This window comes from Leptidea sinapis, chromosome 36 (assembly GCF_905404315.1).
Source record: "Leptidea sinapis chromosome 36, ilLepSina1.1, whole genome shotgun sequence".
Taxonomy (NCBI): Eukaryota; Metazoa; Arthropoda; class Insecta; order Lepidoptera; family Pieridae; genus Leptidea; species Leptidea sinapis.
The window spans coordinates 682,150-913,897 of NC_066300.1; the positions used below are offsets into that span (position 1 = coordinate 682,150).

At 36.9% G+C, this 231,748-nt stretch overlaps 9 protein-coding genes and 2 long non-coding RNA genes across 14 annotated transcripts; 5 read left to right on the forward strand and 6 right to left on the reverse strand.

The window, feature by feature from the left end:
- The first annotated feature begins 3,815 nt into the window (after nucleotides 1-3,815).
- Nucleotides 3,816-54,059, forward strand: LOC126975500 (ral GTPase-activating protein subunit beta). The gene is made up of 13 exons (XM_050823426.1): nucleotides 3,816-3,903; nucleotides 6,985-7,091; nucleotides 9,741-9,903; nucleotides 12,034-12,208; nucleotides 24,954-25,083; nucleotides 25,337-25,438; nucleotides 26,184-26,383; nucleotides 28,276-28,432; nucleotides 30,664-30,773; nucleotides 31,517-31,689; nucleotides 40,684-40,770; nucleotides 43,403-43,622; nucleotides 52,831-54,059. The coding sequence occupies exons 2-13, from the start codon at nucleotides 7,008-7,010 to the stop codon at nucleotides 52,940-52,942; spliced, it is 1,713 nt and encodes a 570-aa protein (XP_050679383.1). The 5' UTR covers nucleotides 3,816-3,903; nucleotides 6,985-7,007; the 3' UTR covers nucleotides 52,943-54,059.
- Nucleotides 54,060-61,708: 7,649 nt separating this feature from the next.
- On the forward strand, nucleotides 61,709-63,561 carry LOC126975529 (uncharacterized). The gene is made up of 2 exons (XR_007731741.1): nucleotides 61,709-63,107; nucleotides 63,351-63,561. It is a non-coding gene; the product is annotated as an uncharacterized LOC126975529 (long non-coding RNA).
- Nucleotides 63,562-65,390: 1,829 nt separating this feature from the next.
- On the forward strand, nucleotides 65,391-71,678 carry LOC126975490 (uncharacterized). 3 transcript variants are annotated; one of them, XM_050823403.1, is made up of 7 exons: nucleotides 65,410-65,910; nucleotides 65,982-66,950; nucleotides 67,025-68,000; nucleotides 68,106-69,226; nucleotides 69,323-69,425; nucleotides 69,552-69,685; nucleotides 69,970-71,678. In XM_050823403.1, exons 1-7 carry the CDS (start codon nucleotides 65,763-65,765, stop codon nucleotides 71,562-71,564), a joined length of 5,046 nt encoding a protein of 1,681 aa, XP_050679360.1. In that variant the 5' UTR covers nucleotides 65,410-65,762; the 3' UTR covers nucleotides 71,565-71,678. The 3 variants fall into 3 exon arrangements, 2 of the variants coding, with proteins under 2 accessions (XP_050679360.1, XP_050679361.1); XR_007731732.1 differs by lacking the exon at nucleotides 69,970-71,678 and having other exon boundaries at nucleotides 65,391-65,910; nucleotides 68,106-69,236; nucleotides 69,552-69,582; XM_050823404.1 differs by lacking the exons at nucleotides 65,410-65,910; nucleotides 65,982-66,950; nucleotides 67,025-68,000 and having other exon boundaries at nucleotides 69,195-69,236.
- A 5,590-nt stretch (nucleotides 71,679-77,268) lies between these two features.
- Nucleotides 77,269-78,794, reverse strand: LOC126975528 (uncharacterized). The gene is made up of 2 exons (XR_007731740.1): nucleotides 78,291-78,794; nucleotides 77,269-77,493 (listed from the first exon to the last, which is right to left on the reverse strand). It is a non-coding gene; the product is annotated as an uncharacterized LOC126975528 (long non-coding RNA).
- A 244-nt stretch (nucleotides 78,795-79,038) lies between these two features.
- On the forward strand, nucleotides 79,039-83,158 carry LOC126975497 (uncharacterized). Its single transcript, XM_050823423.1, has 4 exons — nucleotides 79,039-79,452; nucleotides 79,551-79,893; nucleotides 81,123-81,335; nucleotides 81,772-83,158. Exons 1-4 carry the CDS (start codon nucleotides 79,441-79,443, stop codon nucleotides 83,082-83,084), a joined length of 1,881 nt encoding a protein of 626 aa, XP_050679380.1. The 5' UTR covers nucleotides 79,039-79,440; the 3' UTR covers nucleotides 83,085-83,158.
- A 250-nt stretch (nucleotides 83,159-83,408) lies between these two features.
- LOC126975512 (mitochondrial import inner membrane translocase subunit TIM50-C-like) lies at nucleotides 83,409-96,937 on the reverse strand. The gene is made up of 8 exons (XM_050823447.1): nucleotides 96,676-96,937; nucleotides 95,476-95,653; nucleotides 92,959-93,130; nucleotides 92,419-92,552; nucleotides 91,237-91,462; nucleotides 88,909-89,032; nucleotides 86,434-86,636; nucleotides 83,409-85,538 (listed from the first exon to the last, which is right to left on the reverse strand). Exons 1-7 carry the CDS (start codon nucleotides 96,812-96,814, stop codon nucleotides 86,449-86,451), a joined length of 1,161 nt encoding a protein of 386 aa, XP_050679404.1. The 5' UTR covers nucleotides 96,815-96,937; the 3' UTR covers nucleotides 83,409-85,538; nucleotides 86,434-86,448.
- An 8,926-nt stretch (nucleotides 96,938-105,863) lies between these two features.
- Nucleotides 105,864-107,479, reverse strand: LOC126975508 (uncharacterized). Its single transcript, XM_050823438.1, has 2 exons — nucleotides 107,215-107,479; nucleotides 105,864-107,039 (listed from the first exon to the last, which is right to left on the reverse strand). The coding sequence occupies exons 1-2, from the start codon at nucleotides 107,340-107,342 to the stop codon at nucleotides 105,881-105,883; spliced, it is 1,287 nt and encodes a 428-aa protein (XP_050679395.1). The 5' UTR covers nucleotides 107,343-107,479; the 3' UTR covers nucleotides 105,864-105,880.
- Nucleotides 107,480-108,657: 1,178 nt separating this feature from the next.
- On the forward strand, nucleotides 108,658-151,937 carry LOC126975525 (recQ-like DNA helicase Blm). The gene is made up of 21 exons (XM_050823464.1): nucleotides 108,658-109,144; nucleotides 109,220-109,278; nucleotides 109,374-109,414; nucleotides 110,018-110,152; nucleotides 110,888-111,148; nucleotides 111,920-113,045; nucleotides 113,166-113,321; nucleotides 115,707-115,819; nucleotides 118,364-118,542; nucleotides 119,613-119,778; nucleotides 120,137-120,261; nucleotides 121,084-121,243; nucleotides 121,989-122,181; nucleotides 129,925-130,106; nucleotides 132,993-133,144; nucleotides 134,683-134,817; nucleotides 138,842-139,018; nucleotides 140,935-141,125; nucleotides 143,938-144,127; nucleotides 148,968-149,085; nucleotides 150,391-151,937. Exons 1-21 carry the CDS (start codon nucleotides 109,059-109,061, stop codon nucleotides 150,475-150,477), a joined length of 4,032 nt encoding a protein of 1,343 aa, XP_050679421.1. The 5' UTR covers nucleotides 108,658-109,058; the 3' UTR covers nucleotides 150,478-151,937.
- Nucleotides 151,938-156,053: 4,116 nt separating this feature from the next.
- LOC126975515 (sorbitol dehydrogenase-like) lies at nucleotides 156,054-172,682 on the reverse strand. The gene is made up of 8 exons (XM_050823449.1): nucleotides 172,553-172,682; nucleotides 169,339-169,372; nucleotides 162,046-162,179; nucleotides 161,138-161,328; nucleotides 159,604-159,788; nucleotides 157,131-157,309; nucleotides 156,477-156,598; nucleotides 156,054-156,253 (listed from the first exon to the last, which is right to left on the reverse strand). Exons 1-8 carry the CDS (start codon nucleotides 172,598-172,600, stop codon nucleotides 156,094-156,096), a joined length of 1,053 nt encoding a protein of 350 aa, XP_050679406.1. The 5' UTR covers nucleotides 172,601-172,682; the 3' UTR covers nucleotides 156,054-156,093.
- A 4,117-nt stretch (nucleotides 172,683-176,799) lies between these two features.
- Nucleotides 176,800-200,901, reverse strand: LOC126975510 (sorbitol dehydrogenase-like). The gene is made up of 8 exons (XM_050823441.1): nucleotides 200,787-200,901; nucleotides 198,199-198,235; nucleotides 194,035-194,168; nucleotides 184,419-184,609; nucleotides 180,621-180,805; nucleotides 178,747-178,925; nucleotides 178,537-178,658; nucleotides 176,800-177,647 (listed from the first exon to the last, which is right to left on the reverse strand). The coding sequence occupies exons 1-8, from the start codon at nucleotides 200,838-200,840 to the stop codon at nucleotides 177,461-177,463; spliced, it is 1,089 nt and encodes a 362-aa protein (XP_050679398.1). The 5' UTR covers nucleotides 200,841-200,901; the 3' UTR covers nucleotides 176,800-177,460.
- A 15,696-nt stretch (nucleotides 200,902-216,597) lies between these two features.
- LOC126975504 (uncharacterized) lies at nucleotides 216,598-224,869 on the reverse strand. Of its 2 annotated transcripts, none has more exons than XM_050823433.1 (7): nucleotides 224,705-224,869; nucleotides 224,497-224,638; nucleotides 224,049-224,217; nucleotides 221,953-222,162; nucleotides 220,217-220,408; nucleotides 218,906-219,191; nucleotides 216,598-217,139 (listed from the first exon to the last, which is right to left on the reverse strand). In XM_050823433.1, the coding sequence occupies exons 1-7, from the start codon at nucleotides 224,768-224,770 to the stop codon at nucleotides 216,672-216,674; spliced, it is 1,533 nt and encodes a 510-aa protein (XP_050679390.1). In that variant the 5' UTR covers nucleotides 224,771-224,869; the 3' UTR covers nucleotides 216,598-216,671. The 2 variants fall into 2 exon arrangements, with proteins under 2 accessions (XP_050679390.1, XP_050679391.1); XM_050823434.1 differs by having other exon boundaries at nucleotides 224,497-224,663; nucleotides 224,705-224,844.
- Between the last annotated feature and the right edge of the window lie 6,879 nt (nucleotides 224,870-231,748).

Consider the following 231,748-nt stretch of genomic DNA (forward strand, 5'->3'; position numbering starts at 1 on the left):
TCTTTGTAGTCTCTCTAAACCTTGAGAAGGTGCTGCATATTGGGGACTCCACACAACTGATACAAATTCTAGTTTGCTGCGAACCAGTGAGTTATAAAGAATTATTTTGGTTTGAGGAGAAACAAATCCTTTTGTACTTCTTTTAAGGAAACCTAACATCCTGGCAGCTTGTTTTACTGTCGTGTCCATGTGTACTTTGAATTTCAATTTTGAGTCCATTGTCACGCCCAAATCTCGAATCTCAGTTACCTCTTGTAACTTATCGGACTGTAAATTATACGATGATGGAAATTGTATTTTTTTCTTTGGGTACTTAATGTGACACGATTTCTTTGTGTTAATAACCATATCATTTAATTTACACCACATATTTAGCTTGGATGAGCTCCACATACCTATTCGAACTAACAGTTTTGAATATTTCTAAGTCATCGGCAAAAAGTGAGTATTTATAGTGATGTATAGAAGAGGTAATGTCATTTATAAACACCGAGAAGAGAACAGGGCCCAGATGGGATCCTTGTGGTACTCCTCAACACGCAACATACTTATCTGATATGTGACCGTTTAGCACCACAAACTGAAGTCTTTTTGCTAAGTATGACTTAAACCATTCTAGCAAGGTCCCACCCACACCAGACCCTCTCAATGTACCTACAAAAAACGAGTTATCGAAAGCGCTCGAGAAATCCATGTACACACAGTCTACTTGTTGTCGACTATCTATTTCATTATTGAGATGGGACATCAACGACACCAAGTTCGTTGTGACAGAACGTCTTTTTCGAAACCCATGTTGACAATCTGATATCAGGCTTTCTAAGTGACGCGTGACAATTGGGCAAACAAGGGATTCAAACAGTTTAGGTATACAGAAAAGTATGGATATAGGACGGTAGTTTTTGACGTCTTTATTGTCACCTTTTTTGTACACTGGAACGATCTTAGCTTTTTTCCACAATTCAGGAAATACCCCGTCATGCACAGAAAAGGAGTACTTGTTGAAAAGGAGTGACAGTGGCAGAGCAAGAGTAGAGCCGCAGCGCTTTACAAATACGGGAGGGATCCCATCTGGGCCGGCACCTTTGAAGCTGTCTAGATTTTTAATGGCACATTTAATTTAACGTTGACTGAATTTTATTAAATTCAAAAATGGCAGACCATGCGCTGCGGGCTCTAGACTATCAGGCAATACTACGTTACTAAACACTGATGAAAAATTTTTGGCAAATAGTTCTGCAATTGTTGTACTAGTGTTAGCAGTAACCTCATCAAGGGTCATTGCGGGCAGGTAAAGTAGTTTGACCACCTCGTCTATCCTTAATATAGTTCCAGAAACATTTAGGATTCCTGATAATATTACCCTCGATCCGTTTTTTATAATTTTGTAGGCATGCGTCTATTATTTTTATACTACGCTCACGGAGCAATTCATACTTCAACCTATCGCATGGGTTTTTGTATTTCATATACTTTTTTCTCTTACTTTCTTTTTCCAAGATTATTCTTATCAGAGACTTACTAAACCATGAATGGAACCTGCTTTTTTTTTAGCTTCGAAACAGGGACGTATGTTTCCACGGTATTATTTAAAATACGGTAAAATACAGTTGTCATCTCGTTAACGTTTTGGCACTTATCGAACTGAACATTAGATCATAGTTCACTTTAAAAATATATTATTTCAGACCTTATATCATTTATACGTGTAGACTATGACAGTTGTGAAAACGTCGAAAAAAATTGAATTTAGAACTAATCTCTATTTTGAGCAATTCACGCACACAAACACAAATTGTCATACAAATCGCGAGTGTGAGACGAAGCTGGTCATGCACACTAAACTAATATTCCAGGCTTGTATTCATCGGTTGTCTAACAGCAAGATTCGTTCTAAACCTATAAATTATCTAAGATTGAGATCACGCCCAACTGTCTATTCATTTGTAATCGCTTATCACGTAAAAATATGGTGATATAAAACCTACTTATACGAGGGTTGCACTGAAAATTTCGGGAATCAAGGAAGTGACACAACATTACTATTTAAAAATGTATTTATTGCTTTTCGAAGTATGCTCCGCGAAATTTGACACATTTTTCTATGCGATGGAACCAATCATTGAAGCAACCATTCCATTCGGAAGTTGGGGTCTCTAAAATGGCCGTTTTGTAGGCGCCCACAGCTTCTTCAGGTGATGAAAATCTCTGACTACGCAATTTATTCTTTATTTTAGGGAAAGTATAGAAATTATTAGGGCTTAGGTGGGGGCTGTACGGCGGATGGTCTAATAATTCTATGTTTTCTTGCTCTAAAAACTCTTTTGTTCTGTGCGCGATGTGAGAACTCGCAGTCGTGATGGAGGATGATGCGGTGGTTGCAGTTCTCTTTACGGAGTTCAGAAACGACCTGTGGCAAACAAATGCTAGCATACCATTCTGCATTAACCGTTCTTTATCCCTCAAGAGGAATAGTCGCAACATGGCCGGTTTTGCAGACAAACGTGGCCACCATTTTTTTTGCAACACTCCGTGAACGAACAATTTTTAACTAATTTTCGAACACCCGCGTGACTGGTTTTTTGTTTCGGGTTCGTACGCGTATATCCAGGATCCGTCACCTGATACGATGTTGTATACAGCATTTGAGGATCCTGCGTGGAATCTTTCGAGAGTTCTGACGCACCAAGTAACGCGAGCCGCTTTTTGCTCTTCACAGAGCAAATGCGGTATCCATCGGGAAAACAACTTTTTTACACCTAATTGTTCATGCAAGGTTATTTGTATTTGACTCATGCCAATGTCTAAAGTTGCCTAAATTTCGCGGTATGTCACATGTCGATCTTCCTCGATCCGCTTACGCACAGCATCAACGTTTTCTTTGGCGACTGCAGTTTTTGGACGACCGACGGGGATCATCACTGAGCTTGACACGTCCACGTTAAAATTTAGCAAACCAGCGATAAAATGTGGTTTTGGATGGGGCTTCATCACCAAATGCAGAAATCATCCGGTCAACACACTGTTTTTGCGTTAAGCCGAAAGTCATAATAAATCATAGCTCTAGAATTTTCTCGAGTCAATTCCATTTTCTCAACGACTAAACAAGTTTGAAAAGACCTTGTGACAAGACCGAGAATCTTTTTTTAAGTAAATAAATGGTATTTGATTTTAATACCAAGGAGTTTTCAATTAAAAAGATTTTAATATGACAGGAACAGTGGAAATAATCCATTTCCGATACTTTTAGTGCAGCCCTCGTAGTACCCAAGTAAAACACTAAATATATGTGTTGTAGTGTTTTAGTGTATTAACACACACACACACACACATACAGAGAGCACAGTATCCCCATATAAACTATCTTTTATGATGTTCTCATTGTTACGACCACTCCAGACGGGCGCGACCGGCAGCGCGCCGTGTCGTGGGTGTGCGAGTACATCAGCGCGCAGTGCGGGCGGCCGCCGCCGGCGCACTCGCGCGACCTGCACTCGTGCGTGGTGGCCGCGTACGGCAGCCTGGCCGCCTGGCTGTCGGCGCCGCTGCTGGCCGCGCCGCCCTGCCTGGCCGCGCTGCTGGACGTGGTCGAGCTGGGCATCTCCGGCGCCAAGAGTGAAGGTACATGATCTTGTATGTGCGTGGTGGCCGCGTACGGCAGCCTGGCCGCCTGGCTGTCGGCGCCGCTGCTGGCCGCGCCGCCCTGCTTGGCCGCGCTGCTGGACGTGGTCGAGCTGGGCATCTCCGGCGCCAAGAGTGAAGGTACATGATCTTGTATGTGCGTGGTGGCCGCGTACGGCAGCCTGGCCGCCTGGCTGTCGGCGCCGCTGCTGGCCGCGCCGCCCTGCCTGGCCGCGCTGCTGGACGTGGTCGAGCTGGGCATCTCCGGCGCCAAGAGTGAAGGTACATGATTTTTTTTTATATATAAGAGTGGGCAAACGGGCAAGAGGCTCACGAGAAGGGGAGAGGTGAGGCAACCGCCCATGGACATCCGCAGCAACAAGTGTGTCAAGAAATGCGTTGCCAGCCTTTAAACCTTAAAGGCCGGCAACGCATGCTTTTTTCTTAAAGGTCCCTAAGTCGTATCTGTTCGGGAAAACCGCAGCCGATAATTGGTTCCACAACACTTTGCTGTGCGAGGCAAGAAATTTCTAACGAAACGCGCGGTTGTGGATTGCCAGACGTCTACGTGATGCGGGGGAATCAACCCGAACAGCTCCTCTGAGCACTCCCCGTGATAAATGCGGTAGAAAATGCAGAGAGAACCCAAATCTCTACGCAATGCCAAAGAATTAAGCCGATCGGAGATGGCTTGATCGTCGATGATTCGAACTGCTCTTCGTTGTATGCGGTCAAATGGAAGAAGCTGGTACTGAAGCCGAATTTGCGCCTTATAAAGTTGCAGGCGGTGGCTTTTATTGAAGTACTGTCTCGCCTTACTGAGTACACCAAGCTTTTTAGAGGCCAGTTTCGCCTTCTCTTCCAAGTGACCACGGAACTGAACGTCGCTCGATATATCGACGCCAAGTATGCCAATACAGGCTGTGGCAGTTAGAGGAGTGATCTTGAATCGAGGGGATACGACAAAGGGAGACTTTTTAGTGGTGAACGCACAAACTTGTGTATTCTTGGGGTTGAATCGGACAAAATTCCTTCATTCCGAGACTTGCAAAGCATAATCTCGATTTCAGACACAAGTTTGTTCCGGTTCTCGTCGACGCTATCCCGGGTCATGTTGGCACGGCCGGTGTAGGAAACATACCCTGTGCTGTCGTCTGCATAGCAATGAATACTGCTGATTTGCAGCATATCATTGATATGCGGAAAAAACAGTGTAGGGGATAGCACGCAGCCTTGCGGGACACCAGCGGTTATGGGTTTTTAGTCGGAGCATGCACCGTTGATAACAGCCTTGATGCTCCGATCGGCCAAAAAGCTAGCGACCCATTTGCACAACTTCTCGGGAAGCCCATAGGATGGCAGTTTCGCTATAAGCGCTTTATGCCACACCCGATCGAAGGCCTTCGCTATGTCCAAACTCACCGCCAACGCCTCTCCCTTCGACTCAGCCGCCCATTTATGGGTGAGGTATGCAAGAAGATCACCAGCTGAGCGACCCTGACGGAAACCGTACTGGCAGTCGCTTATTAGCTGGCGGTTGATGATCGACTCCATTACTTTGGAGAAAATGGAGGTAATGGCAATGGGGCGGTAGTTGGACGGATCCAAGTGTACACGTTTCTTAGGGATCGGGTGCACTAAAGCCGCCTTCCATAATTTTGGGACTACGCCTGATGAGTAGGAGAGCCGGTAAAGACGGGTAAGGACCGGAGCATAAGTCCGCAGCACTATCGGAGAAATGCCATCGGGCCCGCTCGAAGCGCCTTTAGCACGGCGCCATGCCGAATTTTTACCTCCGGCATGTATGACTCGCACCGCGGAATATGCGGTGGTGCACCTTGGTCATCCAGAGTCGAGTTGGACGCGAACAGGGAGCCCAGGAGATCAGCTTTCTTTTTCGCGTCATGGGCCAGCGAGTCATCATCCCTGTGCAGTGGAGAAATGGCTGGCTGGCAGAAGTTTCCTTGGACAGCCTTGGTGAGCAACCAGAACACACGAGTTCCCGAGGGAAGGCGTGCAAGTCTCTCGCCAATTCTGCCAATGTGCTTCGACTTCGAGTCAGCAATAACTCTTTTGAGGGACCTGGAGGCAAGATTGAAGTGTTTTTAAAGTTCGCTGGAATTCACATCCACCATTCATACCACCGCATTGACCAAAGCCTGATAGCACTTCTGCTTTCGGCGGAGGCCATTTTGCAGGAGCGGTCAAACCATGGTTGGGACCTGCCACCGATAGGCACAGAGGAGGATGGAATGAAGTGTTCCATACCTTGCAGTAGCACATCAGCAACTGCGTCAGCAGCAACATCTGGATAACCCAGCGAAAAACAGATTTGCCTCTACGGGTAGGATACAAAAAAGCACCGCATCTCGTCCCACTTTGTTGACCTATAGTGCCACACGCAGCGACAGCCTAAGAAGCGGGGCCGTGTTAGGCGCGTGATCGGCACGGTGCTCCGGATAAGGCAGTACTCCGACGATCCCAGAGGAGGGTCAACAGAATCTAGGTAGCCGTCCGGATGTGAGGTCAACAGAAAGTCCAACAGTGAAGGTGTATGATTCTTCACATCTGGGATTCGCGTTGGCGCAATAACCAGTTGCGTCAGACCATATGCTAAGGCGAAGTCGTGAACAGATCTCCCTGCATGATCGGTGGTACGTGAGCCTAGCCGTTCGGTGTGGTGGGCGTTAAAATCGGCATGAAACACGATCTCTGCAGTGGGGATCTGCTCCAACACGGAATCTATAGCCATTTGGATGTGTTCGATGAGCCGGTCAGTCTCTGTGTTACTGCTATGGAACCTACAGCTATGCTACAGCTACAGGCATGCGTAGATTCGCGGATGGTCGTCGCAGTCTACACGCAGCCAGATGATTGATAGGTCCTGTCCTCCAAGAAAACTCAAGCGTCGAGAACACCCATCCTCCCTGACGTAAACGCACACGCCAGCCCGTGGTATAAAGGAGTGTTCCAAATGATACCCCGGGTATGAAAGGTAAGATGAATCAGCCAGAGAGGATATATGTGTCTCGGTTAAAAAGAGAAGGGCCGACTTTGCCGTCTCCTGGTGAAAGTGGACGAAGACGGTTTTTTTAAACGTAGTTTTTTTTATTGCATCACTTCACATAGATTGTTATTAAAATAATTTGTAAAACCTTAAAATAATTTGTAAAATTTAAAAATGTTGCCATTGAGTTTCTTGCCACTTCTTCTCATTGAAGCTCAATCTGTTCCGAAGTGGTCCATTTTTTCATTTCGACAAATATTTTACTTCGAAATGAATTCAACACTTTAATTTTAGTTAACTTTATCCTATATTTAATATTGTCTCCAAGCGATTTATGAACGTAATATCAAATACAGGCAAGCCAGGCGAACCAGTCAAAATGAAGGACGAGAAAGAACTGAAGCCCGTGTCTATGAGAGTCCGAGACGCGGCGGAGTCATTGCTGATGTTAATCTTAGAACAGGTACGGTTTTCAAGTATTTTTAATACGCATTACTTGCAAATTCCCTGATAGTCAAACTGTGTTAAAAATTGTAATGAACCAACTCTGTTGGACTTACAAATATCACGTTATTACCTCAAGACTATAAAAATTATTAACTTAATATTACTTGGACCGAAGAACTCTCCAACAGTTTAGGCGTTAATGGCATGGTGTCATGTTCCTATTCTGTAATTAAGGATATTATAAAAACTCGTATACTATTAAAACATATCAAAAGTAATCAATATCCACATTGGTACACTAGAAACCTAATCAAACAAGTCAAGGACAAAGAGAAATACAGAATTCGATTTAAAAAAATTGGTAATCCGCTTGATGAACGCTTATAAATTCTTGCTATAAAAGTAATACCGACAGAGTAGAAGCTAGTATAAAGTGAAACACTAAATATTTCTGGACCTACCTGAAGCAACGTCGTAATAATAAGTGTGAATTTCCTGCATCTTTCAACTCTTACCGGTTGGTATATGCGATCAATTTGTGAATCATTTCTCCAGTGTATATAGCATGTCTATTTCAGAAGTTTCATCCTTTTCTGACCAGATATCAGACAGCATGCATAATTTTATTAACGTTGCTGTTGTGGATAATTTTACTTTCTCTGTCGAAGATGTTAAAAAAAAAAATTCTTAGATATTGGCATAAATAAAGGTGCCGGAGCAGATCAAGTTTCACCATTTTTTATCAAAAACTGTGCTAAGATTCTAGCGTTTCCCCTTACTATCATATTTAATAGATCGCTATTTGAGGGGGTTTTCCCTACGATATGGAAAGTTGGTCTTATCGTACCTGTTTTTAAAGATGGTGATAGAAGGGACGTCACAAAATAAATCTGGCTTAAATATTTGAGTCACTTGTTTGCCCTCATATTAACTGGCATATGAAGTCTATTTTAACCATGAGGCAGCATGGCTTATGGGGTTCGGGTGTACTATATCCCCATATAAGGGAGTTTGTTTATATTGAAACAACACATGGCACTTTCAGATAACTGTTTATAATATTATATTCCGAACACTCCCTTAATACAATATGTATACATAATAAAGCTGTTAATAATATATATTAGAAAGAATGGGTATAATAACAATATGATGTAAGCTAGTAACTAAGTAAGCGCGTAGATGCGTGTGCAATAGCGATTAGTAGCGATAACAAGCGACACAGGTTTTATGTTGGGAAGCCGGCAAGTTACTGAAACTAGTAGGCAGTAGCCTGTAGGTACAAACTACAAAGCTACAATGCGCGAGCGCCGGGCCGCCGGCTGACTGCTACCTCACTGTTAGCAGCGGTCTGCGGGACGAGGCGGCGGAGGTAGCTAGATGAGCAACTGGTTCGCGGCGGTGCGTTTCCAATGATACATTCCGCCGTGTGAATAATAAATAAAATATACTTGATAGATATTATTAGATAAATATTATATATGTAAATTATATTGTGAATAGGAGTGTTATTGTATTGTGTATTGTGTAAATGCTTTATTTATGTATAATGATATATTTTAATGTTAGATATGTTGTATACTTACTTATATATTATATTGGTTGTGTGTATGAGGTGGCCACAGGCTTCTATAAAAAAAGATCCACTTCGTCGAATCTAATCTCTTATGTTGAAAATTTATCATCTCAAGTTGATAGAAATATACAAGTAGATGGACTATATACGGATTTCTCTAAAGCGTTCCACCTAGGCGACCACAACATTCTTATTGACAAGCTAAAGTATTACTGTTTCGTCGGAAATATTGTTAACCAGCGCGCTCTGGAGTGCTTTTTAACATATTTATCAATGACATAGTAAATTGTTTTGTCAATTCAGAAGTTTTGCTTTACGTCGATGACCTGAAAGCGTTTAGTGCGATCAACTCTGTAAAGGTCTCCTTCTTGTTGCAGGATGATTTAAATTGTTTAAGTCGCTGGTGTATTGCTAACAAAATGGTCATGAATCATAATAAATGCTATTGTATTTCGTTTCATAGAAAATTTAATTTTGGTTAGGATATTGGGACAGTCTAATTTGTGATTTAAAATTTTTAATAGAAACATTTGATCATTCACCTAGCGACGATTTTCTAATGGGTCTACAATTTAACAATAATATGTAAGTACCTTATTTTGTTTTGTTTAATAATAATTAATATTTGTAACCCGTTGATTGTCCTTAATAAATAAATAAATAAATTACATAGTGTATCTTTATAATAAATAATACATTAGAACTCATATCGTAGTTTTCATAGCAAAGCATTTCCCAACCAATAGGTTTATAATAATAAAGCGCCTTCATTTTCGCATGAGCCATGTTTGGAAATTTAAACGTGAAGATTTGGTCGTTCTTTATAATATTGCTATATTTTTTCATAATTTGTCCACTTTCATCCCATGCAGCAGTCATGTGACAATTTGACGCGCCCGATCTATTGCCACTATGTGATGCTCAGCTAATGAGTGACTAGCATTGACAACATAGCCAATCATTACTTTGTTGTAGTAATAGAGAACTAAATAGCTGGTTAAAGAAACCTAACGTAGCGGTGCCGTTTATCAAAGACATTCGTTTGACGATACTCTTCTGTGTTGATATATGTAAGTATTTCACTTCAAGAGTGGCGGCAACATTGGCGGTGGTTGGTGCAGACTGGACGAGCGGTGGCTGAGCGCTCTCGGACACGGGCGACTGAGGCATTTCGCGGCAGATTCCCACACCGTGCTGTCGCTGCTAGAGGAGCCGCTGGCTAATAGCCAACAGCCGCAGCCGACGCTTGTAGGTAAGTTGTGATGGTCAGTTCACACTGGACGAGCGGTGGCTGATTCCCACACCGTTTCAGCTTAAAACCAAGTAGCCTGTATCACTAGTGCTATTTCTCAGATAGATGACTTTGAAGCATAACTAGTTAGGAACCAACACTACCAATGTTATATCGTATAGAGCGCATACAAAACAGATTTCATTTGTTACGTTACAAAGGCAAATTAAAAGAAACTATATATTAAACCTTAAAATTATCTTTTTTTCACGTCTACTACATTGTCCACGACTGCTGTCTCGCATTGTCTTAGACATGAAATGACTAGAATTGTAGACATGTCTAGAATTGTATTCTTTAAAACTGTATATGCAAAATAATATAGAATCGATTATTTGACCGCTCTTCGATCTCAAAAATATAATTTGTGTTATTTTGAGCTCTTTGAGCTCACAGAGTTAGCTGTTCTATGTTTTTGCACAATAACTTTTAAATAAATGAACCGATTTTCACTTGGTTAGCGGTATTCGAGTTTTTTGAGTTCTTATAGAGCATAATAAAGCTTTGACAATAAATCTTTGAGTATCAATTGATCGAACTTTTCTCGTCAACATTTCACTGATCAACCGATTTTGACCATCTTGGTGGCGATCGACGTGGCTGTTTGATATTATGAGTTGATTATTTTTTGGAATCGATCTGTAAAGTGCTAAATCTGCAGGATACAACGCTAGGTGGGTAGATGTTCTACTTACTTGCTGCCGTGCGCTAAACCTGCACGATACAACGCTAGTAGGGAAGATGTTCAACTTTTTCGCATCCGCGCGCTAAACCTGCACGATGCAAAGCTAGTGGGGAAGATGTTCTACGTTTTCGCGGCCGCGCGCTGAGCCTGTAAAGTATAACTCTAGTAGGGAGGTTGTTCTACTTACTAGCGGTGCCATGTGCTTCATTCTACGTTCGCCCTTTCTCACCCTATCTCATTCGGTCTCAATCTCCCTCTCCCTCTTCTTGGATAAAAACGTCCCACATTTTCTTGACACATATAGACGCTGGATTTAAAAAATGATACCAAATTCGTTCTCTGCGCCCTCGAGAACTTCGGATTCGATATCCATATTGTTGAAATGATATATTTGCGCAGCGGCCATCTTGGATTTTAAAAATGACACAAAATTCGTTCTCTGCACCCTCGAGAATCTCGGATTTGATATCCATATTGTTGAAAAAATCAATTTGCGCAGCGGCCATCTTGGATTTAAAAAATTATCCCAAATTCGTTCTCTGCACCCCCGAGACCCTCGGATACGATATCCATATTGTTGAAATCATAATTTTGCACGGCGACCATCTTGGATTTCAAAAATGATCCCATTTCGTTCTATGCACCCCCGAGAACCTCGGATACGATATCCATATTGTTGAAATCATAATTTTGCACGGCGGCCATCTTGGATTTCAAAAATGATCCCAAATTCGTTCTCTGCACCCTCGAGAACCTCGGATACGATATCCATATTGTTGAAATCATATTTTTGTGCGGCGGCCATCTTGGATTTCAAAATTCATCCGAAATTCGTTCTCTGCACCCTCAAGAACCTCGGATTCGATATCCATATTGTTGAAATCATAAATATGCGTGGCGGCCATCTTGGATTTCAAAATTGATCCCAAATTCGTTCTCTGCACCCTCTAGAACCTCGGATTCGATATCCATAATGTTGGAATCATAATTTTGCGCGACGGCCATCGTGGACTTATTTTTTCCTTTTATCGAGTTTGAAATCACGTTTCTAAAGAAGTTTCACTTCAAAAAAATTTTTCGTAGTTTTTTTTTTAGATTTCGGTCGAGCTGTTTAAAAGTTATAAGAGGTTTACATACATAATTAAATTAATTTACATACATGTAGACGTACGGACTTCATAGCGGGAATAGTCAGGGAAGTTTCCTAGGACCTTAAAACGTCGAGATCTGACGAAAACTTGATTTTCGAAGAAGGGGTGAAACCAATAACTTCTCGTATTTTTGAAAATTTTCAATTTTCTTAGCCAATGTAGAAAGGCCAATATGGTCTCATATTAAAAAGTAGGTCTAAAATAAATCATGTGAGAAGAATTAAGGAAACTTTCAACCACACCGTGCCCCCACAGTGGTGATCCGGTCGGCGTGGGGCCGCTTCGCGTGGTCACTGAGTAGCCGCGGGTCAGCGAGGTGCGCGGGGCGCGGGGCGGGCGCGGCGTGCGCGCGGCCCGTGCCCATGTCGGAGCCCCCGCCCCGCGCCCCGCCCGCCTGCCGCGCGCCGCCCGCCGCGCCGGCCTGCGCCGTGTGAGTACAGTACACTGTATATAGTGTATAAACTACAGACCTATTTCAATACTGAACACATTCTCAAGATTTTGAATCCCTCCTCTGTCCGATTCTTGCATCACATTGTTAACAGTACTTAAATGAAAAACAGCATGGTTTCTGTTTCAAAAGGTCTCTCGATACCAATCTATTTGAGCACGTCAATAATTTGGCAAATGCACTTGACAAGAGTTATCAAATTGAAATCATCTACACAGACTTCTCCAGCGCATTTGACAAAGTTAGTCATCCAATCTGGCTAATAAAGTTTGATTGTTTATATGGAATAGGTGGAGAGTTACTTAAGTGTTTTGGTTCTTACTTAACAGAAAGAAGTTAGTTTGTATCAATCAATGGCTTCGACTCACTACCATTTATTGCTACCTCAGGAGTTCCCCAGGGATCCCATCTAGGCCCGGTTCTATTTGCGATGGTCATTAATGACATAGGCTCTTTTATTGAACACAGTACCTATTCTTTATACGCTGATGATATGAAACTTTCTAAAAAATCCGTAATGTTGATGATACGGCATTATTACAAAGTGATATAACGCGTGTTCAGATGTGGTGTAATTTAAATAAAATGTGCTTGAACGCGTCTTAATGTTACCATATAACATTTACCAAAAGAAAAAATCCTCTACCCACAACTTTTGTTATTAATGATGAACAACTGGTCAAGGTCACTGAGGTGAGAGACTTGGGTATAACACTAGATATGAAACTCACCTTAATACCACATTATAATAATATAATCAGTAAGGCTTCCAGAATGTTAGGGTTCATAAAATGAGCAACCAAATGTTTTAAGAAATCAAAACCTAAAATTGTGTTATTTAATTCCTTGATCCACAGCACACTTGAATTCGGTAGTGTTATCTGGAACCCTCAGTATTCTGTCCACAGGGATCGCATTGAACTAATCAATCGCTCATTTACCAAGCACATATGTTTTATGAATAGAAATATAAGCAACACAAGCAACTATGAAAAAAGATTAAAATTTCTCAAAATGAATAAGCTCTCTGATAGACGTCGTATACTTGACCACTCGTTTTTATATAAAGTTTTAAACAACATGCTAGATACACCCAATATCCTGAGCAAAATAACATTAAACATACCGAGATTAGGGTCAAGAAGCAAACACAAACTTTTCTACCATCTACCCACCGTAAGAACTAACGTTGGCAGCAACGCGCCACTATATCGTGTCTGTCATTCATTAAATAATATTTTGGAGACATCCGGGGCTGATCCATTTTGCGATAGCCTCATAGCATTTAAACGTAAGGTATTGCAACTATAGTATAGTGATTCTTTAATTACTTACATCATATATTTTTATATATAAGTGCTATATATTTATATTATATAAGTGCCCAATAGAAATGATTCTCATTTATGTTGTGTGCACCTGTAATTCACTATGAGTCAATTGGAATTATTTTTGTGCAATATTTAAATTTAAGAGTGTATTGGGTATGTGTTGTTGGAGCAGCCTTAAATACATAAATTAATTAGTAAATTGTAAGAAATACTAGATTAATATTTAATAAGAAAGAAGAAATAAAATAAAATTTAAGAATTTAATAAAAAATATCACGTATTTAATTATTGTTGCAACAATTTTTGAAGCGTAAGTAAAGAAGTTCTTTAGAATCGTTGTTTTTTGAAACTCGATGAAACGAAAAAGCGAGACGCCGAGAAAATAGAGGCGCCGTTCCCTGTTATATCCGAGGTTTTCTAGTGTACAGAGATCACATTTGAGAAATTTTTGAAATCCGCCGCCGCCGTGCAAAATTATGATTTCAACAATATGGATCATAATTTTGCGTGCGGCCATCTTGGATTTACAAAACAAAATTTCGCGTAACCGAAAATCGCGACGATTTGCTATAAAAATATCTCTCATACATCGATAAAAAAGTTTCACTCCAAAAACATACATTCAACCGATGTATTGAGAACCTCCACCTTTTTTGAAGTTGCCGTTAATGTTCTCACGAGCTCAACTTGTTTCGAGCATATGGTAAATTCAGTAATTTAAAAGAAATATTTTAAGTGACTATTCAAAGCGCTTAGTTTACGCCTAATTGAATTAAGATTATTTGACTTTGACTTTGAATACTATAAGTATAATCATGTGGCATCGTACATTATAGCCTCCTATCAATATCTACCAATAAACACAAAAAACTTGTGGTCCTATCAATGGTGCCTATACGGGCTGGTTTGATATCTCCAAAGGTGTCAGACAAGGTTGTGTAGCCGCGCCTTAGTTGTTCAACCTATTCATGGATAGATGCATGAATGATGTGAGAGAAATGCAACGTGGAATCAATATGGAAGGGTTGTGTGTGCGTCTTGTACGCCGATGATCAAGTAATGTTTTCATCGGTAAATGAGTTAGAGGCAACAAATGATGGACTGCTTGAACGGGAGCTTTAAAGCGAGAGGTTTGAAAGTGAATGCAAGAAAGACGAAAGTGATGGTATTTGAGAAGGATGAAAGGTTGACTGGGTGTATTATTACGATTGAAGATATATGAAGGTGATATTGAAAGGAGAGTGACTGCGGGTAACTTTTTTTGAAAATAAGGGACAAGATGAGCAGGACGTTCAGCTGATGGTAATTGATACGCCCTGCCCATTACAATGCAGTGCCGCTCAGGATTCTTGAAACCCCCCAAAAATTCTGAGCGGCACTACAACTGCGCTCGTCACCTTGAGACATGATGCTAAGTCTCATTTGCCCAGTAATTTCACTAGCTACGGCGCCCTTCAGACCGAAACATAGTAATGCTTACACATTACTGCTTCACGGCAGAAATAGGCGCCGTTGTGGTACCCATAATCTAGCCGGCATCCTGTGCAAAGGAGCCTCCAACTTGTAACTGTGTGAATGGAGAGCTGCATGCCTTTATAAACGGCCAGACTGTGCCAATAGAAGCGCGAATGGCTGTACATAATGGAGTGCTTGTCGCCACGTTAATGTATGGAAGTGAGAGTTGGGTATGGCAGAAGAAGCATACAACCAGAATTAACGCAGTTGAGATGCGATCACTGCGTAGTATGTGTGAGTTAAGACTGACTGATAGAATTCCGAATGCGGTAATACGAGCGCGCTGTGGTTTGCAAGAGGATGTTGTGACAAGGACTGAAAAAGGAATGCTGAAATGGTTTGGACACGTGGAGCGAATGAGTGAAGAAAGAATGACGCATCAAATTTATAAGGCAAGTGTGTGTGGGCAAGTCGGCCGCGGGAGACCTCGTAGAACATTCGTCGACCAAGCGGAGGAACTCGGGGTATATAGTACATTCATAGATGGCATTTTTAATGTATTAGCTTAAATTAAAAGTTGTGAAATAGTATTTAAGTGTGAAATGTGATTTTCTAACCATAATTTTTATTATAAGACGTTTTGAGACACCCTTTCACTGCACAGTAAGTCATTTTTCAATTAAATTTCGCGCACAAATTGTCCTGGATGTTGACGAAATGACGTTGAAGTAGTTCCACTGTTTAAATCAGGTTGTACCAGTGACCCTACTAATTATAGACCAATATCTGTACTACCCACTTTGAGTAAAATTTTTGGAAAGTTAATTTTAAAATCAATTGCTTCGTAATTTTTTCCATAATAATTTATTGCACTCCAAACAGTTTGATTTCACCCAGGGTCGTTCTACTACCGAAGCTGGTATTGACTTGATACATAATATATTTGAAGCCTGGGAGGATTCTCGTGATGCACTTGGCGTCTTTTGTGACTTATCCAAGGCGTTCGATTGTGTTGAACACGAAACATTAGTTAGAAAACTTCACCATTCCGGTATTAAAAATAAAGCATTGGACTTAATGACATCCTATTTAAATTGTAGGATACAAAAGGAAAATCATTATCTGTGGTGATATAAATATAGACGTGTTAAAAAATAATAAAATTACGCAAACCCTTAATGAATTAGTACATGGTTTTAATCTTAAATTAGCACTTACACAGCCAACGCGCTTAGTAAGTGGCACATGTATCGATAACTTTTTGACCAATATTCGGAGCTATAGCTGTTCTGTTGAAGAACTGGCTCTATCAGACCATACAGCACAAATTTTCAGCTTTACTGTTAAAAAATTTAGTCGGATAGAATACTGGTTTATTTTAAGAAGAGACATTAGCGAAGAAAACTTGAGTAAATTTAAGGAATACCTAAGTAGTATTACATTTTCGGATGTTTATGAAACATCTGAACCAAATGAAGCATACAATAGATTTTTCGCAATGTTCTCACTTCTTTACTATCTCTGCTTTCCTTACATTAAAATAAAAATACAGTCAATTAGAAAACCAAAGTGGATATCAAAAGGAATAAGACAATGTTGCAAAAGGAAACGAGAGTTACTATGGAAATATAGAAAAAAACCTAATAATAAAAATAAACAAAATTACAAAGTGTATGGAAAACGTTTAAAAAATATCATCAAACTACCACAAAAATCCCAAAATGATTATAAAATAAGAAATTCGCATAACAAATCTAAGACTACATGGGACATAATAAATGAAAACAGATTAAAACTCAATAATTACAAAATTGAACGTATTAAAAAAGGCAACGAAATAATAAGTGACCCCTTAGAGATTGCACAAGCTTTTAATGAACATTTTCTTAGTCGTAAAATTTAGTCAACAACTAATGAAAGAGCAAACGCTAACTGGAACAAGCCGAATTCAATTTTTATGAAACCATCATCGCCTACTCAAATAAATAATATCATAAAAACACTAAAAAATACAAATAGCACTGGGTTTGATGAAATTTGTACCAAAGCAGTAAAATATGTATCTGATATAATATCGCCAGTTTTGTGTCATATTACAAATCTATGTGTAGAGAATGGTGTATATCCAGATAATTTAAAAACTTCAATTGTGAAACCACTCTTTAAAAAAAAAGATAGGGAAGACATGGACTGTTATAGACCAGTTACACTTATACCAATTTTCTCAATAATAATAGAAAAGTATATTTGTAATAACTTAAACGATTATTTTGAAAAGAATGAAATATTAACCGAAAAGCAAAAAGGCTTTAGAAAAAATAAATCAATTAATTTAGCAATATACAATTTCTTGAAGGAAGTCATTACTAATGTAGATAAAAGAAAGCATGTATGCGTACTTTATATGGACCTCACTAAGGCATTTGACTATGTCGACCATCAAATATTATTGAATAAGCTAAGCGTGTACGGGGTTAGAGGAAACAGCTTATCACTTCTAAAATCATATCTAACGGGGAGGCAACAAATGACACAAATAGCGAGGTTAGTACGGCATGATAAAACAGAAACACCATATATATCGGAGTCAAAAACCGTAACCACTGGAGTACCGCAGGGAGGTATATTAGGTCCATTGTTGTTCATAACATATATAAACGATTTCCCTACGGTAACCAACCATGAGATGATTTTATTTGCTGACGACAGCACAGTGATATTTATAGGTGAAAATTTAAATTCTTTTGAAAGTGACATTAATAATACTATAGGCAATATTATAAACTGGTTGACATGTAACAATTTAATCATAAATCTTGACAAAACTAGCATAATGACATTTGTAAATAGACGCAATAAGATAGCATTGAACATTAATTATCTAAGTAAAAAAATATCTGAAATAACACAAACAAAATTTTTGGGCCTACATATTGATGATTGCCTAAATTGGAAAACCCATATTGAAAATTTGTGCATGAAGCTAAATAGATTTTCATTTGCATTGCACATGCTGTCTAAAGTAGTAAACCAGTCCGCAGTGTTAGTAGCTTTTAACGCATATGTCACATCAAATATTCGGTACGGGATCATATTTTGGGGAAATTCCACAGATAAGGATAGAGTCTTTAAATGTCAGAAAAAATGTATAAGATCTATATTTCATTTAAGCCCTACTGATTCCTGTAAACCATATTTTGATAAATTAAAATACTTACTTTCCCGTGCCTATATATATATGAAGTGCTAGTATTCATTAGAACAAATGATCAACTATTTAGTTACTCTGATAGTAAACGCAGAAAAAATAAAATATGTTTCACGCAGCATACAACGGCACTTTTTGGTAATAGTATATATGAAGTGCTAGTATTCATTAGATCAAATGATCAACTATTTAGTTACTCTGATAGTAAACGCAGAAAAAATAAAATATGTTTCACGCAGCATACAACGGCACTTTTTGGTAATAGTATATATGAAGTGCTAGTATTCATTAGATCAAATGATCAACTATTTAGTTACTCTGATAGTAAACGCAGAAAAAATAAAATATGTTTCACGCAGCATACAACGGCACTTTTTGGTAATAGTATATTTAATATGGCTCCTCAGCTATATAATAAACTACCAGCATCATTAGCGGACCAAAACTTAAATATTAACTCTTTTAAAAATAAAATTAAGGAATTTTTAATGACGAAGAAATATTATTCAGTTAAAGAATATTTAACAGACATGAATGTATAGTCATTAGAATAAGTTAATTCAGATATTTCAAATTAACATTTTTAGTAAGCAAATTTTTATTTTTCACATTTTTATAATATTATGGTGGATAGACTTTTATGAATAATTTGGTTTTTATGTTGTATGTTTTTCACGGTAAACTTAGAGTAAGAATTGTAAAATATTATTTTTGCATGCCTACCCGGCAGATTGTTAGCAGCTATGATTATAATGTAACACCAATGTACCCACTCAATCTATGCAATTAAATGACTTGATTTGATTTGATTTGAAAAGGTGGATATCAATGGAAAGCATTCCTCTGGATCAATAGTTAAAATGTGGGTTACACAGGGCTCGATTTTAGGACCTTTTCTATTCCTTATTTATATAAATGATCTCCCTTAAAGGATAAATATCAAATTGTGTTGTTTGCTGATGATACATAACTCATGTTCAAAATACACCGTTGCTTACCAAATTTTTATGTTGTTAACAATGCTTTAACTAAAGTTGTTCATTGTTTTGAAGCTAATAACTTGTTACTTAATGGTAATTAAACGAAATGTGTTAAATTTACTTTACCTAATGTTAAGCAAGTGTCAATCGATATACAGCTTAAAAACGAAAAATTAGATATAGTTGATACCGTTATTTTTCTTGGAATAATGCTAGATGCCAAACTCCAATGGGGCCCTCATATAGAAAAGTATATCAAGTAGACTAAGTTCTGCTGCATACGCAGTAAAAAAGATTCGTTCCGTAACAGATATTGAAACTGCAATATTGGTATATTTTAGTTACTTTCACAGCGTTATGTCATATGGTATATTATTATGGGTGCTGCTGATATTGATTCTATTTTCGTGCTGCATAAAAGAGCTGTTCGGGCAATTTATGGTATGGGAACAAAACAGTCGCTTAGATCTCAATATAAAGATTTTAAAATTATGACTGTTTCTAACCAATATATATATGAAAATTTAGTGTATGTTCATAAAAATGGCAATTAATTTCAAAAGGTATATGAAAAACATAATATTACGAGGGCGGCACTGAAAATTTCGGGAATCAAGGAAGTGACACAACATTACTATTTAAAAATGTATTTCGCAACATGGCCGGTTTTGGAGACAAACGTGGCCACCATTTTTTTTGCAACACTCCGTGAACGAACTATTTTGTTGGCTTTAATTCATTTTCGAACACCCAAACTCGTGATTGGTTTTTTGTTTCGGGTTCGTACGCGTATATCCAGGATTCGTCACCGCACCGTTTCGAGATTTCTGACGCACCAAGTAACGCGAGCTGCTTTTTGCTCTTCACAGAGCAAATGCGGTATCCAGCGGGAAAGCAACATTTTTACACCTAATTGTTCATGCAAGATTATTTGTATTTGACTCATGCCAATGTTTTAAGTTGCCTGAATTTCGCGGTATGTCTCATGTCGATCTTCCTCAATCAGCCTACGCAGAGCATCAACGTTTTCTTTGGTAACTGCAGTTTTTGGACGACCTTGACGGGGATCATCAGTGATGATCCCCGTCAAGGTCAGTACCTTGACACGTCCATTTTGAAATTCAGCAAACCAGCGATAAATTGTGGTTTTGGATGGGGCTTCATTACCAAATGCAGAAATCATCCGGTCAACACACTGTTTTTGTGTTAAACCACTTCGAAAGTCATAATAAATCATCGCTCTAGAAATTTTACAATAAATATAATAAAATTCCATTTTCTCAACGACTAAACAAGTTTGGCAAGACCTTGTGACAAGACCGAGAATCTTTTTTTAAATAAATAAATGGTATTCGATTTTAAAAACCAAGGAGTTTTCAATTATAAAGATTTTAATATGACAGAAACAGTGCAGCCTATGTAATACTAGAAACAAAAACTGTTAATGCCCACTTCTAGGCTTAGTAAACTCGATAAGTCATTCATCGGCAATTCCGTTAGTTTTATAATAAGCTTCCTGAGAAAATAATGGAAATGTCCCTCAACAAGTTCAAACAATTTAAAGGATTATTTAGATGATAAGAAAGCATGGGTATGAACTGCTCTAAAAGATTTGAGCTTTAGTTACCCTTAATTAAATATAATAGTATTTATAATTATGAATAATTTTTGAAAAATGAATAATTTATACTGAAAGCAAAATGGTCAAATTATAAGTAGGGTGAGTGAGTGTTATTGAATATATTTTAGATGAACATTCTTGTCTTTTGTTATTTGGTTGAGTTCTTGTGACAGTTTTCATCATGCTCGCTTAAATGTCACTGCTTGTGGCGGCGATGTGGGACGGGTCGTTCCCTTCCCTAAAATATTGTCGAGGGAGGCAATGGCTGGCCCATGCGTCATGCCCATGCGTGATGAAGTATCATTTCCGTGACCTACATGAATAAAGTGTTTTTGAATTTGACACTGACGCGGCGGAAAAGGTATGTGGTCTTAAACGAAATCACATTGTAACTGCTTCATTTCGCTTGGGCCTACTCACGGTCTACAAATATACAAGGTGAAACTAAATGGGTATACTATGCTTTGAACCAGACATTCCTTAGGTCATCTCTAATGACTATGTGAAGTCAGAAATGAATTAGCATTATAATTTAATACAATATTTAAAGTGCTAAGTTTTCGCAAAAAGTATGATTCCCTCAACCCTAATCAGCTGTTTTTTGAACTCTTTGACCTTAAACAGATGAAAAACGTAGATGTGACATAATATCAGACAATAGTAAAATGCCTACGATTCATTGCAGCTGTGAAGCAATTTGTGTTCTCATTTTGCCATGAAGACAAAGTTATTTTGTATGTGCATTTGCTTTAGCTGATCTTGAAAATACTTCTAAATTTGTGTTTACTGTAGTTATGTATTACCCAATAAAGATTTTTTAAATTCTAATCTTATTATGAAACTATGTTATGTTAGTATTTACTCTGATTTCCGCGAGTGTTACAAATTTAAATAAAACACGTTTAAAAGATAAAAACTAGTGTAATTGTAACTGTGTTTTTACATTTTGTGTTTTTTAAATATGTTAGGTTGAAAAGATCGGCCTGTCTGCGTTAATACTTACTGCTCTTAATTGAATTGTGCTTTGAAACACGATATTTACTGCTCTGTGTATGTATAAATGTCTATTCTAAAGGCATATACACATACTTCAATGTAGAATTATTTGAAGTTTTCTTCAAGTTACAGTGAAAATAATTCCAAATTTGTAATTGTAGATTATGGGTACCACAACGGCACCTTTTTCTGACGTGAAGCAAAAATGTGTAAGCATTATTATGGTTTGGTCTGAATGACACTGTAGCTGTTCTTATTACTGGGCAAATGAGTCTTGACATTTTAATTCAAAAATGTTTTATCCAATAAAGATAATTCTAATAGACTCCAATTAAGAAATTGTTCTTCACGCATTTTTTTTTGTCACATATTCTTATATATTATATATCTTTGACCATCCAGTACATATTATTATATGTACTCCTTTCCCGGACCGGGTTTTGTACCCGGCCTGGGTATGGAATGGGGCAGTTATTGAGTTTTTCGTAGGAAATTTCTCACTAGCAGCCCATAGTTCAGAAATGTAGATGCTCGCCCCCTAGTACGTGGGAATTAAACATAGTGAAACGTGGGTGGAAAAAATACACCTCTAACCCTTCAGGAATACCGACGTGAAACTGTGTAATGTTATGTAATTTCTTATTTTGTTTATTTGTTTTAATAACAGGAAGTAAAAATGAATGAATAATAACATAGACACAAGCCACATTTCATGTAGTGTGCATACTCCTTAATCATAGATTATTGTTTATGTTTAAGTCCATAGGTAGGTGACCTCATTCTGTTTATAAACAAAGGCCCCGCCTAAAACTGGCAGTCTCTTTAAATTTAGGGTTGTCTCAGAAAATAAATTGAAAAATAATATTTTTATTTCGTAGGGAAGTCTTTTTCTTTTTTTTTATTTATTTATTAAAACTTAAACATCACCATACTATTGCATATGACCCAAATAACGTACCATTGAAGGGATGTTATACCCTTTCTGGTTCACGTTGTATATAGTACAAATATATATAGTTGTATTACGGACTCTCCATCAGGTTGAGTTCTTGCCACTCTTGCTTAGGTCTTTCTCTACACCGTTTTTACGGCATGCTGGCTCAGAATCGGTGTCTTTTATTTCGCGGGAACCGCTTGGAGTTATTTTTGACAGTTTTCTAGATACTTGCTAGCACTTTCGTCTCAGCATCTTGCAGAACGTCAGAAAAAAACATGATTTGCACAGTACCTACGGAGGGCCAACGCTATAAAAAGGCACTCCCTAAAAGCTTTGCTTGAAATACTTTGGCATCTGCTAGGCGCTCTGTTTAAGTAGAGAAAACATAAGAGCACTAAGAAGAGCAATCGTCATAAAGGCATAAAGGCATTTATTTTCTCAAAATTGATTCCTTTAGAATTCTTTTTGATGTCATTTCTTATACTACTAGATACTACTACCGCTTCGGAAACAAATGGCGCTCTGAGAGAGAAGAAGCGGCGCAAGAAACTCTCCCAGCATTCTTTTTTCTGCGCTCTTTTCAATAAAAATATACAATATTGTACAGTCGCTATAAAATAATCACAATCTAGTCCCAGGCTGTCCGATCATTTAGATATTCAGCAGTGGAGTAATAGGATTTACGACAGAGCCATTTCTTTATAAAACATTTAAATTTATTTATAGATAATGCCTGAACAGTGGCTGGGACTTTATTGTAGAAGTGTATACATTTACAAGTGTATACGTCAGCCTCTGAAGTCTAAAAATCATGGCCAACATGTCGCGAAAAGTATGAAACAACACATCCTAAACGAACACAGCCCTCTTCGATTTCTCCGATTTTTAAATGAGGATATTTTTCAATTCAGGTTTATTTTATGCGAATTTGGGTATAATCATTATTCAAGCAAGCGATAGTCGTTCCAATTTACAAGTGCGGAGATAAACTGTCCATCTCAAACTACAGGCCTATCTCACTACTAAGAGCCTTGAGTAAGGTATTGGAAAAGGTGGTTATTTCAAGACTGATAAGTTACCTTGAACAACATAACCAGATAGCAAGTAACCAATATGGTTTCAGGGCTAAAAAGTCTACAGATGGTGCTGTGATCTACTTAGTCTCATAACAAATAAAAAATGAACAATTAGGATACGCGATGAAGCAAAAGGCAAAAGGAAAAGGCTCAGCTTCACCTGACATGGAATCATGGATTTATGTTTCCATGCAGCGCTGTTTTTCAGCCATCCCCTCATCCCTAAGGTGTTGAGTGGGAGTGGATGTATTGTGGCTCCCCGATTACCTACTTAAGCTTTATTTTTTTTATAAAATGTAATATTAGAAAAAAAGTGTTCTGATTACCCTTGCAAGTGTATGTAAGTGTGTGTGAGTGTGAGCGTGTTTATGTCCGTACGCAGAAAAAATCTTTTAGAGAAAGATATTCCCAGTGGAAGTGATTCAATTTCTCCGCAGCAAGTTGCTTTTTTAGTAGAGCAAAGCGATATTTTTTTAAAGGACTCATTACTCATTTGTTTCTTTAGAGGAGTCATCCCATATTTTTGCTACAGAGAATCTGAAAGATCCCTTAAACCGAGCTGTTTTGTGCTTAGGGATTATCAGGCCGAGTTGTCAGTTTGCACGCAAGATGTGTTGTACCCTGAAATCTTTAACCCAACGGAGCTTTTCAAATAAATATTCAGGCTTCTTGTTCCAAATAACCTTTTGAGTTAAACAAGCATAGTGAAGTTCTCTTCTTGCACTCATGTTCAGGATGCCCTTGCTATTCAAGTAGAGAGTTATATATGCTTTCCTGGGTTTGTTGAAACAAAAGCGTTTTGACATGAGTTTTGCACTCTCAGTATTGCCCTCCCTGCGCTAGCGGTCAACCTCGGCCCATAGACGGAGCTACAGTAATTAAACTGCGATAGTACCATAGTCTCGCACAGAAGTAAACGCAAATTTTCTTTAAGATAGTTTCTAATTTGATACAAGGCCTTTAATTAAAAAAGCTGTTCTATTTTTAGTATTCACGTGTTCCACAAACTTTTGTTCACCATTCAGTACAACTCCAAGGTTACGTGCGGACGTTACCCGTTCTAAGACCACGTTGTCAATTTTCTAGACCGATGCTTATAAAAATTGTATTGTGTCAATAGCGAAGCTGCGTTTCCGAGCCTGGAGGCGGTACTTCGTCAACTCAACGATCCCGACGCGCACGTGCTATTCAAATTACTGGAGCAACAGGCAACTCTAGAGCAACGCGCCGCGCAGGCGCATGAAAACATTGTAAGACTTTACAAATTTATATAAACCGGTCGTACAATTAGTCATCAGTCCAAGGGTATGAAAGGTGGCTGCACTGAAATTGAATATTTATGATATAAGAATATTGAAGAATGGTAGTTTTGCTTATCTTTAATTTTTTCATAGATGAATTTCATGAATCCTCAAAAATACTTTCACGTAACTAAAATTTTGCTATGGAAACTTCGGCGCGGATGGTTGACACAAATTTGACTTTATTTCATTTCATTAACAGGTACCAGAAGAGTATGTCCCTCCCGAACCAGTCACGGAGTTCCAAACGGCCCGAATGTTTTTGTCTCACTTCGGATATCTCAACATTTCTGGAGATAAAAAGGTCAGACATGTTTCGTTTTATTCTACTAGCAATTGGCGTCGTGCAATGTAGAGATGTAAGTGAATGAAATATTCGCCTACGCCATGGATGATGATAATGTAAATCTGTTAGCCGACTGGAATGTCTTCATACATTGTTGTGCCGGTGACAGTGCAAGAGATGCCCTATATACCGACCATGCAAGTCCCTCCCTCGGAAGAAACGTGTATCGTGAATTTTCTCTCGAAAAGGTCGAGCGATGTTTTAAAACTAACCTTGTTCAATTAAATCCTCAGAAGTAATTTATGGAGAATTCAGCAGAGCTGCCTGAATTGAAAGGGAAATGAAAAGGGATCCAATGCTCTATGAACAGTTTGATCACTTGTCTTCTGTGTCTTCTGCCGCATTTATTACAGAGATAGTTAGGAAGGGCTAGTTAACGTTATCCTGCTGGCGTATTTCACGTTAGCACGACATTCCACAAACTTGAATATCATCCTAACCATATGGATGTGTGGTGTTCCTTCGACGGGCGGTTTTCATGTAACTTTCTTCCACGTACAATCAAACAATGGAATGATCTTTAGTGTGCGGTGTTTCCGGGAGGATAAAACATGGAAACATTATAAAAGCGCATGCACCTTCCCTAACTCGATAACACTTACGTACTAATATATTACTATTTATTAATTCTCATATCATTGGTCTCGCTACACTCGAGTTATAATAATATGGAATATAAAGTTATATAATGGAGTGGGTTCAGAACGCGGGATCTAGACTGGAGGAGTTGGACGGCTCAGCGCCGGGCCTGGGCGCGGCCCTGCGGCGACTGGACGCCACGGGCAGCCGCGCGCCGCTCACCGTGCACGTGTTCTGTGTGCGGGCGGGCCAGGTCCAGGCCGCGCAGGTCCTGGCCAACGCCGACACCACGCCGCCCGCAGGCTTCCGAGCCATGCTGCGCGGGTCAGTACCGCTCTATCAGGCTAAGAGTTGAGGGTAGAGCAGATTATAAGTCGGGTATATTCACAATACCGGTAAATGTCAATATGGTGCGCGCACTAATTAAAAAATCTTGGTCCTTACAAATCAGCCAGACCTGATCAATTACCAGGCGCCTTTCTTATAGCCTATGCTGATGTTATTTCTGTCCCAATATCAATACTCTTCAGCAGGTCATTATCTAAAGGCGTTTTACACTAAATTTGGAAGCGTGTTTATATCACGCTAGAACATAAAAAGGGCCCAAAGAATGATGTTACTAATTATAGGCCGATATCCAAATTGTGTAGAATAGCTAAAGTATTCGAAAATCTTGTTTACAGTTATATGTATCCTTCAATAAAGAATTACGTACCTACAACCAGCATGGATTCTTTAAAGGGCGTTCAACGGTTTCCAATTTAGTGCTGCTGAACAATTCACTTACTGGGGCTATTGAGGATGGTGGACAGGTCGATGTCGTATACACAGACTACAGCAAAGCATTTGATAGAAATAACCATAACCTGCTTTTATCGAATCTCTGTGACATTGGTATTAGTGGTGACTTGCTTAGATGGTTTACATCATACATAAATAATCGTTCTCAAGCAATGGTGGTTAATAACTACATTTCTAGCTGGGTAATCGTTCGCAGCGGAGTCCCGCAAGGTCCTCCACTCGGGCCATTACTTTTTATTATTTTTGTAAACGATATCTGCCTATGTCTCCGATCTCCCAAGCTTCTCTGCTTCGCTAACGACATGAAATTTTTTGCCACTATATCTTTTGAATCAGATGCACAAGCACTACAATATGATCTGTCTTGTTTGGAGAAGTATTGTGATATGAATTGTTTGGATCTTAACCCTACCAAATATAATTTGGTAACTTTTAGCCGTAAGCACAGCCCCATTTCCTTCAATTATAAGCTAAAAGGTCATTTACTGAAAAGATAGAATGTCATCCGAGATCTTGGGGTGCACCATGATAGTAAATTAATATTTGACAGCCTTATTGACATCATCACAGCCAAGGCGCTAGAGGCACTAGGATTTATATTGCGAAATTCTAAAGATTTTAAACGCTCTAAGACACTTAAAATCTTGTACTGCATATTTGTGCGCAGCCATATGGAATATGCATTTGAGGTTTGGATGTGTACTCTACTTATGTTAACCGTTTAGAAAACATTCAGATAAGGTTTGTACGCCATCTATGCTTCCGCACTGATCAATCCTATGACTCATATAATATATAATACAATCGATAATACAATCGATATTTTTCAGGCTAACTTTATGTCAGCGAGGAGCATGTTAAGCCGGCGTTTCTTTAATAAGTATTAAGATAGTAGTTAAAAGTAGTTCTGTAATGACACTGAATCTTTGCTTGTGTATTAACTGTCTTAATTATGTAATTATTTTATTGTATTGTATTTTAGTAGTATACTTTAGTGTTTATTAGTATCGTTGAATTTATTTATTCTGTCACTACTGGTGGAGACATATTATGTGCTCACAGTTATGTAAATTAACATATAATGTAGCTAATAGCTGTTGGTCTTCCTAATAAATATAAAAGAAATATAATTCATAAACGCTGTCAGCTGCTTACGCTGCGGCCCAGGCACCTGACACACAAGTAATCGACAGTTGTCCATCTCTGTGCTCTTAGTGCTGTGTATTTAACATATTATGCCAAGATATGTAAATGGTTTTCTTTTATTTATATAGTCCTAATGTACTGTTTGTTTTACAAATAAAAAAAATGCTGATTATTTTCGCATAATTGCTTTTCTAATCAAGAAAGTTTTTGTACTACGTAGTTTTACTTTTCTATTAACAAATTATTGGTGTGTTGGTTGGTGCTGTCAGGTTGGGCAAGCCAGTGTCGGTGGCTGGCCACGCGGGCTGGACGGGCCACGTGGCCAGCAGTTACGACGCGCGCCCGCACTTCGACGGACGGAGCAGTACGCACGCGGATGCAAGTGCGCGCGCACCCACTCCCGCTCTCTACGACGGACGAGAGCAGGTGCGTATACCACCATGATTGTGTTAGGAAAAGTATTTATTCTTTTCAGTAATGAGGGGAGGGGTCCAAAGAGTTGAAAGGGTTTACTGAATCAATGATCATATGCCATCAGGTGACCTGATCTCTTCCATAAAAATCCTTTCATTTAACGGTTGCCATTCTGCGAGGTCGCGAACTGTATCAGAAAAAATCAATCAATAACTGGACCGGGACTCTCAGCAAACAGTACTGAGAGTACACAGAGCAGCAAATACATTTAAACAGATCTGACAAAGGTTCTTTAAAAATAACGACTATAGGATAATGTCGCTGGCTAAGAAGACCAGATAATAGACCCTTCAAACTAAACAGTCATATACGGAACAAATTGCTTAATGCGTTCGTGAATATTCTGTCGCAAAAATGATGTAACAGACGAATTCCGAGTGTAAAATATTAAGATATCAGTATCTACCATAGAAACTCGATTAACCCGACTTTTTATTTTTATTTTTATGGAATAGGAGGACAAACGAGCGTACGGCTCACCTGTTGTTAAGTGATCACCGCCGCCCACAATCTCTTGCAACACCAGAGGAATCACAGGAGCGTTGCCGGCCTTCACTTGCCGACTTGATGTCATTAGGCATTCTTATAATCGAATGTATGAGAAAAAGTGGGTTTTGTGCATATTCTGGTCCTAGTACATAATGTTATTAATTATGACATTAGCAATTTATTACCAGATACATTTTCCAACATACGATGTTGCCAATCACTAGTACGCACATATTTGTTAGATTACATAACGGAATTGTCATTAATTGCTGCTATTACATGGTTCGTCATGCTCACTTAATGGCATTGCTTGCGGCGGCGTCGTGTGCCGGGTCGTCTCCTTCCCTCAAGTTACTACTTCCCTCGGCGCTTAGTATAAGCCTAATTGAATAAACTTTATTAAATTTGACTTTATTATCACGAATTCATTTCAGTTGTAGTAGAAAACTCATAGTATCACTCTCTGTTTGTTTTTCAAACCAATTGTGAGCTGTTTCCAAACTATGAATTGCTTTATCATGAGATGGTACTGCATCATTTCACATTCACATAATGCCAGTTCCGATACGTTCCTATTTGCATAAATTCGACTTCAAGATAGTAACAACAACGGTCTGCGGCATTTTTGCGCACGGGTTATACATAATTTATTTTTAATGCTTCTATATCTAGAAATAAGAATAAGAATAAAAAATCCTGCATTTTATGAGTAAAAAATGGGAAAATTAAAATCAATGAAATTACATAGAGGTGATTTATTAAAAGATGCCAAACATCCATTTTCTCTTATTAACCCCCAATATATTATATATATATATATATATATATATTCTCCTATCATGCTTTCTGTATACTGGCCTTGGTAACGTCTCTCAAATTCCATTATACCTTGATGCAAGCGTTAAATTGTTTCAAATGAGAATGTCGCATACTACGCATCTTTAGAGACATTCTACATCCGATTATAGAAAAAATCGTAATCATGTCAGCGATACAAAGCCTACAAAGATTGCTGCTTTAAGTTTCGCTTCTGAAAGCTTTTGAAAAAACTGTTCGAATCATGAATCAGCGGCGTAATTTCTACTATTCTACAGGGAAAGATAACAGGAGTGTAAAGTAAGACCTTGCATTCCAGTAAAAAAACACGCCATCTTGAAGCCTCCAATAACTTTCCACTTTGTTTTCGCATATTTAATTGCAGTTAATAGAATTTTCGTGCGTGGAGGAATCAAGTTCAAATCAATATCAATTAGTAGTAGTCCCATGAAGCTATAAATACCTTAAGCGTCTCAATCAAATCAATAAATAAAATGGTGTATATTTTCATTCATAAAACAATTTAATGGCTAGTAGCAGAATTACTACACCTTTTTTTTAAAAAACGCACCTACAATAACGGACATTAAACAAACGACATAATAAGACGACCTGTTTCATTAATAAAGATTATCAATTCAAATTCAAATATTTTTATTCAAAATAGGATTCAAAATTACTTATTGTTCATCAAAAACTACCACCCATTCAAAAAAGACTAACTCAGACCTGAGAAGAACGGCCTGTAAAATGTAGGAATCTTATTAGTGCAGGTGGCATGGAAAAGCGCTGGTAAGACGAGATTAAAAAATATGAAATGTGATTATTTCGTATTCTTTGTACATTAAGAGTCATTGAAATTCTTTTACTGGTTCCAGGTTCTGTATTGGTCGGACTCAACGGATGAGATCGCCTTCATCGTGCCCTCGGGCCGCGAGGTGAACGATGCGGAGGTCAGCGATGTTGACGGATCGTGTCTCTCTAACAAGTGAGTCTCTCTTGAGTGAGAACTTTACTAATCGAGCAGTTGCAGGTTTATCGATGTATGATTGTGAAATACGTATTCGGGTTTATTGGTGGTTTGTTTTAATTAAGTAACTTTTAACTTTATAAAATAAATCTGATTATTGTACAAAAGTTTTTCGTTCGTGCCACGTTAATAATATATAAATGATAGGCTGTATATGAAATTAGTTACTTGACATACGCACACACGCGCGCAGTAGCGCTCTGTCGCGTGTTAAGCAGTTATAATCATTCAAAAATTTTGTGAGTATTTTACATTCACTCTTATGGATTTGCCAATTGAAATTAAATGCCGGGTGATATAAAATTAAGCTTTTATCGTTAGTTATTATAATAACTATATTCCGTAGGAGTTCCCCAAGGCTGTGTGCTGTCTCTGATTCTTGTGTATATCAATTATATTTAGAACGCCTCCAACAGCATTGCTATGCGGATGACAATACTGAAGACACACGGGCCATGCAGCTCTCTCTGGGGAACTCGTCGAGCAATGCCGGAAAAAGCTTCTATCGAGTCCTCTCTTGAAAAGGTAGCGGAATGGAGTAAAATGGATGTGGTCCACATTACCCCCACAGGACTCAAGCCTGCTCGTTTACCACTTACCGCTTTTCGACATCATAGTTTTTAGATGAAACAATCGGTTCCCTCATACACACATACGCTACATACCACTTCCGTCTATAATGACATATTTGTGTTTCACAGCCGCAGCTTAGACAAAGGCTCAGAGTCCTGCTGGGACGTGTCGAGCGGGTCGGCGCTCTCGTACGAGCGCAGCGTGAGCGAGTGTGAGCAGACCAGAGCCCGCAGCTCGCTCTCCGACAAGCGGGCGCTCTCGCTCACCGACAAGCAGGCTGCAGCGTCCTTTACACACACTGGTGAGTGTCGCCCGTTGGAGAACCGCGCGCGGTGCAACAGGCGTGGAAACTTGTGAAACAAGCACGCACTCTTTCCATGGGAAAATTCTTCACTGCCAATCGTACAGATTGTTTTAGGAACTCCAAACTATCATGGTGTTTAGAGCAAGCTTTACTCTCTGAAACCATAAATCATAATTCAGCGGATTAAGACCGGGACTAGACGGCGGCCAGTCTCCAGCTCTGATTAAGTCCGAAATGTTCGTTTCCAACCAAGACTGCGTAGACCGAGCTTTATGAACCGGCGCCGAGTCTTAGTGGAAAGACCATTCTTGGTTATTGAACATGGTGTTGTTAAGGGGTTTCACTACCTTTTCAAGATTGGTATCTTGTTACACTTGTGCCGATGTTTTGATGCATTTTTATAGGTCCTACCCCACCAAACCATCATTGAAGTCGGATAGTGCCCACGTTGCACTCTGTCGACTAATTAGGAAGTTTCCTTAGAGCTTTCAGCATAAATACGGCCATTTTGTTTGTTAAAATGGAGCTCAATTGTAAAAATTCTCGCACCCCGTTACCGAGGCCCCATCGGTGTGAAAGAGCTGAGTGGCAGATTGAACAAGAGAATAGATGCTGACGCTGAACTTCGATTGTCTATAATTTAATATTTTTATAATTCACTTTCGCTCCAGTCTTTTTATAAGTAACACGTCATATTTTTAATATCATTGTAATTAGTTTTGTGTAATAAATAATAATTTTTAAAAAGACCTTTTATGATCGTCCGAACATAACTGGCGCAGTCGGTAGGATCGCGGCACTTTCAAAATCAAGTGAACGGTTCTAATCGTAATAACCGCGATCGGGATATAAGAACCTAAAAGGACGATTAACGGGAATTTCGGAAAATTGAAAATCCTGTTCTGGGGCAAAGTCCGGCGGGAGATGCAGAGATTTCGGTAAGTACTCTTTTACTTCCAAGTTCCTTTGCTCTATTTCCTGTCGTAAATTTTTTTTTTAGCTATTATTTTAATCATTACTTCAAATTGGAAAATAATTTGAATTTTATATGAACATATATTTTATTGTGTGTTGTCGTTAGGCTAAAATCGCCACGGATTTCACACGAATATAGGATACTTCGTAGAATTATTGCATTGTTAAGTAAGGCTAGGGTACAGTGAAAGCTATAATGTCTCTTAAAGATTGCGATAGTGTTATTAAGACTATGGGTGATTTAATTCCGAGATATAACGGTAACCCCAAAACATTAAATTATTATATACGAGAAGTTGAGAGCGTTATTAGTTTAATAGAGCCTGGCTGGCAAGCGCACCCCGTGTTAATAAGTTTAATTAAGAGTAGGCTTAGTGGCGCAGCTATAGATGCTATAGCGTACGAAAACTCACTGGACTCGTGGCCGGAGGTTAAACATGCGTTATTAAGACGTTTAGGAGAAACGAGAAACGAGATTCAAGTAATGCAGGAACTTACTCGAATGCGTCGCCTTAAATCGGAGGACGCCGAAACATTTGGAAAACGACTTAGGGACGTATTAGATACATTATTTACAGTCGGAAAACATACCGATAAAAGTTATTATGAAAGTATGGTAATAGAACATTATATAAGTCAGTTAGAATTTAACGTAGGAATAGGTGTTAGGATTATGAAACCCACGTCGTTAGAGCTTACGATTGTTGCGGCTAGACAGGAGGAAGCTAAACTAATTTATTATAGGCAAGCAAATCCTGGTACAAATACTGCATCTACTTCGCAAATAAGACAGAAAACAGATCATTCTAGATTATTCCCACAAAATAATTATTTGCGTTCTATTAATAATAACCCTCCACGATTATTCAATCCTAATTTTGTACCCCAACAAAATAATATGAATTCACAACAACGACAGCAGTGGATACAGTCCAGCCTGCCTTGGAAGAATTCTCACCAAGGTCACAAGACTTCAGGTAATGTACGTAATAATTTTGGACATCAACCCAATATGCCTCAACAAAATATAAATCCGACTCAAAAAGTATCAGATGTAAGTATGAGGTCCGTCAGTAAGCCAGAGAAGCCACAATTTGCTTTTGAAGAGTTGTTCTACACCCCGAACGACTACTCTCAGGTAAGTAACCCAATTGATTATGATCACCACCAGTATTTTGAGGAGCAGCCACCTTCTGAAGAAATTCATGAACAAATTATTCGGGAAAATCAGGCAATTACCTCATGTGATGAGCTGGATTTTCGGGATGGCAACAACACAGACAACCAGAGCTAGTAAAACTGAATCATCACTATAAAGATCATTTGCCCTATATCGAGATACCTGAATATAAAGGTAAGTTTTTAATAGATACAGGAGCCTCGCGATCGATGATATCACCCGACGCTATAATCGGTACAATTTTTGAACATTGTATAGATCATGAACCTTTTGAAGTTAAAACTGCGCATGGTGTTACTAGACATGACTTAGTAGCTCACCTTCCATTACCACCGGTTTTTAATAATGAATTATTCCACAAATTTCTAATCTTTGACTTTGATCCTAAATATAAAGGTCTAATAGGGCTAGATTTGCTTAAGGTCTTATGCAGTAATATAGATATAAAAAATAAAGTATTATGTACGTCAAGCGCAACCATACCTATTAATTTCGATTACCCAAAAAACAATATTAGTATTGAACCAAGATGTCAAAAATTAATAAAGGTGAAAACAAATTATGTAGACGGCCAATATTTGCACGAAGATTACTTTTGGAATAATGGTGTAATTTCTCCTGCTGCAATTATTAAAGTAGAGAATGGTTATTTTCGGACGTCTGTACTAAATTTCAATACTGAAAAAGGGTTTATAAAATCAACAGCTCCGTTCGTGTTAGAGCCTTATTATAATAATAGTACGGAAACTTCTTGTGAGCTTCATTCAATTACTACTAGATCAGAGATAGATAGAGAACTTTGCAAAAACTTAGAGAAAATTAGAACACATCACATGAACGAAGAGGAAAAGCGAGAAATATCACGTTTATGTTATCAGTACAGGGAATTATTTCACTCTGAAAATATTCCATTAACATTTAACCATTCAGTGAAGCATAAACTTGGGCTTACGGATGAAACACCTGTATATGTTAGAAGTTATAGGCAGTCTCCGCAACAACGCCAAGAGATTCGTAATCAAATAGATAATCTCCTTAAACAAGGAATAATTAGAGAAATCATTTCTCCATGGTCATGTCCTGTGCATATTGTACCAAAAAAACCAGATGCATCAGGATGGAGGCTTGTAATAGATTATAGAAGACTCAATGACTGTATAATTGAAGATAAATATCCACTTCCAAATATTTATGATATTTTAGATAGGGTAGGTAGAGCACAATATTTCACAACGCTTGATTTAGCTAGCGGATACCATCAGGTGGAAATGGACCCGAGTGACGTAGAAAAAACAGCATTTTCAGCAGAAAGAGGTCATTATGAGTTCCTTAGGATGTCATTCGGTTTAAAGAATGCGCCTAGTACTTTTCAGCGTCTTATGGACCATATTTTACGAGGTGTAGAAAATGTATTTACTTACCTCGATGACGTAATTATAATTTCTACATCATTACAAGAACACATACATAAGCTAACACAGGTTTTTGAACGTTTTAAAATGCATAATCTCAAGATACAGCTAGATAAGTCAGAGTTTCTCCAAAAACAAGTGACATTTTTAGGCCATGAACTTACAGACCAAGGCTTAAAGCCAAATAGGGACAAAATTAAAGCAGTGCTAGACTTTCCACTTCCAATAACGCAGAAGGAAGTCAAATGTTTTCTAGGTTTGGTTGGATACTATCGAAAATTTATAAAAGACTTTGCAAGACTCACGAAACCTATGACCATATGTCTCAAGAAAAATCATTCAGTCATTCATTCACCTCAGTTCATCGATGCGTTTAACAAATGTAAACAAATATTAACAAATGCACCTCTATTACAATATCCAAATTTTGATGAACCATTTATCCTTACGACAGATGCATCAGAAGTAGCAATTGGTGCAGTACTGTCCCAAGGACGTGTGGGTTCAGATAAACCAGTCGCGTACGCGTCTAGAACTCTCTCTGAAACGGAAAATAGATATTCTACCATAGAGAAAGAGCTGTTAGCGATCATATGGGCAGTAAAATATTTTAGGCCGTATTTGTATGGTAGGAAGTTTACCATATACACCGACCACCGTCCGTTTACTTGGTTAATGTCACTTAAAGATCCAAACTCAAAATTAACACGCTGGCGCTTAAAGTTGGCAGAATATGATTATCAAGTAGTTTACAAGAAGGGTCGGCAAAACACTAACGCAGACGCATTGTCAAGGGCAAAAATTTTTCATAATAGTATAGATTCGTTAGCAGTCAACTTCGATGATAATGATGATGATGAAAAAATAAATAGAATATTTGAACATGCACGTAGGGAACAGGCAGGCGAACTGCAAACGGACAACCTTGAAGTAAACGAAAACGTCACACCATCAATTATAGTCACAGAAGGAGATAATATAACGGTAGCAAATGACCCTGAACAACTCGTATCCACTAATCACACACAGCCAGATAATGAGAACAGGGGTATACCTATAATATCTGACGCTATAGATAGACAACAAAAACAATTTCATATTAGGTCGACCCCAGGATCAACTTACCGCATAGAAAATAGGTCAACAAGCTCTAGGCAAGTAATTAAAGATGTGTTTATCCCTGTAAATAATACAGAAGAGGAAATAATTAAATTCTTAAAGGAACATACTGTAGCAGATCGAGTATTTCACTGTTTTTTTCATAATGAAGAGTTATACCTTGCATTTTCACGTGTGTATACAACAGTATTTAACGACAGAGGTCCAAAATTATTTAAGTGCACATCACGGGTAACCTTAGTGGAAAATAAAACCAAACAGGAGGATTTAATAAAACAACATCATATAGGAAAAACAATTCACAGGGGAATACAAGAGACATATAAAGAACTCCGTAGAAAATATCATTGGCAAAATATGTTACTTAGCATTCAAAAATACATCAATCAATGCGATGTTTGTTTGCGAGCTAAATATGAAAGAAACCCACTGAGACCACCTTTGGCTTTAACGGACACGCCTACAAAACCTATGGAGCATCTCTTCATGGACTTATACTCCACAGGTGGGGCAACTTTTTTAACAGTTATAGATAATTTCTCAAAATTTGCACAAGCCATCAACCTAACTGCATCAAGTAGCGTTCACGTAGCAGATGCACTATTACAAATATTTTCTGTTTTCGGTTTACCCATCAAAATCACTACAGATTCGGATTCGAAATTTGAAAATGATTTAATAAAAGAGATCTTTGCATTACATGATATTAACATACATTTCACAACCCCTTACAACCCTAACTCAAATTCTCCCATAGAACGATTCCATTCCACTATTGCTGAAATAATAAGAATTCAGAGAATGACAAATAAAGACGATCCTATGCCTTTATTAATGAAATATGCACTTATCGCCTATAATAATTCAATTCACTCCAGTACTGGGTATACACCACATGAATCAATGTTTGGACATACAGCATCTAGGAATCCACTTGAACTGTATTACCCGAAGGAATTCTATCAAAATTATGTTCTAAAACATAAAAATAACGCTGAAGCTGTACAAGAGTGCGTTACAGCATACATGTCTAAAAATAAGGAGTAGATAATTAGCAAGAGGAACCAGGCAGCACAAGAAGCGGCTTTCAAGGTAGGTGAAACTGTTTACAAACAGGTGGCAAAAACGGCGCGAGACGACAAAACGAAGCCTACTTATAAAGGTCCGTATAAAATAATTCACTTGCATCCTAATAATATAGCCGAAATTATTGGTAGTCATCCGAATGCCAAATCGATAAGAGTTCATTACAAGCTGCTCAGACGGCCTCATCTTGTTACAGGATCTTCATCTCAAGAGCATTCATGCTCTACGCAGGAGCCCTCGTGCTCTACGCATCAGCTGACGTAGTTATAGACTCAATAGATAATACAAATGGCATTGTACTTATTAAAGAAGGGCAAGTATTTAAGCAGATCGATTCCTTCAGCCTAGTATGTGTATACAATATTACAGCACTTCAATCTTCGTCACTGAAATTACTTTCACTTTTTATGATAACAAAGTCTTTAGAAGTAAATACAGTATCCGGAGATTCGCATTAAACATACAAAGATCAGTTAAATTACACTTTTACTTTGGTAGATAAGAAACTTAGCTTATTTAGATCTTATTCTAATAATTATAGAGTTAAGCGAGGATTAGTAAACGGGCTTGGCTCAATAGTCAAAGCAATAACTGGAAATTTGGACAATAATGACGCAGAAAAAATAGAACAAAAAATTAGTTCTATACAGAATACCGTTAATAATATTAAAAACAAGCAACAAAAATCATTTTTTTTGGCTGAAAATACTATTAAAGAATTTACCTCAGAATTAGAAAAGATTAATAAGAATCAGAATAAACTAGCCTCGATAGTTAATAATGTTTCTAATAGTTCTAATTTAGTTTATAATCAATTACATTTTCTAGATATATACGTCCAATTAAGTTTTAGTTTACAATTAATTTTAAATAAGCTAATGATATTAGAAAATGCAATTACGTTTGCCCGAATGGAAGTCATGCATCCTAGTATAATTAATCCTCATAATTTAATTAATGAATTACTAAGTATCAAGGAAAACTATTTTCTCAACCCAATCTCGGAAATACGTATACGTACAATAGATGATATAGAGAAATCTGTGGTGGTTAAAGCTTATAAAACAATGCACACACTAAATTTTATATTAGAAATCCCCTCGGTTGACCTCCAGATTTATGACCTTATTCACCTGTACTCCATCCCCGATAAACAAAACCTTACGATAATCCCAAAATCCAAATACCTTGCACTTGGAAGTGAGGGGTACGCTTACCTTGATGACGGATGCCGGCATATCTCCGAGACTACACTTCTATGCAGCCAACTAAATGAATTGTCTATAAAGAAAAATGAAGACTGCATCATCGCACTGGTGCAACACAAACCTGCCAGTTGCACACTAGCTAAAATGGTTTTGCGTAGTGGGAAAATTCAGAAGATCAACGACAACAGCTGGATTGTTATTCCAACAACGGAAGAGCTAGTGAGGAAAATGTGTGATGGAAGGACTCATTACGAAAAAATAAAGGGACCCCAAATCATTACTATTTCAGAAGGATGCGTGGTTCAAATAATGAATAGAACACTTCAAGCTCATAGATTTTTTTTAAATATGAATGAAATTATACCATTGCCACATCAATAAGACTATTCATATAAATCACCAGCTGATTTCACTTTGCACATCGAGGATATATCATTAGACAACATCCGTGGTCTTATTAACCAGGCACGAGAGGTGGAAGATCCAGATGAAGTTAATCTGCCCCTCATAATGGCGACTCCGAGTTGGACTACAGTAATATTATACTTCATAGGCTTCGTGATAATATCCAAAAAGATACATCAATGGCTTAAGAACAAGCGGATGAAGCCTAACCCAAGAGCCAGTGAAGAAGCCAGCGAGGACGCTGGAGGAAGCTGCAAGTTGCGCTTCCATCTTGAAGGGGGAGGCGTTACCGAGGCCCCATCGGTGTGAAAGAGCTGAGTGGCAGATTGAACAAGAGAATAGATGCTGACGCTGAACTTCGATTGTCTATAATTTAATATTTTTATAATTCACTTTCGCTCCAGTCTTGTTATAAGTAACACGTCATATTTTTAATATCATTGTAATTAGTTTTGTGTAATAAATAATAATTTTTAAAAAGACCTTTTATGATCGTCCGAACATAACTACCCGTAAACAAATTTTTTCTGTGACCTACCTTTTGGTACCGCTTCAGTAGTTGTTTCGATTTTAGTACCCTATTCTTTTTTAAATTATCAGTTAAGAAATGACCAGTACCTCTCTTATAGGCTGCAAGTCCTAAGTCATCTTTTAAAATACGCGACATGGTTCTAGCTTCATCTCCCGAGATAAGATATTTTGCTTTCGTACACGATCTTCGAATTCTTCCCCTTACTGCTTTGACCACCTTTTTCGTACGAACACGCAGAAGAAGTTAACGCATGTTTTATTTCATTATTCATCAAAAGTTCATAATAAAAAGTCGTCCATAGTATTTTATCTGTTTTCCTCACCGCTACTGAACACCAAGCGTATGGAGAGTTTTAAAAATTGCATTTGGCTCCATACCTACTTTGTGTAATGCAATCACAGCGATTCGGTTCTCTTTATCACCCACTCCATTTTTGGCGCCAAAATGAGAAAACTCAATGAACAATCATATTATAAAAGTTATAGATTCCAAATTCAAATATAATATTTTGTTTATTTTTAATTGTAACAGTATTTATGGCGAGACTAAGTACATACTTTTCACTGCTCATCATTAAAATTCCAAGATAATTCGTTCAATATTAACATTGCAGCACTGGTCAATAAGAAACCAATAGCGTATCTTAAGTAGAATATTATTTATCTTTATAATTCTTTATGCTATCTCTAAGTGTCACTCTACTGACCGACGAAGGAAGAACCTCCGTATTGTTTTTAAAAGGTGTGATATCAGCATTGCTGACGTCACAATTGTTGACTTGCTGCTAATCACTCATAATTGGATCTACGAAAGATCATAGAAAGTGCAGTTTGCATGAGTATTTGATTACCTTCGTATATTCCACGGGCAGCGTAACGTCCTCCCAGAGACGTCCGTATCGTACGATAGCTGGAGCACGAATGCCTCACATCACAATGTAATCAGACGATGATTTATAAACTAATTTTAGTGTATAATTGTTAAACTTTATAATTCTGGTTTTTATAATAGATGTGTTGTAGTATTTGCGCCGATATATCAATAAAATCTGAATGCATGATGTTATTATTCCAGGAAGCGGTCGACGAAACAGAGATTTCACACCAAAAATTCTTATTTTCTGGTTGGAAGACTTCGAAGATCATCTTAATTTACCAATTGGTATGTTGCAATTTATTATATGTGATTAAATGCACCATTTGCTTTTTTCAACTAATAGATATAGTAGAGCTCTGAACAGTTTAAATTGACGCTACACGAAGATTATTAAATATATAATAGACTGAATAGAGAAAAGGACTGAAATGATCGACACTCAAGAGTATCGACATCTCGTCTGTTAAGGTCGCGGTAGAACGTAAATAGATCTTGTTCAGTTTAACGTCCAGAAGATTCAAGTTTGTATTTTAAACATTCCTAAAAAACTATTTGCCATATCTATATATGTGTAAGCTTTGTGTTGACGTTGACATAGAAATTGACATTTGAATATGTATCTACCAGTTCAGCCACAAGGGAGAGCCACCAGTGGGGAGAATGTAAAAACGTATTTTTATGTGTTATGCTTCAACAAGAAAATAACTAATGGTATTATATATATCAGTGCCTCATCTAGTATTGAAATATAGACTTTTTAAGTCTATATTTCAATGTTAATACTAATTTTTCAGTCTCGCGTGAACACTCGCTAAGCTTACACATACCGCCTGTTACCGTCCTTCCAACATACCGGCGGAATAATATATATTTTCAACTTTTGTTTCAAAATTTTGCTACTACAATATGTCTGAGTGTGCAATTTACAATGAAAGGTTTAATGATGGGGTACAGTGTTCTATTTGCCATAACCAACTACGCTTTGGGGTGTGAAAACCACATGGAGGCGCAATGGATCAGAAAAAAGATCGCAATGGAAATGTGCAACGTGTCGCGACTCGCGGGCTATCATCCACCACGCCGGTGCCCACCGAACCTGCTTCTCTTGAAACTATCATGAAGGAGCTCCGTGATATGAAGCGCCAGCTGTCCAGCGTGCTTGCGTTGAGAGAAGATATACGAATCATCAAAAAGGAACTGTCCGATCTCGACACGTGTGTGTACACGAGATAAAAAGTAGACGATCTGAGTGGTAGAATAACGAGCGTTAAATCCAGAGTCAGTAGTGTTAAAAAATAACAGGGTACGGTAATCTGCCTTCAGAGTGAGTTGTCTAAGACGAAGCTCGCACTATCTACGATGGAACAAAGATCGCGTCTTAATAATGTGGAAATCAAGGGTATCCCTATCAAAAAGGATGAAAATTTATTCACAATCCTAGACAAAGCCAGCACGAAGATCAATCATGTTGTGCCTAGGCCTCAAATCAACTATATATCTAGGGTTCCTATGCACAATTCAAAGGAAAAGCTGATAATCGTCAGCTTTTTAAACAGATATGTAAAAGAAGGCTTCATCGCAGCGGCTAAGGCGGGAAAGGTGACGACCACGGATATGTCATTTTTTCTTAGAAAATGCTCTTCCACTATTGTTCTTCCTATTTCCATGCTTTTCAGTAAATCACTTTCTACTGGCTCTGTCCCTAAGTTATGGAAATCGGCATTTATTACACCAGTACATAAGAAAGGGTCTCGGGCTGAAATTACGAATTATAGACCAATTTCAAAACGTTGCATCATTGCTAAAGTCTTTGAGAGGGTCATATATAAGCAATTGTATGCTAACTTAAAAAACACCTTTAGTCCCTTCCAACATGGATTCTCAACAATTTTATTACAAACGCTATGGATAGTGGTATGCAAGTCGATGTAATCTACACCGACTATAGTAAGGCGTTTGATAAATCGACCACAATACATTAATATGTAAGCTATCTCAGTCGGGAATACGGGGCGACTTGTTAAGGTGGTTCTCGTCATACATAGATAATCGTTCTCAAGCTGTTGTACTAAATAACTACATTTCTAGTTGTGTGATAAGGGCTTAAAATCCAGGGAAGGGTCTATCCATATAGTTTTATTATCGATAAAATACATTTAAACTGCTTTTAGATCATTTTGTAGTAATTCGCAATCTTAGGATTTTGAATTATTCTAAAGATTTTAGTATCATCCGCATAAAGTAATATATTAGTGTTATGGGCTATAGAACATATATCATTTATATACAGATTAAATAATAACGGCCCAAGGTGGTATCCTTGAGAAACACCTGAACTTATTTCTTTATATTGTGATGCGAAGCCCTTCACAACAACTGCTTGAGTCCTTTTTTCTATATAAGATTTGATCCAACGTAGGAGATCACCATGGATTCCAAGTCGCCAAAGCTTGAGCAATAGGGTGTTATGACAAATTTTGTCAAAACTTGGCAAAATCAGTGTATACCACGTCAACTTGATGATTATCATTCATTGCATTTAAAACTATGTTTGTGAATGTCAATAAGTTATTGTCGACACTACGACCACGAAAGAAACCATGCTGATCAGGAATAATAATAGTTATGACAGCCAGAGAGATCTGGTCAGTTACGATTTTCTCAAGAATTTTTGGGAACTGAGACAGCTTAGCTAGCATACCACGATATTTTTCATTATTAGGACTCGAATTATCTTTAAGAACTGGGCTTAACCTGGCTTGTTTCCAGACACTAGGACATAGCCCTCATTAAGTGACTTCTTGAATAGATAGATAGACTTTATATTTACTCCTCTGGTTCCTCTGATCTAGCTATCCCACAAATTGTCCTTCGTAGTGCGTGAGTAAATATAATATTGAGCGTGGCATTTGTGCAGATGAACTGCTCCCGCATTGCGAAACGGGCCTGCCGTGGCGGCGGCACGAGGTGTGGTCGCTATGCGTGAGCGGCGTGCGCAGCGGGCTGGTGCGGGTGCGGGCGCCCCCCGCGGCCGGCGTGTTGGCGGACGGTGCGTTAGTAGCGCCGCGCCTACTGCCGGACTGTCTGCGGCGTGCGGCGCGACACCTGGCCCGTCGAGCGCGGCTCAACACGGACCTGTAAGTGTCATACATATAGCACGTGCTGGCCGACGGTGCGTTAGTAGCGCCGCGCCTGCTGCCGGACTGTCTGCGGCGTGCGGCGCGACACCTGGCCCGTCGAGCGCGGCTCAACACGGACCTGTAAGTGTCATACATATAGCACGTGCTGGCCGACGGTGCGTTAGTAGCGCCGCGCCTGCTGCCGGACTGTCTGCGGCGTGCGGCGCGACACCTGGCCCGTCGAGCGCGGCTCAACACGGACCTGTAAGTGTCATACATATAGCACGTGCTGGCCGACGGTGCGTTAGTAGCGCCTCGCCTGCTGCCGGACTGTCTGCGGCGTGCGGCGCGACACCTGGCCCGTCGAGCGCGGCTCAACACGGACCTGTAAGTGTCATACATATAGCACGTGCTGGCCGACGGTGCGTTAGTAGCGCCGCGCCTGCTGCCGGACTGTCTGCGGCGTGCGGCGCGACACCTGGCCCGTCGAGCGCGGCTCAACACGGACCTGTAAGTGTCATACATATAGCACGTGCTGGCCGACGGTGCGTTAGTAGCGCCGCGCCTGCTGCCGGACTGTCTGCGGCGTGCGGCGCGACACCTGGCCCGTCGAGCGCGGCTCAACACGGACCTGTAAGTGTCATACATATAGCACGTGCTGGCCGACGGTGCGTTAGTAGCGCCTCGCCTGCTGCCGGACTGTCTGCGGCGTGCGGCGCGACACCTGGCCCGTCGAGCGCGGCTCAACACGGACCTGTAAGTGTCATACATATAGCACGTGCTGGCCGACGGTGCGTTAGTAGCGCCGCGCCTGCTGCCGGACTGTCTGCGGCGTGCGGCGCGACACCTGGCCCGTCGAGCGCGGCTCAACACGGACCTGTAAGTGTCATACATATAGCACGTGCTGGCCGACGGTGCGTTAGTAGCGCCGCGCCTGCTGCCGGACTGTCTGCGGCGTGCGGCGCGACACCTGGCCCGTCGAGCGCGGCTCAACACGGACCTGTAAGTGTCATACATATAGCACGTGTTGGCCGACGGTGCGTTAGTAGCGCCGCGCCTGCTGCCGGACTGTGTGCGGCGTGCGGCGCGACACCTGGCCCGTCGAGCGCGGCTCAACACGGACCTGTAAGTGTCATACATATAGCACGTTTTGGCCGACGGTGCGTTAGTAGCGCCGCGCCTGCTGCCGGACTGTCTGCGGCGTGCGGCGCGACACCTGGCCCGTCGAGCGCGGCTCAACACGGACCTGTAAGTGTCATACATATAGCACGTGCTGGCCGACGGTGCGTTAGTAGCGCCGCGCCTGCTGCCGGACAGTCTGCGGCGTGCGGCGCGACACCTGGCCCGTCGAGCGCGGCTCAACACGGACCTGTAAGTGTCATACATATAGCACGTGCTGGCCGACGGTGCGTTAGTAGCGCCGCGCCTGCTGCCGGAATGTCTGCGGCGTGCGGCGCGACACCTGGCCCGTCGAGCGCGGCTCAACACGGACCTGTAAGTGTCATACATATAGCACGTGCTGGCCGACGGTGCGTTAGTAGCGCCGCGCCTGCTGCCGGACTGTCTGCGGCGTGCGGCGCGACACCTGGCCCGTCGAGCGCGGCTCAACACGGACCTGTAAGTGTCATACATATAGCACGTGCTGGCCGACGGTGCGTTAGTAGCGCCGCGCCTGCTGCCGGACTGTCTGCGGCGTGCGGCGCGACACCTGGCCCGTCGAGCGCGGCTCAACACGGATCTGTAAGTGTCATACATATAGCACGTGCTGGCCGACGGTGCGTTAGTAGCGCCGCGCCTGCTGCCGGACTGTCTGCGGCGTGCGGCGCGACACCTGGCCCGTCGAGCGCGGCTCAACACGGACCTGTAAGTGTCATACATATAGCACGTGCTGGCCGACGGTGCGTTAGTAGCGCCGCGCCTGCTGCCGGACTGTCTGCGGCGTGCGGCGCGACACCTGGCCCGTCGAGCGCGGCTCAACACGGACCTGTAAGTGTCATACATATAGCACGTGCTGGCCGACGGTGCGTTAGTAGCGCCGCGCCTGCTGCCGGACTGTCTGCGGCGTGCGGCGCGACACCTGGCCCGTCGAGCGCGGCTCAACACGGACCTGTAAGTGTCATACATATAGCACGTGCTGGCCGACGGTGCGTTAGTAGCGCCGCGCCTGCTGCCGGACTGTCTGCGGCGTGCGGCGCGACACCTGGCCCGTCGAGCGCGGCTCAACACGGACCTGTAAGTGTCATACATATAGCACGTGCTGGCCGACGGTGCGTTAGTAGCGCCGCGCCTGCTGCCGGACTGTCTGCGGCGTGCGGCGCGACACCTGGCCCGTCGAGCGCGGCTCAACACGGACCTGTAAGTGTCATACATATAGCACGTGCTGGCCGACGGTGCGTTAGTAGCGCCGCGCCTGCTGCCGGACTGTCTGCGGCGTGCGGCGCGACACCTGGCCCGTCGAGCGCGGCTCAACACGGACCTGTAAGTGTCATACATATAGCACGTGCTGGCCGACGGTGCGTTAGTAGCGCCGCGCCTGCTGCCGGACTGTCTGCGGCGTGCGGCGCGACACCTGGCCCGTCGAGCGCGGCTCAACACGGACCTGTAAGTGTCATACATATAGCACGTGCTGGCCGACGGTGCGTTAGTAGCGCCGCGCCTGCTGCCGGACTGTCTGCGGCGTGCGGCGCGACACCTGGCCCGTCGAGCGCGGCTCAACACGGACCTGTAAGTGTCATACATATAGCACGTGCTGGCCGACGGTGCGTTAGTAGCGCCGCGCCTGCTGCCGGACTGTCTGCGGCGTGCGGCGCGACACCTGGCCCGTCGAGCGCGGCTCAACACGGACCTGTAAGTGTCATACATATAGCACGTGCTGGCCGACGGTGCGTTAGTAGCGCCGCGCCTGCTGCCGGACTGTCTGCGGCGTGCGGCGCGACACCTGGCCCGTCGAGCGCGGCTCAACACGGACCTGTAAGTGTCATACATATAGCACGTGCTGGCGGACGGTGCGTTAGTAGCGCCGCGCCTGCTGCCTTGATGCATGCTTTGACTTCGTCAGCTCGAGTTCCCCTCGGCACTACGGGCAGAGTATGACGAAAGTCTCCAGCTTATTAAACTGTGACCACTCCCATCGTTAAGTTGTTCCCTCGGATGTCGGTTAGGGTACTATTTAACGCTTCAAATGCCCCCTTGTGCGACATAGTGCTTTCGTCCCAAACTATAATTTTGCAATCGCGCAACACTTGTGCTGCGTTGCTTTGTTTTGGGATATTGCAGTTTCAGTATGATTAAGATTTAATAAGTCTGTAAGTAAAGAAAATATTTCAAGAGGCAGCCTGAAAGCCGTGTGAGCAGTTTTGCCTCCCCACACTACTGTGACAGCGATTCCTGATGACGGGACAGCTCAAGCGATACCCCGATTATTTCTTATTTTGCTAATATTAAATTTATAAGAAACGTTTTTCCAGTGCCACCAGGAGTATCTAAGAAAAAAATATCCCCAATCTTTCTTTCAATGCTGGCTAGAATTTGTTGATAAACATTTGCCTGTTCGTCTGTCAATAATTCCTCGTGAAGCGATAGGTAGGTAGGTATAGGTATTCACGGGCTACTTTCCGCAACTCGACGACTGCTGTGCGCCTATTTTGCGTCATAGGGTTGCTAATCTTGCCATCCCAACTCCTCAAGGAAGTTACTTAAACCTCTGATGTCACCCATAACCTAGGGGAGAGTTCTCGGTGACCCCAGGCGTTTGGCCCGGTATGGGGCCACACCGCAGCACTCCAGGATGAGGTGTGTGGCCGTTTCTTCTGTCTCCATGCAAGCCCTGCACAGGGGACTGTCAGTGACACCTATATTAAACTGATGTTTGTTAAAGGGGCCGTGACTCGTTATTACATGAGTTATCTTACGTAATCTTGATCGTGTGAGTTTCACCAGCTTACGAGAGAGCCTCTGATCTATGCATGGTAGAGCCTCTTTTGCCTGTCTGCATCCGCTCATCTCCGTCCAGTATTTATTATGTAGCTCCTTGGTGTGCTGCCTTATGACTGATGTGGGCCAACCAGAGGGGAGAGGGACTATTGGTTCCGGTCCAATGGCTATCATCTCTGAGCCCCTCCTTGCTAATTCGTCAGCGGCATCATTACCTCTGGAGCCACTGTGACCCTTGATCCACTGCAGAGTTACGCGATTGTTGTTATCACATACTTCCGTCAGGGAACAGTAACAGTTGTATATCAGCTTTGAGGTGATAATATTGCTTTGTAGGGCTTGTTGTACTGATTTGCTGTCCGTAAGGATCCGGATGGAGTAATCCTTTACCTTACGTGTCAGAGTCGCCGTAGCCGCTTCGATGATGCCCATGTATTCCGCTTGGAAGACAGAATTATGAGCACCAAGTGTTGCAGCTATGTTTATGTTTAGATCTTCAGAAAACACTCCGTAACCCGTTCCAGACCTTGTTTTCGAGCCGTCAGAGAAGATCCAGAGCTCCTTTCCATTACGACACTCTTTCGGTTCTTCATGCAGCTGTATTTTATATTTCTTGTCAAAAATAAATTGCTTTGGAGACCTGTCACTTACAGCCAGCAGCAGTGGTTCCTTTATAATCACCTCATTTAGGACCTCTGAAGAAGCAGATTTATTGGTCTTCCAAAGATTTAGTGTTTTTAACCTTGCCGCAGCGGAGGCTGCCTCTTGTTTTATGAATAGGTGTAGCGCTGGAAGATTCAGCATGGCTTCTAAAGCTGCAGTAGGTGTAGTTCGCATACATCCTGTAATGGCCATACAGGCTAGTCTTTGGAAACGTTGTAGTTTGTTACATGTGGTTTTAAGTTTAGTGCGTGGCCACCAGTATTACCGTTGTGTAAAGCCATAGTACGATATATGGGGCGAGACCCCATGACTTTGCTACCATTCTACGGCATTGCCAGAAAAATAAAGTAGCCGTTTTTATTTTCGCCTCTATATGGGCACTCCAATTCAGCTTACTGTCCAGTAATACTCCTAGATACTTTACCTCGTTTGTTAGTTGGAGTTCAGTATCAAACAGTTTTGGTAGTTTGTAGTTTCCCAGAACTCGTTTGTTAGTAAACATTATCAGTTCCGTTTTTGTTGGATTAACTGATAAGTCGTTGTTTTTACACCATTTTTCCACGATGTTCAATGCTGCATTTGTTACTTCGCATACTGTATTAGCAAACTTTCCGCATATTATAATGGTTAGATCATCTGCGTAACCTACAGTATAGTATAGGTTTTGGTTGAGGGTGGTAATCAGATCGTTTACAACGAGGTTCCACACAAGAGGCAAGATAACACCTCCTTGGGGGCAACTTTTAGTCTTTTTCTTCAGGAGAAGAGTATTCATCCATCCACTCTATTTTTTGCATGATTTTGCAGCCAGGGAAGTGTGTTTCTATAAGGATTTGCTCCGTCTCTTCTGGTGACTTAGTGAAGGTACCATCAGGTTATCGCAAGGAACCCAGAATTTGTCTGAGTTGACTAGAAAGGACTTTTCTTACCCTGTTTGCCTGGTTTTGGCATTCAATGCCGTTGCAGTATTTCCGCCAACTTTCAGATTTTCTATATCTGATGCGTTTTTTTTACTTAGACTTAGTGTCTTTGTAGCTATCCCAATCGCTTTGATGGCCTGTGTTCATTGCCCGGTTTAAATGTTTCCTCACCTTCCTCCTAAGTCTCTCAAATTACAGGCCCCACCATGGTTGGGATTTTGGTTTGACTGAGTTGGCAAGGGTGGGGGGGCATGTAGAATGATAACAGGTAATCATGATTTCATTAATTCTTATTGCCTGTTTTTCAATGTTTCCTACTCCAAATATCTTCTCTGGGTTCGTCCCCTCTTTCAGACGCGATTCCTTGTTGGTTGGTTGCGAACTTGTATTCGACGAGGTTCGTTCTGCGGGGGTTCCTTCGAGGAGATAATTTAATAGTGTTTACCTCAAGGTTGAAGAGTATCCATCTGTGGTCTGAGCAGGATGCTTCTGCCACACATGCCCGTTGGATATAATATTAGACATTCCTTCCGATGCCAGAGTAATGTCAATAATTGTACTGCTCCTCCTATTGATAAAAGTGGGTTCTGACCCTGTGTTTATAATATCTAGGTTAGTAGTAAAGAGATATTCAGCCAATTGCTTACCTCTTTCGTTTGGTGTCTGCATGCCCCACAGCGGGTGGTCCGCGTTGCAGTCTGCAGCCACTAACAACTCGCATATGACGGTCTCGCAGTGGTTCACCAGTCTCACGAGTTCATCCGGTGGTGGATCTGTACCGTCGGGCATGTACACCGAGGCGATCACCATCGGTGGCTCATTTGTATTCCTGTTCAGTAATTGTATAGTATGTGCATATATCCCTGGAACAAAAATCTGTTAGTGGATGCACCTGTAGGTTGTTTGAAAGGTATATACAGGTCGTAGGGTGTTCTGGACATGAGTAGTGGATAACCTTATCTCCAATATTGGAGAGCTGACATATGCGGCCTCGTCTAACCCATAGCTCCTGGATTAGAGCGAGTGCTGTAGGGTAAACCTCCAACCATTTCCGGAGTTGAGCCGTTGCGGTTTCAATATGGTGGAGGTTTATTTGTATGATGCTGCACTTATGAGAAGGGGATGCCATCTTTGGATAGCAGAACCTCCTCGCCGTCCCCGATGTACAGCTCTTCCAGCTCCTTGGTGCACACAGTGTCATCCTTGGAGCCCGTCGACAGTGTGTCTTCGAGCTCCATCAGGGTGACCAGCGGTTCCTCTGAGGTGGAATTCAAGACGCGCGCACCGGTAGCGGTGGGGTCCTCTAATTGAGCGTCCATCGGTTCTGACTGTGCAGCTTCCATTCGGTCTGTTTTCTCAGCAGAAGAGTCCTCCTGGTTTGTAGGCTTGGAGGGAGGCACTTCAATAAATTTTGCCCCCGGTCCCTGGAACTTTATGTATACCGAGCCCAGCATGAAAGATAGACGGCGCTCGTGTTCCATCACTGTAGGGACTTTCTCCTCTGGTACGCTGATTATAATGAAGGTATTGTCATTATGTTGGTGAAGTGCGTGTAGCAACCAGCTATCTACGTCGGCCCAAGAATTTTGAAACCGGAGCATTCCGCCGATTGCTTTGGTGTCTTTCCAAACACCAGGCAGAAGGATGCCGCATCTTATGCGGTTGGGCACTTCCCATATATGTTTGACCGTCAGGTTATCGTTGTTTGATAGTTTGATATCTTGGACAGCAGTTCATCAGGGTTGCGTCGGGAGTATAGGCGCCACTGGGTGATGCACATGCGCGACGTCAGGAGTTCGAGATGAGTGGCTGGTGGATCGATCCGTTCCACCAGGTCCTCCACCCACTCTTGCCCCGTCAGCATGGCCGGACACCGATCCCAGCCGAACCTCGCCTGTGGCCCTGCCGAAGCAGGGACACAAGACCATTACCCACGTGGCGGCTACTCACGGGGCTACCGTTTAGCGTGAAATCAGGGCCAAAGGGAGCGTATTGCGTTACAGGGGTAACTAAACCCCGACCCTTGTCCCGTTCAACTCCCCAGGATTCCGTCATCCCCGCGTACGGCGATCGACTGCACAGGCCTAGACGCAGGTGGACGCTATAAGATCTTCCGGTTGGCATCCACTAACCGCCGGAAGAGTAGAGCAGATATTAGCCATCAGCCAGCAAAAGACAGCCATTGCACAGCGATTAGTGAAAATCGCAGCACAATAACTATCAATCACTGACCAATGTTACCAGGACGCACCGGGGTGGTGAGTGTCGCTCCATTAAGATTGTGGGTAACACTTCTTTACGGAGCGACGCCCCCGCCCACACTTGGAGGTTTCTGCTAAGCGCCCCCTCGTGAAGCGATACTACCCCTCCCAGGGCGCAAGTGTCATAATTTGTCTCTTGTAGATATTCGCGATTATCCAGGTTTACTGTGAATCTTTTTGGTTTAGGTAAACCGAATTGATCCAAATGTTTTCCAGCTTGTGCTAAAACTACATCTTCGATCAATATCAATTATCTGTTAAACACCTCATTCATGAATAACTCCGCACCATTTTGCAATTCTCTTTCAAGTTGCCGTTTAATGTCGTCCGAAAAACTATCCCTATATTTTTCCCAAAGGCTTAAGGGATCAGTAAGTTGACTAAAACCTACCATTATTATGAACATTTCGCGCAGCTTGAAAGGAGAATCACACAATGCAGCTTTTTCTAAAGTTGTGTTCCAATGTTTATCGTCCTCTAGCAGTCCAAGGGTGTTACACGCTAATTGAAATGTTGGATGGAGGATACCGTTGACAGTTTTTAAACGGACAGCGGAGTCTTAGTAATACTTTCACGTTTTTGCTCTTTGGGTACGGAACCTTAAAAAAATTGAGGTGGGCACTCCATACCATACATGTAACAAAATGTCAAAAAAATCTATTTAACCCCCTATTTTTATAGCTCAAAAAAAGAGATTCCCCATACACACTTTGCACCCCTATTTAGCTTCTGCCTGCGACTCCGACCGCGTGGGTCTCGTTTAAATATTGTAGCGCCATACAAACCTCCACACCCCCCATTTTGTACCCTTAGGGGATGATTTCCGGGATAAAAACTATCCTATGTCCTTCCCCGGGTCTCAAACTATCTCCATACAAAATTTCATCTAAATCGGTTCATACAACTTTGCACCCCTTTTTAACCCCTTTAGGGGTGAATTTTTTCAAAATGCTCAATTTCATTTTCTTGTATTGTAATAAGGATACGCAAAGTTTCAAGTCTCTTACTTAAAATTTTACTCCATCCCCATACAAACTTTAAACCCCCTTTTCACCCCTTTAAGGGTGGAATTTTCAAAAATCCCTTAAAAAATAATTAAATCCCTTAAAAAATTCTTAGTGGATACTTGTTTTGAAAAAATCTAGGTTGAACGGTTTGGCCTGGGCGTTGATTTAAGTGAGTGAATCAGTCAGTCAGTCTGGACTTTTACGTTTATATATATATAGATTTATATTCACGGTTCAAAAACGCTCAGTTTAAGCCTAATTTAATAAAGTTTATTTGACTTTAACTTTGGTTAGTTATCGCACAAGTGTTCGACGTTGAGAACATAACACTGCAAAACCAATGTACGTCAAAGGGGCGTCGCTGTCTCCGACATACAAATAATTTGGTAGGTGAAGTAAATTGTACCCAACACCTCAGTAAGTTCCAATATCATTTCCCCAGGTACCAGCCGCCGCACGTCCGCAGACGTCATCTCATACAAGAGATACAGCAGCAATACAAGAAGGATCTCACCGAGCCAGAACTACTGGAATCATTATTTAGAGCCCCCTAGTATATTATTATTACGTCCCTTACTTATTTATTAAAGGCTAGATTTATTTATTTAATACTTAATTCCCTCACAGACACACGTATATTTCCGACATCTTACACAACTTTGTACTTAACAAACAGTATTTTGCGGTGAGTGTTTGGTGTCCGTTGTGCCGTACATTGTAGCCGCTGAATAAAAACAAATGTTTGGTATATATGGTGTAGAGTAGATAGTGGGATCTGGCCCATTATATCATTAGCAGCCTTATCCCGACATATTTAACTACACTTAACATTTGGTGCGATTGTCTGGTAACCTAGAACTAATAGAATAATTAAAAAATAACTAAGAAGAATTATCGGTCAGTCCTATCGTGTGCTCTTTAGATTGATTTCTTTCCACGTTCACATCAGCTGTGGAAGTGATAGTAAGCCTTACTTAAGGCTATACAGGTTATATATACACACGCCACTCAAAATATAAAACAGATCCAAAAATTGAAATATCAAAAAAAAAATATACAGTCATGTAATATATAGGGTATGTACATGAGATACCATACTCAGCGAGACCCGTGCAAATTTTTCGCTTTTTCTAGATTATAAATTTTCTCGAATAATAATTCAATTTAGTATTAATAAGAATAAGTAGCATTTTGTATTAACTTTCCGTATTTTAAATGTAAATGAAATGAAATGATTTATTTGTATGAATCGTGGTAGCATAGTTGTTAACAATTAATTGGTGTACAGCACAATTCGCCAATATATCGGCATACAAATATTTGATTGTCAATATTGGAATTTTTATATTTATACGTCACTAATAAACATTACTTACATAGTTTTAATTATAATATAATATTAAATAAATATTAGTTTGTAGGTACCTCTCAAAAAATTACATTTAATACTATTATTTTTGGCTAAAGAATTCTTTTAAACTATAAAAGCATTTATATATTAGCCATAATTTAAATTTTTTATGCATTAATGTTTTAGGTATCTCTCTAATATTCTTTGGAAGGTGGTTAAATACCCTAATACACATAACATTTATTATGTAAGATTGATTAAATTATTTTATGGTTATTATGTATATTGTAGATGTTTATAAATTTTGTTATAAAATATAATTTGCATTTTTTTTCATAAGTGGTTAGCAATGTCGCTTGGCAGCACCCTAATAACTGAATATTTCGGAAATATTCCCCGCTTCTTAGGCTGTCGCCGCGTGTGGCACTATAGGTCAGCAGAGTGGGACGAGATGCGGTATATTTTTGCATCCTACCCGTGGATCTGTTTTTCGCTGGGTGATCCAGATGCCGATGCTGACGCTGTTGCTGGTGTGGTACTGCAAGGTATGGTATATATTTTATTAAACGGAGAAGTGGTAAATCCACTGGAATCTGCTATATTTCTTGGCATTAGGGGAGACCGGGGCTGGATGTGACAGGGGTAGGTAGTTACAGTGACAATGGTCGCGAAACAGAGAACGCAATTCTGACGAAAGAAAGAGATTAATAATCCCGCCACCACTGGCTACCACGCCACGAGAGCGAGCGGAGAAAGTATTTTTGTGAGAGGATCCCGGACGTGTCGCCATTAAAATTGTAGGTTAGTAAAATTTTACACTTTTAGTAATATTGGTTTGCAACTTATGTTCCATAAAGGCAGAATTGTCCTTGTTGTGATTTTTACGCCCTAATGCGTTCGTTTTCCAATGAATCTACGTTTATACAGCTATGTTTATTGACGTTTTCACAGCATAACCTTAAAAGGTCAGATTTGGCGTTGGGGCTAAAAGTTACATTTCCTCGGGGCAGGTTGTGATTTGTCACTACCTGCCCCGTAGTGCTTGATTGCCAACTGAGATAATTTGTGCTTCATTTTTTTATCAAGCTTTTGTCTCTTTTTGTACGAATAATATATATATTTTGAGTATTTTTTCGTACTTGCTCATAGTAACATCATAATCGTTATTCTATTATTGATTAATTAAATTATATTGAGAAAAGTTACGATATACTATTGTAAACAAGTTGATTAGTGTTAAAAGTATTCGTGAAATTGTTATGCTAATAAAAAAGTCTAGATTTGTGTTCTAAAAGTGATCTCAAAGTGTTATCATCGCCACTCTCATAAAAAAGAACAATAGGCTGGTAGTAAGTGATATGAATTTTTTTTACAAACCTTGAGTGTAAATCCAAATATAACACATATCAATAACTTTCCAACAAGTGAACACACAATTACTAAATATCTCACATTCAGAACAACTAATTAGTTTCTTGTGTATAACAGCTGATATTATTATAAAATAAAATTGAGGGTAACTCTCACTTTAGTAACATTGCATAGTGACGTGTTACGGCTATAGCTGATCACGTTATAAACTGGGTACGAGTAATATACACTTGAAATCACCGAGTGATCCGTAGTTTGAAACCCAAAGTCCAATATATATTTTCTCTTTTTTTTTATTTGCTTTTGCTTAACGAGCGCAAAAATGGTTAACTGTGGAAGATGCGACGAGTATGTTTCGGATGGACCTAAGTGCAGCGCTTGTCAGAAAACTTTTCATTTCCAATGCTCAGGAATAACCGAAACGGGATATAGGAAGTTGGGGGAAAGAAAACAGACTTGGCGCTGCCCTGATTGCAAATCCAATATGTGTTCGTCTCCTAGTTCTCCAAGTCTAGAGAAGATAATGGAACGTCTCGATGGCTTAGCGCTTCAACTAGTTCCACTCACTACCCTTCTGTCCGAGGTTCAGAGCATCAAAGGGGACATATCTGATATTAAAAAAACTGTCCATGATAACACTGAGAAAGTAAATAGGCTTGAGTGCAGGATCATGACCGTTGAGAAATCTATCTCCGATATGAAGAAATCTCATTCCGAGATCAAAGACCTCAAGGAGAAGGTTCTCCAATTGGAAACAGATCTCAATTCTAAAGAGCAATGGCTAAGAACCAATAATGTGGAAATTAAAGGAGTCCCACAAAAGCCGAACGAAAATCTTTATGATTTATTAGGAAAAATTGGCACTAAAATATTGTATCCAGTGTCCAAAGAAAAAGTTAACTTTATAACCAGAGTACCAGTACGCAAGGGAAACAACACCAAAAACAAACCAATTATTATTTCTTTCATAAACCGATATGCTAAAGAAGACTTCGTTGCAGCCGGGCGTGCCTATAAGGGTCTTAATATATCGGACGTAGGATTCGAAGGAAAGGAGCACATCTTTATTAACGACCATCTTACAGCTCGGAATAAACAGCTCCTTTCACAGACCAAGGCACTAGCAAAGGAAAAAAACTACAAGTATATTTGGGTACAGCATGGCAAAATACTGGTGCGTTTCACCGACAGTTCTCCCCCTTTACATATAAGATCAGAGAAAGACTTATCAAAAATCAATTAGTATATTTAATTCTGTGTATAGTAACCAATAACCAACATTGTAACTCTTTTCTTCATGACTACTCGCATTCCTATCGAAGTTTTATTCAATCACTAACGATAGACACTTTATTTGTTAATCACTTCGTAATAATACAAACAATTCTTAATTTATTTTCTGGGTGCTTCTTTGTGTATGTGATGTTTATCCGTAAATATAATTTAAATCTGAAATTACTTTTATACCTATTATATTCATTGAGTGAGTTTTCGTGTGTCGTAAACACTCGGTCAGATTATAAATCAGATAGTGAACTTAAATTACACTTAACGATGACTTTTTATTTTGTTAACAACTTACCATTCAAGACTAACGATCGTGCTATTTACCTAGTTGTCAGTGACCAGTTTTGTTATTATTATAGTAAATTATTTGTATTTCCTATTATTGCATTAGTCTGTTATATTAACACCTTATTTGAGTTTGTGTCATACAGCTATTATAATTTACTATTAAAATGGGTAACTTAAAAATATATTACCAAAATGTTCGAGGACTGCGGACAAAGACGGATGTTTTTTATCGCAACGTCTGTATGAGCGATTATGATATTATCGTCTTAACTGAATCTTGGCTCAACGATATGTTTTGTGACAGTGAACTTTTTAATGAAACGTATAATGTGTGGCGAAACGACCGTAACTACGATCTCATTCGTCAAACAAAGGGTGGAGGTGTACTCATTGCTGTTAAGAACACAATACATGCCCGGGGCAACCCGAGCTGGAGTTCATCAGCTGAAGATCTGTGGGTTACGTTATTTATACCTCGTACTAGAACAACCACAGCCACCCACATTCACTTATGTTCAGTCTACCTCTGTAATCAGGCGGAAGGTAATTCCTTTAATGTTCAGTTAGCAAACTTTCAAAACCAGCTACTCACACTTATTAACACCTACAAAGATGACAAATTTCTAGTACTAGGTGACTTCAATCTAAGTGAAATTCAGTGGGTTTCTTCATCTTCTGAGGATGGACTTATTCCGCATAATCTAACCAAACAGATTTACTTCGATTTTGCTGATAATATTAATATGTGTAGTTTGAAACAATATAATCACGTAACAAACAATATCGGCCGTATACTTGATCTCGTACTTTCAAATGACTCTGTATCAGTATTCCAGTGTGCTACTCCGCTTGTACCTGAGGACTCGCCTCACAAAGCTATATGTGTAGTGCCTTCCCTGGATTTTAAGCCCTTATCACCTCAAAAAACCGAATTTTACTGTTTCAAGCGTGCCAACTACGACAAAATCCGTAAAATATTGTCAGAGGTCGACTGGGAGGAAATTGTCTGTTCAGGCGACATTAATGAAGCACTTGACTCTTTTTACAAAATAATATATAAATTGCGAGATGAGTTTGTCCCTAAATGTAAGTCGCGCAATGTTAAATATCCCCCGTGGTATACTTCATCTCTAATCAGAATGATTAAAGAAAAATTCAAATTCTTTAGAAAGTTCAAAGTCTATGGAAACAAATCAGACGAAGCCTCTTTCAGAGTTCTCAGAGAACGTGTTGATGCAACTGAAAGGGAATGTTATGATAATTATATGAACAACATTGAGCAATCCATATGTACTAATCCCAAAAAAATGTTTTCATACGTCCTAGATAGGCGTAAGCGTGGTACCATTCCATTCATAATGACATTTGAAGACAAAAGTTGTACTAAAGGAGATGATATTAGTGAGCTGTTCTCAGACTATTTTTATACTACTTTTTTATCCAACTCATCGCCTAGCTCTCAAATGCCTCCACCATCATCAAATCCGGCCTTTGAATTGGGGAACCTAGAAGTCAGTTGCAAACAAGTATATGAACTCCTTAAGTCATTAGATCTGAAAAAATCTTCAGGACCTGACCATTTACCAGCTGAATTTATCGTGGCATGTGCCTTCGAGCTGTCATTACCAATATCATTATTGTTTAAGCGATCCTTCAATGAAGGTTTGGTTCCCCTCAAATGGAAAACTGCTTATGTCTCTCCAATACATAAAAAAGGTTCAAGGGAAAATGTAGAAAATTACAGGCCAATATCCAAACTTAGCTTATTTGCAAAAGTTCTTGAGAGACTTGTGTTCACGCAAGTTTACAAAACATTTAGTTCGGCTTTTGATCAATGTCAACATGGATTTTTAAAAGCACGCTCTACCGTCACAAACTTAGCAGTGCTAAATGACTACATATCTGAACAAATGGTACAGGGTAATCAAGTTGATGTTATATACATGGACTATACGAAAGCATTCGACCGAATTGACCATTGTATTCTTCTCAAAAAGCTTACAGCACTTGGTATCCGTGACGATTTATACAATTGGTTTAAATCTTATCTCTCTGATAGAAAACAGGCTGTTGTTCTCAATGGTTACTGCTCTTCTTGGAAAAATATACCCTCTGGGGTCCCTCAAGGATCATTACTAGGACCTCTGCTTTTTATAATTTTCATAAATGACATCGGACGATTCATTAAAAATTCGAATTACCTTTTGTTTGCAGATGATATGAAAATTTTTGGTATAGCAAATAATAAGACAGATGCATTACGCATTCAAGAAGATTTGTATAGACTGGATGACTATTGTACCGTGTACAAATTAGACCTAAATGTATCCAAATGTTTCTACATGCATTACACTACTAAGCCTACCCCTTTCCCTCATACGTATATTTTAAAACAGGAACCTCTATCTGTGGTAAACGAAACAAATGATCTAGGTGTTTTCCATGATAGCAAAATAACTTTCGTACCACATATTGATCAGGCTATCATTAAAGCGTCTAAAGCACTAGGTTTCATAATACGTACAGCCAAACCTTTCAAAAGTATGAAAACATTAAAAATTCTCTACTGTTCTTTCGTTCGCAGCCATCTTGAATATGGTTCACAAATTTGGAACCCAATGTATGCTGAACACATTAATCGAATTGAAAGGGTTCAGCGGAAGTTTACACGATATCTAGGCTTTAAGTTTAAAATACCTAATGTAAGCTATGAAGAACGCTGCAAGCGCTTCCACCTTCTACCACTCAAAGCTCGTAGAGATATTTCTGATATAATCACCTTAATCAAAATACTAAGAAGTATGATTGACTGTTCTATATTACTGACCAAAGTCTGTCTGGCAGCCCCTAGTAGAATGTTAAGACAACAGCATATCTTTGCTGTACCATTCTGTCGCACAAATTATAGAAGGAACACATTTATTTTAAGAGCTATGCAGTCATTCAATCATTTTTGTGACACGGATAATATTGATGTCTTTAACTCCAGTATTAATTCAATTAGAGCCCATTTGGTAAAACAATTTAGCAGTGATTAACAAATTAACATTAGGAATGAAATTACTCTTTTTTGATCATGCTCTCAACTGGCGATAGGAGTGCGAGAAGAATTTATTTAATAATTTTATGAAGTTTTATTTAATAATTTTTAATTATACTTGTGTTGTTTGTTTGTAATTAATATGTTACATTTAATAATATTATACTTGTTCCTATGTACATGTGGAAGCCTATTATTAGCTCGAACGAATTATGTTTGTTAATTATTTTAATGTATGTAAAACCAGCTGTTGGCTTTCTTAAAAATATTAAATAAAAAAAATAAAAATATGAAAAAATTTAGCACGGCAAAATATCTAAAGAAATTGACGAACAAGCAGCAGCTATTATGGAGGAGGAAAAAATCGAAAGACTTCGGATTATGTCATATGTCGCTAACAAGATATTTAAAGAAAAGAAAAGATGCAGAAGAGAAGGACATACCTGTGGAATCTCTCACAGTCGGCTATCAGAAAAAAAAGACAAGTTTTCAACGATGACCAAGAGCCCGTTGTGGTGTGGTGAGTTACGTTATTAAATGCAGCCAATATTGCTACGGATTGACGTTTAAGGATGTCAAGCAACTGGCATTTTCTTGCGCACTTAAGCACAACATTGTAATACCGCAATCGTGGATTGACAAAAAGGACGCTGGATCTGGTTAGCTAGCAACATTACAACGCAACCAGTCGTCATATATATGAACACCAGAAGCTACTAGCTTGAGCAGAGTCATTTATTAAAACGAATGTTAATAAATTATTTTCAAAATTAGCTGACGTTTTGCAATGTAGATGAAACAAGTGAAAGCTAGATAGAATTTAGCTATAAAAGGATCTAAACAAGTTGGTTCCATTACATAAGCAGTCAGAGGGACTCTTGTAAGTCTCTGAGTAGCAGTAAATGCAGTGGGGAACTCGGTGCAGTGTATGTTTATCCTCCTTCGATTTAAATACAGGGACTATTTTGTTCGCCTGCATTAGAATTTACAAAGGTGACTGTGACATTTCAGACTACAGCAACTAACTGCTTGGCGTTCCTTAAAGATATGATCTTCAAGTTAAAGTTCAAGTATAGTTTATCTTCGTTTAGTAGGTGCAAACGTTTTTTTGGATCAAATATTAAGTTTGTAGTTTAGTTTTATTTTAGATTTTTATATTTTCGTTGTAATAAGGCGCAGAACACTGCTTTATGGGCATAATGTTAAGATGTTTAAATTAAGAAAGTAACTGATTGTGATGATTGCTCCTAATAAAAACTCTTATAATAAATTTATTTTCTATTGTAACAATTTGCCCCATTTTGTGTAACAACCAGGTCCGAGCACGGGGTTGAAAGTTACACGGCTTTTTTTTTCAGAATTTATACATTTTAACATTACTATCAGACTGCTACATAAAATTTATTTTAAATAAAGATCCTGTATAGTTACTCTATCAAAAAAACCTATATTCAGGTAAAACACTCAAATTAATCAAAAAATTTGACAGTTTGTAAAAAATATGTCACAACCAACCCCGGTCTCCCCTACTCTTGATTCCAAATCGCAATAGGGAATTACGAATATTGAAGAATTGACGAATTACTTCAGCAGTACATGCGGTTTACAAAATTAGACGGCGCAACTAGTATACTTTAGTTATTTTCATAGTATTATGCCTATGGTGTATTGTTATGGGGCAGTGCAGCCGATTAATACCATCTTTGTGCAGCAGAAGAGGGCTATTCGAGCTATTTATAACCTAGGTACTAAAGATCACTAAGAGAAAAATTTAAAGAAATAAACATTTTGACTTTTGCATTTCAATATATTCTTGATAATTCTATATGTTCATAAGCATCTTAAGGAATTTGCTAGAAACTGTGACAATCATAATGTTAACACGAGGAACAAACATAAACTTGTTATGCCTAATATTCGGTTTAGTCGAGTTAATAAGTCTTTTATTGGGCGATGTATATGCTTTTACAATATTATAATTCCTGAAAATGTACAAAACAAATGTTAATAATTGTTAAAAAACGTTTGTATAGGAAAGGTTATTCTAACATAAACGATTTTCTTAGATACTACAGACTTATTATCATTATGAGAATGAGATCCTCAGGCTCTTTCATTATAAATGTTATTATCATATTAAATTACATTGTAATCTATATATTTATATATGAAAAAAGCCCGCTGAGTTTCTTGCAACCTTTCTTCTCAAGTCTGAGGCAGTCTTGCATTTGCATTTTGAATGGGTGGCAGTTGTTATTGACGTTCAATAAGTGGTTTTGAATGCTATTTTAAATAAAAATATTTGAATTTGGATATGGAACAGCTGGTAGCGTATAAACTAAGATTAAAATATCTGCCTAGCTATATCGAGGACTGAGTATAAATATGGGTTTGAAATTGTAATAAGAACATCAGGAGGGTGCTAGTAGCACTGACGCTATCCATAAACCGACGCACGTAGATAGAAAGAGTATTTTGACCGGCGATTCGCTTTTTTTAATCTGATACTCCAACCCTTAGTATTAGTAGTCACACGATTGAAAGCAACAGGTTTGCAAATAAAACGAAAGTGTTACAATCCGTTGTGATCATTTGTTTTGTGTAAATTGCTCCATTGTAATCTATGTCCTTAATGCTTTGTGCAAAAAGTAGTAGAAGAAGAAGAAAATGACTTATGAATGTCAATGACCCCATAAAGAATAGAGAAACCATTTCGGAAAAGTTGAGCGTAAATGAGAAAAACTCGCAAGAAACTCATTGCCACTCTTTTTAATATATATCTATTTACAGTTTTAGCATGTAACATTATATTTTATACAAAGTGATATACCTAAATTATTACTCAAACGTTTTGGAATTCTTGGATTGGGTGGTAGTTTTTTGACATTCAATAAGTGGTGTCACATCCTATTTTGAATAAAAATATTTGAATTTGTGTAACTAAAGAAAAAAAAGTGATAAATCTTATTATCGATAAACCGACCAGGCACCACAAGTTAGTAGCGCCCGTTCATAATGGACCAGACCGGAATTCCTTCCCTCACTCTCGTTGTGTTTACTAGAGTCTGGCTAATGAAAGCTGAACCTGAACGTAGTGTTTAAATTCTCTTTGGCTGAACCTAGCCATTTATAGGAATGGCAATAATAAAAAAAAATATCATTATGACAATTTCAATCAATCTGTTGTGTCTTGCTGTCACATTGGAGTTTGCTTACATTGAGTTTCTTGAATATTTCTAAGCGAACATGGGTAAAACGATAAATAGTGGCGTGCGGCGAGTGTTATTTATTATGTTGAATAAATTAAAGCAAGAACAAGAATAGAAAGAAGCAATGTTCTGGCAAAAAAATAAATGTTTAGATGTCTTGACTGAATTCGTAGGTTAGTACCATGACGTTATGAATTTGATACTTGATTTAAGATGGTAATTCAAAATTTTATGTTTCTTATGTTCCACATAATTAACATACTACTTGCACGGTATTGTTTCTGTGTTATGTTCATTTGCGTTCATTAATTTAGTTCACTAGAAAGTATCGAATATTATATTGTATTTCATTTAATCTTGATGACAGTTGCAACCAAGAAAAGAAATAATATACCTAGACGATACATACATTTCAGCAGCTCATATGGAAACAGTCGTAAAATATGCTTTTGAAAGTATAACACCAGAAAATTGAAAGACAATGACATGGATGAAATAATAGAAGAGCTAAAACCATTGATCATAAGTGTGGAGGATGTTAGTTCCAGTAGTAGTACAGACGAATATTTGGAAATATAAATTTTAGAATAAGCTTTTGATTAAAATGAATAAAATCTGTTTATCTTCCTTTATGGCTTTTATTTTTATGCTCATAGTGGTTTACATTAAATATTTTCCTTGCAGTGTAGGAATTTGTTACCTCTTCAATACTCAATTCAATTGTCTGATAATATAATATCTGGTAACAATTTTAAATAATACATTTTACTGCAAAGAACTCATGGCTCAATAATGTGTGTACAAGAATTATGTAATAAATGACTGTATAAAATTGAAAAACCAAAACCATTACCTTCATAATAACCGGTAAGGAATTATAAAAAAAAAATAAGATAAGTATCAAAATTATTGGTAATACCATATGAATATTTTTTGAATTTGCCGCCTTTTACTAGGTTCAGCTTTCGTTAGAGTCTCCAGACTCCAGACTATATGAGAAAATACCTTCCCAAATGCAGATGTCGTCTCCCTTACCAGTACATATTACACGTCTTATCTATAGCAACATGGAGCACACTAAAGGCCTTACAAATAAAATTGGCATAAAGTTATACCTTAGCATAAACCAAGAATATGCAAAATGTTTACAAATAGACATTTTGCTTACGATTGGTTTAATCGGACGTATAACGTTTCCCGCGTTTATTTGCAAAGCTGCTTGACATTCGAAAAATTTCAGAATTCATTCTATTGACAGTGTTGTCAACGATATTGTAAACATTTTGCATATTCTTTGTTTATTCTGAGGTATAACTTTATACGAAGTTTATTTGTAAGGCCCTAAAAATTTTGCACTTCAAGCTAATCGGAAACGCTAACTATTTGAATTTCGAATGTTATATTTTTTGAAACGTTGCAACCTTTTTAGTAATAAAAAAAATAATTTGTCAATTGTTTTTTTATCACACATCAAAGTCTACGTACGCAACAAAAATGGAATTAAGTCGAATAGATTGTAGAGCGATGATTTTTTATGATTTTAATAGTCTCTCCGCAAGACTATGCCGCTACGTCTTCAAAATGTCAAGCAGCTGGAGAGAAGCAACTTGCTTGAGCACCGTGAGGTGATATTTTGCTGAATTTGAGAGAGATCGGATTTCTTTACATGATGAATTTCGTGAAGGGCGGCCTTCAGTTGAAGGTCGCCCACGGTAGTTGCCGTCAGCGAAAATAATGTGGCTACTGTTGAGTGGCTAATTGAAGAAAACCCGCGGATTACCAATGAGACAATTTGAGGACTATTGGGGATTGGTATGAGCCAAATTCAGAAAATTTTACACGAAGAATTGAAAGTTCGGAAACTTTGTTGTCGTTGGATCCCTCATGAACTGACCGTAAGGCAGAATTAGTAGGCTCGTGTGGAATGGTGCTCACAGATGCTAATGAAGTACGACCACGGACATTCTAATGCTGTTTATGACATTGTCACAGGAGACAAAACGTGGATTTATTGTTTTGAAACCGAAAAAAATCCAGCAATCTTGTGAATGGGTGTGTGGTGTTTGAGGATGAGAACAGGCTAACAAAAGTGAGGCAGGCGAGAAACGTTGGTAAAAAATGATCGCATTTTTTTTCTCAGGTACGGGTCCGATTAATGCCGAGTGGTATTCTACCATTTGTTCACCCAGGGTTTTAAAAAAAGTTCGCGAAAGACGACCAAAAAGCCGCGTTCTCCTACATCATGACAACGCTCCTTCACACACGGCAAACAAAACTATGTCATTTCTAGCTTCCGAAAAAGTACAACTCGTCACCCATCCTGCTCATAGCCCCGACCTAGCACCCTGTGATTTCTGTTTTTTCCCCGAAATCAAAGATTAGAGAGAGTATTTTGAATAGCAATACACATAATATTTTGGTTATAACATGTTGTTTTTTTAAGTTACGCAAAACTTTTAGTGTGGTCTACGTATAACTAACTGTGTTAAGTAATAAATAGTAAAGAGATCGTAAATATTATCGCGCATGTACTTACCCATGTGTGTCCTTGTTTAATAGACTGTAGCGCCTAGTGGGCGCGATGTCTATATTTTCTATGTCAAAGGTACCTAATCAAAAAACTTATATTTTTTACACGTACAGCGTACCTACTTGGAGTTTCAACCAATCTGATTCGAACTTTGAATAGTTGTCAGATCTTAACACAGTTTGGCAACGTTGTCTTAAAATTTACAATTTTGTTGATTATTTTGTATAAAGGTTTTTTTCTTGTATTTCGTATTAGCGCTTTTAAACATACATCCTACTTTCCCTTTGGTAAATAAAACATGTTGGTCAGTGAATCATCCGAGGAATCTGACGATACTCTCTCACTAAGCCGTAAAGTATTTAAACCGACAGCCATAAATAATATTTGTAACTATGAGCCTGCGAACGAACTGTTAAATACTATGGCGAAAACGCACCCATTTCAAGGTATTTCAATTATTGAGATATTAATGATGAAAATATGGACATAAAATTAATATAGTCATTAAATCTTACAGGTGATAAACTAACAGAGAACGATTTGATAGTGTTATACAAAAATTTCGACGTTGGAACCAAGCTTATGACAGAAGCGAAGGCTTCACAGACAAGACCTTCTAATCAATATGTTGAAAATATAGTATATAAAGACGACGTGGAGTCGGATGACTCTGAGATTGGAGACCTCAACAATCCTGATGACATTCGCGATATGTTCATAATAAACAGTGAACAAATAGACCTATTTGATAACAACACTTCAATAAACAATCTTTCTCAAAAATTTTGTAAGGTCGATATGCGATCGTCCACGGGAGCCAAGGCTTATGACAATCAATTTATTTTCAAAGATCCATTTATTCGAGACCAGATAAGAGGACTTCTATCTGACACAGACAGATATAAAAATGACAGTTTTTTGTTTCCTAGCTCATTATTAGATTACATCTGTTGCAAACGCTTAGAAGACAATGGTGATTTCTATATGGATACCATAATAAAATATGTGCAGAATACTATAGAGCACCTGAAACGAATAAGTAATGGCGACTATTTGACCGACCGAGCAAAGGAAAAGTGGAGGGAGGTGAATGACATCGCAGAAGTTACTAAAACTGTTTTATGTAACTCCATAAGTATTCCAATACGCATTGATAGAAAAACAAATCTTCTATGCAGCACAAAAACAACTTGGGAAGACGGAGTACATTCTGAAGTAGATTTTAGATATTTATCCAAAATATTGGAAAAGAAACTTGTATTAGAGATACCAAGAATAATTTGTGGTTCTTTGAAATTGTTTGACCAGCAGAGCAATGAAAATCTTATTATTCATTGCAAGAAGGAATCTCCTCTTGGTAACCACAAAAAAGAATCTGGCGTAGACGTTGTTTTAAAATTAGAAAGATCAGCATCGGGAAAATTAAATAAACTTAATTCTATAACGATTCTGCAAAACTGTACAGCCTTGGTACCTTACATTGAAAGTATGAACTGATTAGCTTTTATATTAATATTTTCTTTTCACACGTTTTATGTATACATTTAAATATTTTTTCAGATCCCTTAAAGGTACTTACTATGTCATCGCAATATGAAAATGAAGTCAATCAAGAGTTGGCGGATGGTAGAGTTATAGAACTAGATAATGACGGTGTTTTAACAATCAGTGACGGGACGCCAGAAAGCATGAATTCGACAAATTATAATATATATGAAGAGTCTATTATTGGTATTGATACCGATGAAAGCATTTCTTCAAGATATAGCGAAGAAAGATACCGTACCTTGAGTGGATATGATACGATAGAATACGGCTCTAGAAATAAATTATACAGTGATGAGCAAACGGAGGCTAACTTAAGTGTGCTGAACCCTGATGAGTTAAAATGTAATGTGGAAAGTGTAAACCAGCAACCTCCAGTGCTTGAAGAAAATATAATACCCGCCTCTAGTAAGAAGTCACCTATGAGAGTAAGAATTAAATCACCATACGAAAATTCTTCACTGTTGCTGGAGGAAAAGAAGCGGAGGAGACTTTTAGAAATACGACAACATCGTGAAAATAAAAAAAAACTTTTGAATGAATATACTAAAATATCTAAACATAAGAAGGGTAATACTGCAATAATGGCCCAAGCTTCAAATTCTGTGACTAAACTTTCTATTACTAACAAGTCTTTTTATAATTCAATATACGGCCAGGCCAAGAATACTGAAAAAGTTTTAAATAAAAACCAAAAAGTTAATAAAAAGGATCTGATTACCGTGATGGAACAAGATAGCTGTGAAGAGGTTATTCTAAATAGGTCCACAACAACGGATGCATATAAAGAAAAGTACATAAATCATAGTTATTACTTGGACGATGCGGATACACAAGTTCAACATTTACAAATCAAACAGTCGGAAATGAACGACTCGGGGGAGGCTTGCCCAACATCGACGTCGGTGGTATCCCGTTTTAGTAATAATTCAATTCCTTTCAAGAGTACTATAAACACAAATTCTAGCACCACACATTTAAGATACATGGAGTAAGTACATCACAGTAAATTTATACTCATTTGTACTCTACTAGTACTATTTATATTAAACTTTAATCAGCAATTTATAAACATAAATAATTTTATAATTTTTAGGCCAGAAGATGTGACATTGTCAGAAAATAATGGTACTAAAAATATTGCGAATATTGGTCGTATCCTATCACCCAAATTAGATGTGGCTAATATAACTGCAACCACAACGTCAGTGGAATGTAGAAAAAGTATAGATAAATTATATAATCTCATAAACACATTTGGAAAGAATGATGAAAGGTCCCTCGAAGCGCGGAATATGACCACTCAGGATAATTCTGCAAGACAAGATCAAGAAAGCATTAATTCTATTATTCAGCCCAGTGATAGTGGTACCAGTATCAAACACCGCATAACCAGTTCAATACCAAGCTGCTTTAGTTTCGATAAAACGCCGAACCATAACGCTTCGCTTAAGAATATTGTCAAAAAAGATGAAAATATTAAAGTAACCGTAGCTCCAAAAGTCATAATAAGCAGTAAAACACAAGCTGCAAAACCCATTGAGGAAAAAGGTAAAAAAGATAAGAGGTCTATCACAAGTCCAAGAAAAGTGAATGAAAATCCACTGAAAGCTATTTCACAATTATTGCACAAATTTGAAAGTGTCCAGAAGTCTCGTCACAAAGAGGCTCCAGAAACAAAAGAAAACAAAAAAGTTGATGTTCCTATATATAGCAAAAGTTATCGTCGACAAGTTTCTTTCAAGAAGCCGATGGAAGCAGATCAACATACGAAAGAAAACGAGACTCTTAATAGAACTAACAGTTATGAGAGAAGACCTAAATTGCCAAGTCCTCCAGTTCAAGCTTTGAGATACCGAAACACAAAATTTTTTGAAGAAAAACAAAATGATAAATTAAATAGACGTAAAATATCGGATATTATAGACGAAGCTAAAGAAGCTAAAGGTGAGGCAATCAGGGGACCGCCTAAATTTGCATCACGAATAGACAGTCTGGCTCAACCAAAGAAATCATACATTCAAAGTCGTCATGACCAATATCAAAGTCGGACCACTAAAAACATTACACAACCAAATAAACCGAAAATTGTAGTAAACACTCCTATTCCAGCGGCCACTGAAAAATCCGTAACACAAAATGTAAGATCAAAACAAAAAAGAACAGAAAATGAAGTCTCAAATCAGAAATTTCAATCCAGTATAATATCACGTTTAGGTGTGTAAAGGTGAATTTTTAATGTATCGTGATTATAAATAGAAAAAGCTTAAATTTTTGTGTAAAGAAATATTTTTAATTAATAATTGTTACTAGGATCTCGGCGGTCAGCAAGCAGCAGCCCCGTCAGAAGCCGCAAAGTCTCACCAGTGTCAGCTTTCGCAACGTCCTTTAAATATAACGTACCAGATACACCATTGTTAGTTACCGTTTTTAATTAAACAATACATTTTTTCATTTCAGTTTTTTTTTCATGATTTTCATTATTAATTTCAGTTTGTATTATTCAAATAATCTTTAATAATTTAAAAATTTCCGCACACAGAGAGACGAAGATGGTAGCAGTGGAATCGTACGTAAACAATCATTATGGGCGTGTTTCCCCATCGACTGAATTGGATTTACAAGACAGAGCACAGACTGCACGTGTTCCACTGATTCCTACAGATATTGTTACAGGTATAGCTAATTGTATTTAGCGATTTATGTAGAATTTTCACATTACGTATACGTCAGCCTTTACACTTGATACAGCCACCGTGTGTAATGTTCATACGTGTACTGCGTACATTCGTTGCGCTCTTGAGTACTGTATTAAATTGTAATACTGTGATATTGTAAAGTAATTGAGCTTTATTGACATATCGAAATGTAAAATCAAATTATACTTACTGTTATCTCTTAATTTTTTAGTGACATAAGTTTTTCTTTTCATCTTATTATTTGACTTTATGTTCATTCAGGCTCCTCACCTTCATCCCCGGCTCCAGAAGAATCCCAAACACTTGGGACACAATTACATTCTATGATTTATACAATGTTAAATGGAACCAATGCAGCGAGGTGTGATCTAGGTCGATCAAAAAATTTAGACGTGCAAAATTTTGATGAAACGTTTTCAGACAATATAGAACAAGACGGTGATGTGATATCAAATACCGAGTTTGCTATTGACGTTTCTGGAGATAAAAATATAGCAACAGCTGTATCTAGCTATAACTCTGATTTTAGCAAAATACAATTTGGTATTCAGCCTTTTAACTCATCAGCTGAGTTAGCGAGACTAGAGACTGCATTATACCGACGTTTATCAGGAGGTAATTTCAGTAAACGCCTGAGAATAAAAAATTTGACATTGACGCCGAAACATTCCTCACAGCAAAATTTTGTATTGCAATCGGGTGATGCTGGACCGCTTATGATTAGATCAACAGTTTCGCAAAATTTTAATTGTATTTCAAAGAAAGGTCAAACCGTGTCTGAATTAAACATTCGAACTGAACATTCGAACGTAGACTGGAGCTTCGTGAATTGCCCATTGCAAGTTGCCACCGTAGCATATGCTTTGCCTGAGACTTCTGTTGAAAACATATTAAATGGCATGAAGTTGGTTCAAAAAACTATATCCAAGCACACCAGATCAGATCGAAAACCCGAAGTCGCTTCGCAAAATGATTACATTAATTTATCTGAAATAGTCAACACTAATTTCGACACATCGTTAGAGAATAATGAGCAAAATGGTATTCAGACAAATGAAAAATATACAGAAAATGAAGATTTTTTGGCTGCTAGAGCTGAAAAAAGTAATGAAGACAATGTCATTAAGAAATTACACAATGTGACGTCATTAGATATACTTGTTGGTCTGCTAAATGAAATAAAGAACATAACTTCATGTCAAACGCACATAACTCAAAAGGACGGAAGTTCATATTATGACAGGGACAATATAGGACAAAATCAGTTAATGCATAATGAAACCTCTAATCAAAATAGTTCAGAATTCATAGATTCACAGGGACTTCTTGAAACACCACCTTGCTTGAATTATGGTTCGACAAACGCATCGAGCTCGAACAATGATTATTCATTGTGTATTTCTAAGCCTCTCCAAGCAGATAAAGAGGTTGCTGTCGACATTCCTGCTCTCGAACTTGTGCACACATTTACCGATGTACCATCGCGTTTCTTCCAAAGCTTTACTAATCGGAGTATATGTGTTGCGAATTCTGTTGATAGTATTCTGAATGAACCCTCTCATCATTCTTCTACTTTCTCTTTAATTTCCTCTGATTATGAGACACTTTATTCGAACTCAACATTAAACAAAATTATTGAACTTCCTCAAAAAAATCCGTCTAGATTGCAACTTGCGTTAAAGGATGCCGTTATCGATAAAAAGTTAGTTGAGAATAATACAATGCAGCTTAATAATTTCAGAGATGCTGATCAAATGCTAAAAACAAAGAGAGACATTTTGGTGACTGTTTATTCATTATTTGTTTTAACTGTATTTGCTGCCTTGTCCCTTCCCGAATATTTGCAATATATGTGAATACTTGATAGATACCTATTATTATTATTTTTATCAAGGGAATGTAGGAATAATATAATTGTGATGTCCATACTATTGTTCTAATTAAATTATTAATAAAAACGTATTATTTTTTATTCTTACTCATTTAAAGAAAATTTCCTAAATATATATGAAAAAATAACAAAGGTGTTCGGGTGCCCTAGACCAGTAGAGCTGTAGGTAGATCACTTTATATTTTGACTTGCTATTTAAATTAATTAGACGTCCGATTATCGGATAATAAAATTAAATTAACGAAGTGTTTAGTCGTCCGCCAAGCGGCCTTCAATGTTATTCATCAGATAATCGGACGAATTAATTTTAATCGACTAGACACTTCGTTATATTTTTCATGGAAGGAGTGGACAAACGAGCGTACGGATCACCTAATAACCGCTGACCCATGATTACCACCGAAGACACTCGAAAGACCTGAGTTGTTACAAAAGTGCTATCGCGGCCTTTAAAGACGTTTGCTCATATATTTAAGGTACCCATTTACCGCGCAAGGATGCTCATTACACACTCGTGCGTGGCAGAAAGCTCCTTGAAATCTGCACTGTAGACACGCCAAATATCCAGATGGTAAGGATGATATGCAGTTTTTGGCGTGTCCTGCGAAGGTGGAACTCAGCTTCAGGAATTAGGTCAAAAAGCTTTTTGGTACACACCGTGTGATAACTGCGATAGAAGACACAATGGAGCGACTTCTTTACGCAACGCCAAATTGTTTATATTTGAAAAAGCGACATGTCGTGTCAATTTCTTAATATGCAAATATCCCAAGTTGAGCAATCAACTGTAAAGTAGACTCTGTAGATGAAGCCACAACCTGAGAGTTGAACAAAGACATGTTGAAAGAACCGTTAGCTCAGTAGAAGAGCGCTCGCATGGAACGCGGAGGTCGCGGGTTCGAGTCCCGCAAAGTTCATAAATTTGTTTTCAAATTAAATTTGTGTAATTAATCCCAGAAGTGATCATCATCATTTAAAAATAAACAGATTTTTATCAATGACATATCTCAGTACTTTACACATTGTCATTATTTACTTTACGCAGACGATTTAAAGCTGTACAAAAAAGTTACTTGTCCATCTGACGCTGTCCGTATTCAGGAGGACCTTGATGACTTTTTGGACAGACTTGGCTTGGTTTCTACAACCACGATATACGGCAATTGCAATTGTCCACTGACCGCTTGTTCTTGTTGCGTACGCGGAGAAACTGGTTATAACCGGTTGACGATAGCACAGACAGTTGACCAGAGTTAGCGCAATACACGTATTGTTCTATTAATTGCAAGCTTGAATATTTTAACAAAGTGATATTATAATATTATTAATATAGGTTATATATTAGTAAGGTAGGTAGTAGGTTGATTACTGTATTGTATGCATAAATAATACGAGAAAAAATAAAAAATATAAGATATTATGTTGACTATCCAATGGTCTATAATAGGTAAGTAAATATTTGATGATATTTATATTTGTGTGATCTTTTTGTGTATGGGAAGAGATTAATTACGGTATGTTTTCACCATTTTATTATTATTGCAAGGTTTACTTAACACGTCTTGTTATCGGTTAGTTGATATATAATTATGTAAGTCAAAGTCAAAATATCTTTATTCATTGAAATCATATTTGATCATTTTGAATCGTCAATTTAAGGTTTCTTATAATAATAACAGCTACATAATGTAGTTTGTAAAATTGATACCTACATATACTTATACTCTAGAAAATTATAAAACATATTTTGTTTTATTAAGACAGAGTTAGAGCATGTTCATTCCCAAGCATTTTTATCATCTAAGTAATCCGTTATTTTATAGTAAGCTTTTTTATAAAGTTTCCCTTTAATTCAATTTTTAAATTTGTTTATTGTCAAATTAAGCATATCACTTGGGAGTTTGTTATAAAAGCGTATACATTGCCCTTTAAATGATTTATCGAGTTTATGGAGCCTGGTAGTGGTAACAGCAAGCTTATCTTTATTCCTAGTATTAAACTTATGACTATCGCTATTTTTCTGAAACAAGTTAATATTCCTGTGCACATACATCAGATTTTCATAAATATATTGACAAGTGACGGTCATTATACTTATCTCTTTACATTTTTCACGGAGTGATTCTTTGGGACCCATATTGTAAGTTGGACGTACAGCCCTCTTCTGCAGCACAAAGATGATATTAATATCTGCAGCACTTCCCCACAGCAGTATACCATAATGCTGTGAAAGTAGCTGAAATAGACTAGTCTAGCTGTGGCTACATCTGTATAGAGACGATCTTTTTGACTGCTTATGCTGCAGAACTGAGCTTCTTCGACAATGTATCAATATGAGGGCCCCATTGAAGCTTATTATCGAGGGTTATACCTAGAAATACAGTGGTGTCCACGAGAGCTAATTTTTCGTTTTTAATAATAATATTAGCTTTTACTTGTTTCACATTTGGTAGTATAAATCTAATATACTTTGCTTTATTCTCATTAAGTAGAAGATTATTAATATAAAACCACTTTACTACCTTCGAGATTGCATAGTTTACATCGTCGAAAACGTTTTGTTGTCGCTTAAGTTTAAATAAAAGTGACGTGTCATCTGCAAAAAACACAACCTCATTATCGTCCCTCACAAAATGTGGTAAATCATTTATGTATACTAAGAATAAAAATAGTCCAAGTATTGAGCCTTGTATTTATTACAGTATTTGTTTTAATTCTAACTCCGAAAGAAACGTTAATAACACTTTCTAACACGATATCTAATTGAGCTAAAATTTTGAACACCTACACCTACATAACTTCGGTGAGAATGTAATAATATGATATTATACATAATCTGCCCTTGCAGGCAGGGTTATCTCTTCAATACGGAACTTTTCAACGGTTAGTAGCACGGTCACTAAATTTTGTGTGTAAGTTTATTGATATCTAATCACGTTTTAATTACGGACTGTTGCTGCAGTCACAAATTGGTATAATACATCATTTTATTTAATACCACTACGGAGTTATTGATATTGAGATGCAAAAAGAGTAAATACGACTAAAAAAGAAAAGATAAGTCTTATTAAATTTTAATAATAATAAAAACATCTGGTTTACATAAATCGTGTTCAAATTATCTGCCACCGACTCTAATACACGCTCGACATCTTCTAATAAAGGCTCTACTAAGATAACGTGCATAGCGTCGTTCATTTATTTTTGGAACGGTCTCTTGAACACGGCTGCGTTATTCCTCCAAACTTGAAATTGTTTTCGAGTACACTTTTTCCTTTAGACAGCCCCAGTAAAAAAAGTCCAGTGGGTTTAAATCCGGGGATCGAGTAGGCCACAAAATGGGACCCAAACGACCAATCCATTTATATGGATACGTGGCATTTAAATAAGCACGGAAGTTTGTACCATAATGTGCAGGGCAGCCATCAATCTGTAGCCAATAGCCCTTACCTCCTCAGGCACTTCTTCCATTAAGTTCGGGAGATCATTTTGCAAAAAATATAAATAACTATGAGAAGATAAATTTTCCGGCAGTTCGAAAGGACCAATAATTATCCTGTTTAATATACGAGTCCAATAATTTACTTTGAACTGGCATTGCGACCTCGTATTATTATTGCGTATTAAAGTATCCGTGTTTTTTTAAAGTTGATTCGTCGCTCCTTAGAATTTTTCCAAAGAATTGTGGATCTTCTTCTATTTTACAAGCATTTTTCGACAAAAGAACAATCTCGCATTGTAATCTCTCGGTTGCAAAGCTTGGATGCGTCTAATATGGTAAGGATGATATTTATTTATTTTCAGTACACGGTGCACGGTCGTTTTCGGGATTCCAGTACGCCGTGATATTGTTCTTACAGAAGTCGACGGGTCTCGCTGAATTCTCAATGTCAAGCAAAATGTCTTGAGTATTGATATTCGCTAGTCTTCCGGAGCTCGTACCACCAATGCCACTGCCAGGTATTCTGCCTTCGGAATAACATCTGTGGACTCTCACGAATACACGCTAATCTGGATGACGCGCATTAGGATATCTTTCTCTATAAAGGGCTGCAGCAGCACTTGCGTTGCTCCTGCACTCACCATAGATGAAGTGCATGTTGGCGTATTCTTGTGCCGTATATTGAATCCGCGGCATCTTGATTCACTGAATCAGTCCAAATATAAGCCAAGTCGTCGTAAAATCACCAAACAAAGTCCAAATCAGTGAGCAAAACGAGTAGTCCAATAAATAGCCAGAAATCATCGTTATAACACTGATTCAAACTCATGGAGAAATGCGAAAGGAATGCACACATGCGATACCGAACAAGTCGAGAGACGCACTAAATAACTAAACTAAGTAAATGTATCTGAAACCGATCCGATAATTCCCAAACCGGTGTACCGAGCGAAAAAAAGTCTTTTCTCTCACTCGCTCATACTCTACAAAATCAACCTATTCTTGTCTCGTGTAAACAATATATGGGCTTGGGCCACGCTCAGGTAGTAAATAGTAACCATCCCTAGTACAATAAAAAGGGACCCTTTTGTGGAACGCTATTGTAAATGTTACCGTTTAAGACAAGATAAAATATCATTTTACAATTTTCTGTCTTTAGTCGTATTTACTCTTTTTGCATCTCAATAGCAATAACTTCGCCGTGGTATTAAAGTATTAAATAAAATTATGTTTTTAACCATTTTGTAAACTGTATGAACTGCGCATTTTTTTTTAAATAGCTGGCCACTTACGTTTTCATACTTTTTTTTATATGAAACACTCTCAAACGTTAAAACCTCAAGTTCTTATTTTGTTTTTGATAAAAGTATCATAGATACTTATATTATTTAATGTATTTCTAGTAGTATAGTCTATCAGGAATAAGATGACGATTTAAGACTTAAGACGAAGATTTGTGTGCGTTGTGCACATGAATGTGAAGTAAAGTAAAAAAACGTATGTTTTTCTAAAAAAACATATTTTGGGTATCACTTGGAATTATTTTTTTCTGAACGCTGAAGAGCTGTCCCGTGCGGGGTTCAAGGATTATCCATTCTTTCTGGGACATCCTGTATATAGTAATGAGGAGAGTGTTTGTCTATTACGGTAGAATACTAAGTTTATGCTACAGAATTTTAAATGAGAGGGAGAAATAATTTTAAACTTGGAGTAACTTAACACTGCGTATGTAGACTTGTAGAGTAAATATCTGAGGTGAACGGTAATTGAACAGTGTTTCATTTGCTTTGATAAATAATAAATATATTCTTTCTTTCATCTTTGTTCTAGGATCTCGTTAGAGTAATAGTCAAAGAGAATTTAAACACTACCTTCGGCTTCAGTAATAGTGTTCTGTGTCTAGGACAAAGAGTATAATAATATATAGGGAAAAGAGAGCCCTCTCTACGCATTATGAGCTGTCTATTTGAAAACTAGCGCCATCTGAATATTGGGCCCGAAAATAACTATATATTAGCTCGAAATTATGAAATTCATTTTTAATGTTGTGACGTAATTAAATAACTAACTCTACTTTTTAATGTAGGTATTGCAATTTTTTACCATGTTGAAATTGCGTGTAGAGTTAGTTATTTAATTTTGCCAGAACATAGAACATAAAGGATAGGATTTAGTAGTGTTGGTATGAGTAATTCAAGTAATTGGGTGGGAGAAATAAAAAGCAATGTTTGCATATTATTTTTTATTTTTATAATGTTTATGTTTATCATAATATTGTTGGGCAGCTGTTTTTGTTTCGTCTTAACCCACATATGTTAATTTTCCTGACAAAAGTCGATTGATCGATCTGCACCACCTTTTAACCTTGCTTTGAAAGATTGTCCTTTTTTTCGCAAGCGCGAAATTTCTGCTTGAAGATGCTTGATCTTTGTGCGCTGTGGAGCCATTAGATCTGTGAAAGAATGTTTAATTTACAAATTGTATAGTATAATTGAAATTTGAAATTGTATAATATATGTATTATATGGTATTAAATAAATGGACAATATGAAAAGGGATTCAGTCTTAAAGTCTATGTATATAAAAATGAATTGCTGTTCGTCTTGCTAAAACTTGAGAATGGCTGGATCGATTTGGCTAATTTCGGTCTTGAATTTTTTGTGGAAGTCCAGTAAAGGTTTTGATAAGAAGAAGAATTTAATATGTACAGCACGACGTCTGTCGGGTCAGCTAGTAATGAATAAAAATATATTCAAAATTTCATTCCCACACGGACATTAGCTGTTCTCAATCCTATCAGGTACCAATGCAGCCTTCATCAAAAAAGGCATTTGGCTCAATAGTCTTATGTTATGTCATGCATTAATCTGCTGTTATAAAATTAGTGTCACATTTATGGTTAATGTTTGTTAAATAAAGACCTTTCGAATTTCTTTTTATGTTTAATTTCTTATGAGTGTTGTAATATTATATCAAAGCCCGCCATTGTCAGGTGTGCTACTCCCTAACTTTGCTGACTCACATACTACAAAATAAATGATGGGCCATTACAAGAATCTTGCTGATTTTTGTCCCCAGCTCCGGGATTATGAGGGAACTACTTTGCCCACCTAGACAAAAGATCATAAACTATGTCAAATTTCATACAAATTTATTCAGCACTTTTTGGATAACAAAGTATAATAACAATATTTTCAAAAGAAATTAGAATCTTTCCCATTTGTAATATTAGTATAATAATATTAATACCTTTTCCAGCTGTTCTTTTAGGCTTGCTAATAAAACTATAATTATGTTCCAGCATCAAGCACCTTAAGATGCATCTGAAATTGGAAATAATACTTATGTAGTTTGTTGCCCACTTTGTCAGAGTGAATTTTAACTATACTTTTCAAATCATTTCAATTGTCAATTTCAATCAGACGATAATGGAGAAAAATAAAAATAAAACCAAAAATCAAATCATAATGAAGTAGCACTCAGAAATTGTAGAACCAGGGCAGCATTTCTTAAGAGTCTAGAGCTCAAATTAAATCACAAGTTGAAATAAGCTGTCAAACAAAACCATTATAGAAAAAAAGACATACCGACACTACTCACAAAATTTAAAATTATAAAATTTTGTTTTTATTTATGGTTTAGTTGTGTATAATAGATAGAAATATTAGTCTATAGAATATACTATTAAGATTTAAGAGAATAATTTACTTACCATGGAGCGCACAACCGACAGCACAACGTCTCGGCATTACAACAAAGTTCATAAATTCCACAAACAAAAGTGTCTCTATCACAAAAAGTAGAAATACACAGAATAAGGAGATTTTTGGAGTGAATTCGCAACAGCAAGGCGGAGGAACACAAGGCTCGACTCGACGCACTTACACTTCGATTTCAATACCAAAAATATGCAAAATGGTACACGAGAGCTACATACATGCGCAAAGTGCAAACGCTAGAAGTAGCCGCCATTTTATGACCAGTGGGCAGGTTTCAAAGCGAGTGACAGCTGACAAAGCTTTAATTTTGGGGCCAACTATCAGATGGCACTACAGTTTTCTGAAAACGTCTCTGGCGACTGTCCCACAGGTGGTCCCTGGTCTAGGATCACACATGTGTTTTTACTTTTTGTATTTACTTTGTTATTAAAAATAAATTATTACTTAAATTAAAATATTACTCATGTTTAAAATTTAAATTCGGGTATAGGTTATACAGATCCTTTATAATATTGTGTGAAATTATTTCATAAACATTATGATAAATTTCATAATGCACTATATTCATAATAGGATTCTATGATTTTACCACAGGATTTTACACTAAGAATGAATCAGTATTGTACGCTTAATATTTTAAGTGGACCTAAAATTATTTTTTATTAGTGCGGCAATTAGGGATGGCTCACTTGGTAACTATTATTTACTTAAAACTTCTTAAATTAAATAAGTTAATTTGTGCATATATAATATTATATAAAACTACTTCATTTGATTTTTTCTTTTTTAGAAAAGAAAAAATATTACTACGGACTTAGACAACAATGCTCCTATCAAACAAATATTGGATGAGCTGAGACACAAAAATCCTGAAGCTTTTAAATTCTATGGTAGAAACCTCTATAGGAGACATGCAGTACACACAGATAGACCAGGATACCCCTTGAGTAACTTCTGTTATGAGTGGAATGGAGATCATGGCTTGGATCTATTTGAAAATTTTGGCTATAAAAGTTGCTCACCAAAAATCATAACAGAAATCAGTAATATAGATATAGAAGATCCTATCACTGCATTCATGAAGAAAAAGTATGGCTGGCTGAAGAATGCTAAGAAAAATAGATTTTCAGCCAGTAAGTAGATTTAGCATATAGCTCGGGAAACCTAGCAATAGACCAACAAATAATTGACACTATACTAAATAATATTATGAATTGAATTGAAAAAATAAATATGCAGAAGTTAATTATTTATAGAAAACAATGAGATGACATACCTTTTATATGTTCATAGTTTAAATGCTCTTTACAATATAAAAATAACCTATGCCTGTAAATATATATCAGGTAATAGATATTAATTTGGGTGTGTAATTTATCAAAAGATTTCTATTTTTGTGGTCAGAATGAAATCTTGTTTTTAAAGTTGAGTGTCAATCTACCATAAAATAATAAATTGTGAACTTTGTCAAATATAACTCTGATTGTATCTGTGTAACAAATTCTTTCAAAATCAAATTTTCATGACAAGAAAATATTTTCATTACTTTTGTCTTATGTCTTAACCAGGATCAGCAGAAAAGTAATAAAGTATAAACACATACAAGAAATTTTGAGGCTAAAATTGAAGAAGTTATGCTTGCTATATCTTTTTTTAATTTTTTACTATAAATTTCTTAAGTAATTATGAGTTGGCTCTTCTTTAAGTTGACCTATCCAACTTCCCCTGTTATATACTATATTAAGTTAAATAAGTTAAGTTTGTATTGTATTTGTTTTTTTCCTATACTTATCTGCAACTGGCTTATCCAGCCATAATCAGATGTAGTTTTAGTAGTTTATATATAAAACAATTTGTCAGTGTGGCTCCATTGAACAAACATCAGCACTTTTTATGTGTATAAAATCTTTCATCTTTTTTAGATATTTATGCAACTTAATAAACCATAAATCGTTGGCATAATATTATGTAGGAGGTTCTTAGCCAACTTAGATCTCAAATAGTCTGTGCTCATATAGCTCCTGGATCTCCCTTTACAGTAGAAGATTTCCAACATCTCACAAACCACCCTGAGGCTGGTATTGATAGTAAAGCTATATTTTGAAATAGTATGTAGTATTATGTAAGATTTTTATGTTGGAGGTTATGGCAGTGCTCCATAGTTCTATTACATCCACACAAGATTTTTTAAAGTATAGGTAGAGTGATTGATCTACTTATAATTCATAATTATTATACCTACTATAATAATTAAGTACCTGTGTATAAAAAACTGGCAAATATAAGTTCATACTATATAAGTCAGAATATTTTAAAATTATCAAGCAAAATTAAAATGACTAATACTTAGTATTTTTTGCAGCTTTAAATAAGTCAGTAGACAAGTTGCAGGTGCTCAATGAAGAAGTGTTGACATGTCCCAAACATTTAGTAAATCTAGCCGCATACCTGGACAGTGATCCGGAACCATACTTCAATAGTAGATTTAATTGGTTCTATGCCGGCAACGGAAACTTGCAGCTGATTAACATTGAATGCACAGATTATATACTGTACAGTATTTTAAGTTCAGTTTGTAAGTATTTGTAATTTAAAAAAATACTTGTAAATGGGGCATTTGTTGTATATTCCTCTGGCTTCTTGTCAGTCTTCAGTCTGCTTGTTTGATAACTTTCTTAACTCATAATATCTTAGCCCATTATAGGATTTATTTTTGTAATTTGTGGTCTAACAAGAAAGCATGGGGCAGTGATCACTTAGCATCATATGTACCACAAAGTAGTTAGTCCTCCTAAAAGTGGTCAAGTCAGAGTAGGAACTCTCATATGAAGAGTTCCAAACCTTGATAAAAGATATACAACTATGTACTTTTAAAATACTTTTGTAAAAGAAACATTTTGTTTTGTGTGGCATGGCATGACAGCCATTTTGTAATTTGCCATTGTTAAGGAACATTTTTATTATACTGAACGAAATCTAGAAACACCACTTAATATTGAAATTATTTTCAGATTTAAAAGAGTTTGACAGAAATAATTTTAAGATAAAATCTGAAGCCATTGCCAGTTACAACTGTGGGAATGATTGTAACATATTTGAAACTATTTGCTCAACAAATAATATAGTCTGTTTAAGATTAAAAAATAAAATTTTAATACTGAAAATATCAACCGAAGACAATGAAGTGAATTTAATTAAATTAACAACACTAGTGTCTGATATACCTTACACAAGTATATCATTTGATGGTTATCATAAAAATATACTGAATGTAATGACACTAAGTAGAGAGTTTCAAATTATTAACATGGACATGTTTCTTGGAAAAAAGATACAACTGAAGGGCAAATCCAAATCCTTGGTAAACAATTGGAACACAGTTATAAGTTCTGAACGAAATTGTTATATTCATGTGATGAAAAATGCAATTTGTATGTATGATAAAAACTCAAATGAATTAATTAATGTTTGGAAAGGTGTAAAAGATGTTGTTGATGAGGCTGGTTGTGACAGCATCACTCTTGCCAGGCAGTTTGCCAATAGTGACTACTTACATTTTGCTACAGATCATCATATGTTTTTGTTAGATATAAGATTTTGCACCCAATTCAAACCCGAAGTAGTGAGGCGATGGACTCATGGAATGTCCTGTCCCCCTGTTTATATTAACACATGTAGTTATGATTTGAAACAGGAATTGATGTGTTTGAGCAGTCAATGGGTCGAAGATATGTGTGTAATACCGAGTTATGCTAAAGATATTTTAAATGATCCTATAAAAGGATTTACATTACCATACAGACCACCAAGCATACTAAATGTCCTAGCAGAGGCTCGAGAACAATTACTCTGTTCTGATATATATAATTCAGTTGATGGCAGACTCACAACCTCCATTTGTGGTACCTTAGTGCTTGAGCATAGTGATACATATCAAACTCTTCTGCTCAATTCCCTTGGCGATATAATAAACCACTCGTTATATCCAGAACACATCCACAGTTTTGTACTGGATGAAGGGCCAAAGCAGCTGCATGAGTGGAGTAAATCATACATTGTGCCTCAGAAACCATTTGAAGTTTCGAAAATTGTTGATTTTGGATCTATTTTGAGAGACATGAAAATAATTCCAAATGATGTGAAGATTATGAGTGATGTTGATGATGTAAAATTTGATGAGAAAGAAGTGTTAGATGCGTTTGAAAATGAAGAAGTTGACTCGACGTTACAGTACGCCTGGACTGGCGACCTACTGACAGAAGCGGTTGAAGCAGACGAAACCAATATATTTTATGAGCAACAAGATTCTGATGTGTCAGAATAAAATCCACTTGATGTAGTTTAAATGTCTGTGATATTATATTTAATTAAATTAATTTCCAATTGTGGTAAAACTAATTCCACCACCTCTTTTAGTCAAATATAATTATTTAGCTGTTTTTAGGAATAGGAGGACTAACTAGGGTTACATGATGGTAAAATGATCTTCACCACCAACACTCTCCTATATGTATATTTGTGAACAAATTATCAAGTTTTGATGGATCAATGAAGTAGCTCCACACTCATCCATGTTGTGGCACAGTTGAGTTGCAAATCAAATTACATGCAATTTATAAACGAGGGCAGTCACAAATAAAACACACTATTAACTTATTAAAATCTATTCACTAACCGCCAACTCGAGCACACCACAGACACTCAGTTCAACAAACACATTCATACATATTTTATACAAATAGGACATCATCAGCAGTAACAAAATATCAGAAGTATGGCGACAAAGTCTTGTTTCATTTACAAATCCATGAGGTAAAGTTTTTCGACAAATGACTATGTAATTGGCTTAATAAAAGTCATTAAGTTATTTCATCAACAAATTCAAATCTGCTTTAAGGTAGGTACTTAAGCAACACACGATTTTGTAGCTCCATATAATATATTTATTTTTAAAAGCTGTATTCATAGTGTTCAAATGACGATGTTGTTGACTGATGTTAAAACTGAGTCGAATTCCAGAAGTAATTCGCTCGCGCTGATCGTGTCAACTTACAGCGAAGGATTTACTCTCAAAATATATAGTTATCATTACTCAGCTCATCCAACCATTTTCTTCTCTTTCTCGACTAAATTTGCGTATGAGACAGTCCATTTTGTCCCGGAGTTACTGGCGCAGAGCGGCTTCGCCTGACTTTGAACGTAGTTTAACCGTTGGAATTTGCATGCACAATTAAACGAGCTTCTATGTAAACAGAATGTATTATATAGCGCTTCAAACGCGAATAATTATTCTAATATGAAATTAAAATTATTTCATTCTAATAATTAATTATACCCTTCTCAAAGGCAGGGTGTGGGCGTCATGTACATAACAATATAAGGAGTCATAATAGACAACTCCAACTGAATACACACATGTTTCAATGAATAACCCAATTGGTACGTCAATATCACGGGCAAGGGTCTCACAACACGGTATAGAAGATACATGTGGAAGTGCCCCTCAGCTATCGCGAGTATTTCACAACTATGCTGAGGTCCGCAACATTGGCTCGGTCGCGAATCGCGATTAGCATCTTTCCGTGACATGATGTGTCGATCGTAATGAAAAATATAACCTATTATTAGATATTAGTTGTATGCGAAAATGACACATGCTGTAAGGAATTTAAATGTGCTAATCGTACAGTAATTTTGTTACCGCACCACACGTTTAAAAAAAAGTCAAATAGTTTACTGCTAAAGCGCTAAAATATATAGAAATTTGGTTACAGCTTTTAGAGGCTGTTGACCTACTTGTTGCTTAGTGCTAGAATTAGATTGTAAGTTGGTAATATGTCCTTATTGATTTTAACTAATTTCAAAGAACTCTAAAGCTTTTTGCTACAGTAGCACTTATTTCGTATGTATTTCAAATAACTTTATTTTAATATGTAGGCGTTGGGTCGTCCACCTTGGTTCCCATACTAAGGAAGGGCACTTCCACTTGTTTTAACTGTGTACTAGTAGGTTCCAGTAAATTAGGTAGGTACTTCAAGATTTCTTTTACTACTACAATTATTGCCGAAATCGGTTGACGTATCTCGTAAAACCAGAAATACGATCAACAAGTTATACAACTTGCAATACAATAACATATTTTATGAGAAAATATCTTGCATCGAAACAAAAAGTCGTTCGTAATACTGAAATTCTCGAGGTCAATGACCGAAAATTCTTACTGTTCACGATTCTCTTAGATACGATAGTTTTTTGCGTATTCCTAACCCAAAGTTTGTGTCAAACATCATACATTTTTGGTCCTGCTTGTTATATATATAATATATAAGTTGCAGTTTAACATTCTATTTTGTACAATAAACAATTAAAATTACAATTCAACATAAATATGTTATGACTTTTCAAAACTGTTCATCGTAACAGTTTACCGAGTTCAAAGTTGATGGGTAGGTTTAAAAACAACATACATTGGACCCAGTATACCTACTGGTAATATATAGGTAAGTAATTAATTCTTATCAGTATTTAGTTTACTCCGCTCAAGACTAGTTCACAGTAAAGTACAATAGAACAGATTATAGTGGAGAATATTCGTCCGCGAATAGTAAATACGATATTATTATTAAATTATAATACTATAATATTTTAAAGTATATATTGGGGTTGGAAAACATAAATTTGTTCAGGTTGCTGCATTAAGTACGGTAGAATTTTATTATGTGTTGGACTTACTCCAAACAATCAACAGTGGTTTCTATACTGATACTGCTACGGGTATCTGAAAACAAAATAATACATTACATTCTTCATTCAATATTCTTAACAGTAAATGTGACATAAAGAGTTAAGCAATTATTTTTATAAGTTATGGAGGAATTTTGTACTCAGGTACTCAGTTACTAAAAATTTGTGTTCTAAAAATCTGTAAAGTATCATTGTTTTGTGGGTGTGTTGGTTTGTGTTAATTATAAAAATCAGTTAGTTTATAACCGTAGGATACATCTTATATAACTGTTTAACCCGAAATTTAGCCTCATCCAGCATCTAAAAACTGATGCACACAATCGTGTCCTATTACCCCTACCAGAATCTTCAGGATTAGCAATGTTTTGTTCTCCAATACCTGGTAGTGAGTGCCTTATTGCCAAAGACCAACGCGCATGCTAAGATATGCGCACACTGAAAGTCGATTATGCATTGCTACGAAATTATTATCGATATAAGATTAAAAAGGAAAAAATAAATAATTATAATTTTCAATAAGTTTAAATTAAGGACGTTGATATTACAACCGGACGAAGAATCTATTTTATTATGAAAAGATCGTGAGGTGCTTGATGTTAGTTTTGTGTATATATTCTATAATTATTGTGTATATTTATATATATACGTACAGATAGTCATTTTGCAATTTTAACGAGCGGTAGCTTCACGTAGAACTTCAAAAATCATCTATTCGCGATTCCAAATCAAAAAACAACGCATTCATATTATTACGAGAGTGCTTAAATACTTGAACAAAAAGCGCTGTCAAAACACGACCGAACGAAAACTCTGCCTAATAGATGTATAGGCAGAGTTTTGCTTTAGACCATTTTTGAGCCTGATTGTGAGTAGTTGTTAATTGACCGTCAATGGCAAGCGGATTAAGTTTCGAAACAGAAAGTGATCACCTAGTGCACCTAGCGCTAGCGCCTGGTGAAGGTTCGCAGCCAGCCGCGCGCCAGGTCGGGCTCAGTGGACTCCTTCTTCTTGTCGGCCTCCATCTGCTCGAGCAACTTGCGCTGGTTGTCTCGGAACGCGGCGATGGGGTCCTCGAACTGGCTGTAGTACGTCAGCACTTCTCTCACGTCCGACACATTTGACATCGCTATCGCTGAAATTTAAGATAACAATGGCGTATTCATTTATTTAAGACACCCAATGACGTTCTATACACATATAAGGGCGTATCATTCCCAGTCTGATAGCGGAACGGCAAAAGTGTACTTAAAGACAATGTTAGCACACTTTACTCCTTAGTCGTGTGTCAAGTGCCACTGTCCGAATCAAATCATTGCTGCTTATTGACCAAGAATATTTTAAACAAATCGAGTAAATGCGGCAATGTGTAGATATAGCAATCCAAGCCTATTATGATATAATTTGTGATATGTTCCATATTTCGACTTTATTTTTAGTACGACGTGATCTTTCTATATGTATAGAACATCATTGAGGACCCCTTTTTCTACGCTCGTAACATATGTTTTTCTATAGTAAGTTGCATCGACAGACAGTAGATGTGAAACCTTCAAAAATGATGAAAAAACTCTACAAACTTATAATACGTACACGTATACAAAACACCACTACTAACTTGGTAAACATCAGTGGAGGGGGTACGAAGCAGAGCACAAAGAGAATAAAACCTAGAATACATGGGGCACACTAAAAGTTTTGCACTTCTAAGTTAGAACTTATAGCTAGAGCTAATCGGAACTATTTGAATTTCGAATGTTACATTTTTTGAAACGTTTCAACCATCTCAGTAATAAAAAAAACAATTGGCGGGAAATCATTTGTCAATTGTTTTTTTTTATCACAGATAAAAGTTCTACGTACGGAACGAAAATGGAATTAAGTCGAAAAGATTTTAAAGCGATGATTTTTTTATGATTTTAAAAGTTCTCTCTCTCCTCAAGACTGTGCCGATCGTCTTCAAAATGCTCTTGGGAGAGAAGTACCTTGCTTGAGCACCGTGAGGCGATGGTTTGCTGAATTTGAGAGGGGTCGGGTTTCTTTACATGGCGAATTTCGTGAAGGGCGACCTTCAACTGCTGTCAACGAATATAATGTGGTTACTGTTAAGCGGCTAATTGAAGAAAACCCGCGGATTACCTATGAGACAATTCGAGGACTATTGGGGATTGGTATGAGCCAAATTCAGACAATTTTACACGAAGAATTGAAAGTTCGGAAACTTTGATGTCGTTGAATCCCTCATGAACTGACCGTAAGGCAGAATTAGTAGGCTCGTGTGGAATGGTGCTCACAGATGCTAATGAAGTACGACCACGGACATTCTAATGCTGTTTATGACATTATCACAGGAGACGAAACGTGGATTTATTGTTTTGAACCCGAAAAAAACAGCAATCTTGTGAATGGGTGTTTGAAAATGAGAACAGGTGAGGCAGGCGAGAAACGTTGGTAAAAAAATAATCGCATTTTTTTCTCAGCTACGGGTCCCATCTGCACAATTCCACTTGAAGATCAAAAGAGTGTAAATGCCGAGTGGTATTCTACCATTTGTTTACCCAGGGTGTTAAAAAAAAAAGTTCGCGAAAGACGACCACGCACAAGCCGCGTTCTCCAACATCATGACAACGCTTCTTCCCACACGGCCAACAAAACTAAGTCATTTTTAGCTTCCAAAAAAGTACAACTCGTCACCCATCCTGCACATAGCCCCGACCTAGCACCCTGTGATTTCTGTATTTTCCCCAAAATCAAAGATGTGCTGAGAGGTTTCAATTTTACCAATTCCGAAGAGGCAGTGATAGCGTTCAATCAGCACGTAGAAAACATGCCTTCAGATATTCTGTGGTCCTCCTGTTTTAAAAAATGGTTCGATCGCATGAAAAAATGTTAAAAATGTAAAGGAGAGTATTTTGAAAAGCAATAAACATAATATTTTGGTTATAGCATGTTGTTTTTTTAAGTTACGCAAAACCTTTAGTGTGACCTACGTATAGGTATCTAAGGTAAATGCGAATCTAGATTATAAAATCTTATAAAATTCGTTTACCAACAGAAGCAACTCTGTATTTATTAAGCTTCCTACGTAATATTACTTTACGGTTTGTGAGCATACCTGCATTTCTATTAGTTAGGAAATAAGGAGTTATCCATATAACTTTAAAAATGTGAGTATTCTTATAACTCGGGAGGAACCATAGAATATCTGATAAAAATTAAAACCTAACGATGGTACACTCTAGGTCATAGAAATACAATATACTAGCATATAGACAAAGAATGAAAAAATAATTTGCCACACTTGCAATTAGCTCCTTATTATGTTGAATTTTAAACAACAAAAAGTGGTCACCCATTATAGGGCTGTCAAGTCCTCTATACGTAAGTATATTCCACACTAGACTCACTTTGTAATAAATTAGCAAGATCTAACAGAGTGGTGTCGTCATCTGCTCCCTTCCACTTCTTCAATATGAGTGCATTCGCTGGATGGAACTTAGTGGTTTCCTTATTCCAATCTACAACTATTACCTGAAATAGTTAAAGTTATTTAGGAATATAAAACTTATCAGTGAAAAAATTATACGGTACAAAATTTAACAAAACAGTATAACACACGAACCGATTTTTAACCGACAACTTTCGCGGGCGATACATTCGTGCACGCTGCACGTTGTAAATGGCGAGAGTGCGGGTAGCGCGCTAGGTAGCGGGGCCGCCGGATGTAGAGAATATAGGAATATAATGTACATTGCTATTGTATTGTCGCTTGAGCCGGTCACACGTCGTACACTCTGTTATTTGTTAAGTTAAACGGTGTCAGTGTTTCTATTTAGTTACCTGTACTAACAAAGAAGTGCATCAGTACCTACTGGCAGTTGATTTATTTTGATTTTATGATTGGCGCTTCATCAATGTTGGGATCACGCTCCGGTCTGGCGACGTTAGTAAAACAGAAGAACCCTAAGGCAACAACAACGCATTGAATCATACACCGTCAGTGGTTAGCTTCGAAGGCTCTTCCTGGCTGCCTTAAGAATACAATGCAAATCGCCATAAACGTGGTAAATGTTATCAAAAGCAGCGCCTTAAATACACGCCTTTTTAAAAAAACGATGCACTGGAATGGAGACTATGAGGCGCTTCTCTTTCACACAGATGATAGACGGCTATCGAAGGGTAACATGTTGGGAAGATTGTATCAAATCAGGGCAGAGGTTGAAATTTTTCTAGCTGACTAACAAGAAAATGAATGAGTTGCTTAAGCAGTTTTCTGATCGAACATTTCAGATGAATTTGGCTTATCTTGTTGACATTTTCTTTTCTTGTTTATATTTATAAATAAATAAAAGTTACAAATACAAGGTTCCGGACACAATAAGTTAGAAGACGTTGCAAATGTATTTTTATATGAAGATATTATATTTATTATTATATTATATATTATTATTATTGCCTTTATTTACAAACTTCAGTTATGGTTGGGGAGAATAATTATTCAACGAAATGAAAAGTACGTCGCAAACATGGCAAAATATAAGAAGACATTAAGAGTCATTGAAAATTCAATCGTTACTTCCCAAAATATTCCCAGAAGCTTAAGTTTATCGAAAACTGATTCGCAACCCTTTTAGTATGATGAAGTAACAGAAGAAATCCAAGAAAAACACATAGTATTTCAAAATTATAGGAACTGTAAGGATGCATTTGAATAATTCACTTAGTTTTTCTGAGCATAGGTTTTCTGTTTTTTTTTAATGAAAATAAGGAACGAGACGAGCAGGACGTTCAGCTGATGGTAATTGATACGCCTTGCCCATTACAATGCAGTGCATTCTTGAAAAACCCCAAAAATTCTGAGCGGCAATACAACTGCACTTATCACCTTGAGATATAAGATGTTAAGTCTCATTTGCCCAGTAATTTCACTAGATACGGCGCCCGCTACAGTAATGCTTACACATTACTGATTCACGGCAGAAATAGGCGCCGTTGTGGTACCCATAATCTAGCAGCGGCGTCCTGTGCAAAGGAGCCTCCCACTGGTAGAAGATTGCTTCGTTAGCAATTAAAAACAAAGCAAGGAATCTATTGAAAGTAGGCAATTAGAGCAAGTTTAGTAGTCCTAGGATTACTTAATTTGTTCAGAACATGAAAGATCAAAAATCACATTGATTTAAAATTGATTTGATATGTCACAAAAAATAAACATTTTAAAATTCTAGTTTTTGATTAAAGTTTATTTTCGGATTCCTTTTAATTTTCTAGTACATCGCGGTCCCTGCTAACACTAAAGAATTCGAAGTGGTCCCTGGCTAATAAAAGTTGGGAATCACTGCTCTAGACACATAAGTTAATGTGCGAAGATGAGAGGATGATCTAAATATGACCCTAGTTAGTTAATGCTTATTTGCGTTTACCACTAAAAAAAACAATTTATCGTGTCACCGCTCTTCGACAACGCTTCCCTTAAAGCCTCGCCTAGTATCGGAATATGAATACTAATGCGAAATCTCGAGCGATTGCCAATTCCGCGGTCATCTGGAGGGCAAAGCCTGATTCCTCTGGTGTTGCAAGAGAATGTAGGCGGCGGTGATCAATTAGCACCAGGTGACCCGATGATCATTTGTCCTCCTTTTCCATAAAAAAATGCCCAACTTATTGATCTTCGTACTTATTCTCATAAAAGTATACCATTTAGCTAAAAAAAATAGTATCTATATCATTCGAAATACCTTAGATAAATCCCTATTAAGCCCATCTAAATTCTTGACATGGACCCCATCAATGAAATGTGTAGAATCTCTGAACAGTCTATATGAGATCAACTTATTTTCGGGATCCAGTTTGTCGAGAACCGGCCAGATCATGAAAACATTCTCCGATGTAAATATAACTACTTCATAATCTGAGTTGGCTACTGTTTGAAGAAACTGGTCGACACCTGGACGCTTTTTGAACCTGAAAAAATCACCATTAATAATCAAAATAAACATGATATTATAATGTTTGCTGACGATACAAATTTGTTATTTAAAATAAAACTCCAGCAAAAAAAATTCTGTCAGGTTGACGACGACATTGCTGAAGTAGTAAATTGGTTTAATGTCAATAATCAAGCACCAACCAACACCTATAAAAATTAATAATGACAAACTTGATGTAGTAGAAACGACAACATTCATTATTACATTATTGCATTACATTAGACTTTAAGCTACAATGGGGTGCTCATATAAAAAACTTATGTAATCGACTTAGCTCTGCAGTATTTGCGATAAAAAAAATTAGGCAGCTGACAGATGTTGAAACGGCTAGACTTGTATATTTCAGCTACTTTCATAGTGTCATGTCTTACGGAATTATATTGTGGGGTAGGGCTGCAGATATTGAAAACATATTTGTGCTGCAGAAGAGAGCAATTCGAGCAGTCTATAAAATGCAATCAAGGGATTAATTGAGAGAAAAGTTTAGTGAAATAAATATTATGACAGTACACTGCCAGTACATATACGAGAACCTCCTATACGCTCATAAACATATTACTAAATTAAAAAAAGAATAGCCCAGATTTCCAGTTCTGAAGCCAATGCTCTATTTATCTTGTTCCAGGTGATTGGATGCTGATTAGTAGAAGAGTCAACTGAAGGAAGGAAACTTTTATACTATAAACACGTTTTAAAGCAGCTTTCTGACCAGATTAAGGGCTTGATCTGACTGAAAATGGGCATTTTACAATGTAATAAGGGTGGAAACTGGTCACTTTTTTAGTTTGTTGATGATATCTGAATATCTTTGATGATTTATTTCACTATAAGTATTAATTACTTTACTAGTTTAATTCAATTGTATAAAGTTAAATCCTTTACATAAAAGCTACATTTTACACTAACTTCACAAATATAATGATCTCATACCTCCACCCAGTCTGATAAGACCAGTCAGGATGCACAAGCACATCTGTGAACTCCAGCACCAATGTGTAAGTGGGCTGGTACTGAGGAGGGAGAGGATCTGGGAGCAGCTGCTCACGGGAAGGCTCTTTAATCATCTGAAATATATAGAGGCACTTGTTTACATTTCTTTTATTTGATAAATATAAAATGTAAAAATAAAAAGTGCTAATCTATATATATTTGATCATGTTTAACCATAGATATATTCATTGTGCAATTATCTTATCTGATATTATATCCCTATTTAAAACAGTATAAATAAAGATTATCTCACTTAATCCTCCACCCAGCTCCTGAAAGTAATGTATTGTTTAATGATTAATCAGTAAGGATCTGGATGACATGGAGAGAAGAACTGATAAGAAAGTGATCCCAGTCCATCTTTTATATCATATAATAACTTAGCCAATTTAATATAATGTTATACAATTTTAAGTGGCCTGCGCAGAACCAGACAATAATGTGACAAGAAACGGTTTTTAAAGATTTTCCACTATTTACCTTTTCAAAAAATGTTAGTTCCTTCCAAGTTCGCTTGAAATATTGAAGAACTATGGGTAAATGAGAGAACTCATCTTCTATTGGTTTGCCATCATCACCTCTCTTGGGAGCTCCCATTTCTACCACCATGCATCCACCCAGAACTGTGAGTGCGCCACCAAACACTGCAAAACTAAACACAAAAAATCAAAATTTGAAATACGTCAATAATGGCACAAAAGACATTTATTTTCTCAAATTTGATTCCTTTAGATTTTGATTTTCTATCTAACCCTTATCATATAACCCTTGATAGTATAAGCAACAAATTACTATCTTGTCCATTCATAAGTTATTCTGTATAATAAGATCCTATGTTCTTGGGATTAGTTGCTAAAACATGGGGCTCACTATGTGGGATCTTGCAACTTCTGGCTTTCACATCTCTCGCAATCACTACAATTCATATAATTTATATAAAAAGTTAACTTATACTCATGATAAAACATTTAACGATTATGTAAGGAAGTACTCCATACATTTCAAAAAGTTGTAAAGCAGGCTCAGCTCCACTCATAGCAGTTACCATCTTCTGCAACTCCTCGGCCGAAGACACAAGGAATACTTGGTCATCAGCATAGAGAAACCATTTGACGAGTAACTTATTCATTCTCATCCTACTCTCATTCTCTTTTAAATCTGTCAAGCAATTGTTCATGAATAGATTAAACAGCCACGGTGACGCTACACATCCCTGTCTAACACCTTTTTCAATATTAAACCATTCACTGTATGCCCCGTTTATCCTTACACAAGCACTACAATCCCTATAAAGAGATTGCAATGCTCGTATGAGGATATTGCTTACACCATTCGCGGACAATGCTGACCACAATACGTTCCTCACCACTCTATCATAGGCCTTTTCTAGATCTACGAACCCGCAATAGACCTTCTTGTTTTTAGCCCAAACACTTTTCGCTATGCACTGCAAGGAACAGACTTGATCCGTACAACCCATCGCGTTTCAAAATCCCACTTGTGCATCCCATACTTTTTCGTCTGTTTCATTCACAACCATTTGACATTTGCTCTACAAAGCGCAGGTCCGGCCACACATGGAGTATTGCTGTCATCTCTGGTCTGGTGCACCCCAGGATCAGCTCGATCCATTTGAACGCGTGCAACGCAGAGCAGCTCGAATTGTCGGGGACCCAGTGCTCTGTGAACGGCTAGATCACTTGGCGTTGCGTAGAGACGTCGCTTCATTGTGTGTCTTCTACCGCCTTTATCACGGGGAGTGTGTGTTCCGAAGAGCTGTTTAACCTGATTCCTGACGCCGAATTCCACCTTCGCACGACACGCCACAAGCTAGGATATCATCACCACCATCTGGATGTGTGGCGGTCCTCCACAGTGCGGTTTTCTAGGAGCTTTCTTCCACATACTACAAAGCTGTGGAATGAGCTTCCTTGTGCGGTGTTTCCGGGACGATACGACATGGGTACCTTCAAAAAAAGCGCGTACACCTTCGTTAAAGGCCGGCAACGCTCTTGTGATTCCTCTGGTGTTGCAAGAGAATGTGGGCGGCGGTGATCACTTAACACCAGGTGACCGTACGCTCGTTTGTCCTCATATTCCATAAAAAAAAAACCCTTTCAATCAACACTTTCGCATACAATTTACCGACGACTCTGAGAAGGCTTATACCACAGTAATTTCTGCAGTCATGCCGTGATCCTTTTCCCTTATACAATGGCACAATTACAGCTTTGCACCACTCTCCTGGTACTTGCCCATTTCGCCTGCAAATTGAAAAGGTGGTACAGCTGGCTTGCCACTATGCCCTGTCCAGCCCTCAGCATCTCGACACTAATCCTGTCATACCCTGCAGCCTTGCCTAATCTCATACTTTTCAATGCTTTCACTATTTCATCCATGCTTATCTCACTTCATATGTATATACAACCCTTCCCTAAATTGTTAGAGAAGTGTTATATATATGTCACAAGGATATGATAACAGTGATTTGATCAAATCTCGGAGGATGTTAAAATAACAACACGGTTTTATCATTTTTCGAAACAAATCTAGTGATTTGACCAAATGCCAGTGTTGGTTCCGTGAAATGATAAAAAATATTTACTTTGGTATTTGTAAGGTTTATTTGGTATGACTTAATTCGGTAAGAATTTAGTATCATGTTGCAGGTGGAAAGGTGTGAGAGGAGAAGGGGGAGGGAGGGAGATGTCCTGTGATTTGATCAAATCACTTAGGGAATTGAACAAATCTCTGTTATTATCATTTCCCTGTGACATATACGTAGTATATATATAATGAAATTAATGTATGTTAGAAAAACATTACTGAAATCAACAAAAAATGTGATTTGAACTCATTCAATTCAGGAAGAAGAACAAACTGTATGTGCCATGTAATAACTTTGTAGCATAGGCCCCATGCACTTGTGTACTTGTGGATCATAAAGTACAATAAAAATGTATATATAGATAAGGTAAAAATTTAAAAAAAAATTACCCAATTTTCATTCTTCGCCAGCTTTTTTCATTTTCTTGGTTTTTCTCTTTCTGTTCTTGTTCAAATTTCTCTTGCTCTTTCTTTATATCTTGAGGATCTGTAGTAGTCTGGCCTTGAGGGAAGAATCTGCCCAAAATGTCTACTTTTTCTGGATTCTTTTGTTCTTTGCTCTTATCACCTGTAATAATTTAGACTTTAAGTCACTTCAACCTATAGTCAAACATATTTTCACTTTTTTGTATGCAAATTTTGTTAAATAAATATTATATGCAAAAACCATAACTCTAAAACAAATAGAAGATAATAGACAAAGATGATGCAGAGTATATTTAACAAACATTGTAGTTCCCCAATTTGTAAAAAATGACTTTAAAACACAACATGCACCATAAAGGCTATATAAAAAGATAATACAATATTATCAATATATATATCATAGCAATCAGTTTCTGCTGACTTAGGTTTGCAGTGGTTTCATATTATATCACCACTATTTTGATCACCGAAACTCTTTTGATGCAATGCTACTTTGTAAAATCGTAAATAACCACATTGATGCTCCTTTCTTACTACATATACTTCCCAAGAGAACCATACATACTTTTCAAAGTAAACCCTTGTTTGAAGTTAAAAAAAGTAGGACATGCTATGCTGGAAATAGTTATATAAGGGGGACAGACATGTTGACTTATTAATGGAAAACTTGCTGACTTAGATATTTTTAAAGAAACCTTGTCCAGTTTTAAAAAGAATGTTCTAACTAAGAAAAAGTGAGATTTGAATGATTATAACTATTTAACAATAACATTTGAATTATTTAGTGAACAAGTAATTTAGTAATTTTAGTTTGTTAACTTTTTTTTTTACTAGTAAATCTTTTTATTTTGTATTTTTATTTGTTTCTGCTGTACTTTAGACTTAATTGTCATAAAATAATAATTTTAAGGAAACTGTAGGTCTAATTTAGTACTAACATCTCTTTGTAAAGCTAAATAGGTATGAGACTGTTTGTGTCTAAATAAATAAATATTTGAATTTCAGCCTGTAAAGCAAATTTTTCAGTTTATTTATTAATAATTTAATATTTTAATAATTTTACTTATTAGTAAAATAATTAAAAAATCGCAATGGCTGGACAATTCGTGTATATATTTTATAAAGCAATAAAGCCTGAGATTATTCTTATAAGAATCAACTAACCTAAGTTGTCGGCAGAATAAAATCTCGTGGACCCAGCTGATAGAAGCCACATATTTTGCCGCACGCAATTAATTGTTTGATACTTTGCAGCCGCACAATAGGCGGTCCTCGTTAAATACAATGCTTTTCTGAGGGACATTTTTATTTAAAATTTTACTTTTACAGTGAACCTTATCAATTCATTCTAATTCTTCAGATATAATTCAATCATCAATGTTTTCGAAGAAAAACTAGAAAAGTCATAACATTGAATTTTTTTTCCATTCCGAATTTCCGATAATCTGACTGACTGTCAAATGAAATTTTTTTTTAGGAGTTTATGGCCTGGTACCTAGACTTTTAGGCCGTCTTGAGTATTTTTATTCGGTTTATTATAATTGTATTTTTGATGAATTTATATAGAGGCACGTAATAGAATCTATTTTTTAACATATCACTCAGGTGGTGGGAGGGACTGCACTGTCAATTGATTTGGACTATGTCACTAATTTCACTGACAAGAATCAATCTATCAAACGAAAATCACTCATATAAAAATATGAAATGTTCGATATCACCAGCAGAATTTGCAGAAGGTGCAGGAGCTACTCTCCACTATAAACGCCAAAAAAAAATTTTTTCATTTGAGAGTCAGTCAGTTTTACTCAAATAGTTTATTAATATAGTTTTACTGCTTTATAAAATATAATTACATGACTTGTCCGGCCATTGCGATTCGTTAATTATTTTACTTATTAATAAACTGAAAAATTTGCTTTATAGGCTGAAATTAAAATATTTATTTATTTAGACACAAACAGTCACATACATATTTAGATTTACAAAGTGATGTTAGTACTAAATTAGACCTACAGTTTCCTTAAAATTAATATTTTATGACAATTATGACTACTACTACTGTTATCAGTTTTCGCAAATTTTTTTGAAATTATTCTTAACAATAAAATTATCAGCCAGGTTGGAAGGGAACTTAGCAATGCTCAGCATGGGTTTCGGAAAGCTCGGTCAACAATTACAAATCTTATAGTAGACTATGTCTATGCAGAAATGGATGCGGGTCGACAAGTAGATGCTGCCTATTTTGATTTTCGAAAAGCCGTCGATCTAGTTGATAATGACATCTTACTACGTAAACTAGATGTAATGGGGTTTACTGACGGACCTATTCAGACTATTTGCATCATATCTTTGCAATAGGCGGCAATTTGTAAAGGTGAATGGATACGAATCTGAATACTTTTACACGAGGTCTGGCGTAAGTCAGACAAGTACCCTTGGACCAACGTTATTTTTAATAATGATAAATGACTAGAACTATACTAGACTATAACTCCAGGTGCTTATAATGTTTGCTAACAACCTCAAACTATTTCAGAGTATTGCAGATAGCAGTGATACCCAATCTCTACAAGCGTATATTGATGCCGTATCTCTGTGGAGCCAGGCTAATCGCCTCCCGTTCAACTCTGAAAAGTTCCCTTTTTCAAGGAAACGACCGCCGATCACCGTAGCTTATAATTTATTTGACGCCCCTATGGAAAGAATTTATGACATATAAAAAGAAAAAAAAAAAATTGCGCTCTAGGACTGACATTAAATAATACTTTAAATTTTCATCTGCATATTCTAACGACCTGTAAAACAGTGAATAGAGCACTAGGATGCATTATGAGAAATGCTTCTCAATTTCGCGATATCAAAGTGGCGAAGAAATTATTTAATGCTTACGTGTGGAGCAAACTTGAGTATTGCACTTCTATCTGGGATCCTGAGGATAATTAATAAGCGTGTATTTGATTGAGAAAACGCAGCGTAAATTTGCCCGCTGGCTCTATAAGAAGGCCTTCGGATATTACCAATATTTATACACTTCCTTATTCGTGTATGCGATGGTAGAGCTTGAGAGGCTTTCGTTCAGGAGAAAGATGCTGTTAGTGGTGCATTATCTCTCCATAGTACGTAATAAATTAGAGTGTCTGCAAAATCTAGCTCAAGTTGGTTTATTGGCACAAAATCGTATCTCCTGTGATACGGCGGGGGCGATGGCTCCGCGGCGTCGGCCGCGTCTACTGGAGCGGCCCCGTCACGCGCACTCGACTTGCGGAGAACGTTCCTACTATTCGAGCACTACGTCTGATCGTCGAATTGTTCACTCAATGTTACATTGATTTATTTGCGGACTAATTTCAAACGCATGTTAATGACATGCATATTATGTTAGATGGTACTTGAATTATTTAAAATGTTAATAACTTTTTATTTTATTTTATTTTATTATTGACTTAAAACTTTGGGCTAATTGTATATGAATATTTGGCTCTATGGACATTATTTGATTTTATATAACTTGACATTTTTTGTATTATTTTATCATTATTTTTTTACCTTTAATTTAAAATCTAATTTTGTTATTTTAATCGTATTTTTGGGACTAGCTTGTAAACGCTTTGGGTAAAACTGTAATTTTACAAGTTTATATAATAAATAAATATTTTATATATATTTATATACAAAATATTTTAAATATTATTTATACTATTTACAGCTCTATCTACATTATGGTCTGTACAATATATTACAAGATCATCCGCAAATTGTAAAATATTTGCACCTTCTATATTTACAAAATTAAGATTTTGACTAGTATATACATTGTACAGCAATGGAGATATTGGAGACCCTTCTGGGACCATGGATAATATTATTATGCCTTATATACAAAGTTCTATCTGGTAAAAAAATTTTAACAAAAAAACAACCGACTTCAAAAACACTATTCCAAATCAATAGATATAATATGCATTAAAAAGTATAAAAATAATTGCGTATTTTTATACAATCTAATTAATTAATCTATTTCAAGTTACGATTAGTGTTATTTTTGGATTCAGTGTCCCTCCGCCGTGACTCGCTCTCGCCTCTCGCCTCCTCACGACTCAAGCACACCTCACCTAAAACTATATATGTAGTTACAAACATATTTTGGATGACACCGATTCCAAAAATTACAATATTCGTAACTAGAATTAGATTAAATTATTAAAACTTTCGTGAGTCATTATTAAATTATTTATTAATACGTCTTTACTCACGTTTTTGTCGGTGTCGGTACCGACTAAGTAGTTTTGGACCATTCGGAGGTCCTTCATCAGGGTGAGTGTGGTGGGTTCGCAATAACGTCAAATTAATCATTTGTGCCAGTCCTCCACGCTATTTTGTTGCTATCTAAATAATTGTTAAGTATTATGTATGTCGCACTCTCCCTAATTAAAAATATTGATTGAAAAGTATTGGGAATCAGTCACCCCATGTGAACTGTATACATACATGAAAAAGAATTGAAAGTATTCAAATTTCATCATTTTTAATCAATATTTTTAACCAGGGCTAAGACACAGAGTTCAATAAAAATATTAGTTGGAGACTTAGTCTACTTTTATAATTTCCCATTATCATTCCAATTTTCCAAGTATAAAATTAAGATTGATAAAGCGATTTTTATACCCTATAATGGAATATTATTCCAAAAATTTTTAGTTAAATGTCTATAATGTGAAAAAAAGTTTCACTTTGTCCGTGATTTCATAAAACCACACAATCCTTTTATTTTTTATTATATCTATTGTTTTAGAATAGTGTTTTTGAAGTCGGTTGTTATTTTGTTAATTTTAATTTTTATTTTTAGTGAATTTGAACACTAACTTACAATTTGTCTAAATATGTGTAGATATACTAAATTTTTCAATGCAGCAATGAACGTAAGCGCGTTGCAATTTGATTACAGACAGTTAGAAATTCTGCCACAGATCGCACCCTTACTTTAAGTCGTTAAGGACCCATTGATCATCATATTCGACTACGACAATAACTTGACCATAACTATGTTATGGTAGATGATATCCGGATAGCATAAAAAAGATTCGGCCGAGTATCGTTATGTTGCTCATATGGATTGAAGAGTTCCGGTACTTTGTCATGGATTCCGTAATCAGAACGTAACCAAACTATCTTTGAAGTATATCCTTTCCAATAAAAATGATCATCGAATTCGGTTGGCGCGATATTAAGTTATTCGTAAATTTATCATCCACTTTGCTATACATACGTATAAATCACACGGGAAGCACCAGCTTTTTAATAAAAAAGAATTATCAAAATCAGTTCACCCAGTCGAAAGTTTTGAGGTAACAAACATAAATAAAAAAAACGTACAGACGAATTGAGAACTTCCTCCTTTTTTGAAGTGGGTTAATAATTAAATAACCAATGGCAAAGTATGCCTGGTATACCAATGTCAGAAAGAACATAAATAAAAATGCCAGGGTCTACATTATCAAACGCACCTTGAACATCCAGAAAATGGACTGGACTTATTATTATTTTTGGCATATTTCAGATCTGGCAAGAGAGAGATGAAGCTGTCAGCACAACTTCGCCCTCTCAGGTGGCTTGTCAAGCTTAAGTAAAGGGATTACCCACTGTGTTTTCCAAGATTCAGGATTTAATTTTTTTAAGTGCCAAAGAGCATTAAGATTAGCTAATAGTTGCTTTTGAACGGACTGATTTAAGTTTTTGATCAAAATGTATGGACAATCATCTAAACCAGGGGTTATGTTTCGCCTGGATAGTAAACTTGTACAAACCCACTCCAAGTAAAGGGTTCTATGAAGAAACTGGACTTCTGAAGGCTATATTATTAATTTGAAAATAACTTTCTAGATTATCAATAACCCTACATCTATTTTGAGATAATTTTTATAAGAGAGGGACAACAAATTCGTCTTTATATGTTCTATTATTGCATTTTATTCGTTTAAATAACTTGATGTATTTCCAAATAAAACTAACAGGTGTAGTTTGTTAAAATTATAACAGATGTTCGCCCAACCATTGCTATTACATAACTGCTGTATGTTGTGTACTGTACTGTCCTTTAATGTGACAGATTTTTAAAAAGTAAGTCTTTAATGAACAGTGTAGTCACAGGTTCATTATCTGTTTTATTACCCAATTCAACTAAAGTTTGGACCATTGCCATCAGAATATTCTTATTGTTTGCAATTTGAGTTTGGTTTAAGTTGGGTTCAGGCACTGTTTTATTTACAATTTATTACATTTTTATTTAATTAAGTAATTAAAATAAGTTTTGGTAATACTTACAAAGGATATTTTAATGAAAAACAGTAAAAATAATTAAATCGACTGCCACGTTTGGAGTTCCCGCCAAAAGTCTGTCAAATGAAATATTTTGCTCTAACCCAATGATTATTTCAAGAATGGACATGGCTTATCACTAAAAATAACGAATCCTTTAACGGATAATAGTGGTAGAAGTATATTCCTTTTGTAGAACTACATTGGAAACATATCTCGATATGTTGTCGTTTGGTTCACTTAACTTTAGGGGGAATAAATAGCAAAATACAATTCTCGAGCAAAACTTAGGTAGGATCGGAACTTAACGTCAACTATTTTGAAAATACGAGAATGCACCCTAGGGGCGGAAATATGTGAGGGTTTATTGGTCATAAATAAAACCTTTTCATTAACAATTTGTTATGTTTTTCAAGTGATGACCCTCACATCTAGGATTAATACATAATTAAAATTTGCGCCTGAATGAAGATTGAATTTTCTCATTACTTCTTATCAGAATCTTTTATCTTATTAGAATCTTTTCATTACTTCTGCAACAATCTCTTAAAATTGTTGATTGTTACATTAACACTAATATCCGGACGACCGAGCCTTGCTCGGATTTTTAGGAATGTACAAAACTTGAACAAAAAAAAACTAATTGGACATCTGGATTCGAACCGCGGTCTTCTGCTTTCCGGATCACCCAATGAGCTATTATAGTCTTGTATCTAGTAGCGAAATTTACCTATGTATTTGTAGCTGTTTCTCATTAAAACACGGATAAAACTACATTTTTTTAAATTGAAACCTAGCTAGATCGATTTCTCACCCCCGAAACTACCTCTATACTAAATTTTATTCAAATCATTGGAGCCGTTTCCGAGATTCAGAATGCATATATATATAGCGGCTCTGACAAGGAGTATTAACACCATCTTATAAATAATTTTAATATTTTCTTAATCATTGGGTAACCCGTTATTTACGCAAAAATCTAAACTATCGTAAGAGCCCACACAACAGAGAGCGGTCAGATATCGGCTCCAATTTCGCGGTCTAGTAGCCGTTGACCGTCCGAGATTTCCAACATAGGCACACGTTTTAGTTTCGTTTGTTCTTCCGATAAAATCATCCCTTTTGTGGAGCTTAAAAGCTTTGAAAAAAAGGTTTGAGTGCACCCAATTAACACAACGCGAATTTAGCAGTAGGTATTTCATGAATTGCTTAATTTTATTTATTTTCTCATGTCAATAAATAGTTTTTGTAGCCTGCATGACTTAAATCTACTACACTTTGATCACCGCATTCTGACTGCCCGCTGTTGTTAGGACACAGTAGATTATAAAGAATGCAGAACTTTGAATTCGGAATTCCAGACCGTTCTCTGCGCGGGCTCTTATGCAACGTCCTACGTGAGCGATCTGGACGCGGCTCTTCGCGGCGGATCTCATGCGGCGCTAAAAGAATAAACAGTCGATAGGTACCAATTGAAGTGGCCTATGTGAAAGGCCGCAGGTAGAGGTGGGCTAAACTGTTATAATATTTCAATGAATAGGCATGATGACAAATTTTGAGAAACTGTTCTATAATATTTGGAAATATATATGAATTATAATAAACATGATATTTCTGCGGAAAATTTAGGTTTAGTACTTAAAAAATAATTTTTGATTCATAAATTTAAAATTTGCATCAAAACGCGTCAAAGTGTCATGGCGTCGCTTGCTTACGTCACTTTAGAGTACAAGGAACATTCGGTATATGTAAACATTATCTAATTCATATTTAATTTGGACATTTTACTAGTTTTTACATTAAAAACATGACTTCGAAAGCATATCGGTGGTGTTCCGTCCCTCTGTGTACTAATACGTCCATAAAAACTCCTGAGAAGTTATTTATTTTCGTTCCTTTCGATAAGAAATTAAGAAAGAAGTGGCTTGAACTTGCAAGACGTGATTTGGAAGGAATATTACCCACTACACAGCTTTATTTTTGTGAAGATCACTTTGACGTAAGTATTTCCTTTTTTATTTTGTAGAATTTTGTTGCTAAATTCATTATAAGCTAATTTTAATGGGAAGAAGTAAACATTGATATACAAACTTTTTGGAGGTTATGATTCTCTTACTCACTGTTACTTATTATAATCAAATCCTCAATGAATGAGCTATTAAAAAGGTATTTTATTTCATTTTCAGTTACCAAATTATATGGCAAACTACATGGAGTATCATGTGATGGGGTCAGTGTCGCAGATTCGCATGAAACCTGGGTGCGTTCTCTCAAAATTTGAATGCCAACCTGACAGAAGAAAATGAACTTCCGACTCAAACGAAAGGAAATATAGTGTGAAAAAGCAAAGAAGAGAAGTTGTTGCAGAAGCTGAGCAAGAATTACAAAATAAAACAACTACAACTTGTTCTGTTGCAACAGAACAGCTAGAACTTGAAGACCCAACGCCGGGAACATCAGCCATGCAGGAAAGTACTACAAAAGATGCACCTAAGATGGTAAATAAATCCATTCAAGTGTATAGAACAAATAAGTTCAGAAGTAAAGCTGTTCAAACAGAAATAAAATCAGTAGATCAGATGACTTCACCATCGAAACCCTTTTGTCGTTCTGCTTTTACTTCACCATTTAAAATCACAAGTACCAAGCCATCCATATCCACCATACAAAAATGTTCCAAGAAAATAGGATTTCAGGCAGATTCTGACAGTGATATTTCATACACACCATCTGTAGCACATAGTGAATCACCATCAGTGACATATTTAAAAATTAAATCGTCTTCAGACTGCAGTGAATTAATTGAAGACGATAAGAAACAAGAGGCATCAAGAATCTTGGCATATACAGTGCAGAAAATAAAAAAGAACCCATGGTCTTACATTGGAGTTCCTAACAGTTGTTACTACCTTATAGATTTAATTGAAAAAAAGTTAAATATTCCCACACACCATATAATAATGTGCTTGAAAAAAATTAAATTAAATAGTAGTTTCAGAGAGCTTTCTGATGATTTTTCTATTGATCCGACATATGCCAGCAAGATATTTCTGAAAAATATACCACTAATAGCTAGTTTGATGCGACCTTTTCTTGTTGTCTTAGATAAAGATTCCATAAGAAAAAATTTGCCTATGGCCTTTAGGCATAAATATTACAATGTAACTTGTATTATAGACTGCTTAGAAATTGAGATAGAAAAGCCTTCAAAAGCAGTGAACCAGGCTCTCTCCTGGTCAGAATACAAAAAAGCTAATACGATAAAGTATCTTGTGTCTTGTACTCCTAATGGACTAATCAATTACATTTCTCCAGGATATGGAGGAAGAATTACTGACACATTGTCGGTCGAATCTTGTGATTTTATAAAGTGTTTGCAACCAGGTATGCGTGTGATGGCTGACAGAGGTTTCAAACATGTACAACAATATTTAAGAAAACAGGGAGTGAACTTAGTACGACCTCCAAGTGTTGCAACTGGTACAAAGCTATCAAAACATGAGGCAAGGGAAACAAAACAAATTGCAAGCTTAAGGATTCATGTGGAGAGAGTGATTAGACGCCTACGTGAATTCTGTATGTTAAAGCCGCATGCATGTGTAAATGTTAATTTAGTCAAATTGCTAGATGATGTTATAACCATTGCCTGTGGATTGATTAACTTACAAGATTCTTTGATCAAATAAATATACATGTTTGTTTGATCAAAGAATCTTGTAAGATCAAATCAATCAGCTTGATCAAGAATATATGCCAGTTCAGTTTCAGAATAATGTTAGATTCAGTTTCTGAAATCCTGTTTGACTGTACAATTTTGAGTGCAAGTTATTGTATTATGCAGATAATTAAACAAAGAATCAGTATTATTTCGAAGTTCATTGTTACTTTGCTTAAACTCGTTTGTTTAATATGAGCTAGTCTAACATAAAACATTGATATAAGTGAATGTAAATGAATATTTATATAGTGTTGTAAATTAGTATATAATGTGTGAAGATCATCAGAGGTTTATCCTACAAATAAAAACATTTTTACATAAACTGTTTTTTTTTTATAACATTACACTTTTATATAACACTGGATATACATTATCCTTCCACAAAGGGACTATTACCTTAAGAAAATCTGATACATATTTTTCATCATACATAATTTCCATTATATCTACTTTCTTATTGGCACTGTAGTTGAAGTCAGCTACACAGAAGTAGCCTTTTTTATGTCCTGTTAGTAACATTTGAAGTTGCATTTGCACATAAAACTTTTGGGTTGGCTTCCCATTCTTTACATATGCTTTAACTGTTTTTTGACTCATAGGACACTTAATTTCTATTATACTATTTTCACAGATCCCATCAGGTGAACCCGCTAGCATGGGATAATTTTTAGATAAGAATAACCCACATTTTCTAATTTTCTTTTCCAGGTTGGCACTTACAGTTTTCCTCACTTCATCCTCCAAAATTCTACCACGTTTCATAGCTGTTGTGTCTGGAATTTTTCCACCCATTATTACTGCCATCAGAGTGCCGTCACTGGTTTTACACCTACTGAATTCATATGCTCTTGAAGCGGTCACTCTGCCATACCTTAATTCATACCAAAGCTTACTTTTATGTTGCTCCCTTGTTTCTTCTACATTGTTGATGTCAGCATCAGAAAATATCACACTATTCAAAAATTTATTACAACAGTTTTCTTTATATTTCAACACTAAATTGTCCATTGATAGACTTAAAAGTCTATCAAAAACATGGTCATTTTGGTATTTCATTAATTCACAGTCGGTTAACCTTCTTCTCTTCCCTTCTTCTACAAACTTTTTGAATACTTCGGTATCAGATGGTAAGCTAGGGCTACCCTTAGATAATTCCGTAGCAGTTATGTATTTAAGGGTACTCCTAACTCTAGAAAGTTTGGATTTCCTCCAATAGCATTCTATGGATGTGCAAGATGGATCTTCACTTCTGCGATGAACCCACATTAAGAATGCCATGGCATGTTTGCAGCCTCCTTGAGAAGCCACACAATCATGACATTCTACTAACTTAACTGTTTCTTCTTGTTCGTCGACTACCAAAGACACTCCATACAACTTGGCATGCACTTTATGTTCTGGGCAGATTTTAGCTTTTATTGTGCACAAATTTCCTTCACGTTTGACCTGAACATAGCTTACAGCATCATCACCATAAGATGCCCTAGCAGACCTGAAATAATTAAAGCCATGGTAAATATTTAATTGCAAAAAGAAATATTTAACATAAACATAACCTCAAATTGTAATATTGAATGTTATACTGAAATAGGTACAATAGCTATGCTTTCAACGAATTATTTTTATGGTTTAAATAATTAATTAACTGTTTAATACACAATACTTACATGGAAGTTTTAACATTTCTAAATTCTGCTGAACAGCAGTCTTTGTTTGATGCCAGAAACGTTCCTAGCATTATCAAGTCGATTCTTGGTAAATTTGCGCTGGAAGCCTTTGTAAATCCTTGTTCCATGACTCAATTTAGCGCAATCAATTTACACAAAAGAAATTGAAGTTAATAACAAAACAATAACGGCGTATTCAATTAAAAAAGCGAGCGAGTGTGTATTATCTTAAGTACCTAATTCAAATGTAAACAAAGAGAAAGAACTCTAACGTGACGTCATGCGCTCTGATTGGCGTTCAACATTTCATGGCGGATTGCCGTATTTAGCGATTTTATTTTATCGATTATTATATTCATCTTGCTTTTAATTATGAAAAGAATCAGAGTTTTAGAATTAGGAATTTTGTAATAATATACACAAATTATTTCAATGAAATTTACTTGTTGTCATCATGCCTATTATACTGTTGTGTTATATTTTTCTAACTGTTGTTGTAAACTGTTATAATATATATTAGATGTTATAAATTTTAATCGAAATTATTTACGCTGATAGTTGTAGTTGTTGCGGTTTGAAGTTATTTAGTTTTATAATATAACATATTTGAAGAGGAATAATTACTTTAACACAAAGTACTAGGTAGATGGAATTTTTTGTGGTGTGCTTTTAAAAAACCTTTATTTTACCTGTGTACATACACAGAACAATTAACTAAACGTATATTCACACTATTCACAAAACTTTTAATTTTACACTAACACTGTCTATTTACATAAAAAATAAAAATAACTCAAGACGTATTATATATTACACATATCCATTTAATTTACTATTCATACTAAAGTTTTTACAAACATTTAATGAATGAAAGTGTTGTTTTATCCAAAATGTTATTTATCTTCGTTTCATCGCAAGTAGAAATAGCTCTAATGTTTATAGCAAGAGTGTTTACAATACTTTTCAATCTAAAACAAGTGTTATAATTTTATATTTGTTCGTCGCAAGTAAAAATAGCTTTTATTGTGATATGCGAAGTGTTCACATTACTTTGAATACTAAGGACTTACTAAAGCGAATTAGAAAAAGGGCCATCTTTTAAAAAACATTAAATTTACAAAATTTTAATATAATAAAAGAAACGCGAACCTTTCCGCTCGTGTACATAGATGGCGTTGTAATTAAATTTCAAACGAATTTTAATAGTACGGAAATAATTAATATAATTATATTATAACAGTCTAGTGGCAAATTTTATAATGTGTTATACTGTTGTAAAAATATATTGTAATATATAATGTGTTGTGTGTTATAACGCCCACCTCTAGCCGCAGGTAGGATGCGGCGTGGCGCGAAACGATCAGTTGGCGTGATTTTTTCCGCGCGAGCGGAACGCAACGACTGGTGGTGGCAGTGCATGATGAGTGGCACGCACGTGGGCCAGAATCGCCGCGTTGGACGTGGTCCTACTACAGAATAGTTTGACTGTCAAAAGCCTAAAATACTTTCACTGTCATTTTATTTTGTCACAATTTCGCTTAGACGATGGCTGCATGGCCTCTGCCTTTGCCTTCCCCAATAAAGGGAAGAAATAAAAAATATTTTACAAATAAAAAATCGAAATGAAAACATTGTGATGATACCTACATAAATAATTTTTATAAAGCCTAATTCCATAAATTAAATACTAAATAGGTTTATAGATATAGGTAGTAATTAGTACAGCGATGAACATTACAACGAGAAAACTACGGAAAAAGAAAACAACTGCTTGAAAAAATTCGACTGCTGTAGTAGCTGTAGCGGGAAAAATACGAAACTTTTTCTGATTGCAATTTGCATAGATGGATTCGAAAAAGAAAAGTAATACGAATAAACATAGTTCTCTGATGAATTATATTAAAAAAGATGAAAGAAACTCTACCGCAAAGTAAGTGGGCAAGTGCAAGTTGTAAAATAATAAAAAACATCCGATTTAGTTGATTATTCATATAATAATTTTCAGTGCAAGTATGGAAAAAAAGTCAAAATTTGTTTGGAAATCAAAGTCTTCGAGTTCATCTTGTAAGTTTTCCATAAAATTTTAAAGTATTACTTGGTCCTATACATAAGTAACCTAGATATGATTAAACATTTTAATAATCTATCCTTATTTTCAGTCATACCACCTTTTATAAAGGACCAAGAAGCTGTAAGGCAGGTAAATGTAGTCATAATATTAATCTTAAAAACTATTTAATCAACCGAAGGGTATATTAATGATTAAAATACAATTTCAAAAGCAAAATATGCTCATTATTGTTGAGTTGTAAAAAATACCTGTGATTACCGTACAGATTAGAATTATTCTTTTGCATTTTTATTTTTATGGACTAGGAGGACACATGTACACTACCATTCATACTCTCTTGGAAAACCATAGGAATCATATGAGATTTCCAGCCTTTTAGCTAGTTTCCTAATACACTTTTTATAGTCCTAAGCAATAACTTCTTAGGAACTTGGTGCAAGGAACATTCCATAGTTGACTGGTTTTTAAGTGGAACAAAATATTTGTGATACAACTACCAGTCCCAAATTGGGAAATTCACTGAATTACTTGAATATTTTATACTTTCATTATTTATTGTCTTGATATATCTGAAGACAGCTATATCACCAATTAATGAATTTAATATATTGTTGTATGTAAAAACCTAATAAATAGTGAATTATTACAGAATTAAAATATAAGTCTAGTGCACATAATATGTAAAAATATAAACTTAGCTTTTTTTACTATTTAATTTAGACAATTTTACAGAATGTTGCAAAAGGGGATGTTCATGACTCACCAAATATGTTTTCATTTGAGACTTCTCAAGATTATGTGAACGAAAAAGACTCTTCTACTACTACTACTGAAAATAAAAAAAAAAACAACATTGACATGGATGTGGTAAGATTTATAAAATACTTTGTTTCTTTTTACTACAATTATGCATTGTTTGTTTTTCTATATTTTCTATTTTTAAAATAAATAAGTGAATTAAATCCATAAGAGTATATATAGATAATTATTTTTATGAAAATTAAATTGTTCCTCTTTGTAAGAGTTACATAATAATGTGATTTTAAAGGTCATCTTGCCTTTGTTCAAAAATGTTTGCTATCTCTTACATACAAAAGAAAAACTAAAAGTACAAGGAATAATTGGCTGGAGAATCATGCTCTGGCTAGCTATGTCTTAAGTCAGTCCGTTGTCTTATTCACACTTGTGTCTCATAGGGGTACACATCCCTATTGTGCTATCAATAAGTGAATCATTAAAAAACACTTTCCCTTATGTCACATTCATGATTTGAGTTGAGCATCCTATAGACAATATAATGTTTTATTGTACATGTCATGGTAAGCTGTGATCACTGTCTGTTCTTGTCAGGGTGTCACAGGAAAGGACAGGACAGTGTTTGTCAGAAAAAACTGTAATCATACTTCAGTGTGATAACAGTAACTTTACATACAGCTTCTTAGAAGTACTACTTACTACTTAATAGTATGACATAATATATAATATTAAAGTCAATATTTTGCTGTACATAATGCTGATTCAAAATTAAAAAGTGAAAAGAATGCTGTTTACTAGATCAATTATTTAAATATCACATAGTTTTTGATATAATAAAATTTTCAGGATGAAATGAATGAATTTCCAAGTGCCTTTAATAAAAAGCAGAAAAGTAAAAGACTGGAATCTGTTAACTCAATAAGGATAAGTGCAACACCATCACCACCCAAAAATCTAGAGAAAACAAAGGAAAGAGACTTAAAGACACCAACTAAACAGAGTCCCAGAAAAGATAGGGATCCATTAAAGAATTTAAGGTTGGATGGATCTATCTCCGGTCTTCTTGCTACTATATCAAACCACCCAGCTTTGAAAAAACGAGATAAGGTATGTTGTTATAAGCAAATTTTATATGTCTACGATAGATTCTGCCAATGCCATTTAAAATCTTCAAAGTTGAAGTAGGTTTTATTGGACCTAGTCTTTCACTACGTTATTTGCATTTGTTACATAAGTAGGAGTACAGAGTTATAAATGGTCAACAACAGGGGTGTACATACATACTATATAAGGAATTAGCCTGTACCTTCATCCGCATCACGTAGACGTCTGGCATTCCACAATCGCGCGTTTTGTCCGAAATTTCTTGCCTCGCACAGCCACTTTGTGGAATCAACTACCGGCAGCGGTCTTCCCGAACAGATATGACTTAGGGACTTTCAAGAAAAGAGCATACTCCCACCTTAAAGGCCGGCAACGCATTTCTTGACACACCTGTTGTTGCGGATGTCCATGGGCGGTTGCCTCACCTCTCCCAATCCCGTGAGCCTCTTGCCCATTTGCCTCATATAAAAAAAAAACCTACCTCATTTAGAACCTTAATAAATATACCACTAGTTTTTAAGTTGATTTAGTTTAATTTCATTCCATTACTAATTATCAAACTTCTTTTGAACACCCACTCATTGGATTTTTCCGTATGCTAGATACTAAATACCTATGGCAGGCAGACTGCAGATTGCATATATGAAGCAAGCAGTGTATCATACAACTTATTTAGAAAAAGTATTTGTCACAGTTATAAGTACTCCTCCTAAATAAAAGTTCAGCTCCCACATTCAGGGTGGTTTTAGCAATTCATAGTACATTATTTTGCAGGATAAAGCAAGTTTGACTCCTGACGACATTGATAATTGCAAAACAATGTACATAGAACTATTAGAGAAAATAAGTGAAGCATTTAATAGAATTCCAAACTGTATAAAGGAAAAGTTCCCTGGTTATGATGGAAAGACATATTCAAAGATAAATTATTTGAAAGCTAAATTGAAATCAACTATAAACTTGAAAGCAAAAGATCTGAACTTATCAACAGAATTAAATACAAGTAGTGAAACAAATGGAAGGATTAGTCCATCAATATTGCACATTCCAAATGATGATGATTTAGATGACTTTGATCTTAGTCAAGTGAAAGCAAGAAGGGATAAAATAGAAACATCAACACCTGATGTCAACTTTGATAAGAATCAACCTACTAAAACAATATATTCAGATTTCATGAAAAAGAAATCATTGCAGTTTGAATCTCCAAATTCTATTACCAATAGTAACAATAATAGTGTCACATCAGATATAGAAAATTTAAATATATCAGAGAGTACTAATAAAGGGAAGGGAAAGTTTGTTTTCAAAAGACCATCAAAAGCTAGTGAATTAAATCAAAGTACTTCAAATGCAGATGTTCCTTCAAACACATTTGAAAGATTAAAACATGCTTCATCAAAATTGCAGCCAATTGTAAATGAAGAAATGCCAAAACAATACCAACCGATTACTAATAGTTCTGTGCCTTTCCAAGCACAACAGTTAAGTAAAAGTGCTTTAATAAACTTTAATAAGTCTGAGACTTTAGAGTCACCTGTTGTTAAGCAAACACCAAATGATGATGAATTTGATGAGAGTGACAACTATGAAGTGCCTATTGATTTTGATGATGAAACAGATATAACACAAGACAATAGAAATAGTGTCATTAATATCAGTGACACCACTGCAAGTACGAGTAATGTGGTAGTTGTAAATGATAAACCTCTCACATTGGATGATGATGGCTGGCCGGAGTACAGACCTGAGGATTTCGAAGATGAAATGGATATATCTCAAACAGCAAATAACTCTAGTAAGGATGAAATAAATTTAATAGACCAGTCTGTTGTAAATAACTCAAAATATGAAGGTATGGGAGATTTTCATGAGGGAACACAAAATGATGGAATTACTGGTAAATATTATTTATGTGTATGTATAAATAGAATAAATAAATTATTTTTGTTTTGATTTAAAGTCATATTTCTTTACGAGTTACTAGATCATTGCTTATTATAATTTGACTTTGCCCTAGGTGAGTTTGATGGTCTAAACTACCCTCACTCAGCGCTGATGATGGAAATGTTCAAAGAGAAGTTTGGTCTGAAGTCATTCCGTCCCAACCAACTGCAAGTAATTAATGCTACCCTGTTAGGACATGACTGCTTTGTGCTAATGCCTACCGGTGGTGGTAAGTATTTTTATAATACATATTTTAATTATTTTAAGGTACTTTGATGTGTAAGTTGAAGTCCTTCAAAACTCTAAAAATTATTAAGAATATGTAGGTACAGATAACCCAATGATATTATAGTAACTTAAAAGAGGTAGATATGTCACTAGCGCGCCGAAAATGAATCGCCTAAATGGAGGCAATTGGCCGCCTTAGTCGCTCTCTCGATACGAAAACGGTACGCACGCGTTTGTTGTTGACAGAATTGCTTACAATTTGATATAGGTACAACATTCAAATGCCGTCTTGTGTTATAGGAAGATGCACTAATTACGAAAGTAAAAAAAAATCATAGAATTGCATACCACAGTTTGAAATCATGAATTACTAGGATGCCGCAGTCGCTCGTCGTACCGCTTCGCTGCGGCGTATATAATTTGGCTTCATCTACACGATCTACTTTACAGTTGATAATCTGACTAACCCAAACTTTATAACTCAACTGTCATAAAATTTGCGCCTGAATGAAGCCACAACCTGAGAGTTGAACAAAGCATACAAGATTTCATGACGATACGTCACTCGAATGGTTAGCTCAGTTGGGAGAGCACTGGCACGGAACGCCAGAGGTCGTGGGTTCGAGTCTCGTATCGTTCATAAAATTTTGATTTTCAAATTTTATTTGTTGATTTCATTATTTCTCTAACAAAATAAATATGACGCCATGACATCGCGTGTCCAATGTAAGCCGATCCAAGCCGAACGCGACTCGAGTCGCAGTGTGGACATAGGTTAACGTACAGAGATGACGAAATTTTGATGCTGTCTGCTGCGGAATGATCGAGGTGGTGATATTTTAGGTAAAAATATTGCTGTCGTTTTTGCAGTGAATGTAATACGAAATGTAATAACTTATAATAAAATTGCGTATGTAGGTAGCTGAATTATCAAACTACAAAATCATGTTTTAGGGTAGGTAGCGGATGTAGACAGTGCTATTTGACTTACGTAGAAGATTTTTCAGTAACACTATCCCTTTCGGTACATCCTTTGCTAATTGCAGAAGAATCAATGGATCGTTTTCTTCTTCTCCCATTATCTTATTGTAATAAACCCTCAACAAAAAGACATTCATAAATAATATAAGATACAAAAAATAATAATTGTAAACTTAAAACTTTTCGGGAGCCGTCGTTAGTAAAATTGTAAAAATGGGATCCTTATTGTAAATACACTTCGGTTTTGCTTTGTTATGTCTGTATGTTTTTTATTATTTTATGTACAAATAATCAATGACACTTTATTTACCTAATTTCAATGCAGTTTTACTACTTTAGAACTTATAGCATGAACTCATGAATGAATCGTATTTTACGCATAAATCACGGTTTTTCTATTCAAATACGAAGCAATTAGCAAATTAGATTTATCCCTTTTTCGCTACACCACGTTCGATACACCTACCAGTGTATGGAATTTTTTGGGTTTTGTAAAGTTAATGGAAATTTCTAGTAAGTTCAGGATCAAATCGAACAGAAAAAAAGGGATGGAAAATGTGTAAGCAGGATAAAAATAGTTAAAAGAATTTTCTAGTACAATTTAAATTTAAAGATGGAATGGAACAGATCCGGGGGTATATAAGCCGTACTAAGCGTGGCCTACGGCAGTTCTAGTTCTGACTCGAAAGTGTAAAGAAGAAGAAGAAAAGAAGAAGTAGTGAAAAGTGGAAGTGTTCCAAGAAGAAGGAGATAGAAGAGACCTAGTGTTCGGTGCAGTGTGACGCGTTGAAGGTACTGCCGTCCACAAAAGGAACAGCGGCAGACCGGCAAGTGCAAGTTCAGAAAAAGTGAACGCAAATAAAGACTCGTTCCTATAAGCGGAGTATTATTTCCAATCCCTGACCCACTCCCGTGTCAATAATATAGTCTAGTCTGATGGTTATATACAAGGTTATTATATACATATTTTCTTATTCTATCTAAAACGGGATCGTTTGGTCTATTTCATACGTATTATCATATTATATCACATAACCTTTGAATTTCTTTGCAGCTGTGTTTGGGGCTTAGCCTAACGGCCCTTACAATTAAACTTAGTATAAAGTTATAACTGATGATAAACAAAGAAAATGCAAAATGATTACAATATCGTTGAAAACACTGTCAATACAATGATAATTCTGAAGTTTTCCGAATGACAAGCTGCCTTGCAAATAAAGGCGGGAAACGTTATACGTCCGAACAAACCATTCGTAAGCAAAATGTCTATTTGTAAACATTTTACATATTCTTGGTTTATGATATGTAAATCTTGGTCATCTTGGTCTTGTTCGTCTCGTCACTATTTTTTTTATTAAAAAACAAGTTGAAATTTTCCTGCTACAAAAGAAGTTTATATTTTCAGGTAAATCACTGTGCTATCAGCTCCCTGCGATACTGACGCCGGGAGTTACCATTGTTATATCACCTCTGAAGTCGCTCATCCTTGACCAGGTCAACAAGTTGCTGTCTTTGGACGTGAGTGTTATAAATTTTATATACCTAATCTAGCCACCCGCCCCGGCTTCGCACGGACTTGGCAGATACTTGCGACCTGCGTGATCCTTGATCTTGATCCGAGGCATGATTGTATAATTAGGTAAGTATTTACCTTAAAAAAAAGTAAAAACATATGTTAATAAAGTCAACATAATAAATAAAATCAATAATCTTTAAAAAATAAATACCTACATTTTATGTTTATTATTTATTGTTATTAGTCATTTATTTTTATTATTAAAAAAATAAAATTTATTGCGTGACCATGGATGCTGCTTGTCACCTTTTGCAAAAACTATATACATTGTTATAAATAAAAAGAAAATGCCCGTTTGGAATAGTCGTCATGGCTGGCAATTCAAAATGATCGCTACGATGTTTTAAGTTTTTGTTAGCGAGGACGAGCGTGTGGGGACTTTTATGATATTAATTTAAATTGTATTGTGAAAAGTGCTATTATAATGTGCATGAAATGTTTATGGAAAATAAAATTTGATGATACTTTATACTGAATACCTCTAAGTAGCATTACAATTAGCACAAATATTTCCAATTTGCAAGGTTTCAGAAGGGAAAGTGTCATTGTTTCGGTAAGTAGGTACTAAAGTGTTGAATTATAAATTATTATTAAAATCTACGTACATTGATAAAAATTTACGAGCAAGAACTGTGAAGTCAGTACCTATCACATAAGTCATATTAAGGTTTAAAATTGAAATACTTTTATGAAATTAAGGCATAGAGATAGAATAGCACATTGACTTATGAAATACTAGCTGACCCGACAGACGTTGTTCTGTTCATAATAAAAAAAACTCTTGCGGATGGAATTTTGGAAAATCCGTTCTTAGCTGACCTCTACTCGGTGAAAAGAATATTCCTACCAAAATTCAAGTCTTTAGCTCTCATGGTTCCAGAGAAATCGTGATGAGTGACTATATACGTGGAAATCTCTTATATATAATATATAGATTATTGCGTTCCATTCATATCCAAGGTTGAATTTAATCAGTGGCGTGCATTGGTTTTCCAGCGCGGTAGGCACTTGAAGTCCAACTAGTCGTATTTACGATTAATATTAAAAAAATTAGTTCCTGTTAATAGGATAAATATAAGTTCACTTACCAACATTTTTCTGCCGTTTTGTCAGATTGATCGTGTTTTCAGCAAGATTTGTTAAATTACGCAAGTCACCGTAACCAGTATCATTCCACACAGTTTTCGTTGTAGAAAATAAACAGCAGGGGAAGAAATTGGAATGGCGGCATCCAGCTAGCCAAGTGTATTTTTCGTAATACTTGGTATTGAAATATCTCATAATTTTACTTTTTTGTTGAGTTAAACTAATATTTTTGCATTGTTCTATAAAGAGAAACAATTTTTATTTGATCTACAAACGAAAATTGTGCAAAAGGATACATACCTAATTTATGTAAACAAATCGTATTTTCGCCACAATCCCGACACTGGAATTCCTCCATTATATTTTAATTCCTTACTAGTTACCTATTTTAAACACAAAAGACACAGCAACTTCTTCTTCCAATATAAACACTAAATATAATTAACAATAAACAAATCAACACAAAACAAATAACTAATGTAATTAGACAAATTATTTAAGTTTTCTTTAGTGTTAATTCCGCCAATATTTGTCTTTAAAACAATTCGACACGTGTTTCGCCTCTACACGAGGCATCCTCAGGACGTGTTGTCTCGCCAAAATCTGGCACGAGACTTTTCTTAATGTAATTAGCTAAATTATTCACGCCCGTATAAGTACACGAATGACGAAACACAACAACTAAAAAAATGGCGCTGTCAGTGTTGATTAGTGAACAATATATTTTTATTTCCGGAAATGTCATATTTTATATCTCAAAAAAATGAATCACGTCATGTGCGATGTCAACACTCTAATGGGAGCGCAATAAGGTTGAAACTCGGACACTAAGCGAACGAAACATGTCATATTAATTACTCATAAATCTTAATGTAGGTATCATTTCTTTCGTTGGTTTAATCCGTGACAGCTCGGTTGTCATTTCGAAGTGTCATAAGCTTGCTTACCCCGGATGTGTTAAAGATGTCATATTGCAATGGTCATATTTAAGAACGATATACATAGTAATTGTATATTTTTTGCTTTGGACGTATTACCTTGACAAATAAATTTTGTTATCGATATTGAACGTATTCTACTAGGCATGAGTAAGCATTATCGGAACTGCTTACTGTGAGTATTTAGTATATCGCGTAACGAAATACTTACTGGTTGGGTCTGTTGGTTTGGTGGGTGTTTTTAATAGAAGTTCGATTATAGAATAAAAGATCTTAATTTATGTGAATTATCTTGGAATCCAGTGTAGGTATATTAATGAGACTAAATATGGTACGTAGGCTATGTCTATTGGCATATTTGGAATGCACGCCCCTGAATTTAATACATATTTTAGTGATGTGTTTATGTCAATCGAGAGAATGTGCCGGTTGCCTCAATGTGTATTTTTAATATTTGATAAGATCCCTGCGGCGAATCTGTCTGGTGATCAGTCGATGAGTGACGCGGACGAGATCTACCACAAGCTTTCGCTGCGAGAGCCGGCGCTCAAGTTGCTGTACGTCACGCCGGAGAAGGTGAGCGGCTCGCCCAAGTTCCAGAGTATGCTGGACATGCTCTACTCCAGGGGGAAGATTGCCAGGTATTTGAGTTGTTTATGGATTAGGATTTTATAGAATACCAACGAGCGTTGTGGGTCACCAGCTGATGGTTGGTTATTGATCTCTGCTAGCCATGTTTCTGTTTGCGACACCGATCGCAGGAGCGTCGCCGCCCTTAACTTGGCAGGAGTCGCTACCGGGTAAAATTTACCACATAGTTCTTTTGTAAATATTTTATTTCTGCTTGACTTTGTGCCGCGCCGCTCTAGGTACGAGGAACGTGCGATTGTCCGCCATTTTGAATAAGCGGCCAGTATTCGCGGTGCTTAGCCGGAACAGACGTATAAGGTGCGTACGTTTTTTTTGCGGGTATTTAAAAGAAAAAAGCCAAATTAATACTTGTTCCAATTATTATAAAAAATAATGTGTAATGGTCGTTTGATACTGAAAACATTATTTTTTACGCTATGAATTCTTTTAAGAGAAATTATGTTATATTAACAGATTGTCTTATTCACACATTATTTTGTGAAAAATATATTAATATATAATATAAACATTTTGTTTCGTTACAATACTCACAAGAAATCCCATTTTTTACAATAAATCCATTATGGTATTTTTACCCGGTAGCGACAGTTCGTGTTTCATTCTGGGGTGCGCCTCCCGTGTACTTAAAGTGTACGTGTGTTTTTTTAAGTAGCATGTCATGTGGAGCTGAATATACCTAGCAATGAAATTGTTTACACATTTACCAGTGGGAGGCTCCTTTGCATAGGATGCCGGCTAGTCTATGGGTACCACAACGGTGCGTGTTTCTGCCGTGAAGCAGTAGATAATCTAATGTGTAATCATTATTGTGTTTCGGTCAGAAGGGCGCCGTAGCTAGTGAAATTACTGGGCATGAGCGCAATTGTAGTGCCACTCAGAATTTTGGTTTTTCAGCATTTGGCCTGGGTGTATCGATTACCATCAGCTGAACGTCCTGCTCGTCTTGTCCCTTAGTGTCATTAAACATTATTTGTACCTGGAATAAATTTTCTTGAAAACACAACTATAGACCTCAACTCGTGAAGTCATCAACGTTGATACTAGTGGTGATCGTGGGCAGGTTCGTGATAGACGAGGCGCACTGCGTGTCCCAGTGGGGCCACGACTTCCGGCCCGACTACAAGCGGCTGCACGTGCTGCGCGACCGGTTCCCCGCCACCACGCTCATGGCGCTCACGGCCACGGCCACGCCGCGCGTGCGCATGGACATCTTGCACCAGCTCAAGGTGAGGCTCACTTACACGCCAGTCTCGGCCTCGCCCGGGAGACGTCCACCGCCGGACAGAGGCCTCCCCCAAAGATTGACTCATATATTGGAGGCAGCACCTTACAAACTAATCTGTTATGTATTATATTACAGCCATTGTAAAATACTCTATTTGATTGAAAAGAGTGGCCGTTGGGTTTCTTATATATTCTTCTAGCGAGCTTAACTACGATGGTAAAACCAGTAATTTAAAATAAATATTAATAGTGACAATTCAAAAGCGCTTAATTATCTTTAAGAATGCATTTTACTGGAGTTAATAAATTAAATCGTATTAAATATTATGGAATATAAATCAATTTTTAATTGGCTAACAGGTAACAAATTGCAAATGGTTCTTGAGCAGTTTCAATCGTCCTAATCTCAGCTACAGCATACTCGAGAAGAAACCCAAGAGTATTAACCAGGATGTTGTTAATATTATCAAGGAGAAATTCTTTAGGTGAGTCATATTATTATTGAATAGAGGAGTAGACGTGAATCACGGAAGTTACTTGATTGGATGTTGATGATACGGTAATGGTATAGACGTAATTAGTGTACCTACCTACCTACTGCTCCTGAACACTGAGGCCATCTTATAAGTAATTATAATAATTTTAATTTTAATAAACCAATGTAATCAGTGTCAATACCCATATTAAATTCTTATAAATATGTACTTTAAATGACTAATTTTAATGAAATTAATAAATTAATAATGAGTGTTGTGAAAATGGAAACCGCTCAGCGTATGCTGTAGCAGGTGCTATAGCACTGGTTCAAAGCGAAGCCCATTGTAACACGGATCGCGACGTGCTTCCGAGACTTTTTATGGAAGAGCAGGGAGAATAAATGAACCCACATGCTCGTTTGTCCTCTAAAATGAACTTAACACCTTAAGTGATCACCCACGCCCACATTCTCTTGCAACACCAGTGGAATCAAAAGAGCGTTGCCGGCCTTTAAGGACCGAGTACGCGCTTTTTTTGAAGGTACCCATGTCGTATCGTCCCGGAAACATCGCACAAGGAAGTTCATTCCACAGCTTTGTTGTACGTGGACGGAAGTTCATTGAAAACCGCACTGTGGAGGACCGTCACACATCCAGATGGTGGGGATGATATACAATTTTGTGGCGTGTCGTGCCCAGGTGGAATTTGCCGGCAGGAATCAAGTGAAACAGCTCTTCGGAACACTCCCCATGATTAATGCGATAGAAGACACATAATGCAGCGACGTCTGTACGCAACATTTTCTCACCTCTCAACACATTCTTAATCAGAGATTCAGGGATTGTGTACTGCCTGTCTCGCAAGGAGTGTGAGAGCCTGACCGTGGAGCTCCGCAAGGCGGGCGTGCAAGCGGCCGCCTACCACGCCGGCCTGGCCGACAAGAAGCGGGAGATGGTGCAGGCGGGCTGGGTGGCCGACAAGTACAAAGTGGTGAGTGCTGTACTGGCCTTTGTAGTGAGAGTATCATCTGAGGTGGAACATCCCTAGCTAGTATAGTTTTGTTACGGGGTGTGCAGCCGATATTAACAAAGCATCTTCTGCAGCACAAAGATGGTAATCTTTATGCTGCAAAAGCGGGCTATTCGCGCTATTTATAACCTAGGTCCTAAATAAACAATTTGATATATTGCTGTTACATCTCAATATATTCTTGATAATGTTCTATATGTCCATAAGTACATTAAGGAATTTGCTAGAAGCTGTGACAATCATTATGTTAACACGAGGAAGAAACATAAACTTCTTATGCCTACAGTTATTAAGTATTTTATTGGGCGATGTAAATTCCTCTACAATATGATCCCAGATAATGTTTTATGAAATTTAAAAGAATTGTTTAAAAACGTTTTGTGTGGGAAGAAATAATTTTCTTAATGATATCCACAGACTGGGAATGAAGCGGACTCCCTCAGACTTTTTAATTATTAATTTTTAATGTACGATATTACATTGTATCCATATTTTTTATAATATATAAAAAAACCCGCATAATTTACTGCATTTTAATGCAAAACTACTATTTTTATTGGTACGACTTTTCAGCTATTCTTTTAAAAGTTATAAAACCACCGTTTGGAGACAAAAATAATAAAAGGATTAATATTAAATAATAAACCACTTCCGAGTTTTAGCGTCACTGTATATGTTATAACAGTAACAGCGCGCTGTGCCACAGATCTGCGCGACCATCGCGTTCGGCATGGGCGTGGACAAGGCGGACGTGCGCTACGTGATCCACCACTCGATGCCCAAGTCGGTGGAGGGCTACTACCAGGAGACGGGGCGCGCGGGCCGCGACGGCGAGGCGGCCGCGTGCCTGCTGTACTACTGCTACGGGGACGTGGTGCGCTACCGCAGGCTGCTCGACAGTGCGTACGACATATTATTTATTTATTTTATTTTACAACTTTCCAAAACTTACACCTAGGTACGTAACAAAAATTAATGTATTATGAAACAGAAAGCTATTTACAAGTCTTCACAGATAATAACTTTTTATTGTGTATATTCGCTTACATTTAATATAATAAATATTATATAAGTTAAAAGTTTTTATTTACCTCACGTCTAAATTGAAGTGGCGTTGTCTTGAATAGGTCAAGGTCGACTCGAAGGTAACTCCGAGATCTTTAATGGATGATACTTGATTGATGTTCCAGATATTGAGTACTTTTCATTTATGACATTCTGTTTTCTAGTATATGTGCAAATAAAGCATTATGAAATATTGAAATCTAATTTGTGTTCTGCGCAGTAACTAACAAATGTATCTAGATCACTTTGTAAAAGTTCAGCACCTCTAACACAATTAACCGGGCAAAGTATTTTCATATCGTCGGTGTATAATATTATTTTTGAATGTTTAAAATTAGAGGATATGTCATTTACGAAAATATTTAATAAGATGGATCCCTGTGGGACTCCTGAAAGAATAGACATAGTAGCAGATTTAAAACCATTTAGAACAACAACTAGACATCTATTGGCGATATAAGCTGAAAACCATCGATATAAGTTGCCTCGAATCCCTATTTGTAGTAATTTATCAAGAAGAATAGAATGGTCAATTCTATCACATATTTTCTTAAAGTCAGTGTATATGACATCTACTTGGGTAGGCTCCGACATATACTATGACAGTGTTTCAGTGCAAACAAACAAATTCGATTAAAACTGTGTTGTTGAGAAAGTTTGAACGAAAAATATCTCTGAACATATTACAAATCTCCTCACCATTATTTGAGTATCTGCCCAAGTATGTAAATACAGCGAGATAGTTGTTTGAACCCCTCTTCGACTTCACGTACGACCAAAATGACCTAGAATGTTTGCTTATATTCGTCTCAATTTTTTAAATATATTCTTCAAACATTTCACGCTCACAGAACGATCTCTTAAAGTGACGTATGAATTAAAATGGGAAAGATTGCCATAATTTTTGAGTTTTTTGCGAAATTTGTATTTTTCCTTTAAGATTTTGATAAGAGGTAATTTATACCACTGGGGATATTTGCGGTTGTTTAAATTTGTTTAGATGGTATGTACTCGTCTCTCAATATATACAGGGTGGCCCACCCAAACCGGTCAGTATGGGGATTTTAAAATATATAAGAGATAGAAGAATATCTTCCAAGGAACCACGATATCGATTTTAGAGAAAACAAAAACTGCATTCATAGTTTTTCAAAAAAAATCATACACGACTCGGGAATCGAACCCGGTCATTTTGGAAAAAAATACATTTTTGTTTTATTGCCACGTTGATCTTACAACCTACACTAGGTTGTAAGAAGTGATTGTTGTTATGAAACCTTGTGTCTAAACTTAAAAGAAATTGCTTTTTAAAATGTTATTTTAATTATTTTAGTAAATGTTCAAAATGGCAACCATTTTCCTTAATGCAATAGTCAACTCGTTTAAGTAACGATTTTGTTATGGCGTTTTGTACTTTGAAGTTGTGAATTGGGTTAAAACAGTCTCTATGGATATTTTTAGATCTTCAGTGGTCTCGTAGCTAGTTTTGTAGACTTCATCTTTAACGTAACCCCACAAGAAATAATCTAGTAGGGTTAAATCGGGTGACCTCGCGGGCCATTGGATAGGTCCGGTTGTTCCACTCCATTTTTGTTGGAAATGGTTATTTAAAAAATCTATGGCGATCCGACTATTGTCTGCCGGTGCTCCATGCTGTTGAAAATACACTCGTTCTCTTTCTTCTACCGACATTTCTCTCGTGACATCTAAAACATCTTCTAATCCAGCATAGATATTTACTGGTACGCAGACATGAAGCGTTCATTTTTTAAAATTGAAATTCGGCAATCTTAGAAGTTCACATTCCATTTTCAAATAACAGCAAAATAAAATCTTTTTACTGGTTATACCCAGACAACATAATAATAATAATAATAGTAATAATAATAATAATAATAATAATAATAATGATGATGATGATGATGACGATGACGATGATGATGATGATGGTGGTGGTGGTGTGGTGGTGGTGGTGTGGTGGTGGTGGTGTGGTGGTGGTGGTGTGGTGGTGGTGGTGTGGTGGTGGTGGTGTGGTGGTGGTGGTGTGGTAGTGGTGGTGGTGGTGGTGGTGGTGGTGATGATGAAGACGACGACGACGACAACGACAATGACAATGACAATAATAAACTTTATTGGCAACATAATTACACTGCTAAAATAGGTCATAGTTTATAATATAATAACTTAAACATACAAGTAATTTTAACATAAAATATTAGATTAAAATTATAAGTTAACCAAAATGATAAACTTAAACTATAAAAACCACTAAAAAATAATTAAAACAGACCTAGTAAAATTAAAATAAATAAAACGAATTCGATTGAGGAGCAGTGCAATCACTTTAGTATTGCCAATCGGAGGCCCACTCAGTATACGTCGAGCCTTCAGAGACTCGACACTGATTTTCAGTAGGCACCGTGTTACGCAGCACGGACAGCGACTGCGGTATGCAAATACTTCCTACATCTTCAATTACAATTTAAATACATGTTTCTACACTAAAAGCAAAATTTTATCTATATTAGCAAAATAAATTAAATGTGACACTATTCTGATGTTTTTTTAATTTTTATAACACAACTACAGTCATAGTTTATTGTTGAAAAATGTAAACTTCGCGGACACAGGGTATAAAGAGAATAAGAAGAAAGAAAAAATAAATTGGCAATAGACACGTTGTTTGGCCATAACAAAAAGGTAATATGAATTTATTTTCAAATAGTTTCAGAGTAATTTTAAATAATAATAGTCGGTTTGTGCAATATGTATGCATGGGAATAAATATTATAATTTCAATTTGTAAAGATCCAGGGTGTTTCAAGTACTGCTACTTTATGTATTATAAATTGAAGTTACTGTTTTTTCTAAGACTTATGGGTTATTGATTGCTTAATTGTTTCTGAAATAAAAGAGTCTTATATTTTAATTTGAAACTCGATGTGACTTGTTTTCAGGTCACAGAGAGGAGGTGGCAAGTCATTCCAACATTAAGTGGCTGTAAACTTGAAACTACCCCGGAAAGCTGCACTCCTGTGTAACGGCATTTGTAATCTATACTTAGATGCTCTTGTGACGTATTCACTAGTATTATCTTTCAACCAATGTAATTTACTATAAAGATATGGCGGCACTTTATACTTTATTATATTGAAAAGAAGCGAAACAAAGTGTAAATGCATACGATAATCCATTATTAAAATTTTATTTTTATTTAAATAAGGAGTTACTGCTGGTAACCAGCCTCCTTTGGCGGAGGAACATTCTAGAGTGAAAATTGGAGAATGCATGACAAGATTTGTTGTACGAGAGAGTATGAAGATGAGAACTTTATAGAAGCTCGAGTGAACGTTCTAGAATTGTGCCAGAAGGACGGAATGATGTCTAGAAAGAGATAAAAGATAAGAAACTAAGCTCATGCGAACGTTCTAAAATTGTGCGATAAGAACATTGTAAACTTATGTGTGAAAGTAGAACATTGACTAGGTTTCAGTTCTCGAATATTGTTCTCAGGCATATTATATAAGCAGGCCGGAACGCAGAGTTAGGACCTAAGTTCAGTTACTAGTGCGATACCAAGCGAATAACTTCAAAGAGATAAAAGTGAGAATATTGTGACCCATTGGTCACATTATTTATTGAATGTGTGTAATTAAGTGTGTGGGTTACCAGTCTATTTTCTGTTTGTTATTTAAATAATTCAGCTTCGACGTGTCATAGCGAACGGTCGATTTTTTAGTCTCTAAATAATTTGTGATTAATAAAAACGTCGTCGTGTTCAATTTGTAGTGATGTGCTAATCGACTTTGTAAAATGTAATGGATGTAGTCGTATGCTCCACTATGGGTGTGCTGGAGTGACAGAAGCTAGCTACAAGTAGATGAACATCGATAGGAGGGTGAACTGGCACTGCGTCCAATGCCGTTCTGGCGGTGTAGGATCTTCCAGCTCTGATATGCAAAACGTTCTTTCAGAGATAAGAGCTTGAAGGATGCCATCGCGGGAATTCAGGCTCTTAATATCTAAGCGAAATGGATGCCAAATTCACGAGCATTGAGGATCGTCTTCTGTTAGTTGAGGATAGGATGGCGCCGGTTTCCCAATTGCAAACTGAGTTTATATCGGCAAAAGACACAATAAATACCTTACAGGAATCGATTAGTGCCCAGGATCAATACTCCAGGATGAATAATGTAGAAATCTCTGGTGTGCGAGTAATGAATGGGGAAAACCTTCAAACTATATTACATAATATAAGTGCCAAAGTAGGTCATCAACTCGACCTTAAGGACATCGATCACATACACCGTGTGCGTTGTTTTGATACGAAATCAGATAAAAACGGTCAGGCTCCCGTCCCCGCGATAGTGGTGAAGTTCACGAGGCGCTTTTACAAAGACCAGTTCCTGTCGGCGGTACGTGCGCGGCGTGGCCTCACCACCGCGGACCTGGGAGTAGCCGGTCCTGCCACTAACATCTACGTCGGGGATCACCTTACACCCGAGAATAAACTATTATTGAAGCGTGCTCGTGAACTTAAATTGCAAATTTAAGTATGATTACCTGTGGGTGAGGGACTGTAAGATTCTGATGCGTAAGTGTGAAAAGTCTAAAGTCATTCATATCTGTAAGCCATCCGATTTAAATAAACTCAAATCAGTACGTACATGCAATTATTTAAATGGCTATGTTATTCATATAATGAAACAGGTAATTACTATTTTTCTACATATAATATACGAGAGATCAGTGCTAATAACTGCATATTATTTGCAAATACTTTGTGACGTTTTCTCATCATTTGTTGTTAAAATTGTTGTGTATCTTCGTGTATTTCTTGTTCATTGTTACATTATTGCGGGTAGATTTATATTTTGATTTATACAGCAATAGTAATTATAGTTCCATAGATAACTTGGTGTTTGCCGATTTGTCACTAGTATTATTAATAGTTATCATAAAGTATAAGTATAATACACTTACGGAATTTTTATAAATGGATAAAAATAAATTGCATGGATATTATCAAAACACGAGAGGCCTTCGTGGTAGATCACATGAATTTTTGGCGCGACTGTCCTTATCTAATTATGATTTTGTTTGTTTGACCGAGACTTGGCTTACTCCAGACTTTTTCGATAGAGAATATTTTAATAATAACTACGTAGTGTTCCGTGCGGACCGATCATTTGAGGCAAGTGGTGCGGGGCGGGGTTGCGGTAGCGGTGCGGGGGGACTATCACCCTGTGCGCCGACACTGGCCTGTCCCGTCTCCAGCGCACTGTGAAGCTGTTTGGGTGGCTGTACCTCTCCGAGATAGTAAGAACAATAATCTAAATATATGTTGTGCCCACATACCTCATGGGCAAGGCCATCGAGACACCCTGCTGTCATTTTTTGACTTAGTTGCGCAACTTATTATTGATAATCCGGCGGAATTAATTTTACTGTGTGGTGATTTTAATATGACAGCAACAAAGTGGACTTTCTTTGATAGTTACAGTTTGGTTGCCAATCCCAGTGTTAATATGTTAACACAGTCATTGGTCGAATTCATGTCATCAACTAATCTGAAACAGAACAATTCTATTCTAAACCATAATAATCGTTTGCTCGATTTAATTTTTAGTAATTTAAACTGTAATATAGTAAAATGTGATAGTCCAGGAGGATGGACACCACCCCTCTTTGATCATTGATTGTAGCATAAACAGTAAGTTAGCTTTAAAACCGGCTAATAAGAGTGTTTTAAATTTTCATGGTGCAGACTATGCACATATACCCGCCCGTTGATAAAAGTTTTAAAAGAAAAACGGAAATATCATACTTTATGGAAAAAATATGGCAATAGGCTGGATAGTTTTAGTTTATTAAGAAAATGAGTAGTTAAACTAGAGAAAGAATGTTACAACAATTATATTAAATTTGCTGAATCGAAGATCAATTCCTGTCCTAAATTTTTTTGGAACTATTTTAAATCTATAACTGCAAACAGTGGTATCCCCCAAAATATGACTTATAAGAATAGAAGTATTTCTGATGGTAAAGACATCTGTGATGCATTTAATGATCATTTCCAAAATCTGATCATAATAGTAGTAACTTTTTAGATAATTGTGAATTACCTGCCTGCGCCTTGTTAGATATAAATTCGGTAGAAATTACACATGATTTAGTATTTAAATATTTAAAATCTATTGACGTGAATAAGGGTGCAGGGCCGGATGGTATTCATCCTATTTTCATTCGTTCATGTGCTTCAAGTCTTGCTTTGCCACGTTACTTTATCAGAGTTCGTTAGCTCGGGTATACCGCAGGGTTCTCATTTAGACCCGTTACTTTTTGTACTTTATATTAATGATATTTCTAGTATTGTGAATGGATCTAATATGCTAATATACGCAGATGACACAAAGATCTTTAAAATTGTGTGGAATGTGCATGAGTGCTACTTACTACAAGCAGATCTCACTTCTTTCGAGGGATATTGTAAGGGTAATAGTCTATTCTTGAACCCTGATAAGTAGTGTCATTTGATCACTTATACACGCAAGATAAACCCGATCATATTCGCTTATACTATTTCTGGTAAGCCATTAAACAGAGTTACTGAAGTGCGAGATCTGGGTGTTATCCTTGTTCCAAAGCTTACCTTTGTACCACACTTTGATGACATTCTTAGAAAAGCGTACAAAAAATTAGGATTTATATTGAGAATAGGAAAGCCATTTGAAACACACAAACTCATAAAATTTTGTTTAATTAAGTAATTTAGAATTTGCATCCTCTGTTTGGAACCCGTTTTTCAAAATTCATGTTGATCGAATTGAAAGGATCCAAAAGAAATTTACGAAGACCTTAGATTATAAAACCGGTAATATATACACTCCTTATGACATATCGGCAAACAGACATAGAATTGAAGATTTTGAAAAACGACGTCACTTTATTGATACTGTTATTTTGTACAAAATAATTAATAATATTATGGATTGTCCCTCGTTGTTGCAATGTATAAACATAAAAATACATCGCCCTCAAAAACGCACATGTCATTCAAACGAATTATTTCGTGTAAATTTTTGTTTTAGTTGTTATGTAGAAAATAGTTTTGTTCGTCGTGCGAGTAAATTTTACAATAATAATTTACACCATGATTATAGTGTAGATATAGTTTCCTGTTCCAGTTTATCAAAATTTTAAAAACAAATTAAAATAATTTTATTTAAATTCTCATAGGACTTGTATGATCTTTTAATGTATTTTTATATGTTTGTATAATTATAATAGCCTGTTCGCTATTAAACCTGTTAATTAAGGAAACTCTAGGTCTAGTATCTGTTATTTAATTTAGTAAATCATTTGTAAGACTGTCTGTTTCTGAATAAATAAATAAATAATAAATAATTCCCTATATTTTAAAATAAATCCTTAGAGCTTAACGACTTTTCTGACCACGAACTCCTAGCTCGCAACAATATTAATAAAAAATGAAATAAATAAAATTAAGAACGTTTAGTGTTTTGTCGATTGACGTTCCCAACCATGAAGTACCTACACGTTATCACAATTTACAGTGGAGCGCAACTCGAGCGCTGAGTCGAAGCGAGTCCACGTGGAGAACTTGCTCCGGATGGTGGAGCTGTGTGAGAGCGTGTCGGAGTGCCGGCGCGCGGCCGTGCTGGCGTACCTGGGCGAGCGGCCGCGTCCGGGGCTGTGCGCCGCGTGCGACAACTGCCGGCTCAAGCATCAGTACAAGGTGATCTGACCTCCCTCTTCAGGCTTATTATAAGGCTACATTGCTCCGGATGGTGGAGCTGTGTGAGAGCGTGTCGGAGTGCCGGCGCGCGGCCGTGCTGGCGTACCTGGGCGAGCGGCCGCGTCCGGGGCTGTGCGCCGCGTGCGACAACTGCCGGCTCAAGCATCAGTACAAGGTGATCTGACCTCCCTCTTCAGGCTTATTATAAGGCTACATTGCTCCGGATGGTGGAGCTGTGTGAGAGCGTGTCGGAGTGCCGGCGCGCGGCCGTGCTGGCGTACCTGGGCGAGCGGCCGCGTCCGGGGCTGTGCGCCGCGTGCGACAACTGCCGGCTCAAGCATCAGTACAAGGTGATCTGACCTCCCTCTTCAGGCTTATTATAAGGCTACATTGCTCCGGATGGTGGAGCTGTGTGAGAGCGTGTCGGAGTGCCGGCGCGCGGCCGTGCTGGCGTACCTGGGCGAGCGGCCGCGTCCGGGGCTGTGCGCCGCGTGCGACAACTGCCGGCTCAAGCATCAGTACAAGGTGATCTGACCTCCCTCTTCAGGCTTATTATAAGGCTACATTGCTCCGGATGGTGGAGCTGTGTGAGAGCGTGTCGGAGTGCCGGCGCGCGGCCGTGCTGGCGTACCTGGGCGAGCGGCCGCGTCCGGGGCTGTGCGCCGCGTGCGACAACTGCCGGCTCAAGCATCAGTACAAGGTGATCTGACCTCCCTCTTCAGGCTTATTATAAGGCTACATTGCTCCGGATGGTGGAGCTGTGTGAGAGCGTGTCGGAGTGCCGGCGCGCGGCCGTGCTGGCGTACCTGGGCGAGCGGCCGCGTCCGGGGCTGTGCGCCGCGTGCGACAACTGCCGGCTCAAGCATCAGTACAAGGTGATCTGACCTCCCTCTTCAGGCTTATTATAAGGCTACATTGCTCCGGATGGTGGAGCTGTGTGAGAGCGTGTCGGAGTGCCGGCGCGCGGCCGTGCTGGCGTACCTGGGCGAGCGGCCGCGTCCGGGGCTGTGCGCCGCGTGCGACAACTGCCGGCTCAAGCATCAGTACAAGGTGATCTGACCTCCCTCTTCAGGCTTATTATAAGGCTACATTGCTCCGGATGGTGGAGCTGTGTGAGAGCGTGTCGGAGTGCCGGCGCGCGGCCGTGCTGGCGTACCTGGGCGAGCGGCCGCGTCCGGGGCTGTGCGCCGCGTGCGACAACTGCCGGCTCAAGCATCAGTACAAGGTGATCTGACCTCCCTCTTCAGGCTTATTATAAGGCTACATTGCTCCGGATGGTGGAGCTGTGTGAGAGCGTGTCGGAGTGCCGGCGCGCGGCCGTGCTGGCGTACCTGGGCGAGCGGCCGCGTCCGGGGCTGTGCGCCGCGTGCGACAACTGCCGGCTCAAGCATCAGTACAAGGTGATCTGACCTCCCTCTTCAGGCTTATTATAAGGCTACATTGCTCCGGATGGTGGAGCTGTGTGAGAGCGTGTCGGAGTGCCGGCGCGCGGCCGTGCTGGCGTACCTGGGCGAGCGGCCGCGTCCGGGGCTGTGCGCCGCGTGCGACAACTGCCGGCTCAAGCATCAGTACAAGGTGATCTGACCTCCCTCTTCAGGCTTATTATAAGGCTACATTGCCCTTTGTTTCCCGTTGGCGTTAAAAGAATAGGAGAGTCCCAGGCTCAAGGGTGTCGTCAGAGGCGACTAAGGGCTTTTTAGATGGGGGAGAGATTTACGCTGTCGTCGTATGACATCAGCTCGATTGGACCAGACTCGTCCGGGTTAATGACCACACTCGCACAGAATACCGGCGTAAGGTAGCGGCCTAGTGCCGCTATGTTCCGCATAGGTTAGTGTCGAGGACCGGAGTCATTCCGATAGTTACCATACGATCTCTCCCTCTCGGAACGTCCGACCTTTTCCAGTTAAGAGTGTAGTACCTACTGAACGTCGCAGACCACCAGCGACCCGCCGCGTTTGCCACTACCTGTTCCCTTTTTCCCTTGGGACAAAGTTTGTATCCCTTTGGATGTTCCCAGTGCCTGCGCCGTTGTAGTAGCCTATGTGATACATGGATATTTTTATACCAAGCTCTGTAGTACCGATCGGTGGCAGCTGATCACAGCTCTGGTTCGATAAGTCAGTTAAATCAACATCTGACTGCAAAAAACAGGCTTATCTTGGGTTGCGGCGCTGGGTTCAAAGGATCCGAACTGTAAAATTCGATAGAGGAAATATAATCGTGCCTCCAGATTCTTTAAGCGGCAAATCGCCCAAGCGAAATAGAACCATTTCTAAATCGACGCGCAGCTTTCCAGTTACCTGAATGGAACACGTAAGTTCTGGTCGTTGTCGAAAAAAAAAGCTGTTCTTGTTAACTTCAACCAGCTATTCCTGCCGCCGTTGCACATGAGGATTGACTTCCTGGCCTATGGGGCAAAAGAGAAAGTCGAGCTCTTTGCTTCCAACTCGATTCTTGATGACAACGGAAAAATACCGCCGACCATCCTTTGTTTGAGCTTGAACGTCCCTAAGCTGTATCGTTTCGGGATAAGTGCAGCCAGTAATTGATTCCACAAAGTGACTGTGCGAGGCAAGAAGTTCCTCGCAATACGCGCGGTTGAGAATGCCAGACGTCACTTTGATGCGGGTGGAATTTCACAATTGAATTGAAAAATAGTAAATTTGTTAGTTTTCTATTTAAATTTGTGATGAGCAAAATAGAGGAGAGAGGCGAGGAGAGGAGAGGGTAGCGTGGGGTAAATGAATATCTTGCTCGAGATTGAATTAATGATTCTGCAGTGTTAAAGTAAAAAATCTGTGATATAAAATGATTTATGAAAAAATCCTATTTCCTCTGAGTGAAGTACAATTATTATATATTAAGACGTGTTCCCTCGGGCAGCCCGTGGACGTGTCGGAGGAGTGCAAGCTGATCGTGCGCGCGCTGCGGGACGCGGGCCGGGCCAGCTTCACGCTGCTGCACGTGGCCGACGTGCTGCGGGGCTCCATGGTGCAGCGGCTGGGGGCCTTGCGGGACAGCCCCGTGCACTCGCGGTGGGTATACGAGCTACGGAACGTGGATACAAATGTAGTTAAACTCTAAGGATTTATTATAAAGAATAATATGAGAGTTACTCTAATTTACGCACACTTTACACTCACATAATAATTAATCACTGGTTATAATATTCTCACTCTCTTTGACGTTGTTCGCTTGGTACCGCATTCAAAACTGAACAGAACTCTTTGGGTTCCAGTCCGTTTCTATATGCCTGTGAACAATATTCGAGAACTTTCGAGGCCAGCCCGGTCAATGTTCAATTTTCCATGCCTTTCCGGATATCATTCCGTCCTTGTCACACAATTCTAGAACCTTCGCTCAAACTTAGCTTCTAGAAAGTTTCTGAAAATTGTTCTAAGTAACTATTCTTGCTCTGAAAAAACAGAGGGCAACTATGTGTTATTTCCAATTTTCTAATATACGTTAGAGCCTCTTTTGGAAGGGCCTAAAATCATGCTTTAATTGCTGAGAACGGCTTGAAGTTGTAGAAAAATTACCAAAATAAATACTGGTTAAAACTTAAATCATTTGTAGTACACAATTATGATAAATGCCCTTTAAACTTCCTTAGTATGGGACTGGGAAACGGTCAAGGTCAATGTTAACATGTTAATGATTTCTTAATTTAGTTTAGCTTATTAGCTTAATTTTAATCTTTCGTATTTTTTAATTTCGTGTTTCTCACATTTTTAAATTAACTCTCGCAACTTTAATTTCGCATTTCATATTTTTGTTTTGAAGGGAACCCTTTGTTCAGTACTTGAACATAAATAAAAGATTTGTGAACTTAAATGTATATTCTAAAAACTCTGACACATTATTAAATACAATATTAGGTGTAATAACTAATTTCGTAGAGTGAATTATAAAATATGAATCACAGTCGGTAACACCGTTCAAGCGGGGGAGAATGTTGTCGCCATATTTCATTTGCTCATGTCGGAACGAACTTGTAACTGTCAACGTCAACATCAGTTGTCAAGTTCTCGTTTACATTCCATGCTTCCTCCTCCGTCCTTCCGCACCCCGCGCCCTCTCTCCCTACCTCAGACTCTTTCTCGTCGGTGGATCACGCGCTGACACGCTTGCGCAGCGCTCCGCGACCCGCATATTCTCTTAATGTAATGCCGGACGCGACACCTAACCTCCCTCCGTCCCTGAATATCTTTTCTCACCAGCCAATCCAGACATATTAATATGATGATAACAATAATCTAAAAAAAAATATAAAAATTATGCTTTACTATTATACATAAAATGAAAACATAATATGATTAAAAAACCTTTTTAAAGATGGAGTTCAAACCCACGCTCCCTCTTGGGAAGTAGAGCTAAAATCTGACGCCGTACACCACTCAGACAACCTGCCTTTTACACAGGAGTTGAAATCGATGAATTGATTGGCCGTCTGTAATGCGACATGCGATTGATGGACGAAATATATCACTTTAACAAATAAATTAGCACTTAGGCATCACATAATGTACATTCAATATTTTATATCTGATATATGACTAAATAATATGGGTAGTTGCAAGAGCTGGCCCCGCGGCGACCCGCAGCGTCTCCTGCGGCAGATGGTGGTGCGCGGGCTGCTGGCCGAGCGGCTGGTGGTCACCAACGACATCGCGAGTGCCTACGTCACGCTCGGACCCAACGTCGACAAGTGAGTGGCGCAGGGTACTGATTGAACGATGGCCGTAGTTACAAGAGTTGATGGTGGGTGTGCGGGCAACTGGGGGAGTGGTATAGTCTTAGACATTCGTAATATATATCTTAATGTATTTCTAGCTGTATTAATTTGTCAAGCAAAACAATGTTGTTTTTAATCATTGTGATATGGAACGAAATGATACCCTGATATTCTAGGCTTTCCCATAATGCTTCATGACTGATACCATCGAAGTGTAGTCGATGAAGGCCATATACAGAATTATTTTATGTAGTCCTTGTACTTTTCTATAACGTTTTTTTGTGATCTTTAGTTGTGCAAATGTTTTTCCTGAAGCCGGCCTGTTCCATGGGTTGATTTTCATTCATAACCACAGTTATAGTCTTCTCTGAGCTCATCCTTTACGAGTAAAAGTGTTTATGCGGCACAAGATGGACGGATGATCTGATCCAGATCGCCGGAATAGGTTGGATGAGGGCATCACAGGACCGATTGTCCTTTGTCCAATGGATGTCTTCCCGCTGAAAATATACTTTCTTTGCAAGACAGTGATCATTGTTGTCTTCTTGTTCTATTGGATTTATCTAGGGTGTTTGAAACAATAAACATAGGTATAATACTAACAAAATTAAATTACTATGGATTTGACTTTACTGCGTTAAAATGGTTCAATCTGCCTTAGTGGCACCAATGTGTACAGCTCTCCCAAAAAAGATGTTTAACCTTGACATCTGAGATTTCACCGGTTGTAAATGGAGTACCGCAAGGTTCTATTTTGGGCCCAATATTATTTATCTTATACACAGCAGACATCAAAAACCATATCAGGCATTGCAAATACCAGTTTTATGCTGATATCCAAATTTATATATTTTGTAAGCCAAATGAAATAGATAATACGGTGCTTAATGTTGACGTTATTAGTATAATCGGCGTCATTTATTTATCTTGCTTTCGTTACTCGGCATCCATATGTTGAAATTTAAAAGTCTACTTTTATTTAAAACGAAATTACGACAATTTCTTTTACTAGAGCAAAGAGCACAAGAAATCTTGTCTCAAGATATAAGTGTGATATAGGTTAGGTTCAGGTTCATAAATAAGGTTATCGATTAGTATCCGAACTAATTATTTAAGGCTACTTGTAATCACAGTTGATTTTAATATTTATCTTGTTGGTATTTTCTGTCTGGTGCTGGGTATTTTTATTTTATTTTACTTTGTTTTGAATTGTATTACATTGTAGTAATGTTTTATTTTAAATTCACAATTGTACCTATCAGTGAAATGAGATAACACCTATGTTAAGTTTAATGTTACGTTATTGTTATTACTTATTTGTTAGTTGTTATTTGTTAGTGGCTTAAATCCTATAATTATTCCGACTGTTGACAGATGGTTGACGCTTGAGTCGTAGCACAGAGCGAGCAATCTTGTGGATACGACGTTACGCTACTGAATATAGAGTACTGGTTACACCGAGAAAGTCGCAAGCTTCTTCATAAATAATTTGCCCTGTGCTTCCCCGGGGCATACAAAATAGGGTAGTCCCACGCCCAAGGGTGTCGTAAGAGGCGACTACGGGCTTATTGAAAGTGGGAGAGTCACGCACAATCGGGCCAGACTCGTCCGGGTTACTTACCACACTCGCACAGAATACCGGCGTAAAGTAGCGGCCTAGTGCCACTATGTTTCGCATAGGTTAGTGTCGAGGACCGGAGGCCATCGAACTTGGGTTGCGGCGCTGGGCACAAAGGATCCGAACTGCAAAGTTCTTAAGAGGAAATATAACCGTGCCTCCAGATTTTTTAAGCGGCAAATCGCCCGTGCGAAGTCAAAACACGTCGTCAAAATCGGCGAGCAGCTTTCCAGTTACCCGACCGGAACACGCAAGTTTTGGTCGTTGTCGAAAGCTGCTCTTGGTAACTTCAACCAGCCCTTCCCTGCCGCCGTTGCATATGAGGAATGACACCCTGGCCCATACGGCAAAAGAGAAAGCCGATCTCCTGTGCGATCTTTTCGCCTCCCAACTCGACTCTTGACGACAACGGAAAAGCACCGCCGACCATCCCGCGGTGTCAGAGCTCTATGCCTGAGTACAGTTCAGACAGAAAACTGTTAGGCGAGCTCTGTTTTCGTTGGACGTCAGGAAGTCGAGCGGGCCGGATGGCATTTCTCCAATCGTGCTTAGAACGTGTGCCCCTGAGTTGACGCCGGTGCTAATGCGTTTATTCCGGCACTCTTATTCCAAAGGCGTATTCCCTGACTCATGGAAGTCAGCCCTTGTCCATCCGATCCAAAAATAGGAGACAGTTCGGATCCGGCAAACTACAGGCCTTTTGCTATTACCTCCCTGCTCTTCAAAATCATGGAGAGCATAATTAGCCGCCAGCTTTTAGTATAACTAGAGGTTCACCAGTTGATCAACGACATACAATACGGCTTTCGCCATGGTCGGTCGGCAGGTGATCTTCTGGTATACCTATCACAAAGATGGGCGGCGGCTATTGAAAGCATGGGGGAAGGCCTGGCAGTTAGCCTGGATATAGCGAAGGCCTTTGATCGTGTATGGCACAAGGCGCTCCTCTCAAAACTTCCAGCATTTGGGCTTCCCGAGAGCTTATGCAAGTGGACCTCCAGCTTCCTCACTGGGCGTAGCATACAAGTCGTTGTCGACGGTTTTTGCTCGAATCCCAAGCCCGTGAACGCTGGAGTGCCCCAAGACTGTGTGCTATGGTGTATATGTTGGACACTTCCAACATACATTGCTATGCAGACGACGGCACTGGTGATGCCGTATACACGGGCCTTGCAAGTCTCTCTCGGGAAAACGTCGACCAGTGCCGGGAGAAACTTGTGTCTTCTATCGAGTCCTCTCTTGAGAAGGTCGCGGAATGGGGTAAATTGAACCTTATCCAATTCAACCCCCAGAAGACTCAAGTTTTGCGTTTACCACAAAAAAATCCCCATTTGCCGTATTACCGCTCTTCGACAACACTTCCCTTAAAGCCTCGCCTAGTATCGGAATACTGGGTCTCGAAATCTAGAGCGATTGCCAATTCCGTGGCCATCTGGAGGGCAAAGCCAAATTGGCTTCGAAGAAGCTGGGCGTCATCAATAGAGCACGGCAATACTTCAAGCCGGCTCACATTCTAGCGCTCTACAAAGCGCAGGTCCGGCCACACATGGAGTATTGCTGTCATCTCTGGTCTGGCGGACCCCAGTATCAGCTCGATCCATTTGACCGCGTGCAACGCAGAGCAGCTCGAATTGTTGGGGACCCAGTGCTCTGTGAACGGCTAGATCACTTGGCGTTGCGTAGAGACGTCGCTTCATTGTGTGTCTTCTACCGCATTTATTACGGGGAGTGTTCCGAAGAGCTGTTCAACCTGATTCCTGCCGCCGATATCCATCTTCGCACGACACGCCACAAGTTAGGATATCGTCCCCACCATGGATGTGTGGCGGTCCTCCACAGTGCGGTTTTCAAGGAGCTTTCTTCCACGTACTACAAAGCTGTGGAATGAGCTTCTTTGTGCGGTGTTACCTTCAAAAAAAGCGCGTACACCTTCCTTAAAGGCCGGCAACGCTCTTGTGATTCCTCTGGTGTTGCAAGAGAATCTGGGCGGCGGTGATCACTTAACACCAGGTGAACCGTACGCTCGTTTGTCCTCCTATTCCATAAAAAAAATGTATATTAAATTGTAGCGCATATGTTAGCGTCCAGATCACAGAATGTCTCAAGCGGAAGATCGGCGTTGGGTATGCATAATATGTTTACCACCGTATACCGAGCTTGAGCTTATTTGCGGCTAATGGTTACCTATTCTTATTTTAATATGAATGGTTTGTTTTATTTTAATTTAAATATTATTTTTATTTTATACTAAGTGGTTTGTAAGCTGCATATAATTTTTATTATCATTATTAAATGATGATGTTGATGATAATTTTGAATGGGGAAGTGCGTCAATTATTGGTATATAATTATTGACACCCCATGTGTTTGTTAATTAAGGTTGATGAGCGGGAACCTGCGCGTGGTGTTCCCCATGAAAGTGGACCAAAAGGGCAGCGTCGTGACGTCATCGCGGAGCGGTACCGCGGGCCGCGCCGACGAGAAGGAGACGCCAGTACTCGCGCTCATCAAGCGAATCGAGGAGCGCTGCTACGCAGACCTCGTGGAGGCTTGCAGGTGACTTACACTTTCACCCTACTTAAATATCTTAGCCCCGATTTCACCAATGACACTTCAAACTGAGTTTAATAAAATTCAGTTTCGTCGTCAAGCCAGGCATTTGAATTCGTAAACGAGTTTAAATGCCTGGCTTGACGACGAGCTATAAGTATGAGTGGTGAACACAATAGTTCAATGTTGGACGCGGTGTTACTATACGTACGGCACGCTATGATGGCCGTTTGACGTTTGTCCACTCATGAAGTTTCGTATTAATTAATAATTACATTGAAGGTGCAAATTACTGTTCTTTATTGTCGATAGCGACGTGCAGTGAGTCAAAAAATTATCGAATGTATAATTTATTTATTTCATTGATTTCTAAACTATATTAGGGTATTCGTTTTTTATTTTTATAAGATTCTAATTATTACTGTGTACTTATTTACCACAAAACACCGCATTTGTTTTTCGAAAATCAAAATTTAAAAAAAAAATTAAATCTAATACGATCGTCACATAGAATCGCTGGCTAGCACAACTACAATATCCGGCAAACTCGCGTCAATGCTCAATGCAACACAAAGCAGTTTCGACTTGAAGTTGCTTTGAAAAGTACAAATTGTGAGTGCACTGCGATTGTGATATAGTTTTGACCTGGCTTTGGATTTCGGATATTGATACTGCATTACTGTTGACCCTTGCTCGTTAATTTGGACTCTGCTTACGCCTTTTGTTGTGTATTTTGTTGATATGGCCGAACGTACGCAGAGAACTGTTCTAAACAGTCAGACACGTGAGTTCGTTATACGCCTTTGTAACTATTTCGATCGTGAATCTCAAAATGGAGGGCTAATTTTAAGTAGTTAGACGAATAACTAAAGAAAAATATGGCGAGACTGGTACAGAAGACAATAAACTTCACACACCAAAAATGAGAAAACGAGTGAAACCAGTCACGCCGGAACCATCAACGGGTTTGTTGAAGGTTCTTTCATGGCTTTTGCGTCAAAACCATTGGAGACTATCATGAAGAAATGAATGAAGAAAAGTTTACTGAATGGTTTACCTCAATGTTGTGTAGCGTCCCTGAACCATCTATTATAATTGTGGACAATGCCCCATACCACTCGATGCAAATTGACAAGCCATCTGCTCAATCCCAAAAGAAAGTTGACATGGTCGCATGGCTTCAAAAAATGGCGTAGATGCAAACATAAATATGTAAAAATAGGAATTAGTACGTCTTTTAAAAGAAAGCAAACCAACCAAGATGCGATACGTCATTGAGGAAATAGCGTTAGAACATGGGCACAGAGTTATGCGGTTATCGTCTTACCATTGTGAATATATTGCAATCAAGTTGATGTGGGCTCAAATTAAGGGATATGCTGCAAGACGCAATACAGAACCCCCTTTTAATACAACGCTAAAATGCTAAAAATATTAGAAGAAGCTTCTGAACATGTTACTAAAGGAGACTGTGAAAAGGTTGTGAATAAAACTGTTAAATTAATAAGGGAAGATTATGAAATACATGTGAAAATAGATAATATTTTATAAAACGAACTTATAATTAATGTAGGTGATGATAGCAGTGACGACAGTGAAAATAGCAGTATGGACGAATCTGATTAAATCTGGCCCTTTGTTACGCCTGTTTTTGGTCTATTTTTGTGTTCATTTGTTTCTTATGTGCATATAAAGTATGTTTATTTATTTTCATTCCAATATTCAGTTCGTTCAAATAAACATTTATATTTTTGCTTTATTAAACCTTTTTAATCAGGTACTAATTGCAACAAAAACTAATAGATTTGATTATATTTTTTCGAGAATAAATTGACATTTCACATCGCTCTTATAATATGTCAAAACGGCCATCATAGCGTGCCGCTAGTGTCGCCGTCTCGTCACAATGAGCGTGTGTGCAGGGAGATGGGGGCGGCGCGCGGCGCGTCGCTGGCGGCGGTGCTGCCGCAGGCCGCGCTGAAGGCCATGGCGGCGAGGCTGCCCGACTGCGAGCGGGACATGCTGGCGCTGCCGCACGTGACGCGCGCCAACTACCACAAGTACGGCGCGGACCTGCTCCGGATCACGGCCGCCTACGCCGTCGAGAAGATGGGTGAGTCGAAGAGCATGTATGGGCAAACGGAGCATTAGCTTGGTGGCTCGGGACTGAGCTTGCGACTGTACAAACCGAGTTGCATGCGCACTACGCCGACGTCTGCCCCGGGGCGACCGCTAACACTGGTGTATGAGAGAATGGAAACTGCCATCCAGAAAATCTCTGGAGCAGTTTAAAAAAGGATTATCCACTCTGTGAGGCACCCTGCGATAGAATACCCAAAACATACATCTTTCAAAAGAATTACCGTATTCAACTGTTTGAAGAGGGACCAGACCGGTAAGGAGTAAATGACCTAAGAATTTACGCAGACGGTTTTACAATGGTAGCCGGAATTGGAGCTGACATCTTCTCACAGGAACTGAATATACACACCCAAATACCCTTAGACTCACCCAGCTCCATCTTCCAATGTGAATGTGTACCCATCAAGGAAGCTGCAAATGCGATACTAAGAAATATGGATACTGACTGGGCTGGGGAGCGACGCCTATAATTCAGCGCTGATATACGAATGCCACCAATCCTTGGAATGAGTGGCCTCTTACAACTGGGTAACTCTGCAATGGGACACAGTGGTTCGTTGGGTAATGAATGATGCAGCAGATGAACTTGCAAGTCAGTGACCCAAGTGGCTGACCTATTGCCATTCCTGCCGCTGCCCTTCAGTCAAATGCGTTCATGAATACGCTCTCTCACCAACAACATTCACAACACCTGATGGATGAAATGTCTTAGTTGTAAATACAAGGTCGCTCTAAAAAGTCTGCGAACACCCCAGGAGTGTTTTGAATTTCTGAAAGGAGCTGGGCTGGTTGAAGTGACTGGCCATTACTGCACGCAAAATGGATCAAACTGAGTGGTTTAATTGCGGAAACAGAAGCTCCTTTACCAATATTAATATTCAACTTTACATAACTTTCATGATGCAGAAAAAAATATTAATTCAGATGTCAGCCAAATCTATACTTGGTCGGTAAATAATTCACTGGTTCTTAATCCATCTAAGACCAAATTTATGATACTGGGAACCCCTAAAGTCGTTGGAAAAATTTAACGTTACAATCCTAAAATAGTTATTAATATTATAGTTATTGAGCGAGTTCATGAGGTTCGTAATCTCGAATTAATATTTGAAGAGAATCTTAGATTTGGGAAACATATAAACTCTACTGTTGCGAACTGTTTTTATCGTTTAAAAGTACTCTATCGCATTAGGAACTATTTAAATACAAATCTACGTGTCAGGTTGTGTGATGCTTTGGTACTCTCAAAATTTAATTATAATGACACTACGTATGGTCCTAGACTACGAGCCCGCACCAAAAGTACTATACAGCGAGTGCAAATTGCCTGCGCCCGGTTTTTTGGAATATTCCACACAGATCTCATGCGAGTCCGTATCTTAGAGAAGCCAATATTCTGAACATGGTAAGTCGCAGACGTTTACACTTCGCTTGTATGATTTTTAGAATTATAAAGACAAAAACGCCAGCATATCTCTATTCGAAACTGTTATGGGCAAATGAGGGCAGGTTGTTGAATTTTATAACAAGGAACATTGTAAAGGCTACGCTTTGTCCTCCCAAGCATCACACTGCGGGTTTCAGGAGAAGTTTCAAGTACAATGCCACCAAGTGCTGGAATAATTTACCACCGCCGCTACGGGGTTTATATACAGTCTCGAATTTCACAAAAAAATACAAAAAATACTTATTAATGACCAATACCTCCCTACATCTCCTGCCTTGGTGAACACTGTTTAAATTTCATTGTATTATATAAAATAGCTTCTCGTATTTATTATTATTTTTTCTTCCTTATATATTTACACACATACGTTTTTTATTATTTTTGTTATTGTCATTATTTATTTTTAGTAACATTTTTTTTTGTTAATCATATTTTTTTTCATAATAATTATTTTAGTGCCACAATTATTTATATTTTACTTTTAAAAATATGTCAGTTCAGCTCCAAACTTCACACAATGGGGTCACTGAAAATCAGTGTTGTGCTCATAGTGTATGGACACAACTATAACTGAGTGGACTCCAGTTTTGGAAGACCACTGCCCCATCAACTTTTGCTTTTGTTTCTTTTGTAGTAAGTTAAGTATTAGATTAAGCATATATTTTGTTCTCATTAACTTTTTTTGTGTGAATGTGTCAGTTTTTCTTCCGAAATAAATTCATTTTCATTTTCATTTTTTTTCATTTCATTTTTTCAATACCATACCGAATACAATATATGGAAAGTGATGCAACAAAAATACTCAAACGTCAAATACTCAGTGCTTTTCTCGATTAAGTCAAAAAAGTAAATGTGAATTAATACGTAATTACAAAAGTTATTGAGTACAGTAGATCTATCAATCCACACACATTTTGCGAGTATTTTAATAGTCCTCCTAATAATTAACACGAATAATCTCAAAATGTCACATAGATAGATATCCACCGTGATTAATATTAATGTCCTGATGCATGTGCCGTGGACGTCGATTCACTGGCGAATGCATCTGAATTTTATCTTAATATTGTCAATAAGAGTAAAAATTTTTGTCTGCCCACTTTTCTTTTTCTACGATTGCTTGCTCTATTGCAATCGATCTCGAATTAAAGTCACTATTCCACTAAATTATTAGTATATTTAAAACCACGCTTTAAATGATACACGATTATACACACGTCATATAGTTTTACACAAATTAATTTTGAAAACAAAATTTACCGCCACTCGACCCCGTGACCTCTCACCACTTTAAGAAATTACAGATTGTCCATATGGTTTTAATCTTAAATTTCAGGTCTTCTGATGCAATACCAGGATGAGCTAGAAGAGGAGAAGAAGAAGGAAGACGTGTTTGATGAGCACGAGTCCGGCTCCGACACGGACTGGGCGGGGCTGGCGCGCGACGCGGACATGAGCGGGGTGGGCGGCGCGCGGGGCCGGGGCCGCGGGCGGGGGAGGGCCGCGCGCGGGGGCGTGAGGAAGAGGTGGGTGTGGGCTCACTATCTGTGATCTCTGAATCGTTCTCGGCACCCTCGAGAACCTCGGACACGATATCCATATTGTTGAAATCATAATTTTGTATGGCGGCCATCTTGGATTTAAAAAATTATCCCAAATTCATTCTCTGCACCCTCGAGAACCTCGGACACGATATCCATGTTGTTGAAATCATAATTTTGTATGGCGGCCATCATGGATTTAAAAAATTATCCCAAATTCATTCTCTGCACCCTCGAGAACCTCGGACACGATATCCATATTGTTGAAATCATAATTTTGTATGGCGGCCATCTTGGATTTCAAAAATTATCCCAAATTCATTCTCTGCACCCTCGAGAACCTCGGACACGATATCCATGTTGTTGAAATCATAATTTTGTATGGCGGCCATCATGGATTTAAAAAATTATCCCAAATTCATTCTCTGCACCCTCGAGAACCTCGGACACGATATCCATATTGTTGAAATCATAATTTTGTATGGCGGCCATCTTGGATTTAAAAAATTATCCCAAATTCATTCTCTGCACCCTCGAGAACCTCGGACACGATATCCATGTTGTTGAAATCATAATTTTGTATGGCGGCCATCATGGATTTAAAAAATTATCCCAAATTCATTCTCTGCACCCTCGAGAACCTCGGACACGATATCCATATTGTTGAAATCATAATTTTGTATGGCGGCCATCTTGGATTTAAAAAATTATCCCAAATTCATTCTCTGCACCCTCGAGAACCTCGGACACGATATCCATGTTGTTGAAATCATAATTTTGTATGGCGGCCATCATGGATTTAAAAAATTATCCCAAATTCATTCTCTGCACCCTCGAGAACCTCGGACACGATATCCATATTGTTGAAATCATAATTTTGTATGGCGGCCATCTTGGATTTCAAAAATTATCCCAAATTCATTCTCTGCACCCTCGAGAACCTCGGACACGATATCCATGTTGTTGAAATCATAATTTTGTATGGCGGCCATCATGGATTTAAAAAATTATCCCAAATTCATTCTCTGCACCCTCGAGAACCTCGGACACGATATCCATATTGTTGAAATCATAATTTTGTATGGCGGCCATCTTGGATTTAAAAAATTATCCCAAATTCATTCTCTGCACCCTCGAGAACCTCGGACACGATATCCATGTTGTTGAAATCATAATTTTGTATGGCGGCCATCATGGATTTAAAAAATTATCCCAAATTCATTCTCTGCACCCTCGAGAACCTCGGACACGATATCCATATTGTTGAAATCATAATTTTGTATGGCGGCCATCTTGGATTTCAAAAATTATCCCAAATTCATTCTCTGCACCCTCGAGAACCTCGGACACGATATCCATGTTGTTGAAATCATAATTTTGTATGGCGGCCATCATGGATTTAAAAAATTATCCCAAATTCATTCTCTGCACCCTCGAGAACCTCGGACACGATATCCATATTGTTGAAATCATAATTTTGTATGGCGGCCATCTTGGATTTCAAAAATTATCCCAAATTCATTCTCTGCACCCTCGAGAACCTCGGACACGATATCCATGTTGTTGAAATCATAATTTTGTATGGCGGCCATCATGGATTTAAAAAATTATCCCAAATTCATTCTCTGCACCCTCGAGAACCTCGGACACGATATCCATATTGTTGAAATCATAATTTTGTATGGCGGCCATCTTGGATTTCAAAAATTATCCCAAATTCATTCTCTGCACCCTCTCGAACCTCGGACACGATATCCATGTTGTTGAAATCATAATTTTGTATGGCGGCCATCATGGATTTAAAAAATTATCCCAAATTCATTCTCTGCACCCTCGAGAACCTCGGACACGATATCCATGTTGTTGAAATCATAATTTTGTATGGCGGCCATCATGGATTTAAAAAATTATCCCAAATTCATTCTCTGCACCCTCTCGAACCTCGGACACGATATCCATGTTGTTGAAATCATAATTTTGTATGGCGGCCATCATGGATTTAAAAAATTATCCCAAATTCATTCTCTGCACCCTCGAGAACCTCGGACACGATATCCATGTTGTTGAAATCATAATTTTGTATGGCGGCCATCATGGATTTGAAAAATTATCCCAAATTCATTCTCTGCACCCTCGAGAACCTCAGATTTAGCTGGGAACGGCGCCTCTATCGTCTCGTTTTTTCGTTTCATCTAGTTTCAAAACAACGATTCTAAAGAACTTCTGTGAACTTTAAATACCTGTCGTGATGTTTTTATTAAATTCTTAATTTATATTTTATTGCTTCTTTCTTTATTACATATAATCTACTATTTCTTACAATTTACTGATTTAGGGGAATGCCTATTCACTTGCAACATTATTTGGCTGTCTGTATGCGTGTTGGCGAATGTAAATACGTGACGCTCACGCACACATTAATTATAATGTTTCTTCTAAATTGATAAGAACTATGAATGAAGCTATCGTTCTGAGCGTTATTTTTCTATGCATACAAAAATCCCGCGTGGCTTAATATTGAAAATAATATTACGTACATTTTATTTTAGTACTTTCCGAATTCCATTTACCTATGAATTTTAACATAATACACTGCCGATGCGGCAGTGTATTATTTTTTTTTCGTGATTCCCGATTTGTACTTGTTTGCTAAAATCTTACGCAATGCGAGCCCGAGAAAAATGAACACAGTACCGTCCTTGACAGTGGTCATGGCGTACTGCTGGCATGAGCGAGCATGATGCAGCCATCATTGGCGTCGCGTTTGGTTTATTACGAAAAAAAAATGATATAAAATAATTTACAAAGCCTACTGATAAAACTCACGAGGAATATTTAAAAGTACAAATAAAATATCGAATATAATAAGTTTTGTGTGTATAGCTATCATAGTTTTATGATAATATAAAAGAATTGAAATAAAAAAGCCCATTTTTCAAAAATAAATCTATCTAGTTTTTTTTGTAATCGTGTTTTCGAAACAGCAATAATTTAGATAAAGAAATGAAGATAAACATGTCAATAAATTGGAACCGTAGTATTTGTAGAAGTATTTGAAGTAGATTTTCAAAACTATTACTTTTTAAGACTACATAGCGCCTTAAGTAAGTGCGGTGTGTGTGGATGCACGGTTAAGCTTGGCCTTTAATTTTGCTTTTGTTAATTTAGACCTCCCACACTCTTATACACCAAAGGAATGATAGGAGCGTTATCCTCGAAACACTGCACGAAGGAAGCTAATTCTACAGAATGGTGTACAACCATTCTAGAACTTCCTAACACGTACGTGTTAGGAAGTTCTAGTTACTTTTTTGTTTTTGTTTTTTTTTTTATGGAATAGGAGGACAAACGAGCGTATGGGTAACCTGTTATTAAGTGATCACCGCCGCCCACAATCTCTTGCAACACCAGAGGAATCACAGGAGAGTTGCCGGCCTTTAAGGAAGGTGTACGCGCTTTTTTTAAGGTACCCATGTCGTATCCTCCCGGAAACACCGGACAAGGAAGTTCATTCCACAGCTTTGTAGTACGTGGAAGAAAGCTCCTTGAAAACCGCACTGTGGAGGACCGCCACACAACCAGATGGTGGGGATGATATCCTAACTTGTGGCGTGTCGTGCGAAGGTGGAATTCGGCGGCAGGAATCAGGTTAAACAGCTCTTCGGAACACTCCCCGTGATAAATGCGGAGAAGACACACAATGAAGCGATGTCTCTACGCAACGCCAAGTGATCCAGCCATTCACAGAGCACTGGGACAATTCGAGCTGCTCTACGTTGCACGCGGTCAAATGGATCGACCTGAAACTGGGGTGCGCCAGGCCAGAGATGACAGCAATACTCCATGTGTGGCCGGACCAGCGCTTTGTAGAGCGCTAGAATGTGGGCCGGCTCTTCAGTATTGCCGTGCTCTATTAATTACGCCCAGTTTCTTCGAAGCCAATTTGGTTTTGCCCTCCAGATGGCCACGAAATTGGCAATCGCTCGAGATTTCGAGACCCAGTATTCCGATACTAGGCGAGGCTTTAAGGGAAGTGTTGTAGAAGAGCGGTGATACGACAAATGGGGTTTTTTTAGTGGTAAACGTGCAAACTTGAGTCTTCTGGGGGTTAAATTGGATAAGGTTCAATTTACCCCATTCTGCGACCTTCTCAAGAGAGGACTCGATAGAAGACACAAGTTTCTCCCGGCACTGGTCGACGATTTCCCGAGAGAGACCTGCATGGCCCGTGTATACGGCATCACCAGTGCTGTCATCTGCATAGCAATGTATGTTGGAGGTGTCCAACATATCATTTTATATGCCTCCGGTCCTCGACACTAACCTGCGAGTGTGGTAATTAACCCGGATGAGTCTGGCCTTATTTTGCTGACGTCATAAGACGGCAGCGTGACTCTCCCACTCTAAAAAGCCCTTAGTCGCCTCTTACGACACCCATGGGCCTGGGGCTCCCCTATTCTTTTTACGCCCCGGGGAAAGTACAGGGCTGTTACTAGTTGTAGTGAATTTTTCCGCACGATGCCGTCACGCGTGTTGCGACGCGACTGTACTGGACGTTACGAGCTACTCACTGAATTATAGTTTTATATCTCAAGAGTGTATGGATCGATTTTGATAAAATGTATGTGAAATGTTATTCAAAGTAAGTTTCATATTTTATCACCAATTCGATATTGATACCAATGGGTTGTTCATTACTTTTCCTACATGATGCACACAGAAACATACAATCAAACAAAAAATTAAATAAATGTTTTGAGATGTCGCTCTTGCAAATTTGAATGCATTGGTTTGACGTATCAATATTAACTAATTGTGTATGTAGGTACAAGCGAAAGAGACCATCGTCAGCCAAGAAGAAGGCGTACCGAGGGGCGTACTCGCGGGGCGGGGCGAGGGGGCGGAGTCCCGCTGGCTCGGGGACGAGAGCCGCCGGGAAAAGTGTCGGTGAGTGGGTTATTGATGGAGATGGTGTAGACTCTTGATGATGGGCATCTATTGATGATGGCTACTACGAGACAAAGAGCTATACAGTGTACTTAGACTTTACTTACGAAAACTTAGCTGAGTTTAAGCTTAACGTGATCTTTGATTCCGTTTTTATCACACTCATCTAAGTTTTCCGTAAGTAAAGTCTTTCCAAAGTCTGAGTACGCTGGATCTTAGCCTAAGACCAATATTACCTATAAAACCACAAACTAATTTTAAATAATCTTATATTATTGAAATGTCAGTCTCATACTCGGTAATAGATAAAGTGATACCACCAGTACCACCAATAAATACATGGTAAAAGATTTAAAACGATATTAACCGAATTTACATATTGTTATTAATAACAGAATGTATTATAACTCGGCGGTCAGTTAAAATGTTGCGGGTAAATTAGGTTTTCCGGTGCCTGAGCGGCATTATATATATGTATCACTTACGAATAGTCTCACCTGAGAGTATGTCTCATCGATTATGTTATCACGTTTGAATTTATTTATAAAACAATTATTTACCGGATCCATTTTTTTAATGACAATAAACGAGGAGACCACTAGGATGTTCAGCTGATAGTAATTGATACGCCCTGTCCATTATAATGCAGTGTCGCTCAGAATTTTTGGGTTTTTCAACTACGCTCGTCATCTTTAGACTTAATATGCCGAGAGCAAATCATTAAGTCAACTTTTTCGCGTTATATGTGCAATACCTAAATATCTAACTATTATATATATATATATATATAATAGTTAGATATTTAGGTATTGCACTAATAAATTATATATATATAGGTAGTGGTTGGTGTATTTACCAGCGGGAGGCTCCTTTCCACTGGATGCCGGCTAGATTATGGGTACCGCAACGGCGCCTATTTCCGGAAGCAGTAATGTGTAAGCATTACTGTGTTTCGGTCTGAAGGGCGCCGTAGCTAGTGATATTACTCGGCAAATGAGACTTGACATCTTATGTCTCAAGGTGACGAGCGCAGTTGTAGTGCCGCTCAGAATTTTTTGGGGTTTTTCAAGAATTCTGAGCGGCACTGCACAGTAAAGGGCAGCGCGTATCAATTACCATCAGCTGAACGTCCTGCTCGTCTTGTCCCTTTGTTTCATAAAAAATAGGTACTTGTATCTACAGCTGTGTGTGTGTGCTACTTAGCTAGAACACCAATACACGCTCCTGACCACTGGTACCTCCCAGTTCAACAGTCATAGTTAAGTTTGTTTTTTTTTATAATTGAAGGAGGTGTCAGCAAGCTGGGCATCATGCCGCTACCGCGCGGCAACACGGCCGTCGCCAACACACGGCCCGGCGTCTCCAACACCACTAAATTTAAATTCTAAACCTCTCTCTACTGCCAACTAGCTTCTATGGTTTAGTATTACAGCTACCTTGCCAAAAAAAAAGAGATAAAACCATTTTCCGTTGATCGTTGCAATACACGCTCGGCTGGACTGAAAATTTCATCAAAATTGATCCAGCCGTTTTGTCCATACCAACATACTTACTAACGTACACGCATCGATTTAAATAACATTTAGATGTAATATTACTGATTTAACAGCTGAACCTAATATTCGATGGTGAAGTCACTGACCTTAGAGGGAAGCACGCTAGTACTTAACGTCGTGTTTGTCATATTCTATGCATTGTTGACTACATAACTTATTTACTATAAGGCGACACCAGAGTATATAAATAATATAAACACCTTTAAAAATAATTTTTAGCCTTACGAAAGTGATTAAAACCCGAGTTTGTAGTAAAATTAATTGTTTTAAAATGTACAGCGGAGATGAAATAGGGCTAAGGCGCCATCTTAAGAGTATTTAACAAAGCAAAACTATCGTGTGCGGCTCGGACTCTCGCACGAGGGCTCCGTACTATCGTGCAAGATACAACACTATATACCTACTTTTAAATAAATTTTTTAAAGATTTTTTGAATTTGGCCATGTTTATTTTTTTATTAATGTAACATAGTTTATACATACTGTATTGAAATCACAGTTGTTATTTTTATTTTTTGTAATACCTTACATTTACAGCACTAATGGCAAGGTAAAATTTACTAATTTGATATAAAAAATCACTTAATGGCAAAAATCGTGTTGTGGCAAGAGCATATCAAACACGTCTGGTTTCATGTACGTGATATCCCCAAATAACCCCGGCACGTGGCGGACGCTCCGCTTAGCCAAAAAGTTGACTCACTTTTTACATTTGATTAATGAGGCGCCAGTCTCTTGAAACTTGTCAAAAATAACACGTATGAAATTTTAAGGTAATTTTTTTATTATTTATCATCACTTCAATGAAGAAGAAGTGGCAAGAAACTCATTACCATTCTATTTAATTGCCAAGCCATTGCTTATGAATGGAACACTGTCCGAAAATTGTAAATATTAGTTCTGAACGTTACAATTTAATTCGTTACCCACGAAAACAACGAAAATATGTTTTACACACAGATATTTAAAAACCGAAAATATTTTAACGTTTAATCTTTTGTTTAAATACTCCAATGTTTGATCTTCGATTCTACGCTCTACCACAGTATATATAAGGCACGTGCAGTACTCGTGTGACTAACAGCACTGCGATGTCTGCTTAGGGGACTTGTTATGTGTCTTTACTGCTTTACCTAATATGTATACTGTGGCCTTACAATCGCGACTTTTTAAATCATATTTGAAGGGACAGTTCGTTCACCATCTTATTTTTAAAGCATTTTTAAATTTCTTACTGAATATTTACGTTATAAGTTTTAATTGTTTTGTAAATAATAAATTAGAAGAACATGATGTATTGTTTTATTTAATCGGGAGCTATCGAGATAATAATAATCTGTAATATTTTATAGGTGCATAATTTTTCTTTGAAGGGACATTCGGGTAAGTGACACCTACTGTGTTTAAAGTATGAAATTGCCGATTTGTACTGAAAAATTTAAATTCGTATTTTTTAAATTTAACATATTATATTAATTTCATCAAAATAATAACCATTATTATCTATACATTGCTGCCATCTAATAGGAAGGCCTTTGCGATAGAACTGTGGTGATCTATGCTTATTCGAAAAACTGAGAAAGTGTAGAAAGCGTTTAAACCAAAATAGCACGGTGTGTTTATTAGCAGTCCCCTCTCCAAACTCAACATTGATATAGCGAGCTGATTCTGCAGCGTTAGTTCTGCGTATTCAAAAATCCGTTTCGTATCCATCTGTTTTGTCTAAGCTGAATAAAACAACAACTAAAAGTCGATATATAGTCGATCGAATGTTGCACATTTTTTAAAATAAGAACAACATAGGTACCATGTGAAAAAAGTTTCATTCGAAAATCTTAAACCATGAAGGTATATGTCAATTCGAAGTATCTACCTGTTACAATAAAAAGTAAAACGGCAATTTCATACTTTAACCCCTAACTTATCTATATTGTTTTCGAAGATGCAATTTTGGCATTTGAGGTGAGAGATTATATTTTGTACCAGCTGGACTATGTATGGTTTAACTATGTATAGATATAAATACTAGGTTGAGTATGATTCGATACGAAACCTACTACTAAGTTGAAGGCAAACTTTATATATATATATATGAATATTCGATTGTATTTCCAGTTCAATAAAGAAGACTAAGGTCGGCCACACTCGTGATCTCTTTTAACAATTATATACTCAATATATATAATCGTAAAAAAGCACATACATGTTAAAATGTTATGACATTTATCTAATATATTATTACTAGAACAATATCAGTATGCACGTCGCTATGAGCAATTGACTACCGACTCGAGGGTTCCGGGCTCCCATAGGCATGGTTTTTGTATCAAAAGCGCAGATTGACACAGCATGGTATAAACATATACCTATGTCCAATTAGTAAGCACTGAGTCATTTATCTTATAAAGAATTCAATTCAAAATCTAAAACTACCTGCGTGCTATTCCACGATTATAATTATACAGGTGGCGCAATAGAACGTGCATATTTAAAATATTGATTAAAAAATAAATACAAAAGGTAAAGTTAAAATAAAACTGAGGTATTATTAAGAAATAACTGAAGTTTATTTTTTTTAAATAACATCGTCTAAATGATGACCCTCTCTACGACTACACTCCTCTAATCGCAAAGGGAAGTTATTGAAAACTTTCTTCACTAATGCTGGTGTAATTGCTGCCATTTCACCACGGATATTCTCCTTGAGCTGATCGATGTTTTTCGGATTAGTTCTGTAGACTTTGTTCTTGAGGTATCCTCACAAAAAAAAGTCAGGAGGCGTCACGTCTGGACTACGTGGGGGCCATGGGATATCACCTCTTTTCGAAATCAGTCTGCCAGGGAACATCTGTTTCACAACCGCCATGGAGTCATTTGATGTGTGACAGGTAGCTCCGTCTTGTTGAAACCAAGTCCTAGAATTCACTATTCTTGAATTTTCAAGCTCTGGAGCCAAAAAACCTTCCAACATCGCAACATAGCGTTCGGTATTAACAGTGACATTTTGCCCCCGCGCATTTTCAAAGAAAAACTGTCCAATTATTCCTCTACCAGAGATTGCTGCCCATACTGTCACTTTAGGACTATGTAGACCACTGCATTCCAGAATCCCAAACTCAAGCACCAGAATGGTTTCTGGTGCTTGAGTTTTGGATTCTCACTGTTCCAGTAACGACAATTTTGACGGTTTACGAACCCATTGATATGGAAGTGGGCCTCATCTGAGAAAAGGATATAGTCAAAATTGGAAAATCATACATTGCTGATGCTCGATACCCATAATGTCGTTATCATAATTTTGAGCGGCGGCCATCTCAGATTTAAAAATGATCCCAAAATTGTTTTCTGCACCCTCGAGAACCTCGGATAGGATACCCATAATGTAGTTATCATAATTTTGAGCCGCGGCCACCTTGGATTTCAAAAATGATCTTAAAATCGTTCTGTGCACTCTCGAGAACCTCGGATACGATACCCATATTTTTGTGATCATAATCTTGCACGGCGGCCATCACGGATTTAAAAATGATCCCAAAATTATTTTCTGCACCCTCGAGAACCTCAGACACGATATCCATATAGCTGACAACATTATTGTTTGCGGCAGCCCTCTTGGATTTCAAAAATGATCACAGAATCGTTCTCTGCACCCTCGAGAACTTCGGATAAGATACCCATAATGTTGTTATCATACTTTTGAGCGGCGGCCATCTTGGATTTGAAAAATGATCACAAAATCGTTCTCTACACCCTCGAGAACCACTGATACGATACCCATAATGTCGTTATCATAATTTTGAGCGGCGGCCATCTCAGATTTTCAGGCCTTCGATTTGAAAAATTATCATAAAATCGTTCTCAACACCCTCGAGAACCTCGGATACGATACCCATAATGTAGTTATCATACTTTTAAGCGGCGGCTATCTTCGATTTGAAAAATGATCACAAAATCGTTCTCTGCACCCTCGAGAACCTCGGATAGGATACCCATAATGTAGTTATCATAATTTTGAGCGGCGGCCACCTTGGATTTCAAAAATGTTCACAAAATCGTTCTGTGCACTCTCGAGAACCTCAGATACGATGCCCATATTTTTATGATCATGATCTTGCACGGCGGCCATCTTGTATTTGAAAAATGATCACAAAATCGTTCTCATCACCCTCGAGAACCTCGGATACGATACCCATAATGTAGTTATCATGATGTTGAGCGGCGGCCATCTTGGATTTTAAAAATGATCACAAAATCGTTCTCTGCACCCTCAAGAACCTCGGATACGATACCCATAATTTACTTATCATGATTTTGAGCGGCGGCCATCTTGGATTTCAAAAATGTTCACAAAATCGTTCTGTGCACTCTCGAGATCCTCAGATACGATACCCATATTTTTATGATCATAATCTTGCACGGCGGCCATCTTGTATTTGAAAAATGATCACAAAATCGTTCTCAGCACCCTCGAGAAACTCGGATACGATACCCATAATGTAGTTATCATACTTTTGAGCGGCGGCCATCTTGGATTTGAAAACTGATCACAAAATCGTTCTCTGCACCCTCGAGAACCTCGGATACGATACCCATAATCTAGTTATCATACTTTTGAGCGGCGGCCATCTCGGATTTAAAAATGATCCCAAAATTGTTTTCTGCACCCTCGAGAACAACGGACACGATATCCATATTGCTGAAAACATACATTGCTCCGAAGTCAGACTCTTTCAATTCTTGTGTTAACTGCTGCTTGTAAGGATGCAGTTTAAGATCCAAGTTTAAAATTCGTTGCAAACTTCGTCTCGATAAGTGTAAAACAGACGATCTCTTGCGAGTAGACATTTGTGGATCTCCTCGTACAGACTGCATAACTCTCTCAATATTGTCGTTGGTCCTAGATGTTCTTGGACGACCTTTTGCTTGTAGTTTAAACGTTGAACCAGTCTCTTCAAAACGCTGTGCCCATATTTTAATTAAATTAGCACTCGGAGCTTCACTAATTTGCCGTAGTCCATATTCAGAACAATATAAACGCCTAGTAACGATGTATGAACGAGAGTTCTCGTAAAATGCGCGACGCTTCCCGTCGAAGTGACTCATAGTGACTAAAACTCCATGAGCCCGCCTACCCAACGATGCAGACTCCCCCCGCCCGCGCACTTTCTACCCCGCGAAAAAAGATGATGCAATATGCACGTTCTATTGCGCCACCCTTTTTAGATAGGGCATCTTTCTAAATGGGATCATTACGTTAAATTACGGTCATATTAAGTTATTACTGCATCCAGACATATTTGAAAAGTAACTTGCTTCATTTTTAGAAATAACCTAATAAAAAATAAAGTTTTTATTAGGCCATTACTATGGGGCAACCAAAGGGAAGTTGATGAAATAACACACCACATAGTCATTCACATAATATGATAACCTAAAATATACTCATTTATTATTTATTTTCACTATCGACATGTATAATGATCTTCATCGCTTCGCCAGATTTGGCCAGCTCGAAGGCGTCTTTGGCCTTCTCTAGCGGGAAGTGGTGGGTGATGAAGGACTTCAGGTCGACGGCCCCCGTTGAGACTGCGGATATTGCTGCAGGGTACCTGGTGGGATAGATGATCTGCAATGCTTAACAACATCTATTTGCATTGAAACTTATATTTGTCCATTAAGGTCGGTCGAATGCAAAAGGTTTTATTGACTCGAATTTCTGAATTCGTTTTCCCTACACAAATTTTATACAAAATATTATACGTGGCGCAAAGATTGCTATTTTTCTGTATTAATTATTTCCACTAGAAGAGCCAGAACTATAATATAACTTACGAGTTGAGCAGTCTGTAGGCGCCGATAATGTTGACTTCCCGCAGGAGAGCTCCAGTCAGCGGCACCTCCACGGTCTCCCCTCCGATGCCAACCACCAGCACAGTTCCGCCCGTGCGCGTCACCTGACATATATAAAGTAACCCTTAATCATTCGCCCGGACTATGAGGCCAAGCGTTTCGTTTATCCACACTTCCACACAGTATAACCGAACTGTTAAAACTTGTGGAAAAAGTATACTAACACATCAAAGACTGGAATCTCCAAAGTCTGTGATACTCTGGAAGTCCATGATAAGGCAGTATACACTTAACTTGTTATTTACTCTCTTGTTATCTTGCATATTTCTTTGGCAATTTAAACGTTTTTACACTAGCTAGCAGCTCTTAGGCATAATTTATCTCAATTATGTAATCTTAACAATCACAAGTTGTGCTAACTACTCTCACAGGTCGTTATTTTTTTATAAAGTATACCGTATAAAATACTAACAAAGTCTGTTGTTATTCGGCTTGTGTTGCAAGGAGAGTTTGCGCTGATCTCTTTTAATGAATCAGAACAGTTCTAATAGCTCAATAAAATAAAACATTTATGACTTTAACCCTTTTCCATCATGGTCATCAAAAAGCCAGCGGGTAAGAGAGTTTGTTGCTTACCATCATTGCTACTCGCTGTGCAGATGCGAAGCCACAAGCGTCGATTGTAATATTGGGGTTCACGCCGAGAATGTTTAATATATTATCGACAATCTGTTTGTCCGTGTCTTCTTTCTTTAGCAAGAGGGTGTGGTCGACGCCAAGTTCCCCAGCTGTTTTCAAACGGGACTCCACTACATCTGAAGTTAAAATTCAAATTCAAATATTTTTATTCAAAATAGGATGTGAAATCACTTATTGAAAGTCAAAAAAAACTACCACCCATTCCAAAGTGAATGCCTCAGGCCTGAGAAGAATGGGCGCAACAAACGCAGCGGGCTTTTTTTTTCATCAAAAATATGTTTTACAATTAAAGTAACATTGTACAATTAAACTTATTATTTAATAGCCTGAGGGCGGTCGCTCCATTCCCAATCTGTGGTATCATTAAGAAAGTCATTTATGTTATAGTAACCTTCACCACACAAACGTTTTTTAACAATTCTTTTGAATAACGTAACACCTTTGTTTTGAACATTCTCTGGGATCTTGTTGTAAAAGCATATACATCGCCCCACAAAAGACTTACTAACTCGACTAAGCCGACTAGTAGGCATCATCAGTTTATGTCTGTTCCTGATGTTAACATTATGGTTATGACAGTTTCTGGCAAATTCACTTATGTGCCTATGAACATACATTACATTATCAAGAATATATTGAGAAGCAACAGTCAAGATGTTAATTTCTTTGAATTTTGCTCTCAATGATTCTCTAGGACCTAGGTTATAAATAGCGCGAATAGCCCTCTTCTGCAGCACAAATATTGTATTAATATCAGCAGCGTTGCCCCATAGCAATATACCATAGGACATAATACTATGGAAATAACTAAAGTATACTAGTCGCGCCGTATCTATGTCAGTTAATTGTCTAATTTTTTTTAACCGCGTATACTGCAGAACTAAGTCTGTTCGCCAATCCTTCAATATGGGGGCCCCATTGTAATTTGAAATCTAGAGTTATGCCAAGAAATATAGCAGATTCCACCGGTTCTATCACCTCTCCGTTTAACAAAAGATTTGCATTTACATTTTTGACATTTGGTACGGTAAATTTAATGAATTTAGTTTTCTTGCTATTTAACAATAGGTTAATAGCGCGAAACCAGTACACGATGTCAGATAAAATATCGTTCACTTCGTGATACATAGCTTGGTTTCTTTTCACTTTGAAAATCATTGAAGTGTCGTCCGCAAACAATACTACCTTATGTTTTTTCTCTATAAGATTAGGAAGATCATTTATATAGATAAGGAAGAGGAACGGTCCAAGAATAGACCCTTGTGGTACCCCCATACTGAGAGGAGTCCCAGGAGATCTACTGCCATTCACGTCGACCCTCTGAATTCTATTGTTTAAATATGAAATCAGAAGATCGAGCGAAGTTCCTTTTATGCCATAGTGGTATAGCTTCCTGACCAGCGTTGAATGTTGAACACAATCAAAAGCCTTAGATAAATCACAGAAGATGCCAAGTGCATTCTGCGATTCCTCCCAGGCATCAAAAATATTCTTGATCAGCTCAACACCTGCATCCGTTGTTGAACGTCCCCTAGTAAAGCCAAATTGTTTCCAATGAAGTAACTTATGAGAGTTAAAGTAAGTAAGAATTTGGATTAAAATTATTTTTTCAAAAATTTTACTAAGGGTCGGCAAAACCGACACAGGACGATAGTTGTTCGGGTCAGAAGAGCATCCCGACTTAAATATTGGTGTAATTTTACTATGTTTCAGAAGGTCAGGAAACACGCCACGATTAATACAATTATTAAATACTATATAAGACCGTCGTTTTTCTTAAGGGAACAAAACAAAGTATCAAATATGGAGAATTGAGGCTTGTGTCTTAATTAAGAAGTCAAAATCGAAGCAAGGTACGACGCGTCTCTCTTTCTATGGTGATAGTTACCTAAAGATATAGTTATTTGTCATATAAAGTTGAAATTTTGGCCCGCTTTCTAAAGTTAACCAGTGGGGGGCTTCTTTACACAGGATGCCGGCTAGATTTTAGGTACCAGAACGGCGCCTTTTTCTGCTGTAAAGCAGTAATGGGTAAGCGTTATTGTGTTTCGGTCTGAAGTGCGCCGTAGCTAGTGAAATTACTGGATAAATGAGACTTAACATCTTGTGTCTCAAGGTGACGAGCGCAATTGTGGCGCCACTCAGATTTTTTTGTTTTTCAAAAATTCTGAGTGGCGCTGCATTGAAATAGGTAGGAAGAGCGTATCTATTACCATAAGCTGAACGTCCTACTCGTCTTGTCCCTTATTGTAATAAAAAAAGTTAAGATTAAAATTGAATTTGCTCTAATTATTAGAATTAACAATACGTTATATATAAACCCCAGTAGAATATGATACCTAACCATTGTTACAAAGTGATCTATTTCAGATAAATTATAATATAATCTGAATCTTATTGAGTCATTCACCTGTTATCAATATTGTGGTGGCCCCCATGGCTCTGGCTGTCATAGCACAGAGTACTCCAATAGGGCCCGCGCCCATGATGGCCACAGTGCTGCCCAGTCTGATGCCGGCGCGGTTACACGCGTGAATCGCGATCGCCAGCGGCTGCACTGCCGCCCCTTCTTCCATACTCACGTTGTCTGGTATTCTGAAACAGGAACGTTTTGAATAGTGTCCAGTACCTATCACTATAGCTGTCTCCAAAATAATTTATAATGCTAGATATTATATTAATAGTAGATAATGACGTCTTTTGACAGTACCTACGCTTTAAAAAATATCATACAAAATATAATCATAAATTAAAATTAAGAATATTATTGTTAGAGTATCTGAACTCTAATATTTTTTACTGATACCGATGGTCATACCAGCTCTGTGCCTGAGAATAGCTGCCCGCCTCGTACCTATCATAACTCTCAGTGCGACATTACGGCACGACCGTGATGCAGATTACTATAGGTATATAAGCGACTGGAGCTATACCGGGACTTCGTGTATATTTGGGGAATACATATCTAGGTATGTAGTAGGTAGGTACATATACAATATGTTACTACATTGAAGAGCTCCATTCTCTTTTGTTTGTCACATTCATACTCTTTCTCCTCCGTTCCATAGCTTCCACCGAATTCGTAATATGATTAAGCTCAAGATATTCCAGTCCAATGTGTAGACCGTATTGCTGTACGGGTGTGAGACGTGGAAGGTCACCAAGTCCATCTCTCATCAACTTCAGGTTTACGTTAACCGATGCCTTCGAAATATACTCGACTGGCCCGATAAAATTTCAAACAATCATCTTTGGCAACGCTGCACTGTCATGAAGACCAACAATAAACGCCGCAATTGGAGCTGGATACCACACATTCCGGAGGCATCCCAACTATATACCGAGGCAAGCCCTCAAGGAAAACGCAAACGCGGCCGTCCAAAGCAAACCTAGGTGGACTGTCATTGACGAAGTGAAAGACATCGGAAAGGAGTGGAGTGAAATCAAGACAGTTGCTCAAGACCGATTGCGATAGTGATGCACTGTTGGTGCCCTCTACCCCACATGTCCACTGCTGGACAAAGACCTCCCTCAAAAATTTCGACGACGATCGGTCCCGCGCTGCCCTCATCCAACGATTCGACCTTGACCAGATTTTCGGTCCATCTTGTGCGGAGGCCTACCAACATCGCGACTTCCGGTACTTGGTGGCCATACGAGGACTTTACTGCCCCAACGGCCATCTGTCAGTCGAACCATGTACCCTGCCCACTGTCACTTCAGTTTCACGATCATTTGGCGTATGTCAGTGACTCTGGTTCTCCTACGGATCTCCTCATATTTGATTCGATCTCGCAGGGAAACTCTGAGCAAGGCTCTCTCCATTGCCCTCTGAGCGACCATGCACTTTCTCATCAGGCCTATAGTTAGCGACCACGTCTGCGTACCGTAAGTCCGCGCTAAGGGTTAGAGTAACCGAATTATACCAAGAATGACATTGTTACTTGTGGCAGAAGTCCGCGACGTGCTTGTAGTAGGTGCTGAGGTTTCCCGCGGCGCCGTCGACGGAGCAATAGCGCGGCTGTACGCACACGTTGTACCGACCGCCGCGACAGAACTCGCAAGCGCGGCACGGCTGAGTCGGCTCGATGGCCACTCGGTCGCCTATTCTTACATTCTTCACATTTTTACCCACCTGTACAGAAAAGGAGCGTCTATCGATAGCCATGGAATAAAAGTCTCAAAAGCGTAGACTACTTAAGTAAATACTAAAATATGCCTACCAAATATAAATCAAGAATATCATAGGTGCTGTATGGGCGGGGTGATGGGTTGTACCATTAATCAAACTCAAAACTTCGCGTGGATCATCTGAACATGTCAAACAATGAAAATCGTAAGTTGATCCGCGCGGTGACTCGCGGTTTAAAATTTTGCTAGCGAGTTGAAGCACTCCGCGCATTGTCACGTTGATGTAGACGATAACCATCGTTTACTTTGATCTTGTACCGCGCGATCATATGAACTTAGTCTAACCCAAATGCAAGTATAATGTACTTGCATTTTGGTGAACAAACTTTCGAAACACCTAAAACACATAGGTCTGTAACGGGAGGATGATAATACCCGCCGGAATTACCGACAGGTTCACCCAAACTCAACGATTTTAAGCTATTCAAAAACTGTCAACGTTATGATGTTCTGGTTCTGATGGCTGGACCAGATGAGGGATGTGAAGTGTATACACATTCACGTGGCCAATATGCTTACCATTTGGCTATCGACTGCAGTAGATTGTAAATGAGTTACGAACAATATTTATGATTTTGTAACTTTTTAGCAGAATCGCAGGACGAACGAGTTGGCGGAAATTTATAAATAAATTTGATTTCTCACACGTTTTGACACTTACTTGGAGCACAGTTCCTGCTCCTTCGTGTCCCATAACCGTTGCCTTGGTGACGACCTCGAGCCCGCACCGACCCGTAGAATACATCTTCAGATCTGAACCACAGATGCCCACACATTCTATCTTTATGAGCACTTCTGAAAAGGGACACTATAATAATTTTTTTAAATTCCTGTGGAGAATTAACAGTTACCAAACTAAACTCCTAGGAAATATTAAACAACCACATAAATTTTACGTGGTTTACAAGAAATTATTTCTTTTAACAATGTAAGATAAAAATTCGATTAGGGATTGGTTTCAACGAGCAACGAAGTGGACCAAGAGCTGTGGTTCTGGATCATTTCCTGAATCGTATATAGAATCTTCAGCTTCACGCATAACCTACTCAAGGCTAAAATATAAATATCGAAAAGTGCATTGCATTTAATTTGATGGTTGCATTGAATTTGCATATTGGCAAACCTGGCACTGAGACTTACACTTAACAACTAAAACAAAATAATTATAAATAATAAAACAAATATTTTTTGATTTGTTATTATGTACATATTTTTTTAAATAATAATCTAAAATAAGTGTTGAACATCGCAAAGCTCTCAAGAAGTTAACAATTGGAATACTTGAACTTGAACCGGTCTAACTGTCATAGGTTCTTACTACAAATTACAAATATACGGCACTTATATACTTATAGGTGCCTATTAATTCAAAATAGATGCATTGCTTAAGACCTTTTATCGACCATGTATGTTATTTAAACGTGTTAATACCAGCAACGATTAACCGTGGATTATATTTTTAAAGTCAGCTGTTATCAACGGTCTTACAATAATTCTGATATGAGATAAGCGAAATTTTAATAAAAGCGTCTCATAGTGTGACTGATGGCTACAAAGAATACTTTTTTTATGAGAAATAGTCATGACGAGACGACACATACAGAACACGGCCACTTGGTGGTAAGTGATCGGTTCAGCCAATAACAATGCAGTGACGCTCAGGATCCTTGATTGAAAGCAAAGGTCGGCGGCATAGCAATTGCGCTGTTTTTTATGGAAAAGGAGGATAAACGAGCGTACGGGTCACCCGGTGTTAAGGGATCACCGCTGCCCACATTCTCTTGCATCACCAGAGGAACCAAAGGAATGTTGCTGGCTATTAAGGACGGTGTACGCGCTTTTTTATCTTGATTTTTTTTGACCCATGTCGTATTGTCTTTCGTAAGATCTTTCCACGGCTTTATTGTACGTGGAAGAAAGTTGCTTGAATACTGCACTGTGGAGGAACGCCGCACATCCAGATGGTGGAGATGATATTGTAATTTGAGGCGCTTCGTGCGTAGGTGAAATTTGGCTGCAGCAATCAGGTGAAACAGTTTTAAGGAACACTCCCCATGATAAAAGACACACAATAAAGCGACGTCTCTACGCATGCAACGCCAAATGTTCAAGCCGTTCAAAGAGCATTGGGTCTCCGACAATTCAAGCAGCTCTGCGTTGAACGCAGTCAAAGGGTTCGAACTGATACTGGGGTGCGCCAGACCAGAGATGACAATAATCCATATGTGGCCAGACCTGCGCTTTGTAGGCTTGAGGTATTCCTGGGCTCTATTTGTGACGCCCAGCTTCTTCGAAGTCAATTTGGCTTTGCTCTCCAGATGACCGTTGGAATTGACAATCGCTCGTAATTTCGAGACCCAGTATTCCGATACTAGGCGAGGCTTTAAGGGAAGTGAAAAAGGTGTAAACGCGCAAACTTGGGTGTTCTTGGGGTTAAATTGGACAAGGTTCAACGATGCATTGTTTGACGGCAGAAAACCCCGCCGCTGTGGTACCAGCCAGTCATAATATTAAGTTTCTTTGTTTAAAGATATATTTAAATCGTTGTTTTACGTCGTTACGTCAGTTAAATTAAGTAAATTTTTAGCAAGTTAATTACATTCTAATGAGCTCTTGCAATGACACCACTGCAAATAATAATATCGACATTTTACATGCTAAAGTATACAGTATGTATTTTACATCTATGAATTAAATGTAGCCACATACTTGTTATAACATTTGCTGACGATACACAAAAAATTAAAAAAATCGGTGCACTAGTTAGGTCGAAATGTAGACTTTTAATTTTGAGCGAATATTAACATGCTGTACATTATACAATCGGGTCACGAGGTAACTGGGCCAACACTCAATGATTCAATGAACTTGAATCTTTGCACATCAAAATGCGATGTTGCCATCCCGCGTGCTTCAAGTTCAAAGACGCTGGTCGTTTGTCGGATAGAACACAAGCGATGTTGCCTGTTCGCTTCTCGCGGTGACCTTAAAATACTACGCTTACTAAATTACTTAAACTTAAATACTTAGTGTATTTAATGAAATGAAACGAAATTAAAGGGAATTAAATTAAATTATTATTTTTTTGTTTAACTAGTAAACAGATAATAATTATAAACAAAGGAGAAATAAACAATAACGTTTTTTAATGTCTTACATTTTATGTAATACAAAGCAATCTAATTTTTAAAAACCGTATCAACTTACCCGTTGCTACTCAGGTTTTATTAAACGGACAAATGACACGTACAGGACACCTGATGTTAATTGATCACCGCCACATTCTCTTACAACACCAAAGGAATCACAGGAGCATTTCCGGGCTTTTAGAAAGGTGTAAGATGAAAGGGATCATCTTTAAAATCAGCCTGTACACTGTTCACGCCTGACCTCCTTATGATGGAGATAATATCGTAATTTGTGGCGAGTCGTGCAAAAGTGGAATTCGGCGGCAGGAATCAGGTCAAGCATTATTCGGAAACTCCCAGCAACGCCAAATGATCTAGCCGTTCACAAAGCACTGGATCCCCGACAATTCGAGCAGCTATGCGTTGCACGCGGGCAATAGGTCCGACCATAGAGGTTAAAACAATACAGGCAGTATCTGGTGTTCCTGCGCTTTTGGAGAGCGCTAGAATCTAGGTCAGCTTGAAGTATTACCGTGATCTATTAATGACCTCTTGCTTCATTGAAGCCAAGTTGGCTTCCTTGACACCTTCCAGATGACCTGTAGACATGACCGGACGTGGTCTTCATAATCTACTCGCAGCCAGAGAGTACAACCTACCCTTGAAATTGCCGAAACGTTGACAGCAGATATCCTCCCCAACAAACACACCTACCCATATTATTATTCTTTCATTATTCTGTGCGAGTGAGGAACTTAATCCGAACGAGTCTGGTCCGATCGTACTGTAGTCATAGGACGACAGCATGACTCTGTCACATCAAAAACCCTTTTAGTCACCCACAACCCACAAAACAGTAAATTTCGTAAGTTAAATCGTAAAAAAATACTTGCTAGAAGTTCAATAAATTTATAATTTGTTAAAATTATAATAACATTCGAATAACACAAAAATACTTGTATCCTATTGTATCCTATCCTTGGGTAGGTATTTCGTAATGGATGCGAAATACCCGGTAAAAAAGTATCGATAAACTATAATAGTGAGGTATTCCCTATTAAAGACTTATTTTTTCGTTATTTGAATGTTCACCACATCACTCATCAGTGACCAGTGTATCGCGAGTCTTCTGGGCGAATATACTGTATATATATATAAATTTGAAATACCTATTTCACATCTTAACAAACAGATACATACTATGTTCTCTCTTTTATATAAATGCAATTAAAGTAATTGTATAAGTATCATATTTAATTAGTATCAGTTTATTGTCCAACATTATTATGTTTATCACACTTGTAAATGCTGTTTACACCTGTACGAAATCCAAGTCTTATTGTTCTATCACAATATGTACTCTATTTATAATTGTATAATGATAATGTGTTGTTGGTATCACAATAAATGAGAGCAATAAAAGTAGCATAATTATTACTCGAGATATACCTACAGATACATAAGAGTCAACACAAAGACATTCTAAAGCAAAAGTGAGTTTCAGTACAATTCCGATAAGTTGGTTATCGGCTGGGCTAGGAAATGGGATACTACATGGTTTCACTAACGGCTGCTGATGAATTTCTTCTGCTTTCACTACCAGATCAACCGTTTTAAAAAAGAAGAAAAAATTCAACATTCGATTCTAAAACATATTCCGTCTACTTCACAAAGACCTAGTAATCAGACCAAATTATTCCAAATCCGGCATCATAATAATTCAAAATCAACGACCACGCTAATTTTCCGAATAATTAATTCAGCAAATTCTTTTCGTCGGGTTTGCAAGACTCCCGGGCTTACTATTGAACAATGCCGCAAACGACAGTTCAATAATAATAGGTTCAAAAGTTGACCAGAACTATCCCAGAACCAACAATGTCCTTTTCCTTTCCAATGATCCTGATATAAAACCTTCATAAGGTCCTGAAAATGAACACGATAGTTCAGAGTGATAACTCTGAAGGTATTGATACAGTCGGCCATGAAAAAATAACTAACCAATTGTCCGTCCTGGTGTCATGCGTGTTCATACAATCGGAAAATCGACACCTCAAATTAAAAAAAATATCTAGGCAGGCATCGCTACATGATTGCTTGCCAAAACCTACTATACCTATCCATGCAGCGACGAGAAAATGTTGAACTGCAAAAACATATCAATTTAATAAAGCAAAGTTCTGTCCACAACCCTGAAATAAAAGTGGGAATGGTCCTTGATCAATACCTTTCCGATACCCTTTTATTTGCAAATAGCGTAGTCCGAGTAAAAAATAATAACAGAATCAATATATCTGTAGTAAACACCTCTGATGAACCTGCAACATGAAACCATGAAATCAAACCTAAATCTTACACTCACTCATTTTAATCTTTCCGAGCTTAACTAATTTTCTTCTGTCTATGTGAACCGTATTAATACTATAACCGACTTCGCTACTTGAACAGAAGAAGTTATAATAAGCAATTACGTGTTACAATTACAATTACATTTGAATCTAGAAGAAGAAGAGGCTCTATTTCAACTATGTTTCGAATATTCTGATATTTTCCATCTTCCCAGTGAAAAGCTATCCCATACAAATCCGATCCACACGAAAACTTACCGTTATCGAGAAGTTCATAAGACTGAAGTCCGAAACCAAGTTAATAAATGTTAGATCAAAACGTTATTGAACCATCTGACTCTCCATCGTTCTCAACAATTTGGGTACAAAAGTGGCGAGTTGTAATAGACTAACGAGACCTTAACGATGTCACAATTGATGACACGTACACTATACTTCAAATCACATCACATTTAAACATTAACATTAAAATCGACTCTATCTTAGCGTGCAATGCTGACTTTGTCGTTTCAGCTCGAAGACAAAACAAACTCTGTTCTTTTTAGTAGTAAGAATATCTCGCATCCGGACGTATCCACCCACACACCATACAATGAGATTGTCATTAGGCAATTTCCGGTAGTATCATCCATCTGCCAGTAGATTTTAATTACCTTTAAGTTTAGGTTTATACAATATACATTTATTGTTATATATATCTCATGTAGTTAGTTATACATAGTTCTAACAATGTGATCGTTTGTTATATTATGAATTCCATTGGTTACCGCTCAAATTTATGATGTATTTCACTAAATAGCTTTACCACTCCGCATAACGGAATAAAGCCAGACTCTTTCAGATACATAGTTTCTAGTACTAAATATATTGCAATAACTAATGATAAGTCATGGTAGAGCACAATAGAATCTCTCAAAGACTGTATAATTATATAAGCTCATATTTACATCCGCGACATAATGAGTGTCCTCCGAGCGGGTTCAAATCTCCGTTGTGAAATCGAACTGATAACAAATAGAATCAGTACATTACCAGAACAGTGACACACCTACTTCATGTTCGGTGACATAGATATTTGGAAATTACTACCAAACAATAGTTGGATTTATTATCAATCTAAGAAAAATAAACTATATGTAGAATATTCAAATCAAACCATTTTTATATTTAAATATTAAACTATTAAATTAACACCAAAGTTTCAAAACATACAATTTAATATGTCAACAATACATCCAGATTTTATTATAATAAATGATTCTTGTTGTAATACAGATAGGTTTAAAATTGTAAACAGTAGTCCCCTATGCATATAAAGATATTAATTTGGAATATTTTAACATATAATTAAAGATAAAATTAAATTCAATAAGCAAAAGTTCTGACCAAATCATTAATGAACACCCAACCCAATCATAAAATATGAGAGCCTTTACTCAGTAGTGTAATTTTAAATTAATTTCTCTAATAAAGTTTCGCAGTTGTTTTCCTCACCTATTTCTCATTATAATCAATCCAAATCCTGATCCTGTCATCCCAGTAAAAGTAAGTCCATCGTTTTTAAACCCCCAAGTTTAGTCTACTACAGGGAGGTGTTATATCCGAACCCTGTATGCCTTTGTGCTCTCATAATCTCATTTCTCTTATCCCTTAGTCATCATTCCTCAGCATTCATATACTCTCAGCCCTGTCCTACCATCAGTCTTTTCTCATCCTCCAACGACGCGAGACACTTATAATTCTCCTTTTATTCTTTCCCCCTTATTCATAATGGTCCGCTAACTTTAAACAGCTGCTTAAGAGTGTTTTTTTTTCATTCTGACTTAGGTCAATAGAAGAAGACAGAATGAGAATTAGCAATGCTTTAAGTTAGCAGACTATTATGAATAAGGGGGTTAGTGTATAACAAATATTTTTTTTTAAAGGCATTATTCAAATCCCGTGTGTACGCTTGTAACAAAAAAAAACAACATAAATTATAGCCATGTATTTTATATCTATGAAATGAAATATTTAGATTGATTTGGTTGAAGGTTGAAGTATTTGCGTATGTTCTGAAATTCACCGTATTTACGCGCTATTTCGATTAATACTAAATCACTTCTTACTTGAGGCTATGTCTGTATAACATACAATATAAAACTCTATTACCATATAAAATAAAATAAAACTTAATAATAATAATAGTACCTAATAACTTAAACCACTTTTCAATATTTATCAGTAAAAATTCCATTTATTAATTGTTAAAAATAATCAATTCAATTAATATGAATTCTTTACAGAGCACGTTCTCAGGAGGGCGTGCTCTGAAATATGTTTTCTGAAACTTTAAAATACTTAATCAAGCTGTAATTTGTCTTTTTAGAATCTCGAATAATAGTGTATCTGCCCTCCTTGTTTTGAAGTCGGTAAACATACCAATGTACATTAAAATTAATAATTATTAATATATACATAAACATCGTATGCACATACCATTGTTGTCTATGGCTGGAACTGGAATTTTTTCCTGAAATAAGATGAAAATCATTAATTGTGTGCATTGGACATCTGCCCTTGATTACACAACAGGAAACTGAACCAGACATTTTCAAATTATATTCTTAATTGTTAACACTGAGAATTTAGGTATTTACCTTTTGTACTGTGTGTTTATGCTACCTTTATCACACAAACGTTATTTTAACAATTCTTTTGAATTTTGTAAAACATTTGCTTTGTACATATTTAGATGTACATCATATACTGTGTACTTTGCCCAACCAAAGACTTACTAACTGGACTTAACCGGGTAGTAGGCATAACAAGTTTATGTTTGGTTCTGGTGTTAACATTATTATCACAGTTTGTATTATAAAGGTGCTTATGTATGTATGTATATACATGAAATTATCAAGAATATATTGAAACGCAACAGTTAAAATGTTAATTTCTTTAATTTTTTCTCTTAATGATTCTTTAGGACCGATTTGCGATTTATATAAGTAGCGAAATAGCGAATACCTCTTCTGCAGCACAAATATGGAGTTGATATCGGCTGCATCACCCCATGACAATATACCATATGGCATTATTATTTAATTATTAGGTAAATACTTTGAAAATAACTAAGTAGCCGTGCGGTCGCGCCGTAATTTTGTCAGTTAATTCAAGTTAATTGTCTTATCTTCTTAACCGCAAGGTTATTGTCATTTGCAATCAAGAACAATGCCAAGCAAAAAATCAACGTAAAGCAAATATAGCAGATTCCACCGGTCATAACTAAGTCTCTGTTTAAAAAAACATTCGCATCTACATTTTTGACATTTGGCGCGGTATATCTACACTTAAAAAACGAATGTTTGTCTGTAGGTATATCCTTTATAGAATCGTAAACTATGCATTTGATCATGACGTTGATGATGTTCAAGAAAGTGATGAGCCCACAAAGGTTTCTATGCAATGTACAGCTAGTTTTATATAACTAGTTTTTTGGATATTAGTTTGGATAGTTGTTTAATATCGACAACGACACATTTGGAACGATACGATAATGCTCAGAATATACCGCAACTACCCTGTCTGCTGCGGGATGATCGAGGTAGTATATTTTAGGACAATTTAGGAACTGATGTAAAAAAGGCGTTTTTGCAGTGAATGTAATAAGAAATTTAATATTTTTTAATAAACAAGTGCGTATAGCTGAACTATCAAACAACAAAAACAAGTTTTAGGGTAGGTAGTGGACGTAGACAGTAAGTGCTAGCTGCTTGCGTAGGAGTTTTTTCAGTAACACTGCCCTTTCGGTATATCCCTAACAATGGATCGTTTTCTGTTTCTCCCATTATCTTATTGAAATAAACCCTCAACAAAAATACATTCATAAATAATATAATATACAAGAAATTATAATTGCAAACTTAAAACTTTTTGGGAGCCGTCGTTAGCAAAATTGTAAAAATGGATCCCTTATTATTAGTACATTTCGGTTTTGTTTTGATATGTCTGTATGTTTTTTATTATTTCATGTACAAATAATTTATATCATCAACATGGCTATATATTATAACCAATATTAAATTATTTTTTTTAAATCAATAACACCTAACTTACCTAATTTAAATGTAGTTTTACTACTTTATAACTTTTATTATATGAACGAATCGTATTTTAGGCATAAATCACGGTTTACGGTAAAAAATCATATCTGGTCAACGATTCTGTGTTTTTGCTATGCAAATACGAAGCAATTAGCAAATTAGACTTATCTCTTTTTTTCTCTTGCGATAATTGCATTTACTATCCTGCTTTGACGTGTAATCGTAATGTTATATGCTTGTATATTGTGCTATAGCAATGATTGCAGTGATTGCAATGCAAAAATTAAATTATTCATGTGTGCGTTTGTGTATCATTTATATACACCGAATGTTGTCTAGGTAACCTATCTATACTTTTAAATATCATTGACTGCAATGCTTAGATCTCTCTCACATTCCGAAATAAAACTTACAGCTGTAGATAGCAAATATTGGCCCAGATACCTAACAAAAAGAGCTCGTGAATGCATAAAAAAATATGAAGACGATGTTTCTATGACTGCAGGCCTGGAAGAGAACATAAGTTTGGAGCAAATAGCATAGCATAGGAGCAATAGTCATGTTAGGGCGAAATATTGACGTGAGTCTTGTTCTAGATAATAGTTTTATTGGTATCTACAGTGCAAAGAGTAAAGATTGATCCGGCAAATACAAAAATAATTTATATTACATTTTTAATAAAAAACAAGTCCGGTCAAAACTAAATTTAAAGTTATTAATAGAGCTTATTGGTCATCGCCTACCAAAGGTCAGGGCCTAAGTCTGGATAACACCAAAAATCATTTAATGTAATATTTTAGCTCTGCCGTATTTAATTAAATTATTTTTTTTTGTTGTTAATTTTCATTTTATAGAAACTAATTTATAATTGTATTGTATCTTATTGCATAATTGTATTATATTGTATCTTAGTATTAGTTCTTATGTTGTTAAAATAAAAAAATTATGTATGTTTTACTTGCATGTAGTCTAAGTCTAAGTGCAATAACACTTAGTCTTATTTAGAATAATATTTAGTGTAATTAGTTAGTGATTATTGTGTTGACGATGCTAATAAATAATGCGCTGATGGATATCGGTTCTGCAGCAAAGTTGTGAGCTCAATGTAACAACAAGTCGGTCAATTTATTTAGTCCCTACTTATGAGTGTTTCTGTCTTAAGTTATTACGTAAATAGCTGCTAACCTCACAAGATTTTCTAGTGACGATATCAATATTAAAAATATTTTATGTTTTAAATAAATAGATCAACTTGGCCATCGCACTTAACAATCTAATATAATATGTATATATTACGAGATACACTGTGTTATCATGTCACTAGAAGATGCGGTTAGGTTAGCGAAATGGATCTCACAACTTTTTACGGTAGAAGACTTTGGTTTATTTTCCAAGTTATGTTTTTGATGGCATATACTTCTACTCTAATCCAAACTAACGCAACCAATCCTTATAGCTTGGTATTTTCTTAGCCAAATTACACGCAAAAACGCTATACAAACACTGGAATACTCCAAAATGCTGCGCAGTAAAATACATCGATAATGCCAATTATTATAAGATTAACAATTATATTTTATTATATTGAAGCTGAACGAAGTGCTACTCACAATTCTGAGATCATTTGGTTCGTACAGAAGTACTGCGAAGTTATCCATCAGTAATAGGAAGCTGTGTTTACGCCACGAGATAAAATTTAAACTAAATGAACTAGACCTAACTGCAAGTTCTTATCTACTTAATCATCTTGACGCAATTAAATATTATGTTACTTTTGTGTTTTATTAGGGTAAGGCCACGAAAAATTGTTCAATAACACACCTGAAATAATATAATGCGACTGCGAGTCCAATATTACCTCAACGTTACTTTCAGTGTTACTACAACGCCTTCAGAGTACTGTTGGAGCTGCCACGTTTTTGTAGCGCGTCAGCTATGTTTGCACACGCAGAGGTGGATAGCTTTAGCGCCGTCCTACGTAAAAAAGCGGCTTCTGTTCTCCGCCGAATTCGTGGCAGCAGTAATAGTTATGCTGAAGCTGAAGGCGATAGCCGACAGCGGGGACTGTCCGTATGTTGGCCATTTAATAAGAATAAATAATATGTCCCTTCGTTGTTATAATTAGTGTAAGTAATTAGATAATAAGTTAACTAAGTAACAATAGATCTGAAAATATACGTTTTATTATTATTACTATTATTATTTTTTGGCTTTGGTCGTAAGTTGCTAAAATATAATTTACATACATTGTATATAAATAAATATAAAAAATCTTTATTTATACTTAATAGTCATAACAAAATAAGATGTCTTCATTGTATGAGTTCTTTTGACAAGTTATTAATTGTTTAATTTTTTTTTTCGAGCAATATCAGCATTTTTTATTCTTCTGCATCAATGATATTACAGTATTAAAAGAGGTAGATATGTCACTAGCGCGTCAAAAATCAATCGCCTAAATTGAGTCAATTGGGTCCTTTGGTCGTAGTCGCTCCCTCGATACGAAAATGGTATGCACGCGTTTGTTGTTGACAGAATTGCTTAAAATTTGATATAGGTACACCATTAAAATGCCGTATTGTGTTATGGGAAGATGCAGTAATTACGAAAGTATAAAGAAATCATAGATTTACATACCACAGTAAAGAAATCATGAATTATAACATTTTATATGATTTCATTATTTCTCTAACAAAATAAATATGACGCCATGACATCGCCGATCGCCGCCAAGCCGAGTCAAGCCGAATGCCGCTACGTGACTCGAGTCTCGAGTGCGGACATAGATCAACGTACAGAAATGGCGAAATATTGATGCTGTCTGTTTCGGGACGAAGTAGTATATTTTAGGAAATGGTGTAAAAAAACGTTGTTACAGTGAATGTAATACGAAATGTAATAATAAACAAGTGCGTATATAGGTAGCTGAACTATCAAACTACAAAAACAAGTTTTAGGGTAGGTAGTGGACGTAGACAGTGAGTGCTATTTGCTTACGTAGGAGTTTTTTTCAGTAATACTGTCCCTTTCGGTATATCCCTTGCTAACTGCATAAGAATCAATGGATAATTTTATTCTTCTCTTATTATCTTATTGTAATAAACCCTCAACAAAACCACATTCATCAATAATATAAGATACCAAAAATAATAATTGTATCTAAACTTTTAAACTTTTTGGGAGCCGTCGTTAGTAAAATTGTAAAAATATATTTACAGTAAGGGTCCTAACCCTTACTGTAAATAAATTTCGGTTTTGTTTTGTTATCTTTTATTGTTCTTGTTTCGTCTGTATCTTTTTCATTATTTTATATTCAAATAATTGATATAATCAATTTTATATACAAAAATTAATATTAACTGATTTTTTTATAAAATCAATGACACAGTATTTACCTAATTTCAATGCAGTTTTACTATTTTAAAACTTTTACTACATGAACTTTAGGCATAAATCACGGTGTACGGTAAAAAATCATATCTGATGAATGATTCTGTATTTATCTATTCAAATACGAAGCAATTAGCAAATAAGATTTATCTCTTTTTCGCTTGCGATACTTGCATTTACTGTCATTCTTTGACGTGTAATTGTAATGTAGTGTGCTATTGCAATGTTAAATTATTCATGTGTGCGTTAGTGTATCATTTTCAAACACCGAATGTTGTCTACGTAACCTATCTATACTTTTAAATATCATTGAATCTATGTACCTACTTATCATATTATAATTTTTTATTCATCATCATCTGGGTGAAATCTGATAGATTATAATGATTGTTGTGATTTATACATTAATATATCATTCGTCTTCTGATTGACGAATAATATTTAAACTAGGTAGGTATTTTAGCTAATATTTAAGATTCTAATCTTAAGTGGTATCGTAAAAGTAAAAATGAGGTTTTATAGGAGAAAGCGCGGGAGGGCGATATGTGCTGCAAGATGTGCGCTATAAATTAATATATCAATACATGTGATTAATAATACTTTTTAATTAATATAATAATAATTATTATTATTTTAATAATAATACTTTTGCATCAATTTCGCTCACCATTCAAGATCCATAATGAAACATTCAGTCAGTACAGTGTTATAAAAAAGATCGATAGAAGATTTGTGAGTAGATGCGACGCCGACATTCAGAGACGCGATCGCGCTAAGCCGTGTGCTGTTATAAAGTCCTAGGTACAAGGTAAGGCTATAAGACATCATAAAAGATTACAATTTAATTTTTAATTTCATGATATATTATCAGCGATAGAGCTTGTGTAAATATAATTAGTAGTTTTATAATAAATGAAAAACAACAGGTTAAAAATGTATTTTTATTGAAACGCTAATAATACTCGTTCGTCATGGATTTTAATACATTCTTCATACTCAGTCGGTACTAGTTTAATATTCCTCCTCTCCCAATGTACGCCACTAAACCTGTTTCTTTTAAATCTTTGCCTGTTCTCATCCAGCTGCCAGGAACCATACCCAGGTTGCTCCACCTAGCCGGAGGGCGCCGTACATTACGTACCCCAGTCGCGGTCGCCATTCAAGACCATGTCGAACACAGCGGTTGTCTGTTCTGCAGCTAATGAATTTATAGAAGATCTTCAGGAGAGACCCTGTGTAAATCGTCGCGTCGCTAGCCGGAGGGCGGCGTTGTCTGTTCTGCATCTATAGAAGATTAGTCTCCAGGGGTTTCTCAAAAGCCGCTAAGCCCAGCGTTATTCTTTTGTTGACCTTTACCTCGAAGTTACTTGCCTTGAGTAGTATTATACTGTTATACAAGTTTGCCACCCGCATATTTGTACTTTAATAAATAACGCACTTTCCAAGGTCCAGGCCACTTCAAGATGAGTCAACTGATAAAAAACATGGCGTGCCTACAAAGTACACATGTCAGAAGTGAAACTTCTTTGGAAACCTACTTTTTAAATCTCGTTTATATCAATTATCCTAATCTATTCTCTAAACCAAATGTTTTTAGTCAATATTAGAAATTATTACATGTCCTACTTACTCGCGGCCACGCGCTAAACCTGCACGATACAAAGCTAGTGGGAGAGATGTTCTACTTTTTCACGGCCGCGTGCTAAATCTGCACGATACAAAGCTAATGGGGAAGATGTTCTACGTTTTCGCGACCGCGAACCTGTACGATATAACTCTAGTACGGAAGTTTTTTTTTTTTATGGAATAGGAGGACAAACGAGCGTACGTACAAAGTTGTTCTACTTACTAGCGGTGCCATGTGCTTCATGCTACGTTCGCCCTTTCTCACTCAATCTCAATCGGTCTCAATCTCCCTCTCCCTCTTCTTGGATAAAAACGTCCCACATTTTCGTGACACTTTATTGGCACATATAGACACTGGATTTAAAAATTATCCCAAATTCGTTATCTGCCCCCTCGAGAACATCGGATTCTCATCATCATCTCTTTCAACAATATGGATATATATTGTTGAAATAATCTAAAATGATCTTTACCAAAGCATGGATATCGTGTACAACATGTGTACAAGGTTTTTGGGGAGGCTGAGATGAAATTAAAAAATATCATATTGACAGTTTTTAATTTAATATAGGTATCTACAACCAGACTTACATACATATTATGAGATCAGATTCCGTTAGGTTCCGAACATCCGTGTCAGAAAATGTAGAATAATCCACAAGCCTTTGTTTTTTTATTTCTTATAATATTTTATCGGTTTTTTGTTTATAATAATTAGAAATTTAAATATTCTCTCGGATGATTCACATCTGCCTGGCCAACTTTTTTTTGAGTATGAATGTTGTCTGAATTTAATCCTAACATTTCGGGATAAAACTAGAATGCAATAAAACAATCATAGTTCTAAATAAAATTTGTATTTAATTATGTACGTAGGTATTACAAAATACTTCATATTTTTCAGGTGCGAAATAGACAACAATGTTTAGATTGACTAGATAGTAATAAACTACAGTAATAATTGTGGAGCTTTTAACAAAAATATAAAATAAATCCGATACTCCCTGTATTTTTTATAAATAATTTAATATACCATCTCTGCTATGACGGCTTTAACATACAATAGGATGTAATTTTAAAGGATACACTATTTCTCTCGCACAGATATTTTGTAATACTAAGTATATCGATAAATATCCATACGGTAAAACAATGGTTTACTCTTGTCCCACTTTTAGCGTTAAAAAAAAAGAAAAAAATTACACCTGGATAGTTATGAAGGCTTAGCTTAAAACTAATAAATAATGCATTATGATCTTGGAAGATTAAGAACTTGGAAGTTTCTGTTATGTCTTGAAAACTAGGCAACTTCTTGAAAATGGGTATGCACAAGGAGAAAAATGCTTTTTATCTGAACACGTTTAACAAGTTCAGCATAGGTAACTTTACAACAATCCTAACCATATAGTTACATGAATATATTTTAAACTGAATCGAAAACTAATGCAACACAATTCAATAAATTCGTTAATTTGAGTGAGTGAATTTTATAATATGGCAATTTATTGAGCGACGAATTTTTTAGGGTTATTGGTATCCCTGGGCTGCAAGTGGATCATGACCTTGATGCCAAGACCTTTTCTGGCGACCTCATAGGCTTCCAGGGACTCTTCTAGAGAGAAGTGGTGAGTCACGAGAGGTTTGACGTTGATCTGCCCACTTGCGATCAAGGAGAGTGCGATGGGGTACCTGTTGAATTATAAGTAGGTGTTTAATAATCATTTGTTATTAAAACACGTTTATTTAGTTCCTATAACAACAAAATATGAACTTATCTACTATTACTTTGGAAAAGCTGAGCTTATGAGAAGTAATGGCAAGAAACTCATTTACATATTTACAACTCCAATAGTTTTCCAAATATTATTTCTGTCTCAGGATTTTTTGAATCACTTATATATTACGTCAAAATTTATCATCCATCGGAAAATATATGCCTCAGATCTGAGAAGAACGGATGCAAAAACTCATCGGTTTTTTTATATTATTTCGGTTTAACAATATTTATAAAAATGCATCGGTCGGTTGATCCATTCCCAATGTGGTATCATTAAAAAGTAATTTATGTTAATAACGTTTAGAAAACCAAATAAACATTCAGTAACAATTTTTTTTTAATTTTGAGTAGCTAAGTGCCAAAATAATTCTAGGAAATTCAAACATTTGAAAAGCGAAGCCTCTAGTCGGCTGACCTGTTTGTTGTTATGTAGGTATACCATGATGTGCATGACGTACTACAAAAGGGTACTGACAAATTCTTATTATGCAGCATTATTCAATAAAATGTGTAAGTTAGACCCTAAATATTAAAATACATACCTAAAAATTATTATTAGATTAACCTCCTTAATTTTGATAACTTTTATGCAAATATTTATTGCCAACGTTTTTGGTATGGTGGTTGATTATTATAATATTTTTCCTCTATTACGAGCTCAAGCGTAATGCCCAATACTAATAATATAAGCACACTAGTTTCAAAATACACCATATTTATTATTATGTAGGTAGAGAAGCAAACGAACGAATAGAAATATAAATAAATATAATAATATAATTCTATGGTGCTGAAACTCACTCGTTTACGTATCTGAAGATGCCCCGGATGTCCACCTCTCGCGCCAGAGCTCCGGCGATAGGCAGCGTCAGTTCGGGGCTCCCCATACCCACCAATACCGCCACTCCACCTGACTTTGTCGCCTGCAATTTTATTTATGCAGTTGTCAACAGAGTACATAATATTCCCTTAAGAAAGTTTGATGATTAAAGGCTATAGATATGATCTCACCAATAAAGCTAGTCTCACGGTGGACTGCGCCCCACTGGCATCTATAGAGATGTCAGGATGTCCTCCCAAGGTCTCATGAACTTGGTGTACGAGATGAGCCTCGTTCGAGTCTCTGGCCACCAGGATCGTGTGGTCGGCACCCAGTTTCTTTGCCGTCTCCAGGCGACTTTCGAGAATATCTTAAATACAAACACAATAATAATTAGTAACATAAAAATACTACAAATTATGTTTCTAGGTGTTAAGAAACCGGCAACATAATATTATCAACATTGCGAAGAAATATATAAATGTTTACAACCAAATAAATAATAATCAATGGACTATGTAATACATTGATTTAAGACGTTATAAATTCCGCTTGGACCTTTAACTGGCGTATTTTTCTTAACAGGTGTGCACAATGGTCCCAAAAGATTAGCCAATTAGCATCATAAGTGATGTTTTTTAATGTGCGCGCACAACTTATAGGTACATAGACGAGAGAGTTTCAGTATAATTTAAAGTACTCTGTGGAGTTGAGAAAAGTACTCAACATACTAAAATGTACAATGCCTCTTTTACTGGCCGCCGCAATAATGTAATATAACGAAAGAATATTATTTATTTTACTTGTATATTCGTACTTTAAATGCTTTTAACTGTAGGTATTAATAAAAACAGTTTTTCTGTGAAATAACTATCGTCAAGGTCAAAGTATTTATTTGCATAAACATGTTAAATTGATTTAAAATTAATTTTATAAAGAACATGTTTGCCATATTTATGAAAAATACATTACACATTAAAAAATAATAAGTTACGTAAATACCATATGCTATAAAGGTTTTACTCCGATTACTTATTATATAGGTATCCTATATTTTACCCGACGTCATAACACACCCCCCATTCCTCAAAACAACGCAGACTTATGAATTAATTTAAATCAAATATAATGTTCAAATGTTTTAATAATTTTGCTAATTTTTTATTTTACTTACATAGTTTTAAGTATGACTCCACTAACAATATATGGATTTATAATGGTTTTTTTTTTATGGAATAGGAGGACAAACGAGCGTACGGGTCACCTGTTGTTAAGTGATCACCGCCGCCCACAATCTCTTGCACACCAGAGGAATCACAGGAGCGTTGCCGGCCTTTAAGGAAGGTGTACGCGTAATACGTGTACCTTTAATGGTCTGAATTAAATGAATTTTATTTTATTTTATAACAAATATCACCCAATATTAAGCAAAGGTTACACTTTGGGTCTTGTTGTCTATCGGCCGTGTGGTCAAATAATATTAATATGTTATATGAGTGATAATTATGACAAACGCCTAGTGTCACAGATTTGAATAAAATGTTTTTTAAATTATAACGCGTGTAAAACAGAGTATTTAAATTAATTTTATCTTCACCCATGCTTTAAATCCTCTATTAAAGATTCTAAAACAGGTAGGTTATAAAACACCCAAAGTCCTAATAACCATAACACTATCCAAACGAGTGTTGTAATGAAATTCAATACAACATTACATGAGCCGTTTTCATTACAATACTCCTTTGGATGATATTATGGTTACTAGGGCTGGCTTTGTTAGCAGTAAGCAAGTACACAACAGTTGCATAAATAACTATTCTAGTATTTGTTTATTCTGACATTTCGTTGATTTATGAATGTGAAGGCTTGTTTGAATGCGAGAAGAAAATAATTTTAATATAACTCTAAAGAAGTAAGTACGCACTAGCTTCATATTATGTGCGTTTATAATGAATTATGTTCGATAGTCTGTTATATGTCGTATTGCTTAAACAATAATGATAATCACTAACTTAACACACATGCACGTGATTACCTCATAAATAATATTTATAAACAATGTCACCTGTAATGAGCACCCTGCTGGCTCCCATGGCCTTGGCCGCCAGCAGCGTGACGAGCCCGATGGGGCCCGCCCCCAGCACCAACACCACGTCCCCCGCGGACACTCCGCCGCGCCGGCACGCGTGCACTCCCACCGACAGCGGCTCGAGCAGTGCGCCCTCCTCCATTGTTATGTTGTCGGGTAGTCTGAAAAATGTCGTTTGTTACTTGTGCTACGGACTCACTACCGCCCTTTTACCGCCATAATTATAGCATTCATTACCAACTAAGTAGCACGCGTGAAAAAGAAATGCTTTTCCAAACGCATTCTTTTTATTAGAAAGGTTCTTGGGAAAAATCACCTAATTATTTATCTAGCAGAAAACGGTGTTAAATTGCGTGAAAAATTCAAGATAATGGACAACCGACAAGATAATGGATAATTTGCCAGTGCCTACCGATTCAACCGGTGCACGACTTCATGAACATGCCGTACGACCTCTATTGCCCAAGTTTACGTGATGATATAGACAAGAGATGCTGCAGTAGAAAGTAGTTGTAGTGCATCAGAAAAGTGGCAGCACATCGATGAGTGGCCCAGCAAGCATGTACTGTGGAACCCCGCAAATTGCGACATTCGCGGGTTGTCACAAGATGAACTACTGAGCTTCTGGGCGTTTCATAAAATAAAATATATTATAACTTTAACTTTAAGGAAATAATAATAAAAAAAAAACACATCAAGCAGACCTCCCGGTAACAAGATCATCCAGCCACCACGAGTAGCGCCCGTTCACGAGCATGACTCATGGACCAGCCATCGCCTCCTTCGACCATATTTTAGGGAAGGGAATGACCCGCCCCACGTCGCTGCCACAAGCAGAGGTATTAAGGCGAGCATGACGATGCCTGTCACGAGAAATCTACCGAATAACAAAACAATGTTCATATCATCAAGACCTTTCCAACAATATATTATGGGGTGTACGAGGGCGGCACTGAAAATTTCGGGAATCAAGGAAGTGACACATTACTATTTAAAAATGTATTTATTGCTTTTCGAAGTATTCTCCGCGAAATTTGACACCTTTTTCCATACGATGGAACCAATCATTGAAGCAACCATTCCATTTGGAAGTTGGGATCTCCAAAATGGCCGTTTTGTAGGCGTCCACAGCTTCTTCAGGTGATGAAAATCAATTTATTCCTTATTTTAGGGAAAGTATAGAAATCATTAGGGCTTAGGTCGGGGCTGTACGGTGGATGGTCTAATAATTCTATGTTTTCTTGCTCTAAAAACTCTTTTGGACTGTGCGCGGTGTGAGAACTCACATTGTCGTGATGGAGGATGATGCGGCGGTTGCAGTTCTCTTTACGGAGTTCAGAAACGACCTGTGGCAAACAAATGCTAGCATACCATTCTGCATAACCCTTCTTTGTCCCTCAAGAGGAATAGTCGCAACATGGCCGGTTTTGGAGACAAACGTGGCCACCATTTTTGTAGGCTTTAACTCATTTTCGAACACCCAAACTCGTGACTGGGTTCGTACACGTATATCCAGAATTCGTCACCTGATACGATGTTGTATACAGCATTTGAGGATCCTGCGTGGAATCTTTCGAGAGTTCTGACGCACCAAGTAACGCGAGCCGCTTTTTGCTCTTCACAGAGCAAATGCGGCATCCATCGAGAAAACAACTTTTTTACACCTAATTGTTCATGCAAGATTATTTGTATTTGACTCATGCCAATGTCTAAAGTTGCCTGAATTTCGCGGTATGTCACATGTCGATCTTCCTCAATCAGCTTACGCTCAGCATCAACGTTTTCTTTGGTGACTGCAGTTTTTGGACGACCTTGACGGGGATCATCACTGAGCTTGACACGTCCACGTTAAAATTCAGCAAACCAGCGATTAATTGTGGTATTGGATGGGGCTTCATCACCAAATGCAGAAATCATCCGGTCAACACACTGTTTTTGTGTTAAACCACTTCGAAAGTCATAATAAATCATCGCTCTAGAATTTTCTCGAGTCAATTCCATTTTCTCAACAACTAAACAAGTTTGACAAGACCACGTGACAAGACCGGGAATCTTTTTTTAAATAAATAAATGGTATTCGATTTTTAAAACCAAGGATTTTTCAATTCAAAAGACTTTAATATGACAGGAATAGTGGAAATATTCCATTCCCGAGACTTTTAGTGCAGCCTATGTATCTGTACCTATTGTGTTTGCTCAAAAATAAAATTTCAATTTCCAACGCAGTCTTTGTGCTTTATCTAATATATAAAATTCTCGTGTCGCGGTGTTTGTAGTTAAACTCCTCTAACACGGCTAGACCGAATGTCATGCAATTTTGTGTGCATTTTGAGTAGGTCTGAGAATCGAAAATCTATTTTTCATCCCCCTTAATGTTAAGGGTAGTCCCCCTAATTTATATTTTTATTGTATTGATTTTTTTTTAAATTTTTTTTATTATGATTCAGCATTAAAAATAGATACAACTTAAAATTTTCGCCCTTCTACGATCTACAACTATTTTTATATTATTCTATTCGATACACAAATCCGCTATAGGGTTGCAAGATTGCAATCGAATACAATAATTTGTAGTACCTATGATATATTTCGCAGGTCTGAGAATCGGTTGCATCTACTTTTGATACCCAAAAAAAATTTTTATTACTTTATATAGCAATACAACGTTTGCTGGGTCATCTAGTATAAGTATATAGATATCTACATTATATTTATATTACTTTATCTATATTATACTTATTTTTAAAGTTCTATTAAATGTAAATTATATAGCTTGAACGGAGTTTCGTTGACTTTTTCCAATCATCGCGTTGACTGTTCTAGTGAAGTTCTAATAATCCTTTAGTAATTTTAAAAATATCTGGGACATTTGCTATTTCTTCTCCATGCAATATTGACACAGCTGTTCTCGTACAAGCAGTGTTTATCAAATAATTTACAAGAACAGTGGCAATGGCGAATACATTTTCATGAGAGATTATATTTTAGAATAACGAAACGAGTAAATGAAAAATATTATGATCTGAGTAATAGAAATGAGAAGGTACTAGAAGTGAAACAACTGGCGGGTGACCAGCGAGTAACATGTGAAGTAGTAACTATCAAAGTAGTAACACAGAAAAGAAGAGGAAGAGTAGTAAATAGTAAGTGAAAGGTAAATGACTGGCGCAGCGTTCCGCAATTTGACGCACAATGACAAAAATAGGGGTGGTGGCAACACTGCTAAAACGATACAGTTAAAAAGGGTGACCACGAGCCACTGGAGCAGGCAGTGCCGGAGTAACCACGTAGCAAGAGTAAACAATTGCTACAGTCCCCGATAATAATGATACGTACCCTTCCAGCTATCGCTAGAATATACAACTTCAACAAAGTCTTAATACTGTCATATCGTATTTTAGCCGACGAGATCAAGCAAGCCCTCTCGATCAAAAGTCGTCTTTCTTCAAGATTGCATCTTGAACTAAATAACAGAAAATTATACTTTTTAAGTTCGATAAAATATTTAATTTCTAAACAGGGCTTGCAACAATTTACTTCCTCATTAAAATACTTATCTATTGGTAGTTGTCTATAAATAATTAACTAAAAAAAATTAACCCAAAAAAAGGCAAATACAAGACGTGTTGAGTATTGAGTCTTTCGCACTTTGATATCGCATAGTAAAGCAAGGGCTAAGACCTCAATAGAATTTGCTACGGGCCCCGCGCTTGCTTAGTCCGGCACTGGGAGGGAGAGGAGAGGAGGAGGAGAGGAACAATACTAAGTACTCACTTGTAGCAGAAATCAGCGGCGTGTTTGTAGTAGCGGACGAGGTTGCCGTGGACGGGCGGCGTGGCGCAGAACTTCATGTCAGGACACAGGTGGTAGCGGCCCGTCTTGCAGAACTCGCAGTAGCGGCACGGGACACCTGGCTCTATGGCCACGCGGTCTCCTACTGACAAGTGCTTCACTTGAGCACCCATCTGGAAATCACGTGACTTGGTCTATTCGTTGTCATCTCACATCTGTGCATAGGTGTATATAATAATAATATTAGTTATTCACAACTCGCCTCGCCACGAATACTCTTGCTCTATCATTGGATCGAAAATAAAAATCTACCTCACATTTTAGGAAATATGCCTCATCATGACATCAGACATGAGAAGAAGGAGCGAAATGAACTCAGCGGGCCATTTCATAGTTCCCTTCCCGAAAGATAACCAACGGGAACACTATTACTACGACTGTCCGTTGTTTATAAATATAAATAAATATATATATATATATATATATATATATCGTAAACAGTAAAGTTTACAAAAAAATACAAAAAATAAAAATGCGAAATTTTATTTTCTACAATAATGGTTAATATTCCTTTTGCACAATGTCCGAAATATCGCCCAATAACTTTTCTTCAAGAGCTCCACCTGGATCTGCCAGCATTTTGTGATTTTATGCTCGGCAAGTGCCCCTGAGCGTTCTAAAAAAAAATGGATCGATAATTTAGAGAGAGCTTAAATTCAACTTTTACAAGCCTACTCGATTTAAACCGATTGTATTGGGTTTTTCTTATTGACCGTACATCCTAGAGCTGTCATTCGATCCTGAGTTAAATTGACGGACTTATATGTACCGCAACAATTTAAATCTCTCGAGACAATGTATTATGTACTTACTGTAAGTCATTGACACGATTTCAACATGAATCGTGATGGAGATTAAGACAGTTCTTACATGAGACTCGTTTTGAAAGGTCATATAATATATAAAATTCTCATGTCGCGGTGTTTGTAGTTAAACTCCTTCGAAACAGCTTGACCGATTCTCATGAAATTTTGAGTGCATATTGGGTAGGTCTGAGAATCGGACAACATCTTTTTCATCGATTTTTCGACGATTTATTTTTAATTTTTTGACATTTTTCTTAAATAGATTCAGAGTCAGTCAGCATTAAAAAGTACATACAACTTCAAATTTTCACCCATCTACGATCAACAGTTAATTTTGTATCGCGATTTTATTATCGGCTATACAACGTTTGCTGGGTCAGCAGTCGACAGACGTTGTCCTGTACACACGTCTTAAATTTGAAAAATCATTGAGAATCTAAGCCAATCTCAAATTCACTGGAACACACAAAAAAATCGGTCCAGCCGCTTAGGAGGTAGTTCAATTGTGAATCTAAACCATTCTCGAATCTACCTGAAGAACTAACCACTGGGCTATAGGGGTAGTCATGTATTTTCATGCCATTTTTATGTACCTACACAGCTTATCATAAGTTTCTCGTGTTACGCGCTCATCTTCTATCTCTGAGTCGACGTGTCTGTGTATTGAACTGAACACAAAAATGCAAACTTTATTAAAAATGTCTGTTTATTTTTTTTGTACACACTAATCTTTAGAACTGGGCAGTTTTTGATGAAACTTCATGACTGCCTTCAGCTTAGCCTGGAGAAATATTTATGCTGTATTTGATCAAAATCGGCGAACGGAGAGGAACGTTATGTTTATCCAAAGTTTATTAACAAGAGGTCGGGACAAAGGCTACAAATTATCGTGCTAGATGCAGATACAACAAAATAATTTTGCAAAAATGCTAACAAATATAGGATTTATACTTAAACAAGTATTTTGCATAAATATAAAACCTTTTATTCTAAACGAATATGTGACAATAAAAGAGTGGCAATTAGTTTTTTGCCAAATCTTCACATAAGTAGTAGCACAATTTTTCGTAGGCCGGTAGTTAGTAAAATGTATAACCACAGAGTAGGAATATTTACATATAAAGTATAAGTGACTTTTGTCAGTACGTCATGCGATAGGCATTTGACCTACCTAAATTAATATAATTATTATTTTTGACAGTTACTTTGCACAACGTTTTCTCTTCACTTTAGTGTAATAACAAATTCATAATAGTCAAATCTCTTGCGTCGTGCGTCGAAATAGGTATATATATATATTGAGGTTTTGATGAGGTATACTCATCAAACCTCAAATCGTGTGATTTACTATTTAACAATAATGTAATATATTATGTTCGATTATTATATTACTTATCTCACGATGTGTACCATAACGTTCTGACCTCTCTTATCTGTTACAGCTCTAGCCAACAATAGTATTATGTTGTACTAACGTTAAGGATGAAATGATTATTACCATATTGGATTAAGTACGCGTTTTCCAATAAAATTCCACTTGTTTTACGATAACATTGCAAATATATGATATGTTGCATTATTATTATTTCGTCGGGGATTGTGAATGCAAGCATTATGTTCCAAAGGACAGAGATGCGCTGGCCCATGACGCGAAATGAAAGCTGATCCCGAGGCTCTTTTATCGCATCGAACCCGACCCTGGATACCACCACTGCTTATTCCGCGGTGCGACTCATCCTTGCCGGGGGAATATACCTTCATATCGCTGTGCTCAAGGCCTTGACAGCTAACGTAGGAAATCGAAAGTGTTTGTGCTAACCGAACGCGAGCGAAGACATTTGAGAGAGAGAGAGGTTTTCCACAGGTTGGCATATACGGCTATACACCTAAAGAGAAACCCCGCCTGTATTCCTTAGGGCCTGTCGCATCCACATACTCACTATAACTACTTGTAGGTACCTATTATTATAATAATTAAATTCTTTGCTATAACATTAAACACTAAATGGTAGCGAATACCTACAGCGTTGAGAAGTATTGCCACGTGCAAAAACAAATATGATTTAATATACTTAATTATAAGCTGTGGTAATAATTATTTAAAAATTACATGAAATGTCTGCTGCAGTAGGTAATTCAAAGATATCTTATCATTATTTTTTCAAGAAGATATTAATATTATGAAGATAATAAATACTAAAAGCGCCCCGGCCGAACTAAGCTCATCATATTCGATGCGGTAAACACTAGCCCCCTTATTCATAATGGTCCGCTAACTTAAAACAGCCGCTAAGGAGTGTTTTTACTCATTCTGACTTAGGTCAATAGAAAAAGACAGTGAGAATTAGCAATGCTTTAAGTTAGTAGACTATTATGAATAGGGGGTTAGGTAGACAAAATAGGTACTTTTTTATTGAGTGCAATGCATAAATGAGCGTCAGTGATAAATCAGATCAATATAATTGGGCAACAGCATCCATTAGTTCAATTAAATGGCAAAAGCACAGAATAAAGAGTAAATAGTAGGTAAAAGTAAGTCAGTGAAGAACGATCAACTTGAGTTTTCTGAAGCACCAACTAAACAATTATTTTGAACCGTACGTCATAATACCGCTCAAACAAACTCTTCTACCGATTAAAATTAATCTTTTCTCTCGTTGGATAACACATAATTTTATTGAGGCTGTCTGTTTGCAATCGATGTAGTTAGGTGCTGTATGTTTTATTAGTTAGAGAATAATTCTGTCAATGTAAGGAAAAATGTAATGATGTAAAAAATTGCTTAGGGTACAGTAGGTACTATGTTGACAACAAAATAATCAAGTACTTATCTAGTTGAATATAGATTATTTGCGATTCGTTCCAATAAAAATAATAATATTTAAGAAAACCTTAAATATGCCCTTCCAACTTTAACAAGGCATCACTAACCTTTTTGTTAACCCTCTCTCTTTCAGTGGGTAGGTAGGTACCTACTTGTTAATACAATATAAAATAGTTAAATACCACTAACACACTTCTTACCTCCTGGTACCTGTATAAAATCGCGTCAGTAGTTTTATGGTTGGAAAATTTATATTGCCGTCTGTATCTAATCTATGTAAGAATTTAATTATTATAATCTTAATGGCATTGTTTATGTATGAATTGCCGCGCTTTTTGATAACAGCATCTGTTGACTAATACGTACCTACTTAACAATTTTATGGGTTATAATCCTATTTAACAGAGTATGTTGAATTATATAGAACTAAAATACACTTTAAGACGAAAGTACAAAAAAAATACAAAATCACTTATTTCGCAGTTTACAAGTACACAGTAACATTTTACGCTGCTGGGGGAAATATTAGAATTAACAACAACAAGCTAATTACTAAAATTTAACTAATCAAATAAAGAAAAAACTAAAAGTAATAACTATACAAGTATTAATTGTGTGTGTATGGAGGTGAAAGTGTATGTATTGTGAATTACATATTTTTATAGGATAGTACCATAAGAACATTTTCGGTTTCCATATAGGATAATTGTATTAAGTATTTTGAAGCTCTTTAGCCTTGAAGTTGGAGTGTTCTTTAAATTTACATAGCTGGACCAGTTTATCATAAATTCGTGTGGTACAAAAAGGTTGGAAAACGACATGCAAATGCAGTTATGACAGTGGTAACAGGCAATTTGTAAACTCGGTTTCTAAGCAATGCAATGTATTGTACTCTTTGGAGTTCAGAGCTGTTTTGTGGACAAGCATCGCATTACTCTTATCAGGTAAAGCTTTGGAACACTGAGTACTCAGGTGCGACGCTCAGGCGTCGCTGTACAAATCATTCGTTGGGTATCTACTCGGTGTCCTCAAAGCGACTTTTAATACAGCTTTTAGAGACTGATCGTTTGGCGATTAAATAAAACAACTGCTTGACTGTGAGGAATATGTGGAAGATATGATTTATTTGAAAGTTACATGATATATATATACAAAATCCTTAAAACTAGTTAACCAATCACAATTGTTACTTAAAAAATATTTACAAGTTCAGAAAATACACACCAATACTAAAGCTTACATTTTAACCAATAGTAAAACGTTTCATTCAATAAGAATTGAGAATAATATTATGTGTTCTATCTCGCTCTAAAACTAATGCTATCGCAGTAAGCCGGCCAGAGAGCGCGGTTTCGATCATACGATGTCAATGAGCATTCAGCACCTACTCTGTCGCTCATTGATTAAAATTGCATGAATAGCGACCCCCGAGTCCCGACGCGTCAGTCGAGTCCGCTCGGCATTGCTGTGCGGTTGTGTAACGCGGAGCATATGACTGATCACGTGAGTATATGTGCGGTCGTCGAGAGAACGTGACGATGCTCGTACATCAATGAGATGACTACTGGTGATCTGTATGATTCTATGAGTTGATGTTACGTTATATAAAATAAAATGTTCTTTTCAGAACGAATCTTTCGGCATACGCTTATTACAGTTATTATGCACGATTAATATTTCTACGATCTATAATGCTACGTTACAAGTTAGATATTAGACATTTGTATTAATTGATATTATTGGTTGTAGGTACAGCTACAAGCTCTTTGCGCTCTTTCCAATTTTATGAGGTTGGTGGAATTGGTACCTCCTCAGTCTAGAATGCAATAATTTACGATTGATTGTCCGAAGGCTAAATAGATGCTTTATAATAATAACATAAGAAAAACTCTATTTGTGTGGTCGCAAGTGCATTTTAGAGCTGGACGTCTAGTACAGTTTGTACAGTAAATAGCTATGTCATCAGTGTAACACAGGATCTCAGCATTTTGTAATGGGATAAACATAATGTCATTAATATATAATACAAACAGGGTAGGGCCTAAAATGCTGCCCTGTGTTACACCGACGGATATTGGTCTCAGGTCACTAAGTTTATCAGCAACTTTAACACATTGGCTTTTATCCGTCAAATAGCTGGTAAACCAATCCACTATAATTCCTCGAAACCCGTATGCTTCGAATTTTCGCAATAGGATGGGAATTGAAACTTTATGAAAGGCTTTCGATAAATCTAGAAATACTTCAACACAGGCCCTTCCTTACATATTAACCTTTTTCCCTCCAATAAAATGTTTACAACAAATTTTGTCGTTTGTAGTCCTTGACCCACCAACAATGAAAATAATAAAGCACAATTTAATTTGATATTATAACTCTAAGAAAGTATAAGGATTTATTGATTAATTATAGATTGTATCGCTTAATTTATTTATAGAGTCGAATACGGTATCTAATGCGTACGAATTAAAGTTCACTTTCACGGTCACGTTCTTTACTTACCTAGGTATTTTTTCCCAAATGTATGTAAAATACTTAAAATTTTATGTAATGCTAAGAGATTTACAATGACACAGCTGTAATTATAATATGGACTGTTGTGAAATTTGTTCTTAAAAAGTAAAAAATGAATGTTTTCATTGCCAACATATTATTGAGAATCATAGTCTGACTGCAGCACCTCACTTTTAAGAAATAACTTTGACATAATACTCCGTATAGTCCCAGAAGTATTTATCACTTAAAAAATTAAAATTGTTGAGAAGTGTGTAATTGTTAAGATGAGTAGAGACTAGTCACAAGAACATTGACTAATATAAAATACATACTTCGAACACAGAGTTTAAGTATTAAGAAATGAATTGCAAATATCAATTTAACAAATCATATTACATAGGAAATTCTTTAAATCCGAGATATAAAAAACTACTAGGTCGCAACCTGTCAAGAACTATATTAAACTTGAATTTCAACCAAATTTTATTTTATAATGTAAACCTAAACTATGCAGAAGGTACAGTCGTGCCTCAGACCTGAGAAAAACTACAAAAAAAGAAAAAAAAAGAGAGCATAAACCTGAAAATTTAACTTTTAATAGGTAAGTAAGTAGGACTTAGATTTACAAAATCAATTTCAAGTAAGAAACATAACTTGTAACACTTTGTTGATGGTAATTCTGAACAAAAATATTAACCATTAAGTTGAAACAAGGGTCACCTGATTGTACATAACCCCATAGATAACACGTGTTTATTTAACTTCAGTATTGCCTCATAAATGAAATGTTTGTGAAAACAAACTCTTAATTACCATTATTAAGATTGCACAGGACGTTATAACAAGTCTTGTTGTCAACTCTAGTAAACTATACTATAATCCGAAAACTAATATTGTTTTTTTAAAAAAGGTAAATTATTACTTCTAATGGCCAGAATAGGCCATAAATATTATTGCAACTTAAAAACCTCAAATTTTTATTTTTTGAGGTTAATAATATATCACAATAATGGAATGGACATGGACATGTTCTTAATGAATCCTAACTGGTAAAGAGAGTGGCTCGATTAAAATACTACCCGCCACGATACGCGGTTGAAAAAAAAAAATTACAATAAAACAACCGACTTCAAAAACACTATTCCAAAACAATACTTTACGATTTTCCAAAACAATATTTCATGGATGCCACTGTCAGATCTGGACCGAATTACAATGGGACCACACGGGAAGCACCAGCTTATAAATAAATTGAAGAATTATCAAAATCGGTTCACCCAGACGTAAGTTTTGAGGTAACAAACATAAAAAAAATACCGACGAATTGAGAACCTCCTCCTTTTTTGGAGTCAGTGGAGTGGAGAAAAAAAATTTACAATTATTGAAGAGCAACAACCAAAATCACAAAGTGAAGGGCTATAGCTCAAAAGAAGCTTCACAATTGGTGGGAAAAGTGGTCATATCCTGCGTAAGTCAGGGGTTGATGGAGGGTGTCTTATCAAGGAGACATCATTCATTCATGGTGAAGATTAGATCGTGTTGTGAAAAATCTTAGTGAAACGCTTTTTAAGTCCTGTCAACAAATGGCACGTTCCAGCCTATATTAGGACCTGGTCCAGCCCTAATCTGAACCTCTTGGAGTACAAAATATGGTAGTTTTAGAAGACATGGCCTGCTCTTAACAAGACACCGACATCGAGACGCTAAAGAAATCTCTAACAATGACTAAATTTCTCATGGTAACAGTGCGTAGAGGCCTGCATGTGACGTGCACTTAAGTATTTTTTATAAGGAATATATGTACCTACATAAGAAGGAAGACAATAATTGTTAAGCTAGAAAATATTGTAAAAAGGCAGAAAATTCATAGACAAAATATATTATATAATATATAACTAAAAACTATTCACAAAGGCGGAAAATATTGGCGTTTGACCTTGACTTCTAAATCAGGTACGCCCGACGTAGCCCACTAACGATATTACATTAAATAATATACAAACGATCACCGTAGTAACACTGACACACCTCCCGATATCACATTCTAGCTGATAACGAGTTATAACTGGTTTTAATGAATTCTTTTATAGGTTTAATTATTCATAAAAGTCAGCCAGTTTTATTCGGTTTTAAATATTCAGAATTTCAATGTGTCAGGTTTTTTATTTCGAAACTCTTTTGTAAACATTACGTGGACAAGGCGCACGATGTCACATATTTTCGGGAAAGGTTGTAAATGCACCATATTGTAGAACCCACAACTACACAATTATAGCTATTGATATTAACGTAGGCATATAGTTTTTAACGTAGGCATTTAGCGGCGTTGAACACTTTTCTTAAGATGGGTATAAAATGTTAAACTCGCGTCACGTGACTTGATCGAAAATTCGTAAGACGGTCGTTGAATGTTATGTTATGGATGAAAGTTGGTTTTTCTGAAAGATAAACTTTTTAATGTAAAATACTTATAATATTAGTTCTGAATTGTTAAATTTTTATAAATGAATATTGTATTTAACTTCATAAATGCTAGTACTTTTATGCTGACAAATAAAGCAATTCGTGCGAAATTAATCCCTAACCATTCCAAAATATTGAATAATACACAACGTTAATATTCTAGTATTCATTTCTGATGGCACTCGCGGAGTACAACTCGTTTTTTAATACAATATATTGCAATGTTATGAAACGTTATTATGTGGCAGCGTCACGATAAGATAAATATATGCGAATTGGCTATGATAGTACAAGTTTCTATGGCTTATCGGTCTAGGAAAACAAAAAAGTATTGTAATGACTTAATTTATACCTTAGCTATTTGTGTATTACGTAATAGTCTGAACATCATGATAATTTTCTACATTTTTCTAAAGCCTTTGGAAATGCAAAAAAATAGTTATAAATTACGATTTTGTGTTGTTCTTTTGTCGCAGCAGAAATGACGACCTGAACGTGAAACACTCGAATTACCAATTTTATTACCAATTTCTATTCTTAAGGGTTTTCTGCCGTTTCTTTAGGTTTTCCCTCAATTGTGTGGTAAAGGTTATAACATAAATGATTTTCTTAATGATACTACAGACTGGGAATTGAGCGAAAACAGGCTCTTTAATTATCAATTTATACGTACGTATTTATGTACGATATAACATTGTAATACATATTTTTATAAATAAAAGCCTGCTGAGTTTTTTGCGCCCGTTCTTCTCAGGTCTGAGGTACACTATTTTGAATGGATGGTAGTTTTTGACGTTCAATAAGTGATTTAAAATCCTATTTTGAATAAAAATATTTGAATTTGAATTTTTTTTAATTTAAATACATTATGTTCCTATCAAAACTTCTCACTTATCACTCCATCTATTTACGGTGCGTTTATAGTAAAAAGTTTAATTTATTAGCTTACCTTACAAACGACTCCGGAAGCCTCGTGGCCCATCACCATGGGCGCATCCAGCACGAAGTGTCCGCAGGCCCCACTCTGCCAGTAATGCACGTCCGACCCGCAGATGCCCACGCAGTCCATTTTCAGGAGTACCTCTATAATAATGGTTGTTAAGTTAAAAGTATGTGTGTACTTAATATGTACGCACGCAAGAAGTTCTTAGGAAATTTTAGCCACTTGTTTGGCGTAACATAACACGAACCCTAAAAATTGGTATTCCTCGTGCTATTTTACTTTTGTAGAAATAACAATATTGCAATAAAGAAGGAATACATATAACCCATGAAAATATTATTATACAGCATAATAGCGTGTATTTGAATATCATTAAATTATTTTTATACAATTAGAAAGGAATGAAATTATTTTGTTTTACAACTTATACATAATATTGTAATTTACTTAATTTACGACGACTTTTGTATACTAAGCCATCAGTAGACATATAAGTTACAAGAGACTATTATGTTAGCAGAAGTAAGATACAAAGAGTCTAGTTGACTACACTGACCTGTATAAATACCACTGGACAGGCTGTTCCATATGTTTGACAGCAATTTTTTGTACCCATTTGAAGCGCCACTCGCGAGCGTCCAGAGAACTAATTTTGAGGTATAAAACAAATGGCGGACCGGACCTTTCGTTTTCCGTGTTATTTATAGATACTTCAAGAATCAACGTAAAGTACACAATTTTTTTTGTTAATAGTTTCCCACCATCTATCGATGGTTGCTGAGGTTGTCATCACTAGTTTTAGTACCGCAGACTCTCGCTACATGGCCAACAGCCTTCAATCAACAATTTGCTATTGTTGATAGAAGCCAACAGCGCCAAAATGGCGAATAACAAACAGGCACAAAAGCACTTTGACAGCCGCAAGTCCAGTGGTATATAAGTAGAGATCAGTGAGTTGACTAGCTACCGTCAGACGTCCCAGACGTACTGAACGAAAAATAAATTTAAAAGTATTGTGTTTTATTCTGTTTCGTAACATTAGCCATGATTGTATCTGCTATTTTATCTTAACTTTATTTGAACGGTCTACGTATAATCCTACTGATAATGTGTAGTAAAACATACTTATTATTAAATCAATCCAATAAATTCTAAATAACTTTATCCCTACCTCCGTACTACTTTTAACTATATAAAAGGTAACTACATAACATATTACTATTTATTTAAATTAAATTAATCAAATTATTATAATTAACTCATTTCGATACCAATTACGAATACAATTTAGGTGTGGCTATTATCATGCAACTTATTAATGCAAATTATGTTATCATTGGCACTGAAATCAATGAGATAAGAAACTTAAAATACAGACTGACAGGCTGAATCACAAAGAGCCCATACCATAACGGGATAAAAAATTTCAAGCTTCTAAAATTCATATATATGCGAACAGCAGACTCTATAGTCTATTCTATAAGTTTTAGGAGCACGTATTCAGTTGAAAAGGCTGAAATAAAATAAGTACCCGAAGAAAGTACCGAAGTACCAAATAAAACTACGGTGTTCGTCACTCAGTCTGTCTGTTAGCGGGCTGTAGGTATCTTCTAAACCATAATAGTTAAAAACGTACTTATACCTATGTATAAATATCCGTTGAGGATTTCGCCCGTGTACGTTTACACGACAATCTAACCATGTAGCCTATCAAAGTCAAAGTCAAAGTCGGTCGTAATGAAAAGTTTTCTGGTAGCTGTCATAGTTTTTCTTAATTCCGAGACAAACTATTATTATTTAGCACTAATAACATTTTACAGATGAGAAATATGATCTAATAAAACAGTCTATTTTTATGATGGTCATAATGTGCAGTTCTGAACGCACATGGACGGTTTATAAAACATATAATGAATGCAATATTACAAAGCTAAATATTTTTAAATGTACACTTTATTTTTATTTAAATCTATAAATGTATCACATAAAAATATCAGTTTTTTGCTAAAACATATTACGCATAAAAATTTAAAAAAAGCTAATTATTATAATTGTACACTTCAATTTTATTTTTAAAGTATGTATTACATCAAAATAACAGCTTTTCAATACGAAAAATGATAATTTTGTATATCTTGACGGAGTTTTTGTTTTGGCAAATAATACCACAGTAAGGACCCCCACGCACTAGGCAGCCTGGTTGCCGCAGCCAGTTATAGCAGCCAATCGACGACTATTTTAGATCCTTCCGTCGAGTGATATGGATGTGGAAGAACTGAAAAGACCCTGGATTCATATGCTTTCTCTAGAAAGGCAATCAAAAGGCTAATTCCAATTACTATTTTAAAGATGTTCGTGCATTCCCAGACTGGAATTTTAACTACACGAGGATATCAGTGCAATCGTTTTATAATCTTTTGGAAAAAATACGAAATTCAATCGGCATTGATACCCCCTTGCGAGCTTGAGAAAAACTTGTGATTACTTTGTGAGTGCGAAAATGACAAAATATGTTTAATAAGTCATAACATTTATTATTTATTTCTTATATTGGCATGATAATGAATTAATTAGGTCAAGTTCTCCTGAAATAATTCTAGTAATTCAGAATCGTGAGACATCTGTTGCATTTGTGTCAGTTGATGGTAACACCTCGTTTCGACGTTGGAACAGCCGTAGAATACGCACGGCGGCTTTCAATGTATTTCTCCAAATACAAAGTTATTTTTTGAAAAAGTTCGGAACCCCAATTACATCTGACTGCTACTACTAGTGCGCGGAGACTGACGGCAGCCACATACATTCACCTACACATGCTCTGACTGCGCGCAGCCAGCTGGTAGCCGTGCAAACAGGCGCGTTGTATTGGTTGCCACAGCCGGGAATTTGTGGCTGCGTAGTGCGCGGTCTCCCATACCACGTCATATGTTTTACTGGCCTAGTGTGCGGGGGCTCAAAGTGTATTGTTTGTCGTCAAATAAAGACGATGTATAAAATCCGGTCGGATTAGAATTGCAAATAAGCATAAATACAATGTTCTACAAGACGTTATGATCATCATTTAGTATTTTTGTTTGAAATCCGAGTCTATAAGTTCTTAACTTAAAAACCTTGCCACGTCTGTCTGAGGACTAATAGTAATTATATATAAGCTTTATGAAACTGTTGCTTAATGAGGTCATAGATAGTACTAGTAAAAATTAAAAAACCCTAAACCAAAGAAAGTCAACATACCCGACTGCACTTAACTTAGTAAGTTAACTTATTTAGTAAAGTGCAATCAATTAGATTTTTGAATTGAGAGTATATACCTATGTTATTACATTGCAGATTACTCCAATCTACCTACTGACTACTTTTACCAATCTACCGACCGCTACAAATTTAAGTTACTAAGTTAAGTGAAATCGGGTATGTCGATCTTCTTGTTTTAGGGTTTTCATTTCAAAATTACACAGAAACGCAGTCGGGTTTTAGATTTTGAATTTTTTTTTTAGTGTAATTATTGAATGAGTTTGAGTTTTAGACAGTTTTTTTACGCCCTGCCCATTACAATGCAGTGCTGCTCAGGATTCTTGAAAAACCCCAAAAATACTGAGCGGCACTGCAACTGCGCTTGTCACCTTGAGACATAAGATGTTAGGTCTCATTTGCCCAGTAATTTCACTAGCTACAGCGCCCTTCAGACCGAAACACAGTAATGCTAACACATTACTGCTTCACGGCAGAAATAGGCGCCGTAGTGGTATCCGTAATCTAGCCGGCATCCTGTGCAAAGCAGCCTCCCACTTGTTAAACTATTACAGCCTTCACCGCGTCGAGGTACTCCCAGCTTATGGTGTGTTCTGATTCATAATTAAAAAACCGGTGTCACTTTCACAATTAATATGAACCTATTATTCTAAAGAAACCTATGAAGCTTAAATCCATCATTGAATTTGGTGACAAAAATCCACCATTGTGTTTTTTATTTTAATATTGTTGACACATGGTCACTCGTCATCGAGCTCATCGAGCCGTTCAGGCATTGGTAAAAATGTACTAATATAATGTTGTTATAATAAAAATTATGATTCTATTTTTACTTTCGGTTTTGTGTTTACTTATTAACTCGATTTAAAGTTTACAATTCAAACTTACGATATGGGAGTAGATAAAATCAATTCTTACCATTGTCACCGAGAGTCTCGGGTAGGGGTATTGTTTCCTGTAAATAATAAATAGCATTAACAAAATATTGTATTAAGTAGGTACTTATACTTTAGGCCACGCCGACGCAGTAATACGTAATCGCTTCCAGCTAGTTATGATATTTATGTATATTTTAAGGATTCACTACATTGTATTGTACTCTAGTTTGGAAATTTGATTAATCTTAGTTTCCTCGATAGAAAAAAAATAAAAAAAATTGCGTGTGTACAAAGTAGGTACACATGTCAGAAGTGAAACCTGCATTGTGCATGAACCTCTAAACTACATATGAAGTCCTGGTACATGTTGCTAGGATGACACATGATTACAACCGCTATGAAAGACATTACTAGCACCGCTACCATATTTATGTTCTCCTGGTGCCTATGCAGTTATAAGTCGTGGGTATGACATAAGAATATATTAAGGTATACCTACTCGCGTCATACATAAAAATAAAATAGTATGCATATTTCTGTCTCATTCTTTGCCGGCTTCATCCTACACATTTTTGTATTAGTGTCTCTTACCTGTCGTTTTTTCCGTTGCATCCGGTTATAGCATAAAATAAACCATGCAGTGCAAAATAATTCATGGTCTTAAGTAACTTGATTATTACCAAGCCCCAAAGTACACCTTATATTGTCAAAATACATAGCATATATCTGACTAATAAGAAAGGTATATCTGACTTTGCGCACGTTACGTCCATCGTAATTCGTAACAACAACAGCTCCTCCGACCCGTGGTCGTACAGTGCAGCGCTGCTATTCACGTTAATTCAAAATCTTTGACGTTAAGTTCTGATCCAATCCACGTTTAGGTCTAGAGTCGTATTTTCCTATCATATCCCTAGAACTTTAATGAGCTAAACACATGATGGTCGTATTTGATACGGCAGCACCATCGGACAGTCCGGTGGGTGTCTCGCACCAATTGATCCGGCCTCGGCCTATGGTACGGTCCGGATGGAAATAGTAAAAAATTTATTCGATGGACAATGCGAAATACCATCAAATATGGTCCGCTACCAGACCGTCCGATGATGGTTCCACCGTATCAAATCCGACCATGTTTACCCTTTAACTGCACCGACGAACTGAACTGAAGTTACAAATACTGTTTTATCAATTCTTCTACTACTATTGTTGCTGTACGAGAATAAGGCGACTGTTTTCGCTAGAAGCTCGGTGCCCCCAATAATAATTAAAAAGTTAAGTTAATGTTAACGTAGGAATCGATTATCATCAATCAATGCAACGTAAATAAAATAATTAAAGTAAGTAAAAAAAAAATTGGTGGTAATGGTTATTAAAATTAACGTTAAATACTCGAGTTAAAATTTAATTAAAATTAATGTTTAATACTCGAGTTAAAATTTCGACTCATTAGTGTTTATATTTATATTTTTTAAGACAAATGTTGCGTCCCAGTCCCAAAGGCTTAAGTTTGATATACAATATAATACTAATGTGAACTTTGCGTTGGATTTCGCCTTAAGATCTAGAATAAAATATTTGTGAATTTTCTGGTATTTCTAAATAGTGATTCTTGACATTGATCCTGGTTAGATATTTAAATTTTAAGATATCAATTACTTTAAAAATCCACTCATATAACATTAAAGAGACTAATATTTCAATACTTAATATATAATAGGTAGGTACTTAATATATTGAATAACTAATATATAACAATAATATATTAAACACAAAATAGATATTTAAAAAACAACAGTGTATGACAAAAACATATTATTATGTATGACGTTAATGTCACTTGTTTAAAATATATACCTTATACAATACTATAATATTATTGCCTTATACCAATTAATATTAAATATTACACTAGTTGCAAGGTCGTCGGGTGATTTTTTACGTGTATTCGGTCGCTGGGGCTTATTAGTTATTTATAATGCATAAGCAAAAACCTACTTAGCTGTTGAAGTGAAAACATCTTTTGGCGTGCTAGGACAGTTTAATGTGATTTGTGGAGGTCACAGATTAACAAATAAATTATTAATCTAAGGGGGTATTGATACTGAGCTGTCTTGAGACGCTTACGTTATTAACTATTACTCTTTAATCTGTGGTAACTTTAAATAGTCTTAGCAACAAATCCGATTATGTGTATCGGCTATAATCGTCGCAATGACCCTATTCTATTACCCTAATAAAAAACATAAGATCCGTTCGGTAGGTAACAAACTTCAGAGGATTTATTTATTTGTTCGTGAACCGCCAAAAATTTACAAGTAAAAGGTACGCTCATATAAAAAGTAAAATAAGTAAAGACTAAATTAATAAAAATTTAATTTATATAAGAAAGGTATAACATATCAGGATCACTCTAGGCCAATTTGAAGATTGCGTGAAAGTTACATAAAAATTGGCGCAGTCGTTCTGGAATCCCTACCAAAGAATACGTAATACAAGTATCCCTTTTCCCTACGAAAACTCCGAAGTTTACATGCAATTACACAAATCTCAATCAAAACGTTAAAAAATTTCAACTAATTCATCAAATAACTGGATATCAATATGACATAATATTATTGTACTTACTATTCGTAAGTCTTTCGTCTTGTAAAGAATTGCGCCAAGGTTATCCTGTGCCATGTTGTGCGCGTGCGTCGTACGTAGATAACGAATCACTACTGAACGACGATGGACACCCGCCTTAGCTGTATTGATAAACTCACTAAAAACATTAGGGTGCTTACATGCCGAGCGTTTTCCTGCTGAATAATATTTAGCTTATTTTATCTTAGTACAATTTTAACAAGTAGGGTAGACCAGGGACAATAGTAACATTGGCAATATTTCCGTGACTAAACAGTTAAAACGGTTTATTCGTGCACAGACGTGTTTGCCACTCAGCCGCGAGTGCAGTGTGAGTCGGACGTGTACTATACTTTATTAAGAATTCAAAGAAACTACTATAAGTTTTACTAGGCTCATTCATTGTTTCATTGCTTTCGTAATAGTGCATGTTTCAAAGAGTTCTAAATACCACAGGTTTTATTAAAGATTAGAGAATCTAATAGGATATCCTTTGACCACATCTTTTGTTTCGATTACAGATTTTTTTTTACAATTTCGACCAAATGGCTTCGTAGGTACAATAGTAACAGTTTTACCGAGTCGGCTGTAACGTTACAATTGCCCCCGTGGTACAAATGCCTACATTTTTTAAATATTTATCAAAGAATTATTTCTAAGAGATTTTAATTCATTGGTGCAATGCATATGCGTCGTTTTTATAGATTTTTTACACTAATGTCATGTGATAAAATTATAAAAATCGATATCAAATCAACTTTCAGCGATATATGCGTGAGGCGTGTCGGAGTAAAAAGCAAATACGACTAGTTAGATTCTACAGTGCCTACCTTGCTAGAAAAGCAATGCACGCCCCTGGATATATGTATATCTATTATAGACGAGGCAGGAAGAAAAGCTACACTACCGGATAGTGTAGATACACAGACATCCCACAAAAAGAGGCGATAAGAAAAGAGTCTGAAGAAATAAATAGAAAAATACATTCAAAAAGCAATGAAAAATCTAAACTAAAAAGCAAACTGTTTTGAACGTAAACAAAATAAAATTAAGCGTAGGTAATGTCTCAATAAACGCACCAAAAAATGTAATGCAAGAAGATTACAAAGATAATGAAGAATACTTTTGCATAGTTTGTACAGCATCTTGTAGACTAATGACCGAGCAATGATTTCAGTGCACTGGATTTTGGGCTTATGTACAATGCACAGAACAGGAGGTATCTGCATAATATGTATTTCATAATTGCGAATTTGACTGATATTTTGGGCTATGCAATTTTATTGTAAAGTTTCATAGGTGCTATATGCCCGAGCACGGCGTATCAGGCAAAAGGTAGTGTGTGGCATGTTAACCGTAATCACAATGATGCATAATACTTTGTAGTCCAGAAGCCTGTTGTACAGTGATGACACAGAGTTTCTTCAGTAAAATAAGAATTATGCTATTTTTTTAGATTTTACCAAGAAAACGGACTGTTAAGTTTGCGTAAATTTTGTCAATAATTTTCCATGCCTCATTAAAAATTGCCACAGAAGAGTTATAGTTTTCATTTTTAAACAAAGAAGACTGATTTTTGATTATTCAGCGTTTTGTTTTGAATTCAATAAGTGTTACAAATGACCCTCTGTAGGGGTAAATTGGAACTCTGTTCAGTGTTCACTTTAAGATTAAAATTTACCATGTAGTAAATGATGGCTCCTAAATCCTGTAGGTATTTGACATTTTACGTTTCTTTAATCTACATTTTGTCATCACAATTGAAGTTTAAGTAAAAAAAATTTATTATTGTCCCCGGTCTACCCTAAGTGTTTTCACTCAACCTCTGGTACAAAATACTGACCTGTAGCACTGTTGTGGATATCCGTCATCATATTGAATCTAAATAGCATTCTAGGTGTCATTTTTGAATATTTTAGATTATCTCCTTTTTAATTATCATCCAAATAAACCTTGCCTTTATAGCCCCCCCATATTATAAAAACCTACAAATTATTAAACATTAATAAGTTATTCGTTTAACCACTGTTCAATTTAATATAAGTATGGTATACTATGTCATTGATTTACCTTGTTATTATTTACACAGATTTTTTACATAAATTGATTGACATCTTTTGTCATATTGACATCAGAAGCTTAGATAGTTTGTACGTTTAGACAGAGCCTCTTGCTGTTAGGCAACATATAACATGTTAGCCTCTATTGTCAACAACGCATGTATGAATCATAAATCAAAAAATACAAAAAGCGGCAAAAATAAGAAAAAAACAGTACACTCGATTGTATGGAACGTGCAGTCATTGATAGATTGACAGATGACGGTTATAATCTTGTACAAAACGGAAATAGTCGAAATCCACTATGTTTTCAGCAATTGTTCGCTTTGCAACTTAGCCGGATTATAGTTCGTCGCCATAATATTATATTAATGATATGCAGTGAATAAGAACACTTGATAACGAAACACTAAAATACTGACGTTTTTTAGTGTTTCGTGTTAGTTAGCTTACAGTTTCCTGGGTTAAACAATTTTAGTTCCGAAAGATGCCTTTTAGTTGATTGGCATTAGGGTTGTCATTATAACCACCACGCATATGAATAGCGCCAAAAATAATTTTGCGCGTTTGCCATCTTGGATTTCAAAAATGATCCCAAAGTCGTTCCCTGCACCCTCGAGAACCTCGGATAGGAGATCCATATTGTTGCAATCATAATTTGGCGCGGCGGCCAAATAATATTTTTATAGATGGCAAAGATGCCTCTATCGTCTCACTTTTTCCTTTAATCAAGTTTCAAATTACAACGATTCTAACGAAGTTTCACTTCAGAAGATCTATCTAGGAGCACACAAATACTATTTGTACCAAAAAAGTGATAGATGCTGTGAAACCTGTCCGTATGTAAAATAATTGATTCTCATGATATTAATATAACTTACGAGACGCTTAGTGTGTAAAATACCTAACTACAACAATTGTGTACAGCTGTGACTGTGAATGGACGAGGGCGCGGTCGCACGTCACAAAGCACAAACACACGTAGGTACCGGACCTCTCGATAGCTCATTTATATTTTGCAAATAATTATAATGATAATTAATTCTCGCGCGAGTGACTTTCGTTTGATTTGATCAAAATAAATATTTAAACCTAGGAATGTTAAATCGATAGGTTTTCGGTTGTCAGTCAATGATATTACCTATAGTAGTTGTCAGTAGTACAGCTAAGGTATCCTTTAAGTAGGTAAGGTAACATCAATGGTTTTTTCAAAGCACAGTTATGACCGATTGACATTTGATGACCTTGAGTTAAATTAATTTAATTTGTCCATGTATTTCGCTAATACTACCTACTGCTATTTTTATTTTATTTTTATATTAATAAGTAAGTATTTAAGTACTAGAATTGTTTAAATTCATAGGTTACCTAAGTTTTCAGATTGTTCCGGATAAAAAAAAAATTAAATATTTTCTCTTTAAGTATCATATTATTGTAGCCTCTGTTCGCGACTTCAATACTGTTATAATAAATGTAGGTACTGGGAGTAGGTAGGTACCTCTTGTTAGAGAGTAATATTCTTTGGTAGGTACCCTTCTCATCTTTTAGTCTACTACCCCTTACTAAATAATATCGTCATGATAATTGGTACTTATAATTTATTCAGCAGGTAAGTAATGTACGTTCTGTGTCACACGTAGTATAGATAATAATAATATATTATTAGATGTAAAAAATTACTGACGCCCTAAATAAAAACAATTCCACATTCTAAGCCATTCTTATGTCACGTTTTAAGGTGTGTACCCTTGTTTTAAATAGGTATTTTTTTGATTAAATAAGCAAATCAAGTCCAGTTCTTTATATAAAAAAATGTTTATGATTAGACAATTATATAGCTAGGAACTTGGTCCTACTGCTTTTTTTATGGTATAGGAGGACAACGAGCGTACGGGTCACCTGTTGTTAAATGATTACCGCCGCCCACAATCTCTTGCAACACCAGTGGAATCTCATCAATCACGAGAATTACTGCTTCTAGAGAATTAAATGATTGGTACACAGATATCCTTGCGAATTATTACAATGCTCTGCAGCTGTTGGTCAATGGCCAGTCTAACAATAGGGACGATTAATGATGCACGCAACTTGCAAGGGTCTTTTTGCATACGACTTATACAATAATTAATGTTGTTATGTCTTGAAATGCTAAAAAGTTGTATACGTTTATGTGTGTGGGCTAATTAGTTGTTCGGATGATGACGTGTTCTTGTTGCGGACACTATGTTTCTTATTGGATCTATTGTGGCCTTTGTTACTTTATCTTCCCGGGCCAACAGTTTATTTGAAGCTAAACAACTCTGAGGATAGAGTCTGTAATGAATTCTCTTTACAGTTTATGTTCTAGGTGTTGGGTTAATTTAGCTTGTAGGTAACAGGTGTGCGTGCGGTCGTGTATAACTGTCCGTAGAAATTCTCAAATTCCCTCAATAGTTCCAGTTTAGACAAAACGACCCTGCCGTCACCGGTCTTCAGCTTAAATACTTTAGAGCCCTCGTTACCAGAGGCTTGCATTGGCTTTCTAGCAAGATAGGCACTGTAGATCTAACTAGTCGTAGTTGCACTTTAGTCCGACAGTACAACATAAGTTGTATGAAACGCTGCTTGCTTCGTTTGCTAAATTTAATACCTAATAGTCAATGACTTGGTGATCTGTCTATTTAGCTGCCTATAATAATATCGTCCGGAGACTGAAGGGTCATTTGGCGACTTACATCCATCAATGTGAGGCGAGTAGCTGAAATTTTTCCAGTTTTTTGAACGGATGGCATTTAAGAACTTAGACCCAGCAGTTGCCACGAACCTGTTATTATACTCGTCCACGTAAACGCAGTTACCGAGGCATTCGAAGCGGCAATTCTAATTGAAAGTTTTCCGGGTTTTGGATCTGGATGGGTGCGGGTCGGAGCGTAGACTTCACCAGTAGAGACCGCTCCGGTTTTGGATGTGGTATATTCAATGTGCCTCTTACTATGCGATGATTACTCGCAGTTTTCACTGAGTTGATCACAAAGACGTCATTGAATATCTTCTCTTGTCTTTTGGTCGAGTTAATGAAGTCAATCTCATTTTTGGTGACACCATCGGGGCTATCCCAAGTCCATTTGACTTGTTTCCGCTTCATGAAGGAGTTCAATTCAATAGTGAACATCCTTCTCCAAAAAATCAACCCGCATCTGGCCATATAATGTAAAAATCGCCAGCGTACCAAATATATATATACCAAATACATAAATTGTTTAAAAAATGTTCTGCATGTTTGAAGTCGGTAATTTTGTTTATCTTTGTCAATAAATATTAGGTACCCTGTATTTACATCTCACAAACTATTTCGCCATCGCACGCATTAAAACAGTTCGGGAGCGCTTTATCTTCCGACTACTTCACAAACATCAATATTATCAGCTACACTCTACACCTACTACGTGACAGGTGTACTTTGTAATCTAATACTTGAAGCCTAAACTATTCCTCACTAATCTGGCTATCTCATCAGTGTAATCGGGCCTCGAGCGCGCACCTATAAATCACAACCACAGACTGACAATATACTACCGTATAGACTTACAAAACCTGCGAGAGAGAAGAACGTCGATAAGTTTGTGCGTTTACCACTACAAACCCCCATTTGACGTATCACCACTCTTCGACATCACGTCCCTTTATGCCTCGCTTAGTATCGGATTACTGGGTTTCGAAATGAAAATTGGCTTCGAAGAAGCTGGTCGTCCTAAATAGAGCGTGGCATTAATTTAATCTACCCACATTCTAGCGCTCTACAAAGTGCACGTCCGGCCACGTATGGAGTATTGCTGTCATCTCTTACACGCCGAAAATTCGGATATCATCCCCACCAGATGGTGGGTATGATATCTAGCGTTCATCTACACTGCGGTTGTTCAGGAACTTTCTTCCACGTACAACCAAGTTGTGGAATGTCTTCCTTGTGCGGTGTTTCCAGGACGATACCTTTCTAAAAGGGTAAAAGGCCGTCAACGCTCCAGTGGTTCCTCTGGTGTGACAGGAGAATGTGGGCGGCGGTGATCACTTAACTTTAAATACCCTCCGGTAAGCTCGTTTATCCTCCTCTTCCATAAAAAAAAAAACAGAGATACAGCAAGGTAGAAAAGGAAAGCAGGTCTACTGTTACTGTAACCTAATTTGATTGATAAGTCATAAACAGTAAGCCACATTAGCTCCTTAGTGTTTTTAATATGAAACCACTAGCTAACGTACCGGTAGGTACACATTCACAATTTCTCACGCATCATCGGGCTGCCAAGTCGTCTATACACACTAGTATATTATGTGAGTATATTGTAGGATCACAACAGTTCCATAATGCAGGAACTTAATATTGTAATGTTTAAATGTTATATAAGTACCTATCTTCTTATTTATTGAAGTATTTATTAAACAGTTTCACGACGAGAACTGTTATTCTACCTCGGTTTATGACAGGAAAATTTAATAAATCATAAGGCACGCGTTTGCAAATTACTTACAACGAGACTGGTTCGGGTACGCCGACTTCGGCGTAGTGCTTGTTGCCGCATCTTGCGAGTTCGCCGGCGGTATCTCGTAGGAGTGCGCGCGGTAGGTACCTATTCAGTTATCTAAGCAGAAAATGTTCAAATAAAAAATTAATTAGTTCTAAGAATTTATCACCCATTATGGTTTCTTATTTAATAATTGTGTGTAGGTGGCTTGTTATCAATAAATTTTTAATCCAACTGGTAATTCCGGAGATTTAAGACCCTTCTAACAAACAATACATCAACAAGCTTTACAATTAATATAGATAATAGCTGATGTCCGTGATGTCATCTACGTTGTGGCTATACACATTGTCCTAAAACATCACTTTTATTAAAAATACTTAATAATAATAAAAAAAATTCGTAAAATTATATAACAAATTGCCTGAGGACTTGAAAATACTTTCAAATAAAATATTTATATCAAGACTCTTTAAATAGCTGCATTTTTTGCTTTAAGTGTTAAGTTTTTGCATGCTTTTAATTTAAGCTGGATAAAGAGCACTTTGTAAGATAAGATAAGATAAGATAAGCTATACTTTATCTGCATTGAATAGGTTTCATTACAAGATGGTATAGTACAAATGTTTACAGTTTGCTTACATTCAGCTCTATACAAAGCATGCAAATATCAGTGATATACAATTATTTATATAAATAATAAATTTAAATATCCATGTGACAATTCAAGAATTCACTTACATTATAATATACTGATGTCAATAGAATTTTTTTAAGAGTTAATATAAATTTATATTCGGGTAAATTTTGGTACACATTCGGGTATTTTATTAAATAATTTAACACACATTCCGTATGCGTTACGTTGAAGCAATGAAGTACGTTGTGGTCTATCCAAAACCAGTGTATGACCATTTCTGGTGCAGCGTGTATGAACCTGTCTAACAGTTTTAAACAAATTTTTATGTTTTTTAACGAACATGCATGCTTCCAATATATACATGCCAATTAGTGTTAATATGTAGGTATATTCAGCTTACGAAATAGTGGCCTACAAGATTCGTACGGGGGGGATACCTAATATAGCTCTTTGAAAATGAGTTGATGAGCCCCATAATAATAAACCATATTAATATTCATGTAATATTTAAGATCTGGACATACCCTATTCCAAAGCATTATAAATATGTAATTTCATTTCATTTCATATAAAGCAGCAAAAATAAAGGGGTGTAAAACAACTACATCCTAAAAGTGGGGGGTTGCAATTCGGCCATGATTCTGAATATATTGGCACTGAAAATTTCTAAAATTAAATCTTTTATGACGCAGATTATTTTTAATTTTTGTACAATAAAAATATAATGCAGTCCGTTTATGAATCATAGCTATCTCTGTCAATAGTCCCTAGAATTATTATAAACAAAAATATATTTCTCCGCAACAGCTGAAAGCATTAGAAACGATGTAAGAGTGACATTGATCCTTATTACGTAGGAAGCATACATTGCATTACAATGCTACCTAAAAAAATTTACAAACTGCAACTACAGAACTTTCTTGCTACAATACCAAAAAGTATTATTCAGTTAGTATAGGGAGCTCTACGAAACACATCCATACTCGAAGGTTGTCTGGTTACATCCGTATCTTGTCGAGATCTCTTTTTATTATTCATCCAAAATTTGAATCAAATCTGCTCAGTATTATTGCGTTTTGCTCGAACATACATACAGATAAATTAGATAAAAATTCTTTTAAAGTTAATAGTGGTAGTCCTAGGATTTTGTTTGGTATTTTTTGTATGAGTAAAACAGCAAGTATTCTTTTGAAACGAGATTTAAGTTACAGATACAATTTTGTTACTATTTTAATATAATATTATGTACCTTTAGATTACTTTTCCCCACAAATTACTACAGATGTGAAAAATGCATTCTTCAAATGCAATTTTCCTCTACGAGTTTCAAATCAGTTTTCAACGTGCTCAGCAATGTAGATACCTTCTATTGAATTACCGACAAAAAATTGGACTTAACATAATATAATTAAATAACTTGTTTGTTTGAGATTGGCCCACAATTGAATTACGTCAGCGACCGAGCCGTGCCCTTGATAACTATAAACTATTGATAACGTTATACTAAAACAATATTATCACAGCATAATATTTAAAAAATATATTCGAAGAGGGCATTGCTCCAGTGTAATAACCTAAACACATGGTCGCATTTGGTACGAAGTATCGGACGAATTGCGGTAGCGAAACCATATTCGATGGTATGTCACATTGCCCGGACCATACTGAGTACGACGCCCGACAATTTGGTGTGAGGCGACCACCGGACTGTCCGATGATCCGGCCGTACCAAACCCGACCATGTGTTAAGGCTCTAACATGTGCGGTGCTTATCATAAGCCTGCGATCAAGTTCAGCTGCATCTGCATCGATGCAGTAGGGTTGTTTTGTCCTTTTCTGTTTCTTTTTTTTTATGGAATAGGAGGACAAACGAGCGTACGGGTCACCTGGTGTTAAGTGATCACCGCCACCCACATTATCTTGCAACACCAGAGGAATCACAAGAGCGTTGCCAGCCTTTAAGGAAGGTGTACGCGCTTTTTTTGAAGGTACCCATGTCGTATTGTCCCGGAAAAACCGCACAAGGAAGCTCATTCCACAGCTTTGTAGTACGTGGAAGAAAGCTCCTTGAAAACCGCACTGTGGAGGACCGTCACACATCCAGATGGTGGGGATGAAATCCTAACTTGTGGCGTGTCGTGCGAAGGTGGAATTCGGCGGCAGGAATCAGGTTGAACAGCTCTTCGGAACACTCCCCGTGATAAATGCGGTAGAAGACACACAATGAAGCGACGTCTTTACGCAACGCCAAGTGATCTAGCCGTTCAAAGAGCACTGGGTCCCCGACAATTCGAACTGCTCTGCGTTGCACGCGGCAAATGGATCGAGCTGATACTGGGGTGCGCCAGACCAGAGATGACAGCAATACTCCATGTGTGGCCGGACCTGCGCTTTGTAGAGCGCTAGAATGTGGGCCGGCTTGGAGTATTGCCGTGTTCTATTGATGACGCCCAGCTTCTTCGAAGCCAATTTGGCTTTGCCCTCCAGATGGCCACGGAATTGGCAATCGCTCGAGATTTCGAGACCCAGTATTCCGATACTAGGCGAGGCTTTTAGGGAAGTGTTGTCGAAGAGCGGTGATACGGCAAATGGGGATTTTTTTGTGGTAAACGCGCATACTTGAGTCTTCTGGGGGTTGAATTGGACAAGGTTCAATTTACCCCATTCCGCGACCTTCTCGAGAGAGGACTCGATAGAAGACACAAGTTTCTCCCGGCAGTGGTCGACGTTTTCCCGAGAGAGACTTGCATAGCCCGTGTATACGGCATCACCAGTGCTGTCGTCTGCATAGTAATGTATGTTGGAGGTGTCCAACATATCATTGATATGCAGAAGAAACAGCGTGGGAGATAGCACACAGCCTTGGGCCACTCCAGCGTTCACGGGCTTGGGATTCGAGCAAAAACCGTCAACAACGACTTGTATGCTACGCCCAGTGAGGAAGCTGGAGGTCCACTTGCATAAGCTCTCGGGAAGCCCAAATGATGGAAGTTTTAAGAGGAGCGCCTTGTGACATACACGATCAAAGGCCTTTGCTATATCCAAGCTAACTGACAGGCCTTCCCCCTTGCTTTCAATAGCCGCCACCCGTCTATGTGATAGGTATACCAGAAGATCACCTGCCGACCGACCATGGCGAAAGCCGTATTGTCGGTCGTTGATCAGCTGGTGACCTTCTTGGTATACTAAAAGCTGGCGGCTAATTATGCTCCCCATGATTTTGGAGAGGTAATAGCAATAGGCCTGTAGGTTGCCGGATCCGAACTGTCTCCTTTTTTTGGATCGGATGGACAAGGGCTGACTTGACCATGAGTCAGGGACTACGTCTTTGGAATAAGAGTGCCGGAATAAACGCGTTAGCACCGGCGTCAACTCAGGGGCACACGTTCTAAGTACGATTGGAGAAATGCCATCTCGCCCGCTCGACTTCCTGACGTCCAACGAAAACAGAGCTCGCCTAACAGTTTTCTGTCTGAATTGTACTTCAGGCATAGAGCTCTGACATCGCGGGATGGTCAGCGGTGTTTTTCCGTTGTCGTCAAGAGTCGAGTTGGAGGCGAAAAGAGCGCACAGGAGATCGGCTTTCTCTTTGCCGTATGGGCCAGGGTGTCATTCCTCATGTGCAACGGCGGCATGGACGGTTGAAGTTACCAAGAGCAGGTTTCGACAACGACCAGAACTTGCGTGTTCCGGTCGGGTTACTGGAAAGCTGCTCGCCGATTTTGACGACGTGCTTTGACTTCGTACGGGCGATTTGCCGCTTAAAAAATCTGGAGGCACGGTTATATTTCCTCTTAAGAACTTTGCAGTTCGGATCCTTTGTGCCCAGCGCCGCAACCCAAGTTCGATACGCCTGTTTTTTGCAATCTATTTATACTGCTTTAACTGACGCATCGAACCAGGGCTATGATCTGCCACCGATCGGTACTACAGAGCTTGGTATAAAAATATCCATGCCCTGCAGTATCACATCGGCTACTGCAACGGCGCATGCACTAGGATCATCCGAAGGGAAACAAACCTTGCCCCAAGGGTAGGATGCAAAAAAGGTACGCATCCTATCCCAATCTGCTGACTTATAGTGCCAAACGCGGCGGGTCGCTGGTGGTCTGCGACGTTGGCGTCGGATGGGCACTACACTCCGGACCAGGCAATGGTCAGACATTCCGAGAGGGGCGTCGACAGAGACCTGGTAACTCTCGGGATGTGTAGTCAGCAGAAGATCTAATAAGGACGGCATGTGGCTATCCACATCAGGGAGCCGCGTAGGCGACTCAACTAAATAAATATTCAGTCTATCTCTTACTTGAGATAAAAATCGTAACTATCGTTGACTTTTCTGTCCCAATAAACTTATCGACAGTAACTCACCTCATCCGTACACGCTGTCTGTCAATGGGACGACGTATAGCTTACCAGCGATAAAAGTTTGTATGGAAATTGCAATTCACGCGTCCCAATACAAGGCAATAAGAATGACTTATCGGGTATATTGGGACAGCTTTAAATTAATGACAGCTAATTACTGACAGTAGAAGGTAGTAATATATCTCTATCTATAGATAGTATATTGGGAACGGCCATTAGGAATTAGGTTTTTTCTTGCATTGGGATGAGCGACTTGACATCAGATGGTAAATAGTCATTAACGGCCGTTTTCAATTACCTATCTATCCTTCGTTTAACTTACTAAAAGTACACAACTCTATCCTTTTACGCTTACTTACATTTCAATTACATATCGACATAAAGCATTGGACTATAACTATTTTGGACATAACTATGGATAGATAAGATCTTGTCATTAAACGGTGACAGCAATGTATCCGTAACTAGCTATACGTTATTGAAACCGGCTGTTAGTCACACGAGCGATAACCGCTTCAAATCACTTATTGAACGTCATAGACTTCGAGCCATTCCAAAATGTATGCCTCAGACCTGAGTAGGACGGGCGTAACAAACTCAGCAGGCTTCTTTTTTATATAAAATTACGTTACGCTCCTCTTTTCATGCGTTCACGCGGCATTCCTCTGAGGTTGCAGGGGAGAGGGAGATACCTGACGTATAAAGAACCTCATAAAATTAATGACAAAGAAAAAATAAGAAAAACCTCTCGCTCTGCTCTAGAGTGCTGTTGTGATGTCGTATATATGGATAAGGACAATTATGTATGTAGTTTTTATTTGTTTAAAAGTTATAAGAATTTGTTATTTTTACGATGTATACATACGTACTTATGTTGTAATATAAATAGTTATATATAGGTAGGTGTATCAGATTAAAAACATCAAAGTTCAACAACACATTTTAATGGAATTTAATATATTATCAAATACCATATGACAATATTTAACATTTAGTTGTATAATAATGAAATTAAGATAATGATAATTAAGTCTTAAAAACTCATAACTTAATAAACACATTTTTATCATCATCAATATTATAAAGACAAGAATTTAATTGGAAGGCTTATTTATCTGTTTACTTAGATTTACTAACTAGATAACTAGGTATATAATTTGACATATTATATAAATTACAATTAGGTATAGGTACCTGTAATATATATATATATAACCTGTAAACACCTAGGTAGGTAGGTAGGGGGAAAAGGACCGAATATGGAATACTTAAACAAATTCGTTAAAAAAATCAGTATAAGAGTGTTATTATTATCAGTCTCATGGGTTATAATTATATGCAGTAATAGTCACGCATAAAAAATAATAATTAAATCAGCAAATAATAAGCAATTTCCGTAATATACGAGTATACCATTAACTAAAATAAATCAACCAAAAAATATGCCTCTCAAAAATGTGACCCTATTATGGAGTACGGTATTCCTAGGGTCAAGTCTTGTTAATTAGAATAAAATAATAAAATTAAACCTGCAAGCAAAAATCACAAATAAAATTTGCATATTCTGCTCCGGAACCCTGAACGTGGCATCAGGCAATGCACTGAATCCAATCTTTTTATTTTTGTCTTCGCTGAAAAAACCAGAGCAATACTTGCACTCGGCATCAGCATTGGAATTGTTAGGTTAAAGAACAGAGGGTTTATCGTCATTATAATCACTAGATAAAGATCTGGTGGATCTTCATCAGAACATAATCCAGACTCCAACACTGGTTTTCTTGGTCTTTCGGTTGTTGTTCTTACAGCCACTCGTTGATTGTTGAGGCTCGAGAACAATTTGTTTTTGCTGTTTGTTTTGGTTTAACAAGCTAAATTCTAATTTAGCTTTATAGGGAGTATTTCTGTCCCAGTTAGACAGTTTTTGTTTTAATTAAGGATAAGGTGAAATGACTTCAGGGGTATTACCGATAAGTATTTATCGAGTTAATATTTTCATCCTTGGTGGGTGTGATTCGCCGATTGCTTTTGGTCGACACATTTCTTATACCTACCAAGAGAGTTGGCTCTTGTAGTTTAGATATCTCGAGAAATTTATATTCGTCCTCTTCAGTTACTAAGTCGGCATTAGTGAAAATGATTCTGTCGAGGGCATAAATGCCTGATATTAATTCCGCGTCAGCCCACAATACCGTTTTTCCTTTTGCTTTGACATATTATACTAACAATTATGTTCAATGTCAGGTCGTAAAATTCTTTTACGCCCATTCCTTATTTGGTTTGTTGGTATGTCAAATCAGAAAGAGGGTAGTCCGAGATATACTACAGATTTACACAGTTTTCTTATAACCCATTGTTGAGGTTTTCGGGTTTGTAACTGGTGGGACAGTGTTGATTACAAATATAATATCTGTAAAAGAGAGAAATATTAATCAATTTCCAACATAAAAAAATGCTTATGATATAATATCAATATAATAGCGTTGATGTCCTCAAATGGAATAGTGTTAACTATATTCCATATTACGAACAATATCATGGCAGGAGGAAAATGAATGTAACTTTTTTTATTATTAAATATTCGTGAAATAACAACACTACTTAAATACTGCATACCTTGCTTATATACTCAACAACTGATTCTGCGATATTCATTTAAGAATAATACGAGAAAAATTGACGCACAACTTACCTAAATATCCAATCAAATTTCCGTCAACAGTATAACGTAGAGTACGTACATTCTAATCTAGTTACACCTCACGCCGCACGCGCCCAACCGTCGAACGAGGGTACCAGGAGGGGTAAAGACACACATATGGTCTATTCTTGACGCTTAGTTTTAGAAATATTACTGTATTCCATATTAGGAAAGTATTCCATATTTGGTACCTTTCCTGTGTAGGTACGCATCTTAGCTAAGTAAAATTTACGTTTTATAAAGAAAATTAATCATATAAGTATTATTAATTTGTGAAGGTAAAAACCTATACACAACATTACTAAATATGACCATTCAAGATACAGTAATTATAATCTACAAATGAAATCTAATAAAATTGTCTACGTTTATCCGAATATTTACTTTTTCTTTTTTTAAAGTTAATTGTTATAATGAAGTTCTCTAAGACCCGACAGACATTGTTCTGCACATAATAAAAAAAATACTATTTTATAGGAATTTGCCAATAATAAAACGTCCAAAAAAATACGTCCATACGAAACAAATATTGAAAACTAGCTGACCCGACAGACATTGTTCTGTTTATAACAAAAAAAAATGCGGGTGGAATTCCGTAAAATCCTTTCTTCCGTTCTTAGCTGACCTCTACTCGGCGAAAGGAATATTCCTACCAAATTTCAAGTCTCTACGGCTTATGGTTCCAGAGATAGTTTAACATTAATAGTTTTTTGTTAGTTAATTTAGGAGTCCATCGCGGACAAACAACGTGACACGTAATTGATATATATTAAGATATATATAATAACAGCTAGGTAAATACGTAGTTACTACCCACAGAAAAAAGATAGAGTACAACCTCTTTTACCTGTATCTACTGTGAAGTGGGCTGTGGGTAGAACTTCGTTGATTTTTAGTGTTCCGTACCTAACATATCTCTTTATTATTATTATTAAGCTCCTCGGGGTCTTGGCTGGGTATATCTATATATAAGATACATAATAGCTTTAAGGGTAAACATATACACTTTTATAATAAAGTCCCAGCCACTGTTCAGGCATTATCTATAAATAAATTTAAATGTTTTATTAATAAATGGCTGTCGTAAATCCTATTACTCCACATCTTAATATCTAAGTGATCGGACAGCCTGGGACTAGATTATGATTATTTTATAGCAATAGCAATGACAGTACAATATTGTATATTTTTATTAAAAAGAGCGCAAAAAAGAATGATGGAAGTTTCTTGCGCCGCTTCTTCTCTCTCAAAGCGCATTTATTTCCGAAGCGGTATTAGTATCTAGTATATTAGAAATGACATCGAAAAGAATTCTAAAGTAATCAATTTTGAGAAAATAAATACCTTTTATATCCTCCTCTTTACCTACCCTGGAGCAGCTTAGCTTGTTTGGCTTGGTTAATTCAAGATCCAGTGCATCAAGGCCATACAGCCTTTGAACCACTGACAAAAGTATCTATTAAATATAGATTTTCTATAACACGTAGGACCCAATAAACCAATGTGGTGAAATTTTGACGACATTAAACAAGAAAATTATATATAAATATTTTGAAAAGATAAAAATATTTTTATTCGTGTATATAACAACAGTCTAATAACAATAAACTCAATGTTTAATGTTTATTCATCCCAACCCCATAAGCCATGACTTTCTCTTATAGTCTCCCTGTTTTCTCTCTTCACTCTGGTCCCAGCACTCGCCTCGCCCTTCGCCACTGCCTTCTTCCTTTCTACTTTCTTCTGTCTTTGTTCTAAGTTCTTTTTAACCTGTTGCTTAACAACATCTGGGGCTATTGTACTCGCTGATGTATACGACCTCATAGAACGCACATCTGATAGTGCTTTCTCAATCATAGCTAGTCTATACTTCTGTGAATTTTTGTCTATGCTACCTCCATCATTGTCTTGAGTGTCCTCTTTGACCTGCACTAATGTTGGCACCTCTGTGTCATCTGTTTCAGTTGCTGATATTAATATATTATCTGTGACTAATTCTAATGATGGTAGAGTATCTGTGTCTAATTTCAAATTACTAGTTTTCGATGATAAGCTATGAATTGTAATATCATGTTGGATGGAAGCTTCAACCTGAAACATGACGTGATTAAATTAGTTTAGATGAACATGAACATATCATTGCCCATCTCTCAAAATCTTTATATCAGGAATATGTGGAGGATCACATTGAAAATAAGCCCCAAAATACTGTCATTGAGCTGTTAAACCTTTTTTTGCAAAACAAACCCATTAAACACTGGCAATCTAATATGTTATTTATCAAAGGACAATCAACAGGTTACAATTAATCGTTATTAAACTAAACAAAATGTGATATATATTATTGTTAAATTGTAACACCCACTTAGAGATTGGCGGAAAGAGAAAGCAGAGAAAACGAAAAAGAATGGGGGCAAGATACTATAAGATCCAACAAGCGGTAACAGTCAACCAGCTGGTTCTAGTGCCATGAACAAATAACACACAATTAGAGCTAACTTAAAAATAAAACCAAAAAAGAATCCAAGTAAGAACAAAATTATATAAAAAAATAATAAGGTACTAAATTATTTCGTCACTATATTGTGATAGGAAGGTGCCTGTTAGCCTCTTTTTGAATTTAGGGAAACTTTGACCTACTATGTCAATATCAAGAACTTTTATTTATGATATTTTATAAAGTTAACATCCAATGATAGGTGCTGAGAGCCAGCCCTAGGTTTATTTATGTTCACACAAACAACAAACACTTCCCATATGGTATATGCATGTAACTTATATTTAATTGAAATATTATTTTTTCTAATCTTTATTATTATTTATTTTATCTTAAATAGTTTTTTTTATAAAATTTATGCTGAATAATAAATATTAAATGTACATAAGTGCAATAAATACGCGCGAAATATAAAACATCGAAACGCAATGTTGAAGCGCAGTGTGACGTCAAAATCTATCCCAAGAATCTTTATTGTACTAATACATGTATGGACGGTTTTTTCCTTCGGTTATACTGCGAAAACTGAACCGATCAGAATAATTCTTGTACCAATAGATGCAGCGTGTTTCGGAGAAGATTATTAGTATATAATATGTTGGTGATTACTTATTTAGAACCTATTTTTTTTACCTACAAATGCATGCTACATTTATTAGTACAATATAGATTCTTAGGATACTCTGACGTCACAGAAACCTCGCGCAAAATGGCGCGTTTGAATAGCCGAAATATCTTGCCGGGAAAGAATATTTATTTTTTAATTGAATAAGAATGTTTTTATCTATAATTTGATGGGTTTGATAAATTTTAGGATGTAAGAAATCAAATTTAAGTATTTTTAAAATTCATGCCTATGGTCAAGGTAAATATCCAAGAATTTGTTGTTTGTATTTCGAATTTCATGGAGTGTGATGAAAAAAACGTAACACATTAATTAGTTCTTACTCTATCAATGAATTTTTAAGAAAGTATAATTACTTTATATTATTTTATATGTATCAATCAGCCTTAATCTTTTTATAATAACTGTCAATGATACTTCTAATAGCCGTGTGTTTAATTTGTAAAATTGATATTTTCAATTTGTTTTTGGTAATAACAATAATTTTGTATTATACTCATAGTACAAAGCAATACATTACTACAATTGGGATAATTGTGACTATTCCAGTGTGGTTTATGAAAATTTGTCCCTCATTAGGAATCGCCAGCTTAATCCCCTGAGTGTACAAAATTTTACTATTGTTCCATTTATTCTATTATCCATGCCTATTCTACTTTCAGTATGGGAGACAGACTATTAAGGGTAAGTCTTATATTGATATTTCCATTATTTTAAACATACTATGGTATATACCTCTCGCCTCAGCATATCAATCTCATCCTCAGTTATTTTATTGGAAACTTGTTCTTCATTGATATCATCATTCTCTTCTTCATCATCACTAACTTCTAGACATATTCCCATCTCTTCGAGCAGCTCATCCTCTGTAAGTTTGCATCGCTTATAACCAGAGCAGGCAACCTCAGCATCTAGTTGGTCATCTCTCTCCAGATCACTGAACTTGGGGTACAGATCACTCTCAAAGGCGAAACGTTTTTTGAAAAATTCTCGAACACACCTCACATCACGGTCAAAGTACCTGCAACAGTTTATCACTTTAAGTTAAAAAAATTACTTTGAAATTCTGCAAGAGTATATTAAGATCAGTTTCTCACAGTCTGGGCATTTCTTCTCTTTTTAGTCTTAATGCTAAGAAGACATAATATATCTATAATAGCATGTAAATATATGCTACAAGGTTTACAAATTTATGTTAAGGTACATACAGACAAAAATTATATAAATATATTTTCTTTAGAGTCAAGTCTTTTTTTGCAATTGATTCCTTGAGAGTTGTTTTTTGTATGAATTAAATCACCACCACCACTTCGCAAACAAATGGCGCTCTCGGAGAGAAGGAACGGCGCAAGAAATTCTCCCAGATTTTGAGCTATTTTAATATTACTAATATTACATAAGTTATTGCTAAAGTCAATCACAGTGTAGTTACAGGCAGTCATGATCATAACAATTAATGCAAACAATTGGTTTTGTTTTTTAAAGTGATAACCCTGGCTTCTAGGATTAATACACAAATAAAATTTATGAACGATGCGGGACTCAAGCCCACGAACAAAATTTACAAGAGCGACATCTCAAGTAAATTTCCTAATATGCAAATATTATATAACGTAGATCCTGTAGATGAAGCCACAACCTGAGCGTTGAACAGAACATACAAGATTTTATGACGATACATCACTCGAACGGTCAGCTCAGTTGGCAGAGCAATGGCACGAGGTCGCGGGTTCGAGTCCCGCATCGATCATAAAATTTTGTTTTCAAATTTTATTTGTATAATTAATGTAGGGCTATTTTTAATAAATCTTATTAATTTATTTACAAATAATGTTGAAACATAGGCTGAGACTGTATCATAATTTTTTTGGCCGTCTAGAATTTTTGTCTCTCTTTCCTGACTTCTCTTCGTGTGAGGTTATTCGAAGTTGAACCAGCAAGACACTATGTAGAACACTGTCTTAAAGTATGGATTGTTGAAAGAATGTTATACCAATTATTGGCATAAGATAGTTATTAAGATTGGCCGAAAAACCCAGCGCTTACAGTTCAGCATTAGGATGCATTGTTGACACCATTTGGGGGAAGTCAATAATGATTGGGTGCCCTTCCTCATCTATCATGATGTTAAACTCATTGAAGTCACCATGAATAACGCCGCAGTTACCAAGGCGGACTATCAAACTCATCAACTCATCATAGAGCCATTCTGGATCTGAGACTGATGATACCCGAGTCCTGAAAGTAGAAAAGCACACCTTGTTACAGAGATATATTATATTTAACAAAGTAGATTTACAATATTAAAAACACAATAATAAAACTTTTTTATGCTTTTGCAATTCAAAACGAGCATATAAAGAACTCAACACAAACAAAAATTGGATTCAGAAAATGAAAACTAAAGAAGGAGAAACAAAAAATAGATATGACATCATAATGCATGCCACAGAATTCTATACAGAACTTTATAAAAAAAATACCAGAAAACCCCTCTAATGATGAACTCTCCCCTAACATTGCACAAACAGATGGAAATCAAGATGGGCATGAAGAAATTTCGTTACATGAGATAATCAAACATATAAAGAAATTGAAACCAGAAAAATGTCCAGGACCAGACAATATTTATAATGAGGCCTTAAAAGTAGGAGCACCTATGTTGCTAACAAGCTTAGCGAAACTTTTTAACATGGTACTTGAATGCGAAAAGGTCCCCAATCAGTGGTGTAACTCAGATATAATTCTACTGTATAAAAAAGGGAATCCATTAGACATCGGAAATTACAGACCAATAAGTTTATTAAACAGTATCTACAAGTTATTTGCATCAATCTTGAATAGCCGAATATCACCTGCAATAGATATGAATCAACCAATCGAGCAGGCGGGTTTTAGATCTGGTTTCTCTACAAATGACCATATGCCTGTATTGTAGGAACAAGTTATTGAAAAATTTACAGAATACAACCAAATACTATACACAGCATTTATAGATTACTCAAAAGCATTTGATAGCATAACACACAACTCAATTTGGAAAGCACTAGAGAATTGCAAAATAAACCAAAAATATATACACATACTACAATACATCTACTCAAATAGCGTAAGCAGAATTAAACTAGAAACTTTTGGCGAATACTTTTCAATAGAAAAAGGGGTGAGACAAGGAGACCCTTTGTCACCCAAACTATTTATAGCTGTACTAAACGAAATATTTCAAAATGTAGATTGGAAGAACAAAGGCCTTCCTATAAGAAACCAGAGTCTGAATCATCTAAGATTTGCAGATGACAATCCTTTTTGCCAAAACTGCACAGGAACTGGAGAAGATGATCCGAGAAGTGGGCAGGCCCAAGAAACGGTGGTCTCAAGACATTGTACAAGTGGCTGGAAGAGATTGGATGTATGCTGCCCAAAATAGGGAAAAGTGGAAGGAAATGGAGGAGGCTTTCACCCAGACTTTGGGATCCATCAAAGACTAACACACAAACAAACTACCAATAACTTTTTTTAAAAATCTATTTACTAAAACGACTAACAAAAAATAACCACATGAAGTTTGTTTTATACACCTACTTAATTGGAAAGATGGAAATAAAAAAGCTTAATTATTATTATTATTAATTCAAATCAAGATAAAAATATATTATATTCTTAAGGCAAAGTGAGCACCTAAGTTTCTATGTAGAGGTTAATTTTTAAAATCAGTAATATGTTTAAAAAGATTCGCATAAAGAATGTGCATAAAACACAGGATAAAAGCAATTACAACTCACAAAGGACCTCCACTAACTAATTCCATTACAACACAGTGTCTATTGAAATCAATAGGCTTGGGCACAGGGAACTCTCTGTCGTACAAAGCCTTCATGTAGGCAAACTCCTTAGTGGCCGAGATACGGGACAGGTAGAGCCAAGATGCACGGTTCCTGTGAGCATGGTAGTCACGCTTGCCTTTGATTTGACGAAAACAGGTTCTGCCAAGTCTGAAATTAAATATAATTAAAGTAATTTACTTATTGTCATACAAAATTGGGTAAATAAAAACAATTTTAATTTTGTTATAAATAATATAGTAATTTATAGCCTTTTCTAGGTGTGTAGCAGTAATAGGTAATTCAACACTGTTCACTTATGAAAAAAGCTTGATTTTAGCAGTGGCTATTGGCACAGGATGCCGGCTAGGTTTCTGGTTTCTGCAATGTGCAAGAGTGCTTATCTAGTGAAATTACAGAGCTAATGAGACTAATTTGATTTCCCAAGTTTTAGGTTTTATCAAGAATCCAAAGTATGACACATCATTAGGTGAATGTCTAGTTTATCTTGTCACTTTTTAACGGAAAAGGAGGACAAACGAGTTATTCATGTTATTTTATGTGTGCCACAAGAATGCTTATACCTAGTTAGAGTGATTTGTGTGAATTTTTCTGAAACAACTTGAGTATAAATTATTTGATTTGTGTTATTATTTTATTTTACACGAGACCTTTCTTTCAACAAAAAGTTGAAAATCAGTAATATTTTAGAATAAATGAGTATATTCAATGAAAATAATTGGTTTCATTTATTAGTATCTCTGGTTATACAATCAACTTAATATGTTCTTTCTTAAACAAAACTAAAATATACACACTTTCATATTTATAATTTGAGATATTCATGCAGAAAGACAACCTACAAAATTGATGATGAACTGAGATTGCACATGTTGGTGACCTACTTTCAGAACCCTCTCATGAATAGATGTTTAGTATCTAGACTTTATATAAATAAAACAAGCCAACAGAAACCCTTGACCTTTAAGTGTGTAATCTCTTGTGTATGATATAAAATATACCTATGTTATATTTGAACAAAATAACTGTTGAACTATATTATACATTAATTTTCCAAGTAAAGTTAACATATTCCAAACAACAGTAAAAAACAAAGTAAAATGACAGTTCAAAGTCGTTCTTTGATTTGAGTGAACCCTATATCAAGTATAATTTATATTAACTAATACTATATAATACATACTGTTATAATTATTTAAAATGATGTCTCACATAATATAATTGTGTTATAACTCATGGAATATTCGGTATGAATCGAAAAACAAACAACATCTCAGAGCACTCATCATATCAGGGAATACATGCTTTTTTTGGAGAATTACCAACTTTGCCCTCTTCTACACTTATATAATATTATAGGGTAATGTTCATGTAAAACCTACTTCTCTTGCTCAAATTTATGTCTAGTTCATTCTTAATTCATTTTTTACCCCTTGCCATTCTGACGGAGATTGGAGAACTTGTCAATGTCGATATATTTTATTATTATTATTTCCTTTAAAGTTAAAGTGATTATATATTTTATTTTATGAAATGCTCACATAATGCCTCTATTTATTTACTGTATGTGTGGATTGATGCATTTACTATACTCAATAACTCTTGTGTTTATAAGTATTAATTTACTTATTTTTCTTTTTTTGACTTACTCATGTAAGCGTTTCAATTTTTGATATTTGAGTGTTTTTGTTGCGTCACTTTGCATATATTGTAATTGAAATGGTTTGTAAAACAATTAAAATGTAAATCTTGACTTAAAAGAGTGGCAATGAGTGTCTTGCTACTTCTTCTCATTAGCTCAACCCTTTACGAAGTAGCGGAAATTCAATAAGAAACAATTTTTTTTTTGACATTCATAAGTGTCATATCCGTGACCTACATGAATAAAATGTATTTGAATTTATACTTATTTACCCTTTTAATTATATTTAAACACTAAACATAATAATTATGAACAAATGACCACCTCAAGGGTATGAGTAGATATCTTGAGAATGGTTGCCACCAGTTATTGAATGAAATAAATAAGAATTAACCTGTGCAGTTTTAAGCAAAGGGGAGTTTTATCTTCATCTGCTACTATATAAATATTAGATTCTTTCCCAACTCCAATCTGGTTACCAAAAGATGCAATAACTTTTCTGTTTGTTAAAGCCTTTAGCGCCAAGTAATCATAACCTGAGTTTGTCAATCTATATCCATCATCTGTAAAAGAGATAATAAAATGCCTTTAAAAAATAGATTGCTTAAAATAAGTGGTGATTTAGTTTCAGTCTTCACTTGTTGAATTGGTCCACTATTTGGTTAATAAATCAATATCAAATGATCTTTCAAAATAAATAAATATTAGGTTATAATAAGTTTATGAATACCAATTAACTAAAACAATCTCCATCAGTGAAAACATTTAAAAATGTTTAACTTTTAATATAAAATTATAAATCATTATAGTACATGGACTTACGACAAACTCCATACACTTACAATGTTTTCCTCGTTCGTATGTCAACAAACGATGTTTGCAAAGGTCCTTCATTAATTTGTGAACACCACCATGACGAAGATTGGCTATAGAAGCAACAAGTGAACCAGGAACCAGTTCGTGGTTCTTCATACCCATTTCCACCTAAAAAATAAAAGATTTACTCAAACTGTTAGGTTACAATAGTGTTTAGAATATATACCCACATACCGCAGTTAGCACACGAAAATCTTCAGCAGTTAAATACCGCAGGATAGTAACATCTAGTTTCCCCATGTTTAAAAATATTACTCGAATGTTCACTTACAAAAACTCATGAAATTAAATCTCTGTCATTCGATAACAATACCTATATAAATAACAATAATTCATGAGCCTTTTTTTTTTTCTTCTTCTTTTGGCAATAGCGTTTACTTTTTGCCGATAACGTAAATTAAAAGATTGGGAAACTAAGTTAAAAAAGGATACGGAACACGGGAAAGGATCAGATAAGTAGAAAGAGGATTGAAACGGATATTAAAAATTTCATAAATATACATATATACTTGCTACTTACACAACATTACAAATATTTAAACTTTAATATGATTCTGAAGAATGAAAGATGACAATATTTTATAAAATTTACATGGATACATAATTAGACAGGATATACAGGTAGGAAAAGGAACATTAAGAGATATTAGATCATTCAGGAATGAGGAGCGGTCGTATAGAGAACATGAAAAGAAAATGTGATCTAGATCACATTTATCGGATTCACATTCACACATGTCAGTAGATACAATGCCTAATCTATTAAGATGAACAGGAGTGCAAACATGACCCAAACGCATTCTTATGATAGAAGAACATACTAACTTATTGCATTTGGCACGGAAAAACCATGGTTTAAATGAAATAAGTGGCTGAAGGTTAAAATATTTCCTGCCTTTTGATTGACCAGTTTCAGTCCAAAGTCTATTCCAACAATCCTGAAGATGAACTATAGGAAGAGCACCTAGATCCTGGCAAAAAACTTTATAAGGGAAAATGTCGCCATCGACCACGGCTTCATTAGCTAGTTGGTCTGCTTTTATATTACCAGGAATCAGGGCCGCGCCGACCCCCGGAAGCGCCTGTGTGCGAAACCTATGAAGCGCCTCTTTTTTAACGAATCATCATAAAAAACGAATTTAATTTTTGAATGAATATTTTTAATTGTTAATTTTGACTGAAATAAATGTTCTCCAGTTTTACAGTACTTAGATAATATTATCATTAATATCTAAGTGTACAAAACTGTGGAACATTTAGGAATTAGGATACTAGATAGGTAAATCCCGTTCGCTTCTGCTTGCCAATTACTGCGAAAAATAAAACTCGAACAAAATTTTAACATGCTTTATTAATACAAAGAATTTAATACTTAAATATAAACAACAAAGAAGCTGACTTTTTTCTAAGAATAATAATACTAATGTGACTATTACCTACCTATGTTATGTTTTAAAAAAAACAACAAGAGTCTTAACATTTGCAAGAATACAAACATTACTTAAATTATAATATTTCCACTTTTCTCGCTTTTTTGTTTGCGAAATCCTTAATAGTTTCATGTATGTCTATATGGTCTAGTATGGCCTCCTCTATGGATGTTGTTGCTAAATTAGTTAATCTTTCCTGACTCATTGTAGAGCGCAGGTAATTTTTTATAAGTTTTAATTTAGAAAAGGACCTTTCCGCGCTTGCTACTGTAACTGGCATAGTTAGCATAATTCGTAATGCTATGGTAATGTTAGGGCATACAGCTGTCAAATTGTTTAAATATATAAATTCAAGAATTTTCACCACATCATTACTTAATTTTTTGAAAAATGGCTGACAAGACATAATTTCTTCACACAAATCATCGGCGTTAATATCCAATGAATCATTTGCTGAAAGTTTCTCCTGTAAACGATGACAGCTACTTCTTAATTGACTTTGATCTTGGTCATCACTTAAATTAAATAAAAAATTAAACACGTCGTTGTGATTATTCAATAAATCAAATCTTTCATCTACGGAGGATAACGCTTGGTCTAATATATAAAAAAATACATTAATTTTAAAAGAGGTTTTCGGATCATTTATAGTGTGGTCTTCGTGTTCATAATCAAAACTCTTTGGAGTTTTACGACGTCTTAGGGGTCTGGATCTGGAAGTTTCAAATTCAGGTTCGACGTCTAATTTTTCGGCAATTTTTTTGGTATCACTTACAATTTCTTCAAAATTTGTGTCTGTTCTAATTTTTATTAAAAACTTTTTTAATTCTGTTAAAGCATCTAAAGCAACTTGCATATTCATATCGACGGACTGTAGAATTTTACTCACAAAATTTACTTTTGTCAATATTATATGCCATACATTTAGTGAGCAAATGAATGAAAAGGTGCATATTTTTCTGCTAGACATTTAGCGTCATATTTTGCCTTCTGATCATATGATATATTATTTGATATTTCATATAGGGCATCATAAATTTTTGGTAAATTTGTAAACAGCGGTTTTATAGCATCTATTCTGCTTGACCATCTTGTTTCAGATAATGGTTTTAAGGTCAGATTTATGACATATTTTTTTAATAAATCCCATCTTTTAGCAGAGGACGAAAAATATTTATATAATTCTTGCACAATACAAAAAAACCAGTCGTATGATAATTGAGGTTGGCAGCGTCGTTTACTATTAAATTTAAACTATGACTAGCGCACGGTACATAGAAAGCGCGGGGATTTAAATCCAGCAATCTTTTTTGAAGACCATTATTCTTACCGCGCATATTTGATCCATTATCATAACCCTGTCCCCTTAAATTGTTTATATCCAAATTAATGTTGTCTAGTTTTTCTAAAATAAATGACGTCAATCCAGCGCCAGTTGTATCTATAATTGGACAGAAAGCTAGGAAATGCTCTCTTGTTTCCAACTTTCTAGTTTCTGTGTTAAAATTGACAAATCTTATTATAATACTAATTTGTTCTACGTGTGAAACGTCAGGAGTACAATCCAGTTAGTCTAAGATCCCGCTGCGGGATTGGTGTGCTCATCGACTTTTTGTTTCAAACCAAATTTTTATGTTTATTTATAATTAAGAGAATATATATTTACTAGGGTGCCTATCAAAATTTGGCCGCCATTATTTTTAATTAAATTATTTTTAATTGATTTTTGGTAAAAAATTTCGTTTATTTATTTTTTAAATAAAATAACGTCTACATCACGGTAATTAATATGAAGATTCTAAAAAATCACGGTTGCCGTTGCGCACCTCTTTGCAGCCAGGTGTAAACAGGTATGATTTCGATAAATTTATACGTTTATAACCTATTTTCAAAATGAAGCTAATTTTTTTCTATTAATTATCATATAAAGTTGCTTAATTAAATCTGGCCGCAAATAAGGGTTACTGGCTGTTAAAGATAATAAATATTTAAGGTAGAGTGAAAAAAAAAAGAGGTGATGGTACTACGTTCTTCGATAAAAATAAATATTAGTAATTTTTTTTAGTTTATTATTTTTATTTAATCGTTGATTTTTGAAAAAATTAAATATTTAATTTTTTAAATTATCATTTTTTTTTAAATGCATTAGTAGAGTTTTTAAATTATTCATGTCTTCAAATTATGCATTAAGTATTTTTTTTAAGTTATTAATATAACAAAGAAAAAAAAATTTTTAATAATAAATAAAAAAAAATTAATAATTACATTTTGAAAAAAGAACATTAATCAATTTTTTAAATAAATAATGATTTAAAAAATATATTAATGATATTTGTTAAATTGTTAATTTTTTGATAAATGCAGTAATTCATTGTTATAAAAATAAGAAATTAAAAAAAAAATTTTTAACAAAAAAACCTCAAAGAATAGAACTGTCATTTATATTGCAACTATAACGTATATTATTCTTAAATTCAATTCAACTTTTACTTACGGTTTGTGTTTTGCAAAAATCTTCAAATTCTTGTTTATCTTTTTGCTTCAGAACCACAATTTTTTTTAGACACTCTGAATGATATCCAAAATCATTAGTAGAGTCAATTGTAAATAAAAGGTCATGATATTTATATTTTTTTTTACGACGAAACAATAACATTAGCGAGCACTTTTGGAATGATACATCTTTATCAATTTTATTTTACGTTAATTAATAAAATAATTTTTAGATGCACAAATAAAATAACAATGTAAATATAAAACGTTGTTTATTACGAACTCCAAAACAGCGTGGTTTTTATGTTAGAATAAAAATGCTGCATCTGTTCAGTTGAGAACACTAACATTCGACGCATGCGCAATGGCTTAAAAGCGTCGCACAGCCGGCAATCGCTGTCCTCGTCTGACAAATGATGTTACGCGCTAACTCTCTTTCACTCTACCTTAAATATTTATTATCTTTAACAGCCAGTAACCCTTATTTGCGGCCAGATTTAATTAAGCAACTTTATATGACAATTAATAGAAAAAAATTAGCTTCAATTTGACATATAATTAATGAAAATAGGTTATAAACGTATAAATTTATCGAAATCATACCTGTTTACACCTGGCTGCAAAGAGGTGCGGCCAGGTGCGCAACGGCAACCGTGATTTTTTAGAATCTTCATATTAATTACCGTGATGTAGACGTTATTTTATTTAAAAAATAAATAAACGAAATTTTTTACCAAAAATCAATTAAAAATAATGGCGGCCAAATTTTGATAGGCACCCTAGTAAATATATATTCTCTTAATTATAAATAAATATAAAAATTTGGTTTGAAACAAAAAGTCGATGAGCACACCAATCCCGCAGCGGGATCTCGTACTAAGTATTATTAAAAAATATTTATTAATTCGACATAAATTTAAAATAAAATGTTGAATTTGGTTACCGAGTATGTAAATTATTTCATTTTGAATTTTATCTCCAAGATAAGTCGGCATATTTTTGAAATCCGTATCATTCGTTACGCGTCGTATGTGTTCAGTCATTGAAAGATCAAATTATCCTAACATTTCAATACATTTAAAAAAATTACCATTGTTACGATCATATAATTTTTGGCTTTGGCCACGAAAAGCCATATTTTGTGTACTTAGAAATTGGACCACATATATTATTCTTTTGATTACATCGTACCAGCGCTGCTTTTCAACCTCTAAAAGTTTTTGTTGAATACTATCAATAGTGTTCTTATTTTAAGAGCATGACACAAATCTGTCCATTTTTTATAATTATTGAAATGAGCAGAACTTTTCTCATGTCTGCTGCAATACAAAGCTAAATGTTGCCAATCACTAATTCCCTCGCAGAATTTATTTTTATGTTTTGATTCAAATAGCTTGCAACAGAAGCAGTAAACGGCATTTTCGGACACTGAATACAGCAGCCACTCTCTGTGATACTTTTCACCGTTTCCTAAATGCCTTTCATAATAATACTCAGAAAATTTTCGTCCCGAAGAATCACGCGGAAAATTATACTGTTTAATTTGTTTAATCGGATTTTCTATTAAATACTGGATCAAAGTAGCGTTTAAAACTTCTGGCCAGGCTCCAGGATCATCTTTGGAAAAAGTTGGTATTGGTGACGATAATTGTCTTGACGGTGACGATGGTGTATCAGGCACAGGCACAGACGTAACTTCGGCGGCATCATCTTAAATTAATAACAGACAAACAAATACATAATATTGTTCACATGAGTACCTATCTATCTCCTTGTCTGAATAAACTGATTTATCTATCTATGAATAATTATTTATATTTATACAAATTAGAGTGTCTGTTTGTAATATTAAAATAATCGCTTTTTACTAAATGCTTATGGTTGTACGCATTCAGTAAAAAGTACATAAAGTAAAATATAATTTTTTACAATTTTTGTCTGTCTGTTCCTTCCGTCTAATCTCTAAAAACGGCCGGAAAAAAAGTTAATTTTTCTATTCAAAATTGAAAAAAAAAAAAATTTTTTTAAAATATCCCAAACAGAAGTTATAATATTTATTTTATACAAAATTACACAAAAAGTACACACTTACCACTACATGAAGCGTTTTTTGAATCAGATTTAATAACACTTTCATCGATAACATGACTGGTTTCTGTCTCTAATGATTGTGTCGAAGTGGATGGTTGAGCCGTAAAATAGATACTTATTTTAGTTGCATTTTTATTACGTTCTTCTTCTTGTTTTCTTTTCCTTATTAGATTCTGGTAACCAGATAATTTATTTTTTTTATCATGATTACTATCACTCATCGTGAAAACACGTTAAAACAATCAGTAGGTAACACCCAAACAATGATTATAAAAATTCAATGCGCACCTTACACACACACACTTTCAATCAAATGATTGTTCATTTGTTTTGTTTTGCCTTAGCTATCTCGTTCGTTAAAATCGGGGAATACCCGTGACCCCACCCCCGCTTGCGTCGCACGCATCGCATCGGGTTGCGTTCAGAAACTCACTCATACTCACACAAACTCGGCGCCTCTACGGTTTAAAATAACTAGTACTTTTTCTCTGGTTCAAAGAACTGCCGCCGTTTTAACGTTGAGCTCGTAAGGAATGTAAACTAAAACCCTAAACGTAAAATGAAACCATAAACGTGAATAATAATAAACATTAAATATTGAGAGACTTGTTCAATAAGCGTTTTAGATGTTTTGTTGTTTACAAGGCCTATGTTGCGCCTATTGTACCTACTTACTTGTCGATACTCCACTACAAAAAACATCAATCGGCGCGGCGCCCCTATTGTCTTGGCGCCTGTGTGCGCCGCACACTTCGCACACAGGGGCGGCGCGGCCCTGCCAGGAATGTCGCTATGGCTGGGGATCCATACAAACGACACAGAAAGACCAAAGTGATTGCATTTATTTAATAGATTTCTTATTTCTATGACAACAGAAGAAATGTTTTTTGATTTAAATGGGAACCTATTGAGAGACTGTAAGGCACTTTTTGAATCAGAGAAAATTATTGTTTTTGGAAGTTTAAATAGAATAATATATTCAAAAGCCTTAAAAATACCATAACATTCCCCAGTAAACACCGATGTTTCCGGAGGAAGTTTAATTTTCTGTGATATTTTAAATTGAGCGTGATAGACACCTACACCAACGGGATCCGAGGAGGAATGTTGAGACGCGTCTGTGTAAATATGGTGGTAATCAACCCAAACAGTATTTTTAAGAAGATTAAACGAAAAATTTGTACTAATATCGTGCTTATTTAAA

Bases quoted from the DNA above. Each gene is read 5' to 3' on its own strand.
- LOC126975500 (XM_050823426.1), top strand. From the start codon at position 7,008: ATGAAGGACGAGAAAGAACTGAAGCCCGTGTCTATGAGAGTCCGAGAC. The intron at 12,209-24,953 runs GTGAGTACAGTA...TTGTGTCAATAG, and splicing joins GCCGCGCCGGCCTGCGCCGT to CGAAGCTGCGTTTCCGAGCC. The intron at 40,771-43,402 runs GTATGTTGCAAT...GCATTTGTGCAG, and splicing joins TCATCTTAATTTACCAATTG to ATGAACTGCTCCCGCATTGC.
- LOC126975490 (XM_050823403.1), top strand. From the start codon at position 65,763: ATGTTGGTCAGTGAATCATCCGAGGAATCTGACGATACTCTCTCACTA. The intron at 65,911-65,981 runs GTATTTCAATTA...TAAATCTTACAG, and splicing joins GAAAACGCACCCATTTCAAG to GTGATAAACTAACAGAGAAC. The intron at 69,227-69,322 runs GTGTGTAAAGGT...AATTGTTACTAG, and splicing joins CAGTATAATATCACGTTTAG to GATCTCGGCGGTCAGCAAGC.
- LOC126975497 (XM_050823423.1), top strand. The intron at 79,894-81,122 runs GTAAGTAGATTT...TATTTTTTGCAG, and splicing joins GAAAAATAGATTTTCAGCCA to CTTTAAATAAGTCAGTAGAC. The intron at 81,336-81,771 runs GTAAGTATTTGT...AATTATTTTCAG, and splicing joins CAGTATTTTAAGTTCAGTTT to ATTTAAAAGAGTTTGACAGA.
- LOC126975512 (XM_050823447.1), bottom strand. From the start codon at position 96,814: ATGTCCCTCAGAAAAGCATTGTATTTAACGAGGACCGCCTATTGTGCG. The intron at 95,654-96,675 runs GTTAGTTGATTC...AAATTATTACAG, and splicing joins TTATTCTGCCGACAACTTAG to GTGATAAGAGCAAAGAACAA. The intron at 91,463-92,418 runs GTATGAGATCAT...TGATTTTTTCAG, and splicing joins TCTTATCAGACTGGGTGGAG to GTTCAAAAAGCGTCCAGGTG.
- LOC126975508 (XM_050823438.1), bottom strand. From the start codon at position 107,342: ATGGAACAAGGATTTACAAAGGCTTCCAGCGCAAATTTACCAAGAATC. The intron at 107,040-107,214 runs GTAAGTATTGTG...TAATTATTTCAG, and splicing joins AGAAATGTTAAAACTTCCAT to GTCTGCTAGGGCATCTTATG.
- LOC126975525 (XM_050823464.1), top strand. From the start codon at position 109,059: ATGGATTCGAAAAAGAAAAGTAATACGAATAAACATAGTTCTCTGATG. The intron at 109,145-109,219 runs GTAAGTGGGCAA...AATAATTTTCAG, and splicing joins GAAAGAAACTCTACCGCAAA to TGCAAGTATGGAAAAAAAGT. The intron at 130,107-132,992 runs GTGATCTGACCT...TCCCTCGGGCAG, and splicing joins GGCTCAAGCATCAGTACAAG to CCCGTGGACGTGTCGGAGGA.
- LOC126975515 (XM_050823449.1), bottom strand. From the start codon at position 172,600: ATGGATAACTTCGCAGTACTTCTGTACGAACCAAATGATCTCAGAATT. The intron at 157,310-159,603 runs GTGAATGACTCA...TTTTAACTTCAG, and splicing joins CACCACAATATTGATAACAG to ATGTAGTGGAGTCCCGTTTG. The intron at 156,599-157,130 runs GTAAGCAACAAA...TATATATGTCAG, and splicing joins CACAGCGAGTAGCAATGATG to GTGACGCGCACGGGCGGAAC.
- LOC126975510 (XM_050823441.1), bottom strand. From the start codon at position 200,840: ATGGCACAGGATAACCTTGGCGCAATTCTTTACAAGACGAAAGACTTA. The intron at 184,610-194,034 runs GTAAGCTAATAA...CGTGATTTCCAG, and splicing joins CTTCCGGAGTCGTTTGTAAG to ATGGGTGCTCAAGTGAAGCA. The intron at 178,926-180,620 runs GTGACATTGTTT...TTTGTATTTAAG, and splicing joins CAGCAGGGTGCTCATTACAG to ATATTCTCGAAAGTCGCCTG.
- LOC126975504 (XM_050823433.1), bottom strand. From the start codon at position 224,770: ATGGGGAAACTAGATGTTACTATCCTGCGGTATTTAACTGCTGAAGAT. The intron at 219,192-220,216 runs GTAAGCGCTGGG...AAACTGTTGCAG, and splicing joins ATGCATCCTAATGCTGAACT to GTACTTTGACCGTGATGTGA. The intron at 217,140-218,905 runs GTATATACCATA...GTCATGTTTCAG, and splicing joins TTGATATGCTGAGGCGAGAG to GTTGAAGCTTCCATCCAACA.